This window comes from Pezoporus occidentalis, unplaced genomic scaffold (genome assembly GCF_034315485.1).
Source record: "Pezoporus occidentalis ecotype Australia unplaced genomic scaffold, CSIRO_AGI_Poc_V1 ctg38, whole genome shotgun sequence".
In the NCBI taxonomy this organism is placed as follows: domain Eukaryota; kingdom Metazoa; phylum Chordata; class Aves; order Psittaciformes; family Psittacidae; genus Pezoporus; species Pezoporus occidentalis.
In genome coordinates, this window is record NW_026915702.1 from 2071871 (window position 1) to 2360228 (window position 288358).

A 288358-nucleotide genomic window follows, 5' to 3' on the forward strand; every position below is an offset into this window, starting at 1 on the left:
CACCAACTGCTCTAGCCCTGTCCACCAGTTCTGTGGCCCCATCATAGAAGGCCACCAAATTGGTCAGGCAGGATTTCCCCTTAGTGAAGCCATGCTGGCTGTCACCAAGTACCTTGTTGATTTTCATGTGCCTTAGCATGCCTTCCAGAAGAATCTGCTGTTTAAGCAGTATAATGTTTTTAAGCTGCCATTTCCAGAAGGAATCACTGGAAGATAGTGGAGATTATAAACTTCATTGTGAATGCTGAAATATTAAGACACATTCATAAGCTTTACTATAAAAGTACTCTTCTGGGACAATAATTCTTACCAGCCATAAAAATCACCAAGCCCTGACTCCACCTTCTGTGTCTAATACTGCACAAATGCACTGCCAATCATTATATTCTATACTGGAATTTTGAGATTTTCTACATGACTGAAAGTGCTTATATGACTAAATCAAACTTATTAAAATACTGCCAGCTCCAAACCTTTGTAGACAAAAGAAGGAAATGCCTAATACAGATGCACTTAACCCAGTTTAACCCTCATTTAGCTTGTGGGAATAAATCTTTTTTATCACTGTAAAGAATAATTTCGTGTTTATGTCATTGTTTTGAACATGTTGCATACAAAACTCATTTAAAACAATCCAACACTAAACACTATGTTTTAATCATGCTGTCAGAGTTGGCAAGTTATGACCTTAAATTCTAAGAGCATGTCTCAGTGGAAATTTTAAAGAACTTGCTAGTGGAAATGGGCTATCTAATCTTGCATTAAATAGGAAATATAAATGTGCTTTGAAAGACTGTGACTGTCCTGGAAGTCTAAGAATTTGAGGTACTTATTCGTTGGTTAAGAGAAAATTTTCCAGTTCTGTAAGTGGTTAATGAGCTGTGATATTCATTCCATTTCATGCAAGACTTCTAGAATTGTATCAAATTGTGGTGTATAAGCACTTTTAATTTTTTTTTAAATTAGAAATTTTTTTTTTGCTAATATTTTATATCAAAATACAAAATATTTAGATTTTATGATTTTAGAGTTTGTATGGTTGAAGGTTGCCCTGGGTTCAGCAGTAGCAGTAATTTTTCTCCTTCTTAGTAGCTGGTGCAGCACTGTGTTTTTGACTTTCAGACAGGGAACAGTGCTGATAACACTGATGTTTTCAGTTGCTGCTCAGTAATGTTTAGTCTGACCAAGGACTTTCTGAGCCTCATGCTCTGCCAGGGAGGAGGGGAAGCCAGGAGGAAGCAGAGACAGGACACCTGACCCAAACTGACCAAAGAGGTATTCCATACCACAGCACGTCATGCCCAGGATGTAACTGGGAGTTAGCCGGAAGGGCTGGGAGACTGCAGGGTTGGAGGAGGTATATAAACTGGGGGCAGTTGCCCGGAAGGGCTAGATCACTGCTCGGGTCGGGCTGGGTATCGGTCGGCGAGTAGTGAGCGGTTGTATTCTCTTCCCTTGTTATTTCCCTTACCATTATTATTATTGGTGGTAGCAATAGTGGTTTGTGTTATACCTTCGTTACTGGACTGTTCTTATCTCAACCTGTGGGAGTTACATTCTTTCAATTCTCCTCCCCATCCCTCCAGGAGAGGGGAGGAGGAAGGGGGTGGGGGGGGTGTGAGCGAGCAGGCTGCGTGGCTGAGTTGCCAACTGGGCTTAAACCACGACAAAGGTGGATGTGTTAAAATACAAACTGTGGTGAGAATTATAATTAGAAAAGAATGATCACAAAGAAGGAAATAAAAGAAAAATAAGTAGTTCATCTGTTACAATCCATCAGTTTTACATTACCAGCATCAGACCTAGAAAAAAGATAATGAACTGTGTTTAATATGTAACTTAAATCGGCCAATGTCTAGCCTGATGGCTTAATTCAGATAAATGTTTTGTGTGAATCCTATCTACCAAAAAGACTTTTGAAAAGCCTTATGCCCACATAAATATTCATTTCAGACCTTATAATTTCACTTGTGCACAAATAAATAAGTCATTGCTTGGGAGTAGAAGACAGGAATTGTTCAGCAGAACCGTTCATTTTTTGTCATTAGAGTAGTCAAAAGAGTTCTGAAAGGAACCTTCTATATGTCAAATGAAAACAGACTTGTAGGGAAGAAATGTTTTTTTCTTTGATGTAATAAAAGAAGACTCTGTGTTTATTACATGTTATTCAGGGGTTTAAGTCAATGGATCCTCTGAATAAAACCAGGAAATATTCTTCTGGTTGAAAACTTACCAATTTTCCAGTAACTTGGCTGACCATTCTGAGAGTTTTTGTTCTATCTCTGGATCTTACCCTGGACTGATACCACTAGTTATATTCATTAATATTTTTGATACTTTTGATATCAGTAAATTCTAATACTTTGATATTTTCTGGATATGTCTTGAAATCTAGTTTATATGATGATGCCTTTATATGCTTTGAGTTTAAGGATTCAAATTATTCATGCAGAGTGGAAGTATGTATATGATTTCAAAAAATCACAGACATCAAAATCTGTGGCTGGTCACCCGAGACTTTCTTTGCAGGCAGTAGAATTAGTTAGCAGAGGTATGTTTCATAACATCTTAAAATAGCTGTCAAAAATAGGTCAAGTGTATCACACCCTGTAAGTGTTTATTTCTGTCTATTGACATTTGCAAACTCAGCTATAGATGGCTATTGCAGAAATCCTAGCAGAAGTATTTATACTTTCATTATCAGATGTGATTAGGAACTTCCACATAGCACCAATGTAATTGAAGAAGCATTCTGAGACCTCTACTCTAAATCTGGGCAGCTATTGAAGAGCTGTTATTTATTTCACAGTGGGAATTTTAAAATAATCAGTTTAGGACTATAATGATAATGTTATTTTCTCTGACTAGGGATTCCAGTTGCACATGCAGGGGCACAGGTTTATTTGTGATGATTGACTGCAAATGAGTGGACAATGAAGGTTGGCATGAGTGCTAATGAGTAGTAGTTTGCATTTTGTCAGTAGTACAGGCCAGAAAGAAATGTTAAATGATGACAAGTATTCTGTCTGTTGTAGTCATAGAAAAAAGAAAGAGCAGGGCTCAGAAATGACTGAATTCCTTAAAGTACTAAAATAAGAAATTATATTTAAAACAGTTAAGCTGAAAAGAATGTTGGTCAGAGAGGGAAAAGTAACTAATTATTATAGTGGAGAACAGTAGGATGAATGAAGAGACAATCACAAGGAGAGAAGGCCAAGTGGCTCTTTGCTGCTCTTTAAGAGTTGCTGATAATGGACAGTTCTTGGATTCAATTCAAAAGTTTTGCTGTATTTGATCTAAAAATAACCCTCGTAACATGGAGCTAATTTCATTAATGTATCTAGGAACACTTATCTTACCTCATGAAAACAATATATATATTTTAGTGATAACAAGTTCATTTCTGTAGAATAGGGGAGAAAGAAGGTGTGGAAAAATTACTCACTTCCAAATGTGATAAGAAAATAAGTGTTTAGTTTAGAAGGTGTGTTTGACAGCAAATTTTAATTTATATGCCCTAAAGCTTTGAAAAATCTGGAAGAAAAACGTAGACAGAAACCTCAACAAAAATAGAACTACTATCATTCTGAGGTACGATTTATCTCCATTAAGGAGATAATACGCATCATGTCTTGTGTCTAGAAAAGCCTAAGTATGTATGGAGATTAGATCCAGTAACAATTAAACCACTGCCTCTGGGACACTGCATGTTTTCAGGTGTGTAACACAGGGAAAGGAAAAACTTAAATTTATTCCACTAGATGAGAAAGAAAGACAAAAATGGAAATGCATATATATTATTTAATTCAACGTTCAAAATAATAGCATCAGGACATGGGATTTAAGATTGAATTATCATAGTTTAGGTAGTTATTGACTGCCACCTTGCTCAAATTTTCTGGACAGTAATAGATATTATTAGCCCACCCTTATCCGTGAGGTTATAAGCTAGTTGTAAATCTTGAAAGTGATTTGCATTGCCTCGTGTCTGAAACAGGATAAGCTGAAATATGGAGACATTATTGTGAATTTACTCTGCCTAATTCCAAGTTAGGCTGCATACATAAGTCATTGAGCCATTAGATCAACATGCAGCCAGAATCATTCAGGAATATGGCGCACTTCTTTTAGGTGTATGGAAAAAAAAATCTTTATTTTTTCCAGTAACAACTTTATAAACTGTCTAGGACAACTTTCCCATTCCAAATCAATGTGATTTTTGAAGATGGCAACAAAGAAAACTAGCACTGGCAAAAGGCAGTTTCTGTGATATTATATTTTCCTGCAGGAATGGATTTAGTCCAATCAGATCAAAATCACACACTTCCAATAATATCACAGTGTTCCTTTCTGGGTTTTGGTTTTTTTCCCCTCATTCACAAAATCCCAACGTACAGGGAAACAAGTCTTTGAAGTTTCATTAAAGCTAATAGTCATGCAAATGGGCAAAACTGAGCAAGAATTTCATAGTTGCACCTCCCTTCAAGGAAGACCATCCCTGAAGACAATGAAATAATGAAAGACCATGGAAGACTGAGTAAATGCCAACTCTATTCCGAAAACTGAGGTCTGGGGCCACTGGACTCCTCACTGTAAATCTAAGAGTTTAGTCCACGTAAGGATCTGGGACTTCACTGAATCAGGAATTACAGCCTACCAGATGAATCCTTCTTCCAAGGAAAATAACAGAAGCTGTGGTTTGACTGTTTTTTTACAGGGAGAGGTAGCCTAGTGAAAACTCCAATTAACCCTTTCTGGGAGTTAACAAAATGGTCATTGAACTGGAAATGCTTCAACACAATCTGAGTTCAGTAAAGCACTCATGAATGAAAGCTGTTAATTGAATTTTCCAACAAGTTATAAAGAAAACCATGAAATATTTCAGTTTCTAAGTGTTTCAAATCATAGTGACCAAAAGTAAAATACATTTATAAATTTATTTCCAATGTAAATTAACCAGTCTTAGTATACACACAGGGGTCCATTTAGAAAGAGAAATGAGAAGGAGTTCTGATTGTTCGGCAGCCAACAGACTTATCTGTTCCCGGCAGAATCCTTCTGGTGAGACACACCACTCTTATGTCTGAATAGAAAACAAAAATTATATGTTTCAAGAAAATTCTGTTGGTAGTGTTGGGTGTTCATGAAAGATGGGATTTTTTTAAGGAAACACGCTAGCTTCCTATATGCAATTATGAGCATGCTATGTTTTATTTTCCTTTAAATCTATTGCAGTTAAACATGAGCTAGCTTGGCAACCTGTAAAAAAAGTTACATGAAAAGATGCAATCTGTTCCAGTTACGGTAATATGGAACAATTATTTCATAATTCAGAGCTGTGGAGGCGTTAAATCCATACCTGAACCATTAACATCCTGAAAGGATATAAACAACTTCAGTGTGAAGGAGTTTCTTTTCTCACAAAGTTTTGTCATGGTATTAAAATACACACCTGAGGCTGCAGGGTAGGAATGTTAACAGCTGAATTGGAATAACTTATACTCTAGATAAGAGTTCACTCTATTAGACTTACTTGTCAGAATTAGTTTCACTTTGTATTCTTTCCATAGAGCTCAGTGAATGCAATGAATGCATTAAATGAAACTTCAGTATTTGTGTTTTAAACATAGATCTGAGTAAAAATAAATTATTCCAAGAAATGTATGGTTACATTTTCCATAATGCAATGACATTTTACATAGTTATCAGCTGCTAATGATGTCTTAAGAAATTACATTTTTAAAAGTCAGGCTACATGTGCTCATGGAATATATCTGGCAGGCTCAGAGAAAGCCTGTCACACTGAACAAGTTATTTCTTCTGCAAGTTATCTGATAAGTGGCCCATATCCCTGCAGATCTCTCAGTTAAATCTTTAAAAAATGTAAGAAAGTCTCATTATGTTCACAATATGGTCCTGGATGTTTTGTAAAGCCAACAAATCTCCCAGCCAACTTAATATTCCAGCCTTGGGAGGGACTCCTCCCTGTGTTTTGGGAGCCCAACAAGTTGTTTCTGAAATTCCAATATAATCACCAGTTTTATACCAGAAATCCCATGGAAGAGGCCTCATTGGAATGTGTGCATTTTAGAAGACTGTATCATTTTTTAAGACTTCTTTTTGTAGCTCTGTTTAGTGGAATTGATTCCAACCTCAACCTTAAAAAAACAAATGCTTTCCTTCCCAACCTGTCAAAATACTGTCACTTGTTCAGCTTCAGAAAGAACATACTCATATTCCTTTCCATGCTGCCTCTCACGCCACATCTACAAGACTATGTATCTCTTAAACTACCAAATAGTTCCTTAAAATTGTTCTCTGGGCTGTTTGCAAATAAGGAAGCTAACACCAAGGTAAGAGCATTGGCCACTATTAATGATCACCAGATTGAGCAATATTATTTCATTTCTTTAAAAGCCTTAGTTGCCTATATATATATACATATATATACATGTATTACTCACAAATTTATTTTTCAGCATTTGCTGATGTTGGTTTGAGATTCACTGTGCCTTCTTTCTTCATAAAATGAAGATATCATGGCACTGTTAAAAATAGGCTAGCATGGCATTTAGATCAAGATTAATATACTTATATAAAAGGCACATATGTGTGTGATAGATATTTAATTTCCTTTTTTATTTGGTGACAGTATAGTCAACAGTATCAATAGAATTTACTGAGCAGTTCAATTTACCTTTCAAGAGACACATAAAGTTTAGTTCAGTATCCTAGACTTAGGCATTTAAACCCATTTGAGATGTTTTAGAGTATTCAAGATAAACAGACAGAACTGGCAGGTATGACACACTACCAATGATCTTCTGAAGTAACAGTTCAGGCATTTCAAATGATGCTGGCGATCTAAGATGTATTCTTAGTCTGAAACTGAATTCTACGCTGGGCATGTATAGTGTAATCTAGATTATGTAAATTTATTCTGTCATTAAGAGACACAGCCAAAGTATGTGGCAGACAATTTGGAAAGTTTATATGATGAGGTACTTGGAGTTCAGTAAAAGTTAGTTCAATTCAGATGTATATACAAATTTCTACTTTTCTATAGACTCTTCTTGAGGTTATACAGAAGGCATATCTGTTCATTTGGTGGTCCATATCCTGGCAACCTTTCTATTTCTAAAACCCTCATTATTCTATGATCCTATGATTCTAGTGATTAATGCCTAACCTCAAGGCCAAGTGGAAAGACAAAGCATATGCCTACAGTACTCAGAGCTATTTCCTTCTGCAACACTCAATCTGTGCTTGAGCCCATAGCCTAGGGACTTTTCATGTTCTCTGTTCCCTGCGCTTTTACACAAGGCACCCAATGCTCAAATCCTACCGCCTGTGCATAACTGAGACTTCTGAGCTCCTGAAACTTGAGTCATTTATATGTTAAAGCAGGTATTCCTGTGGAGGCTCCTGCTGTTCCTTCTGAACATCATCCTACTTAAACCATTGACTGCATGTATAGATAAAAGCTACCAGTTACCTGTATGTTTCCTCCTTTATGAAAGGCTATGAAAAAGACATTCTGGTGCAGCTAGTGGTTAAACTGGTACTGATCTAGTAATTGCTCTTTTAAAACACACTCTCTAAAGGACTGTAGCCTAAATTTAGAATAGTGAATGTTTTTGTTCAAAGGCCGTGCTAGTCAACAATTTCCAGTGCTGGAAAATATTATAAAAATGACTGGGAACAGCAGGCTGTCTGTTTTTTTCTAACAGCATTAGAAATTACCAGCTCTGAAATGAGACCCAGGCTCCTGGTTAGCCTGGAAATGAAATAGGAACCACCTACTTGTCCAATACAGATCTTGAATTAATTCTGGCTTCTGGTTGGAAACATAATTCATTTCCCTTTAGTTTTGATCTTCTTGTGCTGTTTTTTTTATTAAAACTGTGAGGTGACGTGACAGGAGAATGCCAAATTTGTGCTGTTTGTTTCTTGAGAGCACGAAAAGCGGTTCCCTAATGGAGGCCTCATAAGAAAATGTCTGTAAGTTTGAAAGGAGAGAGGGGGTGAAGGATAGAAGGAGAGGGGAGAAGAGAGGGAGAAAGAGGGAGGTCATTAGAAAGAGGAGCTAAAAACAAAGCTATAAAGTGAAGACCACACAATTGTTGGGTTGCTGCTTCCAGGGTTTTGTTCTTGCTGAGTTTCCTGCAGCACTGAGTGCCGCCTGCACACTATGGAAGGAGCAAGTCTGGAAAAGCAGAAATGCTCCCTGGCCTAACCTCTCACAGCAGATTGGCTGGTCTGCAACTGCAAGCCAGTTTTACAGTGGAGATGGGAAAAGGTTGGAGACAGGCTTGAGCATGGACTAGGGGTGGAACACAAAAACCTCTGGATCAATGTTCTTCAGAAATGAAGGTGACAATATTGCAATCAAAGCTTATCCGCTCCATCTTTGTAAAATCTCAGATTTTTTAAGTGAATTTTAATATTTGCACAATTGCAGGCAAACACATTTAATGAATAGGAAACTTTGAGGTATTCTAAAAATGCGTCTTTTTTTTTTAAAAAAAAAAAAAGGAAAAGGCAACAAAGAAAAAACCCAAGCAAAACCCTGTATGACAATCTCTTCATTTTAGTTTATTCCAGCCTTGACTAGAATAATTTTATTTTAGAAACACGGTTTAAGAATAAATCTCTGTTCAAGACAACACTGGAGCAGTTGCTTAATTTCCATTGGCACCTGTGGGACCTAAGCGCATGATTCATGTTATACAGATGCTTAAGTGCTTCCCTGAATAAGACTGTGACACAGTGACCCAGCTCCAAAAGTATATTAATGTATTATATGTGGTCTTTTTAATACGCCAGCAACCAGAAATAAAATGGCTTCTTGTGCCAAAAGCATCTCATAATATGTAGCTTACAGAATGGTACGTTGTAGGTTTGCTACTGTAATTCATTTTTATCACTGCAAGTCAGCTGATATACTGAGAGAAAAGTTAAACAGCGTATAAGAATCAGCATGCAATGATTCTTCTGTACCTAAAGAGATTTATTGTCAAATAAGCTTAAGACAATTCCTTTTGCATTCTGACAGACAGCAAGCAACTAGAAGAAAGGCCACACTATTCCCAGAGCTCTCAAACAGTAAAGAAATAAAAGGGTTACTAAGACATGGGTCAAAACTTTGTCATCATTCAGCATAAAATCCTCAAATGTAAGTGAAAGCAGAAATACTCTACCCCAGAAGAATAGATTCATTCAGCAGCTCCTCAGTTCAAGAGTTGAGAAATACTCTCCCCTGTGACAGCTAGGATAAGACACAGTTTAAGATTGTTTCCTTATTTTTATCAGTTTCCTTTGTAGGTGCTTCCAGTTTTAGAATTAAGAACCTTACTCTTTTGCTTAGCTGGAACATAACATGCCTTCAGTCCAGAATTCCATCTACTTACATAAATCTGAGGAGTACATAATATATGTTCAAGCAAAAAATCCAGATAATCAGTGCTACAAATAAGTTTGTTGCAGGGTCTACAGTTTAGAAGGAATTATGGGATCAAAAGAGATGGTATACTTCTTGATAAATTCCAGTGTTTGGATAAGAGAAAGAAGAAATAAGAATTACTCCTAGATGGTATTCAGTAATTTGCGACTTTGAATTATACTATGTCTGGGAAATCAAGGCTTGAACTGCTCTTTGCATTGAACTGCACCCAAGCTGAAGACTAGGATGGTTGGATTGCCCGGTTAATAAATGCTTAAAAGGGTGGTGTCATAGTCAGGGGTTTGGGTGTCTTGAATACGGGACCCAAGTTTGTAGGCCAGGTCTACTGGGGGCTGGTGGAGCTGCTGTTTTGGTAGGAGGCTTGCCAGACTGGTCAAGGAGGCTTTAAACTAGATGTGTTGGGGGAGGGGGGCATCATTCCATTCCAACACACCCAGTCAGTTGCCAGAACCTATAATAAATGCTTGGAGCAATGTAGAGATATCCCAGCCACTCCAGCCAATGAGCTGGCTTCATTTGGAGCTCGGCTAAGATCCCTCTATACAAATGCCTGTAGCATGGAGAACAAACAAGAGGAATTAGAGATGTGTGCACGTCTATGGGGGTATGATATAATAGGCATTGCAGAAACATGGTGGGATGGCTCCTATGACTGGAGTGTTGGAATGGAAGGTTACAGGCTCTTTAGAAAAGACAGGCCTGGCAGACGGAGAGAGGGAGTTGCCCTTTATGTTAGGGATAGGCTGGAAAGTATGGAACTCTGTCTGGGGACAGGTGAGCAGTCAACAGAGAGTCTGTGGGTCAGGGTTAAAGGGAAAACAGCTATAGGAAATATTACTGTGGGGATCTGTTACAGACCGCCTGATCAAGGACAACCTGTGGATGAAGCACTCTGTAGACAGATAGGAAAAGCCTCATGCTCGCAGGCCCTTGTTCTCATGGGAGACTTCAACCTTCCTCACATCTGTTAGAGCAACGGTACTGCCCAGCACAAGCAATCTGTGAGGATCCTCGGTTGTGTGGAAGACAACTTCCTTCTGCAAGTAATAGAGGAGCCGACAAGGAGAGGTGCCATGCTTGACCTCGTGCTCACCAACAGGGAAGGGCTCGTTGGAAATGTGATGCTCCAGGGCAGCCTTGGATGCAGCAATCATGAGATGCTCGAATTTGAGATCCTCAGGACAGTGAGAAGAGCGTGCAGCAAGCTCAGTGCCCTGGACTTCAGAAGAGCAGACTTTGGCCTCTTCAGGAACCTGCTTAGGAAGGTTCCATGGGATATAGCCCTAGAGGGCAGGGGGCCCAAGACTGTTGGTTGATATTCAAGGATCACCTGCTACAAGCTCAGGAGTGTTGCATCCCAACTAGAAGGAAGTGCAGCAGGACGGCCAGGAGACCTCCTTGGATGGATAAGGAGCTGCTGAGGAAAATTCAAATGAAAAAAGAGGTGGAAAAACAAGGTGGAAGCAAGGACTCTCTGCCTGGGAAGAGTACAGGAATGTTGTCCGGGAAGCTAGGGACCAGGTCAGGAAAGCTAAGGCCCAGTTAGAATTAAATTTGGCTACGGATGTTAAGGATAACAGGAAGGGATTCTGTAGGTCCGTAGCAAATAAAAAACAGACTAAGAACAACGTAGGCTCCCTCAGGAAGCTATCAGGAGAACTGGCTACACAGGATTTGGAAGAGGCTGAGGTTCTGAATGACTTCTTTGCCTTGGTCTTCCCTGGCAAAGGCTCTGACCACACCACCCAAGTCTTGGAAGGCAGACGCAGGGACTGTGAGGATGAAGACCTCTGGCCCACTGTAGGAGCGGATCTGGTTTGAGACCATCTTAAAAACCTGAACGTGCACAAGTCCATGGGTCCTGATGAAATCCAACTGTGGGTCCTGAAGGAGCTGGCAAATGAAGTTGCTAAACCACTGGCCATCATATTTGAAAAATCATGGCAGTCAGGTGAAGTTCCCAATGACTGGAAAAAGGGAAATATAACCCCCATTTTCAAGAAGGGGAAAATTGATGACCCGGGGAATTACAGACCAGTCAGTCTCACCTCTGTGCCTGGCAAAATCTTGGAGCAGATTCTCCTGGAAGGCATGCCTAGGCACATGAAAATTAACAAGGTACTTGGTGACAGCCAGCATGGCTTCACTAAGGGGAAATCCTGCCTGACCAATTTGGTGGCCTTCTATGATGGGGCTACGGAACTGATGGACAGGGGTAGAGCAGTTCATGTCATCTACCTGGACTTGTGCAAAGCATTCGACACTGTCCCACACGACATCCTTGTCTCTAAATTGGAGAGACATCAATTTGATGGATGGACCACTCAGTGGATAAAGAACTGGCTGGATGGCCGCTCACAAAGAGTTGTGGTCAACGGCTCAATGTCCAGCTGGAGACCAGTAACAAATGGTGTCCCTCAGGGATCAGTGTTAGGACTGGTCTTGTTCAACATCTTTGTTGGTGACATGGACAGTGGGATTGAGTGCGCCCTCAGCAAGTTTGCCGATGACACCAGGCTGTGTGGTTCAGTTGATACCCTGGAGGGAAGGAATGCCATCCAGAGGGACTTTGACATGCTGGTGAGGTGGGCTGATGCCAACCTCATGAAGTTTAACCATGCCAAGTGCAAGGTCCTGCACCTGGGTGGGAGCAATCCCAGGCACTGCTACAGGTTTGGGAAAGAAGAGATTCAGAGCAGCCCTGCGGAGAAGGACTTAGGGGTGTTGGTCGATGAGAAAATGAACATGAGCCGGCTTCAGTGTGCGCTTTTCAGTGTGCGCTTGCAGCCCAGAAAGCCAACTGTATCCTGGGCTGCATCAAAAGGAGCGTGACCTGCCAAAGGAGGTGATCCTGCCCCTCTACTCTGCTCTTGTGAGACCTCACCTGGAGTATTGTGTGCATTTCTGGTGTCCTCAACATAAGAAAGACATGGAACTGTTGGAACAAGTCCAGAGAAGGGCCATGAGGATGATCAGGGGACTGGAGCACCTCCCGTATGAAGACAGGCTGAGAAAGTTGGAGCTGTTCAGCCTGGAGAAGAGAAGGCTGCGTGGAGACCTCATAGCAGCCTTCCAGTATCTGAAGGGGGCCTATATGGATGTTGGGGAGGGACTCTTCATTAGGGACTGTAGTGATAGGACAAGGGGTAACGGTTTAAAACTTAAACAGGGGAAGTTTAGATTGGATATAAAGAGGAAGTTCTTTACTGTGAGGGTGGTGAGGCACTGGAATGGGTTGCCCAGGGAAGTTGTGAATGCTCCATGCCTGGCAGTGTTCAACGCCAGGTTAGACAGAGCCTTGGGTGACATGGTTTAGTGTGAGGTGTCCCTGCCCATGGCAGGGGGTTGGAACTGGATGATCTTAAGGTCCTTTCCAACCATAACTATTCTATGATTCCATGAAACAAAGGCAGACATCTGGAGCTGGAGAAATTATGATAGTTAGGTGAATATGTGAAGGACATTTACTCAACATGGTGAAGCCCATCCTGTGTAAATGAATGCAGAGGCTGGGGGAAACTCAGGGTATGGAGGAACCCTGGTTGGAAATCCAAAATGCAAGAGGGTAACTTGAATGATGGGATGCCATGTGGAAAAGGATGCCATGTGAGAGCGTGTTACATGGAGCATGCACCATAGAACAGTAAAAATTTGGAGACTATAATGAAAAATGTCACCTGCTGGCAGGTGTAATTGCTGTAAACCATTCACTTTAGCATGAAAAGAGCAGAAATAATTGGCTGCCATGCATATTTGCCAAGATGGATTCAGGGCAGTCAGGGATTTCTCATCGATGCAGTTTTATAAAATCCCTGCAATTACCTTGATTTAAGGAAGCAGTAAAAACTACTGTGTTCTAGGAGTGAGCTCGTCAGTTACATTCAGTCTAACAACTACAATCCTGGCAAGGTATGACAGTAGTAACAGCATCAGAATTACTTCAGATTACCTGCTCACAGATGATGGGAACAGCACTTCAAAAAGTGATTCACAAATATTTCCATGAAAAGCAATTTAGCAAAAATATAGTGAACAAAAGTTTGGCAAGGTCTGGAAAGCATTACCAAGAAAACTGGGAAAAGTGAGGGGTAGCTCCTTCCTATGGGACAGAGGAGACAAGGAAGATCTTCGGGGTGGCTTAACAGAACATTTCAGCCAAGGCCAGTCCCTCCCAACAGGAGCAGGGCAGGCCAGGGGCATGTGGGGCAGCCCTAGACATGGACATCAGGCACATCCATAGGGATAGGGAAAGAATGAGACCAGTATGGGACATTGGCCTGTGGGTGGGTGTCAGGATCCCAATCAGCAGGGAGGATCAGAGCCAGCCCCAGCTTGGAACGGCCATACAAAGTGGTGGGGATGGAGAAATCTGTTATGGGTGCCTGATTCCTAAGAAGCCATATGAATACTGCAATGGGTAGCCATGGCAACATGGGCACTCAGAAACAAAAATGCCATAACTGAGAAATTCTAATTTTAAGTGTTGAAGAAGATTTAAACAACAGAGTTTACGTTATGCTGTTTAAACTAATTTCTATAGCTTCTGTATGGAATCTTAATTTTGGTACCATGACTGAATTGTAATCTATGTGATGAAAGATACACATGCCTATTTCACATGTTGCTGCCAAATACTCAGTCAGTGCTCACATAGCATTAACACTCATTTTCTAAAGGGTCTACAACGTATATTTGATCTGACTTGCCTTATATTTAAAATAATTGATTTATATTCACAGAAATGGATTCTGGTTTATATTGTTAAAATGAGCCTGCAGGCAAATTTTCTAAGTCCTCTCATCTTTATTAAAGTTACCCTAAAGATTCAAAATTGTGGGAAGTGGTCTTGGTCCCCACCTTAATCAATGTAGCCCCAAAGACTTGGCTTTGGTGGTAATTTCCTGCAGAGAATTTACACAGAAGACAACTACCCTGAATTCCTGGGCTGGTACACATCTGAAATCATCCTCCTCCTCTCTTTTTATTACCCACAAAAGAATAAACAAAATGTCACACATCCATTTAAATGAGTTTAAAGTCCAATACATGAAAATATTTCCCACAAAAGACTTCTTGAGTAGAACCAGTTCTATCATTCAAGCATGTTCAAATCCACAGTTTGCATGTTCTGATTTTTCACAAAAGTCCTGGTAGGAAATATTCAAACAGAATACAAGAGTTATTTGGTATAATAAAAACAAACCCCAAATGCTCTTAGCTTGATTGTAGCTGTAATATATTTGAGAGTCTAACACATCACTAATGTGCTGCTTTGTGAATCAAGAAGCATTTTTATTTCTAGATGTTCTTTCAGCTTCAACAGAATTTCTAATCAACACGAACAACTTTGTCCTTTGTTCCCTTGCTATACATTTTGGCATAGATCCTGTTCACAGTGGTGTGACACAGAGCAGTGTTTTTGCCTAGTACAATGTGGGATTGAAGGTGTCTTGCGTAATTAAAAAGACACATCATACCTGTTATCCCAGTATATTTCCTTGCAAATATAGATCTGCTCTGCAAGGTAATGTCCCAGCCAGGTTAGCTGGGTCTGAAAATAGTAGGAAATGAGGGAAATTTCTTTCTCACTTCATTTGGTCTTGCTTTGTCTTCCTTCATAAACCAGACTGAGTATCAAGTGTATAATAACCACTTGGAAACAGAAAAGAAAAAGAAAAAAAAAGAAGAACACAATGCATTACTTGACTGGGATACTTCTAAAGCAGACCTCTTTTAGCACATGGTGGTTGGCACGCGATGTCTGTGTTCAGACAAGGACTGTGAGCTGTGTGATAAGACACTTCCTCCAACTCAGACTTTTCTCTTCCAATCTGTCAGATACTATTTATCCTTTTCCCTGCATCATTGTGAGCCTTAATCATTTAGGACAATGCTCATATAACCATCAGTGGAAAAGGTTAAGGGTCTTAATGTGCCCCAAGCATTTTAAAAGCCTCAGAGTTAAGGTTCAGTGACTGAACAATATTATCTTACAGGCTAAAAACTTTTTTTCTCATTAATGTATATAACTAGATGTGTTTTTACTGTAATGAGCAGAAGTGACTGTTAGGGTCACTGATAATACTTTGCATTTATAGAACCAGTTAGAAATATTCCTATCTCTTCACAGCATCCATGTGGAGGAGTTTTACAATCGTTTTCTTTCATCATGTTGGCTAATGGAACTTTTTTTTATAATGGTTTAGATCATGGGTAGAACTTGGTGCAATAGTCAGGAATTTGGATTTTTGTGGCTATTCAGTTTCATCTTTTTCAGAATTGGTAAAACCTTTAATCACTCATTGACTTTAGGAAGACTTTCACAGTTGCATATATAGGAAGAAATGGGCTTGTATAAAAAAATCTCTGTTATTGAGGAGATTCAAGGAATTTATCCTCCTTTATATATGAAAAAAAACCATGACCTACCTAGCTGATATTTCAGGTTCTAATCTTGGTAGCATTGACATCTCACACTCTCTTTGTGTTCCTGGCTTTTTTAAAACTAATGAAAATCTGATAGCCTAATACTGTTGTGACAGACATTATGTTTTGTTTTTTCTCTGAAGTGCTAATTTTGATACATCAATGTACACCCTAAATTCAATAGTTCCAATAACAGGATCAGTGTAGCCAGCTTGACTTCAAATTTACATAAGAGCCTAACACACCAAGTAAACCCTCAGGGGGCTGGTGTTAAGATGCCACAGATATTCTACCACTGACACCAAAATACTTCCAGCAAGTCCAGAAAGTAGTCATACATTTCCACTTCAGCATAGGCACATCCAAAAGGGAGGAGGGCTCAAGTCTGAGGCATGTGGTTCAGGAGGCCTGCAAAGCTTTTGTCTGTATTGTGGATAAACAGAGTATTTCAGGCTCCAGGATGCCCATTTGGCACTTCTTCAAGAATGCAAAAAGCAGGCTCAAACGAGAAATTCCATGCTCTGAAACATGAATTTTTCTCAACAGAAGAAGTAATAAGAGACAAAACACTTTTCTCCTGTACTGAAAGCTAAACCGTTAGTCCAACAAAATAATTCTAAAAGCAACAAAATCTCTTTTTTTCCACAGGATGTGATCAAGTATATTTGTCACGGGTAGTTTGGAAAGTGCATGTCTCCAACACTGTGATCGTCACAAGATTTGTACATAGCAAAGGCCTAGTAAAAGCCTGGAAAACAAATCCTCGCTCATTATAACTGGAGCATGGAACAGGCTGATATCTGAGCAGTGAGCTAACAAATGACCCATTACAGAGGTTATTTAAATGTTTGGAATAAAAATGGTAATGTCTCTTCAGGTATTGCCAGTGATAACTCAGTGGCTTGAATACTGTAGCAAGAACAAAGTGTTACGCAAGTTAATGAGAAAAGCCCAAACTATGAAGCCCTGTAAAGTTCACATTAATTGAAATCTGTGTCAGCCATTTAACCGTAACAGCTTGAATTTTCCTTTTCTGCAGTCAGTCTATGATTATCTGAATGTTTTATAAAATCATAAAATCCCCCTACCTCATCCCTCAGCTGTTCCCCATCACACTTGTGATCCAGGCCCTTCACCAGTTCCTTTGCCCTTCTCTGGCCCCACTTTAGCACCTCAATGTCTTGCTTGTAGTGAGGGGCCAGAACTGAACACAGGGTTCGATGTGCAGCCTCACCAGTGTATAGGGGATAGTTACTGCCCTGGCCCTGCTGGCCACACTATTTCTCATACAGGCTAGGAAGCTGTTCAGCTATTAAAGTCCTTCTTTTAACTTGGACTAACATAAACTAAATTCGGATACTTCACTTAAACTGCGACAGTAGGAATTACCTCAGTTTCTTGAATAGTTAATGGAGAAAAAACACTACTATAACTGATACAGTTTCTCTTTTATGAGTAAGAGAATAACTTACATTTGGTGTGTCCTGATGGATTTTACAATTCTTTATTTTTCTCTGCATTTAGGTTAGGTTTTTAAAGTATTAAGCATTGGCAACCCAGTCACCTACAGTAGGCCATTGTCAACATACACATTCCTAAAGGTATGGATGTTCACCCAAAGACCTACCCACAGTACAGTACTTTAATATTCTACACAATGAATGAAAAAGGTCAGTGGGCTTTGAAAGTATTAAGCGTGAGGGTTTTTCTTTAGAGCTGAGAGCACCTGAATTCCAGACTGGAGGTAACAAGATTTACCTTGATCACCTCACATACATGCATTCTATAGATACTGCAGTCTTGACTCCTGTGCAGTGACATGATTAGAAGGTGATTCAAATCCCCCATTACAATATTGTTCATTGAGCACAGTCCATCAAATATAGAGTGACTTTAGGCTGACTATTCCTGATGTAGATGTGAGACTACAGATCATAGTGTGTATGTTTACAGTGCCGTTATGTTTACATTACCATTCCTGTAACATGAATGAAGTTGTAGGTATGTTTAAAACTTAAAGGAAGACATTTGTGTCCACCTTGTGTCCCTGAGTGTGGAGGCTTTAGAAAACTTCAATTATTTCACTGTACTATTAGAGGTTTTCAATTCACAGAAAAGGAAATAGGATTAATGAACACTTACACCTGAAAGACTTGGAGACACATTACAGTGAAACTCACATCATCATCTTATACATCCCCTGAGTCAGTCAACAACACTCTTTATCAGTCACTTGATAAATAATTCTACTGGCTAGGTTTTGTTTTTCTTAAATTAAGATCGTTTCATATGGTTCTCTGAAATCTAGGAGACCAAGTCAACCTAATAGCTTGCTATATTTCACTTGCCTGAAACAACCATTCTGGTCTTTTCACTCAGAGACTTTTCAGTCAGTGGTGATGACTGGAGTTCAGATAACTGTCTTCTGTCTGGTCAAGCTTAAGTTTTGTTATCTGATACATGGATAAAACTCTATACAAACCAACCTAAGATAAACAAGACAAACCTCAGTAAAATGGGAACAAACAAATGGTAATTGGAGAAGCATTGCATGGGGTGTAGAACATCACAGGCTTGCTATGCCAACAGCAGTTCAGTTAGAGAGCTGAGTGCTTTAGACAACATCTTTTCTTCCCAACTATAATTTCATATTTGTTTTTATATCATGGACATAAAAATAGCTGCTGCTAAAACACATTGAAAATTACTCCAACAAAGCTGAATTTGGTGCAGTAAACAAAACTTTTACTTCGTGCAAATAGAACTCAGAACAGCTGTATAGTACTATAACTAGATACAGTCCTTCGGCAGAAAAGTTTGCTTCCTAACTAGACTGCAGCACAGAAAAGGATATAAGTGGCAAGGCTTTAGCAAAGCAAAGAATATTCATGGGAAACATCTGGCTGTACAGTAGGTTTATAGATAATATTAGAATAATTTAAAGTCAAGTCACATTCTCTCTTGTAATTAGACAAAGTGATTTCAGACCATTCTGACTTACAGCTATTGAGACTACTAAATCCTTAGCAATGGTTCATGCTTTCAGATCTATCTTTCCATTGTTGATGACCTATTCAGGGAAACTCTGTTAAATTAGCCTTCTTCATCACATTGGAGACAAGCAGCGCAGCATCTTCTTTCATCTCTTTCCAAATTTGTTTGTTAGGCTTAATTCATAGCCCTGCGTATGAGGTCCACCGTCTAACTGAACTGTTAGATGTGGTGATCCTCAGTACACTTGCATTTTTTTCATGGGCAATCTATCACCTCTCATCTGCTACATTTCACCATTGTTCACTTTTAATTGCATGTTGAAAGATTATCTTGATATGCTCCTTTTACTTTAGCATCTTAAAACCAGTATATTAAGTATATTAAGCAGACAAACTAGAGAGGAAAATATACACCAGAGTAGGCAGAAATTCAGTTTAAAAGGGACTGAATGAAAGTCATAGATGTTTCCATGGAAGCAATAACTTCCATGACTTAAAGCAGGATAGAGATTTGCAGTACAACCTCAAATGAAAAGGCAAAGTTTTACTTTTAATTTAACAGGTGAGATGAAACAAAAGATATTTTCAACTAGACAGTCATTTGTAGGATTCAGGTCTGAATTTGGACATCTAAATTTAGCTGTCTATTATGTAAGTATCTCCAGATGAGTGAGAGACATTTTTTGATCTCTCATTGCTGGTCAGTAGAGACGTAGGACATGACTTATTCATGTTAGATATCTGGTGGTGTTTAAGGCAGCTGCCTGGCCTCCATCTGCCAGTTGAGAAGGACATGGCATTTTGATGTATCTTCCATTTTGAATTTGGTAGAAGCTAGAGATCACAGCCGGTCAAATGCCAGGTTGCCTAAACATAGATGTCTAATGCCACAACAGTATCTTGTTTGTACTCCAGCATCACTGTATGAGCATACATCTCCCCTTTGGTCTGTATCATCTAACATGCCAGCATCTTTTTGAATGCACTAGATGCTTATATCAGGTAAATGAATCATGGCACAGACGTCTGATCTAAAAAGAGCTGAATAGCTTTTCCAGATGCTGTTAACTGTATTATCAAAATCTCTGTTGATCATTATACAATCTGAGACACCTACTGAATACTAAAAAGTCTGCATGTAATTCTTAAACTTAGGTACATATTAGACAATCTGAATCTGCACTGTCATGAATTTTTGCGTATGCCAGTCTTTTGATAGCTCTAAATAGCCCTCCAGGGGGACAGTCTTTCCACCTAACCATATTCAAATACACAGATGCAGGAGAATACATCTGAAGGTGACTAGTGTATTGGTGTAAGTTGGCAGTGAACAACAGTAGCTGGTAGAACTCCATGATAAAACCCTAGAGACCAGCTGACCCCTGTTTTTGTCTTTGTGCTTCATAGTCAAAAACATTCCTGAGTGTACCCAGTCCAACAGTGTTGCATTTTGCTGCCTAATGACTTGGTTAGACAGCAGTTCCAAATGGAATGCTGTCCAGGCCACCTGATGGGAGGCTGGTCATAGATTGATGGAAGTAATAGCAGGTGTGGAGAGATCCCTTTGGCAGCAAAATTGGCCAGCACAATTTTTGTGTTAATACAACATGTGTTCTTAGCTTCATTTGCATAAAACCTTTTCCGTTCACGTGCATTTATCCAGTTGAAATATTAACATTATAAAAAAGTACATATCTGGGAGACAAATGTTCACATCAAGGTAGAGTTAGATTATTATTCTTTTTTTTTATACCAAGGCAATTCAATAAAGCCTACGAACAATCTTGTTCTTGCAACAAAGCAAGATTTATCCCTTGCTGTGTGATTTTTAAAGCTGCATTGAGTGCTTAAAAGGGTCAGGATTGTCTCCTTTTTTACCCCATTCCTCAAAAGCTCAGCTTTCATTCAGCAAGGCCACAGAATCCTTGGGGAAAAAAAAAAATGTATTTAGTCAAGAGCTCTGCTTGTTATATTTAGGATCTAAAAGCTCATGTTTGAGCAGTATAGGCAAGGTATATTTATTTTCTGCCTGACATTGTGTTTTTTTGGAATCTTTGATATGATTTGGGTTCACTGTATGCCTCTTTCTGTCTACCTTGCAATAATGCTTGATATTTCCAGACAAAAAACCCAACAACAGAACACATTCAGAAACCTAAGCCTGGAGGAACTTTCTGTTGGAATCTGATTATGAAGATGAGAGCTAAACTAAAGCTTAAATCCTCAATTTGCATTTTTCTGTGTTAATTTCCTAATAAGGTGTTTGGTAACATTTCTGTTTAAAAAAGCTTGTTGTAACCTGGAAGAAAAATATTGCTGTAATAATAATCTGTGAAAGTCTAAACAAACTAATTATGCTTAGGCATGCCTGGGCAGAGGTGTTACCTTAATTTAAGGCAACATTTTGTGGCTTAGAGGTGCAATAGTCACAAACCACGAGGAAACATTGAAGAGACTGTTAAGTCTCCTGTTTAGCAGAAAGAACTGTGTGCGGTCCTTCACCCTACAAGTAGTCTCAGTAAATGCAGAAATCACTGGAAAATAAAGTAGATCAGTGGAGCAGGAGAAGCTCAGTGCAGTGAATAGCATCTCACATTTCTGGGTCAGCTGAAACTTAGATATGTCCTTACTAAAATTCAGGGCTGTTGTCAAAGCCTTGGAAATTGCAAATTGTGAATGGAGCATTAATATAGAATGTCTGGGAAGCAGCCAGTTGCCCAAGCAGTTTTCTTCCCAGGAAATTTAAGGAAAATGCTTTGGGAACTACTTTGGGCAGAGAGCAACTTACTGCATATTATCCTGTTTATTTTATTGTTGCTCATTGAAGAGTCCTCCTTCTTCTAATGGTTTACTTGTCTCCCAAATTGCAGGACTGAAGTTTAGTGCATTGAGCACGTAGATAGCTCACTATAATTTTGCCAATATCCTCACTGGAGGGTATAATTTGTTTTTATTAATGATGCCCAGAAAGTTAACCTGGCCTATAGAAGTACCTGGTTGAAGGACCGCACATATAACACTGTATTTACTCTTTTCAACTCTACTTGGGAAACATATCACAACTGTTCACTGCATTTCAGAATAGTGTCTCCAATCTTCAGTGAGCAACACTGATAAATCCTGGATGAGTACGTGACTAAATGTCTACCTAACCAAGATCACTACTGTATTTTTGGAAGCTGGTTTTTGTAGTTTTCAGATCTGGAATGGGAAACTAGGGTTCACATTTCTGTTTGGAGTGGCACATTCACATCTCCAGTTGCCATGTGTTCTGCATACCTTACTATCAACAACTGAGTTACCTAACCTGGCAAGAATAAAGAAGAACAAAACAATAAACCCCCAAAAGACTGTTGTGAAATGAAGGAGTATTAGAAACAAACCAGTATGCCCTTTGTATCTGTCATATCTTGCTGACTATTTTGCATTCCTATGCTACTGCAGCAATTTCTGAGTATGAAACTTCCTTTTCAGTGGTGTGTGGTGGGAAGTTACAAATTAGACCTATATACAAATGCACACAAGTCTGGCGCAGTATGTTAGGGTGGATGAGAAAATTTATCTATTCACAATAAAAGAAGGAGCTGTCTTTATTAAAGCTGTCAGTGACTCCACTATCCCACCCAAAATACTAGATAATGGTCTGTAGGAAAGAATTCTGGGCTGGCAACAAGCAGAAGTAACATTAATAGGTCTCTTCTACCTCCACTTTCATTTTTAATTCTTCCAAAACAAGTATGGTCTGGGATTTAACTGAAATACGGTCATTTCACTTACATTCGAATAAAAACATGAACATCCAAGCATGATATTTTTTCCACTTGTAAGAAAAAGTGGCTTGAGAAGTTTTACACCAAGGAGTTAAACCTCTGAGTACACATACTTTGTTCCTACTCTGTGTTGCACTTCAATTTGCCTTTTGGTTTCCTTTCTTATTTGAAAATTCTCTTGTAACTTTGGGGAGAAGTTGCTCTGATGATTAAACACAGATTTTAGTGGATTGCTGTATTAACAATGTTTCTGTGTCTGCCAAATGTTGTAGCTTCAGGATTCTTCAGTGTGTACCAAGAGCTGGCACATCTTCTTGCATTTGTTCTGGCACTTTTCAGTCCCCACAGTATAGCAGCACAGGCACTATAACCCAGCAAATCGCCCTGAGGATAGAAATGCCAACCAACCAAAGCCTGGCTTCTGTAATGCAGCCAGCGTATTTAAACTGTCCTGGAAAACAAGAACTGGAGGAATAGAATAGAATTTTATAAAAGATGTTATTAAGAAAAGAAAAGTGGTTTGAATTGAGCCCAGTTGTAAAGCTAGTGTGAGCCTGAGTAAGTAGCAGTGCAGGAATTAAACTCTGGCCCACATTTTCCAGGCATTGATCATTTTCTGCTTAGTGCTGCCTAATAGAGATGAGAGCTGCCTGCCATCCATTCCCATCCCATTCACTTGATAAAGACAAGGCAAGCTGTGACCTTCCCTTATCACGAAGCTTCAACAAGTTCCAGAAATGAAGTAGCCCCAAGAAGGACACCTATCTGTGTCCTCCTGCACAGGACAGCAGGAGTTACTGTGCTCGTTGTATGTGAGAGATGAGCTCAAAGAGGTAGGAGGCATAAGCTCAAGTGTAAAGCTGAATATGTAACTGCTTCATAACCAAGAATCCAAATTTGCACAACCAGCACAAAGTAGCAGTGTGAGAAACCTGACAACGCACCGGTTGTGATTTGAAGCCAAAGTTTCAAATGTGAAACCTGAAGTCCACGCTGTGATCTGCAGCATGAAATATGGAGATCTCCAAACTGCAAGCAATTTAATCATGGTTGGGTAACTTAACTCACAGAGAGCTCCCTGTCATAGAAAACAGATAGCTCGATGTACTGAAAACAGCTTTGTTAAGGCACCTTGGCCTCAGTCTCCTGGGGAGACCAGACATGTTCCAGCTCTGTTCCCATACTGATCCTGGACTCACAGAACAGTTGTAATGAAGCCAAGTTGCTGCCCTACCTGCAATATGGGAGCAATGATTCTTGCTTAAACTGTTCTAAGATCTCCAGCAAACCGAGAATGATTGATTTCTTTGTTCACTGCTCAAAAGACCTCTTTCTCCATTTCAAAACAAAATATTTCTTCTCAGATCAGCAAGTCTTTTTTTTTTTTGTCTCTATCCCAAATAAAATTGTCTTTTTTGAGATTATTAATTTTCACTTATTCAAACATACAAAACATCTTATTAAATCTTTTCCAGCTCACCAACATTCAATGAAGTTTTAAAATAAATGTAATTTACCTGAAGAGTCACTTCTTAATACAGTATTTCTATAGAAATGAATTTATTTCTTTGAAAAGGACAGGTAATATTTTCTTTCTTGCCTTTCACTGATATTTTGACACTTTTGCTTCCCTCTACTTTCAGACAACAAAGAAAAACGCATAAGAAATTGCAGGGGATTTATTTATACTGAGTGATACATTCATCAGTGAGGTGGCAGTAGCTGCTGTGGTACTCACTACAAACATAAGAGCTTAAACACATTCCCAGACAGCTGCAATACCTACTGTCTCCAGCTGTGATACCTACTGTCTCCAGCTGTGCTTCCTATGACAGTATTCACGTAACAAACTGTTACAGTATGCATGTAATGTAAAGCTTCCCTGACTAAACTAATAATCTTCCATTAAAATTCAAAAGTGCTGTTAATGGTAGGGATCTGTATATTTTTAAATATCATTGTATGCTTAACTTGTCTTTCACATGACTCCAAACATATAGTGCATCATTAATGACATTTCTGGCTGTTTTCTGCTATCTTGATGAATTAATCCAGACAAGTTCACCACTGTATGAAATCATACATTAATTAGTTGGAATGTTGAATATGCATTTAGTTGTCATGGCTGCATCTGAACACTTTTCAAGTATTTAAGCCTTTCTGCTACCTCAACACCTTTTCAGAAAAGCAACCTCTCAGTGTTCTCCTGAAATTAGCTATCAAAGCAAAGACAGTTACCATAACTTGCAGAATGACTGAAGCATCAATCAGGAAGCCTAGGAAGAAATCCAACTGGTTTATGTTACTGAGTCTTCCTTGATTGTTACCTCAATTGATCAATTGTATACTAGTGCTCTGTAGGGTCATGCCATTCCTGCTGCTCACAATCTCCAGTTCTGTTAAAAAGATACTGTCAATTTAAGTCAAACTCGCTAACACATGTGTTTCATTTTAAAACGGAAATCATCTCACACAGATGCAAATCTTCTTGTTGCCACCCCAGAGATTGCACGAATTGGCATACAGTATTCTTTAACCCAGTCATAACCTCTCCAGCTTGTGTGTTCCCTTCGAGTAGCCACTTAAGTTCCTCCCTCCACCTGCAATATTATTCCCCTTAGAAAAAACTGCTTTCACTTCATTGGGATATGTCAGAAAGAACTTATTGGAGGCCAAAGGAGTCTTCCAAAAAGTTTTATTATAATAAGATTTGAATAATAAAGGCTTCTATGCAAGGCTGCAGATTACCTACAGTACAGTTAGAGCAAAACCTCTTTAGCATTCGAATAGTCATTTAGACAGAAACTCAGCCACCTAAAGAAACTCCTTTCCACTTCATCATCACTCTGGGAAGCATGCCCTGAGACGTATCCAACAGCCTGATCCACAGAGTTAATTCTACTGGTGTAAAACTGGTGTAAGAGGAGAACTAGACTCAGAACTTCCAAGTTTTACATCTGTTAAGTACCTTCAAGTTAATTTCCTTTTTGCTATTAATACTGAAAAATGTCACTTTCCTGACCTTCCTCCCCCCCTTTTTCCATTTGGATACTGAAAATAGAAGGGGTAAGACTCATGGCAACATTACAGAAATGAATTCATGTTAGCACTGCTTTCAGTTTCCCACTCCTGAGCACCATGCTTCACTAGCTAGTTTATATATATCTGCTAGAATTATTTACGCAAATGTTATTAACATACAATCCCCCCCCCCCTTTTTTTTTAACAAAGTAGTATGGAATCACTTTTCACTACTTTCAAATATAGCTCACTAGATAGATTTCTTACTCACAAAAGCTCTTTGGCAACTCAACTGACTTCCAGGAAAATTAAGAAAGGAATCAGAATTGGGTCATACCTAAACTAAAGGTTTGCTTTCTACAGATCAGTTTAAACATGGAGGTTTTTTACATCTTTACGTCAAAGTTCCTATCTATGCTGTTGATGATATGTTGTGGGAGTAGCACAGGGGTTTGACTTCTGCTTCATGGATACACAAGCACCATTTCCCTCCTCCTTAGGCCAATTATCTTGCATACTTTCTATTTCAAAACCTACCAACTGAATTTCTTTGCAAGGAAATAATACTGCATTAAAGGATGTTCCTGTGACTAAAGGATACTGTGTGCAAATGAAGGCAAAATCTGAGTCAAATTATAATACTGGCATTTCAGCTTTTTGGTTTTAGACTCCCAAGAGAATGGTATAAATGTCATTTTCTTTTTGAGGTGGAAACATTAATTTTCATTGGGGTGTGACAATATAATTCCATATAAATCTCAGAGAATTTTTGAGAAATCTGTGCAAAACCTCTCAGTTGGGTCAGTAGGTACTGGGATGCTCTGATGCAGTTTTCATGGTTGCTTGGAATCATCTATTGTAGAGAGTTGTATTTTTTTCCCTCTTTTCCCATTGGAAACCCATCTTGACAGGTTTTGCAATGTACATTACTGAGCATTCTTCTTCTGATTTAACATTCTCTGCTGCCACATAAGTTGAATAAACTGTAGCAATGGTATGCAGACAAATGTGTTCCTTTGTTTATAGCAACCCCATAAATCTGTGTGTATTGATACTGGTGCAGAGGTTTCTGATGATCCTGAAAGAGAGAATTTGAGCAGGATATCAATCTCTTATGATCCTAAAATAATGCCACGGGATCTTTAACTTCCACTTGAACAAGTACTAAAGGCAGAGAGATGGAAACTTGGATTAACTGCTTATCCAAGTGACACCTCTCGCAATGTTTTTGACCCTTACTTTAAAGCTGTCACCGGTTGCCTTGATTTATGGAAACAGTATCCTTTTAAATCCTCCTCCCTCTTATCTCTGCAAGCAGTTTCCTGATTTGGTTTTCTTTCTCTTAGATCATCCATATTATTTCTTGACAGGAGCTGTGTGGACAGCCACACTTTAGATGGTACTCGGAAAGAAAAATGATTCTCAGTAAAACAGAAGATATGGACATTTTTAGTAGTTTCATTCTGAAGACTCCAAGTCTTTTTGTTTAAGTTTACAGAAAGAAAAAAAAAAAAGGACAGAATAAAATCACTATAAACTTCATTTTGTCTTACTCTAGTTTCACAAGTTAAGTTTCCCAGAAAAATCAGAAGTATATTATAGAAACAGGATACTTTTTCCATCATTCCAAAGAGCTTTCATCAATAATAAAAAACCTGTTGGGATAACACCATTTCACCAATAAAAATAAAAATAAAAGCTAGTCCCAGCCCCAGAAAATGTCTATACTAGTAAATAGTCTTAAAAGCCATAACCAGTGATTAAGGTGGAGTATAAACATACTAATATCTATGTCATTTAACAGTTGCTATGCTCCCTGTGTTTTACCTTGTGCCATTTAGCACTGTCCAGACAATACCTGCACACAATTCAGGAGACAGCATGTGTCCTTGTTTTCCATGGGCAGTTGGGGTATTTTCATCCTGGTTTTCTTTGGAGAGAAGCTAGATGAAGTGTGTGAAGGCAGGCCATGCCATGTCATTGGAGGTCAGGAGCACAGAACGGTCTTTGTTCATTGTTTGTAACACAGACACAGTCAGAGAGTCTGCAGCTGAAGCACAAGAAAAGTGGCGACAGAAGAACACAGTGGATGTCAGCTCGCAGGAATTAAAATCTAGGAAAGTGTACATCACCTGGAGAAACATTGTCTATATTGACACAGCTTTGACAGTATTTAAAAGGAACTTTTCAAGAACCTGATGAAAGAAGTCATGGAGCCTGGTTTAAGTACTGAGAAAGGTAATAGGGAAGGATTATGATTTTTTTGCTTTTTAGGCAGAAATATACATTAGTTTAAAAATTATACAGAAACTACCATTTTGTTATTATCCACTTCCCTTTCTGATAGATTTCACATTTTCCATTGGAGAGTGAACCCTCAAGAAGTTAATTCAGCTCTTGTAGAAAATATAGACTGATGACATGGGACACAAATGAAACAGAGCATGCTTCTCCTGCTCCACTGGTGGCCGTTTGACAAAGAGCTGAACAAAATAGTAAGTTCCATATATCACTTGAATTTGGACCAATGATCTCTGCAAAGTAATAGTTTGAATGACAAAGGCATTAAGGGGAAGGGCCAGACCCTTGCAATGTGAAAATGAAAAGTAAATCTACCTCCAGCAAAGTCACTTTCTTTCTGAAACTAACATTGCAACATTTTTCTGCAAAGAGATCAAAACTGTCCCACCGTAAATATTCTATGTGGAAAACAAATTAGGGATTCATGACACAAAAATATAAGTGGAATTTCATAAAGTTTTACCTGTTTGTTTTTTTTTTTTAAGGGGTTGTTTGTTTCTTTATTTAACATGAAGTAAGTTTTCTTTCCTTCTTTTCTGCTGATAAAGACATGAACTTTAACATGAATGCCAGATCTTTCTGCAGACACCATCTCCTGCTGCTCCAAACCAGCAACTTGGGGCAGATCACAAACAAACAGCACAGTCCCAGTAGGCCCCAGATATCCTGAACTTCCACTTCTTGAAGCTGGGCCTGAAGATGATAAAATATGGCCTCCCCTAGAGATGTTTTTTCCCAAGAAAAAAGAGTAATACATTGAATATTTTATTTTCTTTTACTCTGTCTCAAACTTTTACGGTGAAGCAGGGAAAATGTAGCATGATTTCATTATGTCTTGAATATATACAGTGTGAATATTGACTTTTTAGACATTAAAAGTGTAAACATAGCTTGCAGATTCCACACGGTTTAAACACATGACTAGCATAGTCACTCAGGCTCTGGATATTTTAAGAACGTGTCAAGATTGCAGCTATCAGGAACAGATAATTTTACTTAATATATTTATTGTGGCTTTCTTAAATGACTTAAAACTTGCAAAGTCAAAGTCTTCTTTTCTCCAAAGTCAATTACCAGAAAGCTATGGGAGAAGATCTTTTTCTTTTTTGCCACATGGAACCCAAATTCTTAAGCTCTGTTCACACAGCTGGGCATGCAGAATCAGCAAAGCTCTTAAAAATTCCCCTAGGAATTAATGTGAGTTAATGACAGTGTAACAATGGGATAGGGCTTGTCCCAGCCTTCTCAGTAACTTCCAAATAAAATAAAATAATTAAATAAAAAAAAATAAATGAAACAGCCATTCAATCTTCTCTGACAGAGACAGTAGTCACAATGATATTAACTGGCAAATGTGTTCAGGCCAAGACTGCAAACCTCACTGTGTATACTGTGAGACCACTGCCACAGTCATTGGAAGTGTAGTATGTGAAAATTCTTCATTGTTTTTGCACTACTTTGTTCTGCTACAGTAGCTGAGGCAATTTAAAAGCCAACTCGTGGGAATTACTGCAGCACAAATGTGTAATGTGAACATTATGCTAATATCACAAACCAGTCTAATTTATCACTTCTGCATCTCTTGAAGGCATAGTACTAGATGGCGCGTTGCCTCTTTTGAGCTGAAGATATTCCTTTTCTTAATGAGGGGACAATTTTTAACTGATCATTGAGGGATATTTTGGCTGAATATTTTACATAAATTTATGGTTCTTATGATCCTGATTCTTTTTTAATAGAGAAAATTTGGCTGTCTTTCTCATATGAATTGTTCTGGTGTTGGGAAAGGGAAAACAGCCAGTAAAAGTTACATAAAAACAGGAGAGGAATCGAGTTACAGAAGCACCCCAAAGCATCCAAACCAGTAAAACATATTGCATGCTATTCTTGAACAGTGCAGCCTTTTCAGAGGTACTAAAATGCTTCTCTGAAGTCCTGTTTTATATATGATTGATAAGAAAGCTATACCTCCTATCCTGAAGCTGACTTGACTATTGAAAGTCAGGCTTTTGGCATCTATAGAGGAGCCTCCTTTCATCCTACCAAGCCTGAGCACAGACAAGGTCACCCTGTGTCTGTTTTCTTTCCTGTTGACAAAGCATCAGGTTTATCCTTACTCAGTTTGTATTTCTGTTGTGGCATAGCCTGGGGTGATGCTCTGTGCCACCCTTGCATGTGATGGATACAAGTAGTCTTTGCCCTGTCATTGTTTCAGTCTCTCCTGCAGTTGTCTCAACTGCAAGGCCCACAGAAGTTTTGATAATAATTAGACAGCTGGCATAGATTATGAGGGAGCTGTTAAAATAAATGTAATTTGTTTATATTAGAAAACAGCTTGACCCTCCTTCTATTCAATACCCTGTCAGTATAGGCTATCAAGCCCTTGGGCAGGATTCAAGGGTTTTTTAAGATCAAGGTCAGGTTCAGGTTCAGTGAATCACTCTGCTTGAGGACCTTTGAACCTCCTTTGTCATCCCTAAAAGAATGCCTTAAGTGCAGCTTCATGACAGCATCATGGCTGAGCTCTTCCACTTTCTATTAACAAACATTCACAAGAGTGTAGCATAGTTACACTTCCCAGCTGAGTGTCTCAAGAAAAGTGGCTGGCATAAAAAATGCTATAACTAGTACAGTATTTTAATGTGGGATATCAGAGTTCTTTATGACTTTATGAGATTGTCACTTGAAATCATACCTTGGTTAATTGAATGGTGAGAAGATTGCTGTGGGAGGAGAATTATTTGAATTACTTTTTGCTGTTAATTTGAGCCTGTGCTTTACAAATTCTGGATGAATTCTATGATTACTGAGTAAAAAATTAGACATTGTTTAAGGCAGATTGCAGAAACTAGCCCTTTTCCTTCCAACCTCATAGAATTGCCTGGACACAGAAACTGAGAAACTACACTTTGTCAAAACAGAATTAAAAATGGAATAAAAAATTGCCTGGCTTTCACTCTAAATCTTGTCCTTAGATACAAACTAACCTAACCTAATCCAAGCTTCTCAATTTTCTCAGATGTGCTACACAGTTCAGGGTCTCATTACTGTGTCCACACATCAATATTTTGCTATTTATTTATTCTGAAAATTCTCAGAATCTTCTCCTTCATTTTGTAATTATGCACTTGATGAACGGGCTGCTTGATACGGTGAGGCAATAATTCCTGATGGAAGGCACATTAGGACTTTATGAGAATGCAAGAAGGGAGAAATCTGAAGACCAATCAGAGAGTGACAAAGTATATAGTGGGTAAAGGCTATTGTTTTTACTGCCTGGTATCACGGTAAGACTGTGTTCTGCACTGCATCTTCTGCGATACACTTTATTTGAAGGAATACAACTCCCATGGCACCGTGTTTCCTAAAGCCAAAACTGAATATGCATGTAGAACTCTCTTCCAGAGGAGTTTAACCCCCACAGAACTAGAAAAACAAGCTCCATTAACTAGGTTAAATACTTAACTAGTTAAATATTAGTTAAAACATTAACTAGTTAAATACTAGATTAAATAGTTGAACTGCTTATTTTGGAGGTCACATCTCAAAGTAACATAGTTTCAGATCATGTTTTCCAAAAAGCAACAGTCTTGATCTGTCTTGGCTGGGTCATAAAATTGTTGTTGGAGGTTATTGTTGAGCACGTTCTTTAGGCAAGTATGTTCCAGGTTAAATTATTGGACTCTGAGATGAAACCTCTGCTTTGGCAGTTGGTAAAGGGCTGTGCTCTTCAGAAAGATACAAACCCAAACGAAACCTGAGGAAAGGCATTAGCTGTGGCTTAAGAATCTCTTTTCCAATCCCTTCTTTTATGAAGGGTGGAAAGGAAGGCCGGAGGCACTGCAGGCACAGAAGGGAGCTAGCCTGGGAGGAAGAGAAGCAGCAGGGTTAAATTATGACTTATGAATAATTATTTTGTTTGTTGTCATAGGGTTTTATTGCATTTGGCACTGAATGGCTGTGTCATTACAGGAATTTATGTTCATGCCTCATTCTAATGAAAAAAGAAAAAAAACTGAATAATTAATTTCTAAAATAAAAAGAACATCCAAGAGCATCCACAAGGAGCATTACCACTTTCATTTGGCTCAGCTTTAAAATGTGTAAAAGCAGGACTTTATTGTCCAGCTAGTTCGGTCAAATTCTGTTTGGTTGTCCTTGGGTTTTATAGTTAGTCAAGCAGAGGAAGAAACCTGTTACTCATGTTCAAAACTGAACAACCATGGGTAAATAAGATTTATAAAACTCTGAGTACCTCCAAAGTCTTTTTCACACAGGTTTTCAGTGCTGGTTCTAGAATTAACTACATGAATTATGCATCCCTATAAGAATTTATCTAAAGACTCTCTGAGAACTGAAAATTGGGCAGCCTGTGTTAGGTTAGGCACATAGACTTGAAGAGCTAGTCAAGTGGAACCAGTGTCTGTGGAGCCCGGTGTGAGAAAACGAGATATTCCACCTCTGTCTAAGCAGGGTGTTGCATTTGCTTCTTTCCTGTCTCATCTCAGAGGTACACCTATCCAGTGACTGCACATTTCCCCTGAAGCTCCTACATTGCTTTTAAAGCAACACTTTCACTAAAAAACCCTAAAGCTAGGATTTGCTGAACCAAAGTTCAGTGTATGTGGGTGTTCTCCCTGTTAGGCACTTGTGTGCCCATGGCAACTGACTTCTCATGATGTCCACTTTGTTGTGTTGTTCTTGGATGGCTGCAATAGAGAATGCTTTTATTGCTATTTGCTTCACTTGACTGAGGGTGGAATGGTTCCAGATGTGTAAATAGCTCCTGGTGCTCATCCAGTTTTGCTCCTCACTACCCCATGGAGATGTGTTTGCTTAAGCAGGGCATAGTATGAGAAGGAGCTCTGCTGGATTACTTCTTCTAAACCTTCCAGCACATCTCAGGCCTGAACTACAGTATCTCTGTCAGTAAAGCCCTTGACTTCTCCTTGAAGAACCAGTTTTACTATATTAAGTTATGGTTTTGTCTAATGGACAATTAAGAGGGATAACTAAATGCATGTGACTCTTGGTAGGACTTTAACTTAGGCCTCCAGAGATGATCAGTTAATATCCCAACCAACTACACATTTGTCTATTCTTATACAAGTCCCTTGAGATATCAATGGTACAAAAAGCAATATTATCTAATTAACACATGCAGTTGGAATCTGATCTTTCATTTTCCCTTGGAATGTCTCTGCTGAAACAGCACTCACATCACTACAGGATTTATGAGGATTACATAAAGTGCTTTTTCCCATACACATACTGCGTATGAGTTTCATCCATCAATACAAGCTTGCATAAGCCCTGTGAATGGTTGTGCATAACTTTGAAATCCTATCTCAAGTGTCAGACGAAATAGAAAGTGTGTAGAATACAATATGCAAAGTGTAGATACACATTTTTTCTCACATACAGTTGTAATCTGTAGTTTATGAATATTACATTGAAGCTGGAAGGAATAACATTTTTTATACCATAGCTTTCCTTTGTATGTTTGATAAACTAAAAAGCATGGGAATTACAAACCATGTTTTGATATTCTGTATCTGAATAACAACATCTGAAACTTGCTACTGATTTTAGAGGCTTACTTCCCTCAAAGTTGCAGAGGAAAAGAGTGAAAATTAGTACTTATAAGCCGCTGGCTCCTAGTTTTATGGCCGTATGAGTAGATGCTTCCTGGAAAAATGATGGAGAAAGGAAGAAGCCTGAGTCCTGATCTGATATTAATTCCTGTAGTTATATTTGTTTCTAGACCTGTGTTATTGATATCTGCTGAACATATAATACACTGTTAAAAAATTATTTAACAAAAATAAGAAGCATTCACTGCTGACAGGCAAAAATGACCCTCTTTCTCCACAGATATAAAATAACACAGTGTACTGAATCTGACAAATCAGGATGTGAAGATTGCCATTAAAGATGAAACAAAATGTCCATTTAGCCTTTCCTCATCAAGTGACTATTGCCTGGCACACATGGAGAAAAAAAACACACAAAGAAACAGTACAAATATAAAGTGGCTTTTGCCCTTTCATAGCTTTTTAGCTTTGCCAAGGTAAAGTCTCATCCAGACCTTTGAAATAAGTGGAAGATATTCAAAGTTTTAGAGTAAGACCATCTTTCATTTTTCTTTTTTTTTTTTTTTTCTCAGCATTAACTTTCTTTTCAAACCTTTCAGTATTCTTAAACCTTATTTCCCAAGGAAGTAGCAGCAACAGAAAAAGGCTACGGAAACAGTGTTGGTGATAGTTTTGTATTCATGAACAATGATCCTTGGTATCCTCTGGTATGTCCGTAGAGTGGTAATCATACCAGTTCTTGGGTTCTTTACAAAACTGTGTGAAAAAAAGGACAGCAACATCCTTGCTGTCTTTAGATGAGCTGTCTCACTGCAGAGAGATGCTAATCACAAAATCAAGATCCCGAAAGAAGTAGGTTTTGAGTCCAGCTTGTATAACTTTAATGAAGTCCTAATTTGAAGGAGTGCTTAGCACTGACCTGGAAAACCAACTGCCCACACAAATGTCTAAGAGGTAGCACCAAAAATCTCCAGTTAGTTTAAGCATCTGAGCCTAGAAAATGCAAATTGTGTTGCCCAAAGAATTCCTAACAGTTAAATTAAATCCTGTGTCCTAGACTAGATACTGGTCAGGATGCCTTATTTCAGTAATTTCTGGAAAATAAGACCCTATAAAACATAATTTATTTCCTGGTAAAAAGATATTAATTATATTTGTACCTCATTCAGTCCAGCTGGATTAAGTTCTTGCTGAGCACATAAGACAGATTTTATTTGCTCCTTGTCATGCTAAGTAAGAAGGCATTTACTATAAGAAAATAGCTTTAAAACTGTATAAATCTTTGCAGTTGAAAAAGGTCCCACTCAGACTGAAAATCCTTGCTTTAAAAAAAACCAACTCACTTTCTTAAAGTGTTTTCAGTCCAAATATCCAAAGTAATGTTTAACCCTTGTTGTCTTTTCTCCCCTCTTCTATGATACCCTTGTTCAGTTGTTGCAGGATACTTGATTTAAATTCCAGGTCTTCTTGTTAATCAATACCCTGAGTTTTAAGCAAGGTGAAGCCCCATTCAAACAAATAAACGTTTAAACTCCAGACCACACTCCAGCTTTGGAACTTTGTATGGCAAGCGAATCGGTGCATGTCTTTCACTACGGAATACCATATAACAATAAAAATGTCTGGAAAGTTAAATGGCCAAGCCTGGATCAGAAATCCATGCAAAATGTCACCATTCTGCAAGCCTGAAAAGCTCAATAGGACACTTTGCATGTCAAAAATTAATCACTTAAATGCAATGGGAGTATTGCCTAGACTTAGACAAGTTCAGGCTTTAGGATTTAAGAATATACAATATTGTTTATAAAAATATATCTGACAGATATAAATTTGCATTTGTCTATATTAGTCATATACAGATATAGATTTTATATTTTCATAATTCAGTTTTCATAATGAAAATATTTCTGGATTGTATGAGCATCTAATCCAAATATCATACTAAAGAAATGTGACTCCTCATTTTTGAAAATGTATTTTTCTGTGTCTACAAAGTCCCCTGATGCTGGAATTTTTTTTTTTGATCATCCACATGTTGAATTATAGACTATAGTTTGAAGAAAAAAATCATGATCATGAGGAAGAAGGATTGATGTAGCAAACAATTCAGTCAGAGGTACTAAACTAAGAGAGGATATAGTGTTGCATCTGGAAACCATGTGTGTTAGACATGGATGCTCATTCCAAGGCTGGCCTTTGGCTTAGGTTTCTCTGTTTAGTCCTGTTCACTCTTGAGGTGTAACAGGCATAAGCTTCATTGTTAACCCTAAATGAAGATAGCATTACCAGGATTTATATAATCTTTGTGCAAATTCAACTACCAAGTGAGATGGTTGCTAGGTTCCTAGAAAATGTTCAATTACCAAAGTGCTTGCATGCAGAGATTTCTTATTCTGTATGTTAGTGGAGACCTATGACAGATGGTTTCAGGTTGATCATCAGCTATCACCCAGTTTTACTGATCTGAAGTCACAATATATTTTTTTCAGGCAGATATTGACCCTGGTTATACCTTTCAAGTAGCAGCCAAAATTAAATAACCAATCTAATTGTTGAACGTGAATTTAAGGAACCATTTGAAAGACCCCACAAGGTTAAATGAAGAGAAAATATCAAGCACACCCACATGAAGACTGACAACTTCTTGCTGAATTTGTCTAAATATTCCTGTATCTCCAATTGTTTTTAAGATGTCCTGGGTTCAGCAGTAGCAGTCGTGTTTCTCCTTCGTGGTAGCTGGTGCAGTGCTGTGTTTTGACTTTCAGCCTGGGAACAGTGTTGGTGAAGCCGATGTTTTCAGTTGTTGCTAAGTGATGTTTACCCCGCCAAGGACTTTGTGAGGCTCATGCTCTGCCAGGGAGGAGGGGAAGCCGTGAGGAAGCAGAGACGGGGCGCCTGACCCAGGCTAGCCAAGGAGGTATTCCATACCACAGCACGTCATGCCGGGGTGGGGGGTGACTGGGAGTTACCCAGGAGGACACAGGCTTCCAGGTGGGACTCTTTTCTTGGCCGGTGGGATTGTATTCTCTTCCCTTGTAATTTTCTGTTATCATTGTTGTTGGTGGTGGTAGCGGTGGTGATTTGTGTTGTACATTGGTTGCTGGACTGTTCTTGTCTCAACCTGTAGGAGTTGCACTCTTTCAATCCTCTTCCCTGTTCCTCCGGGAGCGGGGAAGGGGAGAGCCCCGGGGGGGGGGCCTCGATTGCTCTCAGCCCGGCACCACTCACTGGAAGTGAGTAAACAAGCTGTCTGGCTAGGGTTTAAACCATGACAGTTTTTTTGGCACCCAACGTGGGGCACAAGGGGTTGATATAACGACAGACCTGACTGGATTAATAGTCACTCGTCACAATGCTGATTTATTGGCTCTCAAGGTTGTTCCTCTTGATCTCACAGTTTCAGTATATTGTACCTTACTTCCATCCCGTATTTGCTGTATTAGTGTTTTTCAAGTGTGGGGCTTGGGCTAAGGTTTTTGTCTCATTGTACTTTACGGTAATGACTTGTAATACAATAGAATCATTGATCATGAAACTGATCTGGCTTATGTTCCCAGTGTGGTCATCACCTTTATACTTTGGGAGGTATATAATAGAAGTGCTTAGCAATTACACATCTTAAGGAGATATCCTTTTACCCTCCCAGTCCTCCCCCCAGACCATTTACATTTGAGAGTTTTGAAGTTTTTGAATGGCCTTTTAATGCTGTTGAGACTTGTTTGCTGATCGTGATGCTAGCACGCATACAGAGTGTGTTTTGCCCTCGACTGATTTCAAGACTTAAGCAGAGTGAGGTTTGGGTCTTGTCTGGGGTCAAACAACAATGTAGGAGGACCAAGAGATTTTCCCTGAGGCTGGATAGCCATGAGTGGCAGGGTGTGTGGGATAGTATGGGCAAGTATCTAGGTCAGTGGGCCCCTCCAGTACTTTGGAATTTCACTACCGAACAACTGCAAAATCCAGAAGAATTAGTAAAACACTTAAATGAGGTGTGTGGTCATTCTGGCCATACCAGAGATGGACAAATCATGGCAACATGCTGGGGCTTGGCCTATGCTTACAGGGCCTTGTTCAACACTATCCAGCACCTTCAAAAGGAAAAGAATGTCGGCGGATCTGAGGACAAAGCGACAGTCAGCGCAGCTGCTCCAGCTCCAGGCACAGCAGCTTCACCACCCCCAGCGACAAGTACAGTCGCTACTCAAATTTTGGCTGCAATGAACAGCTCAGCTACCCCAGTGGCAAGTACAGCAGCTGCTCAAGCTTCGACTGCAACAGACAGCGCGGTTACCCCAGCTCCAAGCACAGCAGCTACACCACCCCCAGCAACAAGTACAGTTGCTACTCAAACCACAGTGATAATTACTGCAGCCAAACCAGAGGACCACTTCGTACCAATATCGGTTGCCCCTGTACGCAAGAGAACAAGCAAAAAAAAAGGCAAGAAGGGTGAAGCGAGATGAAGAACCGATGAATTCACCACCCGGTCCAGAATCTGATCAGGAGTCATCATCACATGACGAAGAAGAAGAAGAAGAGGTAACTTCTCGACCTCGGACCTCAACCAAGCTGCGGAATATGCGAAAAGATTTTACCCGTCAACCAGGGGAGCACATCATCACCTGGTTACTCCGATGCTGGGACAATGGGGCTGATGGTCACGAACTAGAAGGTACAGAAGCCAAGCAGCTGGGATCACTTGCTAGAGAAGGGGGAATTGACAAAGCAATTGCAAGAGAGAAAAAGTCCCTCAGTCTTTGCAGGTGGCTCTTGGCAGCTGTGGAAGAAAGGTTTCCATACAAGGATGATGTTATGAGTCATTCGGCCAAGTGGACTACTATAGACAAAGGCATCCAGTCTCTGAGGGAATCAGCCATCATAGAGATGATCTATCACATCAAGCCGAATAACAGGGATACACCTATAGATCCAGATGAAGTTGAATGTACACGACCCATGTGGCGAAAACTTACACGGAATGCACCGTCATCATATGCCCATTCATTGGCAACAGTAACCTGGAATGACATAGTACCACTAACAGTGGATGAAATGGTTCATAAACTCCGAGAGTTCAAAGACAATCTCACCCCTTCCATCATCTCAGCTGTGGAAAAACTGTCCCAGGACCTCAAACAATTGAGGGACGATCTATCTGATTTATCCAGCTCCTCACGTGTACCAACACATGTCTCAGCTATTAACAAAAGGCGTCCTATTGCTCAAGAGAGGAGATACAGGAGTTATACGCCACGGGGTACCCTATGGTTTTACCTGCAGGATCACGGAGAAGGCATGACAAAGTGGGATGGAAAACCTACTTCAGCTTTGGAGGAACGGGTGAGTGAACTGAAGAGGGGAGCAAGGGCCAAGACTGATCGTCCCATGAGAGCTACGGCTTCAGTCTCTGGTGAGCAGTTTCCCAGATGGAGTGGAAGAGCTGATTTTACTCCAGCTCCTGTGATAACGAAGAATAATCCCCTTTACCACGACTTAAGTGTCCAACGCTGTGATGACCATTAGAGGGGCCCTGCCTCCAGCCAGGTGGAGGTAGGGGACAATTGGATTTACTGGACTGTGTGGATCAGATGGCCTGGCACATCAGTCCCACAGAAGTATAAGGCTCTAGTAGATACCGGTGCACAGTGTACCCTGATGCCATCAAGCTGTCAAGGGGTGGAAGCCATCTGTATTTCTGGAGGATCCCAAGAGTTGACTGTGCTGGAGGCTGAACTCAGCCTGACTGGGAAGGAATGGCAAAAGCACCCTATTGTGACTGGTCCAGAGGCTCCATGCATCCTCGGCATAGACTACCTCAAGACAGGGTACTTCAAAGACCCAAAAGGGTACCGGTGGGCTTTTGGTATTGCTGCTTTGGAGACTGAGGAAATTGAGCAGCTGTCCACCTTGCCTGGTCTCTCAGAAGATCCCTCTGCTGTGGGGTTGCTGAAAGTCGAAGAACAACAAGTGCCAATTGCGACCACAACAGTGCACCGGCGGCAATATCGCACCAACCGAGACTCCCTGATTCCCATCCATCAGCTGATCCGTAGACTGGAGAGTCAGGGGGTGATCAGCAGGACCCGCTCACCCTTTAATAGCCCCATATGGCCAGTGCGAAAGTCTAATGGAGAATGGAGACTAACAGTAGACTATCGTGGCCTGAATGAAGTCACACCACCATTGAGTGCTGCCGTACCGGACATGCTAGAACTTCAGTATGAACTAGAGTCAAAGGCAGCCAAGTGGTATGCCACGATTGATATTGCCAATGCATTTTTCTCAATTCCTTTGGCAGCAGAGTGCAGGCCACAGTTTGCTTTTACTTGGAGGGGTGTCCAGTTCACTTGGAACCGACTGCCCCAGGGGTGGAAACACAGCCCTGCCATTTGCCATGGACTGATCCAGACTGCACTGGAACAGGGGCAAGCTCCAGAACACCTGCAATACATTGACGACATTATTGTGTGGGGTGATACAGCGGAAGAAGTCTTTGAGAAAGGGAGGAAAATAATCCAAATCCTGCTGAAAGCCGGTTTTGCCATAAAACGGAGTAAGGTCAAGGGACCTGCACAGGAGATTCAATTTTTGGGAATAAAATGGCAAGATGGATGTAGACAGATCCCCACAGATGTGATCAACAAGATAACAGCAATGTCTCCACCAACTAATAAGAAAGAAAGGCAAGCTTTCTTGGGTGCTGTGGGGTTCTGGAGAATGCACATCCCAAATTACAGTTCGATTGTAAGCCCTCTCTATCATGTGACCTGGAAGAAGAATGATTTTAAATGGGGCCCTGAGCAGCAACAAGCCTTTGAGCAAATTAAACGCGAGATAGTTCATGCAGTAGCCCTTGGACCTGTCCGGACCGGGCCAGATGTAAAAAATGTACTGTACACTGCAGCTGGGGAGAATGGTCCTACCTGGAGCCTCTGGCAGAAAGCTCCAGGGGAGACTCGAGGTCGACCCCTCCACTTTTGGAGTCGGGGATATAAAGGATCTGAGGCCAGCTACGCCCCAACTGAGAAAGAGATACTGGCAGCCTATGAAAGGCTTCGAGCTGCTTCGGAAGTGATTGGCACTGAAGCACAGCTCCTCCTGGCACCCCGGTTGCCTGTGCTGGGCTGGATGTTCAAAGGCAGGGTCTCCTCTACACATCATGCAACTGATGATACATGGAGTAAATGGGCTGCACTAATTACACAATGAACTTGAATAGGAAATCTCAGTCATCCAGGCATTCTAGAAGTCACCATGGACTGGCCAGAGGGCAAAGATTTCGGAATGTCACCAGAGGAGGAGGTGATGCGCGCTGAAGAGGCCCCACCATATAATAAACTGTCAGAAAGTGAAAAGCAGTATGCCTTGTTTACTGATGGCTCTTGCCGTATTGTGGGAAAGCATCGGAGATGGAAGGTAGCTGTATGGAGTCCTGGACGACAAGTTGCAGAAACTGATGAAGGAGAGGGTGAATCGAGTCAGTTTGCCGAGGTGGGCCCGGTGGGCCCATGACACTTCAGGCCATCAGAGCAGAGATGCAACATATAGATGGGCCCGTGATCGAGGGGTGGACTTAACAATGGACACTATTGCCCAGGTTATTCATGAGTGTGAAACATGTGCTGCAATTAAACAAGCCAAGCGGTTAAAGCCTCTTTGGTATGGAGGACGATGGTTGAAGTATAAATATGGGGAGGCCCGGCAGATTGGCTATATCACACTGCCACCAACCCGCCAAGGCAAGCGCCATGTGCTTACCATGGTGGAAGCAACCACCGGGTGGCTGGAAACATACGCTGTGCCCCATGCCACTGCCAGGAACACTATCCTGGGCCTTAAGAAACAGATTTTGTGGCGACACGGCACCCCAGAGAGAACTGAGTCAGACAATGGGACTCATTTCCGGAATAATGTTATAGATATTTGGGCCAAAGAGCATGGCATTGAGTGGGTATATCACATCCCCTACCATGCACCAGCCTCTGGGAAAATGGAACGGTACAATGGGCTGTCAAAACTATACGGAGAGCAATGGGTGGGGGAACTTTCAAACATTGGGATACACACTTACCAAAGGCCACCTGGTTGGTCAACACCAGAGGATCTGCCAACAGGGCTGGCCCAGCCCAGTCAGAACTTTTACATATTGTAGAGGGGGACAAAGTTCCCGTGGTGCATATGAAGAATTTGCTGGGGAAGACAGTCTGGGTTATTCCTGCTTCAGGTAAAGGCAAACCCACTCGTGGGATTGCTTTTGCTCAGGGACCTGGATATACTTGGTGGGTAATGCGGGAAGATGGGGAAGTCCGATGTATACCTCAAGGGGATTTGATTTTAGGGGCAAGCAGCCAATGAACTTAATTGTATGCTGTTGTCTGCTTTGTAATACTTTTATAGCCCATCAACTAGACGTCTCCAGGTCACCAGTGACTAGCCCTGACTTCCCTCCAACCATCATCCCGACAGAGAATGAACTTCGATAGAACCAGATGAGTTCTGCAGCAAAGGAACGACCAGCATCAGCAGGCAACGATCCAATACTGCACACAGCCTTTCCTGCCCTGAAAGATTGTTACAAGAGATGGAACCTGACATCACGGACCAAATGGACTATAGGGATTGGTCCATGCACTAAGAAAATGATCTTTTTCTCTTGGTCTGTGTGTATATGGATGTATATATGTGGGAGAGCGATGGTGTATTGAAAATGTGGGATCTGAGCATGAAGTGAATGGTATGGAATAAGGGGTGGATAATGTCCTGGGTTCAGCAGTAGCAGTCATGTTTCTCCTTTGTGGTAGCTGGTGCAGTGCTGTGTTTTGACTTCCAGCCTGGGAACAGTGCTGGTGATGCCGATGTTTTCGATTGTTGCTAAGTGATGTTTACCCTGACCAAGGACTTTGTGAGGCTCATGCTCTGCCAGGGAGGAGGGGAAGCCGTGAGGAAGCAGAGATGGGGCGCCTGACCCAGGCTAGCCAAGGAGGTATTCCATACCACAGCACGTCATGCCTGGGGTCGGGGTAACTGGGAGTTACCCGGAAGGACACGGGCTTCTGGGTTGGACTCGTTTCTTGGCCGGTGGTGTTGTATTCTCTTCCCTTGTTATTTTCTCTTATCATTGTTGTCGTTGGTGGTAGCGGTGGTGATTTGTGTTGTACATTGGTTGCTGGACTGTTCTTGTCTCAACCCGTAGGAGTTGCACTTTTTCGATCCTCCTCCCCGTTCCTCCGGGAGCGGGGAAGGGGAGAGCCTCGGGGCAGGAGGGGGCCTCGATTGCTCTCAGCCCGGCACCACTCACTGGAAGTGAGTGAACAAGCTGTCTGGCTAGGGTTTAAACCACGACAGAAGATATGAAGAATTGCATTTGACTGGTGTTGAAATGTCCTCTATGTAAAGCTTTACTTATACAGTCTTCATTTCATGCTCAGTCCAGGCTTAGAAACAAAGAATAAATTTTTAAAATTAACATGAACAAATTCCAATAATGAGAAGATATCTCTCAGAAGTTTCAGAGGAACACGAAATGAGTAATGTTAACAGGAATTCTACAGGTAAAATGAATTGTTACCATTCCCAAACACTTGAAAAATCAGTCATCTGCTTACATGAGACTCAATATACACAGTGTTTTCCAAGCATGGTCTTCAGATATCTTTATTTACTTTTTATTTTTTAAAGTTGCTATGGTTTGAATGTCCAAGCTTTTCTCTGCCACAGGCTAGAAGCTGATATTTTATCTACTTTTAATGGAAACTGATCTCATATGAACACAAAGCTTAGAGCTGGATTTTCAGAAAACCTTCAACTATTGTAAGACTTGAGATAGTACAACGAGATGTGGCATCACAGAGGCAGGTAAGAAGCCACACACTCAACATCAAAATTTTACTGTATACAACACATTGTATTGTAAGATCAGTAAGACTGCATGAAAAGACCTTTTACAAATCTCAGGACTTTTCTGTGTAGTGCTTTAATGTGTTTCCCAGGCTGGTGAGATGCTGAGAATGGCCTAAGCTTTTGTAGCTTCATTCAACTCTGAAATAACTCAATATCTCTTTCACTGATCAAGTTGGCATTCAACAGTGCAAAGCATCATGGCATTTACTTCTGTGATTCAGACACAGCTTGCAAAGTTCCCTTCCCAGAGCACACCAGTGTATGACTGTAAAACTTAATAGTTGTTCCACAAAAGGCTTGCTCAAAAAGAAAAAAAAAAGGATCGTAACAGTTTGGCAGGGGCCAAGAAATCATCTGTGATCTTTTAATCAGACCTGGGTGCCCATTGTTTGAGCTCCCTTACTGCAATCTCACACATAGCTGTTCAGGGAGCACTGGCTAAAGAAGACAGCAGGAACCACCTTGTTATATAGCGCTGCATCAAGCATCACAATGTAACATATAATTAGCATCATAGCACTAATAGCATCATTTGCTCTTTCTCTATAATACAAATAAACCCCAGAATGTGTTGAGTACCACAGCAGTACTGCAATACTGATTCTAGAATAGCTCATTATCTATGAAATACATTTCACTTCCTTTATTAGATTATAAGAACTGGAAATATACAGTAATTATATGATGTCTTCCTTGTCATATAGTCTTTGTGTATTTATCTTCTTGACAATTTTCAGGAAATTGGTATTAGACCTTCCCATAAACTGGGAGACAGGACACAGACATTAGATTACCTTGGACAAGTCTTCACAAGAGTTGAAGCTGGGCCACCACCAGACCACACACTTCTTCCTCATCCAGCCAGGTGGAATTCACTTTTTGTTTTCATCTCACCAAACGTGAGTTCTTTAAAATTACACCTTCATTTTAAACTACACTTTTACTTCCGACTAAAGATGACACTGATATTGTAGCGGGAGTTTAATATGCCTTTTATTTCTCTCAGGAATGTAGTCTGACTTTCTAAACTGACCTGCTGTGATTTCTAAGTTGAAGACAAACACAAAAGGATTTCATTAAATCCAAACTACTGAGCTTTTTTGAAATGCCCCTGTTTGGTATTTGCTTTCTACACATAAAACCTGTTTTTCTTTTATCCCTCCAGTAGTTAGATTGAAAAACAGTTTGATGAAAAAGACCTTCAAGCCTTACTACTCAGCAGTTGGGCTTTTGAAAACAAATTTTGGGTTATATGAGTTTTTACAACACATTTATATATTTATTTCTTGGATTAGTGTATTTAAGGTCTGTGAGGAGTGGAGGGGACTGACTGCTTTGTCTAAACCACATGGGTTTTTTTGGCATTAGTGATGAAGCTGGTTTATGCCAGATAACTAAGGCTTATGAACAAAGCTACTTAATTTAAGAGTTCATGCATAGGTTACAGAAACACTGGTGATGTGAGCAGGTTTTCTTCTCCTTTCCTCTTCTAAACACTTAAACACCTACTTTCACTACCACAGCTAACTCCAGCTAAGGGGCATATATATACCCCCTGAAGAAAGCAAAAATGCCTGTACTCTTGCTTCCACATGCATGTTCAGTAAACCTGGTCAGGTCCTGTGGCAAGCCCTCATTTACTGCTCAATTCTTTTTACAGGCAGCAGGCATTAAGCAAGCTTCTTGCAGCAGCTGTTCTGGGAAACACTGGCACAACTGTAATCCTCCCGGCTGAAATACTCCTAGGTATTTACTGATTTTCACTGCTCACAGCTGAAAAGGCTGTGGAAAATGTATGTTCAGGATCTGAATTTTAGGTTAAATAACAAAAATACCCAAATCAAAAACCTCTACAGTGGGGGCACCCAGGAAGGTTTCCTTTAGCTCTCAAATACTTTTCAAAACTTTATTTTCTTTTTCTTGAAATCTAATTCAGCTATGGAAATGTAAAATATAATTTCCAACTAGAATTAGAAACATATTTGCTTCTTCCTTAAAAAAGATAAAATAATGTGGGTGGGTTTTTTGTTAGTTCTTTGTTTTAGTTGAAACTACATTTCAGATTCTGTTTCACACTTCAGCAACCCTCCAGTTTAGGCACTTCTAAAAAATTATTTTTAAGCAACTATAGAAATAAAGTATTTACTGAAGAGCATTGTCCAGCTCTGGAAAGTCACTTTTGAAGGAAATATAATGAAGAACGTTCTCAAAGAAAACACTGAAAAGGAACTAGCAAATATCCTATTCCAAAATGAACAGAAATAAAAAGAATATAGACTTCAGTAGACAGATCAGTTCCTCATAAATGCCTAATCTAATACTCACTCTGACTAAGGACTTTGTATCCTTTGGTAACAAGAAGGATGTAAGAAAGAGCTGCATGCTAATGTCCTGGTTCACTGGCTTCTCTCAGACATTTAAGTTTTATATTACAGCCTCGGCTGAATTTTTTATTATTACTATTATTATATATTTTTAATAGTAGGCTGCTCTAGCTTCCTTATCCATCATCTAGAGTTTTATGGATTGAGCAGATATTGTACCAGTTTGTGAAGTTAAAATTTGTCACTTCTTATTTTATAGAAAATCAGATTGTTTTGAAGGGAAAACTTTCATAATCTTTGTAACTGAGACGGGCAAGGTGGACCCCAACATTTTCCACCCACAGGATAGATAAGATGTTTGCATTTGTCTGTCTAACTTGGGAATGAACTAATGAATTTTAATATGAGCATAGAAATGGTTGAGTTTTCAAAGACTGGGTGGGATTTCAGGCAAGACTGGGGTGAACTGGTGCCACACTTATTTTTATGGAGTCAGATCATAGCAGATCATACTCTTGGATATGGAAAACACATAGACACAATGCGGTTGTGAACTGGCTTGCACAGAAAATCTCCCAGTGAAAACTGTTCAGATATTAACATTCTTTTCATCTTTTCTTGATTATTCTTCAGCACAATATGGTATCTTTGAAGAAACATTAACGATCAGTGCTTCCTCTGGCTCACTGTTCTATTGGAATTGCTCTCACTTGACCATGGTTCTGCAGAGGCAGAAAGGCTAAAACCTAGAAGTTATCACTGTCAAGGCAGACTATGAATAGTGTGGTTTTCACAGTAAGAAACAAACTATAACTAGCACTGGAAATTTTTAAATTGCTTCTATATTAAGGTGCTGCCTCATATTTTGTTCCCATTTTAATCCATCTTTGTCCTGTTTGGGTATCAGACTTTGTGCACTGCACCAGGTAACGTCTTGCCATTGACTTGTACACAAGCGTTTTTCCCCTCATTCTCTTTGGATCACACATGCCTTTACACAGCTCTACAACACTAGCAGCTCTCAGTCATGCTGTGAGTCTCTAGTGTGTAGTTTTCTTTTCTTCTTTGTTACTTTCAAGCCCTTAGCATCTAACCCTTCAAGCAGAAAGTTTTAATACTTCCTAAATGAGTGTTCTCACTTTTCATAGTACTGAATTTTCTCTCATTTCTCTTTCTAACAAAAGACCATCCAGTTCTTTCTCTATGGCACCCTCATCTTTTACCACAGTGAGAATTACTTCCAACTTTTGTGTTGTCATGTTTTATTAGATCGCTTCTGGGTTTCTGTGCCAGAGTCATAATGGAAACATTACATCAAGTTAGTCCAAGTTTGATCCTCAAGAAATTCCACTGCAATATCCATGCGATCCACAGCTTCTCACTTAGATACAGCTTGTCATCTCCCGTTTAAACAATTCCTTAGCCGTTCCAGTTTGAGTATTAGTTACCTCCAGCCCAAGAAATTTCCCTGTGACCCAGTCTCAAATACTTTATTGAAATCCAGATATGTGAGCATGTTTACTTCATTTTCCTCATGAGAAACTGAAGTGTTTTAGCAAAAGAAGATAGAAGATCTTTAATACATGGCATTGTGGACAATGTGTTTTTGTCATATATTCAATTGACTTTTTCTGGGTTTAATTTATCTTGAGTTTACTTTGTCTTTACATCAAAACTTTCTTTGAGCCTTGAATAATACTACTAGGAGTATAATTGACTTATCTCTTTTTCATTTCTTTTAACATGCTTTCGTGCTACAAGCCCAGAAAGCCAACTGTATCCTGGGCTGCATCAAAAGAAGTGTGACCAGAAGGTTGAAGGAGGTGATCCTGCCCCTTTACTCTACTCTTGTGAGACCTCACTTGGAGTATTGTGTGCTTTTCTGGGGTCCTCAACACAAAAACGACATGGAGCTGTTGAAGCAAGTCCAGAGGAGGCCACAAAGATGATCAGGGGACTGGAGCACCTCCCATATGAAGACAGGCTCAGAAAGTTGGGGCTGTTCAGCCTGGAGAAGAGCAGGCTGAGTAGAGACCTCATAGTAGCCTTCCAGTATCTGAGGGGTGCCTATAGAGATGCTGGGGAAACACTCTTCATTAGGGACTGTAGTGGCAGAACAAAGGGTAATGGGTTCAAACCTAAAAAGGGGAACTTTAGGTTAGATATAAGGAAGAAGTTCTTTACTATGAGCGTGGTGAGTCACTAGAATAGGTTGCCCAAGTTGTGAATGCACCATCCCTAGCAGTTCAAGGCCAGGTTGGATGGAGTCTTGGGTGACATGGTTTAGTGTGAGGTGTACCTGCCCATGGCAGGGGGCTTGGAACTAGATGATCTTAAGGTCCTTTGTAACCCTAACTGTTCTATGATTCCATGATTCTATGATTATATACAACTAATAGATTTCCCAGTTTCCCATCATGAAGCACCCCAAGTTGGCAAATGCATTAGAACCCCTTTGTACCAGAGCTGTTATTTTATCAGCATTTTTTTGGTTAGTGTTCTAGAAATCTTGAATGCATGTTATTTTTCTCTGTTTACTGCTCCTTCAGGTCAAAACATCTAATGCTGTGTTCTCCTTCCACTTCACATGCTATTTCCAGTATCAGTGGTTGGATTCAATGATCTCAAGAGTCTTTTTCAACCTACATGACTCTATGATTTCACTCCTACTTCCATTAGTCACTCTACATTTATGAACACTGTCATCACTGAAAGAGAAGAGAGAAAAGAGAAAAAGAAAGAAGAGAGAGAAGAGAAGAGAAGAGAAGAGAAGAGAAGAGAAGAGAAGAGAAGAGAAGAGAAGAGAAGAGAAGAAGAGAAGAGAAGAGAAGAGAAGAGAAGAGAAGAGAAGAGAAGAGAAGAGAAGAGAGAGGAGAGGAGAGGAGAGAGAGAGAGGAGAGAGAGGAGAGAGAGAGAGGAGAGGAGAGAAGAAGAGAAGAAAGAGGAGAAAAGAGAAGAGAAGAGAAGAGAAGAGAAGAGAAGAGAAGAGAAGAGAAGAGAAGAGAAGAGAAGAGAAAAGAGAAAAAGAGGAGTATATTTTCTGTTGGAGGAGACCTACAATGATAATCCAGTCCAACTGCCTGACAACTTCAAGGCATATATTCATATATCATATATTTCATATGACTTCTGTTCTGGACTGCTGTTTCAGGGTAAAGAATGAAGAATGAATATAACCAGACTTGTGTCACCAGTTCTTTGAGGGAGGACATTCAACTGGAAAACTTAAGCTCTGCTTCTATTTGACATGAGAGAATGACAGGAGTCCTACCTAGCTAACAAATTTGTTTTAAGGAGGAATCAATAAAACAAATTTTAATGCCAAAACTTGATGCCAAACAAACAATTTTCATGACTTGAATCCCAGCCTCCTCCTTAAGTCTCATGTAAAATTAACTGTTGTCATAGGGTATCCCTGAATTTCCCATCTTCATCTGGCATCAGTAAGACTAAAATGATATTATAACTTGGCAAAAAGAAAACATTATAGTTAGTGAGTTTGAAGATGAAGGATTTCCAGTCATGGGAAACTGGAAACAGAACTCAGCTGCAGCACAAAAAAGGTTATTAGGTCACTCTCAGCAGAGATACAAAAAGATGGCGTAAGTTGGGTCTGGGCTTTGGTGACAATCCAAAATAAGCATAATGTCACATTTAGAAGAAGACAGTAGATATTCTTCTTTTTACAATACACAGTATAAAGCCCACTTGTGATCTTTTTATTTTAGTTTGCACAGATAGAGCTCTGCTGATTTAACTACAGCATTAGTTTTGAATATCAAAACTCGTAAATGCCCCAACCATGATAGGCTGCATAATTCTGATCAGATACTTCACCCTCCTTATAAATACATTATTGAAAATGGTACAGGTTTACAGAGATTCAGCACTAGTGAATACTAGGCATTCTTTAATTAAAGTATGCTAACCTAGTTTCTTAGAAAATTTTTGATTCAGTTCTTCTGGCCCACTGAGAACCTAGGGGCCAGATATAAATCATAGAATTGTTTAGGTTGGAAGGGACCTTAAAGATCATATAGTTCCATCCACCCTGCTATGGGCAGTGACACCTTCCACTACACCAGGTAGCTCCAAGCCCTGTCCAACCTGGCCTTGAACACTGCCAGAGATGCGGCATCCACAGTTTCTCTGGGCAACCTGTGCCTGGCCCTCACCACCCTCACGGTGAATAATTTCTTCTTAATATTCAATCTGAATCTCCCTTCTTTCAGTTTAAAGCTGGTCTCCCTTGTCTTATTTCTACATGCCCTTGTTGTTTGGAACAAGGTGCAGGACAACACCTCTCCTCATTGGCTTCTCTAGTACTTGGAGAAGAAATTTATCATCAGCCCATTCCAGGAGCCTCCTGGATTGCTTGTGCTCTACTGTATTGTCTCTCCAACAGATACTGGGGTGTAATAACTGTCTGTAATAAAGGTCCTCATCTGCTGGGTCTTCCTTGTTGGGTGGCCTGTAGTAGACCTCCACTATTATGTTGCCTATCCCTGCTCTCCCTTAATTCTGACCTATAAAGTGTCAGTCAGCTCTTCATCCATCCCCAGGTTGAGCTGCATGCCCTCTAGCTGCTCATATCCCTTGCCTGTCCTTCCTAAAGAGTATTTATCCATTTATTCCAATGCTCCAGTCATAAAAGCTATCCCATCATGTCTCTGTGGCAGGCCAGGCAGGCACTTTCCATCACAATAGTAACTTTAATGTATTCAGTTTGTTTTCATGCTGTTGATAAGTCATTTTTTGATCTGCTGTAGAGAACAGAGTACATTCTTGTACTGGAGAATCAGGAAGTACAACAAAGATGATCCTTCGAGGTCCCTTCCAATCTCTAGCATACTGTGATACTGTGAAGTCTTGGCCATCTTAACTCCTCTTGTTTGGAACACAGACCTAGGTGAGATTAATCCCTTCATTTCTGATTCTAAACATTACTGTTCCAGAATAAGATTTGTTATAAAAGCCCCTAATATTGAAAACCAGGAAGGATTTGGGGACATAACCATCTTCACTGCTCTAGCAACATGTGTTTGATGACAGCTATGAGATCATCTGGCTAGAACATATTTAAAATTATAGGAGACAATGAGAAGAATTAATAATTTAACAAAAATCAATAATGCAGTGAAAAAGAATTAGATGAATTTATTTTAGAGGAATTCACTTTAGAGTATGGCTAATAAATTAGCTATGCAAAATATATAACAGTTACTGTACTATCATGTCATACAAATGCAGTAGATGGATTTTTGAAGAATACTAAAGAGACGTACTAAAAGACACCAAAAGAAACTGGCTTCCATTATCTCTTCACTAAATTTTTTTGTAACCACAGAGTAATTTTCCTGGCTGCCATACACCAACATGGTTCAGTTTAAATGAGTGGAACAGAACATTTACAAGAGCTGGCAGTTTATTCCTTACACCACTTTTCCCCTCATTCTGCTTACACAATTTAGCTTGCCTTGCAATTGCAATTTCTTTTACATGGCATCCACTTCTTCTAAGAAGAAATCCCATGCAGAAGTTCTCTTTTAAAAGAAGTCTTTCTACAATAGAAGTTTCCCTGTTGGAGCATCTCCTTCCTCCCTTCCCGCTACACTTGGTGATCTCTAAGTTTTTTCACATCTGACTACAAAATGGGAAAGGGTAATTTTTTTTTCTTTTTTTCCTTTCACAATACATCATTTTTTAAACATTTTCACTGAACAGTTACACATGTGAGTGGTTCTGTTGACTTCATTATTATATGAGAGCAAAAAGGCTTGCGGAGAACCAGTCCTCTGTGAATAGTGAAAAATGCTTAAAAGTGTATTATAGCCCCTAGTCATTGGACTCAAATTTCTGAATGAGACAGCTTGAAATCTAATGTGAACTTCCAGATTTCTGCATCCAACTTTGATACTTTTAGTTGACATTCCTGCAATGACATCTTGTACATTGAAACATTTTATATAGCCCACCATTACAGAATAGTTTTTTCTTACTTTTTCTCAATCCAAGCAGTGGGGAACCTCCTCCTCCCCCACCCCCCCCCCCCCAAAAAAAAAACAAAACAAACCAGATTTAAAATTATTGATTTATTTAATGCTTCCCAGCACTTATTTGCTACTTTTTTATATATCAAGCCATCACTAGAAATAGTGGGAAAAGTTTAAAAAAAATCAAAGGTGATGAAAGCCTTTATGGTAATGTAGCTATTGCTTTCTAAGAAGTTGTGAAAAAAAGAACTGATAAATGCAAAATTTCAAGATTAACATCATAGCTTAATAAAATGTGTATTTTTATTGTAACTCAAACACCTTTTGGATTTACATATCTGCCAAAAAAGAGGAATCTCTAATATGCATATTGAATTACAATGTATAGTTCTGTGCTGTCCATAAAATTAATGAATATGTTTAAAAAAGGAATGCATCTCATTCTTCAGTGTTTGAGGTTGGTAAGAAAACTGTCAAACAGTGAACTATTAAGTCTGATGAGGACAGCATTCTTTGAGCATCAAAGCTGTCACTGAGTTTTTACATAGTGACTTGCTTTAATCATTCTTAGCAACTGTGTCTTGGATTGCTTAACATCATTTTAATTTATAATGGTATTAACACAGCTGTTCGTTGCATTGTCACTTCTGGGAACCATGAAATGAAACATGTGAGTTACTGGATTTCTTTGTAGGCACATGGGAAAATTTCATCATCACAAAAATCATTCTCTTGGGACTGAGCAGCTCAGACTTAGATTTTTTAACTAGAATAGGATAGACACTAACTATTTCAGTAAAAGTCTGGTTTGTATTGGAGCTTCTGTTGGAAAAAGAGCCTTGAGAAGGTGAATTTGAATTTCAGTTTTATATTAGTCACTTGTATTGATAAAGAAAAATCCCAGTGAACACTGGGATCCCATTTACAAACCTATATCCTTGTATCAATCACTCTATCACCAAAATATCTTTTCTTGTTTCTCACCCTGTAGAAATTAAACACAGAACAAATCAGGAAAGTGCTCCAACTACATCCATGAGTATTGTGTGCAACTACAAGACTTTCTACAGCATTTCCTGCAACATAGGGACTTTCTGATAAAAGGGTGATATTTATGTTTTTTTCCCCATTCAGCTAATCCCTATTTTAATTTCTTTAAGCTTTTGATATCCATGACAGCTTGCTACAGTATATACCACAATTTAACTCTGAACTGTATGAGCAGGTGCTTCCCTGACAGTTGGGACCTGACACTGGGTAATTTTTTTGGCACTTAATGTTTCTCACATCACAGGAAAGAACAAATAGTTATTTCCAGCACGCTGTGCCCAAGAGTAGCACATCAAAACTGTATGATGTGCAGATGTGATAAAAAAACCTAAAGGACAACTAGCCTCAAAAGTAACTCACACAGAACATTGCCAACTTCACAACTTCATGTCAGCAACCTCACAGAGACATTGTTTGTTCAAGCTATTTGAGATCTTGTGGCATTGTTTGTGACTTCCTCTTCCATATTCCTTCACTCTGTGAGCACATTTACTTGTCAGAAGAAGCATGTTCCTTCTCCAGCATCATCACTGAAATTGCAACACAATGGCCCAAGGAGCTGGAATTCTGAGCTTTGGGAAGGAGGTGAAAGGAAAGATCTATAAAATACATGAAATTATTTTGAAGTACGTAGCAAAGAAGAGACAGGTGGATGTTTTGGCAGTGGCATCTGGATGTTGTCAGGGCCATGGGCTAGGTATTCCACTCCCAAAGACCCATGAAAGCTGTGTCAGCATGGCAGGCATATCACTGATTTCTATGAACATAGGCTCTGAATCATTTCCAGATTATCCAGCCTGACAAAACGTAGTCACTTAGTGATGCTGAGGAGTGTTCACTCATAGCAAACATCTCCCCTGCTACTTTCAACCCTGCTGGGATTGTTCTGCTTGTGACTGTCAATGCAGAGGGCTACAGACAGCAGGAAGGGTCCTGAGAATTATGTGTGCCTGACATCTGCTCTGCTCTTCCTCAGCCAAGTATGTCTCACAGGATACCTGTGACAAATCTGTATATGTGCTGTGATATGTAAACAGCAGCATTGGCATTCCCTGGAAATATTTAATATGTATCTGTTAATAGGATCATTTTTTCTTGACACATTTTCCAATCTGTTTATTAGCCTGTTGCTCGGGATACTTTGAAAAGAGTAGTGTTTCTGATAGCAAAACGCATCATTGTGAAACTTGGACAGATGCCAGTTTGCCATGAGGATGGTTACAAAATGTTCCAGATCGGCATTCTAGCCAATTTGATTACTAGTCTATCATGTAGGCTTAAGTACTGAGAACTCCACCTTGTTCCTTCAGTACAAATGAAACTCTCCTTCTGCAGCAAAGGATTCAGTGTCAGTCCTTTGTGATAAATAAAGGCTGTGACTGCTTATTGGTGCTTACTTGCTGCCTAAACTGTTAGGGTGCTTACTCAATATCCTTACTTAATGTCCTATACTTAATGAGTTAGGGTAATTACTATCTGAAGTACAGGTAGCTATGCTCCCAAATTGGAAAGCTTTCCGTAAAAGCTAGGCAAAGCTAATTATTTTGTCTCTCAGAATGAGATTCAAATCATGGACTAAACCTCTATTTGGAAGGAGGTATCTAGATGTAGTTGCCTACTTGGGAAACTATGTGCTGAGGCTGCCACTGTAGCTGCACATGGGGTAGAGTATACTAGGGCACCTCAGGTACCACTAATTCCTGCATTTAAGCAACTGTATTGACTCCAGAGTACAAAACCCATTTCTGATTATCCTAGAATAGAGGCCTACATTTAATTTTACAACACTAATAAATGTGAAACTTGTCATTTCAAATGAGAAGGACTAGTAAGGCTAGAAGGAAGCATGAAAAACCCCTCAATTATACCTTGTTGGCAGGTTGGCAACACAGTTTAAAGGAACATATTAAGAAATTAGTACTGTGTCCTATTATTTTGACCCTTTTTTTAGCAGCTAAAAGCGCAAGTGTGCCAAAACTGGGACATAGCAGCTCTTAGAACATTTTAAGATCATTGAATGAAAACACTGATGGAGTGAGTGAAAACACGCTAATTTCTGCTTTGATGGTTTATTTCGATAGTGCTGCCAGACAACATGCTATTTATAGATTTAAAACATTTTGAGTGAAAAAAGATAACTAAGATTTGTTTCTTTCATTAAGAGATCCAGCTACCTTTGCCCAGCAGACTACGTTGTTTATAGATGTGTGGCATGGAAAGGCAGTAGGCTCTGGACACATACCCTCATGAAGGCTTTCAGGCTGTGGTAATCATGCTCACTGAACTGCTGAGCGGTTCTAAGCTACTGGGTGGGCTTAAACCACGACACTTAGATCAGACATTTCTTCAGTAGGAAATGTCTAAGCTGATTTTGGCATTATTTGGGGTCAACTTTGTAAAAGAAACTGCATGTTCAGTGTTTCTTCAAGTACGTGATTTAGATGCAGGGTGCAGAACAGCCCCTGGGCTAAAGAAGGAAAATCTCTGCAGTGTGGGGGTATCTCTGTCTTAAATCTATTTGCAATGTGGATATTCTGATACCGGGAAATAAAGGGTTAACATTGTGCCTGCTTGCTTAAGCAGTCGCTGTGCTTGGTGAAGCAGAATCGTCGGAGTTAAAGTTGCTGGAACGGTGAAGCAGAATTGTAAGAGTTACAGCTGCTAGGCAGAATTGTAGTAGATAAGATTCATAACTCAACATTTAAGATATTCTTGTTTAAATAGTATCTTTAGAAAGAAAAGGAACAAAAGATAGCCAGAGTAACAAAACTTGCAAACTTGACAAGTTTCTGCTTTAAGATACATAAAACCGGCTTGTACCGAACATGAGGTTTGGATAGGAGCTGAAACCCTATTGGGTCTGCTTGAAAGCAAGAGGTTACTTGCAGTGATGAAGAGGAACTGCAGGCCTTCATCCTCACAACCCCCTATCGACCACCACCAGGAGGCACTGCGCAGGTGCACCAATGGGACAAATGCCAGAAAACTAATTATAATACTAGACAGGAATAGGTTTTGCATATGTATTAGGCGTGAAGCAATCTCATGTTTAGGTAATCATTATATGTAATATAAAAGAACTGAGTGGCAAAGGATGGTACACATGCTTTTGGAGGAGCAATCCCCATGTACCTCAGCGCTGAATAAACCTTACCTACTTTACAACTCTTAACAAGTTGTGGAGTCCATCCGTGTATCAGTTCTAGATCCATTTTTAAGTCTAACCAGCCTGCGAAAAAGCTACTTTATGTTCCTATTGCATGATCTCTGCTAACTTGATCATAGCCTCATATACACCATCTACTTAGTCTAGGCTGCAGAAGGGGTCATAGGCTGAAGAAGATGAGTATAAAAGGCAGTTCAGGCTAGCTGGTAAGGGTAAGTAAGCCAACTCTTTCTGGGTTAGCACACCCTGTGTCCTTGGATGGAAGATGTTGCTTTTGGAAGTGCTGCAGCAGAAATAGGTGGTGTTTGCTTAGTGGTGTTGTCTGCTTTGCACCTGGCAGCACCACCCACAGCAGCTTCCATGCTGCAGCAAGACTTCTTCATTTAACAGTTTATCTGCATTCTCCCTTTATCTGATGGAAGGAGACATTTTTTACATAACAAAGCTGTTAATTAGTTCCTGACAAGATTAACAGGGACTTGTTTTGACATAATCAGGTCTAATTCCATTACTCCTAAGGCTAAGGCTGTGCTAGAACAGAGACTGACAAGCTTTATAGGTAAAATAGATTCAAAGTATTCCATAAGCAAACCTATTTTATGAAGGCTTAATAGACATATGCATACAAAACCTGTGTATACAAAGTGTGTTTTACAAAAACACATTTTACGAAGGGAAAAAAAAATAAACTGATAGGGTGTAATAGATAACAATATCAGGAGTTCAGTTATTTCTCACAGACATCTATATTTCTAGCCTAAATTCCCTGACTTTATACTTTTGCATATTCAGTGCTAGAAAGAAAGCAAATTAGCTTTACTGTGGAATTCCTAAATTAAACACTTTGCTTAAGCTAAACCTCTGCCTTTGAAACCCCTATATAAAACTGTCTTTTGCTTGACTAGGTTATCTGGATGGTTAGAACAGAACAGGAGGTATTTATAGCTAAGTCAGATAGAGGAGTAACTACCCATACCCTTTAAAATATAAAAATAATTGTTTAGGTTATTCCAGTGAATTTTGCCTAGCTCCACAAGAATTAAGTGCAAGACAGGCCTTCATTTAGCACTTCTCTGAACCATTCCCTCTTCACTGGAGGCAATACATGATTTTAGAATCATAGAATAGTTTGGAAGGGATCTTAAAGCTCATCCAGCTCCAAACCCCTGCCATGGGCAGGGACACCTTCCACTAGAGCAGGTTGCTCCAAGCCTCGTCCAACCTGGCCTTGAACACTGACAGGGATGGGGCAGCCACAGTTTCTCTGGGAAACCTGTGCCAGTGTCTCACCACCCTCATCATAAATAGAGTTCTTCCTTGTGCCTGGTTTAAACCTTCCTTCTTTCAGTTTCAAACCATTGCCCCCTTTCTGGTCACTACAGGCTCAGGTAAAAAGCCTTTCTTCATCATTCTTATGAGCCTTTTCATAGACTGAAAGGTTATATGTAAGATCTCCCTGGAGCTGTTTCTGTTCCAGGCTGAAAAGCCAGTCTCTGGTCTCTCAGCCTGTCTTCACAGCAGAGGTGTTCCATTTTCATGGCCTTTCTCTGGACCTGCTTTAACACGTCCATGTTTCCTGTACTGAGGACCCCAGCGCTGGATGCTGTACTCCAGGTGGGGTCTCACAAGAAAAGCATAAATTAGGTGTGAGTTAAATGCAGAGGAATCACAGACTCAGTACACACTTGCTATATTAAATTTATATGACTTAAAAATAGCTACTGAGAACAATAACCACTGAATTTTGATCTGATATACCCCATATTTTTAAAATTCTATACCAAAAGAGTATGTCATTAGGAATCTGGTCCAAACTTCATTGACTTTAAGATAAATAAGCATCACTGAAAGGTTTTATTGATTTGAGATGAGTGAGGTTTGGGTTTAGACAGCTGAATCTTTCCAAATTTAATATATTTCTTTATTATGCAAAAGAGGGTTCTTGAATACTTAAAAGCATCTCTGTCTTAAATCCATTTGCAAAGTGCATATTCTAGATCCCTTCCTGAGTCTATCCAGCCTGCAAAAAATTCCTTTATGTTCCTATTCAATGATCTCTGCTTATTTGATCATAATCTCTGATAGACCCTCTACTTGAAAATGGCTGCAGAAATGCTTTATATCTGTAAGGTTTTACCACAAAAATAAATTTTCTTCCTGAGACATAATGACTACTCATGCAGCTACTTAAAAGCTATGCTGTATTACACACTCAAAAGGTGTAGGATATATAGAACACATGGTCAAAAAAGATGCAGTCATACTAGAAAAAGTACAGAGAAGGACATCTGATGATCACTGATTTCTGTATGAGAAGTGTCTGAGTCAATAAAGCCTATTTGGCATAAAAAACATAATACTGAAGGGAAGACTATTATAGAATTTTGCAAAACAGTAAGTAGTATGGGAAAAAGGTGATCAGGGAGTGACCATTGACAAGTTATCATGATACATCAGCATTGGGGCATCAAATACTTTAGCAAAGGGGGTTTGGAACTAGATGATCTTAAGGTCCTTTCCAACCTTAACTATTCTCTGATTCTATGAAGATGCATACTCAAATAACCAGAAAGACATGACTATTAACATATAATTAAACAATGGAGCTCATTAAATGTTATGGGCGATCCATTCAAAAAGAACAGCTGACCAATTCATGAGAGGAATGCAGCATGGGAGTTTTTCTGACATGAACACACTACATCAGACTTGAGGAGGATATTTCAGCTGTGAATGAGGTCTTTGGCATAGGTTCTTCAAGAGTGTTCTTGCATGAGAGTACCACCTGCTTGTCTATTTTTGTGTGACTATCCACTGTTGGAGACCAGATACTGATACATATGGGCCTTTGTTCTGTTCTCGGGCTGTTGTTCTGAGGTTCTGGGAAGATATTTTTTTTTTTTTTATTATTTTTTTATTTCTTTTAGACTTGGTGTTCAATGCATTAAACTGTAAGAAGCCTTCCTGTTCAGATAAAGTATGTCAGGTGGAAATTAAACAGGGAAAAACTCAAAAGCAGGCTTGAAATTCTGACTCCCTGGTAGTTTATATGGTAGTTAAACCCAACCTGGGAATTAAGTAAGCAATGCTAGCCTGGGCGTGGGCTGTTTGATAGACAGCCAGACATAATCTTGGGAACCATCCCGAACAGATGGCCACTGTGCACTGATGCCAACGGAGGAAGCTGGTCATTTAGCAAAGTTTCCTCCTGCCCTTTTTCCTAAGCTTGCTGGCGTGTTTGGAGTTGAAGGGAGTTGGCCTTCTGAAAAGTCCCATTTTTGCATCCCTGCAGCAAGTAGCATTCTCTGACCACTTAGCTATAACAGTTTATGTGTTCAGTGCTCCAGCATGAACCACCTCATCTAGTGTTTGGATCTCAGTGCTAGAATAGTGCATTTGGCTTAGAAGGCAAATAAAGTGTCTTGAGCAAATGTGGAGCTGGTAAGTAACCACATGTAACATTTCTGAAGTAAAGCACATTTGTAAAGCTTCAAACTGACCTTTTGCTAAAAAGAGAGCACATTCTTCTACAAACAGCATTCCCTTCTTAAATTTGAGTACAACTCTCCCAGTATTGAACTTATCCAACTGTATAAAAGTTTTCACGGTGATAAAGACGACTTAACTTCAGGTGTGAAATATTTCCTGTCTAATTTTTCCAAGTCTTGTTTTATATGAAACATATGATCATATATAAAACATTAAATCTTCAAAACTTTATACCAAAATTCTGGAAGCAGATCATTTTATCATTAAATAGTTATAAGGGATTACATACTCAGATTGAAAAACTGTATGCCAGGAAAGTCCCTGTGCTACCTGAAATAAAAGAGTTTGCCTGATGTTAGTGTTCACAGCTACAAAGAGATGACAGGTGACCTCAAAAAGTACTTTCAGCACCTGAATGTTGCCTTAAGGATCCCAGGCTATCATTTAGGTGCCACTAACATTCATCAAATTCCCACCTAACCGCTGTAGGTTCCTTAAGTGCCTAATTTAACTAATTAACGGGTTAGACAGGGAACTTTAAGTCTGTGAGGCTTTTTCTGTTCTTAATGGACAGAAAGTAGCTACTACAGGCTAACTCCCAGTGGCTGTATTAGGCTTTTGCTCTGAAATGCCCTGCAGGGCAGATCTTATTTCTCAGCAGGGAAAAAAAAGGGACCAATGGACATTAGTCTCCCACACATTATTCTTTGTGATTATTCTACATAATTTCCCATTCAGTATCTAAACTGAGAAACTCCAGAGCAGAAGAAGGTTCCCAATTTGAGTGTAAATCTTAGCCTGTCCTAACTCCACATGAAAGTGGGATTTAATCACACCCCCGACATCTCCCAAATCTTGTTTACTAGGGAAAGATAACAAGCACAGGCTGGATGCCATCTACTGTGAACTGTTAAGAGGTCTTTGTTTTGAAACAGTGCAGGGTCTTCCATGGTGCAGATCTACAGGTCAGTTTAGGAGCAGCCCAGGACATTTGCATTTCTGTGTCAGGAAACGTCTATTTTGAGGATGTCCAGGAGCAAGGTGCTAAACTCATGCCTTGTGAACTCATGCTTTCATCCTTATGCATGACTTCATTCTCTTGTCTTGCCTAGCCCACCTGCATGCCATGACCCAATAGACTTGATTACAGCATGTTTACCTCCAAAGCAGGCCAATAAATACAATGTTGGTGCCTTCCCATGCACTCAATATATTCTAGGCTGTAGATTTCCTTCTTCTGCAGGAGATTAAAAATAATTTTGTTTGAAATAGTTGACTATTCATTTCAGTGGCAAATGGAATATAGTTTTCTGTACAATCCTGTTTGTATTTTTGTCAGACTTAGCTATAAGGTTAATCGAAGCATGGGGAGATGCATGTTCAAGGCTTTTCTTAAAGAAAACCTGTAATCTGTGTAAATCAATTAGAAAGATTTCTTTTCTAAACCTCTTGCAAATTGGAAAAGTGGAGAGAGTTTTCCTAAAATTATTTTTTAGAAAAAAAATAGTCTTTTAAATGATTTTTTTTTTAATCCTGAAATCCTGAAACTACTCTTTGAAATTAGAAGAGGCAAAACTAGCAGCCACCTCTCTCCCTTTCCTTAGCACTTCGCAGGTTCCAGAGCTATTCCAACCACCCCTATCCCCTTCCTCACAGGAATGCTTCAGACCCAAACCTGTTACTTCCAGGGTGGGTCTTCCTTCCCCTTGCCTTTTCAGGGTTCTCACCATGAGACATAATCTCTCTCTTTCTGCAGCACTGGGTGGCACAGCCAGAAAGGCAGGCTGGCCCTGCCGTGCTCACCAGCTGGGCATACAGGGTGGTCTGGCTATTGCTTAGCAGAGAGCAGGGAGGTTGAACAGGGAATTTTAATAATGAAATTCACTGGATCAAACATGCTGACTGATGAGCCTGAGTTACTAATAAACTGTGTGATGTGCAGAGGTGAACTGGATGACTTCCGTGTATCCTTTCCCATTTCAAATGCAGTCATACAGAGTCAAGTCAGCCTCTTCTATTACCAAGTGCAAACCTGATGATAAAAGAACTGAGCAGAATTCAGGATGGGCTCCAGAGACATCAGGGACACCACAAAGCTTGCTTTTGTGAAAATGAAAACATTTTACTTCCCTATTTAAGAAACAAAATCAGCAAAGTCATTCCAAGAAATCACCTAGCAAAACAATGCACAGGGCGCTTAATTCTCCACTTTGGCAGAAGACAAATGTTGGAGATGACTTGCATATGAGAGCTGTTCATCATATCTAGGAATGGTTATAAAAATGCTGTCAGCACATTTTCATCTGAAAAGACTGTTTTAGCAACAGTGATATATTTAAATACAACACATTACACTGTTTCCAACAGGAGATGCTTTGATCTAGAGAAACAAACATTTCATTTATCACTACATTAAAAAATGTCTTTAGTGAACTGCTGTGAGTTTTCATCTTGCATGTTGGTTTTGGCATGGCATTTCACAGAATTTTGTAACTAGCACATATGTAATCACACAAAAATAAATAAATAAAAAAAAAAGAAAAAAATTGGAAAATATACTCAGGCCTTTCAAAGTTCCATTCAGGTTCAACAATGCCCTTTAATACATTTAGTGCACAGTTAACCTCATAACTATACCTATATATGGGTAGCATTATTGCTTATCAAAACAAGTCTTCCACCACTGATTTTTCACCTCTTCCAGCTCTTTCATGAAACTTAAAAACCTTAGCTGAATTTGTCTTCTCTGAGGTTTAGATCCTAAAAACAAGCTTCCTGAAGAGGTTTATTCTACTGGACTCAGCTCCTGTATTTATAGTGATTTAAACTATATCTTTTATAACTTTGTATATACAAAACTTCTTGACTCTCTTTGCTCAGTTTCCTATAGTTTGAATAGCTTGCTTTGTCTTTTATTCCATCATTTCCTACAGTTTACTTAAATTCAGTTGATATACTCAATAACTTATGCCCTAGAGTAAAATCCCTTCACAAATTTCTTTTCATATGGAAGAATTAAAAATCATTTTATGTGCATAAATTTAAGATAATCAAGAATCATCTTTCTTATAGGCTTAGATTGAGAAATATAGTCTTTTCTTTCTCCTGTTCAAGGTAAAAAAATAAACTTATCTCTTATTAGCAGTGAGCCAAAAACTTGTCCTGTTACCATTGTGCTAACACATAATGAATTTTTAAGGTTTTCAATAATAATCTTAATGAGCAATTCAGGGAATTGGCTGTATAACTGAGTGTGATCAGGTCACTTAAAGGGTAAGACAATCTTAAAATTAGTGAGGCACTGGAGATGGTTATTCAGAACATTTCAAAATGTATATGCTGAGATATTCAAGAAACCTTTTTAACTCCATTTTTTGCTATAAAGAGAAGGTCTCCCACTGGCTGAAAAATGGCAAACCATCCATATATAATTTAATCTGGTTTTTATAATTTTACACACTATTTTATTTGGAATAAAAGACACAAGTTTGCAGGGCTTCTCAGCAAGTCACTACTTTATTTGAATTTCAGGATTTTGGTAGTGCACAGCAGGATAAATATATGCAGAGTTTCTTTTAACCTTTAAATAATGGAGACTGACAGTAGATTGGAAAAGTCTATATCTATGAATAGCGCTTGGTGCAATGCCATTAGACAAGTAGGTAAGCAATGTAACAAGCAGAGTGGCAGCTGATAATACCTGCTTGCGATGACAATAACATGCATAGGTTGTATATATGCCTCTCTTGTCATGGTTGGCAAGCCCACAGATGACAACCTACTGCTTTTACCCATGACTGGAGTTAAACTGTGAGTTCAGCCAGTGGAGACCTCATTCAAATACCATTTTTCAGACTGACAGCTTTTTTGTTCATGATAACACAAAATGAGAATCCTCATGCTACATTTAATTTAATATTTTTTCTGGTTTTATTTTTTATATATGCTATGTTATTATCAATCAGGACAGAAAGTTAACTGACATAAAGTATTTGCATAAGAAAATATTTGTGTTACATAGAGTTTTTATTCTCATTAGTGTTATCGTTTTATGCTCCAATGGTCTACAGTAAAAATTCTGAGTCTTGAACACGTTTGAATGTGTGATGGTAGAAAAATAAAATTACAAAAGGCAAAACTGAGATGACAGTGTGGCTTGTCTGGCAAAACAGAAGTAAAATAAAACAATGATAGAATCAAACTGGTGTGGAACAAAAAGACATTATGGCTGTGAACACTTCATAAATGCTTTTATATGAATAAGAAATACATTGTAAACACAATTGACTCTCTCTGATCACAGCTTGAAGAGGATCTGTGTGGAATGAAGATTGTTCAAATTCCAACTCATTACTGAGGATGAAAAGGCAATGGCTAAAATCACCCCAAAAAATTTAAGTCTATCAAGGTAAAAATGCTTCCGAAGTTCATGATTTCATTTGCTCTGAAAAAAGGCCAGAACAACCCCCACCAAAACCCCTCTCACTGCAAAACATTGACACTTTTAAGGTATTTTATGGCTTACACTTGACATGTCAAGTGGGGTCTGCCTATAGCCAACACAATTTAACCATTCTGTATTGAAACTCATGCCTCAACTTATGGCTAGTAACACAGAAGACTACTATGTTTAATATACTTTAGGTCTAACCCACTCTTGCAATGGAAAATAAGTAATTAATAATTTTTTTTAAATAAATCTTTTCACCACTTTTTTTTTTGTAGAAAACACAGTGTATTACTTGGCATAAGTGGTAGGATATTGTGCAATGCACAACAGAATTCATACTTTCAGTCCACTGCAATGTTTCAGCATAGCTTTGTGAAGGTCAGCACTGCTTCAATGAATTACATCAGCCAAGGATCTCCTATGGAACTGAGCTGCAAATGTAGTGTGTAATATACAGGGACAAAAAAGTAAAAAAAAAAGAAAAAGCACTATTTATAATGAAAAAGTAAGAACAAAGGCTTTAGTTTCTTGTCAAAAAATCTCCTGCAGCCCAAATTTTACAATTATTGTCGATTTCAGTGACTGACAATTCACTCTTCACTAAGCCATAGTAGATATGTGGTTTGGGGTATTTTGCTTCTATATACCGGATATAGAAAATAACATAGCTTAAGGGTCATAAAAGGGGCAAAGTGACATAACAAAAGACACAGAAATAGAGAAATTAGCAAAGCTACCTGGGAGGCCAAAAATACAACAAAAACCCTCCCAGAAGTCTGCTGTTTTTTTTCTTTTAAAAAAAAAAGAAAAAGAAAAAGAAAAATTACAAATATTTTCATTTTTTAAATAAAAATGTCTGTTCACTTAAATCATGTAATCTAAGACCCTAAGTAAAATCTTTCTTTCTGGTTTCAGTTATTTAAAAAGAACACAGCTGTTTAAATCAATAGCAAATCCTTTGCTCATCCTGTCTCTAGCAGCTGCTACTTTTTTCAAGCTTCAGAGGAAGGTGCAAGAGTTCCTCTAAAGGATGCATGTAAAACAACCTGCTAGAAGGGAAGCTCCTCTTAGAAAAACAGATGCCATATTTGAATGGTGCCCTTACTGAAAAATGGTAAGTCTACTTTCACACATCATCTTTCAAAACATATATCAGACCATGAATGAAAAATGTTAGTGCCATTGTGGGGTATCAGTTAAGAAAAATATGCAAGGTTTTTATACTGCAGTTTCGTTCACAATGGTGAGTTTATGTCTGCCAGAAGATTATCTCTTCTTTGGAGAACATATGTAATATGACAGTTCTAAATTCTACCGTTTTTTTCTCCTTGAGTGCTCACGGACCCTACACTGAACTTTAAAGAAATACTATGAGACTAGAATTCTGAGGTTAATGGGTCTGGTTTGCTATAACTGCGTGGATTTTCTATATGTAATTAAGTGGCTGGTCCTGCGAGAATAATTGCCTACTCTTTCCACTAACCTGAAGATGTGACTACTCAAGACTTTGAGTCATTTCCTTAAAAGTTGAGATTAGCATTTTACGAATCCACCCTGTGGCTCATGGGATCTCAGAATCAGCCCACCACAAGTTTTCACCCACCTTGTTTGCAAGGGAGTAGTGAAACTTGGCTGGTTCTGATATTTTCCCTGCAAGTTTCTATCTTGCCTTATTTATAAAGATTTCTCACCTCCCCATATTCCCCTTCAGACTGCATAGGGATAACAATGACATCCTGGAGCTATGGTGCTACCTGCTTAAAAAGAGCTCTTCAGGGCCCTCATCCCCCTGCTGCAACAGTATCTATGGTGAAAGAGTGCTACACAGAAGACTTGATACAAGGCAAATATCTGAAGTGGCCTTGAGGGGGATTCAGTGCGGTGGCAAGGCAGAAATTCCTACCTTCATCTCTGTCCACACTTTTCAGTTACTCCTATTAGATTTGGTTTAGGTGTTAGCACATTCCCAGCTTACCTCCTTTTTGAAATGTTTGCTCTTTCACACACCCTTCTTCCTTGCTGTTTTTATTGTACTATTTTTCATTTTACCCTCTGGGGTGAGGTAGATCTTTAAGAAGTTAAATTAAGAAAACTACATATCCAAGACTGAAAAACTGAAGTCCAGAAGATTTAATATCTGAAATTGTTCTGTTTTTCTGGTGTTTCTTGTGGATTAAGATAAAAACGTGGCTCTCTCAGTTGCCTCTAGATGAGAGTAAAATACAAAATTCTGTTCCCAGGAGGATCTTCCTTGGTTGTTTTTGTGTGTGTTTGTTTTTGCTTCTGCTATTTTTTTTTTTTTTTTGGTAGGCTCTGCAAAACCTCTCATTGTTTTATCCCAGAAATAAGTCTGACGTGCACGAGCTGCTTCTTTGGATGCACAGGACTTGATTCTGATGGCCACATATGAAAGGAGTGGAACTAATGGGCATTGTCCATTACAAAGGTACTAGTTTGATGTATGGTTTGTATTTTGCCTTGTCAGTGGTGTGGTATCACAAAACCAGGCTTACATATTTTTCAGTGAACTCCAGGCTAACTGTTTTGTAAAAAGAAGAATGTATTTCTGTACAGGCATCCAAAGATATTCTGTAAAGCCATGAGCAGAGAACCCATTACTGCCACAAGGACCACAAAACCCAGAAGTAAGTTGTTTCAGATCACTCCAAAAACCACCTAGATGCTTGCCAAGTCTGTTTTCCTTTATAGTTTAATTCTAGAGTCAATAAACACAAAGAAAAGGCCATCAAACGGAGGCTATGTAATTTACAATTAGAACATGTAACTGGTGTTTCATAAAAATATGGGTACAGTTATGTTTCTGGGTTGAATTGAAAGAGCGACAAGTTTTGACAAGTTGCACCTGCAATATAAATTTGCTGGATTTTGAGAAAAGTAAAATACTACATTACATGTACACAAAGTGTGTATTCCTTAGCCATGGTCCTCTTTTGAAACCTAGCTCCTGAACAGTGTTGCCAAAAGAAACAGCTTTTGTGCTTTCAGACAGCCAACATCTTATAAAACCAGGCAGATGAATGATGTTATGTGTAAAGGATGAATAAAAATATCAACGATCTGAAATTTCAAGCAGGCTTTGAAGGCCAAGAAAACTGTATTAAAATGCACCCCATAGAAAATAAAAGTAAGTAACACTGGGACCAACCTGAGCATTTAGTCCTGCTCCAGAAGCTAAAGCCTTTGAATGTTCCTGAGGCAGAATGATCCCTCAGTTTGCAGTCAGAGTTCCTAAGACTTTTGAAGTGGGTTTCACCACTGGGTTTGTTCACTGACAATAAAGGTATAAGTCTATGGTTGGTGAATTTTATGTTGAATGAATATCTCTACTGCTATTTGAGTGTGATAGTATTCAGAGCCATGCTCTGGAATTCTGTCTTTTGAATTTGGGAGAAGCCTTTTACCGTCAATAGCAGAATGGAATTGCATTCAGATTAAAGCCAGAAGAAAGAATTTGATAACTCAGACAAGACGGCCTTCAAAATTTAAATTAAAGAAATGTATGAAAAGAAACTATGCTTAAGTTAGCACTTAATAATTCAACAGCACGAATACAGTTCCACAGTAATCTCTAGATTTATATCAGTGTACACCTTAAATAAATATAATATATTCCCTAATTTATGCAAATGAAAGAATCGAGCCTTATAAAAAGTGGAAGAGGCTTATAAAAAGTGGAAGCAAGGACAGGTGGCAGGGGAAGAGAACAGGGATGTTGACTGAGAAGCTAGGAACCAGGTTAGGAAAGCTAAGGCTCAGTCAGAATTAAACTTGGCTATTGATATTAAGGATAACAGGAAGGGATTCTATAGGTACGCAGCAAATAAAAAACAGACTAGGGACAATGTGAGCCCTCTCTGGAAGCTATCAGGAGAACTGGCTACACAGGATTTGGAGAAGGCTGAGGTTCTGAATGACTTCTTTGCCTTGGTCTTCACTGGCAAAGGCTCTGACCACACCACCCAAGTCTTGGAAGGCAGACGCAGGGACTGAGGATGAAGACCTCGGGCCCACTGTAGGAAAGGATCTGGTTCGAGACCATCTTAAAAACCTGAATGTGCACAAGTCCATGGGTCCTGATGAAATCCAACTGTGGGTCCTGAAGGAGCTGGCAAATGAAGTTGCTAAACCACTGGCCATCATATTTGAAAAATCATGGCAGTCAGGTGAAGTTCCCAGACTGACTGGAAAAAGGGAAATATAACCCCCATTTTCAAGAAGGGGAAAATGCATGACCTGGGGATTTACAGACCAGTCAGTCTCACCTCTGTGCCTGGCAAAATCTTGGAGCAGATTCTCCTGGAAGGCTTGCCTAGGCACATGAAAATCAACAAGGTGCTTGGTGACAACCAGCATGGCTTCACTAAGGGGAAATCCTGCCTGACCAATTTGGTGGCCTTCTATGATGGGGCTACAGAACTGATGGACAGGGGTAGACAGTTGATGTCATCTACCTGGACTTGTGCAAAGCGTTCGACACTGTCCCACACGACATCCTTGTCTCTAAATTGGAGAGACATCAGTTTGATGGATGGACCACTCGGTGGATAAAGAACTGGCTGGATGGCCGCTCACAAAGAGTTGTGGTCAATGGCCAATGTCAGGCTGGAGACCAGTAACAAGTGGCGTCCCTCAGGGATCGGTGTTGGGATTGGTCTTGTTCAACATCTTTGTTGGTGACATGAACAGTGGGATTGAGTGCGCCCTCAGCAAGTTTGCCGATGACACCAAGCTGTGTGGTTCGGTTGATATGCTGGAGGGAAGGAATGCCATCCAGAGGGACCTTGACATGCTTGTGAGGTGGGCTGATGCCAACCTCATGAAGCTTAACCATGCCAAGTGCAAGGTCCTACAGCTGCGTTGGGGCAATCCCAGGCACAACTCCAGGTTGGGCAGAGAAGAGATTCAGAGCAGCCCTGCGGAGAAGGACTTGGGGGCGTTGGTTGATGAGAAAATGAACATGGGCCAGCTTCAGTGTGTGCTTGCAGCCCAGAAAGCCAACCGTATCCTGGGCTGCATCAAAAGGAGTGTGAACAGCAGGTCGAAGGAGGTGATCCTGCCTCTTTGCTCTTGTGAGACCTCACTTGTAGTATTGTGTGCAGTTCTGGTGTCCTCAACATAAAAAGGACATGGAACTGTTGGAACAAGACCAGAGGAGGGCCACAAGGATGATCAGGGGACTGGAGCACCTCCCTGTATGAAGACAGGCTGAGAAAGTTGGGGCTGTTCAGCCTGGAGAAGAGAAGGCTGTGTGGAGACCTCATAGCAGCCTTCCATTATCTGAAGGGGGCCTATAGGGATGCTGGGGAGGGACTAATCCTTAGGGACTGTAGTGATAGGACAAGGGGTAACGGGTAAAAACTTAAACAGTGGAAGTTTAGGTTGGATATAAGAAGGAAATTCTTTCCTGTTAGGGTGGTGAGGCACTGGAATAGGTTGCCCAGGGAGGTTGTGAATGCTCCATCCCCAGCACTGTTCAAGACCAGGTTGGATGAGAACTTGGGTGATATGCTTTAGTGTGAGGTGTCCCTGCCCATGGGAGGGGGGTTGGAACTAGATTATCTTAAGGTCCTTTCCAACCCAAACTATTCTACGATTCTATGATCTCTCTAGAAGAGAATCTTGTTTACTTTGGAGGTGCTTATTTCCCTTCTTGGACTAATTGGTAGTCTCAGGTGACTGGATCATAATTAGTGCCTTACTCTTGGCTCATCCTAGACTGGTTGCACTTTTAATAAGTTCCCCTGGCAGTGTTCAAGGCCAGGTTGTACAGAGCCTTGTGTGACATGGTCTAGTGTGAGGTGTCCCTGACCATGTCAGGGGTTTGGAACTGGATAATCTTAAGGTCTTTTCCAACCCTAACTATTCTATGATTCTACAATTCTATAAGTTGAGAATAATTCTGCATGACCAAGAAGTACTCCAAAGACAGGAACATGAGCGGTCACAAACTGAATAATAGGAAGTGAGAAACAGAATTGTACTTTCACCAGTATATTTTTTTTAAATGCCTTATGTAATGAGAATATTCCTTCTTTATTCTACTCTTTCATCCTCTCTGAATAGAGTTGCTTTAATACAGAGTGATTCTGGCAGTAGTCCTCACTGTTACAATATACATCTTGGATGGATGTAGGAAGCTGGATCAGTTTTTGTCCCTCAATCACACAAGTTACAGCTTGGATATATGTTTGAGCTCTTTGTGACCTTGCAGATGCTTCCATTGTGAACAATCACTTCATTTGTTTCCCTCATCCTTTTTTGTGTTTTATTATTTTCTGTTCAAGCCCAGGTTTTAATAAGTTTTTTTTTTTTGTCTTTCTCAACAACTAACTTCACAAATAATACAGTGTGATTCTTTTATCCCTTTTGACACCCAAATACAGGATAGATGTAAATACTCCCAGGTAAACTTTGAAGTTATCAGGTATTTTAGTACTGCTTAGAAATGACTTGGAGTTCTCTAACATACATCTGGATCTGCTCTGTTTTTTGCTTTTGCCGACAAAACATTAATGTCTGCTAAATGGTCTACAGGGTCTTATGTATTCAGAGACCTTCATAGGCCAAAATAATTTGCTGTTGTACTTTTGCTTTCCAAAAATCAGGATGATGAAACATACTGCTACAATGGGCTTTGCTCTAACACTACTTTAAAAATCAGTCATCTCTATAATGATCATAGTTGTTAGACATTGGAACAATTTTTCCAGGGATTTTTCTTACTTTTAGTTACTTTGGTCAGGACTGACATTTTTTCTTGTGTATCTGTTCTAGCTCAGCCTGAATTTGAAGGCTGAACTCAAACATCCTCCACTAAAATTCCTGAGTCAGGTTAGAGATAAGTGAACACATCTAAGTTTTGGCCTTACAGTCTTTCTCTATATAAACTAAACTTTCTCATCTGACTGACACTAATGTGTAGCTGTTAAGTAGCATAGACTGAACAATTAATAAATGATAATAAATGATGGAAATGCTTCTACTGATATCAGTGCGAGGAGGTATTAGTTAAGCTTAATTTCCATTTCCTTCTCTGCTGCTAATCTAATCAATACTTAACTACAGAAAAAATAAACTGATCGGTTTTCTTTCTATGCTGACCAAAGCTGTTGAAAAGTACCTAATTCGTAAAAATGTCAGTCTTCCTTTCTAGTCTAAAGCACCTTTTTCCTTTTCTATTTTTTTTTACTTATGTTTGTGAACTGAAAGCACCTGGACCTATGCATTGACTTGGTAGATACATCGGCTTTCCATATATAATATTCTTGGTGTTCAAGTCTGTTTTCAGAAGCGTTATCTCACTGCAACTGCTTCTCTATGGCCTCAGGTTTTGCTCTTACTGCTGCCAATAACAAAAGCCCCCATTTACTGAAAGAAGGAAGTCTGAAAGAGAAAATGCTATAAGCTAGCTAACCAAACTGATCTATATGCTGTGTTTCACTTCATAGCTGCAGTTTGCTAGGACAGAAGATATCTACCCAAACCACAGTAGCAAATGCTGGCTTTTGAATGCACTGGGATCCTTCACATTTGAGTTCAAATTGCAGTCTTCTCAGCTGATAGAGCCACTGAATATATAGCATTTTATACGGATGCACATGGTTTCAATGATGCTAAACCTATTAGCTTGTTTTTCTTTTTTTGTTTTTAGAATTTTTTAAGCCATAGCCCTGAAGACTGAATGGCAGCCAGGCACAGCCGCATCTAGAAATGTTGCTGATGTGAACTGAATTAAATCTAGTATAAAGCTGAATAAATAATTTATGCAGAAACCAGGAATAAACAAAATTAGTTAAAAATCTGTTTGTTTAGTTTGAATAAAATATCTTTCTTTCAGACTCTGAAAGCTATTTTATTCAACAAGAAACAAAAACATGTGGTCACTCTGTTTCCAGGTTATAATGCTGACATGAATAGCACCTTTCATAACAGAGTCCTCAATAACCTTTGGACTTGATCCTGAAAACACTTTGTACGTAATTACATTGGCTTCAGCTGTACTACTTCAGGGTGGGTTTCACTCACTTAACATTAGATATTTAGAAGCAGACATGTAGGCTCCCTCTGCAGTCAAAGGAGAGATATAGAAAGCACTAAGGAAGAAGTTGTGTTCCTTAAGTATTTTGTTTTCAAATGGGATGCATCATCACATAGGGAGATTGACATCAATCTCTAGTGACTGCATAAGAAGCCTCTATGGTTAGAAACCTAGGGTTTAGGAAATGCTTATTTGAAAATTGGAGTGTATATAATTTTGATGGTCAAAAGCTGGGATCACCAGTACACCAGTCAACTAAGCAGTTTGTGAAGAGAACCAATCAGTGCAATATTCATCACTTTATTAAAGCATACATTAGTAATGATTGGTGCCTCGTTTAGCTACAAAGGTGGTAGTCTGAAGGTATAAACAAACCTGGATGCAGTCATGATGTAAATGGGAGTGGTATGCAAGAAGGACTCACTTCATTATGCGGACCAGAATCACATTAATGAGAGGAGGTTACAGCTCCCATAGAAACCAGTTCATCTGCTATGAATCTCCACCTGACCACATGGGCAAGAGTGAGTTTTGTTCCTGTAAAGTGCTGTTGAATTATGAAGCAAAAACAAGACATGAAAATGGTCCTGGTGTTTTCCCAAGAGCTCCCCACAAACTACACTTCTGATTCAAAATGTAGCTCATTGTGGATTGTTGAGATACTCAAAATATGATGATACAAGGATTTTGCTAAGCTTGTGGGATTTCGCTGCTGTTCACTGGGATTTAGATGTCTCACTAACCTCTTTTGTCAAGACTAGGTTTCATGTATATAGAAACCCACACTTAAACCTTTGAAGTTTCCCTCCAGAGCTCCCCAAATCCACAACTTCGATGCATATTTGCCTATCTGCATTAGAAACGATGGGGTGATCTTCAAGTAAAGAGTCCATTTCCTTCAAACCTGTTGCACATGTATTTAATGAAAGAATTTAAACAGACTTCTAACACAGAACAGAGAGACTGTGCAAACAAGTGTACTGTACCGAGTTAGTGTTTTCAACCTTCTGACAGCTGATAACTCTTCCATATGAATTTCGTACTGACTTGGCTGGTAGTGTATAATCTTAAGCTACTAACAACAATCTGTTCTCACTGATGAAGCTATAACAAATTCAGTGTTTACAGTTTAAAGGAGACAATCTTTTAACACAATCAAAATACCTATTTATTGAGGACAGTGAACATGAGTCCATGTAATGTGTGCTGCAAATCATTAAGGCATGTGGTTCCATTTAACACTATTTTGCTTGCAAAGTAATCACCTAATGTTTGCCCTAAATTGGGTAGGAAACAAAAATATCCAAGAATAAATAATAAATAGGGTGTGTCTTGGACAAAGCTATCTTTTAGAGCCAGAAAGAACATTTCTATCTATAGAACCATTGCTTGGATATTTTTCTTCTCTTAACTAAAAGCACATATTTTCACTAGAAAAAAGTGACTTTCAGGCATTCACAAAGATTTGTTCATGCTAAGGATAAACAGAACTAGATAGGTTGTGTTCTGAGATAAGAAAATACATGGAACCATTTATTGTAATAGCACTCATGTTTTATTAAAATGAGAGGGGGGTTATTATTGGTACAGCCACTGCTGAGTGGAACTGGAGATCTCTGGACACAGATTTTATTCCCACCCTCCCCTGCTTGGTGCTGAAGCTAGTAAATCAATACAGCAGTCCTTGCCACTCAGTGAGAGCAGGATGATGCCTTAAACCAATTGGTTCAACCACTGGTTTCAGTGAAAGTAGCAACTGGAGGTAAAAATGGCCTTCCTTAGAAATATTGAAGTATAATTTTTACAAAGCAAGAAAATGAGAAAATTCATTTCATGGAAATTAATTTCTTGTCTGACTCATAAAATACATAGAACTGTGGGCTCTCAGAGGCTGCTTTCCTTTCCTACCCAGGACACACATTGAAATACAGCAAGCTGTTTTCTTGTCAAGCTGTTTATTATGTAGAGACTGAAATAATACCCCAAGCATGATCTGTAGAAAAAAAATTTATTCTGGTCACCGTATCTGGGTCAGATCCTAAACTGTGCACTGAAGTTTGAGCTAAAAGTGAGCAGAAACTGTAGGTGCTTCATCAGATAGCTGTCTTGACAGGATGGAGACTAGAGAGTGACATACCCGGGATGTGTCATGGCTTAATTTGTACCTAACCCTGTGATGTGCTAAGCAAAGTTAAGCATTGTAAACTCAAATGGAGTTTGAACATGTTCAGTACTTCAGGATCAGATCCTTTATGACTAAGATTTGATAATCAGCCAGGAATTTGGCAGCAAGACAAAGATGGATATTCTACTTTGCCTAACACTTTTAAGGAAGGCTTTGTCTCCTTTTATGTAATATCTTAGACTTTTCTCTGCACCGTTCATAAAAGTTTCCCTTTGTCTTTCTTTTATTTCTTTTTGAACATCAGCTCAGTGAAGACAGATTATCTCTTGTATCTTATAGCAATGAATGAAGTGAAATCTGCTCTTATTTGGGAGCCACAGGGGCTAGAAATGCACTTCATGCACTCTAACCCCCAGCAGGATTTCTCCTTAAGCAATTTTCAGTGCATGCTGAGCTTCTTCACAATATGGTAAACTGAAGGAGGCTTGACCTCCCATTTCTGCTCTGACTGCTTGTTCTCAGTGGTTTAGATTAGTCAAAACTAGGGATGATCAGGTAAAAACTAAAATTAAAGGGCTTAAAGAAACCCTTGTCAGTAAGGGTTTGCAGGCACAGTAAGTGTTTGCAGCTTCATGTTCCTTAAGCACAAAGTGTGGTGGGAATAAGGATACAATACCGATGTCTGGTTCTCTGATGACCTGCATATAAATACTGTTATGATAAATTAGATTACAATGTCAAGGCTCTGTCCTCTGCCCAAGCTGTATTATAGAGAAAAGAAAGGAGCAGATACTGACGCTGGCTTTAAGGCTTTTTGAGGAGGGAGAGACGTGAAATCAGTGTGTCCAGCTCTGCAGCTGCTGCATTACAATTACCTACACTGGAGTAAAACAGACTCTTCCCTTCCCAAACTGATGGGAGAAAGAGTCTCCTTCTCCCACAAGCAGAGTCCCTTGCCTTGCTCTGGAGACCCCCAAAGGTCAGCCTAGCTGCATCAGCACAGGGCAACAGGCAAACTCTGGCTATTCCTGTTCAGACAAAGCAGAATCCGAAGCTGCAGAAGGAGCCTTTATCTCCTGATAGACATTAAGTTGGCAGTTCAACACCTTACTAAAATTACTGTTTCTTACTCACCCTCTTTAAACCACCTGATTTCTAGTAATTCTATGACCCATATATAATTATCTCTGTATAATCCCCATCTATCAGTACATGTCCCTTTACTGTCTTTGGAAATATACCTGCTGTCTTTAGTGGATATTGATCCAGATTTGTGGACAGTGTTGGAGTATGAATTTGACTATATTCATACTGTGGAACCCAGCCTGCCAATATGCTTGCACAGTAACTGTACCTAGTGACCCACTAGGAATTTAGTAACCCCAAGCCTCCCCAAGAAGGCATATTTAGTGGCTGAGTCAAAAGTAGAGGCACTTCAGCTTGACTGAATGGTGGGTTTTGCCCCCAGCTGGCTGCTCCCTTCCCACCCTTATAAAGGCTTCCCCACTTGTGGACAAAAAGCTGAACTACACATGAAGCAGCTCCTTCACTGCTCCAGCTGGCAATCCAGCAGAAGGTAAACCTGTTCTGGGCTTCAGTAGCTTTATTTAACATGCTAAGTATAGAAGTTGCTCCAGGTTTGACACTTTCATGTCTGCTGTTAGAAGCAGGGGCAGGGATGGGTGGCTGGGAATAAGCATGACCAGGCTATCTGTTATGTCAACATATAATTTCTTGGTCTTCTCAGTGGAGAATGGGAGGTTCCTTCGACGTTTTCAGAGTTGGACATGAGTTACACAGTCTTCTCATGAAGGATCTCTAAGACACCAAATGCATATTTGTTCAGTTGGAAAAGATCCACTAGGAACAACTCAGCCCTACACTGGGAAAACAATCTCACCTTTGTTAAAAGATTCAAGTAACATCACTGCATTGCATAGTGCTGCAGACATTGCTGTCACTACTTACAGAAGGAATAATAGTGCTCAACATAAAAATAAATACCTATAGTGTATCAGCATGCTGCTGTTTTATGTTTATCCTGCAGCCTTTATTAAGACACCATCTATCTGCTTTGACAATATATCTCAGTTGAAAATAGTTTCTTCTGAATTATGCTAGTTTGGCATTACAGTATCTGGCCAGTGTTCAGACTTATGATCAAGCAGAAAAGGAAGTGAACAGAAAGTATCAAAACCAGCTTACATCTTCTCCTAATTTTAATTATTTGCTAAAGATCTATTTGGTCATTTAATTCATGCTTGTATCACTGCTTGATGACAAAACAAAAATGCAGATATCTGATGTTTATCTCCTGCTCTTTTATGAGCCACTCAGCCTTACAGGAAATTTGAGCAGTTACCCAGGGCAGCAGGTGTGGAATTTGGTTTTAGGGGAGCCTCAAATTAGTCATAGAAGACAAAAAAAAAAAGGGAAAAAAAAAAACAACTTTTCAAATTCATGGTTGTAACAACCTGTTGAATGCTTCTTGCAGCAAATAGTCAGTGTCCTTTCTGCAGGAAAAAGAATGTAATCATCATTGTCATTTTTTATATTCATCATAGCTTCAAAACATTGAAAGGGACCTTCTTCCTGTTAAAACTTCAGACAATTTCATTAAATTTGGCAGAAATACCTGTAACTTTGGGGGCATTTTGAATACCCTGTAAGGGCCAAATGCAGTCCTGACCAAAAAGGTCACTCAAAGCGGTAGCAGTAATGTAGACACCAAGAAAGGTAAAATTCCTTCTGATGTCCCACAGTAAAGCTGTCCTTGTCTGCTCTGAGGTTTTCTGAACAGTGGTTTAAAACACAATGCCAAGGAATGCATCAAAATGATACTTTGCAGATGGTGAACGACCCCTCAGCCCGTGTCCATGGAATGAACTGTTTTACAGCCTTCATAACAAGGAACAAAAAGGCATGCTCATTCCGCGCCGTCTGCGAGGTAGTTTTACAAATTCACCAGTTTTCATTCAGCAAAGAGCCACAAGAGGGCATCTTTTTTCTTGGTTTCTTCCACTTGAATGAATGAAGCTCTTAATTATTTCACAAATTCGCTTTTATGATTCTTGAAAGACGAATCTTCTGCTATTTATTCAACAAAAATGTGTTTTCATTATTTGCAAGGAACAAAAAAAAGCTACTAAAATAAACCATTTCCAAATCCATTTCTTTTACATTTCACAGAGACTTCAGGCAGGTTCCACAAATGAGAAAAGGGAGCTTTCATGCTGATTTATTTTTCACAGGAGTCTGAAATGTCTCCAGTACTTGAAGCAGGCAGCACTCTTCAGATTGTTTTGTTTTTACTAGGATTCACATTTTCAGGGTACCTCAAAGCCCAATTGTGTAGTACTAGTGAATGCCTGAAAATTCAATAGGGATTTTTCTTCCATCAACCTGCTCCTCATTTTCATTTGCAGAAGGTCATTACCAGCAGAGTGCCTGTGATGTTCAGTGAATGCCTGTGAACAAAGTGCAAGAATCATTCTACAGGAATTTAAAACACAAACTGGCTACAATCTGCATCATATTGATCACAATGATCTTTTATTGAGCTGTGCCATCCAGGGATTTAAGCAATGAAAAGTTTTATTGATGATAATGAAACAAATGTGGAAAATGAGATATTAAGTCCCCTTTGAAGGCCTTAAACAACAGAAGTCAGTGGCAAGTGTGAAACAACATGTCCTCAAATTCTTTCGTTTATTTTGTGGGAATATGAGACACATGTAGATAACTACAATCTGCGTATCTGTGTACGCAGAGTTTATAAAAACAACATTAACTTGGTATTTTAGTAACTAACTGTTTAAAAAACCTAGATAAGAGCTGGCATTTGGAGAGTTTAACCCCACCATACACACATGTAGATCCTATCCTGTATGCCCAGACCACCCATCTGACTTAGGTGTGAACAGCAGATGAAGAAGTCCTGCTGCGTAACATGATGGAAACTCCAATATGTCTCTGGACTTCCTTAGTTCTGCTGTTACTTCATGGGAGCAACAGTCAGGGTTTGTTCTGCAACCGGCTGAAGAGTTTCAATCTGAGCTCTTCACTAAGGGAAACACAGCTTTTGAAAGAACCCCAGTGTGTCTTGTCTGGAAGCGTCTGATACTATCTGTGCCATGTGTTCAGTGCCTCTCAGCCTGTGGGCAGAAAGGCTTTTCCTCGGGCAGCCACAGAAGGAAATATGTTGGAGAGAAAGGTTTGGTGTAGGAGTGGATTGGTCCAGGAGAGAAATTCTGTTTTAGGAAGTGGTCTGCAGCATGCGAAAGCTGGAGAACCACCGATGTAGCACATTCCACTGGCAAAACAAATAAATGCAAAGGCAGATGTATCCCAGGCAACTACAGCTTTGCACGTGGGACACTCTTAAACGCACACCAAGCCCTAGCTCTGGGCCACTGCCCAGCTGTTTTCTCCTTATCAGTAAGTGTGGTGAGCTGGCTTTTTTAACACTCCCCGTCCATCAGCCAGTGACCTGCAGCTCAGCTCCAGTGGGAATATGCCCCGGGAACAACTGGAGTGGAGCTGAGGCTGCTTTAGACCTTACTATCTGAAGCAGCCACCTGTGCAGGGTGATCACAGTACTAGGCTGGGTTGCTCCTGGGCAAACTCTCAGGTGCGTGATCCGAAAGTGCAGGAGTTCTGTGGTCCAGCGGAAGGTCCATGAGCACAGGTTCCCCTCACTGCCCGGTTGGTACCACAGTCTGCGTGTGTATGTGTTGTGTTTGTGCGTGCACTCTGCTACTTTTCAGGGAGTTAAACGTTTCCTGGTGGCCGGAGCTGTGACCTAAGCCGGCAGCAGCAGCAGTGGGTGTGTGTCTGAGCTGGCTGACACACACACACAGAGGCACACGAAGCAGCCCATTTGCTGGAGGGGTGTGCATGTGCGCGCGAGGGAGTGGAAAGGGGTGGCGGGGATGGAGGAAGGGAAGGAGCCAGGGGAAAGTCTGACACTCCGCGCAGAAGGGGAGAGACCCTTAGCCGCCGCCGGGGAGGAGCTCACCCGGCTCGCAACGCCTCCAGCACCCGGCCCCCGGCCCCGCAACCGGCCTCGCCCCGCACCTCGCTGCCGTTCCGGCTCCACGGCAGGTACCCACCAGCCCTGCGGGGCTCCGCGACTTTGCGCCGGGCACCGGAGCTCTTCGCTGCCGCCGCCGCCAAGGGGTAGGGGGGGAAAAGTGCGTTGGCTTCTCCCGGAGTCTCCGCTCGGCTCTGCCCCACCCCGGGGACAGGGAACATGCCGCCGGCACAGGCAGCGGTGGCCGGGCCACCTGCCTTGCTGTCATCGGGGAGGTGGGAAACTACTGGCTTGGGAAACCCCCTCGGCTGTGCCCTGGGAGGGCAGCAGAGGTGGATTTGGGGGCTCAGGGAAGAGGAGGAGGCAGTTTTGGGGAGCGGGAGTTAAAGGCTGTGATGCTGGTGCAGGGAGAGGTGTTTCGTTCTCTCAGCCCCGGCACCCGTGCGCCTGCTGCCGCCTCGCATAGGTGTCTCGAGACGATGGGAAGGGCGCAGTCAGCCCTTGGTGACCAGTAAGGAACTGTTGCTTGCTGGAGCGGTGGCAAAATTCCTTCCTTTCCAAATAGTCGTCCAGCATTGCCCGGAGCGCGGCTTTGCTGAACGTGTCCATCACTAGGAGCTGCGGAGCACCTGGCTGGTCTGGGGTGCTCACTGAATGAGATTATACGTCTTCTCACACTGACAACCTGTACTTTGCTTTGTGCAAGGACACAGAGGGTGGTAAAGCTCCTTGTTTTGCTGTGAATATTACAAAACGAAAGTTATTGCTTCCATGAAAGGAGACATTCCTGAGCGCGTTAGGTAATTGGTGACTGTGTACTGAAGAACTGCAAAGCAGCCACCTATGCGCTCTCATAAAAAGCTTCTCTTTGATTCGAATTGGGAAGATTAGTCCAAGAACAATAGAGATCAATGGGGCAGTCTGACCATAAGCAGGGAGCACTCTGCTGAGAAAGCAGCAGCTGAATGCTGCATCTGCGGCTCTGACAGAGGCCATGGAGATGCAGGCAAGAACTTTTGCAAGGCTGTTAGCCACTTTATCTTTTTTACTGTTTGCAAATCTAGGGAACAAGTAGACTTCACTGTTTACCGCTAGAAGGTTTTAATGCTATATAGTACGATATTATGATACTGTTTTTCAAACCCTCATTATTATAGCTGATGTGATTTTAACCTTTGCTTTTTTATCAGTTTGTTTAGCTTATTAGGGGCCTGATCCTGAAAAGCAGTATTCATCATTTCTTGTAAGGTATGTAAGGGCCAAAATCTTTACTACGTTTGTGAAAGATGGGTGTCTGAATAGCTTTCTGAAGAGGAATTAGGATGGTTTAATTAATTGTAATCCTACTATCAGAGATACCTAAATCCTGCAGGTGTCACACCTCTTTTTCTTTAGCTTTCCGAGTCCTGCTCTGAAATGCTTTGTAAATAGAAGCATTTTAGCCTTGATAAGGCTGAGCAGTTTGGCTTCACTTTTATTTGAACTTTATTTTGGCTTGGACATCTGGACAAGCCAGAGATCCAGGAACTAAATTTACTTCCCCTCTTCTTACCACTGGATCAATCCAAAAGGGATTATTAGGGTATGGGCAACAGAGCAGACCCCCTGTTAAGGTGCAGTGCTGAAGCACAGAGAGATGTGTCCCAAACCAGGCAGAAGTGTTTTGAGCCAAAGTCACCCACAGCCCATATGTGGGCTCTGCCCATGGAGCGCTTTAACCAGAAATGGAAATAGCAGCTTCACCAGTATCCTTTGCCGCATCTCAAAATATAAGAGCAACTGCAAGAACAAGAGCTGGTATAAGATGCTTCCAGGACCATATTCCCAGGAAGAGAGAAGTGCCTTCTGGTAGAGCTGAGTAAGGGACTACATCTCAGAAAGGTATAATTTTAAGTTGTATTCATGCCCTCAGCTTTGGCTTGGTGGGCAGCTGCTCTGAGATACCCAGAAGAGAGATACCTCTTTTGGACCCCTCTGCCAAGCTTCTGCCTTCTTCTCTCCAACTGCAATAGCCCTAATCTCACTCTACCTCTTAACAGTTTTGTTTGTTTGCTTGTTTGTTTTTCTGAGAGGTGATATTTTCACATTTGCAATTATGCAAATGATATTGCACTCCTGAAATTCTACTGGAATTTTGAAGTTGAATTAAAAAAGGCCCTAGGGAAAAAAAAAGTTTTAATTAATCTAGAACATTAAATGGAAATTGATGTTGTTCAATGGGAAAGAGCATTTTCAAGTGTTTGTGGATACTGCATCATTAGTTCTCAGAGGCTAGATAATGATAATTAAGCAAATCAGCATTGTAAACACTAAGGTATTAAAAAGCAAAGCCAAAGAATTAAACAAAACCTGTTTCTGTTTTGGCCCTGGCAGAGAGGATATAGTCAGCATCTTTTTCCGTGTTCTACTGCAGAACAAGTGGAGGTGTAACTGTTCCACACAGTCAGGGTCCTGGCAGTTTAATTTTTGGAAGGTTATAACCATTCAGAGTCACTCTGTGAGCATGCTGTCAGCTTTGGGTGGTCAAAATAATGATGTATTTCTGGATTCCTTTTGAATCCCTGTTTTGCTTTTCCTCTCTTTCCTCTTTTTTGCTGTTAAAGATACAGAAGCTGTAATCTCGGGTGTCTCCACTGTGCGCCACTGCAATGTAGATATACCGGTTACCTGTGGCTCCGGAGAGGCTGATTCATCAGCTGGGGATCAGCTGAATTCCCAGCTCATGCTGGCATTTCTTTGGCTGAAATGTCTGGTGCTGGAATGGGCCACTGAGCCACCTCTATACTCTTTGAGGTTTCCTACACGAGGGAATCCTTCGATGCTAGTTAAGCAGGCTTCCCTACCATGTGCTCCTGGCAAGGCAGCCTGTGGGATAGCCAGAGCTACAGTTGGCACTTTGTCTTTTTAACGCATGGAAAATGCCAAAGGTGCATGCTAAGTGTTGTTAAACCAAATAGATGTGGAGAACCTGTGATGTGTTTGTTTTCCTTGCTTTCTGGATTTTCTCCGACTACAAACAAGCAACAGAGGAGCTTATAGTAAAGCCATGCCCAGGAGATGTGAAGCGTGGTGGCTGTATTTAAACTATGTGTAAAACAAATTTTTGCTCCATGGGTGTGCTGTTTTTATCTTTTTATAGTACTTCACCCCTGTGGTACTTAATGCAATCTCCCTCCTGCCCCACATTTCTGTCTGGGTTTTATATATTTTGTAAATTTAGCAATGGCAATGAGTCAGTGCTTAAATTATTCTTGTATAAATCTTTAGCCCTTTTATATTTTCCTTTCCATCCTTGTGTATTCAGAAGGGCCCCTCTCTGGTATTGTTAATTTTCACATCCTAGAGACAGGCTGCATGAGCATCCACGTGTTATTGGACAGTGAATGATTAAAAAAAAAAAAAAAAAAAGAAAAGAAGGAAAAAAAGCCCAGCCCTTCTAGTCCACTTATTCCCCTGCTTAGATGGATCCAACGTCACATGGAAGGGATCCAGGATGAGTCAGGGAGCAGTGCTGTGGTCCAAAATTCCAGTTTGCATTACAGCTGGGAGGCAGCATTAAGCATCATGTGAATTTGTTTTCTTTTAACAGGAACTGCAGAATAATTTATGGGAGTCATACAGCCTAATGGTCAAAGCAGATAACAATAAGCCAAGATGAACCTGGATTCCCATCTGGGTTGAATTATTGACTCAGTTTGGCTATCAGAGTGATGGGTGTGGCATTTAAGCCTAGAACATTATACTGGCATTAACTAAACCTTTGCATCTCCCCACAACATAACTGGAAAATGTGATTAAGGTTCAGAGCTCTGTTGGTACCTAACAGTTTACCTTATAGTCAGCTTCACTGCTCAGACTAAGCACAGTACATTAAAGGCGTTTATTTGCAACCTTAAGTTGCAGGACAAATCCTAAAGTGTCCTGCATAAATATGGCTAAAGACAAATTCATGCCTTAGAGTTTATATGTACTTGGAGACCTGTAACTCATGAGGACCTTCTGCTCTGCCTGAATTTCACACTGTATATATTACTCAGCTTTCTGTATCTTTTGTACATTTTTTTGTTTATTTTTCTTTCTGTGTTATTATAAACAGAAATAAGTGTGAGCTTCTTCTTTTAATGTGGTCAGTTTAAAAGCAAAATAAATATAAATAATTAAACTGTTTCCAGTTTAGTTGATCAGTGCATCAGGAAACTTGCAGGAAGCAGATGTCTTGCAGAAGAAGAGAGGCTAAAAGTTCTGTAACATCTGAGCATACTCCAATGACATTCTGGACTGTTGTTTTGTTTTGTTTTTTTTTTTTTTTCCAAGAGGATAGGGAGAAGTTACCAGTTTTCCTGGAATGACCCCTTCCAAAAATTCTGAAGTCACTGCAGCCCTGAGTCTCATCTCATCTTGCATCAGCATAATTCAGGAGTAAATGCACTGGAAACAGAAAGCCTAGGATTAACTGAAAATTACATAAAACTAAGGCTGTCATGAAATGAAAGACCCACGTCTGTTCTCAGTCTCTCTGTATGTAGTGGCTTCAAGGGACTGAAGCACAAGTGTAAAGAGACTGCTGTGTAAATTGCTTTCTTGAAAGAGGTATTTTGCTAAAGTTTAAATCTAGAGTGAGATCAAGTCTTTTAAAAGTTAAATGCAGTCCCAAGGGCTGATGTGGCCAAATATTCCAGCTTAATCTTGGCTAGCGTTTTAACATTTTGCACAGCTAGATCTAATGGTATGTGCCTACCTAGCTTGTTGTATTCCCCTGGAATTTATCAATGACACACTCCATATAATTGTGGTTACTTTTTGTCCGTCTGAAATCCTTTTTTGGTTTTGCAAGGGAGACACTGCAAGAGGGAGTATGTAAAAAATCCTTTCTCAACCCAAGGCAAAAGTTGATTTTTTTTTTTCCCCTTCCACAATGAAGAATTAAAACAATGTCTGTTGCTCTCGTGCTTAATGTCAAAATCTCTGCTAAAAAATAGTAAGGAGAAATATGATTAATTTTCCATATGGAACTTATTCCCTGTAAATTTATAATGCACATATGTGAGGTTTTATGAAGACTTACACTAAAAGCCTTTAGGAACAGCATAATAGAGGAAAACTGTTCATAATACCCTTTGGTATCAAAAGAGCTGAACAGCTACACTTCAAGAGAGGGAAATAAAATGAAGGACAATGACAAGCAATGATGTACTGCTGCAAATACAGTTCCTTTTCTCCAAGATTTACATAAAGAACCAACCTTAACTGTAAGGTTCTTCTGACTATTTTACTGACATCTACCACCTGCTTAGAAAATACCAACCATTTACTTGATTTCACAACTTGTTTTCTTTTTAAACAGGTGCCTGAAAACATTTATTAGAGACATAAATAAATCTTCAAAGCTACTACAGTATGTCCTAGCAGGATGATTGCATCTTGCATATCTGAAGATCCGCTGCTGCTTAACAGAAATCAGAGGAGATGCAGGATCAAATTTGTTTGTGTCTGTCTTCTACATTTCTTTAAATTCTTGTTTTCAGTAGGAAGCATGCATAAGATATGGACAGTATGGACAGTCATAATTTATCACTTCTTTTTGTATAATTATTAGTTACGAGCAGTGGACTTGTTCTCATTCAGTGAAGTTCTTATTAATTTATTAGCTATATTGCAGTAGCATCTGTTGGTTCCAGTCAGAAATGAAGGTCCTCTTGTGTTCAGTACCAGTGATGTATACAATTAAACAAAAACCTAAACCAGCTTTCAAGCACAGTGTAGGGCAACAGTCAACAAGCATGGAAGATTGAGAACCACAGGTTCTTCCAGAAGACAAGTAATAGAATCAGGTTTATTTCATAGAATAAACAGAGATCTCAGCCTGTTTTTCAGTTGTTGAATAATACAAGCATCAGTGCAAAATTCAATTTGTATGGCATTATGAGATCCTCTGTTGTGAAAGATAAACAGCAAATTTGGGCTAATGCCTCAATGAATTAATTACATTGAGTTAACCTGACTTTTGGATCCTGTGACCTCCATAGTTTAGCAGATTAATTTCTGAACAATGCAGCTTCACAGAATCCAATTTATTTTGGGGAGTTGTATTATAAGGAATTTAGAGGTTTTCTAGAGGCACAAAGTCTCCACATGAACAAATCTGGAATTCTTGGATCCATTGAGCCATGTAATATTTTGAGTTGGAGACTAAGCCTTTGTGCTAGATACAGCTGCTGCACAGAGGAAGTGGACAGTGTCCATGGGGATGACAGTAGCACACAATGGTTATTCCAAAATAATCAAGGTATAACAAGCTGCATCTTCAGTTGGTGTAAATTAGAGACATGTGACTGAGATTACTCGAGTCATTCGTACAGGTTAACACCAGTGCTATGTCTTTAGAAGACATGAGCTGCTCTAAAAGCCGAAAGAGAAAACCAGATATTTAAGTTAACAGTACAGACTGAAAGCATTTGGAGAGAAGAGCTGTAAAGGCAAGCTAGCAGCTGAAGCACTAAGCAAGTGCTATTGCTTCTTGTCACTGCCTGGATTATTGTGGTGTGATCTCCAAAAGCCCCAGATCATGAGGAGTAGTCCCTGCAGCTTAGTCCCAGAGCTGCAGATTTAAGCATCAAAATTCATTTAGGATCCTTAGCCATGACCTCTTCCAGCAGATAGGTATCTATGTAGGGTAGTCTTCCTTGTGTCAAAATCTAAAATAATAGTAATAAAAAAAAATCCCTAGCATGTATTTCAGTGGTTCAGGTGTCTGCTCTTGCCTGAGGTGATCTGTTTTTCAGCTGTGGTCTGCACGGTGGTGTTGTTGGTGCTTGGTACCACAACTTTCTCAGCTACCATGGTTCCACTTTGTTGCAAGTGCTCTGTTATCAAAGGCCCAACAGAAAAGGACTGTTGCGTGGCATAGTCAGAGCATCACCTTTCAGGGATAAGATTTCTCTCACTGGACCTGCTCCAATTAATGTTGTGGCATTGGTGTTGATAGTTCCTATTTGATACTGAACTACACTGTTCAATTAATCATTAGGAGTCCAATCCTACCTGTTCCTAAAGGAATGTACTAATCTTGGGACTGCTGGGTAAAAGGTTTTGGGAGAGGTAGGTCTTCTGTGGGAGAGCTGGACATGCTTGGAGCTCACCTTGGCTTTGCAAGTAAGGTGGGCAGGGTAGTGCCTGGTTTTGAGCACCACAGACACTGAACATTTGGAAGAACAAGGAATTTATTGTATGTGTACCCAATGGCCAAGGTGCTATGGTGGACGTGTTGTTAAGCAGGTTTGGCTAAATGCGAAGCCTGGTAACAGCAAAAGGCAGGTTTTATACTTGTCTCTGTTGCTGAACCTGGCTAACTGAAGAAGCAGTTAAGATCATAAATCTCTGTTATTAATCTAATCTTTTGGCTAAAGCAATTTTAACAGACAAGGATGCTTTACATAACTACTGCCTGAATCATTGTGGTCTGTTGATCTGATGTCTTCTACAGTGTATAATGTTGTCAGAATTGAGGTTTTCTCAGATCTGATGAAATCCAAGGAGTTTAAGACTCATTATTTTGCAAATTGATCTCAAAATTCTGAAGGCTTTAAGGAAAAAGCTGACTGTCGGCAATTTTTTAAATGTCAGTCCCAACTAACTGAGGAAAAAAGGAGAGAATTGAGGCATCTAAGAGAGCTGCTAACATTGTTCAGGCCTAAGGGACTTTTAGGTCCTGTTTCTAGAAGAAAAGATTAATTTATGTCTGCTGCTCTGTGTTGTCTATCATCTTCTTTATATGGGTGTCCTGGGTAATACCATTTGCAGCATACAGATTTGTTCTGTAGTTCTGACTTGGTGTTTATAGTCCTCTAGTGACATCTACAAACAGCAGACATTTATTATCTCATAAAGCTACCTCAGCTTGAAAAAAGTGAAAAATGAATATATGGCAAAGAAATACCTTTCACAAGACAACATCCCAAAAAACTGTGCATCTTTCAGTGAAATTAAGGGAGTTTTCATATGGGAAGATTTTCCACCTTTAGAAAAAGACATTATAGACTGTTTAGGCTGAAGACTGATTAAACTCACAATATAAAATATATGTGAAGGGGGAAATGGTAGACTGATACTCTTAGAGTATCCCTCTGAAAATTTGTTTTATTTTGGTTGGTTTTGGGATTTGTTTCGGTTTCTGTTTTGTTTCTTTCCTGGATAGATTTGCACTTTTAAGTACAGATCAATTATGCCGTCTGTGCCCATGAGCCTGAAGCTCCTGTTTCCTTTGCTTCCTGTGACTTTGCTACATCTCATTGTTTCTAAATGGTGACATGAGCACTGTTTTGAACCTGGTAACGCAGACATTAATCTCTTCGATGGCACTTAAAATCAAATCCTGCTACTTAGTGATAGACAAATTGTTGTGCTTTGCCTCCTACAGTGATGGAAAGTTTGTTCTTTATTCTCCATTTACTGCTGTTGTACATTGATGTGCAAGGATGAAGACTAAATACTTATGCACAAAACACTGCTGAAAGCTCCAATTGCAATTTCTGTACCTTTTCACAGTCTGATGGGAAAGCAGGAGGTATATGCTGCAAACAGTACAATTCCAAACATCTGGTTTCAAAGCAAGAGAAGAAAAATAGGCAGAATGAAAGTATCATATTTAGTTTAACATCAAGGGTGAGATTCTTCATAGTTTTTCCCAATTTTTTCCATTCTCCTGGGTCTGTGTTGGCTGTCAGTCAGTGTTCTATGGCATGAGGGCTTGGCCGCTCTTAGCTGGAATTGCCTGTCCTTGCCTCTTTGCTGCAGCAGTTCTCCAGGTGGTTTCAGGGCACAGGCCAAGCTGCTCCTGCCTCCAGACTCCTCCCTTCTGAAATGTCATCTCCTTCCTACAGTTTAACTGTCTCTTGTGCTTTTGTAGGAGCTGCAGGCAGAGTTACCTGTATCCTGTCAATTCCCAGAAATGGTCCAGACATGATGAGAAAACCTCACTCCCTAGAGGTGCTCTACTCAGTAGCAGTTTTGCATGTTAAAGGGAGAGAAATTCAGACAGATTTCGGTTCTTGTGTCAGGTTTTCATGGCGATGGGAAAAAATGGCTTTGTGATAACGTTTATGCCACTGATATCATAGGCACAGCTGTTCTGCAGTTGATTAGTGCTGAAATATGGATAGTAATTTTCTTAGTAAAGAAAGGCTTTATTTCTATTTTTATCCTAGGTTATTACTGTGTTGTAAGGATAATGAAATCTGTTCTAATGAATGGTATTTAAAAGAAAAAAGTACTTTCCATCCTTTTTGTCTTTTCCTTCCTTCCTTTCCCTGCAAACAAGGTAAATGCCACTAAAGTGATGTCAGAAAAACATTTTGGAAAGTGTTTGGATTCATTGTGTTTTGTTTTCCATCCAGGAATTCACAGGACACAATGGAAAGTGGGATCTGAAACTCTAAGATAAATTATTAGACTATCTGTAAAGCGGTAGTCTCATCTTTATGGTAGTTATGTAAGGCCAAAATAAGTGGGAGCAGTGGCTTTGAATATAAGTAGCCTTGTTATCTTTAGTGCAAGCATTAGCAGAGATTACAATGGTCTTGTGATGGCCCTGGGGGAATCTCACAAGGCCCTGCAGTAGGCACTGTATTGTTCGTTCTGTTCTCAATAGTGTTCTGGTGCTTGGATGACATGACCCTTTTAAAACTGTGCTGTCTCTCTTCATCCTTCTTTGAGCCACGCAGGAGAAGAGGTGTGAGCACAAGCAGTTAGAAAAGTTGAAAAGGTGCTTGCGGAAGATGGAGAAATTAATGACTGACACTGTGAAAACAGTTTGCTCTGTAGATCTACCAAGACTCTGTGGGCATTATAATCAGATACATCCAGGATCCTCTGTCAGTGTCTCCAACATTTCCTCCTAGAAGACCAGCAGCTTTTGTCAAACTAATTTTATTGGATTCCACTGATGGGTTACGGCCTGAGCTGCAAATACATACCAAAAGCTTCCCAGGCTTAGCCTCTGTGTGACAACACTCAAAGGGAAAACACAGCTATACTGTGGAGGCAGCATCAATTGCTCAGAGTTCTTTTTGGACATGCTCAAGTTGAAGATGTGACCTCAGTCCCATGGGTGTCTTTTCTTGTTTAGCTGACATTTCCACCTCCTGCTTTTCTGTTAGGCTGGGAGAAACTCCCCAGATAGGCACTGAGGTTTTGGCTGAGTTTGCTGCCTGAGTACTTATTCTTCATTCCCTACAGAGATATGGTGGTGTGTGGGATTCTCTGGTTAGTGTAAAATGTGTTTCTCTTGAGGTTCACAAGATACAGGTTGGAAACCCTGATGAGGGACAAACACGTTTCCTTGTTCTGAAGCTGGGTGATTGGGCAAAACTTTCTCATTTTGGTGCAGGAGTTCTATCTTTTTCAATTTCAGAAGATGGGCAAGGCAATGCAATATAAAGGATGTTGCCAAATCTCGTTTTCTTCATGTCCCCAGGAACTGGATCCTATTTGGATAATAAGCACTAGTCCAAGCTACTGGATTAAATATGAAGATAACTGTAAGGTTTCTTTGGTCTGTTTAATATAGGAGTTGATCAGTTGTCTCTCTAATCTGCAGTCTGGAAAACCTGTCACAAATAAGCATTTCTTTTGCAAGATGCATGACATTTTACCTGTATGATTCCCACAAGCTATCTGTACTCTGTGCTTGTAGTTTCTGAAAACAAAATAGGGATAGACTTTGATGATAATTCAAAGTAGATTCAGGATTGTTTTGATTAGTTAGGGATCACGGCTGCTGATGTAGAAGGGGAGAACTGCCCTTACGTAGTACCCGAAACAGTGTTTTGTCATTTGTTTGAATAGTGTGAGACTGTTGTCTCTCTGCCTCCAGAAACTTGCTTTTCTGTTTCACCTTACTGAGATAGTAATAAAAAAAAAAGTAAAATCATCACAGATTAAATGAATGGAGCCTATTTTATAAACCGACCCTTACTGCGATCTAGGTGCAAGCCCCAGGCAAGTCAGAGGACACGCTTACAGTTCAGCAGTTCTCCCCAAGATTATTCTAAGAAGTACATATCTCCCACTGCTGAAACCTGTTTTGGTCTGATAAGGTTTGTCTACATGTGGAAGTCAGCATGCTGTTAAACTAGAATAACAGTGTACAGCATGGTGTCTCCTTCACACTAACTCTCTGCATGACCAGTCACAGTGTCTTATGTCCTGAGGCTGCTTTTGAAGTGAAATAAGCTGTTTTCTAATTAAAAGTCTAATACACAATTCCATGTGGTGTGATTGCAGAGTCGTTGGTATGGTGCTGATTCACATCTTACTGTGTCTGGGCTCTCGTGTTGACAAGCCGTTTCAATTTTGAGGTCTTGGTAAATTATTTCTATAAGTGCAACAGACAATATCAGTGCATTTTACTGTGATACAGAGCACTCAGATGCTACATACTAGAGCAGAACTCTGCTCATTGAGGTGAACACAATATATTCAGTACTTTTAGTGAAAGATCCAACTTTATGCTGGTGTTTGTGCGTTTACTTCCATCAAAGTAGCACCTAAAAATACAACACAGAATTTGGCCTCATTGTGCTATTACTGGTAAGTTAACATCTAAGGAGTGCTTAGAGAAGAGGCATAAAAATGAGAAGGGAGTCTTTGAGTCAGGTTTGATTCATGAGGAGAAACTAAAGGATTTGAGTCTGCATAACTTGTTTGAGTTTGCCAGAGAAGACATAACTGTAAATACTTCAAAAGTTTAATTCCAAAAACAGCAGAGGATTTGCTTAATGTTAATGACATACCAAAGGTTAGGACAGCAGTTCAAGAGACTTGGGGTTAATTACATGACACATGTCCTTAGCAAGTCACTTCTGCTTAGATCCTAGCAAATTCCTAAAGGCACAAAACTGCCACTTCTTTGTCTACATCATTGCATGATAGTCAGATGAGACTGAAAGCCACCTATTTTAGACAATTAACTTACTAAATACCTTTACAAGTCTAGATCTTGGCCTCTACGTGCCTCAGCTTTGTTGTATGCCTGTAAATTGGTAAAAACTGCCTTTTCTCATAGAAAGAGTGTGAGAATTATAGAAAGTACTGGTGTTGTAACAATGGGATCCATGCAAATATACTGAGTAGAAAAACTAATTAATATGGGATTTATTTCACTTGTCTGTAGTGTAAGGTGGTCACATAATCTTCCTGTTTTCAGCACAGACATGAGGTGCCAGTATGTGAGACAGGGGATGAATTCACCCCAGCAGTGTCTGTCTCTACCCTCTCTGAAGGGAGCCAAGACTGCCTGAACTTTAGATGGTTGAAATTAGGCAAGATGAATATTATCTTAAGAATAAAAGGATCAAATAAAATCAACTCAGCTTGATTTTAAGGGAAAAAAATTCTGTAATGAGTGTGTTTGCAGAGATGTTATTTTAATGGGATGACAGAAACCACCTCAAAGAACTTGTGTTTTTCTTCTGTTATTTCTCATAAAACTTTTCAGGAAGTCTTTTATTAAAAACTAACTAGATGATAGAGTTCCCGCTTCTGTTTCTTTGAAGCAGTCCTTATGCAGAGTAGCGACATCCTGAAAGTGCTATGGTGCACATAGTACTAATGAATGTTGTATCCAGTATCTACATTTGACAAATCTAGGTCTTAATAACTAAATGGAAGCTAGGCTCTTTTGGAAATCAATTCCTAATGTCTCTTTCTTTTATACAACAGCCTCATGCTGGTGGGAAGTACTGTGTTACCTCTAGGTGGTAGCTACCTCCTTAATGTGGCTGATTCTCAGAGAAAATACAATTACGGACACTGAGTTTAAAGAAAAAAAGTATGTAAGAAAATCAGTGTTATTCAGAAGAGAGCTACAAAAATTATGTGACCTTCTATTAGCGTTGCTGAAGGTCCATGTGTAAAGCAGCTGTAGGATGCTGAGGATCTGAGGTAAGGTTGAGCAGTACAAGGAAGATAGAGACTCCCTTTTTACAAGGACTCACATGGAAAGGATGTGGGGTCATGGATACAAGTTACTCTCAGGGAGATTCAGGTTGGACACAAGAGGAAAATTTTTCACAATAAGAGCAATCATTTGTTGGAATAATCTCCCGGGGAAGTAGTAGATTCCCAAACATTGGACACTTAAGATTTGGCTGGAGAGGGTGCTGGGACATCTAGTCTAGGTCAAACTTTGCCAAGAAGGGGGGGAACAGATGATCCTTGAGGTCCTTTCTAACCTGGTGTTCTATGGTTTTATGAACAAAGACTCATGGGGAAGACCAAGATGACCTATCTATCTGAGGTCCCTACTAACCCATGCAATTGCACAAGTTCACAGTTCAAAGAAGGATGAGCTTAATTAGTTTATCCTGCTGTAGTGTGACTTGGTGATACAGCCCTCCCTCATATTATTACATTTGTTACCCTGCGGGGCAGCAAAATCACTTCATGACTAGTTTACTCTTTTTGGTTTGCACTCTTCAAAGAAAAGGCCTGCTTTCAGGCTTTGTCCATCTTGGTTTGATAGCTCCCACCTCCAGCCTCTCCAGAGCTCATCTTCTCACAGCTGGACTCTTCTTTCCCTCACAATTGCTTGTTATTTTCCTTCTTCTCTGGCTTTGCAGGGAAAGGGAGAGTCCCTTTTTGATGAAGAGAGAAGGATGAGTGAGCAACCAATCACTTCAGGGACAAGGACCTGTTGTCAGAGAGCCTTTGGCTGGATACTGGACTAGACTTATGCTTGGGAATGTCTAAAATGTGCTGAATTCAGAAGAACAAAATATGTTTGCAGGAGTTGATATTTATTGCTTTTTCTTGACCTTGCAGATCCGACACCAATTGCTTTGGGAAATCAGAGCTGAACTGTCCTGAAGACTCAGAGGGGGATTTAAGTTTTGCACAGAGGATCTAAACATGGTGGGGATTTTATCTGGGTATGAAGCAGTCCTGACTCAGATCAGGACATGAAATAACTCTCTAATTGGAGAGGTATACTTGGGTCATAAGGCTGTGAGCTTAAAAGCCCATTTTCAAATTGAGTTAGACTTAATGTATTAGATGGGAGATGCACCTCTTACTGGCTCCCTGGGGAGCCTGGACTTGAACTAGGCACTATGCTCCTGAACACTGTAAGATTTCTTGGATGTTCCTCTTGCAGAAATGGAAATATATATGTCCTGCACTGTCAATTTGTAAGGGTATAAAGGCAGAGTTTATGTGAACTGCACTCAGACCAGCTTCTTGCTGGACTCCCTTGGCACCCCAAAGTCCTAATTGTTCCCCTGAGTGACTCCAAACCTGTGAATTCACATCATCTGCTTTATGCTCTAATTCAGGGGCTCTGAATCATCCTCTGGAAATACTTACCTCTTTCCTCTGGTTTATACCCTCCAAATCTCACTGAGGTGCCTCATATAGGCAGTGAAATAGGCTTCCAAGTGTCCAGTGCTTCAGACACACAGAGGATGACTGTGTATGAGTGCTTGTCCACAGGTCTCTGGCCTTTTTCAGGGCCAGAAGATTCTGTCAAATAGGAACATTGCCTATATATAGCAACGTGGTTGTTGTGCTCAGCCTGTTACTGTTATTAACAACTATTTCACTTTCTGCTCCCACTGAACATTTTATCCATCTGGTGTCATTCGTTGTGTACTTAGACTATAATCTGCAAGGAGGTGAGGCTCTTGTGTTCCCCTCTGTAGATGTACAGCACTATGGGGTTTTGCCCCTGACTGGGGCCTCTAGGCACTATCCCAGTATAAATAATACAAAAAAAATAGATCATCAGTGTAACATCCATCTCAAAAACCATACAGAGACTTAAACACTTCTTTAGTGTTGAATTGCTCTACTGTCTAATACAGGATTCATGCAATAGCTTGCTGTAGCTTTCTGAATTAGAAGGCAGATCATACAAAGTCTTATATCTACAGGCAATGTGCAGGGAGCTTGGAGGAAATCTATAATTACTGAAATTGGGAAGTGTGCCAAAGATGATTTACAAGTATGGGGAGGAATGCATCTTTTGTGATGTTTAGGACTTTATCAGGTTTATTTTGGAGGCTTTCCAAGATTAACAGCAAAAAACAACCAAAAATTTTGAAGTGAAGCAATCAGACCAAATTCAGCTGCAGGAATACTTCCAGTAACCCAAGGGTTTGCAGCAGCTTCCTCTGTCTTGACACAGCACTGATTGTTCCTGTTGCACCAGGTAGGATCGCATTAAGCAATACAATTTAACTGAGTGATACAGACAGCTTGTGAAGTGTGCAAGAGATATGCACAACAGAAGTGGGTGTTATTAATATTATCACCTGTATTACAGCCGTTGTTTTAAAGTTCACCTGCACTCAGAGCCTCCCTGGCTTACATTCTATGTACAAAGAGCATGAGTTAAAAGTTCTCTGAAAAAAGTTAACAAGTATGTTAGAGAACAAAGGGGTACCTCAGAAATGAGATATTACTATTCTCATTTATCTTGGAGCCCTGAAGGTATAGTAATTTGCTCTTATATAACTGTAAATAGTTGTTCCTTGCAATAGATTTGATAGGATTTTGGAAGGTGGAAATAGACAGGTCCATGGCTCCTGAGAATTTGTTTCTTGTGACAGCAAAACATTGGGCCTGTAGCACCAATTTTCAGATCTTTTTTTATAGAAATTGATTGTAGTTATGGTTTTCAGGCCCCTGATCCACTTCCAGTTTAAAGTTCTTTTTGTGCAAGTGCTTTTGTATTTGCCCCATGACTCCACCTGTTTGAGCTCCATGCCTATTTGATAACCCTGACTGAGGGCTCCAAAGGGCAGGCTCTAAGGATCTCAACAAGATAGTCATGTAGTTTCTCTGTCTAATCAGCAGGAAGGGAGACACCTCAGCTTCCCATCCAAGAAGTCTGAAGTGGCTGGGAGTAATCAGTCCCTGAAGTGCCTGTTTCTCTCTAATGATTGTAAATGGAAACTAGATAAACTGACATATAGTTTTCAGAAGACTAAATTTAGGATGTCTTTAATTAATTTTTAATTGCTTTTGAAGACTTTGGGATATCGATGACAGAAAGAGCTTGGAAAGCAGCAGCTCTGACAGCAAACCCCAGTCCAAAATATTTAGTTCACTTAGGTTGCAGTGCTTTGAGGCAGTGAGCTGAGGTGAATCTCTTCATTGACAACATGGGAGCCTTTTTCAGGGTCAGAAGATTCAGTCAAATAATCTGTGTGCTAAGTTATTGTTTTTCTTTGTTTGCTTTGTTTTCATCTCCCCTTCACCTTTGGATAAACATGTTATTGCAAACTCAGAGCAGAGGCACCATCTCCTGTCTCTTGCTGCTGAACTGGGACAGGCTCCTATGCTCGTGGACCTGTATAGGCTTCCGCATCCGTGGCTGGTGGAGGCAATTTCCCTGATATTCATTGATGGTGTTGCAGGATTGTATGGTATTCAGGAAGATCACACAGGATTTGATTTAGGATCGTCACTGTCATGGCTGTTGAGCATCTGGGTGACTGCACTGTAGAAGGGAGTATAACAGCTTGCTGTGTGCTTTTATATCACATCGCATATTATGTTAATAAATAAATCAAAGAGAATGTGATTGAAGAGACCAAGGCATTTCCCTTAACTTCAAAGAACTGGATTTGGCCTATTAAATCTAAAATTGTGTCTACAGGCACAGTATACAAGACAAACCTTCTTATTTATCTGCTTTCTGTAGCACCTGTTTTTTTAATGTTTATGGTTTGTAGCTGGAGCTGGAGCCATGGTGGCAATTTTGCTGCTGCCCTTGTACCTTGTACCTGTTCTGTGGCATTGTATGATTTATTTTTGTGAGCTTTTTTTGGACATGCAGAATCCCTGGATGTATAAGTGCTGAGACTCCTGATTCTTTCTCTATCAAACTGGTAGCTCCTAATTTCAGAGTTTCTTCATGCAAAACAAAGGCCTTCAGTTCTGCAGAAGACTTTATAAAGCATGTAGGGAGATTTCCACAGGTTCAAATAAACCCATGAAAAGAAAAAGGTTTCTTTCATTGCTCTCAGGACGAGTTAGGCAAATAACTTGAGCAGTGGCAAGAGAAGAGGTGAGTATTTGCGCAATCTCCATTCATATCATTCACATTCACATGTTGGGAAAAGAATTCACAGCTCAAGAGTGGGCTCAAAATTAAAAGAGAAACACCCCAAAGGCTTCTGGAATAGGAAAAAGAAAAAAAGCTACAGAAACTCAAGTCTCATGAATTATTAAAATAAAACAAACGGCTGGATGGCAGAAGAGCTGTTCTTTGCCATAAAACATTTCCTGACACTCTTTCTTCCAAGACCCGTGATGATTATTTATTTTAGTTTTTCTTTCTCATGAATTGATATGATTAAAAAAACAAACAAACAAACAAAAAAACACCAACATCTCATCTTCTGAATATGCTGAGAAGATGCTTTCACTAATTCTGGTAGTTTCTTAAGTGTGATCAGTTATTAATCCCTTCTTCTGAGCACGTGGTGAAAGAGAGCAAGGGATTCACCATACAACCTTCTTTGTCTGTAACCCCTACCATCTTAAAATCTTATTTCTTATTTCCACTCTCATTTCATCGTGAACCTTCTGTCCTCAGTCCTGCAGATCCATTTACAGCAGCACTGAACTTCAGGTATTTAAAGTAAATCAGCTAATGCTGACTGCCCTGATAGTGACTCCATGAGCAGGTCCTTTGGCTGAAAAGAGGTGGTGACACATGGCACAAGGGCCATGACAAGTACCAGAGGTTAGTTGTGCTCCCCTGTCATAGTGTTGCCTGCATGGCTTTTATAGCCTCTCTTTTGAGGTCTGTATCTCATGGAAGGTGAACTAAGAACATCCATGGAGAAGTTGGTGAACTGCTCTAAAAGCAGGATCTTGTAGGAGAACGCTTGTGTGCACTGTAGTGGATATATGTTTGCTGGGGTTTTTCCAACTTTCTCAAAGTTTTTTCTGAAAGCAGAGTTTTGGTGATCATAAAAAACAGTTGATGTTTTAGCTTAGCACTGCCTTTTTCAGAACCAGAGTTAAGTTTCACAGGTTTCACCTGTAATTTATCTGCCCAGACCCTCACAAAACATAGATGTCCTTTCGCTTTTTAATTTCTACCCGAGCGTCATGTTAGTCTGGTTCAGACATCTGTATTCACACTGCTGGAATATTTTCCATGGCTTTGCCACGTCTCGCATTTTCCACAGAAATTACACAATGAAAGGCAGCGTTTTTCAAGAGCCAAAACTTGATGGGATGCTTTGCTGGCTCTGGCACTGATTTCCCGTCTTGCTCAGCTGATGGCGTTAGTGGCACATTTCCGCTGTGGGTGCAGGGACACTCAAGCAGACCGCAGGGGAGGCAGATAGGTTGCATCTGTATTTGCATTTTAAACAAGGTTAAAAGGCATTACTGGTCTGCAGTGTTTGTTGGTGTGCTCATTGGGCTGGGTTTTGCTCATCAACTAGCACGTTTCCAAACTGCCCTATCATAATCTGCAGGCAACAGGGCTGAGACAACTCAGTTTTGACGGGAATGAGGATTTAGCTGTGTGGACAGCAGCTGTGCCAGGATGCTTTGTCTCAAGATCTTCAAATAACGTCTGACACATTTTATTTATTGATACAGACTTAGGCTTGGGGTCTGGAAGCTCAAGTCAGGGCTGCACTGGGGGTGACTGTACCATATCCCTGTAGTTACACAGTCTGTTCCTCCACCCATCTTATGTTTGTTTTGTCTTCTTAGATGTAAGCTCATCAGGGAAGGTATTGACACTTGTTCTTTATTTGTAGAGTACTCAGTACCATGTGACCCTGACCTGCATAGATTTCAATGCATTTAAAGGCAGTTGAATCTGCTTTTACCAGTTTGCTTGTGGCTTGAAATGTTTTCCCAGGCTTCAACTTTACCGTTAAGGAACAAAGGGTAGCTACTTAAGAACTGTAAAACCTGCCTCACTTCAGCCTTGCCTATTTAATTTTGAGGCTTATGTCAGACCTTTAAGGTTAAAAATGTTTCTTTTCTTGTCTTGGCTTGAACAGCAAATAGAATGTTTGAAGGAAAAAAAAAAAAAAAAAGGGAGAGTCCGTATGACACAGGCCAGAGTGATGCAGCCTTGCCTGTTTTTCTTGATCTGAAACACTTTATTAGCTGGAGTGCAATATGGTCTGTCTGTCTCAGTTTCCAACCCATTTTTTTTGATGGAAATTTGCACACTGAGCAGGCGCAGAAGCAATCATTGCTCATGAACAGGCAGATAGTCTCTTGTTTTCTTTGCAGAATAACATTTTCTTGGTTAGACTTTTCTTCATCCCTTCCTCTTCCATGAACATACCCCAAACTGCAGAGTAAATAACTGTGGCTTACAATGAACAAAGTTCTGAAATGGTAATGGGAAGCAGTGAATAAACTCTCCATGTCTTACATGATACAGACTTGAACTCTGCTGAAGGGGCCGTCTGCAGCAAGGTCAGGAGTGTGATGAAGTAGAAGTTTGGAAGGGGAATCTGCTGGAGAGATAGTATAACCCAGTGAGTGATAAGTGCTGACAGACTGGCACCCTGATGTTTGAAGTGCTTTCCCCTGCGGCAGAAATATGTCTCTGATCCTGTTGTGTTATGGCCAGACTCAGTTTGTTTTGAAAGACTGTACTTTTGTCACATGGAAAAACTCAGGAAGATTCTGAATGAATGCATTTAACAGAACCCTAAATTTTGGTCCATGGTTAAAGATAAAGTTTAAAGATCTGATATAGCCTTCCCAAAAGGCATTTGTAACAATAATCATAAACATGTCAATACATTTACATTATTATTGTTATATGTTTACATTAATATTTTTCTAATACGTCATCATTTATTGTGTTTAGTGCACTAGATCACAGAGAATAAAAGCTTTAAATTATGATTTCAAAAGAATGGTAGAAAAATAACACTGGAGAATTTAAATCATCTACTAGTGCTTAACAAATTTGGAGCATTACTCAATTTGTCCAGGCAGGCTTTTGTGCAGTTCCTGTTCTTCTCTGTTTCTTTCCTGTGGGTTTAGGTTGTGAGTGCTTCCAGTATGGCCACACAGGAAGAAAACCTGAAATATGTGAGTGAGACCCAGAGTGGGAGGCAGAAGATTAAGTGAAATGTCCTGGGACCTTCCAGGAGAAAGCTGCTATGCTCTTTACCCAAACCTTAGTGATAGAAGTAGTATCAGAAGCTAGTCAGCAATGGTTTGACAAATACAGGGTCTTAAGAAACAGTAGTGATACGTTTTCAGTTCCTTTGATCAGTTTACTTCAGTTCCATTTGCAAATTTATATATGTAAAAATAAAAGAATTACTAAATTTGTAAGTAAATAAGCTTGGGAGAGAGAAAGAGATTTTTATTTTATTACCTTTGATTTCTAATCTAGGACAAGGAAAAGTTCCTCATCCCATTTCCTTTATCTCTGGGATGGCAATATTCACTTATATTTTCAGAAGATTTCTAGTACCTGACATGACGATTCTATAGTCTAGTCTGGTTCTTCAAAAATGACTGATCAGAACACTTCACTGGTTTGGAAGACAGGAGGAGGCAGGGATATAACCCTTAATAGTATACAAGACTAATCAGGCCTCTCATTAATTACTTTGATACAGAGGGTATATTTGCATAGATAATGGAAAAAAATACTGTTTTCATTTTGATTATTAACAACAAAGCACTAACAGACATGTTGATATGTTAGTTTCCAGTGATTTGCAGCCATGCTCCCCTCCATTGGAAACAGTAAGACGTAACTTACAAGAGCTGCCTATATCAGCATCCCAAAGGATAACTGTCTGCACTTTCATTACTTCCCGCTCTAACTCATATACATTAGGCTGCATTTTTTAACCATGCAGTAAGAAAGCATACGTTCCTCAGGACCTCTGGATCATTCCTGAATGAGAAAGACACCAAGGAAGTAAAAATGTTGTCTTGTTATTTTTAAGTTAACTTAGAAAAACATTGCCTTTGTTTTGCCTCTTTTTCACAGAGATACTGTGAGAGGCAGGATCATGTTTGCTGTCACATTCCAGGTGTAGCACTTGGCCATGCAAGCTTCTTATTTATCATGAAATCAACATTTTCTTTTGTTTCCGTTCAAGTGAGAATACTACCACAGTAAGGAAATGTACACCCAGCATTGCTAATATACATTTAGTAGCAGGAAGACAAAAGCCTGTTACACAACCATCACAAGGATTAATTCCTTTGCCTCCTACAGCAGGGGACCATGCTCAGACATGCCAGGCTTTTATGATGCTTCAGCAAGTGATACTCAGTGAAGGGCATTACATAGGGAGTAATTATATATAGATCTGGAACTGGAGAAACAAAAGCAATTGTTCTACCAATGTTTTTTGTTGGTTTTGGAAGCATGTATTTGGTCTGAATATAGTCAAATAGATAAACAAGTGATAGCACAGGCCTACATTTTTTTCCTGCAGTATACTATCTGATGTTTAATTAGAGTCAACAGAAAAGGCTGAGCAGTTCAGGTTGGTAGTTTTACTTTCTGGCAGTTACTGTTTCTTTCTCTTGGTTATAGGTATAGCTTTGAATGACCAGGCTGCCAGCTTCTGTTTCTCAGGTAGCTGAATTGAAAGGAAGTAAGTTTGAACCTTAGATATATTATCACATATTTTTACACTAAATTTATTAATGACAAGCTCTGCTTTCATTGAAATGATCTGAATGAATGTGCTGATTATTCTGTCAAAAGTATTCAGAACTGAAACTAAGATGATTAATTTAATATTTGTATATTATTGACCATAAGTATCACTAGTACTACAGGGCCATGATAATCATGATCCTTTTCTATGTAGTTAGTTCAGCTTTAGTGAAGTCAGTGGATACATGCCAATGTGTCCCTTACTGACTGCTTTGTGTTACTGTGACAAAGCTCCATAGTGTAGACTTCCTTATAAAGCTTTATTATAAATATCTGACTTTCATTAAAAATGTGAAGACATTCAGTAAAATACAAGCAAGGTATTTGCTGGGAAAGGAAAGAAAAAGGAAAATGAGAATGAATAATCAGGTAATCGCTATTTGCAACTCTAAGCTTTTCTAAAGTATTGATCATCATGATTTAGGCAAAAAAAAAAGCATTTTCATGTCATCATGTTTAGAAATTGCATGATCTCAAAAGGCTTGAAAACCTTCAAAGGTACTGAACATGGGCAATAGTATTACCATGGGTAATAATATTCTTACCAATTTGTATATTTGATCTAAGTATAAATGTATCTTCTGAGGAAAGATATACTAGCATTCATTTTAGTGTCATGTGTTGCATTTAGACCATGGAATCTTCAGTATTTATTTCTCCAAATCAGATTCAGTACAACCTTTCATATTTACTTCTGCAGTTCATTTCTTTAGGAGAATCAATTTACCTGATGGATACCTTTTGTGCTGTGAGACAGCTACATGCCTTTCTAGAGATCCGGTTCATCTTTGTGAAAAGAGAATTAGGCTGTCAGTATGCAGTTGTTTAAAATAAGCTCCACACCTCACCAATGTGGTAGGTAAGATCATGACATAGTTTACAGATCCACACAGAATTTTAGAAGGAATTCATAAGGATTCCTATGAGGCATGACCTTGCTGACAGTGTTATTGAAATAACTCATTTTCTTCTCTGTTGCATAATGGAAATCTAAAATGCAGCCTTATTAAATAGCCTCACTGAGTTGTAGGAGGGTTACAACTTCTTTCAACTGTTTTAAAAATTTCAGTATTATTTACTAACAAACACATTTTCCTATAAGAGGAGCTTTCTGTCGACAGGAATGAACCAGCTAATTGATGCATCATGTGTGATTAAGAAATCTTTAAAACTGAAGATTCTGGAATAAATTTCCTACTTTTTCTTGGTGAGGAGGGTGAAAAGGAAAACTAAATATGGATGTAATTCTGTTTTTCATTAAGGTGCTTCTGCTGTGACAATGGATACAGCATTATGAAAAGGTCTATAGAAACTGCAACTAAAAACTACAGTGCTGAGAAGCTGATGCTGTTTTGTACTGTGACTTATACTTCAGATTTTCTCAGTAAATTTAGTGCACAGTTTAAAAAACAGATAGGCTTCTAATCAGTTACACTGCTTGTGTTTTTCTGTTCTTATGGGTGCTTCTGAAGAACAAGTAACTATATTGTGAACACTATTTTACAGCAGACTTTGCACTTCTGTATTTGACCATTATTTTTCTGACTTTTTTCTTTTACACCAAAAAAGAACTATGGTCCCACATGAAAAATAATAATACTTAAAAAAAAAATCAGATTATATTGTCTTAGTGTATTGAATGAGTTCCCAGAGATATGTCCTAGAATCTATCTTGTTTTGCTGTGATAGTTTATAATTAAACTTTGTATTCCCTGGAGGGCCCTTGTTTTGGCTTTCTAAGAGTGAAAATGCAATGTGATAGATGTGTCTTTGTTTTTTTTTCACCTCAGATGAATGGAATAAATGTCCAGAGTTGCCTAAATTACTGCAACATGTAATCTTTAAAAGTAAAAAAAAAACAACAACAAAACAGCTGTTTGTTTATTTGAAGGAATTTTGCCAGCATTTGGAAGCAACATAAATGCAAGAACAAATGGTTATTTAATAATTTTAAAGCACTAGTATTTATTGGCCTATTGTTTGTGCTAAATTGACCTGTTGTCATGACGTTAGTCCTCTTAATGCAACACACAAATATGCAGTTAATATCCTGAGGATTTTTAAACAAGATGTTGCCTTGTCAGATGTCTTTCAGAAGTGACTTTGTTGTGACAGTTGTGTTAGATTGTCTTTTGTTTGGGTATTGTTCCTATCGTCAGTTCACACAGGGTAAACGGATCAGCCCTTTAAGACTTCCAACTCTATTAAACCTATTTTACCAGACCTGAAGTGTCCCCCTCCTTTTGCAGGTGCTTTTCTGTAGAGATCTTCTGCAGCTTCCCAGCTGTGGCACTGGGCAAAGTCCAACCTAGCAGGGCTTAACAGGGCTGACAGACAGGTAAATGAAGGTCCACAGTTTGGCTGGTTGGGTCAAATGGTATTTGTGAAGACATGTTAGCTTGATACCTCACTGACGCAAGAGTTCTCAGGCCTAGCTGCTGCTGATAGCATGTTGCCGTCAGAAAGGCAACATTGCCTCTGAAAGTTCTGCTTTTATTTTGAATGCTCCAATTAGTGGAATTAATGCTTGAGGGTTTTACAAGCAGCATCCTGACTGGTAGCACATGTTGGACAAGGCTGAGCTCGAAGATACACACAGGGTTGGGGTTAGTCTGAAGCACAGGAAAAGAAGGAGAGGAGTTGTTGCAGGGTTTTCTGTCCTCCAACTTGCATGTCAGACTGGGCTAGATCCCAGTGAATGTGTCCTTCAGTTCATTATTTGCACCAACAGACTGTGAAAAATTAGAGCAGGCTTTTGAGATTGACCAAGCTCCTTTAGTTGTTGTTTCATTTCTCTGTCTGTCCTTGGGTATGCCAGGGAGTCATAGCTCACTATTGCAGCAACAGCTTTCTAGATAAACATACGTTTAGAATTAAGTAATTAACATAAGCATTGGTTTTTGATGTCCTGTGACTGGGTTTGATAGTTTCTTTGGAAAAGACAATCTGCCAGCTGCTGGTATGCATCTTCCCATTCAACTTTTGCTATTTGGTAGTGAGCAATTTCTGTTCCGACTAGGTGTTTTAACGTTTTTGAGAGGAATACTAACAAGAGGCAGTAATCCCTCCAATACCAATCACCATGGTGTCCCAGGTGTAGGCTTGTGCCAGTCCAGCTTGACATCCAAGTACTGATGTAGTGGTGGTTTGGGGCAGCACTTACAGGAAGAGGTGCTGGCTTCCACTTTACTCAGGAGGTCTCGTCCTTTCTTGCTCTTACATACCCTTCATCTCCCCCTGTGCTCTTCCGCTCTACATCTCCAGCTTCCTTCAGACTGGGGCCTGTGCATTGCAATGGCACATCACTGCTTTACAGGCAGCTTTGCTCAGGTCCCTGTACTCACTGGCTTCCTAGCACCACCAAGGTTGTCTGTGCAGATGACAACATTGTTTCCCAGCCTGGTTTCTGAGATTTCTCTCTGTTCCTCCAGCCCCCAGACTTAAGCAATTGCTGCTGCATGTTGTGATGAACTCTGCGTGACCAGTTGGAGGGATTTCTCAACTGTGGTACAGCACCAGAGCCTGCCTCCAATTAGCTTGGGAGCATAATTCTAAACACATGTGTTTGGTTCAGCAAAAGCTATTTGTTTGTTGGGTGATGATGTTTTTCTAAGCTTATGTTTTATTCATAGCGTGACTGACATTACTGCAAGAGGTGGTGATGTGTCTCTAGGTCTTACTGTTTTTTTTCTAGTTTTGGAAATATACATCAAACAGCTATGGCATTGCACATTAGATAACTTCAGCATGAGTAAAACTGCAGTGATAACCAGGGATGTGGGTATTAAACAAATATAGTCACTAGGTTTTAAAAACACTATTACTGTTAGGTGATAGAGCTAACAGTATTACTGTGATGAAAGAAATAATTTTGAACTAATTTGTGATTATCATTGTATAACTCATGGGATTTAAGCACACACCTTTTAAAAATGAAATGTAGAAATATGACTGTTTAAACAATTTATTTCAATATCACTAGATACATTATAACCTCATCTACAGAACAGATCCATATTTGCTTTGATATCACAAATGGATAGCAACCAGCTTTCAATAGGGTCTCTTCATAATGTTTCTTTTTTCAATATTCCTATGCCTTTGACAAAATTGCTTCCAGTGAAGATGTTCAGTGGCCTAAATGACAGTATTTGAATTCTGCATTTTTGGATCTCTCTCCCTGTTTTTTCTTTTGGCCTGTTTTCAGATTAATAATGTGAGAGTAGATAAATTTCAGGAGAAAGAAAAGAATAAAAAGGACATATATTTCAGCACGTTAGCCCAATAATACTATTATGTAGCATTAAAAGAATAAAACTATGTGTTTCTCCAGTGCCCTGAGAAGAATACCTTTTTTAAACCCTTGCCGCTTAGAGATTTTTATTCCTGTGGGAATGTAAGTGATACAAAGGGCAGCAGCTTTTGAGTGCAGCTGTAGTTATCGTTAAAAGAGATAAGTATTTGAAGGAATTTTGATACTTCAGCCATGCTTGTGTGAAACACAGAGCTATGCCAACAAAAATACAGATGACCATCAATTTGTACTTTCTGCTTCATTTAATAAAAAAAGTCAAAACTCTAAAATGCATTCTGCTTTTAATATTTAAGAAATAAGATTGTAATAAGCTCAAAACTCATACTCAGGTGCTGTGAATCACAGTAGTTCCCTGTGGAACAAGACAAACATATATATATATATTGTATGCCTTTATCTGAGTATGCACAAGTTAGTTTTCTGTCAATCATCTTTCATCATTTATGTATTTAGACTTTTATGGATGTAACAACTTTAAAAATCACTTTAAAATGGCTCTTACACTGGCAGACAGAAGTTTGGATCACATACATTGAAAAAAATGCAGGAAAAGTGAGCATTCCTGAGTTTCTAGTGTTCATGTATTCCAAGGCAATACAGTGTATATTTTCTGTTTGTATTAACTTTCTTTACAAAATAATACAAATTTATAGAAAAATAAGATCTTAAAGTCTAAAAGCCTAGAAAATTAATATGTATTTTGAAGTACTGCATTCAGCTTTCACAGATTTCACAGAGAAGTGAAGAGTCATCACAGTGAAGAAGGTGCTCAATAGCCTCTGCAAAATACAGAACAGGACCAAAGCAATGAAATCTCTGTCATGTGTACATGATGAAACATTAAAACACACCTGAAAGAAAGCTATTCAGTGTAACTCTTGATTAAGCTAATAGATTTTCTTTTATTTAAGTTGTGCTTTTACCAAATATCAGTCTCAGAACTTTGACAACAGGCACTTGTATGAAAGTGGTGGGAAGTGAAGCTTTAGCAATATCTTTTCTCCTTCTGCCATTCTCCCAGAGTGAAACTTGGAGACTCTCAGAAGCCATTTGTCAGCATTTGCTATTAATATACAGCCTATGTTTTTAATTTCTTCTTTTATTTTGGATTCTATTCAAGCAATTGGCCATATTAATAAAACTGCTTTCCAGCCATTATTCATCTAAGAAACAATACCACCTAACTGTATTGTGTTTTTCCTATTGTGAAATCTTGTGTTAAAAAATAGTAAATAAACTACTATTTTATTTTTCTGAAGGCACAGCAGATTCAGACACAGTACCTGCCAAACTTGAAGAGACTTCAGACATAAGTTCCAGTTTTTATGAGTCTCTAGCACTTTGTGGACCCAGATTCAGGCTTTCTAACTTTGAACATACTGGTATGTTTTAGCTGTTTAATATTTGGGAGTCAAAAGTCATACTGGCATGGAGCAAAATACAGAAATGCAGTCTATAAAGCCCATGAAAGAATGTTATTGCATTACAGCTGCTTTACAAGTTACTGTGGATCAGCCGAAGTACTGTAATTGTCTGTCCATGCACTTGAGCTCGCCCAGAGTGAGGTAAACATCCATGTGCTCCAGGGATTACTCATTAAATGAAGCATTATGTTTTAGTACTGAGAAGTCTCTCCTGTCCTTCCATTATTTTCTAATTTAAAGATAAATTTACTAGAGTAAATTTATGCATAAGAGTAATTTTAATTATGTGGTTTGCTGTGTGTATGTTTTGGATATTTTTCAATTACCCATGCAGACTGTAGACAAACACATACATGTGCGTGCACACAACATTTTCCCTGCTATAATTAGGTATTTCTGGCACTTTGCAATAACAGGATCAAAGCCAAATTGTACCTTCCTTTGGAAAATCTTAAAAGTAGCTGTAAGTGAAAAAGGAGGTGTAACATTTTTGGTTTAAAACTTAAAAAGATTTATATATTTTTTTAATTTTTCCAGAAAGTGTAATGTTTTCTGTTAATGTTTTAATGTTAGTTTTTGATTAAAAAGGTTGTGGAAATTTTGAATATGTGTAGTGTTTTGAAACAGCTCTGAAACTCATGAGGCAATGACAGAAATATCATTACATTATCATGATACAATGCAGATACTAATGTAACTTGAAACTTGACTTTTGATAGATGTAATGAAAAGAACTAAATAATTTTTAATTCTAAGTAAGTAAATAGAACTAATTTGGTCCTTTGGAATAATTATAGTTTATAATGCTAACTTGAAAACTTTGTTGTAAAAGGAAATGAACTCTTTTCTACAATGCTCGCTGTAGCATTTTTATGAGATGTAACCCCTTATAATTCACTGTGTCAGGTATTGCTAAAGAAGCTGTATTTTGACAGTCCCTTATATTAATGACTAAGTATGTATAAAGTATGGAGTGATGTATGAAGTATGTAGTCATATATGAATTATGGAGTATATGAAGTATGGAGTATATAAGGTATATAAATTTGGGTTTTTTTAGTATTTATATACATCTACTGATCCAGTAGGATGTGACAAACTCAAATGAGGAATCCCTTTCATGAGCTGTAAATTTCAAGTTCTGACCTATTGACTTCATGAGAGAAAAAATTCTCCAGTGGGAGTAAGATGTTCATCATGTCTTAACATAAAATCCAGGAGTCAAGGAAGCGCCTGAATGGAATAAGCAAGTAGTTCATCTAGTCTGCCATTCTGGCACCAAGAGTGGGTAAGACCAGATGTTTCAATGGAAGGCATAAATCTTCGCAATTTTACTGTTCTGAATTGCGCAAGAGGCTGTTTCTTACAGTGCTCTCACCTTGAAACATGAAGATTAATAGAGCTTTTAAGTATTTCCACATAATGAGTTTATAGCATAGATCTTAAAATATGTTTCTTAAATTATTGATCCTAATAGTTTTGAAAACAGAAGATTTTAAAGATATATTATCAACTTATGCAAAAGTAAACCCCTTTCTCACCCCTTCCCTTCTCTCCCTCCCTTCCTTTTATTTCATTTATAATGGGAGTACGGGATGTCAGAAAACCTGGCCATTTCATGCAGTAAAAATGAATTTTGCTTCAGTGTGAGAGAGCCAGAGGGCCTTGCCAGGGAAAGGCAAGGCACCTGACGGCTGGGTACTGGGGTGCTTTTTCCATCCTGCTGCCTGAAGGTATTCACCAGGAATGATGAGTGAAGCAGTGCTTCTGCTGCTGGTGTTGAGCCACTGTTGGCTGTAAAACCTGGATGGTTTCTCTTTCAGTGATCCAAGCTGTGGTTTTGCCCCACCCATGGATTTGCCAACCTTGGAAAAATCTTTGGTTGAATATTGAAAGTTGTTCCTGGATTTAGGAAAAGAAATAAACCAAAGATTTAGTTATGGTCACATCTCATCTTGTGCAGTGGCCATAGCAAGATATTTTTCTTCAGCAGCAAACACTCTTTGGAGCTGACCACTATTATCATCTTATTTTTTTCCTGACCAATTTTCTCTTTAATTTCCCAGCCATTCTGTAAAAATACATACAAAGTAAAATAATGAAGTAACAAACATGATGTGTCTCATGTTAAAGCATCTGAACGATCATTACAACTAAATCAGAATCTTACTTTTATTGACCAGTGGGGTATACTTTCTGCTAACATTATGAAGGTTGTGGTATATGAGGGTAAATTCATACATTGTCACATTGCATTGTTGGTATTGGAAATGGCTCTTCACACATTGGGTAGCAGACATACAAAATTGTTTGCCAGATGGTGTTGCAGATGCAAGAATTTTACAAGGGCTCAGAGGGAGGCTGGACAAGTACTTGAAAGTGATATCTGCTTGGGGGTTACAAAAGAGGCAGGCTGCAATAGGCTCAGGAAATCTGAGCTGAAAATAGATAGAGAGAAGGGGGAGCACTAAGGGTGGGGAAATATCGTATGTAAATGTTCTATTCTTATTCTTCCTTACACTTACTGTTAAAAACAGACTACTAGACTGGATGAGCCATAAGTCTTGCCATTACAAACATTTTTATATTCTTGTTTAAGCAAAGAGTTGTTGTGTAAGAGAGTTTATCTGGAACAGGAAATGAATGTTGAAGGTGGAGAAAACCCAGAACTGCTTAAATGTAGAAAATCAGTAATGTGTTTGGTGATACATATTGCTAAGGAAAGCAAATTGGGAGACAATTTTAATGTTGAAAGAAGCTCAAATGTGGTTACTTTCTCAGTTATTGACTGCATAGGTTTGCAGACTTGCTTTTTTAGCTTTTCCATTTCATCTTATATTACTGTGAGGAATAGATTTGCATTGTTTTCTTGGTAATTTATGCTAGTAATTTTCCAAGTACGTACAGAAGGCATTTGCTGATCTAGCTGCACATCTGCTATGTCCTACATACTGTTTTCTAAATCTTTAGTCAAACTTAGATACTGTAACTTGCACTACAGTACATATACTCTATTGATAAGCAAACATTCAGCTGTAGCAACTATGTTTGCTGAAGATGTTCCTGCTTTTCAGACAGGACATCATGTGGAAAAGTTAAAAGGGATATGGTCAATTTGTAGTTCATGAGTCTATTCAGTGACTCATAATATTGAAATTTATTATGCACATAAGGCATTTATTTTAAACTTTTTTTTCTTCAACTTGTCTCATCCTTTGTTAGGATTGGCCTCGCATGCTGGATTCTTATCTTTTTATTGTTTTGTGTTGTTTAATAATTGCACTTCTGCAAAACAAGAATGTAGTTGAGGTGCCTCTAAAGGAATAAAGATGCCAAGGTTTGAGTGGCCTTTTTGTATTGCCTCACTCTGCATGTCCTGACTTCCAGAGCTGAGTTATAACTTGCAAATGTCACTGGAAACAGCCTACTTTCTTATTACCCCTAACATGTAAATTTGTATCTGGCAGAATTGTTGCAAAAAAGTTTTTTTTTAAAGTTATGGTTATGAGTATTGTTATTGTTGCTCTAAATATGATAAGTATTAATGATGATGGTGAAAATTTTAACTTTCCTTACTTCCAAAATTGTTCTACTTAAGAAGAACAAAATTCTGCTACAGTGTTTTTCTTTGCATATTTTCATGTTTTGGCAGATGGTATCAGCCACAAACTTGTGTAAGCCATCTGAAATAACTGCTTGCTGATCATTAGAGTGATTACAACCCACGAGTTTTATCTTTATCACTCATCTATATCTAATAGATACTCTGGAACCTGTCAAGAAAAAATGCTGGAAGAGGTATTTTTCCAGAAAGTCCTTCTGAAAGAAAAACTGCTTTTTGCCTCCTCCCAGTTCATTAATGGTGTGAGACGATAGCAGTTTAGCAATATTTTTCTTCGTACAAGTTATTAGTCATCTTCGTTCTTTTTAGATACTGCTTTCAGTAGGCTTTATTTTGTCATTAATGGCACTTCTGTCACCATTTATCTTAGTTAATCACAGATCTCCAGAATAACAAAACTCAAAGTTTGCTTGTATATGTCTAGGTTTTTCCTCGGTTCCAAAGTAATGAGACTGTTCTGAGTGTCTTAGAAAGGGAGTTGTGAGACCTTATCCTTCATTGCACATTACTCGGAAAGAATTAGCAATGAAGTCTTTCTGTGCCTCAGGAGGGGCACAAAGCATCTGTAGTGGGAATAAGGGTCTAGACAGCTGATCTCATTGAGTATGGAGGATGGTCAGCACAACAGAGAAAATGTTCTATAGCTTGTCGATTCATGACCCTGAGGTCTAAGAGACTTCCATTCCCTCAGACAAATGCTGATCCCCATTAATGTGAATGGTTGAACTTCAGTTGACATCAGTCAGTCCTGGGTCTGAGTGCAAGTACATTATTCCCTGTGCTATTAATAAAAGTCACATACCCCAGCTGAGCAGACAAGGAAAGCAGAGTTTCCAGTAGTTATTTTGCTTTTGCAGTACTCTGTGAAGATGGTCAATAGATTTATTCCTCCATAACTGTGTTCTGTGTTTCAGTATCTTCAAGATAATTTATAAAGTTCATCTTTACACTTGTGCATGTTCATTTAAAACTGATATGCTGTGTCAGGTAACCTGTTCGACTGGGTAGAAAGAAGAATGTCATGGTTAAGACAGTGGCATTGATAACTCTTAATTAATATAATCTGATTCTACTCCTTATTCACTTCAAGTCCTCCTGAATACATTTAGAATCAGCTTCCCCAGCTGTGAAAATGGAATAATAGAAATACATTTCCTTTGCAAAGCTCAATAATATATGTACTAGTTACTGTATATTTTAAATTGATTGTACAAAAGGTATTATATAAGTTTTAACTACATGTTATTAGTGGTTTATTCCTCTCCAAGCACAGGAATTTCAGTTTTGCACTGCAGATTTAAAAAAGCAAGTATTAAAAAATTGAGGATTAATTTATCTAATAGGTTATCACCTATCTCATTTTGGAGGTGGTTACCATTTAGTTTGCTGAAGGACCCATGCACCAAGGTTCCTTTTGAGCATCCAATATCTAGTTTTCCTGATGATTTATTTCTAGTAGTTCTGTTTTTCTGGTTCCTTGTGACGAAATTGCCCTTCACAGGGTCTGCCTATGTAAGGCTTTAGAATAATACATACTCATTTAGTTAGTTGTTATATTTGCAAGCTCCAGCTGCAGCCATCACTCTCTGAATCTGTCATTGAAGGATTTTGTTTTAAATTCTGCCAGGCTTTGCTTTCAAATGTCTCTGAATTCCTCCCTGTGTTGAGTCACAGCTGTGAAAAGAGAAATCTACCTCTTTATTTCAAGGGGTCAGTGGTTTGAAAGCACTAAAGCCTGGTGGGGAATAGCTTAAGAAAGATAGTTAATCATAATGATCCCAAGGGGTTTAATAACTTACATAGGGCTCATCTGACGTAAAGAGACTTGGATATCTTTAAGCCCTGGTTTCTTTGAGGGGTGCCTGTTTTACCAGGGAGTGGGATCCTTTATAGAGCAAGCACCTGTGGTAGATGTTTGCCACCTGCTCAGCCATGGCTATGGAAACACAACTTAATCTTCTCCACCACTTCCCTTTTCTAGCTAAGTCAGCACAGATGCCAAATCCTTTCTAGTTTTAATCCCCACAACCTTCTGAAGCATTTAATGTAGTAACTAGAGTGGCTTTCCCTTCTTGATCCAATTGGGAAATGATAGACTGGCAGGAAGGACTAACAGAATTTGGACAGAAAAGAGAAGTTAGGCTGGGACACAGAGTTGATATTTTGTCTTCTGGGTAAGCAGAACTTATTGGCTTGGTTTGGGTGTCAGCTGTCCATCCAGTGGTATTTCTCATCTAGCTTCCTCTTTGAGCTCCAATGGGGGAATCCTGGAAGAAATCCCCTTCTTGTCTCATCAGTGCAGGCAAAAGCATTATTTCAAATACAGTGTCAATAGTTTCAACACTTGGTTTCGTATTTAGTTCTCACGGGATGAGTAAAGCAGAACTGTGTGGGTAAATGGTATCCTTCAGCCATGAGATACTGGGTTAAGTTATATAGCTAATGAAATGTCTGTACCTATTCTGTGTGTACTTCACTTGTCCTGCGCACACATTACTATTCTTGATACAGGGTTTTATGACCTGCTTGTGAATCAGTTACTGCTACTTTTGGACAGTTTCGAAAAAGGAAAGCATTCCTAATTTCAGTCGGGTTTCAGTAGTAAGGGAGTTGATTTGTGTGCAGGTCAGGTATGTGTTGCCCTCATCAGAAGTCCTTGGAAAGATAAGAGTGATGACTAGAGAGTAAGAAAAGCAGTTTGATGGCTGTTAGAGCTGGCAGTTGATCAGTGGAAAGGTTTTGGATGATGCTGAAGGCCTTCAATGCGTGATCCTGTTCAGTTATTCCTTTGTCCATTATTTAGCTTTTAAAAAACTAATAGAAAAATCCAGTTTGGAAGGGACATGAGGAAGTCATATGGTCCCATTTGCAGCTCAAAGGCTGGGTGCTTTTCAGCTTTGGATCAGGTTGCTCAGAGCCATGTCCAGTTGAATTTCACATGTCTGCAAAGATGGAGAATCTACAACTTCTCTGAACCCCTGTTCCAGTGTTGACCATCCCTGTAGGGAATGAAGCCTCATAACTCCCTCAAGATCAAGACTGCCTCATCTTTTCAGGGACAAGTGTCTGCTGAGAAAAGGCATTTAGAGATGGTGTTTTACATCCTACCTTCTTTGTATTAATCTTCTGGTTATGGCAACTCCACTGTAACTAACTGGTTAACTGCCTAAAAAGCCTTGCTATTTTTCAGCAAAGTATTTATTCATCTGTGCACTCTGTGTCCTCACTTTGTCCTCACGAGACAAAGGGAAGTTATTGTGGTTTTAAACCAAAGTGGAAATAGTTCTGCGTTGAATGGAGGTGGCAGTGCCTGAATTCTTGTTTTCTTTTTCAGTATGGCTGTTTCAGATTCCAGGAACTGCTAACACCATTCACAAAGCAGCTTAAAAATAGACCAACAAAACAACTCTATTGCACCAAATACAATTTGATTTCTGCTGCAACACAAGCAGAAATTTCTCTTAAGGTCTGATAACAGCATGCCTTAACCCTTGAAAATGGCAAAGTTGATGATCAGTGAACACAGGACTGTTAAATCTTTGATAACCTGCTGTTTGAACTCACACTGGCGGCAAGTTACTCCTTACGCAGCTTTCTGAAGCTCTTGTTTATGGAAAATGAAACTGTGATTGCTTGTAATTTTCTGCAGTTTTCCAAGGGCTTAAATCAAAAGTAAAATGCTGTGATAAGTGGTATATGGGTCATGGATCTCGCCACAGGAATCACGGCCAGCAATCTATAGTCCCTGGTGAGAAGTCGCTGGCTGGGGTGACTAAGGCACTGCCTGGACATCAAGGGGATGTGGGTACTGGTCCTAAGTGTTGGTGTGACCTTATGCAAATGATGTCATCTCCTATGGTAACATTATAAAAAATCAATTAACCCATAATGACAAGGATAGAGAGTAAAGAATAGAGCCGTTAAGGCTTTTAAACTGCTCGGGTGTTGTGGTGATCAGTACCTGAGGGAAACTTGTCAAGAGGAAGAGATCCACATAAGTTAGTGACATGTAAGCTTATAAATGGGATGTGTTACAGTGGCTCTGCTGATGCCCTGTCACACATCTTCCAAATGCAAATTAAATCAAACCTTTAAAAAAAAAACCTAGGAAGAAAGCAAAGGCATGCAGACTAACAATATAATAACTGGGTTAATGTGCCAGCACAGATCACTGCATTGTAGTGTACACATTCATGTGCATATCGTTTTACATATTGGCTGCACAAAATGTTGATCCAAAATTAGTTGGACAATGGATATAAAAAACCTTTGTAAAATCCCTCCTCCAATAGAGTTGAAGTGTAGAGTATGAATTATTAAACAGAAATTTGTTGGAAGTGTAAATTAAAATCCTTTCGGCTTGTCTCTCCCTATACTGTAGTTTATATATTAAAGCCCTGCAGACTGTGCTATACAGAGCTCACTGGCAGTGCATCAAATAATGAGGCCATACGCTGATGAAAGGAATTCTATGAAAATATGCCATTGGATACAGAGCAAACATATTTGATCAAAGCCCAGCTGCCATATGAAGTGCATATATTTTAACCATCGCTAAACTCTATTATCCTGAATTCTTTTGAAAACTATTAGGTCAGACTTACACAGCTGACAATGAACTAGGTAATACTGGAGGTTAATGAAACATCCTGTCAGGATTAATACAATAGAAAGAATTAATAATAATTTTAAGATGTCAGCTATAGCATGTAGTTGTCTGTCCTTAATATTCATAACATTCCAGTTTTCTCTGAGAGTCCTATAGGCAGCTTTTAGATAGAGCTGAGAAATCTGAGTCCTTACAAGCATTTAAGCAGAGTTCTAAACTATCTGGCAAGACATTTCTGCTTATATCAGGTAAGTCTAGCTACAGATTTTAGCACAATGAAGTTTTTGCTGTGAAATGAAATTAACATTATAAATATATTTGTATATATAAATCTTCATTCCTTTATTTATTTTGTTTTGGAGAGGATTTGTTTTGTTTTCTTATTCTGGTTTTTGGTGTTTTTTAGTAGGTTCTGCTGGGTTATGATTGTATGGATGGGCTGGGTAGCCATGGGCAGAACCATTTCTGTCTGCACACAGAATTGGCTGTCTGGTGGTGCCTCTGATGCGTGTATAGCTGAAATGTGTAATATGTTGTCATATAGTATGCAATTAATGGAGCTATACAACAGTAGGAGCTGGCTTCGGTTTGAATTTCTTGGACCAAGGGTAGAAGAGCACTACTTATTTGTATATGTAGATAAATCTTGCAGACAGCTCACTGACTATGTGCTTTCGGAATATTTTATATTACTTACCTTGCTGCTGAATTGTACCTAGAATTAAGTACGGAATTGATTCATAACAAATTTCACTAGAGTGCAACGTTGTCTTCCCATCAAGCTGTGTTTTTTCAAGAGCATACAAAATACATGGTAGGGCAATTCTCTTTTCAAGTAACTAACCTGTAAAATAACACCCCATTGCCACTCGTAACCCCAGAAATACCAGCCAGTCCAATCCTCCAGTAACAGAACTGTCACGGCTGGAGGACTCTTGCTCCACCTCTGCAGATGCTGGAAGGTCTCCTGTGAAAAGAGGCACAGGGAACAGTTTTTCCATAGCAAACACTGGCAAGTATTCCTGGAGGTGAAAAAGAGTCTGTAATCCTTCCTTTGAGTTGGCCATTGTAGGTGTATGTTTCTTCCAGCAAAAGAATGGTAGTTGCAGGGTCAGTGGTTTCGCTGACTTGACAGTACTGCCTGGGGTTAATTCAGGTTCTAGCAGGACAAATACAATCTGTTAGTGTTTAAATGTTCAAGCAGGTCTCCTGAAAATGAGCATTTCTTTTCTCTGATGGCCATCATGACACTTTTTTGGCTTTTCAGTATTTTCCCAACAGAAGGCCAAGGCTGTTCCAGAGACAAAGCTTCCTGCATGCGTTCTCTCCCTGTCTGCTTTGTTCAGAGCTGAGCCAAACCACTCCAAAGTGCTGCAGGTGCTGACAGACATTTCAGAGGAAAATTCTCTGGCTCTCTTTGGAAACCTTCAGACGTCATAGTGCTCAGCAGGAAGCGGTTTTCATCTAGTCTACCTTCTCATTAATGTCTCTAGTTCTTGTCCTCCTGCCTTTTTCTTTTCTTGGATACCAAAGTTACAAACTCCATCTTAGAATCACTTTTCATAGCTCAAGAAGTTTTTTTTTGTGGTTTGCAGGGGAAACATGCTGTACTTAAAATAATGTAACACTGAGGTTTGGCTTAGGGTTCCTTTTGATTCTTACACGTTGCTAAATTGCGCTGTACTCTGCTCTCTTCTTTGTCCTGTGTTTAGTTTGTTTTGTTTTTTTTTTTAGTAAGCAGATGTTTAGTGTGCTCTCATTCTAAATAAAGAGCCTATGGGAAGCTGTTAGCATGGTTATAATATAGAATGGTTAGGGCTGGAAAGCACCTTAAGATCATCTGGTTCCAATCCTTCTGCCACAGGCAGAGGACACATCCCTCTAGACCAGGTTGCTCAAGGTCCTGTCCTACCCGGCGTTGAACGCTGCCAAATCTGAAGTCTCAGTTCCTTTCACCAGCAAAAAAGAAACAAAGAATCTGAGATGCATATGCATCTAACTTTAGAGTGAAAGGCATATAGGTATCCGTGTGTGAAAGACTTCAGTTGTCCATCTGACTGGTGGGACATTTTATTTCTTTGCCTACATCCTCTTTGCAATATCATTATCAACTGACAAGTTGCTTTCCATCCCACACTTTTTCTTGGTCAATAGACATTGTGTTTGAGAAACAGGCTATAGACTGTAAAACTACAGGTCTTTCTTTTTTCTTAAGGAGACACAGTGTACAAACAATTAGAGTTAGAGGCATTTGTTTTATCATCAGTCTTGGATTTATGCATTGTATGTACAAAAGATTCAATGCCACAGATAAAACTTCTCAGAATCACTGTTTCTAGTGATATACAACATGTCTGTGTGCATGGCTGTCTATCTGCCACATTCTGAAAGGACTGCTTTTATGTCTATGGGAAATCTTTGCATGTAATCCTGATCCCACTGACTCTGACCTGAAAAATATCCTGGTATATTTTGACAATAAAGTGCTCATTTCCTATAATTTTAGGTGCCTGATAGTAAATTTCATGGTCAGATAAGCTCTTCATAGCAATGTGACAGACTCCTCTAGAAAGGTTATCCATTCTTACCAGTATTCATCTCCAAACAGGCTATATGCCTTTTAGAAATGCTTCCATCAGTAGATTTCAGAAAGATGAAGAAAATTATAAAAAATAAACCAAATAAGTGAGTTCATTCTTCTCTCATGTTTCACTTCCATAGTCACCATTTTTGCTTCTGCTTGAGTTTATCTTTAGCTTAATGAACTAAAAATCTAATGTAATCCTCAAATATATTTTCTAGCCATTGGAGAGCTTTATTATCAGATGGTTGTCTGCAATAAAAACAAAGTTTTTTTCTGACTCTTTGTTCCTTTAGTTGCATCCCCCTTGTCTCTCAGTCCCTTCATTTTTCTTTATTCTGTTTGGCTCTTCTCAAGTGGGAATTAGAACAGAGATTTTTCTTGCCTTCAAATTACTGGTGTTGAATGGATAGGGTATTAATCCTCTGAGGAGCTCAGTGAAGGTAAAGCCTGTGAAGCTTTGTAAAACTCATTATAAACTGGGTTATGCTTCATATGAGTCTTTTCATCTGGGTGTTTAACAACAGCAAAGTCTGCTTCATGACAAAACCTTATCTAAACCAGATCTACTAAACTTAAAGATTTAATTAAAACAAACAAACAAAATCACCTACTGTAGGATTATTTTTTTTTTTTAGATTGTACTATTGTCTTTTTATTTAGTAATCTTTGTTGGGATGTAATACTGATCACCCTTTATAAAAGAGAGAACATGGAAAAGAACATTTGCTGCACTATAAACAGCACAAAAGCTACTTAATAAATGGGAGAACAGTGATGAAGCCTCCTCTGCCAGGCAATATATCAACAGACCATCTACCTAAGGGGAAAAGGAACATCGTTTCAGTGTGCTCTGGATGAATATCTTTGTTATTTAAGAAGTAATTTAAGAATGTCAAGTAAGCCTGGAGATATAATTTTATTTTTAGTCTATTTTATGAGTTATCCATTTTGACTCACATACTCTTCTATTTTTCCCCTTTATTAACGCTGAATATTGAATATCCAGCTCATGATTATAGTTTTGAAATACACTGTAGACAACCATAGACATTTTTCTTTTGGAATATGTGTGATAATTTATGTGAGACATCTAGAGGTAAATACATTGGAAACATATATCTATATATTTGTAGTTAAAGTAATATGCTTTAAATTTGTATGCTTATATCATATGCATATATTAGGTACATGTATATGATCAAAAGGATAACATACCTTTCAATAAAATAGAATTGTCAGTGGGGTCCTTTCTGTTTCTTTTTGCAGCTAATTTTTAAATCTTTTAAAGCAGCATGTTTGTCTAACAGGCCACTTATGCTACTTGGTTGATGTCTGCAAGGGACATTTTTTACTCTCTTCTCACTTCATGGAAAAATGAGATAAACCCCAAGATCTCAGACACGGGTAGATGAGAAGAAAAATTCCAGCATCAGACACAGTAGTTTACATGTTGAGACTAAATGGGCTAGGTAACTTCTTCAGCCTGCTTATCAGTCCATTGTGACTATCAGAAATTTTTTCTATTCTATTCCAGCTTTTTTAAGTCATCATGAGCCAACTCAAAAGTTGCTCTGGATTTTCAGTAGTTGCAATTTGCAATGTTGCTATTAGAATCAGTATAACTGTGCCGTACCATTTGGTTAATCACTTTTCCTGTATTTGCTGCAGGCTGTTTTCATTGTCCTCTTTGTTGGAGTACAAAATTCCTAATAGCCTCAGAGACCTAGTGCTGGAGACAGGTTTTAAATTATACTCTAATTCGGCATAGGTTTTGTTATGGAATTACATTGAGAGTTATACGAACTACTGTTAAAAAATTGTGTGTGTTTGAGGATGGGTCACAGTCCTTCCAGCTCTGGACTTCATGATGGCAGGAGAAGTTGGAAACCTATACAGTACTTGTGAATGTGAGATTTAGATAGGTTTGAGCTGAAGGATCTGAAAAAGACTCCCATGAGCACAGAGCTCCCTACTGTCTGTCGTTTGAGAAGGCTGAAGAGCTCTGTTTATTACAACAAAAGGCCTGGAATAAATTATGTTTAGTAAATTGGCTCCAGGTTTCCCTGTTTCAGACAGTAGCTACTGAGCAATCTGTTTTATAGGCTTCACTAAATCTGACCAATTGCAGGGAGGTGACGCCTCATTTCAACAACGTGGTATCATGTATGTGCTGGTTACATCCAGCCCCTTCTCTCTGACAAGGTGGCAGATCTACACTTTGCCTTCTGGCAGGTTTAACCTATAGTCCACTATGAATTTACAAGCCCCACAAGGAGGTCCTAGCAGGATAGAGCCAGGCTTCTCAGCTCCCCCTTCAGCATCATGCCTTCCACCCCCAGGAGGGGCAAATAAAAGCTCCTTTTTTTCCACTGGGAATACCCGTATTTCAGCGAGGTGTATGCATACCTTCCTTTCCCAGTCGGTCTCACAGGTGATAATTAACACAGTGCAGATATTTCCTAGCTGAAGCCAAAGTGGGAAAGCAGTTTTAGCCTCATCGGTTTTCTTTTCAAGCTCTTTTTCCTCATTTATTTTGGGTCTCTTCATAATGAGGAAGCTTTAGAGTGTGCTGGTGCTTAGCAGAAGTATCGAAGAACTAAAGGAAACAATAATTTTTCCTCCTCTGACAAAGCTCTTCTTACTTTTGAGGGGAGGAAAGAACGGAGGAGTTAGATTTACTTTTAGGCTTTATATTTTATTTCTGTTCACAGGTCTGATTACTTCTGAGCAGCGTGACTATGGATGTTTTCAGCAGAGGACACTGATTGACATTACATATGCTACAGAGAGGAAGAATATTTCCTGAAGATTAATAGCCAGTTAGTTGGTCTGAAGTTCATTAACCTGAGCTACTCTGTAGGCTGCTGGAAGGACTTTGTGTGGAAGCTGGAATTGTGTTAGAAGATCATCATAAACTAAAAATATATGTGACAATCTGGCCAGATTGCAATGAATCTAGGACAAGATGGGGTTGGCTCAAGCTCACAGAGCAGCTGTCTCCAGTGTAAACTAACCTCGTGTCAGGAATTAAAGCAAATGTTTTTTCACAGACATTATTCAAACAAAAGAGTAAAGTTAAAAACTAAAAAAAAAAAACAACAAAAAAAAAACAAAAAAATAACAGAAGAAGAAGAAGAAAGGTTTCCATAAACAAAAGAACCCTACATGAAAAAATGAGGTTGTGAGGTATGGCCAAAGAGGCAAGTTTGGTGCTCATCCTCAATTAATTATGCAAATGACAGTGTGTTCAAGCAACTGTTTTTTTTTCTGTAATTGGCAAATTTAGTCCTGTTTCTTCACTGTGCTTTGCCTCAAGAAAATAAGCCCCATATCCTCTCGTGAGTTCCTTATTGGCTGAGGCCCAGACCCTTAAGCCATGACTTCTCAACATACTTGCAGTGAGTGACTCCCTCTTAATTGCTGATTTTGAATTATGGTTTGTCTCTGTCATCCCACTGAAGATGAAGAGGGCTGGTGCCTCTTGTCTTAATATAGTCCTCCTCTTCTTCACTTCCTTTCTTTTCCCCTTTTTCCCTCCCAAATAAATCTCATTAAGGTGATAAAGTCCTGTAGTAGTCTAGTTGGTATCAGGCCTTCACAGTCCAAACACAAATAGATGTATTGGCATGGAAGAAGCGAGGACCTTCCCTCGAGATCTTATACTCTAATGAAGGGAAAGATGAACCAGAGGCATTTCATGTTTATTTTGTTTTCTTTCCAAGTCATCTCATGAATATGTAGTGACACTTGTCCAAAAAAAAACAACTAGTGACACTAGTTCATTCGGAAGCTGAATGTGAGCATTGAGGAAGGGATTGAGAAGACAGAAGCTCAGTATTCTGCAATAGGAATGATGCTTTGGGGGTTTTACAAATTGTTTCCGTCTCTCTGTTTCCCTGCCATGCCCTTCCTGCACACTCCCTTGTCTCTTGCTATTGAAAGAAGGTCTGGAGGCTCAGAGAGCTCCAGCTTCCTCTGAGAGAGGTTTCCTCTGGCAGAGAGAAATGAAGGGGTCTTCTTTCCAGTCCCTTCATGCCAGGAAGGATGTACAGCCTGCATCATGAGGTGCTAAATTGATTCTGGATGCCTCTGCAGCTCACAGAGGTGCTTTGGCATCAGTGCTGCAGTGAGCATATGTGCCAGACTGCTGGAGAAACTCTGGGGCTGTGCTCTGTGATGTGACTCTCCTAGGCTCAGAAGGAGCCTTTCCCTTGATGTCCGTGCAAATGCTGGCTTATGTGGGCACTAGGATTACTCTTTTAATCAGGCTGTTTCAGTACCTTTCAGAAAAGAATTTTCATGGCAAGTCATGAGCCATTAATCTCACCACTAACCATAACATTTCCTTACTCCCTGATTTACAGCGTTACTCAAACACTGACATTTGTCATTTCACAAGCTGTCTCCCTTGACCTCTGGTATCATGCACTTGCAGGGGAGATGATCTGGTCTTGCAAATATTTTCATACCCTGATCTCTGTGATTTATTAACCATCAAATTCTGCCTTCATAACTCAGGATGTCATTTGAAATAATTTTAATATTAATATTCAAAAGTGGAGTTATTGGGCAAACGGGATCTCTTACAACTGGGTATGAGCAGGACACCAGGACTGCTGTTGCTGCTTTGTGTTCAACTACTGTGGTGGCTGTGTGACCTTGAGGAAGTAGGTTCACTGCAGTTTTATGACTCTGTTTTTGCATAGGGAATATAAGGACAGTGATAATTACTTTCATTTGTAAAACATTTTAAGATTTCTAGAATATGAATGACTGTTAGTTAGTGAAAAGTGTTGCAAAGCTGGCTTAGTTGCACACTGTGCTACTGAAGTCCCATATCAGCCTATTGACCCCAGTGTGAACCACTCATTAAAGTTTATAGGACATTTTGGTGGGTGAATTGAGGCAGTTATTCTGCTGGAAATATCATCCTGAGAGTACATTTAAATCCATCAGCTGCATTGACTTTTTTCTCTATTAAAACTAAACACAACTTCTTGCTTTATCCAATTTTCTTAGTTTATTTATGAAAGTTTATGATGGGTATGTACTCACTGTTAGCTCAGCTTGTACACCCATGATATCTGAGATATTACAGTTTCTTCTAGTCATAGCATAAACATACATACCTGTTATACTGAGATAAAGACAGAGTTATAAAACATGAAGATATCCAATGAAGCAGTATGAACTAACAAGTTTCATGGTCACTTTTTATTGGAAAGTGTTATTTTTATGGGTAATTCATTAATTTAATTTCTGCTTAAACTTCAGCTATGCTAGACATTGGTGTTTGAGAGGTTTACATGTTTTTCCAACCTCAAATTGTGTAAGTTTAGTGTTAAAGATATTTACAACATTTTAATTTATACTAGAGGAACTTATTTTTTTAGCAAATGTATTAAATGAGCTACTCTTTAAAGATAGGTCTGGCTTGTTTTCAGAATTATTATTTATATAACAGTGCAAAAAAATCTACAGATGTTTTCTTTTTCTTCCAGATTAAATTTGGATTGTTTGAAAAGTGGGGAGATATTTCACCATAGTGCAAAAGAAGATACAGAAGAAGAGAGCAGAATGAGAGCTTTCCAAGTACCACATGCCTGCAGCCTGTTATCTTTAGTGATGCTGTTCCTTCCAGTCACTGGAACATCAAGACAAAATATCCCAAGACTTAAGCTTTCCTACAAAGGTAAACTTTTGGGTAGTTTCTCTGATTCCACCCCTTTTGTTTTGATGTGATATTGCCAGCAATTGATTTTTATTATTAACTAGGAAAGTGAAACACTGTCCCTAGAGTTCCCAGAAACACAGGATAGGGGCCTTAAAAATAGATGAATTCTTCCTAAGGACACAATTAAATTATCTTTTTTGGATGAAAGGGTACATGTTTGTGAAATAAAACTGGGGTTGTAAAGCATTATTTCAGTTTGCTCCAAAAGGATATTAATCTGTAGATGAGGCAGGAGTCATTGCCTAAACATTGGCTTCTAGTGCTACTTGAAACACTGGAAACATTCCCAATGTGGCTAGTGGGTATGACGTGGAGTGTGGAGGACACACACACCTTTCTAGAACATCAGGGAAAGTTGAGAGAGCTGCCCAGGTGTTTCAAATGGCACTGACATTTTATTGTTGTAATTCCCTTATCACTAAGTTGGTATGTGAAACTCTTGAAATGTTTTCTTTCTTCTTCCCTAAAGGGGGATTTTCTTAACCTCCTGTGTACCTCTTGTTGAGAATGTTACTGGCTGAGGGGTTTAAATACGGTTGTATTTATGTATTGGTGGACAACTTTTTATAGAAATCAGATTTCTTTTTGCTTTGAGTGTACAGATCACTTCCACAGTTTTTACAAGGCACATAGATACATCACTGATACTGTATTGTTTAGTTAAAGGAAATGATGTCCAGTTTAGTTATGTCAGCACCCCATCCAGCATCTAATTCTGCTCTCAGTTTTTCAAAATTAGGTCTTTCTATGCTTTGCAGAATTACACTCAGGGTGGTATGATGGGACAGGATGTTGTAAAACCTTCATCAGTGGTTATGATGTGTTTATCATGAGCTTAACACATACAGGAATTTTTTGAGTAAGCACAAGGATATACTATTGAGATTCATGTGCCACTGTGTGTGCTGTTCTGCTGTGTATGTATGTGTTTTAATGTGTTTGTGTGAGAGATTCAGAGGAAGAGAGATTAAGGCATCTTGACAACATTTTTATAAATTCAGGAAACAGTTGCACTCACTTAAGCCAATGAATACAGAAACCAAACAACCTGACATGAGTTATGAAAGTTAGCAATAAAACCCTCCTTACAGACAGGCAGGCTTTTCACAGCTAGGCCTTTTGAGATAATTCCCAATAGCAGCGTATACCATATGGTAGTGGCATTTATTGTGGATTTGACACTCACAATTAGTGAATTCCTCTCAACTTCAAAAGCATACAGCCTTTGGCAGAATCCTGATGAATGCAGTTGGCAGGTAAGGAGGGGGAGAGAGAAAAATTATTTAGGTCAGCACAGGGAAAAAAGAAATCACTGAAATCTTAGTTTAAAATAGTGGCAGAGACCCACTGGGAGTGGTTGGGAAAATGCCTGAGCTCGTTTAAAAAGACAATGAGTGGATGATTGATATGTAGGCCCTGAGCCAAACTTTTATTAGCAACTTTATAAACCTTTCAGTTTGGCTTGAGGGATATAGTTTCCTATCCAGACTTATCCACCTATATCCCTGTAGGGGGAAAAAATCAACAGAAGATACAAAATGGCACATAAATCTTAATTTGGAGAGCTGTGATGGAACTGAAAAGCTAAAGGAAAGAGAATATCAGACTTTACTGTACCTTCTCTTCTTTTTTTTTGGGGGGAGGGGGGAACACATGACTGTTTTTACTTTTTCACAGACAAGAAAAAAGTTACTGCTTTGTTTTCACACTTTTGCATTGTAAATGGTGCAGGTAGTGCTTGTCATACTGAAATCATATTTTCGTTGCTGATAACAGCATAACAGAAGTCACAACTAATAGAGTTGTCAGAATTAAGCTTACCTTCCCTCCTCCCCCACCAGGTATCCCAGCCAAAATAACTTCAGTGTTTCTGAGAATAAGGTATAGGAGAAATGAACTGTCTTGCCAGTTCCCATAAAATTATTACAGTCATATCATTGACAAGTCCTGGCATCTCCATTCTTTGGAATTAAGACTCCATGAGGAGGATAATAGGGGGCCCTTTTCCTTATTCATGGAAGACTGACCAACATTGGCAACATCAGGCAGCTCTGAACACTTGGTCACACATATGTGTTCATTTGGCTGCTGAAGATGTTGTCTTTGAAGGGAAGGTTTCATCCCCTTCCAGGTGCAATGTGTTTATGGGGTGGGGTAGCATCATCTTCCCAGAACAGCTGAGCATTTTCTCAGGCAGGAGAGCTGGAAGCAATCAGGGCTTTGCCCTGCAGTTACTTCATCTCACAGCTGCAGCCCAGCACACCTCAGCTGAGGGCTAGGAAATGCTCATGCCCAGAGAGTAGGGAGAAGAAAAGGAATGTCAAGTGACAAATGCTGTCTCTCTTCTGGGTAGTAGTCTTTCCCAGAGTATTGACAGGTAGATCCATACAGGTGTTGTGTGTGTGTTTCCAGGCTTTACTTTATAGTGAGAGGCAGAGAATAACCAGACATAAAGGTTGATTGTCCTGTAGGAAAAGATAAAAAACATCAACTTTTTTCAATTTGCGACTATCCTAGATTTTCCGGTAAAAGTACAAACTCCTAATTGCAGATTTAAGCCTATTGCTTTGCTTTACTTTGACACTTTTCATGGACATGTTAGAAGCAATCTGTGCACTCACATACTACATTTATTTGAAGTGTGCACCCTGTTTTCTTGTTTGGGGGGCATGCCCCAGCCCAGGTTTGGACGTTGTCACCAGTGACATATCCACAAATTTATATCATTCCTATACAGGAATGCAGCCATGCCCCAAAAGCAAGCCACACTTGCTGTGACCAGTGGTGATTTGGTCAGAAGACCAGGATCCTGCATTGTGACAGATCACATAGGTAAAGGCAAGATGAAGGCAAACTTTGGCTTATGCAACAGGATTTACTTAACGCTGCTAGAAACAACTATGGCAGTAATTTAAATCTAATAAACACGAACATTATTCTCAGCTGATTGTTTCTTCTTCACATTGAATGAATTAAGATACAGTCTCACTCCCACTAAAGTCATGGCAAGAGTTTTGCTACTGGAGTAAATTGAAGCAGTGTCAGATTTCCACTCCTTGCTTTTTTCATCTTAAATACGTAAACTAAAGACATGTGATTCTTTCTCTTTGTTGAAGGATGACAGTCCTAAATCATCAGCTCCACATGGAAATTAGCCATGTTTAAGGATTGTTTAGCTTCACATGGTGTTTTGCACATGATTTTCTTTCCCCTAAGAGTGATCCATTCTTACAGCATGGTGAAAAAGCAAACAGAGGATAACGTTTTGGTGCCAGGAATTCTTTTGAAAACTTGACTGGATTAGTACATTTCCTTAATGTTCTAAAAATGATCCTTTGAACATGCTACTTTACAATGTCAAGTATCCTGTTTTCTGAATGATTTTTGCTTTAAACCTGTTTCATTTTATAACTGTTGAGATGCTTAACTGTTGCATCAGAGAAGTTAGTTTGTTCTGTTTCAGTAAAGCTGGCATGTTTCCCTGTCATGCATCATTTAATTATGTATATAAATTATAGTTACAATTGTATAGCTCCATGAGACTCATTTAAACTGTCTGTGACACTGTGGTAATCCCACTACTCTGATGAGGGTGTTGCACAACTATGAATGGTTGGAACATGGTAAACTGATGATGTACAAAAAAGCATAGAAATAAGCTTGCATTTCAGCAGCTGTGCTTGCCCTACAGGAAGAGGAAGAAAAGTCAGTAAATATGTGCTTTTGTGGTAATATCAGCAGCTGTAATTCTGAATGTCTATGAAAATCAAGGAAAATATGCTGAGTGAGGAAGTGCTGCTTTTCTTGAATCCCTTGTTTGTTGTTTTCTTCATTTTTGATGATTTCTGATTTCTCAGAAAAATCTATCTGAGATTCCTTAGTAGAGTAACTTAAAATATTTATATGAGAATTGAGACCCCAGCTTCAAACGATTGTCTAGTTATGAGATAGATTTTTGCCTGTTTTCTCTCAAAAAAGCTTTCTGGAGACAGTCAACATTGAGACTTACAATCCACCCTAGGTTAAAGATGGATGGGCCTTTGCTGTCCATGTGAAGAAACACTCTTGTATACGGTACAGACTAAGTATAAACTTGAAGGCATTTATTACATTTTAGTAATGGGAAAAACAGTAAGTTTCTTACAGACTTTTTTTTCCTTTTTTAAACTAGTGAACTTGGAGGTCAGATCCAACTATATGTTGCATTTTCTGTCGTATAATTATCATATATATAATGTCCTGGAGAGCAGCCTCCCGTCAGTGACATCAACAGTTTACATAGCAGTTGAACTAAGAATAACCTTAGAGAACTGACCCGTATCAACCTCTTAACAGTGTAAACAGCCTGTAGCTCACAACAGTTGTCTTTTTTTTTTCTTGATCACAAAAGGGCCTCAATTGGATAAAAAAAGAATTGTGTTCACAAAATGCCAAACTATTCTGTTGAATGTTCACTTGATTAAATCTCAGAAGATGAGAAAAAAAAAACAAAGTCTTTCTTGGCAAGAATTTGGGAAGAGTTATTGGCCCTTGTAAAAAGGAGGATGAGACAACATGAGAAAACTGCTTGCCTAGAAGAAGAATGTGGGGAAGATATATGATCAGTGGCATCAGCTTCGAAGAGGGTACTTTCAAAAATATTTGTCTAATTGCACTTTACTAAAGACATTTGTAAAGCAAATCCAATTCACAGTAGTTGAAAGATCCCAACCTTGTTCTCTTTCTATGCACTAATTTGAGGGCATGATCTTCTTGACGTCAGTGAATGTCTAGCAGTGGACATCTGTGGTTGCAGTGCAGGTCCTTGAGTCACATCCTTTTTCCCTTTCCTCCCTCCCCATTTCTGATGTTCCATTTATAGATGAGTTCCTCACAGAAGGGCTGAGGGGTGCAGGGGAGGTCTGTTCTGTAGTCAAAGTCAGAGATAAACGCACAAAGAGATGGCAGAAAGAGACGGAGACAAAATTTCCTTTATCACGCCAGAGTTCTATCAGAGAAGTCAGAGGGACTGGCTCACTGTGGTTAAACAGAGACATTTAGACAAGGGTGGGAGTGACAAAAGTACCCTTTTTCTCACTAATTTGAGAAAAAGGGCTTCTCCTTTGTGATCTAAATCCTGTCTGTCACAGAGAAGTGCTCTGGGTTGTGCTATAGAGTTTGATGGCAAAGAGGTTACTGAAGGCACTGAAATTTTATGCTAAATTTATCTGGCAATTTTGGGACAGCTTTACAACTCCCTCTGTATCATCCATCCAACCTGGATGTCTTTGAAAAATATTTTTCACTATACATGTAACACAGCAGCACTCTGTGACACCCACTGGTGCCCCCAAATAGATAAATAAATGTAAATATTAATAATAAAAAAAAAGACCCCCTTTAATATTAAATGATAGATTATATGCTTAGGATTGACAGGAAATAATAATGATGTTGCACATAACTACGTTTTGCAGACACACATTTCTGATATCTCTTGCCCTATAATTTTTAGTTAGTACGGTCCTATCACAATGTTGCCTAAGTCTACAAGGCAGATGTTGGGTGCACCTGCACATCTGTATGTCAGACTCTGAATGTGACAGAAGTTGCAAAGCCAACTCCAACACATAATGGAATTAATGCAGCTGTTCAGTGACTTCGTAAGAACTTACTTCCTGTCAACATCAGAAAGTATATCTGATGATAATATTTCACTTTGCCATAGGAGAATATTGTGCTAGTCCAAGCTATAATAATGTGAATTGAGTTTATTTTCCTTGTTCTTAGAGGTCCTTCGCCATTGCCAGTACAAAATTATTTTGAAAACCTATCTTCACATTAGCCAATTGAGTTACCTTGCTACACTTGATTATTTTTTAATCAAATAAAATTATATCTGGAAAACTGGAAAAATCTTTGAAGTTTCCTGAAAATGGTCTTTCTCTACATTTAAACCACATTTTCTTAGAGAATGTCCATACTATGTGGCTACCCCAAATAATGACTTAACAGTATTTGCCTATAGTATTGTATCTCTGTACTGCACTTCTGCAGCAATGTAGAGCAGGGCTATTAGTTTTTCCCATGTGAACTCAACCAGCAGTCAGGATGGTAGAAATAGCTAAAGTATTAATGTCCCCACTGTCATTATAAAAGTTCTTGTTCCTCATTCAGAGCATGGGAAAGAAAGATTATCTGACCCATGTCAGAGAGGGAACCCCCCTGCGGGTACAGGAACAAGCAGTTACATGTGGGGAGAGCAAGCAGGAACCTCTTAAAGCAGGTTGCTGCCAGCAACGGAAATATCTGTTCCACTGGCAGGTAAATCTGCTCGCAGAGGTCCTGCCCTTTGCCTCCTTTCCTGTGCAGGCAATTCTCCTGCCACAGCCCCTGCAGCCCTCCCAAATGCTGCCTTTGCTCCCTGGGAAGTGGGTCATGGTGGTGAGCTGATTATTGTTTCTTAGACCTGGTTTCACCTCTTTTACTGTATCTGCTGTGCCCATCTGGGCCTGGCTTGGTTGAGTTGAGAAACCAGAAGAGCTTTTTGAAGCCAGTTATGAGAAACTTCCTTGCCCTCAGAGGGGCTGTGGGAAGAGTGTTCAAGGACCATCTGCAACTTAAGAGATCTTACAGGCTCTCTCAGATATGGTTTTACACCATCTGAGCCAACATAATTTGCAGCTTCTGGAAAGAGGACATCTCCCTTTTCCCCAGGTACACATATCCAGTTCTTTCCTCCCTCATCTGCTCCCAGATGCATGGGTCTGCCCTTTCTCTTGCACCAGTTCCAGCTCTAATCAGACCCTTTGGCAAGAACGTACACTGTTAGGACTTTATCCTTGTATCTTATTTAGCTTTACATCCTGACCATATAGCTTATGAGGACTCTGGTCCCATACTTGAAGAGAAGAATGGCCACCATGGCTTCTTGCTATACACTTGGGTGTAGATCCTCAGCTGATAAAATTATTGCAGGTCCCAGTGGTTAAACTCAGGGTCTGGCTCCAAGTTTTGATGCAAGAGCAAATGGGATATATGTCTATGGAGCATGCAGAGGGAGGGAAAGGGTGGTATGTACACCTTTTGAAGATTTCCATAAAAATCTGTGTTGGTCATGGAAACTGGTTATAACTGGTGTGTAGGATCTGATTACACTAGTGTAGAAACTGCAACTAGTTTTCAATAATAGCAATGATAGGCAACAAATCTGGATTTTTCTTGAAAATAGAGGCACTAATGAAGTAACGAAGAAAGTAAATCTGTTTGGTATTGGCCCTCATTTGCACTGTCAATTCGCCTTCTTCAGGAATAGCTTATGCTCTCAGTATCTTTCCCAAGGCTGTTAGTGTCAATATTAACATGTTTTTCAGGCCTATGCCATCTGACACTTATTACAACAGTTGTTCATGGCACTGCAGTTCAAGGTCTCTTATCTTTTAGCATGAAAGCTTTGTCTGCTTTGTTATGAACATTATGCTTATTAGGAAACTGACAAATACGTTTGAACTTGGTGAGAAAAAAAGTTAAAGTGAAAGTATTATTAAGATATCTGGCCATTTTAAAACTGATGTCTTTCATATATAACAACTGTAGGCTCAGTGGAGCAAGTACTAGCGTCAGATGCACAATCTGTGTAAGCGGGTCTGAGTAAAGTGAGTCAGAGTCTCAAAGGAATCTGTCAGCACCTATCTGTAGTGTCAGAGCAGCTGCTGAACCAAATCCAAGTTTCTGTAGCCAATTATACCTCAGATTTATTTGAGAAAACTCCTTGCAAAATTAAATCCCAGACTCTGAAATCCACACCAAAGTTCTCATTTGCTCCAAGTGCGAAAGAGTCCACTTACCTTACTTCTTAATGATGGAATTTCATTGACAAAGCAAAAGCTGACCAAGGATTTAAAAATGTGTCGTGTTATGTACAGCTGCTACCAGATAATGTGGGTGGAACAAATAGCACAACCTGCTGTTGTTTTATCTGGCCATGGATATATAAGCTACAAGTTGTAGCAAAAAGCCCCTCTGTCTGTTCTTGGGATGCTGTGTGCATCTCCAGAGAATATCATGCTCTCAGAAGTTTCTCTGAAGATGCAGTTAGTCGAAAACGCAGGTACAGGTGCTTGAAAACACTCTAGCCGTTTTTGCATCATTCTGAGCAAAGTCAAGCCCAAAATTAAAGGGTCGGTGCTATTTTGAAGGCAAGTGCAATATAATGACAGTAATTTGTTTTGAAAGGAGCGATAGAACTGCATATAATTTTATGAACCATACTTTGATGAAGAGCTATGTGCCTTCAAGTGCTAAATATGATCACTATGTTACTTTTTTAACACCTGGATGCACTTGCAAAGTGCATGTCTCCACTCAATCAGGAAAGAAAGAGTCCACTGCTTTGGAGTGGAGTGTGTTTATTCATGCAAGCTAATAAAAGTCCTAGATCCCCAAGATGATTTTGATGCTAAACATCTACTAGGTGCAACCCATTGTCAGTGCATTTTTTCATGTTGCCTCTTCCTCAGAATGTAAACAAACCTCCACACTTCATTCCTCACAGCTATGCGTTCATGAGATTCATGCCTTTCTGATTGCAGGTCATATGATTATACACCTAAAGGTAGCTGCAAGGTTTATGAGATGAGATAGTAGAGTAGTTAGAGCAGTAAAACTGATTCACAATCAGTGAGTTTAACTCAGCTTTATCAAATAAGCCAATTAAAGAGGATTTTGCTGATATTTTCAGCTGAAGCTTATCATCACTCTCTTGCTTTCTGTGTATTTGATTGTGTGGTAGACTGGGAGACACAAAAGGCTGGGAAATGGTTAACCAAGGCATGAATGAAATTACTGTATTTCGAGTTGCTCCAAGGCATATGAGAATTGGGATTCTAGCTAGAGAGAGTGAGAGAGGCATAGTTAATTTAAAGCTGCTGATTTTGAGGGTCAGTAAATAAATAGGCTGTTTGCAACTATGGAGTTAGTAACGTGTGTTTTCAGAATAGTTTTAGGAATAGGTAAGTTTATAAGTCATCTCCCTCAGAACAGGGAAGAGGTTTTGTCAGCTGCTTGGAACTCGGGTCACCGAAAGATATAAGGAAAATGTCTTATGCTCTTGGAGAGCAATATCCTCTTTCTGTTGGAATACTTTTAAGGAAATCTGAAGTAAGGTTGAAGCGGAAGAAAACAGATTTCATTTAAATGATTCAGATTATCTACCCATTACACTGGCTGATGACCTGTGAGAAATGAAGGGAGAAAAGATATGTTTGGTCGTGACAGTTGAAAGGGATGAAATAGACATGATGAGTCCATTGTTTGTATGTTCAGGCTTTCATTTAAAGAGGAGCGTTGGTACTACTGAAGTCTGTCAAGGTGCCAGGCATTCTTAATGGAGGGGTATGTATAATGAGATGCCAACAATTATCTATACATCACCAAAGTTCATATGCTTGCCAATCATTTTTATTGAATTACATTTGTCATGCATATTCTTTAAATATCCACAGTATCTCACTTGGACAAAAAAGTGATTTAATTTTGCCTTGGAAACAGCAGTGAGTTTGCTTACTTTGGCAATTTTGCAAGAAAGATAAACTACTTAAGAAAAGGGAACCTGTGCAAATCCACACTCTTAGGTCTTCTTCAGAAAAAACAGATGTTTCACTCAATACATTTTCAGTTGTGCTGTCTAAAGTTAATTGTTTGGTTTGGCTCTGTGAAGTTTATGAATTGGGCCTTTGCATTTTTTTCAGTAATAACATGAGGTCACAAAGCAGCTTTTAATCATCTCAGCAGTAATAACACTTTACAGTTTATTTGTGCAGCTGTTTTTACTATTTGAATTTATTTGCAGCTAAAACACAACTAAAATACACTTCTATAAACATAAGCAAGAATAGTTTAGTTCATACTTTACCTGTGTGCATTTTTGGAGGTAAGCAACTACCTATTTTGTTATACAGTATTACCGTTTTTGCACATTTAAGAAATATTGAATCACACAAAGATAGGACTGTATATTGATTATAACCCCGGCTTAGAAATAGACGAACTAAATAATCTGCAGTACCCTCAATTCCTATCTTGCAGAAACACATCCTTTCACATGAGCATTACTTATAAAAGAAAATCAGACCTTACATCATGAGGCTGGTTCTTCTTTCTCCTTTTTTTTCTTCTTTATGAGTGGAGTAGCTATATGAAGATAAGATAATCTGTCCCTTGTTGATGAACAGTGTAAAAATTCTCTTCACAGTTCTGTGTCAAGAGAGCTATTGCTTAGTTACAATTGTCTGTAATGAAGGTTTGAGGAGCATCATGCATAATTGAGCTACTTTAATTATTTATGATTTTTCTGGGTTGTAAAATGCTGAAGTATTTTACTTTTATCAGAAAAGTATTTGCAAATAGAGATGTGGGAAAGGGTAAGTTTGCTGATTGCTGAGCAGACAAATGTGAAAATGTCCTGAAATGCCTGTGGAGGACTGTTCCTGAATTTTGGAATAATATTTGGAAAAGTTCCCTTTTCAATGTCAGCTTCCTTGACCATAATACCCTTCTGGAGAACAGTTACATCCTAAAAGAGGAACATAACAGCTTAACTCCAAAATGGTGTATAAAGCTGGTTTTGGGGGCTACACAGGAAGAGAACCAAGATTTTGATGCAATATTGTAAAAGCAAGGAATCATATTTTCTCTCTTTCCAGTAATGCATAGGCTTTTGGGAAGGCTCTGCTGTTCCATGAAGGTGGACCTCATAATCCTGGGGTAACAGTTGGACTTAATCTTAAGGGTCTTTTTGAATCTAGTTGATTCTATGATTCTATGAATATAACAGTTTCCTCCAGGACAAATAAAATTCCTTGTATGGCAATGAGAGCCATGTGACATGCAGAATAAATCACACACACACAATCAATCATTGTCCATGGTGAGATGCAGCTAAACAAAATATAACTTGCTTCTTGCAGTATGCTATAGAGACTAGTAGTAGACTGGAGCTATTCTCTTTGCTTTTGTACAAATACATCTGGGATCAAGTGGATCTTTTAAACTCGGAATACTTTAGGAATCAAGTAAATTTCTGTATTTTTGCTATATAGGCATTCCTTAGCTCAAAAGTTTAGTTGAGGATTCACACAATACCCATGTAAATTGTCACCAGTATTTTCCAGTACATGAAAGGACTTGCTCCCATCCAGTGGAAAACAATGTGATGTTTGTTTTTTCACTGTATCTGAAAATTACAGTATTATGTGTATACAGCCTTTAAATTCAGAGTCATTCAAAGGTGTCATTAGATGTAGATGTTTCGAAACAGGTTGAGAAGTTGCCTTTCTGCTACTTGTGGCATTGCTTATCATTACAAAAATATCAGTGACCAGCCACAAAGGCAATTCTGAGCCTTGACCGAGCGGTTCCAGGTTGCTGCATGCTTATGGTCACCACATATGACTTGAGGCTAAGAAGTCTAAATGTGCTGTATAAATGTAAAGACATATCATCAGAACAGAATGACAGTTTCTCATTCAAAGCATTTATGCCATGGCTCTGCTGCTGGAGGTTATTTAAGAAATGATCTTGCTGTTGTGAGCCAAGTCCACTGCGATGCTTTTCTAAATGAATAAAAGTCACTATTCCAGCTTCCACCACTCAGCAGTGAAATATTAACCCAGAAAGGGAGTTTGCTGAATATTCATTTAGTTGTCAGACTGGAAAAAAAAGTATTTAATTTTCAGTAAACCAGCAGATACGCACTATAAATTTAGCGCTGAACATGTATTCATGAAAAATCATCCCTGTAACTAGCTTTGTTTCTGTGCATTGTGAGAATGCTCTTTCTATATTAGCCTGGCTACAGAGATGCAGTAATTCAAATCAACAGCTTTCTCCAAGCTTGAAAACCATTGGGCAAATGTGCTTTTCATAGCAATTTTGTCCAGTATTATATCCGTGATGATATTAAATATACATCACTGAAGGACAACTTCAATCCATAAAATTGGACTGTTTTCTGGAGTAAAAACAATTATTTATTGGGCTGTAATTTAATCAATTCTCTATTAATATTTATTTGACAATTTTTATTAGGTCATGTTTCAGTTTTAATCTTACCAGTGGCTGTGTTCAGGGTCTTTTTTCCAGTCTCTTTTCAATAGTTAGTAAATAACTGACCAAACCTGATTCTTCACCACTTTGCAGCTTGTGTTGACATTTGCATCAGTAAGGAATCAGTGTTCAGTGCTGTCATTTCAATCTGGAACATTTTACAAGTGTTTTTCTTATGATGCAGTGAAACAGATGACTGTACAAGGCACTAGGCAGGGCTCGTTCCCACTTGGGCACTTCAGTCATGAGACAGCTTTTTCCCTCCCTGTTGTAGCTGTCCTAGGTGGCTCTTTACTGAGAAATACAAGAAGTGTTAAGCATCATATGACAAATGTCCATTTGGGGTGGTCATTACAGAGATTATTCCTTCTGAATAAGAAGGAAATGAGAAGTGGAGAGCAGACTCGGTCATCTCCTTTTAGGTATGTGGGGAATTAGGTCTACATATTTTTGGTGACCAACACACTTGCAAAGGTCCGTGGACTGCATGACTCTAAGCAGTGAAAGTACTTTAGAGCATTTGCACAAGCGTATCATTTATCCTTACTTGGATCAAATTCCTGTGCCTGGAGATGAGAAGGAATTTTCCCTCATATTCTGTGTCTTACTCATGTCCCATGGGTGGGCACTGTGATATGACTGGCAGCTTGTCATCAGAAGAGATTTAAAAGTAACAGGGTGATACGTATTGTTGTAATACAGTAGTCCGTGAAATTCATGAGTCTCTCCTGTTTATTGGTGTTAATGACGTGAATGAATGATTATTAGATATTGTGATCCTGTATTTTTCGTCTTCCCCCCATCCTATGTACTAACCAGGACACAGAACTGTTAAATAGGGATTTAATATAGAGTGCAGAATTTATAAGGCATTTGTTATATACAGTAAATCAGATAATCTAGCCAGCTTTTATGTCATGGGTGGAGAAGAGAAAGACGTTTGCTCAGAAATTATGTGCTCCAGCAATGCTCAGCTGTACTTTAGAAATCAGCTGAAAAGAATGAGAAATCCCTGGGAGCTAAAACCTCCTGTGATCAGCACCAGAGAACCTTTTCCTAGTAAACAGCTCCATCATAACCGTTAACAAGGATTTCCAGTCACAAAAAAAAAAACAAGGGAGGAGGTTTCTACATCTAATGGAGAAACATCTACATCACACACAAAAAATGAATAGAGTTTCACTAGAAGTGGCTGTCTGGTAAGAGAGAACCCAGTAAAGACAAGGGTCAAGAGGAGTAGATCTTTACCTCTTTTTGGGTGATAGCAAACTACTGGAGTGAGCAGATGCTCTGTGTTCTGAGGATATTTCTTTTTCCTTTTAAAATTTGTATTTATTTATTTATTATACTGGCTTGGCTGTTCTTCAGACAGTCTGTTCATCAGCCAGCTCTAGTGTAAAAAGTAGTTTGGATGGGACTTTGGTTAGCGTGATACTACAATAACCTTAAGCTGTTCTGAAGTGATCTTGCTGTTAATTAATAAGCAGGTCTTTTAAAGTGTTACTACTTTAGGAAAAATCTGATGTTACCTTCAGAAAAGATATGTGAGAAAGGGCAGTGCTGGTGTAAGGTAATGTAGGCTTAATGTTGGATTTGATTTTTTTCAATGTGGAGTAAGATTTAATTTCAAAGTACTGCCAAATAAATCTCACCTAGGGGAATAGGAGCTGCAATACAAGACAATTTGTTTTCAGACTGTACCGTAATAACATTCAGCAGCAAGCCAGACAAAACCACATGAGCTTAAGTAGAACTGACTGAGCCAAAAAATAATTGTCATGCTTATATGCCAGGTAGTCAGATTAATAATGATAAAATATTTTTTTTTCCCATGGTGCTGTTAGCCCAGTGACAGGGCTTAATCTTTGCTTTGCCTGTCACGTGCTTCAGAAGAGACCTTGAATAAAAAAGTTTTGGTTTGGTTTGGGGTTGTTTTGGTGGTTTGTTTTTTTTTTTTTTTCCCCCTTTTAATTTCATTCAGGCTTTTCTCTGCAAAATACCAGCCCTGGTTTTGATCATGATCAGGAAGTGTAAATAACTTATGCTGTGATTCTGGCTTCTCTAACAGGAAGGATACATTATCCAGTGCCAGGAAGGTGGAAATAACCTTAATTTTATGTTTAGGTAAATACAGAATTTGCATTTCTGTCCAAAGATTTTTGAATAGTTTAGCTTGGAGAGTTTGCTTATGGAAGAGTTGATTCATATGTTTAATTTCATTCTCCCCAAATTAATTACTATCCAACAAGACTAAACTCTCGTGCTTTTTTCTATGTGTTTGTGCCTTCCTCCTGAATTATGTCCACAGAGTATTCATTATGCAGAAAGTTATGAGCTTTTTACTTTACAGCTTTTTAGCATTTATACAAAAGAAGCATAGATTCTTTCATTAGTTTCACGGAGAAGCATGTTTTTCTTTTGGAAGGGATTGGAAGCCACTATTAAATCATAGGAAAACTTAAGTGTCAAATTTGTGCTTTTAATAGGGAAAAGTTCTGCAGAGAGGGCAAGGATGCAGGAACACCCATCCACGGCCACCTCTGTAAAGAAATTAAAGACCTCAAGATCTTAGAAGCATTGCTACCGGATGCTCTGCTTAACCTGCCTCCCTATTGCCTTCATTTCAGTACTGTGCCCTAGGGATGTACTGCTCAATGTCTGTTGATTCTGATCTCAATTGAAACTATAGTAATTGAAAACTTAATTGTAGCAAATCTCTATATTGCCACCAGAATTTAATACTAGATAATGGACAAATTAAACCTTGCATTGAACTTCCTATACATCTTATGGTCGCAACCGTCTTCCAGTTCTTCTTGACTATATATACTTATATGTATGTATGTTATTTATATATGTACATTAATGTATATATGATTATTTATTCATATACTTTATTAAACATAGTAATTATTTATAAATACTTATGTATATTTGTTTCTAATTGCTGATGAATTTCTAATTCCTGATGAATTTCTAATTCCTTTATGTCTTGGAGATAATTTATTAAGAAAATTTCATACAGAAAGATGTTTTCTGAAATTAAATATTACCCAATTCAGAAATAAAAAACCCTGAAGAAAATCAAGGTTGACAGCAACTTTATTATGACCCTGGAAAGACACGCTCTAAGGCTGCAGTTATCTCACCGGCATACTCCATGCTGGTTGCATATATTTATAAAAGACACCAATGAGTCATATGTAAACATTTTGATTATAAAGTTTTTCTTCTTTTTTCCCACAGACTTGCTGCTTTCAAACAGCTGCATCCCATTCCTGGGCTCAGCTGAGGGGCTTGATTTTCGAACCCTACTGCTAGATGAGGAGAGGGGCCGGCTGCTGATTGGGGCTAAAGACCACATCTTCCTGCTCAACTTGGTTGATTTAAACAAAAATGTAAAGAAGGTCAGTTTATTTTCCACAGAGTTCATCTCATAAGTTCAGTTTTGTTCTCTTTTCTGTCTTTTTCCTTCACTGTCAGATTCATTGTGCAGTGCTGTGTACCAGGATTTCATAATCTTACCTACCATAGTTATACAGATTATCTGAAATCTATTTAGTTTTTCAAGTTATACAACCTTCTGTGAGACTGATGTCCTGCAAAAGATAACCTACCTGGAGGATCCCTGCAGTGTGTGAAAGCAGCATCAAAATATTAACAAATAGACAAAAATGTAGCTGAGTTTCCTTAGTTTCTCTGTTCATGGTCACCCTCCTCAAATAAAAGCATTTGAAAGAAGATAACTGAAGACAGCTCTTTGCTTGCTTCTTGGCATCACTGGGATTACTTTACTGTGATATTAAACAGAGCAGAGACAATTTGGATGGTTTAAATTGTAGTAAAAATGTTAGGCACAATTTTAACATTTGTATTAATATCTAGAATTACTAGTGATAGGAGAAGCTTCCATTGGGGTCTGCTGTATTCCCTTGCCCATGCCCTGTGACAGCATGTTAACTGCAGATAATAGGCTGGCAATTTAGCGTTCAGTATTTCTAGCAGACATGATAAACTGGAGCTTTTGTAAGCATAATTGACTGCTCTGTGTAAAAAACAGATGTTTGTACAGGAACACACATATGAAAACTGCTTTCCTGTTTGTTCCAGACAGGCTAGTTACTGAAGAAAATTTGAATTCTCAGCTGTGTTTGAGGTATTTTCTTTAAGTAGCAGAAGGAGGTTTTAAATTACTGTGTTCTGCTGTCCGCTCTGAAGAGGTAACTGACCCTGGCTTAATGCAACTGCAGCACAGGGTCTTAGCAAGTGTGACAACAGAATGTTTTGCCCCACATGTCTGAGCCAAACACTTGCTGTTCCTGTAAAGAAGGGATGAAGTACCAGGCTGAATATCTTATTTCTTTTTTTTTTGACTTCTGCAATGCTCCGTATGCCACTTTCAGGAAATTTCTTCCCTGGGATGCTTTATCAAAAATTTCCCTTGCATCTGCCATCTCAGTAGTTTGCTCAAAACCCAGCACCTCCTCAGGAAGTTGCATTAGTAACAGCATTATTCATATTGCAGATTTTCAGGCTGCAGATTGATTTCTGGCATAGGCTTTCTGTAGGAAACAAATCTTGCATGTGTGTGTGAAAAGCAGATTTCTGTTTCTGTGGGATGCTGCTTACCTCCTGAGAGTTACTGAGTGCTGTCACCTCCTGTTATGTTCAGCAGGGCTTGATAGGTTTAGAGATTCCTGGAGGTGGTAACACCCGATGTGATCTGCCCCTCTGTCCAAGCTGGTAACATTTTCCTTCTAGCCAAACCATCACCGATCATTATGGACATTGTGCTTTCCAAAAAGAGTGGAACACAGACTGAGCCAGGAGAATTAGATGGTGGCAATCAGACAGTGCCACTTAATATAGATATTGTGGAGCAAAAACTCACTTCACATTGAAATGAAAGCTTGCATTTGGTAAGCTGATTGGAGAATGTACGCCTACACATTTGTGGTAACCTGAAAGAAGGGAATAAAATCCATAACCAGTAGCATATCTGGACTAAAGAAATTATTGTCTGCAGGTTCAAATACTTCTGCTTCTTAGTTTAACCATTCATGTAATCTTTTCAGACAAAACATTGAGGAAAAGGGGTATTTAAACAGCTAAAACTGACTGAAAAGCTCTGCAAAGCATCCTGGTGTGCTGATTTCCAAGATCTCCATGAGCATTCAGCAACTGTAAACTTTTCCTCTTAGGTAAAAGCCAGGTAGCATGAGATGATACCACACAAACATTTTTCTGTGCTGTGATGGTAGAAACTTGTCCATGGAGGGAAGAGATGAGATGAAGGAGGTTGCGTTATAAATCTCAGTCCCTGACGAGGTTTCAGTGTTAAAGGATACTCTTCAGTAGCAGCGAAGTGTCAGAAAGTAGTGTTTGCCGGTGCTGTGTTTAGACTGACTGTGGTTTGGGTTGGCGCCAGGCCAGGCAGCTCGCTTCCAGGCTTTCCTGGTGCGAGGAAACCACACATGTTGGGACTACAAGGGTCTGAAGTGTGTCCTTTGTACTCTGGAGTAAGAGTTGTCTGGAAAAGAAATCTGTTCGTGCACAGCCACTAAAATAAGAAGTAATTGATTAGAATGTTAAATTTCTACCTATAGGTGATGTTTTTAATGTCTTTGAGGAAGGAGGGTTAAAAGAGATCAAGTTGAGAGTTTAAGAGAGTGGTAAGAGCTTTGAAATTAGAATACAGGATTGTGCTTAGTTTGGGGGTTTCTTTAAAACAAAACTGAACATTAACTGTAGAATGCTATATGCTGGTTCAGATTACTTTATAAAAAGTCTCACTTTCAGATATTTGTTATATTAGGAACCACAATACCTCAAAAAGCCAACCAGTTACTGTCAGAAAATCCTCATTTGTGAATGTAATTATTTGGCAAGATTATACTGGAGAGTCTGATGTTTTGAGACATTCTGGAATAGTATTCAAAGAACACCCAAAGCATTGTATCCTGCTCCCTTCTCCAATGTATACATATCTATATAATTTAATAACTTCCTTTTTGCAACCTAATTATTTACCTAAATTAGTTAATTTAACTTACATATATTAAGTTATGGCTTTATTTCCTGGTATATTTTTCCTGATGAAATAAATCAGTAGTTCTCCTGGAGTTCCAATTTCTTAAATCATTGTATTTTTTTATTCAATTTATTTTGTAATTGGTTGAAACTTTCATTAGCTGGCAGCTTGAAAAAATCCATCCAATTTCCAGTGCTTGCAAACCTCGTTATAAAAGAACAGTAAGTAGCATAGTATAATAGGAAAATTCTCCAGAACAAAAGGCAAATGCAGAAAGCTAAAATGGTTGCACTCTGCAAATATCTAAAGCTTAGTGAAGGATAATCATCCCTCTGTAACAAGGATATAATTTCTGTGGAGCTGTCCTGAACAGAAGCCTTTAGCTCCTATTGTAGGAATGGGACTATCAAATGCCATAGGCTTTTCTTGAAGATACTTAGATGCCTGACAAGTGTTGGAAGCTGTTTGTAAACTGAAAGATTTGTGTTTCCTTCATATGAGCAAAATAAAGATGTTCAGCAAAAGAAAGTAGGAAAGAGCAGCAACCTACATTTATCAAGGCATTGGAAATGTGGAAAACAAATCTGAAGACAGCTATGCCATAACCAGTAGAAGTGCAGTGTAAAACAAACATCTTGAACAGCATCAGAGGCTGAAAAGCAGGAGAAGAAATTCCGTAGGAATCCTAAGTTCTGGGATACTGCTGGGAACATTACTTTGATACACAGAATTTTCTTGTGAGTTTGCTTAAAGCCTTTGTTATTTTACTCCGTAAACTAAGTACAGAATCTTGTCAGCTGGGTAAACACTTAAGAAATAGCTGCAAAGAAATGCTGCACCTTTCTCTAAGTCCTGTGCTTGCTAACAGTGCACATGGGGTTATATGTCATCGCTATTATCACTGTGTAATCTGCAGCGTGACCCACCCATCTCTGCAGGAATAGGAATGCTATCGAGGGCTGACAAGTTTTTGAAAACCTGCCAACCTGCAGGAGCTGTCAGTGCTAAAAGACACAGCTACATGTGGGCCAAATAGATAAACATGCCAGAGCCCCAATAGCAGCTTTGGGACAAGTTGTTTTCATCTGCCCTCTGTGTACTGGCGCAGGGTCACAAATTATCATTGCTTGGAGCATCCTTAGTTTGTAGTTGCTACTATTTTTTGGCATTTCCAGGTGCAGTTGCCTTGCAGCATCCTTGAATGGTCTCTTGTATTGATCTTTATCTGTATTTCACAGCAAAATCCACAGCAAAAGCCACATATGTATATATATATATCAGCTGGGTAAATGTTTTTGAAATAGCTGCAGAGAAATTTTGCACCTTTCTAACTTCAGTGCAATAGTCCAAGTGGGGTTATATGTCAGCACTACTATCTCTGCAGGAAGGGGAGCATATATACAAATACGTATGCATATTTATGTAGAACAGCAGCCTTGAGATAAAGGGATTGAGTTTTACCTTCATTGATCTGGGAAACCTCCTGTCAGTCTGTGTAAGCATGGTCTCAATTAGGAATGAACCCAGTGGGAATTTAGCCCTGTACTGAAGGAAGCCTTTGGGTTTTGTCATCAAGGAATACATAGAGAGTCTGAGGTACTTACTGAAACCTTGAAACACAATAATACCAAGCTTGGTACTCCCTAAACAAATATGGGCTGCTTATTCTTTAAGTCAAAGGACTTAACTTTCTGCCAGTCAGCAAAGCTGTAGACTGTCTGAAGATGAAACTTTCCTGACTTGTCAGGAAGAAAAAGGCTCACCAGAAAATGCCACTGAAGGCCAAAGAGTCACACAGAAACCAAGTGGGGCATGATAACTGGGCAAGTCTAGAATAAACCCAGTACAACTGGAGAAAGCTGGTCATGAGTCCAATTGGAATCACATTGGTTTATTCTCAGTCTCTTTGAGTAGAAGTTCTAAGAAACTCATCAAAGTGAGGTTTGTCAGGGGCGTGGTTTGACCTTCTGTACGTGGGGAATTATTTCCCTGGTGTAAATGCATACTGATCGCTCTAGTTTTGAAACAAACTTTAACTGATGTTGCAGTTGTTATGACACTCATTTCCACCTATTATTCACCTGCCAGAATTATTAGAAATAGGTATCATCTTATCCATCATTTACAATAAAATTACTGATTTTACTAGGTATCCATACAGTTTAGTGTCCTGCCCCAGAATCTTTAGCAGTGGGCACTCAGAGTGTATGAAGCAGCTGTAATGGTGCTTCAGGTTAAGGACTTCTAGAGAGAGAGGTGATAACTTTGTGCTTTGCTAGCCCTATGAGGGCTTCTACCACTGAGCTATTTAACTCTTGTATTGAACCTCTGAAAACCTTTTGGAGTCTGTAAAATTGTTTGACAGACTTAAATTTAGGCACCTGTGTAGACAAGGTGGAAGCTTTTCAACAGTGTTTACAGACACAAAGCAACAAACAGAGGCAAGATGTGAAGAAAGCAGAATGACAGCAGTCCTAGGTGGAAGAGTGTGTCTCTGTTATTTCCTATTGTATTGTTGCCATGAATTGTATCCATAAACATCCGCTGTCATTTTTGTATTTTACCCATATGTTCAGCTATAAAGAATTGCCAGTATCCTGCTCTCTGAAAATATTTGCTCATATTTGGCTTTGACTTTTTCAAAGGTAGTATTTGTCTTCAGTCTGAAATGATAAACATGTCAGAAGCAATGCCATTTACTCTAAAAATCCTGGCGCACAGTTCCGTTTCAGGAGAAACAGACAGTAGTTGAGTCTGCTGTGGTTTCATTGTGGCAAATGAAGTGTAAAAACACTGGAGCCTTTCAAAATTTAATCCAGTGTAAATGAAATCAGCATCTGGTCCATTTTCTTTAAGCTTTCACATATGTTCATAACGCACACATGAAAATGTGCTTTTCAGAGAACCTGTAAGTAGTGGAAGCATCTGAGTACTACTTATTTTGTGTTGGAAAGTGGATCACAGTTGAAGAGTAGAACAGCGGCATGTGGAGATCTTGCTTTGTCCCATGCAATATAAAAAGCCCATTTGGTTCTAATAAGCTTCACTCTTAACAGCCACCTACCAAGTTTAAACTACTAAAAGTCTGTGAATCTGTCATTCAAATACAAAACTGTTAATTCCCTCTGAATTCCAGTGCATTTTACTCAGTTTGACAGCAATGTGAAAATAATCCCATACACTGGCACTTCCTGCAGTGTTGTAAATCACTCTGAAATGATCCTCCTATCCTCTCTTCCCTCTGCCCCCCATGCAATATCAAATTATATCTCTCAGAGATCCAATTTATTGCTACTGTGAAATAAGTGTACTTGGAAATTCTGGTCAGTTCTTTCTCTGGATATGTATTTCAGGTATGGGAATTAGTACATCAGGTGTAGGAATACCTGTTGAAAGAAGCAAGTTCTGTGGCAGATATAAAAGGAACTTAAGAGTACGTTCCTGGCTTTTAGGGATTTCTAAATATTTCTAAGAGTTAGCTAAACCATGACAAAAGTGTTAAGAAAGCTAGATGAAAAAATCTAGCTCTAAAGACCGCGTGGTTAGGCTTCAAGTACAGGGAGAAATGCAGATAAGGATCTCAGATATATTCACTTCCTTTGCTGGTGACTCTAAAATACTGAATTCCAGCATACAGTAAGTACAATGAGAGCCAGTTACACGAACTGCTTTGGGTAACCTTCCTCTTAGGTTTTGTATGTGAGAACAATCTGTTCAGTTCTCCAGGCTGTGGACTTCCCAATACCACAGACATGAATGCAACAGATGTGAGGCATTTAGAGAGCAACTGGTATGCATGCATGGTATGCTAAAATCAGCTAATTTTCAGAATTAAAATACTCTTTGTTTTCAGCAAAATAATACTAAAAAAAGCATTAAATTCTTTCCAGGGCTTGTTGGGAAATTCAATGTATTTCTAGTGTTTGCCGTAATTTTCAGTGAAGTGACCTGGGGTCAGTATACAGAAGTGACAAATGTCCTAGTTCTCAGGCAGCAATCCACCAACACCCACTCTTATGGTACTGGGGTGTGACATTTGTGATATTGTCTTATGCAACAGCATAACTGTCTTACTGGATCACTGTTGTGTCTTTTCTCAGTGCTCCTTGATCCTACTGGTTTTCTCTGCTCTTCATTTTTCAGCTGTGAATTACTAAGTTCTTCAGTTTAAAAAAAAAAAAAAATACATTATTGTCATTTTACTGGTGGGAAAATTGAGGCCTGACTGCCACATATAGTAGGGCAATAGCAAAACTGGGATTAGGCTGTCTCCTGTTTTACTTTAGTGTTCTTGGATCACGTTGCCCTCTTTCCTGTACCCACTTTATGGTCACAATTGAGCTAAGTCATGAATCCTTTTTTATTTTTCCACACGGGAGTAGTTTCTCATGGAGGACAGATTCCCAGGGGGAGTATATTGCATATGCCAGCGTGACAATGGGTTTACAGATCTCTCTGGCTTTGTTCTTTGGAAGCTGGAGTTGGGACTGTCATATGGGGAATTCACTCATACCAATGAGCTTAAGCTTCTGAATTATGGTCTACATGAGTCACAAAGCCTTAACAAGATATTTTGATGCCTAGGAAGCCATAATTTTATTGCATGCTTTCCCTCAAGCATCAATATAACAAATAGCTGGTTCATAGAATAAAACAAGGGATGAAAGCAGCCTTTCTCTTGCTGCATCAAGCAGCTGGTTTAGGTCAGTATATTTTCCCTAAGTGCTTCTAGCACCTCTTATTCCTTCAAAGTGAGAAGGAAGCAATTCCTTTCTTCACAGGACTCAAATTCAGAGAGTAAGTGTTATGAGGCATGCTGATCAGATAGGGACACATCCTGCTGGTGCTACATGTTCCACTAAAGAAACTCTGGAATTTCTCGTACCAGAGACTGTACTGATAGGGAAGTGCTGGAGCACGTGTGCAGCATCAGGCACGTGAGAGACTCCAGTGAAGCCCAAAGGGCTGCTGAAAGCCATCAACCTCAATGGGACACTCAAGTGCTTACTGCTGGCATGAGTGTGACTCTCCTGGGGACAAGAAACTGGAAGGTGTCACATTGATCAATTGGTCTCACTCACTGCTATCACCAGCAACTACCTCATGTAGCAGTTATTCCATTTGTAACCTGATCCAGATTTGCTGCAAGGGGCCTTGTGGGAGACTTCTCACAACTTCTTTAGCTATGCTGCTGCTATAGACCAGAACTTTGTTACTCTGATATTTCATATTTATTGTTGTAAACTACAATCTATATTTATTTATGACCAGTTTATACGCATTTCCTCTGACTGTTTATAAGTCTGGTCTTCAAAGCCCTTTGATTCTTCCTGCTTAATATTACCAGTCTTCATTTATATTACTGATGCTTCCCACCTTTGTGTCACCTGCATGTGTTCTTGCAGAGTGCTGGGGTTTTGCCAAGGCTCCTGAAGGTTATACAAAATAGGATGAGCTCTGACTATTTCTTGAGGACCTTCATTAGCAACTTCCTGTTGCAAGTTCTTATCAAACCATTTTTTCTTGTAACAATGCTTATTTTTGCCAGCTATGAAAATCAATTTCCTTATGGCAACTTGATAAATACTTAACAGGGGCTGTGATGGAGAGAAGCTCTACCACATTAATGTAGTATGCAATTCAGCTATGTTACTAAAGAAAAATACAATATTGCTTTTTAGCAAGTTATATTGTCTTTTGTACCATATTGCATTTTCGTAGGAAACTTGTTGTTCATTCCCTAACTAAAAATTTATTTTAAATCTTTGCAAATAGATAAAACAGGACCGATAGGCCTGAAATTTGCTTGGGTATCTAGTGTTCCTCCTCTTTTGTACTCTGACGATATATAGTATTTTCCACTCCTTTGGTGAAGTCCTGCATCATCTCAGATTTAGTAACTTCATTAGTAATAAATTATTGGGAAAGCTATACTTTCATAAATATTTTCTTTGGAATCAGAGTTCACTGTTTTATTCTCGAGGCATCATTTCTAAGGATTTATGGTTTTAAGTGTTAGCTTAGAAACAAAGTTGGATAGAAAAGGATAGATACAGAAAGATGAGTAAAATACTCACCTGTAACAGGTATTGTTAGGATGTTTAGGCTGAGAAAGTAGGGCCTGTTCAGCCTGGAGAAGAGAAGGCTGCATGGAGACCTCATAGCAGCCTTCCAGTATCTGAAGGGACCTATAAGGGTGCTGGGGAGGGGCTCTTCATTAGGGACTGTAGTGATAGGACAAGGGGTAACAGGTTAAAACTTGAACAGGGGAAGTTCAGATTGGATATAAGGAAGAAGTTCTTTACATAAGGGTGATGAGGCACTAGAATGGGTCGCCCAGGGAAGTTGTGAATGCTCCATCCCTGGCAGTGTTCAAGGTCAGGTTGGACAGAGGCTTGGGTGAGATGGTTTAGTGGGAGGTGTCCCTGCCCATGGCGGGGGGGTTGGAAATTAATGATCTTAAGGTTCTTTCCAACTCTAACTATTCTATGAATTTATGATTGTGAATTCATGACAGATGGCAGCTGAAATGAAACTCTTATAAGTGAGTCCAGCTATTATTTATACATACATATAATGATATACCTATAGTATCTATGTATCAGTTTATGTATGTAAATAATATTATTTTTAAAAAATGTTTCCTTTCCTCTTTCTTTCCATATTTGGAGAAAGAAAAAATGTTACTTTTAGAAATTACTCCGCTCCTGATCTGAAAAGGACCTTTGTAGTTCTTAATGTTTTGTTTTAATCAGAAATCAATTTCCAGCTATCCTTTAAAGTGACACCTTATCTGTCCTACTGTTATGTACTACTTAATTTTGTACTCTGGGGAGGTTTTCATTCACTCTCCTGGCAGAGAACTTATTAACTTGTCTTTATTAAGAGATTTTAATTTCTTTCCTGATGCTAAATTTAAGAAAATATTCGTAGACTCATTTAAAAAGTAATGGTATGATTGTTTTGGTTTTGTTTTTTTTTTTTAATTGAGCTATGAAGATAAAATTATGACAGTTGCCGACCTTTGGAATTTTGATATGGATATTTTGCAAGGAAAATAAACTAAAGATTAAGAGAAGAAAATAATCCTATTTAAGTATATATTTTCTGTATTTTAGTTGGTTGCATACTTGCCTTAAATTCAGTGACTCCACCTTCTGTTAGAAGATTTCTCCAGATGTTTCGAATATAGATATAACCATGAAATACATATATAATTTGTGCTGCTTGTGACATGGAATTATTGTAATTTTACACATCAGTAGTCTTGTTATCATGATTATGCACTGGTTTTGAGTTTTGTTTGCTTGTTTGTTTTATTTGAGGTTTTACTTCTTGAGGAGTTCAGGAAAAAGACTCTTAAACAGGATGGTACCATTGTGAATTCAGCACGTAAACTGAAGAAAAGCCCAAACAACAAAAACCCTGACCAATCTGAAAGCATCAAACAATTTACCACCTCAAAGATTTTAATTATGCAAGAAACTATGAGAGCATCTAATCTTACTTTTTGCATGTTTTGAAACTAACTCATCTGAGTACAATATAATACTAGACTTTATTTCACCCCCTCTAAAAGGTCAATACGGATGTATGTAAATAATCTTATGCATGTGAAAGCTCAGTGAGACTGTTTTAAATGTGTAGTTACTTGTGTGGCAGTGTTTGAGGGAACTCGACCTGTGGCACTGTTACCCAGCATGCGATGTAATAAAACATTGAATTTATGCTTCCTTGCTTAGCATATTGGCTCATTATTTATTATGCAATTTTCTTGACTATTACAATTTGGAACTGACAGTTTTTTGGAACCTCTTATTTCTTATATGGAAGGCAAATAAATATCACTTTAACTCCCCCACACATACTTGCAAATCAGTTTTGAAGTTGGACCACTTAGCTTCACTTTTCATTGTCTAATGTGACCTTGTATAATGCTAAACCCTGAGGATGTTGAGTAACCAGAAAGTAAAACAACTGATATTTTTCTAAATAATTTACTTTGAGCAATTATCATAGAAAAGGGAGTGTGTATAGCAGCCTTGTTTGACAAACTCTGTTTCCCATGAAGGAATCTGTAGAACAATTGAGGGTAAAGTTGAGTCCATCAATATAGTATGCCTTCAAGTGCATCTCTTCAAATGCAGCTGGGCCTCCCAAAGCAAAGGTCCTATTCTGTGTAGCTGGCAAGGAGAGCTGGGCATTTTCAAAAGCCTGCAGATGGATATCTTGTCTACCTAACTGCATACCTAAACTTTGGCCAGAAATCTCAAAAAGCCCTCATAGATCTCTAGGCTTCTCTGTTACTGATACAGGAATCTTGAGCAGAGTTGGGCATAAAGTTTATGTACAAAAGGACTGAAGATCAGATCTCCTGGCCAAATGTACTTGGAGATCCCTGATCTTATATTTCTTCAGCTGTTCCTTTTCATCATATTTTTTTTCACCAGACTGAGCTCCTCCTTAACACAGTGGTACTTGCATCAGGCTACAAGTGTCAGTACTAAAAGTGAGACTCATCCCACTTTGCTCAGGCAAAAAACAAATTAGTTCCCTGATGCTACCTTCAGCTCTTTGTGATGCAGGGCTCCCAATGCTTTCCTCCGTTCTTTCTGGCATGGTGCACTGTGTAATCCAGACCCACTGGCACAGCTAATTTCAAATTGTGTTTTTGTACCTGGGTGCTATCATGACATCATTCTGAGAAAATGCTCTGGGAAAGTAAATTTATGCTCTGGTGCTGAGATGTTGTTCTATTGCCTTATCTCTGACTTTAAGTAAATATTTCTATAAAGGGTTAAGGTTTAAGTAACTTAAAATACATTATCTGTAATAAGAGCTCCTAATCAGAAAGGTAACTGTAAATTCACTTGAGAGGAAATTAATTTCCTTGCAGAAAGCAAATATGTCCATTTTCACTGGGAAGAGAAGAATTTGTGAAATAAAAAGATGTTTCCAAATTGAGGGAGGAATGCTGACTGTAGATTTTGGACAGTGTTAAAGCTATTTGACACAGGGCATTCTTTTGCTTTTCTTACCAGTATGGGACTGAGCCTGCAAATGTGGCAAGCCACATCCTACAAAGTGCCAATAGCTGGGTGAAAGAAAGGGAATATTGCAGCAGTTAACTCCTTTTGCATGTGGTTGAGTTGTGCATTCTTCCTTAATCATGATTTTTTCTAGTGTTATATTAAAAATTCTTTATTCCCATATGTTTCACTATTTAAGATTATCTGTGATTCTATGAAGTGTGATTTGAGACTCAACTACTCATAATCATCTGTGACTACTAGTAATCTACATTCTAGTTTCTGGAAGTTGAGGCAGTAATCAATATTTGCTCAAAAGTTTGTGTGATTTGTTGTTGTTGTTAGTCATGAGAAATGGCTATAGCTTTGCCTTGACAAAATAAGAAGGAAAAAAGATACATTTTTAGTGTAGTGATTCTAGAAGACTTTAGCTTCTATTTTGAATTTAATAGAATAAACATATACTCAATAATATCCAATTCTGACTGTTTAATTGAAATCAGTGAGCCAGAACTGGAGCTGTTCTTCATTGATATTCCTTCACTAACATCACTGGAGTTCCAGTAACTGATAGTAATTAGTCATCTGGCTCTATACCAAAACCTAGTTTATAGGATCTTGCAGTTCAGATGAAAGGAGAAAGAGAAGTAGTAATAATATATGCTAACAATTATCTAAAGTACATGATCCTCTTTTAAACTTGTATTTTTCTTAGTAAACTCAGTTACTGTTAATGGGTGACATTTTAAAATCATGCGTTATTGTTTTCAGTCAAATGTACTTTTTGTTCTACAAGTTTCCTGTAAACTATCTTTAGTTTTCTGAGCAAAACTTTTCATTTGAAAATTGGCAGTAACAGCTAAGTATTTTTTCATAACAGCTTTGCCAAGTTTACTGGACCGGATTAATCACAAATGTAATTTGCCTTGTTTTGCTGTCAGTTTAGTTTCAAGATGATTTGGTTCATCATATCTTTGAGAAAAACACACAGTTCATAATGATGACAAGGTGTGCTAGCCAAATCAACTAAATTATTTTAAAAAGTGCATATAACCAATGAAGAAATGTATGAAGAACAGGGGCTTTGATTTAAAGCCTCTTCACTTCTTGTAATGGAACCTTGTATTTGAAGTCATAATCATTCTGAAACATGAAAATTCCTTCAACATGCATAAATCTGATTTTTTTCTGTTCGTTCAAGGAAATAGTTACACTACATTCACAGGATAATTTATAATATTCATAATCTTTGTCTCATTTTAACTGTCTTACAGATTTACTGGCCTGCAGCAAAAGAAAAGGTAGAATTATGCAAATTAGCTGGGAAAGATGGCCATGTAAGTATTATTGCTGAAAGTATTGTATATCTGTATATTTATGTCTAGGTGAACAAAATGGGTTAGTAAACCGTTTTACACTTTTTTCTGAACTAATGAACTATGTGTTTTAATTAAAAAAACAGTTACATTTCTATTTTTTTCTGTAAATATCAATGCTTCAAGAAAAAAATGTTCAGTATTGCAAGCAACAATTGTGTTAAGCCATCCTTGTATGTAATAAATGCAGCTGAGAGAACATGGACTTTCCTCTGAAATATATCCCAGGAGATGCTCCCCTGAAATCCTTTCTTTCCCATCAAACTGCTTTTTTTCTTGTGAATATCCTGAATGTAACTTCATTATAATTCATTAATGAAACAGGGTAGCAGAGCAGAGTACAAATTAACTTAATTTGCAGACAGCTGCAGTTAAGGTTAAACCAAAATCTCAGACTCATTAGCTTTTCCCTGGAACCACAGATCATTAGTAAGTAAGATGTGTATTTAAGGTGTATTCATATATAGAATAAAACTTTCATATCTCTTTTACATACCACAGATCACATCATGTGTCCTGAGACCACTATAAATGTAAACATTTCTTGGCTCTATAACAAAATTTCTTCCTTTTCTCTCCACAAATCTTCCTGGATCTATCCAACTTGTCTGTTACAAAGGTGGACTCCAGCTCAAAACACTCTCTCAGCTCCCTGCCTAAGGAATTTCAGCTTTTTATCCTAACTTATTGCTACCCTTATCTTTACAGCAGACAAAACCTAAACAACACCTCTGCTGAGCACTGGGAAAATTCTGGTAGTGGTCTGTATGGAGGATTTGTGCTGACCTACTTTTATGCTAAGACAAAAGGAGAGGGACCAGAGAGAGGAATGTTTGTTTTGGACATAGATAGTAAATATATCCTTTTTGCTTCCTACACTGTCTCTGCAGCTTCCCTCTCACTTAGGTGTAGGGTGGTAGCTTCGACATATGAACAGCTCTCATGTATTCCCTCCAAAGTACCTTTTTTATACGTTTATGCTTTTGTTTGATTTTGTGAAAGGCTGTAGCAAGCTAGTCCACATAGCACAAGCATGCAGCAGCCCCTTGTGCTACTTGCCATCAAGGACCAAAACCAGTTAGAGCCAAGACTGACCAGAGCATCCTGTAGGACCCAGAAATGCCTAAATAAAAGTGAATAGGTTGTGGTTGGTGCAAAGAAAGTTCACTTAAACACAAAATATACCCTTAGAAGTATTCTGAAGCCCTTCAGTTCACCACAATGATTTCTATCATGTAATCTCTGGTGTTAAAGCTTGTGAAGAACTTTGAATTGGGAGCAACGGCAGGAGGATTGGTAGCCAGACTAATGCAGTGTCTCTCCAACCTCTGCTTAGTTGTTGACAGGGGTTGTTTTCTACAACACAGGCTGAGCAGATATCATCCACATTGTGCTGTAACCACATAGCTTCACATTACACATAATGTAAGCATTATAGCAGAATTAGGCTTGCAAGTCTGATTGATGAACTGCCTAGCAGATAGCCACTGCAAAATTGTACCCGTCACAACTTTGAACTGTTTAGTAAACAGTCTCTGCTACAGTAGTTTGGAGTTTAAATACAGTGATACTATGGCAATAACCTAGTGCCATGTATAAAGTGAAAGAGAAGAAGAAACATGAAAATTAACCTTTCTCTTTCTTTTCCCAATAGACAGAATGTGCCAATTTTATCAGGGTTCTTCAGCCCTACAACCGAACCCACGTTTACGTCTGTGGCACAGGAGCATTTCACCCTCTTTGTGGATACATTGAACTTGGAACTCACAAAGAGGTAATTTAATTTCCTCACTACTCTGACATGTCAAGGAATAACCCTTGTCTTGTTTAGCATTCATCATAGATTGGAAAATACTATGTGAGTGTGTAAAAAATGAACTGACAGCAGCTTGCATAAATAACAGGGTAAATGGTGGATTTTTCAGCTCAGACAGGAACTCTTGTTCTCACATTTGATATATGCATATCTCTTTTGAACAAAACACTTTCTTCAGTAAAGCTTAATACACAGAATTCTTCTGAATGACACTTTCCTATGATTAACTAAGTGAAAAGAACATTTAACCCAGATGTCTTTCTTCCCAGTAAGTCATTTCCACACATATTTTCTGCTTACATACATACACACATGTTCAAGATGACACTTGTAGTTCTATCTTTAAATGTCCATATACCCTTGGTCCACAGAGATGGTTTCCTATTCCTTGTGCATAAGAGTAATATACAGTTTGTAAATAGCCTTTGAGCCTGAGTCCAGGGATGATATCTCAGAACTTGATGTTTTGCAGCCCTGTTGCTAAGTAGATGTTGGGTATCCTCCATCACTAGTAGCATATTCCTGAACTGACGTTAGCAGCTGATTGGTCTTCATTTGCTGGTGACAAAGAAATCTCTATCCTAAGTGGCAAATGTTTGAGACTAACCCCCACAACAGAAGAATTTTGGTGTTGTGTCAAGCAGCCACTTAGTACACAAGTCTCTTTTTAACTCCTGTATGTATAACACCTTGGCTATATTTGTAACACTGGCTCTGTTCTCAGACAGTGTTGAGATGTGACCTGCCTGGCTGCTTGCCTGTGTTGCAAGCTTCCTCTTTTCTTTGGGTTTCAGTGAAATGATATCATATAAGAAGTGAGGTCTAATGTTATGTTGTTAAATGTGATAACCTGAAATATGTACATATTTGAGTTATTCTGACAAATAGGATCAAGGGCTCACAAAGAAAAAAGGGGGCGTGGGGGTGGTGGAAGTTATTCATGCTTGCTCAGGCTGAGACCCATCATTATATTCTACACAATTGACTAGCCCAGAAGGGCTTCATATGTTACAGAAAACTGAAGTTGCCTTAAATCTGCACAGTGGTGTTCTTTCCCTAATAAACCATTAATGCTCCTGGTATTGTTTGGTATATACTGTATAATTGGGCTTGCAACGAAATAATTTTGTCAGCTTCTTTGCTTCACTTCTTTAAATATTCCAGTGGAAGTAACTGAAATTTTAGATCCCTTGTATCATGCTGATTCCTTAGCCTGAATGATCAAATACATGGCTGAATTGAAAAGAGCAACTCTCAGCAAGAGTATAAGCAAGGCTCTGGTTTACCTCCGGGTCATTAGCAAGATGCCGTATTCACTCTACCATCGAACCTTTAACTACTTAATTTGTGAAGGCTGTTTTCATCAAACATCATGAAATTATAGAATTGGTCCGATTGTTCAGTCTGGCAGCCAGTCTAGACAAGGGGTCTGTCTCAATTAGAAGTGACAAATTACCTTATGAGGGGAAATGGAAGAAGAATTCCGGTATTGTATTTCCTAATCCCCTCACTGTCTCCCAGTCCTGCCTCTGCTGCATTCCTCCTGGTTGCTCAGCTGCAGTAGTAGGTTGGACAGTGTTCAGTGCTACTTATGCCTCTTCCCATGAAGCGTCTCTTCTACAGCCTTCTACTGAATTAACAGCTTTGAATTGGGGGTTGGAACTTGAAGATCTTAAGGTCCTTTCCAACCCTAACTGTTCTATGATTCTATGAATGGCATATTTTCCCTTTCCTTCTTGGACCCCAAACACCCTACAGCCAATATCCTTGCACTGCTTCTCCAGATAGATGTGATAAGGCAGGAGGGTGCTGAGGACAGGCTCACTGACATGAATTTGACAGGCAGCTGAAAATGTCACCTCATTTTAGTAAGTCAGGAGTCCTTTGTGGTAAAATAAAGCACTTCTATTGCAGATCCATTTTTGGGGGGGGGTTGGTCCCTTTTTTCTCCCTCCCATTCCCCATTTTTTCATCTCTGGGTTATAAGAATGGATAATGGTTGTTTGGTAATTAGCAACCTCTACAGGAAGATGTAGATGCCTGGGAGAGCCACGGCCTGAGGTAGCCTTGCAGAGGCTGTTGAAGCAGGCAGTGCTCTGCTGACCTTTGAACGCTGCTGGTGGATCTGCCCAGTGCTTTGCTGCCCAGTGCCAGTGCTGTGAAAACAGAGAGGAAAACAGTGTGGATCAGGTGACTCAAGACCATAGCAGACACTGCTTTTGAAGCAGTACAAATCCCCTACGGGATCACACAATTAAAGGGGATTAAAGTCCTAGTCTTGCTGTTGCTGAAGTCACTGCCAAAACTTCTCTTGGCTGCTGAAGAGGCTTGGCCTGGTTGGTGCTGTTAGCCACAGTTCTCCAAGGGATGCTCTATTCTTTGAAAGCTTTGTTCAAAGTGAAATCAGGAGGTTAATTCTGTATGAATGCCTTGTGGTGTCCATTAGTTTGTCTGGGTGAAGTATGAAATATTTCATGTTGATCTATAAATCCCTCAGTTCCTTGAGTGCTGCTGGACTTGCAGCCAGCCTCTTTGTGTGTGATACAGCAAAGGTCCTCTGAGCAGCTCAGGATTGCACATCTTAGAAGAAAGGAGGATGGGACACTAGCATTTTAAATTTATTCTTTTCCTTGATGTGCTCTGATCCACTGCAGCAGCCTGAAAATTTGGTTTACCTGATATCCCACAGGTTTGGGAAGATGAAAAGGGTGGTTGGTTGATGACTAAATTCTGCTTTGTATCAGATAGGGTTGCTGGAGGAAATGGAATTTATATTGACAATGGAATTGATTTTTCTTTTCTCTTAAGGAGCTTAATTATTCAGTAACCTGTGCTCTTGTCTTCTGAGCCAAGAGAGTTTAGGAGACACCTCAATGAAATAGAAAGGCTTGGTCATTTGTAATCTGATGTACATTAAGGAGAAATAGAATTAGTGTTGTAAAGTCTGATCCTATGTGGCTGTCTTTGGGCATACTTAACTGTCATTTGTCCTCTTCAGTCCTCTTGCAAGGCAGAGTTATAGAAACAAATATTTACAATCACCTTTTTTAAAGTGATTGTTTAAATCATAGAGGTGTTTTGATTTTTAATTTTAAACTAGCTTCAAATTTATGTCTCTACAATAGACATTAAGCCCACAATGATTTGATTCTTGAACACCAGAGGGATTTTAAGTATCACTGTAGGTAGGAGGGTATGTTAACAGCACTTCTGTAGGCAATCTCCCTTCTCTAACAGCATCAGAAAATCAAGCTTCTATACCTGCAAAGACTGTGCTTCGCTACTCTGAGCAGTCAGTTTGCCTTCAGAAGGACTCACTACGAGTTTTAGGTTAAGCGTGCTTTTAGGAAAGTAATGAAAGGATCAAGTGAAAGCATCCTTGCTGGCAATTCAAAACTATAATAAAACTTCACATTGATGCTTGCAACAATTGTGTTGTTGATTACCCACTGAACACATCAGGAATAATTTTAAAATCATTTCTTTTCTTTATCTTCCTCTTCGCCCTTGTTCCGTAACCCAGGAATTAATCACACTATATTTGGGAACTACAAGGAAGGATCTATTCTGATATCTCTTGTATCATTAGCCTTGTTAAAAAAACAGGAGGGCATATGCTGCTTTCATTTAAAAGGGGCTGAACTGTGTCTGCTGTGAACATTATTCAGCAGTCCCTGGAGAAATTTAAGTCAGCCAGAATCCCTTCTGGGTCTCCTGTTGCAACACAGTCTATCAGCACTTTCCCAAATAGAAGTCAGTGACTTTTAAGTACAATCCAACTCTTAATTTGAGTAGAAATGAACAATGCATCTCTTTTTCTGAAAATAGTTGTATTTTTTTAAGATTTGTGTCTTTATAGAGTGAACAGCATATGTTAAAACAATGAGCAAAAAAAAAAAATCTAGATGTAAAACAGAGACAAAGACTGTAAACATCAATGCTGAGATGACAGTTGTGTGATCTACCACAACTTCCCTTTGTATGTTAGCAGAACAGTCCGTCTATATGAAAGTTTCTCTGCAGCTGTACCAGGATAATGAATATGTATTTGTTCTCAGGAAATGGTATTCCGGCTGGATACTCAGAACTTGGAGTCTGGCAGGTTGAAATGCCCCTTCGATCCTCAGCAGCCATTCGCTTCAGTGATGGCAGGTAAGAAGTCATCAGAGCCAAGTGCTCCTCTCAGATTTGTGATGGCTTCATATGTGAGCCTGGGTTCAGAGGCTAAGCAGAAGTCATCAGTGGACCTCCACTGGTGTTGGTTGTGTTTCTGGTTTGTGCTCTCAGGGGCCTTCAGCCTGCAGATGTCAAGGGGCTGGAAATGCAGTAACACAAACAGAGCCATTTGAGTGACTGCAGATCCTCTGCCAGTTGAGCAGGGAGGTGGTTTCATCCTCACCCAGTCATTTCTCCTTTAAGAAGACAACCAAAAATATCCACGGACAGACAATGTTTGAAGCACTTCTGGGCCTCTTTCTGCAATTATCAATATATTTTGCCCTTTGAAGTCTGCTGACATCCACTATTTCCATAAATACAATTTTGAGGTTTCTATTTACTCGAGTAGCCACTTCTGAAGCTGGAAGCCCATGAACAAGATAGTGCAATCTGCCTGCTGTGTGCATCACAGCACTGTGTGGTCTGACATTTGGTGCCGAGGAATGTCAGCTTGACCTCCGGATTTCAAATCACTATAAGAGCTACTTTTGTCGTGGTTTGGTTCATAGCTTTAGACAATTTTCATTTAACTTGCCTGTCAAGCGTATGAATACAAGATAAGAGTGAAGCACCATGACATTTTCATTTGCAGCCAAAGAACAGTGGTGACAATGCTTTGAAGTATCGGTCACTCTGTGTTATAAAAAGAATATGACTAATGTTCAGTCTTTATTCTCAGATAATAAGATAGATGATTTGTGATTCTGACCCTATAGATGGGGCAGGACTTCCTTTATTAAAAACAATAGATTAAAGCCAGTGCTTATTCTTCTCAGGGACCCCTAGTACTATTTAATGACCATGAAGTCTATTTTTAAAATGGGTTTCTAGAAACTTTAAGTTTTTGGTTTTTTTTTTACTTTTTTTAATGCAATAGAACTCCATGATTTATTATAGTGTTCGCTAATTTCAGTAGCACTCTAGTGCTTTGACTGCTCTATTAAATCTTGTGAAATGAAGAAGCTGCTCTCTTTCAACTACAAAGAATCTCTCTTTGAATTCTACATATATTTTGCCCCAACTAAATGCCGCAGGTAAATTTGAAAAGCTGCCCTTTTTAACTGAAAAATCACATGCTCATTATCCATCTTCTGTTACAAGTTACTGCTCACCAAAACCGTTCTGGACATAACTGGAACTTGGAATGAGAGATACCAAAAGCTGAGAGAAGTGCTGAAAAAGCCTTGTCAGCAGAGCCTAAGCAAAGATGGAGAATTTCTGTTAGCCCTTCAGTTACATTGATCACTGAGTGCCTGTCAGTTAGCAAACACCAATTACCCTGCCCATTCCTCATTATGACAAATACCTTTCAGAATGCGCTATTGTTTCTTTACAAAGGCGACATGCTGTCTGAAAGATGTGCTTTCCAATACTGTCACGGACATACTACATAAGTAACAATAATAATGAGGTAAAAAGAAAGCTGATCTTTTTTTTCTTTCTGAATAAAGTGCTTAAGGTGAATCATGGGTTGTGGTTTTGTTAGATTTTTTTTTTCCCCCTTGATCTCATATTTTTAAGTACATTTACATCTTTTGCAAATGAAAACACAAACATCTATGTTGAATGGTATTTGCTCTTCATTCACTCTCAACAAAAGACTTCTCTCTAAAAGATCCTGTGAAATGCTTCCACCCAGAGGATCAGAAAACCTGGAGAAAAGGAACTCTGGGAAGGGGATTTTTATGTATCATATAGCTTTTTATATGATTATTGTTTATGAATATGAATCTTTTCTCCTTTTATGAACTCCAGGGATTCATTGTTGCAAGTCATTAAACAAAAAACAAACTCCTCCAAACACTAAAGCTATCTCGTTATTTCGCAGAAAAAAAAAGACTTGTAACATGCAGTAAAAAACTGACAGTGATTGATAGTGTTTCTTTGCTTCTTTTTTGAAAATAACAGAGATCTGAAGTGAAACAGAAAATATTGTACAATTCTTAAAGTTGTGAAGTTTTGCATATTCCACAAGGCTGGCAGGAGACTAAATAGTAACTGCAGTTGCTGCAAAAACTGTACTGCATTACAGATATAGTTTCCTTGTGAAACAAATTCTGTCTGCCTTATTCAAGCAAGATGTCTCATTTATTTTTGTGGGACCACTCGCTATGTTAAAATGATCACGATTTGGGTCTGCAGCCATATCCCTACTATTAACACATTACATAGTTGAGAAGAATTCTCATGGTGCCTGAATTCCTCTTCATGAATGAAGTGTTGGATAGAGATCCCTACACCAGGAACGAGCCAAGTTGCAAAGTTCCCGTCGTGAAGCATCCATCATGTTTACTAGCTCAAGCCCAGGAGCAGCAAAGCCATTGGGGCTGCAGCAAGCCTGGGACACAAGAGCTAGCTTGAATGCATAGATGGTTACATCCTTTCCATTGCCCCCAGTTCCATGGTCAGTGCTAAAGGGGCAGGATGCACAGATTGAATATACCTTCATACCTTTAAGAGCCCAGCCGGGGGAATTTACATTTCTGAGTGCCTAAAAGGTCTGAAAATTAGACTTGGACTCCTCTACTTCCAAGACATATAATTACCAATGTTACCCACATTTAAATGTAAATTACATCACAGAATGCAAAATCCCATTAAAATATAAATCGATAATACTTCAAATCATTAAATTTGTTCATAGGCCAATTAAACACATGTGTTGTTCACCCAACAAAACACAAATAGTTTCAATTTTGTTTATCCTGCAGCTGTAGAAACCCTGTTTCTTTTTCGTTTGCAGATGAGTATCTTTATGCTGGAACAGCTTCTGATTTCCTTGGCAAAGACACTGCTCTAACACGTTCTCTGGGCCCTTCTCACGACCACCATTACATCAGAACTGACATTTCTGAACATTACTGGCTTACTGGTAAGATCCCAAACATATGCTGTTGTCATTTGCATTGTCCCTGCCTCTCTGAAGTTAATAGCCCCTTTCTTACATAAATATATGTTGAGTAACTATAAATATAGATGCTGTATCATGGTATCTTTGGATTACATAGGCTTTTTTGTAAAAAAAATGCTCAGTGGAACAAAAATGCACTTGAGAAAAGTCACAGAGGTGAAAATGCTAATTAAGGAAAGAGTAGGAGCATAGGACCTAATCATTCTTTCCGTCTTTGATCTGTACATCTGTGTATAGTCCTGTAGTTGGAATAATATAATGACTTTTAATGCTTCTATTTTCAGTCTTGTCGGAATAATTTTTTTCTAAACCATTTTTCCGATCACTCCTGAAAGCTGTTCTCTACAGCATGTAGAAATGACAGACTAGAAATTCCATGTTTTTAGGCAGGAGGTCTTTTTTTTTCTTGTCTTTTCCTTTTCTTTTGAGGAGGAAATATACCCTCTGTTGCTGTGAGGATCGTTTTAAAACCACTAAGGGCACCCTAAAATAGCTTCCCAAGCAAAATACTGCTTTTTCTTGCCCATTAAAAAACATTCTGAGCTAGTAAACCCTTTAAGAAACTGGCTGCATTTACACCCAGCCAGTCTCAAACCACACACAGAGTAACATGGAAAACTTCATTCACAAGCAAGCCCTGCTCAATTAAGGCATCCCGCTTTTAGCCATCAACTGTCTTTAAAGATGTGGCAACATTGGCCCTGATTCAGGATGCCTGTGTAACTATTATGGGTATATTGTAAAGCCAGGGCCTGCTGACCACAGGGTTAAGTTGTCTTCCCAGCAGACAGCTTCTGAAAGGGATAATTTTGCCTCTTAACTCTTTGAGACCTCAACAAGAGGAAATGTTCCTTTTTTATTTTATTTTTCATTCCACCCAATTCTCTCCTTTCTTCTAAGCTGTTGCCTTACATTTCTGTCTAGGTGTAATTCTGTAACCTCAGGATTTCTGTGAGATGAGAAGGAAAGGAGTAGCCATATAAAGTCCTTCTACCTATTTAAATAGGAAAAGTCCTTCAGGCAGATAGAAAAATCTCACATCTGACTCTGGTGACCTTCCTACTTTCATCTCCTGTGCTCGATCCCTTTCTTGTCCCACCTTTCCTATCCCTTGTCTCTCATTTCTTCAAATCCCTTGTGCAGTGTAGACTAGAAATGGGTTGTAAGTGGTACGGACCAGGATGGGTCCTTCCAGCAGGCAGTTCTCTAACTGTAATTCACCATGCAACTGAATATACAGTTTTATCACCGGCAGCCTGCTGATGCTTAACGTGGAAAGATGGCTTGGGTAGCCGCTTTCCTAGGGGATGCTATAATATCCAAAAAAGAAAGATTTACTGCAGTTTGGCCCTGAGGAGCATCTGGTGTTATCATTATTATAGATCCACCTTGATGAGCATTACAGGGTTTAGCTCCCAGCCCAAAAGAAGTTACAGCTTAAATATCCAGCTCCAAACATTTCTTTGTGCTATTAATGTTTCTTCATGAGCAGTTTGAGGCGAGTACAAGAATACAGAATAAACTAAAGGTTTGAGAACTGTTTATGTGCTTTAGTTTGGAGGCTGGGTGGGGGTAAGGCTGTCTGCCTTTCCTCTTTTAGGTTGATTCATGTTTTATTCTGTTTTCACTTAAAGCATCTGTATTTATGAAAGTTTTCTAAGGAGAACAATATATTAATATGTCTGGATTTGAAGAACAGCTTTAGTGTGTTAGACTGCGACGTGGAAATTACCCCACACTGTATAAACACTGAAGACCCCATATATTCTTCAGGTTTACCTTGTTTCCAGCCACATAAAAAACTCTAAGACTTCACATACAGAATCCATGCAGTGTTATGCTAAGAGGCATAGATATAAATGAGGTGCATTTAATATTTTGAAACAGTCAAAATTTTAAAGTTGGAGAAAATTTTGAGTGCAGCTCTAAACGATGAGATCATATCCTATGGCAATAAGCTATAGGGTAGCCAGTATATTTCTGGTTTATTGTGTAACACTACCAACTGCATACCATTGTGCTTTCAGCCGATATTGGTATAAAGAAAATATTTACTCGATTTCAGGTTTAAAACTCTCATCTCATCTAAATCCCCTCTTCTCTAAATCTACCACCCATTTACCAAGCATGTGTTAGGCCTCCAGGAAAAGTTGTACATACTTGAGTAATTGTACAATTAGAAATAAATTATTTCCAGGCATGACTCATGTTTTACTTAGGATAAGCATAAAATGTGTTGCTTGTTTTTTACCAGAGGGCTGAGGAAATTTTGTTGTAATGCACCCTAATATTTTTTAAGTTTAGCCTTATTTTGTTTCTGGAAACAGGATTATCCTTTCCTGAGGGAAGGGAGGGAAAGACAAAGCATAAGGGAAAAATGCGTAGGATACCTTCCAGTTCCTTGCAAGGCATCTCTATCTTGACTAATTAAGACATGCCATAATCTCAGTGACTGAATAGCAGCTCCACGGAGGAGGAAAGGAGGAAGGCAGCTGATCTTTCCCATGACTCATGCTCACACAAGCTCATACTCCTGCACACAGTGGCATTGAAGACAGAGGGGATGCTGCCTCTGCTCAGATTTCAGCCCTTCTCCCGCAGAGCTAAAGAATTGGGTGCTCTTGCAGCCACTGACTGGAGGCATGTCACCCATGGCCATGGCTGGGCACAAGGCACGTGGGGATGGTGGCTTGGCTCCAGATGGCAAAGCCACTTACTGGAACTGACTCTGCACCACTCCACCCCAGTGGGCAAAGCAGAGCATCTCATGGTGGGATACCTGAGACCTACATATAGGCATGCACTAAACAGCTGCACATTCGTCCCTCTTTATAGGAAGCTAAAACCATTGCTGGATGTGTGCTTCCCTGAATTGCTTCTCCCCCCACCCCCCCTACCCCCATTTTTTTTTTTTCACTGCACTTTAGGCAGTTTTGCCAGGGCAAAGACTTGCCGGCAATGACTTCTTTATATTCTGTGAAACTTGGCTAGGATTCAGCTCACTTAGCAGTAAGAGGCAAAAATTAGTATCCTGTCTGGGCTCAGTCGTTTGGCTTGTCTCTGTAATTTACAGAGAGAGGTGGCACTTCCAGAGGGTGACTCACCCCCACCTATTGTAGGCATCTGTCTGAAAATAGGATCGTTAAATAGGATAATTCGTTGTCACTTTCTTCCTTGTGTCCCTCCTTGAAAGAGCACCTGAATGAGCTTAGGTTAGGAGCTTGACTTATAGACAGTGAAAGGTAAATGAACTGAGCACTGTCTTTGCATTTAATCATGCTGCGTATTTCTGGCAGCCCGACTTTAAAGACGTGCTGCCTCCCACTGTTTTGGGTTGCTTTTCCATTTCTTCATGTTCTGGGATTTGCTACTCATTTGCTATGCTCTTTGTCTGAGCCTAATGAGTCTTACTTCTGTGCAGGTCTTACTACAGCATGCACAGTTGTGGTGTCTTAAACTTCTGCTGGTGTTAGAAGGGTGTGATAGCTGACAGGTACCCAACAGCAAACATGACCACTCCACAAACCCAGCAGTGTAGGATTAAGTGTAACAGCTCTTCCCACTAAGCCACAAAAACATGTTGAAAAAAGCATAAGCAATATCTGAATTTATTGTACCATCTTGTCAGAGTTTGTCATGCTTTTGATCCCCTCTTTGGTTACTTGCAATCTAGCCATGAAAGTAGTATGTGGGAGAACTGTCTATTAAAGCTATTAGGGGGCACAACTGTGCATATGGGAAAACAAACAGTGGTTTAAAATCATCATCATATAATTTGTTTCCCATGCAAAGAAAAAAAAAAACTAATTCATAGTTGGTTTAAAGACACTTTTCTATATTGTATGGATGGGTTACAAAAGATGAGACAAAGATCTCATTTGCAGAACATAATGTGCTTTTCAGATCATGATCTCTTTCATTACATTTTTTTCATTCTCTTTGTCTTCGTATTTTACAGAGTATTTTTGTTTGGATCTAAACTTCAGTGTTTTCAATTGTGATTTAAAATCAATAAATATCTGTATTCCTTTAATTTGTTAGAGATTCTTCTAAATCTCTTCCAGGCATTGGTATTGAGATATTTGGTTTTGCATTTGGCTTGTCAAGTAAAGCAATGAAATTTAATTTTAAAAAACCCATATATTCAGAGTTTTGTTACGTGAATATGGATTAAAAAAAATCTGTATGAAATTCAAAAGAGTGCTATAGAAGTATTTAGCAGGTTTTCCTATTAAATGCTTATTTAGCTAACCACATATTTAAGGAAACGTACTGGAAGCGTATTTATGTATTTATTCATGCTCAGAGATCTAATCTTCAAAGTAGCCTTACAGCCCCTGAGGGGTAATTGAATATTTTCTTTAAGCTCATTTTGAAATCCTAACTTAAATTTATGGAGCTTGATGCGTGCATCATTTAATTTCTCTGCTGGCACCATTCTGTAGTGTCAGAAAGGTTTAAAATGGAAGCAGCGCTGTAGCTATTTTGACCCATAAATTTACTCTTCTGTCACGAAGGTGCACATTCAGCACTTAAACACATCCCGTTTCGTCTCCAGCTTTTGGTAGTGAACTTTTGAATCAAGGACCCTCTTTTTGTCCTGTGTATACTATAAGGTTCACGGTGAAAATCCGTCAAGGCTAATGTAAAGTAACAGCCATTATAAAAAGAACAAAGGCATGAAGATACATTAAAAGCTGATAATAATATTTCCCACATATCACCAGTGTGCTCTGTTTGCTCTGCCACCTTCCAGTGTCCTCCTTAGTGCTTTCTGCTGCAGCCTGCCTGCTTATGGGGGCAAAGACTGTGTATTTTATTGCTGAAAGAATGCATTTTAGAGTCAAGGGTCTCTTTGCACTGTATTTGTATAGCCACTTCTGGTTAAAGAAAAACATAATTGATCCAAGTGCCTTTAGAAGCACTCATCTATTGTAGCACATTAGGGAACGTCTTTAAAGTCCCTTCCCCAGGTATCTGGTTGACTTGTGCAAGGCAGGGTTGTTGCCTGCTCTGCTGCAGTCAGGGACCCCTGGAATTAGTTTAATTGATGATTTTAGTACTAAGTTTAAAGAAAAAAACCCAAACAACCCAAACCAAAATAAAAAAAAAACTACCACTGGTGAGAAGGCCTGCAGATCATGGATGAGGGAGCTGAAGAAGACAGTGAAAGGTGTATTAAATCCTTGCCTTGATAAGTATGCCCATAAGATGCAGGCAGAGACACCCAAGCTTGTTTTGGAAGAGACCAGAAGTAATATCACAGCTCAGCACGTCAAGGCAAGGCATGCTGTAACGTTTCTTGCAAAAAACAGATTTAAAGAACCCAGACAAACCATGATGTTGGTACAGCTAATCTGTTTTCACACAGCAAGGAACTGTGTCCTTAAGACTGACTAGTCAGTTGAGGATTATCATGTGCTAACTTGGGAATCCAAGTCGGGTCTGGTAGATATGGGCAGTAAGATTGTTATAGCACAGATATGTAGGAAACATTTAAAGCTGTCATTTATATTGAATTTTTAATCCATTGGTCAATAAAGGTTCGTTCATTCCTTTGCAAGCGATCTCTAGAAAACAGTAGTGTATTTCTGTACTCATAACTGCTGCAGTGTGTAACTAAATTAATTTCAATTCTACCATATAATTTCAGCAAATCTATCTAGCTTTTATTGGTGTCAAGAGCAATAAGGCAGATTTTTAGGCAGTATTTTGTACCGAGAGTTACCCTATTTTCAAACAGAGAATGATAGCCAGTGCTGCATATTTATGCAAGTGATAGTAAGGTATATATGCAAAAACATTACACTGAGAGTAAAACATTACAGTGAGAGAATCTCTGGTGTTTTTCACTAGGAGTTAATAAGAAACCTTCCACTACATGTCTATATAGTGATATTTTTATTTCACTGGAAAGTGCAACATAAATGCAGATTCTGAAGCATAAATGTAGTAGCAAGTATAAAAACTTTTCTTCAGATTTTTAAAACCTTTTTTCTTGGGGAAACTTCTAGGAGCAAAATTTATTGCAACATTTCCGATCCCGGACACCTATAACCCAGATGACGACAAAATCTACTTCTTTTTCCGAGAAATATCACAGGATAGTGGCACATCTGACAAGACAATCCTTTCCCGGGTTGGCAGAGTTTGTAAGGTGAGGACTTCTATCTTTTATTTTATTTCAAGAAAATAAAAAAGGAAGAAAAAGAGTTTGATTTGTTTCTGTGAGAAATCTGTTTTCCCCTTTAAATCAGAAGGAAACAGTGTTAGTGAGCTATCATAATAATTTTTCTGAACATAGATTAGTAATGTTGACTGAAATTCACTTGTCTGAAAAATAGAATTGATATTGACTGTGCACCTTTTTTTAAAAAGCTGATATGCTTATAAATTATAATTCTCTGTCTAAACAATAATGTATTTACCTTCAGATATGTAATAGTGACCTGCTTTGTTTCATAAGCTTTCAGTGAGGATTGACTTGTTGAAGTGTACACAATGGCAAGGTATGCAGGTTTTTGTGGAACATGCCCACTGAATGGTAGGTTATTCAAACCCATCCCTTCAGCCTAGCTCAGTACATCATTCCTGGGCATTACTGAGAGCTGGGGTCAGTCATTTGTTTCTGCACATTCCTGATAACCAGTTGGGGTGAGGGGAGGATAAAAATGTATATAGCTACTGAGCTACACCCACATCTGCCTGGAGGTTTTGTTCCCTGGGAAGAAGTGCAGTCCTTGACCTTCTTGATCAGGAGGAACCAGGACCCGCATCTGGTGCAGTGTAATAAGTTTCATTTGGTCAGTGCCTGACCTCCTTTAAACGATTACTCCCTTCACTTTCTCTTTCATTCATCCTGCTTTTGCCCCTTATGAAAGATTTCCACCCCTATGGTATTTATAATGAAGACTCAGATTTTCAGGAGCTGCACTGTCTCTGAAGAAATGTCTCTGTCAAGGGCAGAAGCATCCTCAAATGATAAGAAGAGAAACTAATTCTTGCACATGACGACAGCAGTCAGTGTAGAGTTTGCTGTTTAACAGCCTCCTGGTTTTGTCAAGGTCTTTTTCCCACTACTTGATTTCTGTGCCATGCATATTTCTCTATTCACTCCTTTGACCCATAATACTACGGGGACAGAAGCTGTCAGTGTAAGTGTTCCTATCCTGTCCTCAGGTCCTCATTAAATCCCAGTACCCAGGTATCACTGGTAAAAATCAGGAAAATGGGACTTCACTGTCTTAATGTTAGTAAATATAAGCTTTGAGCAAATGTTTATTTCATGTAGCTAACTAGGTATCAGCAACACCATTACAGCAATCACACAAGTAGGCACATTTCTGTGATACTTTGTTCAGAAGTTTTCATTAACTTGCATTTTCTGAGCTATGTGCCCCTCCTGGCAGAGAAAATTATCTTATTAAGAAGCTTGAAAAATTAGCAAACAGACAAAAGAGTTCCTGATTTGCAGTAAGATATGTCTAGAACAGCACCCATTCAGCTAATGGTCACACAATGAATCTACAACTTCTCTTCAGTTTGACAGACTCCTAAATCCAACTGAGATTTCAGTGACCACAACCATTTCACACTTCTCTCCTTGTCATAAAGTGTTAAGAAAACAAAAAATGCTTCTTCATAAATCAGTTCTCTAGTAGGTTTTTAGCCAGGCGAAAGAATGGGTAATCTTTAGCTGGATATTTCACAGCACTGTGATTAATGGCAGAATGGAAATGCAAACATATATGATTTGCTGCTAGACATGGCATTTGCTGATTATGAGAGAGCACTTAATGCATTAGGAGAAATTGGTAGACAACATTTTCAAGCCAAGGCACAAGAGAGATTGTAGTGAAGTAAGATATATTAGCTACAGATCTCTAGCATCCTTTACCTAGAGAAAAAGAGATAAGGTATCAGAATAAAAGCAAATGTATTATAAGGAAATCCTAATGACCATGGTGTAATCATACCTCAAATGAGACTAAATTTGTAAAGTAGTCATGTTAATGGCAAAAAAAAAATCTTGATTTTTATTTGTAATAGTCAAAGCAAAACAATGGAAACTGATAAGTAAGGTGATTAATATTAATGTTAGTTTTGTACTGTCTTCTTGATTTACTGAGCACTTCCTGATGGATAGAGAATTCTCTTGAAAATTCAGATGCCTTTTTTTTGTACATTTATCTTGACTGCCTGCAAATAAGAAGACATTATAATGCAAATTATTATAATACAAATATAATTATTATAGGTATTTAATATAAATTAAAATATGCAGGTGGACTCCTCTGTTTACTAAGATGCTCTGGAGCTGTGCTCTGACACGAAACATCTGCTATGTTCCCAGCTACTTTCAGACCCAGAAGATTACAATACTCATGCTTGGCATCTCTGTGCCCAGAGTCAAGCAGCTGCCACTTGTCCTATACAAGACCATACTTACCATCTTGAAGCATGGGTTGCAATAACGCAGCCGCTGTAGCACTAAATTGCACTAATTCAGATTTACGTCATCTGCATTCTGTATATCGCTACGGGATATCAGTATGAATTGGGAGGCAGTGCTTTCAACAATCACTTTCAGAACCAGTTATGTCTTTTATCATGGCAAGCAGCATTTCCTATTTTCAGTTTGAGGGAGGCAGAAGAAACATCACTGGCCTATCTGTAATACCTGATACTAGTTATCACATGTTCCTACTTACATAAAGTGTAATCTGTTATGTTATTTGCTTTCTTTTCCAGCAAAGTCATAAGTAAAAAGAAAAAAAAATATTAAAGATTAGCCAGAAGTGTTTGGTTTTTAAAATACATATTTACACACACACGTACATTACACGATCCTACAAACTGTAACTTTTTAAGAGCATGGACCCAAGTATTTCTATTTCCAAAAACACAGGCATAAGCTTTTATAGCTACACTGTCTTCAAGCCCACACTACTGAGCCAGTCTGCATCAGCTGAAGACATGACAGAGTCATTATGAACTGAGCCAGGTTTAAAGAGAAAATAAATCACAGCATTCATGGACTGTGCCCTCTGCAGTCAAGTAATAAGTCAGTTACATTTCTGTAAACATATCTACCAGTAATGATGACAGAATTGTAATTCTGCTTAAGGACAAACCTCACAATTCACAAATATAGCCCTAGAAAAGACCTAGATTTCCCTCCTATTTTTCCCACTCAAAGAAAGTGAGAAATGAAAATCCTACCTTACAGGAGTCCACAGAAAGTTTTTGGAGAGGGGGGAATATTGTTGTGGCTTTTGTTTGTTTGTTTTCTATATAAAACCATGTTTTTCATAGTTACAACCTCATTCTATTGGCATGGAGTGGAAATTAGCCAAAAGCAGTAGTCTCTTGGCTGCAGTATGAAAATCCTGTTTATTATTACAGCAGCTTGCATTTGCTGTGTTATAAGCTTCTCTTTAATGGTTTTGGTGATGTATTGCAAAAGTTAAGGTGTGAAGCCTTATTTCTGAGACCTCAACTGCCAAAAAATCAGACTTCAGCCCCTGATGTTTTCCCACATTTCCCAAAGTGTTCAGTATCCAGAAGCAGCCTTTGTTCTAGCGGGAACAAGTGAGCTCTTTGTCTTTTTTATTTGGTATACTATTCCACCGTCATATATACCATGCTGTACCTGGGGACAAGAATATAGCAATTAGACACAGCCCTCTTGGTTAAACTGCACTTTCTAAGCATACTGGAATGTAATCATTTTAAGAGTTTCTGAGTTGAGAGCCCAGGACACACCCTGCATTCCACCTTTGGGTAATTTATTTCCAAAGCCATGAACATGAACAGAGTTCAAGGCTATGACCTTGCCTCCCGTCTGGTGCTTTAAGGCAATTTGTATTCACAGAATGGCAGGAGGGAGCCATTCCACTGAGACTCCAAGACCAGGGTCTCCGGTGGTCTTTGCCATGGGGCTGCTTGTGTGTAAAAGTTAGGAGGTGTTTTTCTTGTCCTGGAAATAGTCTAGCCATGCCTTTACTGTGATAGGGATAGCTGGGTCATTAACATTCTTTGTATTTCTGTATCATGTAAGGCATCGCTGTGTAGATAATTGATCTATCTCCAAAACCATTTGAGTTGCCCACACGGCATAATGCTTTAACATTCAGCTGCATTAGCTTGAGTCCCGGAAGCAAAATAGCCATGTTAACATGTTCTCAGCAGGGCTAATTAGTCTGGGCTCAGAGCCATACTCGTGCATCTATCCTGCTTCTAGGTACTAATGAGGCAACTCATTCCAGACAAGATTTAACTTACTGCCTATTACATGCTGACATACTTTCTTTGTCATCATATAGCCTGGCCACAATGCTAATCATGGGGGGGGGGGGAGTGTTATTGTTTCTCAGTGATAGTGATTAAAACCACTTCAAGAATGTCATCCCTAGAAAAAACTGGCCCTCATTTGCCCATTGAGAATCTTTGCAGCAGTGGGTCTTTGAGCAGCCAACTCCTCTTGGACTTCCAAATTTGATATTTGAATATTATGTGCCATTTGAAAGTTTTCAAATTCTGTAGAAAAGCTGCTGCTCATCAAGATGATTTCGTTTTAAGGGCTGATGTATTGGAGAGAGGCCAGTTCCATATAGTATCTGCTTCTAACTGTGATGAATTAAGAGATATAACATCAGGCTTTGTCAGGTCTTTTGGTCCAGCTTTCATTATTGGCAAGTGTACAGGCATGAGTATGGGAAGTTTTGTATATTTTTGTCCCTCATGGGTGTGTTTCAACAATAGAATCTATGTGGGTTTTTTTGAGGGGGGAGATCATGATTTGCAGATGAAGCAAAAATATGTAAGTTATGCTTATATATAAAGAGGTGTGACTGAATTTTACTGAGCCTTGGGGAAAATGAAAAAGAAATTGCAGTGTCAAGATAGAGCTTTAAAAACTGGATTATGGAAATGCAGCTGCTCAGCCTCTGAAGCAAACTCTGGAAAGCATCCTAGTTGCCAGAGAGACTCATTGCAGAATACACTGTCAGTAACCCACTGGCTTGTAAATGGGAAGCCTTCAGAGTTACTTGGAGTGGAGTTCCTATGTCTAATACAAAGTCCCTGACTTCAGAGTGCTTTGAATCAGATGTTCAGATACCTCTAAGGGTAGCAAATAACGCCTTTGTGATTTTAGAATTTTTCTGATGTGATAAAATTAGCTTCCTGTGTTGTTGGTTTTTTCCTATCAGTACATTTAATATGAAAACACACCATGGTTTACTCTTCAGGCTTTGCTGTTATTGATTGAACACATTGTTAAAAATGTAGATGTTTCAGAATGTTTAATTCTAAAAGACTGTGTAAGATGCTGACCTACCTTTGTGTTTCTTGGTCTCATGTTTTTCCAGCTCTCAACATGTGGTTGTCAATATTGTGGTCACACAGTCCCAGACTAGTGACTTTAGTCATTTGTATGTATCCAAGCAAAGAAAGTAACTATCAGACATTCACTTCAGTCAATAAAGGCAGATCACTATTTTTTAGAGGAAGACTCCTTCCATCTTCAACTCAAGTCATTCTTTCAAGAAGATATTTTCCACTGACTATAAAGGGAGCTTTGCCCTGCTGGGTCCCTGGAATGTGAAATTCAAGGCATTCTTATTCGAGAATGTGAAATTTTGAATGACAAATTCAGGCCTGTTTGCTCAGAAAGAAACCAGGCTATTCCACTGATGCATGTAACCCTGCTTCAGTTTCACAATGTTTTTAGTGCATTCAAACCATATAAATCTGTTCTCCTATTTGACATTAATTGCATGCTCCATCTTTGCTTACCTGTAGCTTTGTGATTATGAATGCTACATTTCATAACCTGAAAGTTTTGTTCTTGGTTCTTTTATTTTCCCTCTTTTTATATCCTTTTATGTATTTATATCATCTAATTTATATTAAGTATATATGAACATTTAGATGATAGACTGGTAAAGGCAAGTCAAATGCAATGAAATAAACCATGAACAGATTATACTCAAAAATTAAACAGATTTTCCTGAGAATTCTTTAACATATTTTATTAGTTCAGTCATCAACCTTTGGTCACTTCAAATTTCAATTGAAGCTGGAGTGAACAGCCCTATGATGGATATAGTAGAGTACATCTGCTTTGTGGCAGCCTTTAAACAGTTTTTGGGAATTTCTTAATACTAGCAAACCTGCTGGAGGATTGCTAAATGGCCTTGCAGTAAAATGGTGCTTAATTTTGTTATTTCATTTGTCCCAAACCACATTCAGTCTTGCTGTTGTCATTTCCCTGTCTTTGCCTAAGTCTGTTAGTTCCTGGCTTTCATGGTATGCTTAGTCATAATTTTTCTTTGCTGTATAGTTAGATTTTCCAGTTTGGTTCCCATCCAAAGATAATTCAGTAGAAACCCCTGGGTGTGATGTTTAAATACTTTCCAAAATAAAAATCAACATTTTCCATAGTGAACCAAATGGTTGTGCATGCTTAATGTGAGTATATTGCCACTCTGAATGAAATAGCCACAAATCTGCTTGAGGAGCAGGAACTCAAAGCTAAAACACTTTATCTTGCTTGTAGTTCAGATTATAAGGCTGAGGGCTTTTCCACAGTAGATGTGGCTTACAGTCTTGTAGTTTTGGCTATGGTTTTGGTCAAGACCCTCTTTCCCATTGTCTTAATGCCTAGAAATATGTGAATGCCCAGAGTGGCATCCTTACCCATAGGTGTCATACCAGCTTTCCAGTGGCACTGGGTCATCTTGCCATACATTCAAACTGCTGAAATCATGGGAGGAATCTTCCATCTGACATTAGTCTGGTTTGGACAAGAAGTTCTGAACCTGAATTCCTGAAGGTGGAAATCTTACTTTCCTGTGTTAGGTGGGTACCTAAGAGAGTTGGGTAATATGCAAAGTAAAATGGAATAATTAAATTTATCTGAGTTTGAAGACAGAATTCCAAACAATACCGTTGGCTGTTTCTCCATTTATAGGGTCTGATAGAAGGTTTATTTTTGTTGTATGTTTTTTTTTCCATAATGTAAGGCTTTGCTGCAGGGGATGCCATTTGTTGCTGGTGGCTTTGTAACGTAGCTAGGCTTCACACAAGAGAAGGGCTTAAGGGCCTTTTGCAGTTTCAGCACTTTTCTCGTCTGTTCTCCAGCATTTCCTTTTATTCAGGCCAGGAATTCACTTTGGATGGTCCTTCTGCACATCTTGTCACTGGCTGTAATTAATAACCTGCTTCTAGAAATTCCACTCATTGTCTTTTTTCTTTTTTTTCTTTTTATTTAAGAAGCTGGTCAGGATAATTACTGTCATTAAAGTTTTATGAATCACAGTGTTTGACATCTTTGATGTTGATTGATTTTCAGAAAACTGCACTTTTTTGTTCTAATGTTCAATTTGTCACTGTTACTTACAAACAAATAAGAGATTTAAAACTCCAAAGATGCAGATGTTCTTTAGCTTTGTTGCCATCTGTTTTCCTGCCTACTGGATTCCAGGACTAATATTTGCACATTTTAATGAAGATACATTTATATAATATATAAGATGCAATAGAACAGAAAATAGATATAACAGAAAGCCTTTAATGCTAGCTAATTAAATCACTTCTTCATAGAGCAATATTTTTTCTAATCGTTTTTATTTTCATAATAAATTTATATTTAAATGGATGGCTTGAAAAAACTGTTATTTTGCTCAGTTATACATAAATTGCAGATCAGAAAACAGAGATTTCCATGGAATTCTCGCAAGAAAGGCATATGATATGACCTTACTTCAATTCAGTTCACATTTTAAATTGTGGCTCTTAAGCAGCATTCTTCCTGGATGTCAAAAAAAAATCACACTTACCTGCTGTCATTGCAGTTGTAGATCAAATATTTGAATTCTTCATCTAGTTTGGTAAAAACCTGATTTCTCACTCCAACAAATTATTTTTTATCACTAGCTCGTTGAAAAGGGTGGAAATTTTAGGATTTCTGTGGGATAAAAATCTATCTGATTTCTGAAAATCATATTTGATTACTTCCCCGTTTACCTAGATAGTTTCTGTGTTTAAATTTTTGTGACATCTTTTGACAATATTTCCTCAACAGGTGATGGATTGATCTGCCCACTTTCTAGTTGGCAGTTACCTAAATCTTTTAATTCAGGCAAACACAAGTAACCAAGACTTTACAGGCACTTCCTTCTGTTCTAAAAAGGTATTTCAGTCAGAATAGTTGGCATCTGTTACAGCTTGTGAGATTACAACTCAGTTAGTGCTAATTAAACCTTTTTTTTTTTTTTATATTCAGAAAGAAATATGCAGTCTTAAGTGCCTTCATCTGCACTATAACAAAGTTTATAGTAAACGCTGCTAATCCAGTGTGCTTAGAAGTGATATTTGGGGAGATAAGATTTCAGATACTCGTGGCTGCTCATCTGTTACAAGTAGATTAACCATATTTTTGGAATGAAAGGCTTGCTCATGCTGCCTTCCCCTTCTCTCAGCACTTAAATTAATCCTGTCTTCTTGTCTCATCTCCCTGAAATATTTAGTGCTCTTTGTCTTCGGTACCAGTATCACTTGTCCAAGGTTATTTCAGTGCATCCATTTTACTGCATGCTTCCAGGAGGGCTGAGGCAAATCCCTGCTTAATGTAAATCAGTCCAGTGATCTTAGGATTCTTTAACTTTGTATTGACTCCTTATTTGTGTTTACCTGCTCACTGAATGGTCTTTCTTTAGTGATTTTCTTGTTCCATCCATTTTTCCTAATCCACTGACTACCCAGACTGTAAATCATATTATATACTGTCATACTATACATTCAGCTCACAACATTTGAGCTTGTCAGTGATTCACTGCAGGCTGACATTATTAAGTAATCTTTTCTGCAGAAGAAACAATTTTGTTTCTGTAGCAACCCAGTTTCAAAACTATTTAGGCCAATATGTCCTTTGTCCAGCCTCTCAGAGGCCAGTAATTATGAACTATGTTGGTTCAAGGAATCTGCAACAGAGTAAGCAGATGTAAAGCTAATGAGTTCATGCCAACATGGTATGAAGAAAAGAGAGTAATTGCATGTCCTCCAGCACCTGATGCCTCAAGACATGTCAAAGACTGAACTAATACGCACCAAAAAATAGTGTTAGGAAAGAAGAGGTGCACTTTCTTTAAAAAAAATGGGATTTCCAGAGCTTAATTAGACAACTGCTGCTTGATTGTCTAGGAGCAAAGATATGCCTATATTCTCAGTAGTTTTTGAACCTCCTTGGCCTGAGCTGAACTAATTCTACTCTACCTGTAGATAAAATTGCCACAGCCTTTGTCAGCTTCTCAGTCAGTGATTCCTGGGCACATTAGAAAGCAAAGACACTGTTATTCAGGGATGACAAAGAATTTAAGAGTACTATAGGGCTTCTAATAAGAACCAATAAAAAACAAACAAAAAAAAAAAACACCCTGCAACCACAAACAAAAACGTCCTTCTAATAAGACATACATTTTGTTTCATTCAGCCATGGCAGTAGGAAGAAGCATATTATTGTGCATCTGCCTAAATCAGTGAAAGCTCTTTTCAGTCCTTTCTGCACCATAATTTAGTCACTCTCTGGCTTCCAAAGGACTTGGTAGATCATGGAGTGCTCATGGTCGAATTCCCTTTGCTTCTATAAACTGTGCAGTGTTACTGGCAACTTTTGGATATGTATGGCACACCTACTGAATGTCTGTTGTAATGTCTCAAAAAGTCAAGTAGCATGGTTAACACTGTGTCCTGGGTTGAGAGTGAGGAAATACAGACGCATCTTAAGTCCAGTTTAAAGCACATAGCACTTGCTTAGACTGCTTCCTTTGAGCACAGTACTTGGTTCACACTACTCTTTAGGAACGCAGTGGAACTACTGATATGTTTAAAATAAGAATTTGTGAAAGTGGTGTTGGATCATGATTTAAGGGTGGTTAAACACAAGTACGTATTTTTCCATCTCTCACAGAAGCCGAATGCCTGTGATGACAGGAGCAGCAGCTAGATAAGGGTGTTTTTTCCATTCCAGCCTCATCACATCTTGTTTCCTCCCCACTTTCCTAGCCAGCGGTTAGAAACATCTCATCTCCTGTAATGCTGCACTTCATCTACCAGAAATCAAAGTGGAAGCCCTGCAATGTGAGAATTGCTTGGCTAACCCAAATTGCCAGAGGAAGGAAAAGATTAACACTTCTTGCTTCTTAAGATTCTTTGTTGCGTCTTTGTAATTGGTTTTAATTACACAGCAAAGATTATCTGCTCTCCCTTTGAACAGGACACATGCACTTCAGAGCTTCTTTTTCCTATTGGCTGCAGGCTGCTAATTTTGACACCTTTCTAATAAATCTGTTGGTTAGATGTAAAGCTTAGGCTTGGCAGGACCTCAGGAGAAAGGAGGTAGCAATTCTTGTTTGAACAGAAGTTCCAAAGGCTATAGATTAACAGGAATCATTTCCAACTGAGCTAACCTATTTAAAGGTAGCAAGCACATGAAAAGAGAATATGGTTAGACTGCATTACCAGAGAAGTGTTACTCCTTGTGAAGTGGATTTCAGCACCAAAAAACATCTTGTTGAATGCCTACAATATTTGTGATACAACCCTGAAGGGCCAAATACTATCTATGGAAATAACCACCTAATTTACAACACCCAGTGTTTCCTGCTGGCTGGTTCTATACCTTCAGGGTTGCAAAGACTCTTTCACAAAGAAAAGTGATTTCTCCTAATGAATCTGGAGGGAATGAATATTTGTGACCAATTTTGTGGTACTTAAATTTACATTAGAGATTCCCTAAGCTTCTGAGTTCATAAATGAAGTAGGCACCTTCATGGGGTAATTCAGAACCTACAGCTGCAAGACTACTGCACTTAATTCAAACGCCTAAGTGTCTGAATTCCTGCCACAATGCCGTTGCAGTCTAAATAGCAATATAATTGGGGCCTGAATAGCTTTGCATAACCTAAATAGATCTGTTATTTGAGGCCAAAAGGGACAGGTAAATGTCATTTATTAGATTTTTTCATGCAAAAATCTAATAAATTAGAGGAGGTAAACTCTTAAGCAAACTGATCCAAGTCAGTAGAATGACATCTACCCTTCAGAAGGGTTATTCAAATTTCAAGTAACCTTTTATAGATTTTTATTTCTCCAGTGGAAAAAAAGAAAAATTTGGGCAAGTATGCTCATATCTTGGAAACCCATAGTAAAGTAAATTAAAAAAAAAATAAAAATCCTTTTTGTGGACTATAGACTGATATTTCCATAACAATTATTATTAAAATAGTGTGACTGGTTTTCCCTGGAATGTGTACTATGTACACAAAAAAAAAAAAAAACAAACCCAAGCCCAACAGTGCAGTATTTACATGGCAAGAAACGCTGATGAATGTAGTTTTTCTTTTTTGAGAAATCTATCCTGAATGTTCTGTAATATTATTGGGTTTGTAAAGAATTCTTGAAGAACAGCTGATCACAAAAATTAGCATCACAGGGAACAAAAAATCACATGATATGGATGTGTTTTCACAGCAGTCCAATTGTAGAACTGGTGAAGGGATTTTGCTCTAACAGATTTGGGTGTGACTAGGAAATCTCAGTTGCCCACTCTCTGAGCTGAGAAGTGACTACTGGAGCTACTTACAAAAAGGCAATCCACAGTAGTTTTGAGAAAAAAGAAACCCAAACATCAAAAAAGAAGACTTTGTTGCTGTTAAGATCAAACTGGAATCTGACTGAAAAAGCACAGTCAGTACTGTACTACCATTGAATATAATATGTTAAAACTCTTTTTATTTTGTTTGTATTAGAATGATATGGGAGGTCAAAGGAGCCTAATAAACAAGTGGACTACTTTTCTGAAAGCCAGGCTTGTGTGTTCGATACCTGGTCCTGAAGGAACAGATACGCACTTTGATGAGCTGCGTAAGTTGATTTATCTTTCATGCTTTATTCTGACATCGGTATTGTTTGGATTTATTTTGTTGTTTGGAGAAGCCCTACGTCTTGTTTTGATTTTACTGCTTTTCCAAACAGTGCTGGTAAGATATCTGACTTTTACCTGAAGTCCCTGATTATAACTGAAATTAGTTGGAATTGCAGAAGGTGTCAGGTGAAAATCCGATCTGTATAAAAACCCAAACTGTCTGCATATGGACAAACTTCAGAGTATTAGCACAAATTCACATGGCAGAATTTAACATTTGGACAGAAATAAACCTTTGTTATATATTTACAAATGGTAAGTGCAAAAATATTCAGTGAATGTTTAATTATTTTTTTTCTCCCATTGCAGAAGATATATTCTTACTTTCTACAAGAGATGAGAGAAATCCGCTTGTATATGGAGTTTTCACTACAACAAGGTATGCATTAGGATCAATTTTGCCTCTGGAAATAAATCCTTTTATTAAATCCTTCTATTACTAGATAATGATTCCTGAGAGCAGTGAGAGACTGCTGGAATAAGGCTTGCTGTACTGGGGCTGTAGTCACTAAGCACAATATTTTCAGAAATGAAAATCATACATTATGTCCCGAAACCTTTGTGAACCTGACTTTTCAGTATGATTGTAAAATATAATGAAAATTTAACAATCAAAAGCATGCTAGTTTATTTCAACCTCATCTGGCTGAATTTAACAATTTCAGTCATATTTATTGAGCAACCAAGAGTTACTGTTTAAGACAAATCATTGTTGTGAACCATTGTTTCTGTATACCACAACTTGACATCAGCTGTTTCTTAGGATCAAACCCCACTATGCTCTGAAGTGATATTTCACTGTTTTTATAAGCAGGAGTTGATGGAAGAATAACTTTATGTCAAGGGGATGGATTAATCAATGAATGAACCTCTCAGCTTCAGTAATGAGGTGCTCTCTGTAGGATTGTTAGAAAGGAAATAAGTAATTATTTTGTCTTCAGAACCTTTGAATTAAGTGTAAATTATAAGGACTAGCTAAATGCTGAACAGTATGAGTACAACAAAAAATTGCCAAGGCACTCTGTAACTCAGAAGCAGCCATGACAGTAGCTCCATTTATGTATAACCACAAAAAATATTTAGAATTGAATGAAATGTTGAACAATGAATGAAATGGCATACAAAGTAACTAAACTACATACCACTCAACAACCCATCATGCTGTTCTTTTGAAAACTGAACTGTTTGGGGTTATGTTTATTTTGTGTGGGTTTGGTTTTTTGGTTTTTTTTGTTTGTTTGTTTGGTTGCTTGTTTGTTTTTTTTTTTTCTTTAGAGAAATATGTGGGGAAAAAAAAGGAAAAGAACATAGATAAATGAATAAATAATTTCTTTCTATTGTCTGTCCAATGCAACTTGTAATTCTCAGGCATGTGACCTGCAATATCATTAATATACAGACTTCCAGATGTGAACACAATGTAAAGATATGTCCTTCATTGGCAGAAAATTTGAGTCAAAATAGCTAATAAATGATAGCTGGAAACTGTCAGCCACTAGAAAAAAAATGGCTATCTATCAAGTGCTCTCAAAGTCTAAGTCCTGGTTTCAACCAATTTAAATTGTAATGAGAGTGATATTAAATATCTGTAGTTATCTGACCTGTACACATTTTCTTTTAGCACCCCTTATATCAACTCTCAGGTGTAGGCTTGATCCAAACCCCATTAGACTCTGCGGAATTAGTTAATTCACTGGATGAGTTGTGCACTGAAGAGGTGTTTAGAAAATGCATATACTCATCTTCTTTTTCAGCTCTGTCTTCAAGGGCTCTGCAGTTTGTGTGTACAGCATGGCAGATATCAGAGCTGTTTTCAATGGCCCTTATGCTCACAAAGAGAGTGTGGATCATCGGTGGGTACAATATGAAGGTCGCATCCCGTATCCTAGACCTGGTACAGTAAGTGTCTCCTTAATTACATGCTTCTATTTTTACTCAAAGGCAGTCATACTTCACTCCCATTCCTGGCCTGCTAAATTATATTTTCCACTGAGGATGTTTCAAATTTTCCTCTCAATCCCTTCCCTTCCATTGACAGCTCAGACTTCTACGTACCTGTAGGTATCTAAATACACATTTTTCCATGACTCTGAGATAACATTGTGTCCAGACTGTCTATATCCTGCTTGTCTTTCATATTGTGGTCACCTACTGTATAGCTTTATTTCTGTCTGTTGGGATCACCTCTAAGGTATCAATACTTTATAGAGCACCAAAGGCATTTTTTCACAGAATATTAAGTTATGGTGAGGTATTTTGACTTGTATTTCTGTTATTCTGTGTCTGTTAAAATCCTGTTCTTTGATATATGGTCATTGATTCTATTATGTGTGTTTGTGCATGTGTCTTGTTTGGAAGTGAAAGAAGGAGTTAGTTGCTGGAGACTTTATGTGATAAACAATAAGTGGTAGGAAGAAAAGAGAAGTGTCATATATGGAAACACTTCTAAATCCCAGTCTCTTTAGATTTCAGGTGTAATAATTGGGCGAAAACAAAGAGGAGAATATTAAGTTATTAAATAACTTTTCGCTCACTTCTGTCTTGGTGTTAAATTTGGAAAAGCACAGACCTACATTATAGCCGAGGAAGAAGATGGTATTTCTAGAAAACACGTCTATTTAAAAAAAAAATCACAACTTTAAGCAATTGTACAGATATAGAACATAGAAGTGCAGTGCTTTAAAAGTAAGAGAGACATTATTCAGGATAACTTTACATTATCTTGGTCAGGTATTCAGTGACCTAGTACTAGGCAGACGCATAAATCTAGCCAAGCACTGAAATGCTGAGGTTGGACTACTGCTGGTACCTTGTCTAGGAGCCAGCCGGGTGTATCTATTTCTCTGACATCAGCACTGGTGCAACCTTTGCTTCCATCCAGTAAAGTCAGTAAAAGCTGCTGGATCTAAGACCTATTAAAATTGTGACAGTTATTTGGAAAATTAGCCATAAGGTGTGTAAACAAAAAAATAAATCCTTTTAGTTTAATAATACATCTTTAGCTCAGCAGTGCTGAATGTTTAAACAGTCAGAATGCTGTTCTCTGTGAGCTCCAAAAGGGTTTCTATTTCCAGTGTATTGAAAATCCCAGTTTAAAAAGAGACTTGTCACATTGAGCCTTTGCTTCAAGCCTTATTATCTGGCTTATTTAGCTCTTCTTTTCACACATTTACTTGTGCCTATGTGTTTTCTTCATTATCCTTCCAGTGAACCCAATTGCATGGTCCAGGTCCATCCTTTTAGCTGCACTCAGTGGTCCCACGTTCTGATTCTCTCGTCCCAGCTGCAGGCAAGACACACAGAGCAACTCTCTCTAAAGACTAAGGCAGCTCCAAAGACTGATTTGGCCTGCTGGAGCAAATGCACTCCTAATTTAGACAATGTAGGCACTGTAGGCTTACGCATCTCTCTCATGCGGAATATATAGTGCCCCCAGCAAAGAAATTAAATTTAATTATTTTTTTTTTTAGCATGTGCAACTCCATTACTGGTTAAGAAGTGCAAATGCATTTAGTTTTAAGTACAAAAATGGTGCCAGCAAGAACAATAGCTGGTCCCATGGCATCTAAAGAGATTAAAATAACTCTCTTGGAGAGTGCCCCATAAGGCTGAACACTCTGCATAGATGGACGGGTCATAAGCTCATTGCATTTTTGAATGTATTAGCCATCACATGGTTGAGCTGGGATTCCCAACGAAGGAAACATGTCATGCTGAAGCATGTCAAAGCTGATCTTTATCACTGATTTGAATATCCATGCTTGCAAGTATTCTAAAAGTTGGAAAGTTTAAAGATAAATGGCTATTTTCCATAAGTTGCCACTTAACTCTCCAACTGCTTCCTTTAAGCACCTGATAACAGCTGTGAGAAAATGGTATAGTTAAAATCCTTAGGACCTCTATACTCAGTGGATTTTTGTAGGAGTTTGTCTGAGCAAGGGCTGAGAAAGGAAGTGGATTTTACTGAAGAAAGCTCTCAGAAGAAAGATATGCATAATAATTGCTATATAGATAAAGTAAATGTATTGCTGCATAGTTAATTATCTTTTTTCTTAGTGGGGCTGAACTGCAACAGTAGTTTAATACAGGGAATCCAAATAAGTAGATTCATGCCATGGTCTCATAATGGGCTAAGCCAAATCTCTGGATATGAAGAGATTTAGGCTGGGATCTGAAAAAGCAGTATGGTGCTTAAAGACAGGGAAAAGCAACAGCATGCTATATACCCCTGCAGAACACTGCCGTGTGAACAGTGAAATGTTCTTCCTTAATTTCAGTTTCTTTCCAGCTAAGAGGTGGTTCAGGAATGCGCAGGACAAAGTCAAAGAGAGATAATCTGTTCTTTTTTAAGTTACTGTAACATTTTTGAAATTTCAGCTCTACCTAAGTGTTGCCTACATGACAGTTGCCAGCACCTCCCTGATTTTGTTTTTCTTGTATTTTAAGTCACTGTCAAAGTCTAAAAATGGCTATACTAGGAAATGCGCTTCTTTTGATGTTTAGTTTTGCAAGAGGCATTGACTTCCTTTCAGCATTTATATAGAAGCAAGAGACTGCTTTCCCTAATTTAACTTTCTGCTCAGCTGCCTTTATCTTCTAAGTAAATAAAGCTGTTCACTGTAGAGGCTGTGACCACTTTGATATTGAAATTTTGACAAAATGCTTCCTGTGGCAATTTGTGTCACAGATAAACTCCCAACACGACCATGATATCATGCCTTCACAATGCTGGGCGGCGTGCAAGCAGCAGGAGCCTTTGCCTGCCTGGCCCTGGTGCTGCAGTGTGGTCTGCCTGCCTTCTGCCGTCATAAGGAGACCCCCAAGCAGGGTGACTGGGGATCTCCAGCACACTCCACACCATTGCCACTGCAAAATGTACAGCTCTTTTACTCCTAACTTCTCCCAGCAGTACTGAACAGCAAGTGGAAATAATAGAAATTAAACAGAGGCAAAGCTTCAAATCTATTTCAGTTTAGAAGCTGGAAAAAAGAGACATAAGAAAAATGTAGCAGGCAGCCCTGACACAAAGGGCTATTTGAAAACCACGGAAGCTTTCACTCTTTCTTCTATAGCTGTTTAAAAATTTGACTTACATATCTCTCCCTAGATGAAAAATCCAATTTTCTTCCAGTCTGTTAGGGTTTCACCCAGGAAACTATCCATTGATAAAAAAATCCCAAGGGCTTTCTTTAAAGTGTGTTCTGTGTCATGAAACAGTTTCATAAAGTAATCATAGAAGCATCTGAGCAAGATTTTCAGTGAATTAGGAGTAAAAAAAAACCACATTTCTAGCTTATTTAGCTGTAACCATTGCACTATCAGAGCAACTCATCAACTCATAGCCCTCATATGGAAATTGTGATCTCATCCTCCTTTCATTCATGGTGAGCAAATGTCATTAAGATCATATTTTTAGAGGAAATAAATGTTTAAAGATACACTAAAGATTAACACCAAGACTGATCTACTGCAGAACATAGGACTCTAACTGCTGTCCAAGGCAACACCAATTTTTTTTGGTAGATCTAGATATTTTACTAACTGTTTTCACAAAGGTTCAAAAGTAAGATCTGCATCAGCAAAGCAGGATTCTTGCAGTCTGAGTCATCTTAGCTACAAGAAGAAACAGCACATTGCTTTTGTCCATTTGAAGTCTCACATCTTTCCATTCCAGATCTGAAAATGGCTCTGAGCTCCTTAATTCTTTGTGTATTTCTTTTTAAAAAGAAGTTCCCTTACAAGCCCTCAGATTCTCCTGTGATCTTTTTCATCTTTTTCTCTCCGTATATCTTTTTCTCCCACTCTTCAGTGAAACCCCTTCCATTATTTCTTCCGCTAATCTACTGCCCGGGCTGATTGAGGTGTGGTGTCCATCCCTTTGGGACTTGGCTGAGCCACAGAGAAATACTGTCTGCCAAAAAGTCTCCCCCTGTCCTCCCATCTGGTTAGTTTTGCTGCTTTAATAGGTTTCTTCATAAAACATTGAGGATTGCACAGATTTCCTTGTTATTTTCAGACTTATCTTCCTCTTTCACCTGATCTTTTATCGGATGGAGTGCATTCTTTGCTTCTCCAATTCCTCTCTCCTTTGATGTCCCCACTGTAAATGGGGCTGCTTAATTAAGTGAAATGTTTCACTTTATGGGTTTATTTTCATGAGAGCCTCCTCCACCTCCTGCTACTTACCAACCTGTTCTCCCCAGCATGAATCACCTTTCAGTTCCTAGTAGCCTTTCAAAACTCTGTGAACCCAGTCACCTTTCCTGCTGGAAGAGACCAGCAGAGAATTGCAAAGTGCCACCTGCAAAGTCAAATTCACTCACCTAGCTGGTCTCAACCCAGTTAGCTTCAGATTAATGCTGTCTTATGTCAGCCTTTTCTGTCAACAACACAGGTGTGTTAAGTGGAAAAACAGTACAAAGTGCTGAAGACAAGCAGTAGAACAGGGTAGAACAAATCTTGCACATTCAGTGGATGCAAACTCTATCTTAAAAAAAAGAAAAGGGCTTCAGTATATTTTTGTAGGGATTTGTTTGTTTTGTTTGTGCTTTTTCTGGTGGTGGTTAAGTGAGGTTGATTCCATTTAAGGCTTTGCTGTTTGTCTCCTGCAGAACCCGACTTATTCCCCTCTCCCTTGGCCACTTCCAGGCTTCCTCTGAGTATGGTTAGAATAAAAGTCTCCCTGCTGAGTGCCCAGTTCCTCTGGCATAACTCATCCATCCCACTGAAGGCTTCTGCAGACATGTGCAAATGCACAATGTATTGTGTCACTTTGATAAGACCAGAGGGAAGAAGCCAGACAGTATTTAGGCCACTCAGGAAGCCAAGTTTCATCTTCAGAATGGCTTACAGTTGAATCTCCAATGGCACGTAACTGCCTACACCCTGAGAGTCATCTCTCAACTGTCATCTAAATCCCAGAAGATCATAAACCTGTAACACCGCATTTTTTTTAGTACTTCTGGGCCTCTCTGAAGCTAATACCAGTCCTCAGTCTTATGTCTTAAATCCTCAGGACTTGCATTTCTTTATAAACTCTACAAATAAAGTTCAATGTGTTGGGTGTGTGAGAGGTCCCAATGTAACACAGAAGTGACTAGTTGAAGGTAGTTCATCTATTTCTCTGCTATTTGCTTGAGGGATCAGTGATGAGGAAAATTATTTACAGTTTAGAAGACTTTACATCAGAGAGGAATCCTGACTACCAGGCCTTATCTTCTTGCTAGTTAAATATTCATTCACTGAGAGCCTAGGAGAAAAGGACCATGTGGTTAATTCATTCCCTCTGAGGGAAGGCTCCAGTTTCTATAGCACTTAACATAAAATAGAAAGTTTTTCAGTGGAAAACAGATCTTCTCCCTTCCTGATTAACATCTGGGCAACATTCTTACTACTTTTGGCTTAGCTGAGAGGTAATTATCCCATGAAAAGGGAAACACCTTCAAAAGAAAGGAACGAGTAGCTCCTAGGATGGCTCTGGTCCACATGCTTGGAATAGAGGAACACCTCCTTTAGGAGGGAAGCCCAGACTAAGGCATCTAATTTTCCAGTATGGGAGAGATTTAAGAAATATTTCACTCCTTAGTGTTTTGCACTGTCTACTTCAGATGCTCCCAAGAGAGTGACTTGCTGATATGGTGCTTAGTTCTCCTTGTGAAATGCATAAAAATTCCCAGCCTGGACATTGCAAAATCCACCAAGCAGATGCCTCCTGCACTCAGTATTATCAAGACCATGTTGTGTATCTAGCCTATGGGTTTTTTAAGTCTCATTGTTAAGTGTGTCTAAGGCTCAGTGTGACAAGTCACTTTTAAACTGGGATTTTCAACACACTGGAAAGAGAAACCCTTTTGAAGCTCACAGGGAACAGCATTCTGGTTTAGAATTGTCAGTAGAGAACAGCACTGCTGAACTAAAGATGCAAAATTAAACAAAAAGGATATTTTTTTTACATACCATATAGCTTTTACATACCCACATAATTGTCACAATTTTAATAGGTGTTAGATCCAGCAGCTCTTACTGACTTCACTGGATGGTGTGAAGCACTATGCATTTTGGCAAATTGGAGATTTATTTAGGAGCCCGACTTCTGGCACCAGCTTTTGAAAATCTTGGCTGGGGTTCCCGCATAATGTTAACACAGTCACATCATATGTCTCAGTATTGTGAGAGATCTACAGATCCAGCACTCTGCTAAGCTGCAAATTTAATAAGACAAGTTTACATATGTGCAGTGTTGCTAAGCTAGTGTGTATTTTCTTTTATTTGAGAAAGATTAATCTGAATTTACCACATCCTGATTACATTTGGATACAAATAAAAGGTGTGAGGAAATAAAAGGCATCTTTGTAGATTATCTGGGATCAGGACTTAGTCCAGGGTGATTATTGTCAAATCAAGATCACACAGAAGGCACTGGAAAAACCTGAAGTAAATATTGAGTTGGTAGTTTACAAGTTTTGTGCCACAGGGTTTATACAACAGTTGAATACATTTAGCACTTTCAACTCTACTTCTGTTGTTTTTTTTTTATTTGGTTTTGTTTTCAGTTTTTTGATTTTGTTTTCTTTTAGTTTCCTAACATGTATATTTGTATCGTTATCATTCAAGACAGTGAAGGCCTAAGCAACCTCTGAAGAAATAATTATATGGTGAATAATTTTATTATAGCATTCTTCTCTATCAATACTAATTTTACTAATTTAATGTAATACTTTTTTCTTGATGTCAGCTATATAGAAGAAAAGCATCAAATCTGAGCTAGTTGTTTAGACTTCTCTATCATAAAGAGATAGAGACCTCCTCTGTGCAGTTCACACACATACAAGATAAGGACCTAGGTCAGGTGAGATAAATACCACCCTGTTGCAAAAGCAGAAGATGCTGGAGAAGCAGAGTGATGGTGTTATGAGAACTTTTATGGAGCCAGGTTCTCTTGTAGTCTGCATGAAGCATGTATGCTAACCTACTGCTATGACATTTGATATGAATGCAAATCACTTATTGTCTCCAGTGGGAGATGACACATATCTGAGGCAGCATCTGGTGCTGATGATATGAATAAATGCCCTCTGTGAACTGGGCAGAGAACACAGGTATCGTTATCATGAGACATGCAACAGCATGTGAACCCAGAGGTGAAAGGCTGCTTTACTCACCCATTTGGCCACACAGCCTTTACCATCATACATCCTATTGATTGCTATGAAAGGAAGCACAAGCCCACACGAATTGTTCTGACATAATGGGTGGACAAAGCTTTAAACAGCTGTCTTAGGACTTTGCCAAAGGATGGCCAAAATAAATTTTTCATTCCCCTGGTCTGTCCATCATGCCACAGTGAGTGATGCCTCTGGAAATAGCTCCCTTGGCCAAGAATAACAGGGTCACACCTGCCCAGCTGTTCTTGGTGGTCATGGATGGGATCCAAAGCCCACTGAAGTAATTGGAAAAGGCCCTGTTGACTCAAATGGATCTTTGGATCAGACCTTTAGTCCTTGTTTCTACTAAATTAGCTGCACAAGCTGGCAAAGATTTCCCTACATCATGCATGGTAGGGTTTAGGCCTCTGGGATTGCTGTAACAACTTTATAGTTCCATATTGGTAGACATTTTATCCTAGTGGTTTTTAGCTAAGTGATGTCATTGCTCTCATCTTCCTCTGTTGGTGCATTTTTGGCAAAGTCTGAGACATCTTTAAGACCCATGGGGCTACTTGAATTTTTCACATAGAAATGGATTTCTGGGATTGAGCTGTGAATAGGTGAGCAATCACAAATTTCCAGAAGACACAGACTGTAACTCGGAGTAGCAAGTGAAAACATGAACCACAGAAAATGCACATATAAGTGAACATCAACCTCTAGTACACAGTAAAAGGAAGAGAATTAGTGCATGGGTTGGGAAAGTAAAGAAGTAAATTTGTTTCTCACCCTATAGAGAATAAATTGAGGAAAAATTTTCATCCAAAGGCAATTAAAGTACATGTGTTTCTTTCTATTAATTCCAACAAACTTTTGTTCAACCCATTCAAAGATAAACATGGCTTTGAAATATTTTGGGGGTTTGAGGTCTAATTCTGGTACAAGTGGCAAAGACTTAGACCTTTGTTGTTCTAAAAGTGAGGAGAAATGTTCATTCCTGAAGCCCAGGAAGAGAACAACAGACAGTGAAAACCTGGTGCTGTGTGTGCTGTTCCTAATGCAAATGTTTTGCATAATGTCAAACTTTACATAGTGGAATAAATCCTAACCACAAGCCCTTGAGTGGCACCATAGATTGAACACGTCAAACTGGAGATTTGGGAATGTGAACTAAAGTCTTCTCTGTCAAAATTAGCTATGAAAGTGGACTGTAGACCAACTTCAGAAAATCTTAACTTTCTCCTAACTGCAGGCATTGCCTGCGAAGGCATTATTTAATCACATGTCCTGGTTTAAGCCTAGTCAGCCATTCAGCTGCTTGCTCACTCCCCCCCCTCCCTTTCCTCCCCCCTGCACCCGGAGGGATGGGGAAGAGATTCAAAAGAATGTAAATTCCACGGGTTGAGATTAGAACAGTCCAGTAACGAAGGTATAACACAAAAAACTACTGCTATCACCAATAATAATAGTGATAAGGGAAATAACAAGGGAAGAGAATACAACCTCTCACCATCTGCCAACCGACACCCAGCCTGACCAAAGCAGTGATCTAGCCCTTCCGGGTAACTGCCCCCAGTTTATATAGTGGGCATGATGTGCTGTGGTATGGAATACCTCTTTGGCTAGTTTGGGTCAGGTGCCCTGTCTCTGCTTCCTCCCGGCTTCCCCTCCTCCCTGGCAGAGCATGAGGCTCAGAAAGTCCTTGGTCAGACTAAACATTACTGAGCAGCAACTAAAACCATCGGTGTTATCAGCGCTGTTCCCGGGCTGAAAGTCAAAAACACAGTGCTGCACCAGCTACTAAGAAGGAGAAAAAAAAAAAAGACTGCTACTGCTGAACCCAGGAAGTCACATTTCTTTCTTCACAGACTGTGTTATGGCTCCACCTAGCAGGAAACACAAGGATTACTTAGTTAAAAATAGTGTTAAAGAAGCAACCAACAGTATATATGTAAAAGGGTGTCACCAACTGGATTTGTGTTTCCAGTTCATCTTAGTATTATCATCCAGGATTTGTAGTGCCCCATTAACACTAATTAACTAAATATACACCTAAATACTTCAGGGTCAAAAAGAAGAAATCTCTGACTCAGATGAGAGATGAAATGTAAAACAAGGATGGAATAGAGACACAAACAGCCATGGGAGGGAAAGCAGAGATAGGTAGGTGAGCTTGATAGATGATGGGTCAGCAACATGACTGACCTTGCAAATGTGTTGCTAGGCTCACCCCAGAAGGCATAAAAAGGGAAAAATTAAAGGAGGTTGAAGAGATAGGTTTGTGAGTGGTATTCAGGCAAGAAGTGTGAGAACTAACTTACTTTGTAAGCCAAAGGAACAGCTGAATTGATTAGTTTGTCAGTATGGATCTAACAGAGGGGGAAGCCAACCCCAGCAACAAATGAGGGACATCAGGGAAGTGTCTGAAGGCGTGATAGCTGTAGCAGTTGTCTGGACCAGAAAAGGACGAAACTGTGCTGTTCAAAGACAGGGAAAAGGATGCTGCAGCAGCTGAGCTACGGGTCAGGGCAAGAGTTTTAAGTTATGTGGATGAGGAGGGAAAGTCACGTCTGAGAAACAATGAACTACAGGGATCATCTGGAGAATCTGCCTTCTTAAGAAAAAGAAATAAATGAGAGGTGTGGGAGTTGTAGGAGGTGCAGTTCACTGCAAAGTTATGGTCTCTGATTGAACACCATATGCAGGGAAAAGATAGATAGGGGTGTTGCAGTCTGGAAAAATGAACGTAGTCAAAGCATTTACCAGGACCTTCTGCCACAGTAACACTGAGCATACCTCCCAGGAGGAATCAAGCCGTTAGTGTAACACTGGGGCATGCTGGTGAGGCTCTTCCCCAGTTCTGTCTCACGGCATCAACAGGGCAGAAACTCCACCTCAATATGAGGAGCAAAAATACAAAAAGCAAATAAACTTAGATGTGTGAGAAGATCCCGCACTTTAAATACTTGGTGTTATCCCATGGTAGCCACAGGAGGGCACTCTAGTCTTGCTGCTGAGAGTCCTTTGCCGTGACACCTGCGCTCCTTTGTGAAGATACGGCAAATTTAACCGCCTGGTGGTACCTGTGCCTCGAAATGAAAGCTAAGCAGCGTAGCAGGTCTCCTTCACTCCAGATTTGATTCTCTTCTCTTTCTAAAATATAAACCGTGATACTTTGATACTTTGCCTGTGAGTGTAGCAGTGGTCGAGGAAGTAAAATCAGTTGCAGATGTACTGAGCCCATCGTGAGAATTTCTACAGTTTTAAAAAATGCTTGCTTTCAAAAAATAAAGTAATGGTGACCAAGTGCTGCTTTGGGATGAGAAAAATCATTGAGCAGCCTGATTTCTCACTGGCTTTGCAAGTATTCTCACAGAAAAGTTGGTTTCTACTTGAATATGAATCGAATTTGTGACTTATTCATAACACCACATTTCCAAATCATCCTGCACTTTTGGCATCTATTATGGTATTATAAACAAGTAGTTTCTAAGTATTTAAATTTAAAAAATGATATTTTCCTATATTATTAAATTGTTTATGGCTATATTTTGCTGGCTCCAATGTGTGATTAAAAAAAAAAGGTTCAAAGTACATCGCAGTACTGAATGTACTGCTTGAATGTTAATAATAATAGTAATAATAGTAATAATAATAACATATTTTCATTAGTTGTGGTAGCAGTATGAATATTAAGGCATGTCTCACACTTTTTTCAGGAACACTGTTAGATGAAGAAACATAAGGTGTCGTGCCTGTGGTCTTAAAGAAAATTTGGTAATTCAAAAAAAATGTGTAGTTTTTAGTAGTTTGTGTTTAGAGAGATATTAATGCAATAAATATTAACTAATTCACTTTATCCGGTATCAAAGAGATGTACTAACGCTGTCTTCTTTTCCTGAGTATCTTAGAGAAGCTAAGGAAGTTTACCTTCCGTCTAAGTTTTAATGAAGGTTATCAAAATCTCTGACTGAGAAAAGAGAAAAGCCTATAAGAATTCTTCTTCAAAGCTTGCATATAGGTAATTGCAGATATGGGCATATAACTAAAAGGAATGGAAGATTTATAATTCTGAGTAGCAGTAAAAACGAGTGAGATGAAATAAAGTAACAAGTTTGGTTTAAAAAGATAAAGGAGAATAAGTGGGAGCAGGATAATGGAAAGTGAAGGGGAAGAGCTTTTGAAGACAGATAAAAGATGAAAAGAGGAGAGAGTGGAGAAATGAGGGTGAAAACGACCCTTTGAAGAGCCAGAGGAGCGCATACTGCTAGTGTGCTCCCATGCTTTCTAATAAAAACTGACCTTGTTCACTTGTAAATCAAATTACCAGCCACTGGCAAATGAGCTTTACAAACCAATACAGCTTATCAGCACCAGGTGGCTTTCCTACTACACAATCCAACCTCCTAAGTACTTGTACTTCTTTCCTAATATTCCACATATCTTGTGGTTTCTCTTCCATTCAGTGTCCAAGCAAAACCTATGATCCGCTCATAAAGTCTACCCGAGACTTTCCTGATGAAGTCATTAGCTTTATCAAACGTCATCCACTGATGTACAAATCCGTGTACCCAGTGACGGGAGGACCGGTTTTTACTCGAATCAATGTGGACTATCGTCTGACTCAGATCGTGGTGGATCACGTCATGGCAGAGGATGGGCAATATGATGTAATTTTCCTAGGAACAGGTATGAGAGATGACTTCCACTATCATTCTACACAGACCACAGTCCTTTAAGAATCCTTTTACTCCAGGAGGTCCTGAATAAACCCGTTGATCAACATATGTTTCCTACACATGCAGCTTCAAGAAGCATTTAGATGCTCCTGGTTCTGTGCCAGGTCTTCATGGAAATCCTAACATTAGATTAATTTGTCAGCTCAAGAGATTGCCACTACCATGATTTTAATACTTCCTGGTCCCTAGGTGATAAATTAATTCAGGGTCAGAATACCTGAACTTTCTTACCCTCTGAGTACCATTCAGTACCTGTCTTTAAGTTACATGGTAGTCTCCTCTAATTCTTCCTGGCAGAATATCAATACTCAATTAAAAGGAAAAAAAAAATTACCTTAACTTCAAAGAATACTTCCTGTTACCAGCAGTGACATGGTACTTCATTAAATCTCATGTGACACTGAACAGCTAAGAAAGATTCAAAATTGAGCCTAAGGCAAAAAATTATACCTAAATACTTTTAAAGATGCAACATAGCAACATGAATAGCTCCTAGCAAGAGAACTAGGATTGAACAGAGAAAGGTTAAACAATTCTGTGAGGGAAGAGGCCTGCTTTGCAGTTTTTCTATGGATAATTATGTATCTATTTGCATTGTTATGATAGTTGTATGCCTTTAGGAAAATGTCTAATTTTATCATAGTAATTAAATATAGGATCACTGGATGAATCACCTAGCATCATGGTATGCTAAGAAATATTAACATACCTATTCATAACTTTTCTGAAGTAATAATCTACCATCTTCAGTGGAATTTCTTGTTCTTAATCCACAATTTGACTTTCTCTCACTAGCAATAGGTCTTATAAAGCACTTATTATTTGATCTGAATGCACTAATAAGGAAGTCATTGCTGTTATCCTCATCTCACAGGAGTTGAAACTAGGGTGCATGTAGGTGAAAAGGTTTATCCAGGGGCGATGGATGAGCTCCTGCCATGAGCGGCAGGGAAATTAAGATTTCTGTTTGAATCCTACCCCAATGCTGTGGGGTTGCACAACATTTTATCTGGCCTATGAGTAAATTTGGTGTCATAGCAAGTAGTTTGATGGGTATAGATATTCTGAAGTGATTTGGGAAAAGGAGTGAATTGTCACAAAGCATCACCTCTTATAAAGTGTGGGTTGTCTCAGCCTTCAAGAACTTCCCAGCTGCCTTATTACATATGTGACTTCAGAGATAGCCTCTCTCTTAGACCATTAAGGTCTTTCAGCTAAATCCCTCTCACAACTCTTCTGTCTTCCAGAAAAAGAGCGTATGAAAGACCCTCTATGATCCCTGCAAGTCATGTACAGTGGTGTCAGAGAGAAAAACACAGTTTCATAAAAAAGAACATTAAAGTGCTGTTTGCTCCCCTGCTGCCTGAGAAGGCTGTGAATAAACTTTAGCTGTGATGATGGAAAATCCTTGTTGCTTTCTGAATGCAGTCTTTAATACAGCCAACAGAGAAGGAAAGGGAGCACATTCCCAAGCAGTGAGATGCACAGGGTTAGGAGTACTCACTAAAACATACTTTTGTTCTGATAAAAGTGAGGAAAAGTAATTTAAAACTTAGCTGCCTGAAAAGATGTGACTTTACTAGTTAAAATTAACAAAGCATTTTTTTAGTGGCTATAGAAGTTGCTTTCAGATGTTTGCTATCCTCCACTATAAAATTTGTCATAGGAATAAAATTATATTGAGAGATCAGCAGCTTGAATACTCCCAGGTTAACTGTTATAACCCAGCACCAATGCTAATTCTTTCAGGGTAGATCCTCAGATTTAGAGATGTCAGGGACAGCATGGACCATGCAGTCACTAGGTGGCACTCCATAATATGCAGATGCATATTTATCTTGCAGTGCTTTCCTTAAAAGTGAGTTTTCTTTTCCAGAAGCACATGGGTTTGTTCTATTTTATCCTCTAAACTTGTAGTATGGAAAAAAATAAACCAAAAGATAAAATTTCAAATATTATATAGAGTCTGAATTCAGATATACCAAATCACCCAGGAGATTTTGCGCAGCAGATCAGTTTATTATATGTTTGAATGTATACAGCCAACTTGTACATCTGCAGGCTTTGGCATTTATGTCAAACAAACAAACAAGAGCTCTAATATGTAAAGCAAACAAATACTTTTGGCTTTGATTGGTAATATGACCTTCAGTAGTTTGGGAAAACAAAATGGAAAAATCTCATTTTTCTATTATAATGTGTTATTTTTCATCATTTCAATACTATGCATAGTGTAAGCTGTGCACATCCCAGCACCCAGCCTGCTTCCCCTGAGCAGTTTTCAGGGGTTCTTTTTAAGGCCATTCAAAATTCACCAATATGCAATGGTCTGAGATTAAACAAGCGGCTTTTTTTTTTACCAAGCAGGAATTCGGCTTAAAATTGATGAATACATTTAATTAAAAAAAAAACTAAACCTCTGAAAAAGTAATTTCTCTAATGATTAAATTAAGATTTTGATGCTGAATGGAAATTTTGTTCCAAAATTTCCCTAAAAATTCAAAGATAAATTTTAAAAGTGCATTGCTTAACTCTCCAAATTAAAATGAAACCTACTTCAGGTTAAGGGGCTATACTGGATGAAAATTAATTTTATAAAAGAGAGGAATTGGTTTTCTGACAATTTAGTCCTCTAAGCTGAATCTCTTTAGGGTCAGATAGGCCACAATTCTTTATCAGGAAATCTGTGGAAACTTCTAGCTGGAAGCATGGATGTGCTTGTCTCTGTTTGTATGTTTGTGTAGCAGGAGAGTTAGACAGTCCCTGCCAGGAGTAGTCTACAATTGTCCTGGCTCAGCCGTACAGTAAAACTAGAAACACATTATATACAGTTGCACAGATAGCAATAGATGGAGATAGGGATAGATGTTGTTTGAAGGTGCATCCTTGATGCATTATCTTTATCTTCAGGGCATGAAATTAAGTGGCAGATACGTACTGAAACAACTGTGGGGTTTACATGATAAACATTTATTTCAGACATAGGCACAGTCCTGAAAGTTGTGAGCATCACAAAGGAAAAGTGGACTAAGGAGGAGGTGGTCCTGGAAGAGCTGCAGATATTCAAGGTAAGCATTAACAGCTGCAACATCAATTAAATAATATTCAGGGGACTTAAAGGCCCAAACTGGCTTTGTCTGTCTGGTTGGTTGTTTACTGGAACTAGTTCAAGTTTCCAGAAGGATGCTATGTAAATTTTTAAATGCCTTGGTATTCTTAGGGTAAGTCAATTGAAAAGAGTCCCAAAACAAACAGATCATGATGTTTCAAACTCATAGTCTCATTTATCCTGCCTTTTCTAGATGGAAATCTTATTATGAGCCCCAATTTTTTTATTAGCTGTATTTTAATTTTAATGCCAATTATTCTATTGTCTCAGCTTTGAGACTGTTGTTGTAAAATTATAATTGGTTTAAAACAAACAAACAAACAAACAAACAAACAAACAAAATTCCACAGATGCAGAGAGATTCTTTACGATAATGACTTTAGGGATTGAAAAGACAAAGAAATAAAGCAAAGTTAGTTTTGATTATTGGTAAAGGCTGACACAGTGGTTTTGACTGTTTTCATTTGGTTATTCTGGCTGAGTGAAAAAGACAAAAAGTAACTAGAGCCCTGCTAACACCAATGACTTCTTCATAAATAGAGTTTGTAAAAAGCCCAGCTTCCTTCTTTCTGTTGCACAGGCACAGTTTCTGATTAACCTCATTGCCGGTGAGGGAGCTGATGTGGACATACCATTGCAATAGGAAAATGGAGACTTGTGTCTTCCCCACCAATTTTCTTTTAAATTTATTAGGTTCTTCTTTGTTCTTTGCATTCTCACTTTGCTTTATTCCCATGCTGTATAGCTCTTCTTCAGTTTTCACCTCGCTTTTTCATCAAAATTTACCTACATTCCTGGCATTCTGATTACTTTCTCACACATCCTCTGTCCTATGTGCCATATGAGTTCGTAGCCACAAGCCAGATTTTTTTTTGTCCCCAGTAAATAAATGAATTTGGGACTTAGAGAGTGTTCTCCAAGTGTAAGGAAAGGATCTTTAATAATTATTTCAAATAATGTATTTCTCCATATGTTTTTTGATAGGTCATGTGTGTGATGAAACTTTGATTTAAAGGCTTCTTCCCACTGTCTTGGACATCAATTATAGATATCACTCAGAAAATACCAAGATTATTCTGTAGCCTGCCAAGTAATCAGTAGTTTCAGTATGTGCACCAAATTGATGCATTCTTTAAGCATAACGTCAAGGGCAAATATACCATATCATATTTAAAACAAAAAAAAGTTATTTTTTTTCTGCTCAGCAGACATTCCTTTGCATTCTTATTGGTAACATCCATGACTGTTACCTCTATGGTTTTGAATCCAGAAAATTGAACAGGGTGAAGGGCTGAAAAACATCCCTTATTTCCTCAGACTGTATTAGCATTAAACAATAGGCTTAGATTAATCATCTTCTATTAGGGGATAGATAATACCCTGAGCTTTGTCCTGTTCTTACATCACTCACTGGCAAAAATTTCACTGTCTCTCACATCCTGATGCAGGGGATCTGCCTATGTATCCCTTAAGTGCCATCTAAGCCTTTCAAATAGTCTTTAATAAGATCTTAAATTGATATGAAGGCTCATTGTTAGTCCCCAGGATGCGGTAGATAGCAGACTCTGAGAATTGAAGCCAGTTGCTTCATAAGTAGCAGGGAAAATTTATGGAACCTATTTTTGAAAGCATGAATTTAGTGATTTTCTGGTTTTTTGTTTAAACCAAGCAAATGAATCTGTATTTTTGTTTGATTTTTGTATGTTAAGTTCTGCTCTCTTTTTCACTAAGAACAGAGAATGTGTGAACTAATGCACCTCCTTTATTCATTTTTCAGCACCCTTCATTTATCTCAACCATGGAGATCTCTCAGAAGCAGGTAATCACAGAGCTTGTTTAATTACTGCAGGATATATGGTACACTGAACACTCAGCTTGTTGTTTTCAGGTGACGCCTGCTACTCACTGGCCAAGCTTTCCATGGATGGCTCTTAAAATGTATCTGGAAAGAAGGAGATATGTTTGAATTTGTTTGCCTGCCTAATTCACGTTTGCTTACAAACAGTAATTTGTTTACCCAACCTGGTAATTATTCATGGAAACACATCTTTAGTCATATGGTAGTGGGATTTGTGAGTGAAGTCAATACACATTCATTTTCCGGACACCAGAAATACATGTCTCTTTACAATCTAGTAATAAATTATTATTACTATTCTTGTTGTTATTTTTATTAGTAGCCAAGAGAGATCAGGGCCTCATTGTGCTAAAAGTTGTGTGCACACAGAGTGAAACCCAGTCCCCCCTCTAAAATTGCAGTCTAAATCTGGGTGGTCCAATCCTGGCAGCACACGAGCCAGTCCCTGTTGAGAATCTCCTGATGGGAAACAGTTTTATGGCATCCAGGAGCTCTATGATGGCTACATGCATGTTTGGGAGACAGTGTGACACCACAGCCATCCCTCCCTGCCCTGCAGAAGTGGCCGTAGCAGCTCCAGCACAACACGACTCCCTTTCACGGAAGGAGGTATTTTGCCATTCAGGCACGCACAGCACAGCTGGGTCCCATCTCCCCTGAAAGAAGGTGGCAGGCCAGCTGGAAGTATTGCATGAGCCAGCTCCAGCTCAACAGCAAGCACTTGGACCACCCTTGTCTCAACAGGCAATCTACTCACACACTGGGGAGAGAGGGGAGTAATATTATCCTCATCCTACCTAAGGATAAGAAGCAGAAGATGAAGTTTTATACACACAAGGTCATCCCTAGTTCCCAGATTCCTCATGTCATGGCTATCCAGCTCCTGTTTTTTAAATGTCTTATTGAACCATTCTTTCCATGGTTTTGTTTGTGTTTTTTTATTACAGCATAATTCCAAAGGTGTAAGGGTGTTGAATGTCAGCATCTTTCCAGTACTGCAGTCTCCTTTCCTCTCTGCCATGTTGTCAGGGATGGGTGGGGACTGACCAGTTCACACTGAGCCCTGAGAAACATTTTATGGTAAAGGAGGAATTCTCTCTTGTTGTGTAAAATGTGGGAGAAGGTTGAAAGTCTGTAAGCATGGCACTGAAGAAGGGAACTTTTTAAACAGGCTGCTCGGAGAACACTCCTAATTCATTTGCTTTGCCTGATTTGCAGCAACAATTGTACATTGGTTCCAGGGATGGATTGGTTCAGCTCTCACTGCACAGATGTCACACGTATGGGAAGGCTTGTGCAGACTGCTGCCTTGCCAGAGACCCATACTGTGCCTGGGATGGAAACTCATGTTCCAGATATGCCCCCACTTCCAAAAGGTAAGAAAAAAAAAAAAAATACAACATGCTGTAAAAAATCTTGCTGCTTGCAAGAATTTTAGAGGTTCCTAATCAGAATGTGTTACTTTTACTTAGCATGTCATTTCCCTTAAAATTTGATCATACTCTGGCCATGTTACACACTTCTGCTCAAGGAACTGTGAAGACAGCATAGTCTTTTTCAAGTCTGTATTATAGTGACTCAGCTACAGCAACTAACAACATAAATCCATTGCTTTCCTTTTTTATGCTGAATGCTGTAAGGCATGAGATCCTTAAATGGAGGTCCAGGTTGTGGCTAACACTGCCCAAGATGCAAGACCCTCTCTTAAGCTTCTGACTTTTGCACAGAGCACCACCATAGTTATGGAATTTAATGTAGTATCCCAGAGTGGACAATAATGAAATACATCTAATTCCCTGATCTAAACAAACAATTGTATTTGTGCTGTAGCCATGAGAGGGAGACAGAGATTAAGTACTGCGATTTGACCACATCAGGAGAAGTTTTTCCACAGTGAAAGAAGTTTCCTCTGAACTTTCTGTATCTACCAGCTAGGACAGCAGCAAATCTGCATGGAGAAAGAGCATGCTGCAGGCTTTAGCAGTGCAGTACCCAAGATGCTGCGTCTCTTGGAGATTTGGGGCTGATTTAGCTGGAGCTCTGAGCTCTCATTGAGCCAGGTGCTTCAGAGCCTCTCCATTCCTCTTTGAACGAAGCCTTCCTGACAGCAGTTCTTGCAGGGAGGTTGCCCTCTGAGCTCAGGCTCTGGAATGATGCTTTCTGCCTTAGGGGCTGCAGGGCTGGGACCAAAGCAATTAGACAAACCATTGAAGTTAATGACTCATAGGTCATCCTGTCATGGTGTCAAGGAACTTTATGTGTTTTCCCTCAAAGCCAAAGCAAACTAGATTCAGAGAAGCATAAATGAAAGGAGAAAAGCAAGTGTTCAGGCTCACTGCAAAGTTAGTGACACATGAGGCTTGCTGAAGCCTGAGGTGGGCTGGGACATGGAGATTGATGGTCCATGGTTTTTAACAGATGTGCAGTTTGGTGGGAAGGCCAAAAGTCTGTGGCTCAAAAATAAAGGATGGGTGACTGGCCTTGGGAATCCTCCAGTGGATCAGTTACTTGAATGTTTTTCTTCTGTGTAGCAGCCTTTGCTTCCAGCATGTCTACAGCTTTCACTCGAAGGGACATCTCATCCTTGGGAACCCACTGCCCTGCTGCGGCATTGCTCTGCACATAGGAGGTCTCACTCCTGTTACCTTCAGTGTGGCTCTAAGGGAGGAGCCAGTCTCCAATCCTTCTACTAAAAAATTAAAATACAAAGTAGGGTTTGTAGCCCTTGAGAGATAAATGTGAGATAAACGCAATCATCCAGAGGAAGAGTTTGTTTTTTTTAATGCTCTTATTCTGAAATTACACTAAATCACAGTAAGTTTAAGTAATGCACCCAGAGATGAGAAGGCAAGTTAGTTGTGGAAGGGAGCAGACCATCTCAGACCATTCTCAAGCATTTTTACTGTCCATAAAGATTAAAGATAACCAGATTCGCCAATTATTAGTTACATAATGAAAACATAAGCTTTTCTCTCTTCATTCTAATGATTGGTTTACTAGTCAGTATTATCTCGAGCCAATCCTGAGCTCAGTTTTGAATATCGCCTGTTGAACCTCAGATCTTTTTCATGACCTACATCATTAAGGATGTATTTAGGTATTTCTGAATTTTAGTGTGAGGTGTCCCTTCCCATGGCAGGGGGGCTGGAACTTGATGATCTTAAAGTCCTTTCCAACCCTAACTATTCTGTGATTCTATGATTTCCAAGACAGTCCACCCAACCAGGAGATGCATGCCCCGTGCTCTTAAAGCAGGTTTAGATGATTTTTCTGTCACTATAACACACACTTTATATTCTAGGCAGACTTTTTTCTCTTGTTTTTTCTCTTTCCCCTCCTAGTGGTTTTCCCAAATCACAGGCCCTTCTCTTGATGTCAATTGTACAAATCTCTCTAGGCCACATGCGCTTTGAGGGTGAGGCCTGTTTTAGTTAAGACTGTAATTGTCAGCAGTAGGGTGGGAGCCATGCAAGTCCACATCTGCTGAGCTCCTCTGTATTTTATTGTTGAATTCCAGCAGTTATGCCTGAAGTGTTACAAGTTTGCATGTTCTTCCATAGGCGAGCCAGACGGCAAGACGTCAAATATGGAGACCCTGTTGCACAGTGCTGGGATGTAGAAGACAGTGAGTACTTTGCACCTTTCTTGCTTTTTGTTGCTTTGACAAGAAAGTTTGCTGTGAGGGTCTCTGCATGTCTGTGAAAACTTGCTGTGCTTGACAGAATAACACCGTTAAAGCAGTTATCTTTCCCACACTTCACATGCAATGCCCTTCCAGCAGTTAAATTTGCAGAGCTGGGGTGATAAGGGACAGCCAGCATGGGATGACACCCTCTCATCCCCTATGGGAGACCCTCCACAGCACTCACCCAGGGGAGGGAGATGTGCCCCTGACGCAAAAACATCACCCACATCCCTACAAGTAGCTAAGGGAATGTGTGTGATGTTTCATCCAGACACTGGGGAGGTCATCCCACAAGGAAACCCATAAGTGTGAATGGGGAACACACCATCTTCTCCCCTCCCGCTGCATACACTTGACACAAGTCCCAAGGCCAGACTGCAGCTTGCCAAACCAACCCCTTCCCCTTTCCGCAGCTACTTAAATACTCCTGTTATTAACAAGAGCCTACCCCCCAGTTCCCTGTCAGCTTCCCCCTCCTTTTCCCACACCCTGTTTTCAGATGCCAAAGGGTCTGGCTTGCTCTTTTGGCAAGTGCAGCACTTCTCTTACAGCAAGCACTGTCAGTATGAAATCCTGCGGTTATGCGGCAATCTCTGCGGCGGCGTAAAATAAATGAAAAGCATTCAAAACCAAGCTCGGGTTTGTCTGGGGCTCTTCTAGCTGCTTATTAAAGCAAACAACCCAGTCAAAACAGTATTGATTGTATTGCTGTGCTGAACGTTTGATTTGGGACGAGCCACCACTTCCCATTGATCTCTGGTTATTTTTGTGCTGCTGCGGTGCTGGGTGTCTGCTGCAGATCTCGGCATGAGTCTAATGCAGAAACCAGAGCTGCTCACCACAGGATCAAAGCTTTAAGTCTGTTGCACAGTACAGAGAACTCTGACTGTACTTGTGTGCTTACAGACATAGTTAAAAAGTCAGGGTAAAATCTCATTTCCATTAGAGTCAACGACAAAACTGCTATTAATACCCCGGGCCCACAATGTACTTGCTTGCTGCTTAGCATGGCTCTCCAAACAGTGGTATCTGAGACTGTGCAAAGTTCAGGGTTATAGAAACCCTAGCAGAAAAGCTGACAATGTTGCATTTTCTTGGAAGGATAAAGAGATACTTGAAGAGGTGGCTTTACTAGACAAATGTAAAATGACAACACAGAAATTGGTATTAATCTTTTGCCCTGATGTAGCGCCACCAATAGAAATTCTATCCAGCTCAGGATCACTCCTGTGTGCCATAAAACTGTGAAGCTGACCTGTGGCACTCCAGGCTCTGGGCTTATTTATGCCATTTACGATAATTAATAACATTATGGCCCCAAAACCTATTTAAATTCAGTGCTCCACTGTGTGAGATTCCCTCCCAGAGACTTCATTGGCTGCATGAAGTTGTTTGGCTGTACTGAAATCTCAGTGGCACAGTGAAATAGAAGAAAAGTATTTAATGCAGAGAGCTTGACTTTCTATAGATCTCATATAGATACTTATTATATGGAAAAAACTATCCAAAATTGTATTCATTTTGTTGTTGAGCTAACTTTTGATTTAGGAGATGCCACTGCTTTCACCTTCCTTTCTATTATTGGCAGGGTATAAGAAACAGCTTTAGTCTGATGGTAAGGCTGATAAGACACAGATAAGACAGACTGGAAAGGGAAATGGAGATGCAGAGATTAGAAATTACTTGCTTAGGTTTGCAGAAGGCTAAGAATTGAGCCCAGATCTGTTCATGGCTCCTTCAGTGTTTGGTCTGAAACATACTACAGAGCATTTCAAATTATACTGAAAGAAGGTAAACTCGAGTTTACTTTATCCCTGTAACTCCTTTAAAGTGTTTGGGATGAACAAACCAGACCATACAATCTACATTTAGCAGCTTTGGCTCAGATTTAATAGTTGCGTTACTTAAGGGAAAAACACAGGTCAGATTTTAAGTTCCTCAAAGGTGAAAGCCTCAACTTTAAAACAGAGCAAGCTCATGATACAGATTTTATTGACCTCCTTAAAAACCAGTTGCACTAAAGGAAGGTTAGCAACCGCCTCTAAATCCTTCATAGTTATAGTTTAAGCTAAAAGTTAAGTTTCCTTTAGCTTTTTTATAATTCAGTCACTCGTATGGCATCTGTTCTGAATCAGGCTATTTTCCCATTGCTTTAAAAACCAGGTCAGGGTTAATCTCCTGTACCATGTTTGCTTTCCAGGCATTAGTCATGAAACTGCTGATGAAAAGGTGATTTTTGGCATTGAATTTAATTCAACTTTTCTGGAATGTATTCCTAAGTCCCAGCAAGCCTCTATTAGGTGGTATATTCAGCGCTCTGGAGAAGAACATCGAGAAGAGGTAAGTTATAGTCATCAAGGCAAGTTTCCTCTATAGAGAATTCAGCTGAGCATTGAAAGGCAGGAGTTACTGGGATTAGTCAATATTTTACTTTTCCTTGCTTCACCTTAGGTATCACATAACATTCTGGTATCACCATTTGGGGCATGCAGTGGGGAAGAGAGAAGCCATTTGCACTGTGTCATAAGCAGATTTAGATATTTATTTTGACTTACGTGCTCATTCTATTGAAAATAAAAAAGTATGAAGAAAAAAAAAGAAGTTAGGCTTTAGTTAGTAGTAATGCAAGTAATGAAAAAGAAAAATCCTTTTTGTCCTGTAATTAACACTAACAACTATTTCTATAGGTAAATGTATGTTCAAAGCCCTTTGTTTTAATAAAATCTGTCCTCCATTTAGTGTCTGATTGCACCCCCTTATCATGTTAAGCAGCATAGTTAAGAATTGCATGTATTGCTTGCTGCTTCTCTTCACCTCTCCCCAGAGAAGGAATGGTCTGTGCAGTAAAAGACTTTTTATTTGCTTTTTTTCCTTGTTGGTAGACTCTGAGAATTATCTTCAATGGCACTCTGAGCTGATGCAGACATGTCAGGTTAAAGACTTTCACCTTGTATCTGGAGTAGAAAGTGGTGAAACATGTGATGGCCCTTAATTCCTGCAGGAGCTAGGTTTGGGATCCTCACTGGTGGAGAAGCCCTGAAGAAGACTCCAGGTCTCTACATAACCCCCTGCAAAATTTCTTGCTGGCTCCTTTTTGAGCTAGTGACAGAGGGACCCTCTGATTTACCCAAAAGGTCAACATGCTGGGACTGATATGGACTGGGTTTGAGTGACTTTCAAACCTCAGGAGTTTTCATAACCTTTTTCTTACATGAGTGATTTTGTGTCTGAGGCCAAGTCCTGCTGTGGTGGCAGCCATGGCAACGGGAAAGGAGGAGTGTAAAGAAGTGCCTTTCTGAATGAGCTGGTCCCAGGTGTTAGATACACTTTTTTGTTGAATGTTCATCTGAGACAAACCATAGTTTAAATGATAGGAACTATCAAACACTCAACCGGTCTTCCACTTTCAATGATAATTCATCCTATGAGACCTTCTGAATGCAGAAAAACCTTTAAAGGTTGGGGAGATGAAGGCCAGGGCAGATGCCCATCAGAGTATCCTTTTGGGTGAGATGTGACTCATGACAAAAGTCCCAAAGTTACAACTCCAGTCATGTCTTGGCACAGAAAGCCAGAGTAAGGGGATACAAGGCACTTCAGATTTTCCACCAGATAAGACAAAAAAAACCCACAAGGCTGTACATTGACTATGACACTGTGGTACTTTTAATTTACTACCCTTCTCTTACTCATGCTTTGGATTGGCAAAGGTTCTTTTCTCTGCTGAGAATAAAAACTTCATTAATTTATAAATACAGTGCTTCCCACAACGTGTAGTAGGCACCAAAAGAGGGAGATTACTGGTTTGAAATACCTCCTGTAACCTCCATTGCAGTCCATACTTGGAAAAAAAGAGATCTTCTGATCAGCTGGCCAGGCACACTCACAGCTGCAGGTAGTTGAAGTGAAAACCCAGTTAGAAGTGTATCTGCCTTTAAAGACCTGTGGGCATTCATTGTTTGTGTTTTAATTGATTTACCTTTAACTGTCCTGGGCAGAAGACTGTGCTCTACTTCCCTAAGGCGGCAGTTTGCAAATGCACTTAACATATTTGATCAGGGAAAGCGCTTGCTTAATTCGAACCATGTGTTTAAGACTCATTTTTAAGTAAATTTAAGCAGATAGTTAACAGGGGTTTTTGTTTTTATTTTGGTTTGTTTTTTTTTGGGGGGGGGAGGGTATTCTTTTTTCTTTTTTCTGAACAGGAAGTTATGTTAAGTTTTGAGGAGACTCAAAATCATTGTTTAAAACAATGTATAGCAGCTAAGGCATGTGCCTGAGCTTCTCAAAAAGAGCTACAAACTTTGCATAGAGTGGCCAGTTCCCTGTGAAGAATGTAGTATTTCTGTACCATAAGTTGCAATTTCAAGATTTGACAGCCTGATTTGAAAGGCTGCTTTTGAGTTTTATCTCTGTCAATTTAGGGGGAAAACAGTTGATTTTCTCATAAATCACAGGTTCAGACAGGCCTCCGAAGGTCGGGAAGCCAAGCTCAAGCTATCTTTCTTATTTGATTGTAGAACAAACTGCAGGTCAAGCCAACTTGTGAACAAAGTTAGGGCAGGCTAACCTATATAGCATAGCCTAAGTTAAGGCTATATTAAATTTTGCCATGCGCTTCCAAAATGTTCACTCTGGCAGTGACCTGGCCCCTGCTACTTGTTCTGGGCCAGATGACAGCATGGTGATGTCCAGTACTGCAGGGTTGCCCAATGCACCAAGGATGTGCACACAGAGAGTAAGGGAATGCGTGCATCTGTGGGATGGCATTTGAAGCTCCAGCAAGCATGCAGCATACATCTTTGCACATTAGCAGGCTTCCACAGCAATGTTTACTGGGCTTGCTCTGTGTAAACAGTCTGACATCTGTTTGTATGAGAAAAGTAAAGCTTTTCTAAAAGGCTAGATTAACCTTTGAGGCAAATTTAGAAGAAAATTAGAAGGCGAAATCTGCAGACAGATTTTCTACATTATGAATGCTAACAGTAGGCAAATAGCTTTTTACCACATATTGTCCCTAAAGCCATAGCAGTGTTTCTGTGATCTAGCTTTGATAAAGTAGAAGTTGGAGCACATGTTCTGCAAATCCTTGGGGTGGTTTTGCTAGTTTATTTTTATACATTTTTTTGCAGTCTTTGAAGATAACAGCCTATATAAATGCATATGCACACACTGATGATTATAGGATCAGATCACTTAAAGGCAGTATATAGCTATTAGTTTTTTTATTCCTGCCAAAAAATTCCTACAGTAACTGATTTTCTAGTATTTTGACCCCAAGTACTTGAAGTCCTTCTTAGCAAACTCAGCTTGCACATCTTGAATCAACATAGTGGGAGTTAGTATTTTTAGAAGGAGGAAAACAAAAAAAAGAATCTTTTTTGGTTTGGTTATTTTTTATTTTATTTATTTTTTATGATAAAGATACTAGTCTAAAAGTGTCACATTTTAAATGCATGTGCGTAAAGTTAGATTCCTAATTTCATATACAACTGCCTAAATAAATGACTGGGTCTGTAGAGATTCGGAGCAATCATTCTTCATATTACATAGAATAAGGGTATTTCCAGGTTAAAATGTTAATCCCTTGTTAATTTGGGGATCCAGAAATCGAGTTTTTTCAGGTTTTCTAATTTAACTTATCAGTGAAAATTAATCATCGGTGTTAGAGCCTAATTGGAGTCTTTCCTAGAAAATCCAAAGATCAGCAGAGCAATTGACTTTCTTTTTAAAGTACTTCAGTTTGACAGAAATACCATATGTGACAGAAACAGTGTGGTCATATTTAACATACAGCTCGATCTTTGCTCAGCCAATGCATTACCATAACTTTTCCCATTACAATTATATTTTCTGCTCTTTCTCTCCCTTCCTGAAGCAGGTTTCTCAAATAACACTGTACGTTACTTTAGCGCATGTCTTAGTAGTGTAACTTATTGTGATGACGATACCATGCTTTGCAAATGACTCCATGCACCTGGAACTTATGTTATGGACTTTTAGTTCCAGGGCTGGAACTGTAATGTCTCAGCAAGTCTTTAAACCTGTCTTTACAACTAGATGGTTTTGCACTGTCCCGGACATGCACTACACCTTCCTGAGGAAAGGAAAAGGGCAAAATCAGGACTAGATGGGAATCCTTTGGCCCAGCAGGATGTCCCTGACATTTCACCCATAGGGTCATGGTTCAGAATGTGACTTCCAGGCAAAGCAACCTGCGGGGAGGGACAGGATCTCCTGTGGTACAGAAGCTGTCACCAGGTCAATTTGCTGCCAGTGGGAGTACATTTCCCTGTAGTTTGGGGCTGTTTTGAGGTCAGGAGTCAAATATTTAGTGCTTTTGTGTTTAGCATTGCTCATGCAGTTGATCACGTTTGTTCCTGTGCTTGCAGGGTTAGTTGCTGAGATGAGGGAGTGCATTACAGTGCCTGGAGTTCATAAAAAAAAGTGGGACATCATCTGTTCATAATGTTAAACTACTGGTGTTTTCTGAAGCTGAAAACAGATATTTATTTCTTAAAGAAATTCCTATGTGTTATGCTATGTATATAATAGGTGTCAGGACTTCAAAAAAGCAAATGCATGGCTCCCAGCAAAGCCATTAATTTTGGTGCCCCATGGCTCTGAAAAGTATTAGCCCCCTCCTGCTTCAGGCTGTACTTTACCCCAAATCTCCTGCAGCTCCAGGTCTGTCAAGCTGCCACCTCTCCTTGCAGGGATCGGAGCAAACCATATGGTCTGAAGTGACAGAATAGGTGCAGATCACTTTTAACTCTCTCCTTCCTCCTCTACTGATACCTGGGGGTGAAAATAAATCCACCAAAAGGCAGGAGGACATTCTTCTTTGGTGGTTCTCACCCTTTCCATATTCCTGCCCCACAGCCCTGAGATGGGTTTTTCTGATGAACCCATGAGAGCATCTGATGGTTTGGTAGGTACAAGAGTTTGACCCACTCTTGGACAGAACACTTTGCCTGGCAAAAGGCTGTGACCTAGCTACCCCATGGTAGCAAAGAGATGTTGTTTCCAGTCCACATTTTAGCCAGACTGTGAAGACATATTTCAGTTTATCCAAGACATAAGTTTCCATCTTGTTTTGTGGCTGAAGATTTTTTTATCATAATGGTAACTTTCCTTGTTACAAACATCTGGTCAGCAGCACCTTGTGAGTAAAGGCCAGAGATTCAGTGCCAGTCCTGAAATCTGAGTTGGATGAGACCAAGGACTGAGTTTCTAGTACCTTCTGTTAGGGGAATGTAGCATAGTGTTTAAATCCTTAGGTCAAGGAGAAAGAGACTGAGAGTGGGAAAAATAAGAAGAGATTCATTCTGCAGCTCAGGGACTACTTACAGCTCTCATGCTTTCACTCTTCTATTTTATTATATTATTCATTGGCTTTTTCCCCCTCTAATGCCTTGAGATTTTTAAGACTAATATTTTTGACAATTTTTCCTAGGGAAAAATAAAAGAAGTAACTCTGAACTTGGATATAGCTCATGACGTTTCTGCTTTGATTTGGATATACTGGGGAGGTAGGAGTTTAAAATTTAGTCTCGGAATAAGAAGTTAACTTCATCTTGAAAGTAATAGGAATCACGCATTTCCATAATGACATTGTACCAACAACACGTTCTTCATTTTTTCTGTGGGAAAAGAAGAAAAGAGAATTAAGTCTACAGCTGTGTTGGTGTTAGATGATTATTTTCCCACTATAAGAGAAACAAAATTGTACATAACAATAATGCAAAGAAAAAAAAACCCAACCCAGAGTGTTCTTTATTTGTAGTGAAATGATAAAGAAGGAAACAGTAGAAAAACAAAGACGAATGTGAATTCTCGGCAAATGTTCCTCTTTTTCCTTTCTCCCCCTCTCAATTTGCTCAGGCATTGCAGCTAACCTATGATTAGTCCAGCTTTACCTCTTAACATTTTTTCACATGTTGATTAATGAGGGAAGGCTGGCTTTGAAGCCACTTTCTTCTCCTAGACAGGTGCAGTGTTTTAACTGTGAAAGAGTTGACATGTGAATTATTTGTAAAGAGGGAGCTATCTAAACACATCATTAGCAAAGGACAAAAGGCATTGACCTAACCTGGTGCCACAGCACTTTCAAATCCTTGGTTGTTTTCCAACTTACTGATTGTTTAAAGATTTGCCACCATTACTGGTAATGCCTATTTTTCCTCCATTGTTAAATTCTGTTTGTGAAAACCAAGTGTTCGATTTGCATGGGGAGCTTTTCCCTTTGTCAAATATTGCCAGTATCTATGGCATGTGCCATAATTCAGGTAATGTAACTTTAGGCAAACTTATCACAAAGGATGGAAAACACAATTTGTTGATAAAACACTGTAAAAATCTGCTCCCACTCCACTAAGAAAGTTAATGGTAATCAATTGCTTCATTTTTGTGGTTTAATTTGTTTTCTATTGAACAAAACTATGTCTCTCATGTTAAAGTTTTATTGTATGCCCAAATTTAAGCACGTCAACAAGCTTTTTGAATTAAATGAATTAAAGCCTTTGTCATGTATGTAAATCATATTTACAAATATTTTAGAAGAGTTATTGATTATGACACAGTCGGAGGGACTGGTCACATGGACACAATGATGAATCCACAGTTGACCAAAGCAAAATGATGTCTTTGATCTAACTAATCTTTTCACTCTCCTCAAAATTTAATAAAATATGTTTTACATCTATAGGTCAGGAGCCAAGGAGCACATTAAGCATTCAAGTGAAAGGTTAAAGATCTACTACCAAGTAATGAAATGCCAGGTGTTTATGAAACTCCAGAGCCCTGTGGGGGAAAAAAGTAGAGAGGAAAGACAGGAAGAGTTCTGAACCTATGGGTAAAACAACATAAACAAGATACCAAAAAGAGAAGTAAGGGAGGGGAAACAGTAATGAAATATTGCTTAATACGTGTGAAATCAGAGACATAATTTCATCCTGCCAGAGGATAAGAAAGGAATGAGCAATGAAGGAACAGAGAAGGAAGAGGTGACAGTCAGCGTAAATCAATACCCAAGGTTAAAACAGGACATTGTGTAAGAATGCTGCTTCATTAAAAATAGGAGTCATGATGGGCTGGGATTAAGGGACACAACCAATTTAGATTCTGTTAACTTTCTCTGCGGTATCCCAGGGCAGATGGTGGGGGGTCAGCTCCATCAGTTAACATGTTTACAACTAGAAAGTGATGGCTGCTACTCAAATGGTAAATAGTTGTGAGTAGTGGGGTGCTGGACTTGGGGGTCCAGTGATCTTTTCAAGTCTAGAGTTGCCATTATTCTGCCTTCTTTTCACTGAAAATAGGCAAAGCCCTGGTGAGGGCTCCTTGGACTGGCACTCAGCCAGCCAAAACAGCCAGCTGGAGATCTTCCAAGTGTGGGAGGTGCACAGCTGTCAAGACGCTCTAGACTACAATACTGGCAGAGCCACTGACAGGCAGATGCTACTGCGGCAATTGCATCAAGCTCCGAGCTCAAAGAGACCCGTCCTGTTTTTTCTCGGACAGTATGGGAATTTGGTCTTTGCATAGTGCCTGATGAAACCCAAATGCCTGGAGTTTAGTTGTTTTTTCCCATCCTTTTCCCTAAGTTTCTCAAACTTGGGTCTCATGTTGCACGAAACTTGGGCAGAAGAGGGGCTTCTTTGTCTTATTGCAACAGCCAAGCCTCTTAGCCCTCTTACCTGGCCCCTGCCCTTGCTTTTCTCTGCAGAATCCAACACTACAAGGAAAGACCTTCCCCAGACATAGTTCTGCCTACAGCTACTTATTTGTGCATTCTTTTATACATTTTATGCTCCTGCTTTAATTGTAAGCAAGGTACATTTGCTTGGAATAAAGTATCACTAGCTGATAAAATTGAGGATTACTGCCTATGCTGCAGGTTCTGGTGGTAGAAAAGTGGTCTTTTCTAGTCTGTCTCCCTGCTATCTTTTGTGCATGCGTTTGTGGCTTGACCATGATTTCTCTAGTTTAAACTCAGTGTAGTAAATCAAAAGTAGCTTGTGCTTATGTAGCACCTGTTGTCAGGACAATCGATTTTCCAGGAATTTCCTGAAATTAGTACGATTTCACCCTGCTGGTGCCAAGTAGGCATGCTTATATACAGTTTACAAACAATGAAATTAAAGCTCAGGGTTAAACCAACACCATCAGCTGGTGACAGGAACGACAAAATACTTGGCCACAGAATCAGGCAGCCAGAGTCATGTTCCGACCAGGATTTTGTAGCAGCTGTTTTTTTGTCTCTGTTGCAGTCACACTGGTGATAGCACACAAGCCTATATCCAATCATCCACATATCTGACGCATGTGTGTATGTACCTATCTATCTATATATATCAACCTACCTACTAGCCTATCTACCTAATCTAATTGATGTTACTGAAGACTGTTAAAGCTCATACAGTAACAAGCCAAAGTCTCTGTGCATGCATTATATATATATATATATATATGTGTATTGCTTTTTAATGGTGATCTCAAAATAGTCTCTCAAATCATTTAACCCTTCCAAAGTCATTATTATAGAAACTTAGAAAAGGGTAAAGCTGAAAGCCCTGGAAGGTTATGTTATCTATCTCTTTGCTCCAAGAGACCCTATTGTGATAAAGTATTAGAATCATAACAGATGGAGAATTGTATGTATGTATCCACTTTTTCCCATGGAGTAGAAGAGTGAATGATGTGCAGATTTTTTACATAAAGAAACAGTGTGTAGCTTACCCACTGTGAATAAATCTAATTTTGTCATCTTCATGCCTCCCTGATCTTCACCCTCTGAAGTCTGTTGGAGGGTCAGATGTGCACTCTGGGAAATCTTCCAGATTCTGTGTTGAGTCTCTCTGCTCCCACTCCCCACTTCTTACACCCACTACTCAGCCTTATGCTGATGTTTTCCTGTGTTCTAACAATGGCACCAGCAGTGCTGAGGCTGGCTGTAAGGCCTTGGCTCTGCTGCGGGCTGCTGAAGCAGCACTGGGGGCCCTCCAGTGCCATTGTGTGCTGCAGCCTCTGTGAGGCAGCAGAACATAGTGTGCCAGGGGTGACAGCTCCAGACTAGACCAGGATTATTTACAAAGGAAATTCTGCTGTTGGGCACTGGGAGTTAGGGGGCTTTTTTTTCTGCTTCCAGCTCTTCTACTAATATTTATACGGTCTTTAGCAAATCACTTACCTGCTATGTTTCCCAGCTGCAAAAATACTTGGGTGACTCATGCCCCATCCTGTTTTATTCTGTTTTTTTTTGTTTCTTTTTTTTTTGGGGGGGGTGGGGGTATACTTTTTTTTGACATGTATTTTGGGAATGATTTTCAGATCACCGGATATGCGACTTACCTGACCATGTTAGTACTCAAAGGTGCACCTTATTCATAAATGAAATCACAGTTCCATGCTGACAGACTTCAGCTCTTGCAATCTCATTCTTTTCTTTGCTTTTATATTTCTTTATTTTTTTTCTCTCTCTAAGTTCATTTTCACAGATCTTAACAATAAAAGAATTGTACTCAGTTGTAGTTGTCTACCCTCACTGGATTTTTTTAATCACATCTCAGTGAGTCAAAGCCAGGACCAACTTCCTTTTGAAAAACCTAGTTGAAGAAGATCAGAATCACAGCATTTCACTTTAAAAATCAGTAGTAATATTTATTTTCAATGTAATAGGGGCTCAGCACTCCTGATACATACAAGCACAGTGGTATATTGGGTGCATTATGGATACCTCAAGAAAAACAGTTAAAAAATTAATGGTATTTGTAGCACTAAATTGCTACCCCTCCTTGGAGAATGTAGACTTATTGCTTTGTAATGTGGTGAGTGTTACTGTCCTTTCAGCTATACAGCACGTGTCATGCTCTGATTTGCTGATGAAACTCACCTAGCACATTCTTCTTTTGTCTAACCCCACAGCTGAAAGCTGATGAAAGGATCATCAAAACAGAGCATGGGTTGCTGATCCGCAGCTTGCAAAGAAGGGATGCAGGAGCCTATTTCTGCAAAGCCCAAGAGCACACCTTTGTCCATACCATTGTGAAGCTGAATCTAAACATCATTGAGAATGGGCAAATGGAAAGCACTCAGAAAACTGAGGATGAGGAGGGCCGGGTTAGGGATTTGCTGACAGAGTCCCGGCTGAGGTACAAGGACTACATCCAGCTTGTCAGCAGCCCCAGCTTTAGCCTGGATGAATACTGTGAACAGATGTGGCACCGGGAGAAGCGGCGGCAGCGGAACAAAGGTGGTGCCAAGTGGAAGCATGTGCAGGAGATGAAAAAAAAGCGAAACCGAAGGCACCATGAGCCAGCCAGGCCACCATCTACGTAGTTTGTAAATGCTATTTAAAGAAAGGACATTTTCCATAGGGAAAAACAAATACTGTGTTCTGGTTTTGTGCATCTTGCCTATGAATTAGTACTGCTTCTTATTGAAATCGGATAACTCACCATCACTATTAATCTGTATGAGACTGTAAAAGGGAATTCGATACCAAATTCTTTATTGGAGTACCACACACCAGGCAATAATTTCAAATGCATTCATTAAAAAGAAAAGATGTACACTTTTAGGTAATTTCTGGGTAGCCTGAGGCTACGTGAGCTGTGTTCTGTACTTTCTGCATAATTTTCACATAGGATTTAGTGTCTGTGTTCTCATGTTGATATTTGCTGCCACATTCCACCCCAGAGGTGGCTACATTTCAGGAGAGTGCAGATGTATTTCTAGTTCTTTGGCATCTTTCTGAATAAGAAGCGTGGTAGAAATGTGTGACAGATCTGCAAAAATACCCTCTAATTTACCCATTGGGCTTGTATACAGGCATATGGGTGGGGTTTGCTATCACAGAGAGGCACAGCAAAAAATCAAATTAAGTATAGGCTTAGGGACAGCATTCATTCTCCCCATAAAAAGAGAAATCATAATTGTAGTTTAAGAGAGGGGAATAATTGAGCATCACTCATTAGAGTTTGAGTAGCCTCCAGTTTGCAGTCCATCTGCTGACATGAAATTGAAATTGCCACCAAGATGCTCGGGAGTAAATTTTCTAAGTGGTCCGTGGGAGGTATGTGCATAAATCCTATTAGCAAATAACAGGATTCCTGCCTGCACCTCTCCTGTATCTCCAAAGGTTTGACTCTGTCTGTTTCTCTGGCCCTTTGCTAGTTTTGTTTTATGCAGAGGAAAAGGAAAATAAAAGACAACAGCAAAGCTAAAACAAAAGACGATGAGGGAAAATATTTAGTGGCTAGACCAGTGCTCTTGACACAGAGCTGACATTCCTCAGATGTGTGTATTCTTTGGGGTTTTCTCTCAAAGGTCTTATGTATTTTTAAGTTGAAAATTTGCATTGTTGGGATTAATACTTTTATTCTAATTAAATAAAACAAAAGTTGTCCATGTGTAAATAAAACCTGTAAGTTAGAAATTTGCTACATATCACAATTTCATTTATAAAGTGTTCCTTGTTCCTTGGTTCATATTTTAGTTTTAACAGTGTAATTTTTTCCATACAAACAGGCAACACTGGCCTCGTTCTTATCTATTTTACATCAGGGTGATTTCATTGATTTTATTCCTGATATGCAGCAACAAACACAAGCTCAAAATCAGTCCTACTGTCTCTTTTCATGAGTCACAGCTCCCCTTTCCTCTCTTCCATCTAACCTCCCTCGTTTTGCCTTTCACGCCTTTTTGAGTGTGAAATGACAAATTAGCCACTTCCTCACATGGAAGAGAGCTTTGATGGATACCAAAATGACAGGCTTTACTTGTTTCTCATGCATTCTACAGATCTTGAGAGCAAAGTCTGTGGGAAACCCGTGTAATTGGTGTGCGCCTCATTAAGGAACCAAAAATGTTGGCTCTGAAAGTTGTAGATTCGCCCTCACCCTTGCTAGTGTTTTTGTGTGCATTCAGTCCCTGGTCTATAATTGCATAGGTCCAGTTTACATCATCGTTCATTTCCTCTCTGTTGAAAGTCAGATATGGCAAAGTGTTTGTCAGATTCAGAAAGGAATCTTGGCTTACCCACATTTCTTGTAAAACCTGAAAGCTGAGTTTGCATGTGTTGTATAAAAGCCAGCCATACCATATGTCATTAATTTTAGATGCTTTTTTTAATAGAAGATGTATGAGTTAATTAGGAGATATTAGATAGCATGCGTACGATGCTTTGATAGTGTAAAGCACTGAGTGCTAACTATTATAAAATAGGTCTGTCTGGGGAGGGAACTTCTCAGCACAGGATCTTTAATTGGCAGAGTGATGCTGCAGACATTAACCAGTCATACAGTACTTCAAGAATACGCAGATGACTTTTTGGCATTTTTGCTCTAAAATAATCTATGCCAAGCATTTCACAAGAGACTCGTCATTTTGGGTACCTTGATTTTAAGGCCAATTAAGACTACTTAAAGGAGGTATGGTGGTGTATTAAACTACTACATATAAAGCACGCTTTGACAGGGATACTTAGTACTCTTGGCTGGAAGGTTATGCTGACACCATATGGAGCCTACCTAATTACTCCTTATTAGATTTTTATCAGCCCACAAAGTCCCATTTTTCTGACCTGGACATTAAGTAAATGAGTGGAACCACACCAAGGCTATGGGCTAAAAGGTGGTCCTCATTCGCATGCACTGGCAAAGGACCTCCTCTTCTCCCCAGTGTTAATACAGTACTGCAATTATTGCATTTCACACAACTCTCATCACCTTTGCCTACTTCATAAAAAGCAAATCAATTTCTTCTGCCATATTTTATTCTCCTCCATGAAAACTAAATAATCTGACTTATGTTAAGATATGACTAGGGGTATGTATTCTACAAATGAACCCAACTGACTGACTTTATTAGAAGTCTGGGATGACTAGGGGTCTCAGTACTGGGAGCATCAGATTTAAGTGGTTGAATTAAAATATTATTACCCTTAAAAACAACTTTCATGTCATTTATTTCAAATGTTGTTGCAATGAGATTCTTCTTAAAGGAATGACCTCATCACTCTTGGATACAGTGGTAGCATAAACCCCCAAGTGAGATATAAGACCTCTTCCATCATGGGAAATAAATTCAATATCCTCCAAACCAGTGTGCTGTATTGGTTTCATGCCACTCCAGGGAACATATTTAATAATATTGCATAGATAAAAGTCTGTGTTTTGATACACTGGGTAAGATGTATTCTATAGCTGGCAGTGCTAGCACTACGCCTCATGCACAGCAGGTATACACATGCAAGGAGGCCAGAGGACCTTGGAGACAATGGAATGAGAATTACAAGTCAGAGATCACTACAGGAGCTAAGACATGGTTTAGTTGGGCAGGACTCAGCAATGCAAACACAGGAGTAGGAGCAGGAAGAGCAGTGGGTCCTTCCACAACCTGCAGTCCCAGAGAGGGGTTGGGAGGATGAGCTGGGCTAGAAAATAGAACAAGAGAGGATCCCCCTCTTTTCAAAGATTTCCATCTGTATAATTTAAAGGCTCAACTCTAAGACTGCTTAAATTTCAAATCAATGATTCGGGGTTCAACTGCGCTGCTGTGAGCTGTACTATGAGCCACAACAGGCCCATAGTTAAAATGAAACCAAGCCTTACCTCCTTCAAGAGCTCCATAAAAATAAAGTTAAATGAAGTTTTGGTCCAGAGTGGAAAAAAGTTGCCTCCACCTTAATAACTGTAGGTTTTAAACAGATCCCTTAGTGCATATGATACAACATAGATATTTATTTACATATGCATTCAACCGGGAGTCCAATTATTAATACATTATATTTTCCTTCAACAAAACCTTGCCCTTGACCCTACACCATCAAAAGGTCAGTGCTGGACTGAACTGAAGTGGCTTCAAACAGATTCTTAGAATAACCAGCACAATGTGAACTGTAGTTATAAAAATGCTGAAAACTGACATACGCTTTAAAGCTCAACAGGGCCCTAAACTTTGTAATGTTCTTGCAGTCAGTTAAAATAAAACAGAAAATGGGATTAGCAGAAAAAGGAATAAAGTATTAACACATATTGTGATAAACTAGTTCCGTTACTGGAAACTGTTCCAACAACAGGTGTGAATGTGTGTTCATGCCATAAGCAAATACTTTTCTCTCCCAGCAGTTAAACTTACATTGCTTCAGGTATCTAAGAACCTGAATACTTTTCAGTTCATAAGCAGATTTTGGACCTGGCTCTTATGCCACTCATGATGAAATAATTAGGTTAAATGCAACAGATTTCCTCGGGTTCATATGCTTTTGAGATTAGAAGATCCCAACAGTTCAAATGCCATGAACCCTTTAATCTAACAATGATGGGTATTGATCTGCATTTAACATTTAGATAACAAATTATAATTTTTACTCATTATTCATGTCTTGAGCCTGTGTCTCATAATAATATCTCAATATTTATAACAACAAATGGAAATTGAGCTTGTTAACGTTTTGTCATATGAGTATAGGAGTGCATATACAAATGTTTTATTTTCTGTTCATATTGTAACAGAGGTTAACTTGTAAAAGGCAAATGTGATGTCAAAAGTCAAGGTTCAGCTCAGCTTCCACTGAGAGCAGAGGCTAAAATCCTTCTGGAACTGAATCGTAGTCTAAATAGATCATAATCTATTTATAGTCTGGTAGTCAAACACCTAAAGCTATGTGTTGTTCTGTAGAGTGTATTGGCCTGGTTCTTCTTGCACACAGTTGTAGACGTGATCTGGAGGTTTAAGGAATTACATCTGCATGAATGTAAAATTAAGCCCACATGCCTCTCTAATAATTCTGTTACATTTTATAAACTTTAAATGGTCTCTATTGTAATATTTTACCACAGTGTTGCTAATATTACCCTGAACAAGGCTCCTGTCATTAGCTGAAGTGTGACATTCTTTGCAGTTGTAATCCAGATTTCAAGGTTTGTAAAATAAGTTCATTATAGTAGCAAAAAACAAAGGCATAGGAAAAGACTTCAATTATAAATTCTACAAGGTGGATTTGTAAGATCTTATTTCTATATATCAAAATAATGGTTATCCTAAAATGTGTTAGAAACACCAGTATTTGTTTTCCTTTTTTGGTCTGGTAAGGATATATAACAAATTGTAATCCTGATTTTATCACTTGTCAATGTGTGACTGAAACATCTGGCCAGACAGCTGTAGCAAGACTGGGTTTTACTTGCCTGTTCTTTTCTTCCACCAGTTAAGTCTATTGTCTCCTGCCTTTGAGACTTTCTGCTCTGTTAGGTAACCCCAGTTTATATGGAAGAATACTTTCTGGTGTTTCCACAACATAAAAACATCTTTATAAAGTCATAGTATCATGCCTTCAGATGATGACTTTCCTAAGCATTAGCTTTTGCGCTCAGTTGCAGATGCAAACCAAACACTGTGAGGTAAATTGGAGACCAGATGGAGTTTTCATTTACAAAGGAAATTTTGGGGACTGTAGTTTAGAGCTCTCCTTTCTCTTTTTACTTGTGCAGTTGCTGTGTATAATTCTCCAATTTAAAATCAAAGTCTTGTGCTTTAAAGCATAAGATTTTCCATGTGATGTAAAAAAACCCAGAAGAACATTTCCAGGTGATTTTTTTGATTGATATGGACTGCTGATTAATAGTTTCAAACAGAACAAGCCAAGGAAATAATTTGTCCAGCCATAGATGGTTGTGATATTTATAAGGAGCCCAGACACATTTCAGTTTTGGTGGTGTTTCATATTCTGTTCCCTTCCTCTTATGGTATAGGAGTGCTTGGCTGGGGGTTTTGGGGCAGGGAGAGTGGGGTTTTGGGGGAGGGAGGCTTGAGTAGGTTCTTTTGGAGGGGTTGTTTGGGTGCTTTGTTTTAGTTTGAGGGGTTTTGTTGTTTGTGTGTGTGTGTGTTTGGTTTGCTTTTTGTTTTCTACTCTTTTTTCATGTTATTTCTCCTACTAAAAGAAATTATGCCCAAAGCCAGATGCTTTCTGCTGGTGCAACATATGGCGAAGCAGTAAGAGTAACAGAAGAAGGCTTGGGCAGAAATGAAGATAGTACATTTGCAAGAAGCAAAGTCATCGTTTAAATGGCTATGCTGAGAGTATAAAGACCATTGTGCCATTTCTGTGGTCAAAAATTAGATTGAGGGAAGATTTAGAGAAGGTATATTTTTTAATTTCTGAAATCTTGTCAATATACAGATCCACAAAATCTATTATTAGGTCTATTATCTATAGTTGCCAGAATTATATTATGCATTAACAGAATTTCACAGAATATAAATTTCTAAATTTATTTTAATATTCTGAAATTATTTATTTAAAAAATGCTGTCATTTTCATTTATTTTTTCTTACAATGTTTTTCACTAAGAAAAGATTTTTTTTTCTTAAAATACTTTTTAATATCTGCACTTTAATGTCTCTGCAAAAACATTGGAAAAATGGGAACATTGTAAATGGACTGCAAGGTTTATGAGTAATACCTCATATTTGACCAGTAAAGGCTATATTTTTTCCTAATTCATCACTCTTTCAGAAGCTCAGCACAGGAATTGTATGCCATATGTACCTTCTTTTTTGATTTGTAAGGCATGAGTGGCACTTAGGTCAATGTGGTACTTAGGTCAATGTGGTACTTAGGTTGACATGGTACTTAGGTTGACTTTGTGAAGGAGGCTGATTTTCACTCTGTAGAATAGCTATATAGCGAGCAATAAGACTGAAACTTTTCAATAAGAGTATCTATTTGTAAATGGTGCAGCTCATTGAGTTGATATAAATGAAATATAGCTTAAATAAGCTATGTGATTGCCATGCCTGCTGTTTTATTAAATCTTCCAATCTTATATGCAAAGGTAACCAAAACAAATGAATATTTTGTGCGTACTACAATAAACTTCACAGTCTGAGATTTTGCTTCTTTTTTAAATTCATGTCAAACTACAGAGTAAAATATGAGTTTTCAGAGAAACGAAGTCTAAAGCATGTCATGGAAGTAGCAAAGATATTAAGGCAAGGTTCAGTAATCTGAAGTGCCTTACTTCAGAAGTCTTATCTGAGTGAGGACTCTGAGATTCACCCCTGCACTGAGGACAAGCCTAAGGCCAAGAGAGTAAGTAAGTCTACAGAAACAACTCAGAGAAGCCATGGGCCTCACAGTGATTAATACACACAAAGCAATACACAATAGGCAACTCTATGCTTATTAATTTAAATTCAATAACGGCTTTTTAACGCATGCATTTCTAGATGATTAGCATCTACTATTGCCCTCAAAGACTGCACTGACATTGTGTTTTACAGTTACCCTCAAGCCTAATTAATCACCCATCCATCTTGGACTGCCTGAGGAGCACCTTCGGCTCTAAGGGAGTTTGACTGCCTGCCATCCTTCAGAGTGTTTTCAGGTTGGGGATAATTGCACAGAAGGAAGTGGTGTTCATTTTTAAAATCCTGCCTCTGTCCACAGTTACGGAGAGAGGGAGATTTTAGAGAAAAAAATAAAATAATAATAATAAAGTCTTTAAGCAGGAAAATAAATAGGCTGACTGGTCCATCCCTTCCTCCAGCCTTCAGCTCAGCACCCTATATTTCAGGTGATTTATTAAAGGTTAAGGAGGCTATTTTATTAGCAGACAGTCAGCATGCTATTTCCAAGGACATCCACATTGGTGCACTCAGGGATGTCCGATTCCCAATCCCATGCTGAGTCCATTAAGCCACGATGCTTCTGACCCTTTGATGGAAAAGGTCCCAGGGTACTGCCGGCCTGAAAGCTGATGCCAAATCCCAACTGCAGCAATAGCGTTCTGCTCACCTAAATTCCACCTGCAATTGCAATTGGATATGGTATTCTTCATTTCAGAGCCTGAACTCTTGTTTCTGTGTTACCATGCACTGCTAAACAGCTGCTGTATTCCCCCACTCCCTCCCCACAGGTGGCTGCATTTGATAATGTCTCATGTAGAATTAATCTTGGTCCCACTGAAGTGGGAATTCTGCCAGTTTGTCCCAGATCTGGTCCTGCATCCAGCTGGTAAAGCACTTTCAGCTCCTGCAGGAGAAGCGGTCCTCTGCACAGGCTGGCTGATTATTCAGGTTTGTTAGCAGAGGTGGGTGTCAGAGGGAAAGAAAAATAAACCCTTCGGCTTCTTTCTGCCACTGCTCCCTCAGTAAGACCTTAAACACAGAACTGTTTTGTGTGCACTCAGAGAGACAAAAGCTAATTAAGCTGAAATCTGTCATTTTCTCTGTAAGGATTTAGCAAGGTCAGACTTTGAGACAAGTAGTGATGAGTCTCAGGAAGAAGCACACAAGCTCTTCTGCAGTTGCTCAGAAATATTTCCAGAAGTGATTTGCTTCCTGAGCTCTCCCTGCTCCCCCCTTTTCAGGCCCTTAGAAACCAGAAGGGCTGTTAGCTGAGGAAGTCTGTACTTAAAGTAAGAGGTATGAGGTAAAATCCAGCCCTTCAGGATTCAAACGGCGGGAAGTGCTCTGGGATGTGTTCACACACAGACTACATATGTACTGTGAAAACAAACAACTGGGAGTTAACAGCCTGTTCATAATCATTTATATTTCTGCAAAGTAAAACATGGTGTGGAGGATGCTTAGGGGTTCATATAGTTTACACCACTGCATCCATGTAGTTACCTTGCAGAGTAACAACAATACTGGTGCACAATAACAGAGCCCACTGTTCCTGAATGCATTTCTGCTGGAATGCTCATCAATACTGGACAAAAATGTAGACCAGCTTACACAGGACAATTTATGAAATGCTAATCCATATTATCTTCCTCCTTGCTTAAAATTCCTTATAACAATTTGTAACTGAATATATAACAGAAAAAGCTAGAAAGCATTTGTAAGAGTTGGTAGATAAAACTGTAAGTGTTGTTAAGACAGGAAATTACAAACCTTTACTATATGGCCAAAGTTTGATTCTTTGCCTTGCAATAAAACTGTTAATGGTTATCATTTTTTACATCTTCCAGTGTCGCAATTACATTACATTACAATTACGTCTTCCAGCGTTAGATGCATTTCCACATGCAGGAAAGAAAATCAGCAGCAAAAGAATAAGCTGCTTCTTTTTTGCTCTCTTACAGGTAGGTGTGGCCCCTAACTTTCTCCCAGGAAAACTTGGCTGTTGTTTTTTCCATCATAAAGAAAACAACCACAATCACTCAGTGTTTGGACTGTGTCTGCTAACACATACTAGTCTTGCTTCTCTCCATGGCTGGGATTATTCTCAGTGATTTCAAGTTAAGCACAGGTGTTGGCATGTGCAGTACTGAAGCTGTTGTTTTAGCTTTGGAAGTTGACAGCTTGGGCACATCGGAGGCCTTTTGAAAATGCTCATATGAGTGTCATTGTCATTAAGGTTTATTATTTAAGGAAACACAGTACTTTGTTAAGGAATAAAAATAATATGGATTTTGAGTAATGGTGCATTACAGGGAAGACCAGCCACGATACAAAAGTTTTGCTCCCCTTAAGGCAAAACCCTTAGATGTCAGCAGCTAAAGTAAGCTTTCCTTCATTCCCCAAAGTACAGAAGTATTTGAAGAGCAGGTTTTCAGATAAATAATAAGAAAGCTGCAGGAAACACTGACAATTCTCCTTTAATGGAGGAAAAACTCGAAATTCCCTGTCTCTTAATCTGACAAAAGTCAATGTTCAGTGTCTCGTGTCTTCCAACAAAAGGTAAGCAAGGCATGATATACTGAGGGTATATCAAGGTATGCATGGGCTGTGCTGTATGAGCTACTTTAGCTAATGCCAAACAGGAAGATGTATCTATTACTGATTTTTATATGAGAAAAGTGCTGCTGCTCCCAGTTACATGAGAAAGAGTGATCTGGCCTTGACAGTATAAAGATGGAAGTAGATGATCTTTAAGGTCCCTTCCAACCCTAACCATTCTATTATTCTATGAAAATTTCAGATTTGGTGCCCACCCTTTTTGTGATTCTCTATTTTTATAACTGTGTAAATCAGCAAATCTAATGTATTGGAGTTAAGACGAGCTCAAAAGTTCTGCTGGGCCTGAAGCAATTGAGTAAGTGACCAAAACAGGCTGTGCAACTGCAGCATACACAAGGATTTGTGTATCTGCTTGAGTCACTGGGGCACTGGCAATAACCCCAACATAGCATGGTACAAGAAAATTTACCAGATACTTTTCAAGGCAACAAGCAGGATTGCCATTTGTTGTTGATCTAAGCATCAACTGTTTCCCCACACACACTTTCCCAACCCCCTTACAGCTTTGTGTAGGCAGCCAGTCACACAATTCTCATTTTGGAGACTAATCAGCTAAAGCTCAGCAGCAGTGCCACAGCATAGCAGCGAGTTTTATTAAGGTTCTAGCCCTAAATCACAAATTTAACATTTCTAATACAGAGAAATAAGTAAATGCGAAACCTTACAACATTGGCTATCACCTGGATACTGAATTAAACTTTTTATGCATGTATCTGCCTTATATTGCAAAGACAAATTCTGAATGTTTGAGCTTCAGTTGAAGGTTGTATTGCTATCTGCAAGATGCCACTAGACAAAGAGGATTGCTTCAATTAGATTGAAACCCAAGGTTTTAAACAGGGGAGAAGTTAGAGCATTTTTCAGTTTTCAGAATGTTCAGGTTTTTCTGCCTGAATGAAAAAAATGAACAAAGTCAAAACCTTTAAAACTTTACAGCATTAAGGCTGTTACGGAAGGAGAGAGTGTAAGTCTGTGGTTATGTACCTCTTGTTCACACAGAAGGCAATGGCAGTAGAGAATATGCTGCCAGGTCAGAAAATCATAACTGTAGTCTCATTTTGGATAGAATAGACTATGAGTAAAGTATGTTGCAGAAAAAGGGCATATTGCACCTTTCATTTCAAATTATTTTGTGAAATGAAAATTGTAGGACATGAATAGGAAACAATCAACACTTCTGAACCTGTGTACTGTTTCTGTTGTCTCTTTCCATCTCATAAGTATTTTTTTTTTCCTGTTATGTTTTTTTCTTTCTTATTCCTGAGAGGATGGCACATTCGCATGTGGAGCATGCTTCAAAGTGTATTCCTAACTGTAGGATTTAAAACATGGTGAAGAGGGTAACGTTTTATTTCACTTACTACAATCTAAACTCCATTTTGTAGATGGGCCTTTATCTCAGGAATTCACAATTCATTTGTTGCATACTTCAGCTTCCCTCTTTGGTCCTTTTCAATGTCACTAAAGCAGCACATCAAAGTCCTCTATGATAAATGAACATGATCTGGAATATAAGTGGTAGGAAGCTCACGCTATTTTACGCACTGATGCAACTCCATTCTGTTCCTATTAAAAGAATTTTTTTCATCATGAGTGCTGTTTTTTTTTTTTTCACACACAACACTAAATCTTCTGGGATTTATTTTCCAGCTTTTGTTGTTTGCGTTGTATGTTCTGCTTTTGTTTAGACTGTAAGGAGAGCTTTTATATTCATAACAGAATGCAGGATTATGTTTATGCATAGAAGTTATTTGAAAGAGGAAAACACAATACTAAGAAACTGCCAAAATTTTAGACATAATATGGGTAGCTTGTTTTATGCAATGGGCAACCAGTTGGCTAAGTGACATTAACTCAAAAACCTGGAAAGTACATGTGGAAGACTGCTGCATGACTTATACTGTGTTGCATTTTGTTATGCGCTACCATGTGTCAAAGCTGAATCTTTTTTGTTTGCATAATGCAGACTTAGATTTAATCATAAATCTGAAATTTGTCTGAGGCATATATATAAATGCTTACAATAACAGGAAATGTTGAAGAAACATAGTAACAAAAATACACATGTTAAGAAGGTTGAGATTTAAGGAAATCCTAGTCAAGAAGAAGTGACTAACATTTTAGTGGCCATATCACCTTCTTTTGCAGGGATTTGGTATGTGATACCTGTAGAGAAGAGAGAAATCCAAAATACGGAATCTTAATCATAGCTTTTTGGGAACAACGAGAGATGACAGATCTAAAACATTCTAAGACAAGGTAAGTCCTGTTGTAGTTGAGGGACTAGGACTATGTTGAAGTGAGCGTCGCAAACATAATTGTTTCAAAGGTGGCAGAATGAATAAAAAGTCTTCTACTGAAATGATAATAACAGAATTTTTTCCTTTCTCTTGATTAAGAACTAATGAAATGATCTGTTTTCTGATTAGTGTTGGTTTTTTTTTTTGGGGGGGGGGAATACATCTGTGAAAGTGCTGAGCGTCTATTTGAGAAAAGAAATAAGATACACAGATGTTGCATATTTGTACCTATGTCTTTGTAGATATTGTTGCAGGAGCACAATATTTAAAAGGAAAAATAAAAATCTTTCAAAGCATTTTCTGAAATACTGTTTTATAGTCCATACACAAGGATCTTATTTTATTACAAAAGATAGTCTATCAAAGGCTATTGGCAAAAGCCGTCATTTTCTGGCTGTGTCATTTGTAGCTTTACTTCCTATTGAAATATGGGATCCATCTGCTCACTGATCACAGGATAACAACCATCATTCCCACTTGCTTACCATAAATGATACATCTGAAAGCACCAGAAATGTGATGGAGTGCAAGCCCAAGCCTTGGTCATTCCCTTAAATTATTCATAGCTAACTTAATTTAGGCCTGGTATGCCTTCTGCATATTGACTAAATTCCAGCTTCAGTCAACTCAGTCTGACTCACTCAGAATTTCCAAGGCATGGCTAAAAATCACAACCTTCTTTATTTATTTTCCTAATAAGCTTATTTAAATTTGTGCTCCACTTCAGTGCTGTATTGGTATGTTTGAATCTGCTTTTATCTTACTGCTGTGCTGTGAAAACAGCATTGCTAAACCTCGAAGAGAGTGTATCACAGAATATGAAGAGCCATAGCTATGAAATTTGGCACAATGAAGACCAGATCTATGGATTTGTGAGATATATGGAAGTTGGTCACAGACAAAATGAATTTTAATGTCAATAAAAATAATACATTGTTTCTCCATATAATATCATATCATCATATATCATACACAATACATCATAACATCATACATCATACACAATACCATACATCATCAAGGTTGATCTATTTTCAAATTCCGAGAGGCCTAAATAGGAAAACGTTTGTAAAGATTCTGACATAAGAATATAGAGTCAGCACAAAAAATGTGATCTTTTGCACTCTCATTGGTATAGGTGAAATGATAAGCAGCAAGAACTCAAACTGCAAGCAAGATAGTTTCCTAATTGTGCTATGATTCATAGGATATCTGAAAGCTAGTCCCATAAATGTATCTCATTCCACAACAATTAACTCTCCATCTCTTCCCAGCTACTTGTCCAAGCTCATAAATAACCTAACCTCACAAATTTTAACAAGGTGTTTTGGAGCTCTGGTGAGTCCTTTGGATACACCTACCTCCAGCTTTAATTCTATCAATATACTTTTATCCCCTCTGCCTAGCTAAAATGTTTATTCAGTTTATTTACTTGAAAACATTCTCCAGGTGAATCTACCTATGAAATGACATTGAACATTATTAATTCATGGACAGCACAGGAATCTCCTGGGTATGGTCAAGCACCACTACCTGTGTTTCCTTATTGACTGTACCCTCAATCAGTGAGCTCTCAAACTTTACACAAAAACTGCTTAAACCATATGTTGATGATAAAGGACTAAAGATAGGTACTTTTACTATTCAAAATTCCTTCCAACTTAGTTGTTTGAAGTGCTTAAGAGACACAGGAAAATAGACTTGGAGTCCCCATCTCCTGCTTTGTCAAAGAGAACACTCTTCTTCAACCTTAATGCAGTATGTAAAAATTTTTTTTGCTACTGAAAAATTGCTACTGTGAGGGTGGTGAGGCACTGGAACAGGTTGCCCAAAAAGTGGTAAATGCTCCATCCTCTGGCCAGGTTGGTCAGAGCCTTGAGTGACACGGTCTAGTGTGAGGTGTCCCTGCCCATGTCAGGTTGATGGTGGTGGTGGAACTAAATGATCTTAAGGTCCTTTCCAACCCTAACCATTCTATGATTCTTTTAACACATAGTGCATGGGCGTAGTACACAATGCATTGTACATGGGAATGGTTATAAATTCATTTTGCTTGAAAATGGAAGAAAAGTGTCCCAGAGCTGCACAGTTATTCTATATGATTTGTCCAAAGACACACTGTCACTGCATAATTTTAGAATCCCATTTTGCTGTCTGACCTGTGCTAAGTAGGACTCTATTAAGTGAGTTGTCATACTGAAATCTTTTGACCTCTCCATGATTAGTCAGGAGATGATGCAAGCAGTGCTGAAGAAATAGGTTGTAAGTCACAGTCTGACATTGTTCCACACTAAGCAGCTTCTGAGTCAAAAAATAATTCAGCTGATTAAAATGAAGCAGCTTCTGTTCTGTACCAGCATTTGAAAAGTCATGGGCAAGTTTCAGCTAAACTTAAACATAGAGTTAACTGTTGTTTCACAAAGTGTAGTAAATATATCCAATTTACATTTGAAAACTTCAAACAGAACAATGTAAACATAAAATAAAATTTAAAAAACTTAGGTTTTCTGTCAAGTATTTTAAAAGTTCTGCTAAGTCACTCATTTTATTTTGCAAATGCTTTTGAAGAAGATATTTTAAATGTTGTGTGTCTCTATTTCAGTGTTTTTAGTGTTAATGGTTTTAAATCTCAGACAGCTCCTGAGTTGCCTGGGATGAGCTGGGGAAGAAAATGACCAAAACCAAACAAAGCCCGAAATCTCATTTACTGATCAAAGTGAAACGTGCTCTGAAATAATTTTTTCAGGTGTCTTTTTTTTTTTTTTCTAAGAGCAATGATTTGGTGTTGAACGCAGAATTTTTCCTTTTGCTTTGGAGTGCAAGAATAAGAATCCAGTGGAATTATTTGTTGATTTACATTAAGATATTGCCATAAACTGTGAGCTCAATATTTCCAGGAGAGACTGATTTCAAAGGAAAGATTTTCAGAACCCTAGAATTAAACAGTTGTTAGCATGATCATGAGGAATTGACAGAAATACTTTTCTTTTTCTTATTTCCAGCTAGGAAAACACTGCTAAGCATCATTCCAATACTTTGTGGAAACAGATGGTATGTGATAGTGAAAGACTACTTCAGAATGAAATATGTTCACTCTTTTTCTTATCATTCTTATCATATTTGCCAACTGTCCTTCATTATAGTAATTTGGGTGCATATTTTCTATAGAGTCTTCTTTCAAAAACATAACCCAGGCCTTTAACATTTTCTATGCTTCTGTGCTGAATCAGATCAAACCTGGGTCACCAAAAGAAAGATGCTTGTATTTTCTGTGTGTGCATTTTGCCACCCTGTTCATATAACTTAAAAAATCTAGTTAAATCCACACAGGCTGGTTTCATTTGTGCATTTAACCCCTGCAAAGGTAAGACCAATAAAGATCGTATTCAACTGTCACTGTGTTAGATCAAGATCTCAGGCTAAACATATGGTACAGAAAGGTTTAGGTATATAACCCCTGAATGTGGATTTGTGGCATAACATTTCTGTTCCTGGTAAAAGATGCCACCGTCAGCAGTACAATTTTCTCAGCTTATATAGTTGGAAGTCTAGCATGTCAATATATCAGTATGTATTATAAACAGAAAAAGACCAGGTTTAAGCATACACTCTTTTCAAATGCCCATCAGTACTGCTGAATAATTTAGTAATTAGACTTGTCTTTATCCAATATGAAACAATTTTACTAACTCCTGCAATCCTTGAGGGAAAAATTCTGGTTGATGGCAGAAGCCTTTTTGTTGTTGTTTTTTTATAAGCCAGTAAGGAACAGTGAAGTGCATTTCTGTGATTTCCTCTACTAGATATCTCAACTTCAGTGACAAAGTGTTACATCAGGATGAGTAGATAATCTATTCTAGTACTAGTATGGCAATTTTCCTGTGAAAAGGAAAATCTTTCTTCCATTAAATATAATTTAAAAAGTAAAGGTTAAAATGACGGTTTTTTTTTCTTTTAACTTTCAAATATCCTCCTTTCTTCCACCATCTCTACCAAAACCCAGCACTGTGGCTATACTGAATGAAAAAGAATGTATTAAGAAACAGATCAGCGAAAAAAAGAAAACCCAACCCAGAACTATAAGAACAAATTTTTTTTTTTTACTTAAGGTTTTTTTTCACATGCTTAAATACCCTAGGTTTCTGCCCTTTATCATGCCCCTTAGGAGGTAGGGGAGGAGAAAGAGCAAGGATGTACTAGAACAAGACTCAGTGTGCTCAGAAAAGGAGTACTTCAGAGGAAGAAATGGAAAATTCTGCTTTCTAAAGGAGCCAGATTTAAAGTTTATTATATTGTAGTGTCATTATAAACAATAAAATCTTTCCTTTACTGATACGCGTATGGCTTTCCAAGCTGATTTTATACCAAAGGAAAGCTTTTTATTTGAGGATAATTAATCTCACTCCTAGAACTTTTATAGATCACAGGTTTTTTTCCATATTTCATGTTATTAATGTAGATTCCATTTTCCACTGTGAACTTATACTAAATTGAGTAACTATTTAGATAGCCCTCAAAGGCAATACTTTCCTGCAGACATTTTACTATTGTGGTATGAATCATTAAAACAATTTACTTTAGCAAAAGAAAAAATAAAGCCTATTGCTGAAGGAGGTTTTCATTCCTGCGATGTTTCAGAATTTATTTGCCTATTAATGATTCCATAATAACCTAAGTAGTCGTATTGCATTCCTGCTTCATCCAATAACCTTTTTTGAAAGTTGGAAGGCTAATAGCAAAAGTGATTATATATAATATCTGAGTGCTTTACTCAGGGACCCATTAAAAGCATAAACAGTAGGGACAGAGAAAGGTTACAACTGTTTTAATGAAAAGAATCATATGAAAGCTTAATGCAAATATCACTGCTAAACTTGTCCAGATTTTAAATAAAGACTTCTAATGAAAATAATGTTTTCCTTCAGATGATGCAGTATGTTTTATACTAACCAAAATAGACTATTTTACTCCCAGCATAGATATTTCACTTTACTTGCCAGTGGTGTTGTCAAGATTTTCATGTGGTATTCCCTAAATCAGATGTTTTCTTAAAGCCATGCTGTTTAGTGAATTAGTGAGAATTTCAGCCTGTACTTCTTAAAAGAAAGGCCTCCAAAACCACAACTCCAAGTTCAAGTGTTTTTTGTTTGGTTTGTGGTGGGTTTTTTTAAGGATCTTATTACTGGTAAATCAATCTGGTGACTGTCTGGGATCAGAATATTTTACGTTAGTACTGTTACCAGTCTGCTTTTAGATGAATATAGCACTTCTGAGGGACAGCAGGACAAGTGGCATCATACACCGTCTGCTCTTCACTTGCACAGACTGAATCCAACACTATTTTACTTGCCACAGCCATGATTCATGTGATAAATGATGATCTGTTTGGAAATAATAATTTTTACTTTCACGTTTTCACTTTTTTATATGTCGTTGAAGAAAACCCCAACAAAAACCAAACAAACTGTTAGGTCTTTATGCCAATTGTTCCCCAAAACATAGGTAACAGTTTTGGTTAGGTTTTTGTTGTTAAAAATATGATATTTCATGTAGACAGAAAAGTCCTGAAATTCAGTTTCAAACTGTTTCAGTTTTAGTTTTACAAAATGTGATTTTGGATGGAAAGAGAAGAAAAAAAAAGAGGCTGTTTAACGCTCTTTGTGCATGGTAATCATGGATTAATGCATTATGACACTCAGCAGGGATGAGACCTCAGTTTAATCCTCCTATGACACACTGCTTTTGCATATCTGCAGAGCCAGAAAGATGACTTAGAAATTTGAATATTTTATAGACCATGCTAATGTCCTATATGGGCACTCAGTTCAGACTAATGCTTGAAATCATCCTCTGAGACAAGATCCTGAAGATTTCATTTTCCAAAGGGTTACTTCAATACAATTTTAGGTTTTGCAGCTTTTGTGAAGTTTTGTTTTCTAATGAAAAAAGTTGTGAACAGTCTCAGGCAATTCCAATCCCCCATGTATCTCCAATACTGAGTATTTCCTACTCCACTGGAATCAGTTGTGACACTAAGGTATTTTATAATGAATTTATTTTTTCCAAATAGATAAGAACAGGTTAGTGTAGTCTGCTACAACTTTTACATCATTTAGCTAGTACTCTATTTTTTATACCACTTGCTGTTCTAAACCATGATGTTTCTCACTTCTTTCTTTCACTTCCCAGTCTTTGGACAGTATTCTACCCAAGACATTATACGAGCAAGTCACTCATTTACTTTGCAGTGCCAGCTCTATGCTGTGTCAACAGACAGAAGTGAGGAGTGTATGAAGACAGCGAGGGAATAAAAACTTCTGTGGATGGACTTAGGAAGACAAGGATATTGACTGATAGTTTGTGTCAAGCCACACTTGCAGCACATCTGAGTGTTTTATGCTACACCCCTCAAACTACTTTTGCAAAATAATGAAGACTGTGGCACATAATGCCAGTGTGAATGTATGTATGATCTGAACAAGGATCCACATCTGGAATGTAGATGCCCTCCTGCAGAGTTAAGTAGCCCAGACATCTGCATCTGGATACATCTTGGAGTAGAAACATAGTCTTACACAGGGAACATCGCAACATCTTGACCTTGAAAACATTCATTATGGCTAGAGAGGGATGTTTTTTAGACAGAATGTTCTTACCAGCTCTAAATTTTAGTTGATGGGTAGATCAGGGGATAGTAGCTTGCGTTTGATGTGGTGAAGTGGAAGCCATGGCAAAACTCGCCACTGAGCTCCTCCTGGGATACCAGGAATGGATTACATGTGAGAGATGTTAGTCACTTTAATGAATAATCGGAGGGGCCTCAGATACAACAGTGATGAGAGCATTGTAAGAACCCATGGAGAATATAATCATGATGGTAACAAAAGATGGGGGAATGTCTAGCTTTAGAGAAACATGCCAAATACATGATCTAAGATGTTAAACTGGCTAAAATATCAACAGATCAAACTGAGTGAGGCTGAGACATAATGTCATCCTTCAAATTGCAGATTTGGGACTGAATTTGCACTTAAAATAACAGTTTGATACTCTTCCCACTGAAGTCTGTGGCAAGCTGCCAGCTGACCTCAACGGTAACAGACTTAGGCCAGAAGCTACTGTGCAAATAGAATTTGCTGAATTGGTACATTGGAGACAGAATTCGCAGTTTGAGTGCCAGAGAATGCAGGGGGGAAGGAGTGGAACACAAATGGTTAAAACACATGATAAAGGACAACACACAGTCCAGGGTAGAGAGTCAATGGCAGCAGGTAGTGGAAGAAGAAAAGGTAGTGAAAGATGGACTAGAGAAAGAGAGTGAAACCAGCACCTGCTTGAATAGAGAAGGGATTTGGTCTCTAACCAGCCAAGTGGCACAGCAGAGATGTTCCGGCTGCTGACAGCAGCAATCTGTTGCTGATGCAGCCCTGCAGAGGGTAGGTTGAATGGGATATTAAAAAAATGATTCTTCTGTTTTCTGCTAGTGTGGGCATGAATGCAAATCAAATATATGCTGATTTAATAGGGAACTGTTTACTCTTGTGGACAGTAGGATTAACCATAGTAATTATATATGAATTCAGAATAAAACATCTGCCTACCTGAAAGAGTGGCTAGAGCATGGCAGGTTCTGAAAGCAACTGTAATATTGAGGAAAATACCAATATGACAACAAAGGAATTAATCCATTTTCTGAAGAAGACAAAGAGTTAATGTAAAATGGAGCTCTTGCACTGATGCAGCTTTGACCTGCACTTGCAGGAAATCAGCAATGATAGAAACAATCTCAGTGCCCTGACTAGGCAACAAATGAGGTCTAAGATGATTTAACAGTTTAAATTAAAACATCACAGTCAATGCATCTCTGTATGAATGTGTTAGGAAATTGTCACAATGGATCTGCCTTAGAACACAGCACTGCAAATAGAAATCACCCAGAACATCGCTATTGTTATTGCTGATGCTAGTCATTAGCTTCTTGTCTTTGATGTGTGCTTGAGCTCTTCAGCTTATTAGTTTACACTGCATACAAGTGCCAAAACATTCCTAACATCAGCTTTTCATGGTAACCTCACTGATATGTCAGATTACTGGTTCATGGATTACCCATCACCGGAGCATGTAATAGGGTTGCCAGAGCTAGCAGAGATCCCTGCTGACCCAGCTGGTATGGCAGAAGCTTATTAGCTCTAGCAGCATGACTGTTGCAACTGTATTTACTCCACTATGTGGGCCAGAGTCCTTGATCTGGGTCTTCTCTGTCGTCAGAAGTGAGCCAGCACAGAATTGTGTCCACATAGGAACTACATGTTCTTATTGAGTTACATTTTTATTAGCAACTAACAAACATCATTAGTTGTTTGCAATGTTAATTGTGCTGCTAACAATGGTAACTCTAACACTGAAAATTTTAAATTTAGCATGTACAAGGCTTTTTTTTTCCACCTTGCAGGAAGCTCAGAGTTTCTGAGTGTGGGTTTGGGGGTGTTTTTTTGAACTTTGTTTTGGAAGAAATTTTGTCAGCATTGTTGGTGCTGAAGATTGAAAAAATATCAAATCAACTTCAAAATATAAGTAATTAATTCAAAAAGAATGTTTCATTTCCAAGGTATACCTGACATATATATTCACCTCACTTTTGTTAATATATATATCTGAAATCAAACATGTTATTGACTTGAAAAATTAAAGTGTTCTTTGAAACCAGTACTGCTGGGGATTTTTACATTTTATTAACATCAGGGCTTTTTCATTACCTAAGATAGCACAAATCTGCAACATGTTGTAATCCAAAAAATACTTTGTTCAATTTTTTTTTTTTTTCTGAGTCTAGATGTGATCAGCAATAGCAGAATCATTGTTAACAGTTGAGTTTGTTTTACAGAGGTGACCTGAACTCTACAGGGTTCAAATTTATCTGTGACTGCCTATTTGGTTTCAATGAACTGATTTGTCTGCTTGTCATTCATTAGAATTTCTGTGGACAAATGGGGGAAAAAATAAAAATCAAGATGAAAATGCAGTGGTTTTTATTTTGCTTTTTTGTTATTTTTGTTTTTTTTTGTTTGTTTTTTACATTGTGAGATAACAGTTGAAATTGAGGCACCTTTTTCTATAATTATTAGAATATTAAATCTGTCTTTATAAATCTGAAGTACAGAAACATGGCAATAATATGTAAGAATGGCAGATAATAAGGTGAAGGATCAGAGGCTTAAACAATTGCTTCCTGATGTCAAACTGAGAACCAGCAGAAATAATCACTTTGACATCAGACAGGAAAAGTCAAAGGTCAGGATTTAATGCTGTCACAGAAGGATTCTTCAAATAAGACAAGCAGGTGCTTACTAAAGCATGATTATTTGTTGTGCTTAGGGATTCAGAGCAAAGCAGGATGTGGATGGGAATGCAAGGTTTCCATGGAAAAACTAGAGAACTATCTTATCTGGAAAATCTTTCTCACAGTAATTTCTTTAGTTGAACAAATCTATTGAAAGTGGGTGGGTAGACTTCTCCTGTTTCTTACTTCTCTTCAGCTGATAAGATTTGTATTAAAGGAATATATATTTTTTATGCAATGAAGTAAAACACAGTGTCCCAGTTCACTGAAAATTTGATGCTCTGGTGAAAGCAAATGCAAAATTGCCAAGCACCAGCCTGTCAGAGAAGAAGCAATGTCTTAGTTATTGTTCCATCACAAAACAACAAAATATGACTCCTGATGCCTCCTGTTGTTGATGATACCCAGCTGCAGAGCCGTAAATCTGTTGGCTAGGTGGCTATCCCTGAAACAAAAGAAGGTATATACTTGTGCTGTTCTGATTCTTACCAGTGGGCACATTAGTGCCAAATCAACCAGAAGTTTGGATGAAGTTCTTGGACTTACAGAGCTGTGTTTAGGATGATAGTTCTTGCAGAACCTCACAATCTCAATTATCTACTGAATGATTTGATCAAACAGCCACCTCCTGTAAGTCTTCTAAATACCCACACTCCGTTGATAGCTACAAAAGATGTGAGCTTGCTATATCTACTTAATTTGAAAAACAGCTATTACACATACCTCAGCAAATCCTAATTTATTTGACTGTCAGGACCACTGGGAGAAATGAGACAGAAGGGTAGCAATGAACTCAGTTTACTGTATAATTAATTCACCTGTATCTGACACCAGTCTTCATGCTCACTTTTCAATGAAAGAAAATAGTCAAAGAAATATGTCATTGTTTGAGGGTTAGGGGAAATGAAAAAGGAGATCTAGATCTCACCAAGTCTGATAGAAATTTCGTCATAGAATGATGAAATTTCACATATGACTTATGAAGTTATCCCTTATTCCACATGGTGGCGAGGGGAGAAGGGTGGGATTTAAGTAACCTCAGTCTGCTTGTACAGGACAGGATAAATTCTTTGAGGCCAGAGTAACAAAGCTTTCCTCATGCTGTTGATTATATCTTCATGTTGATTATTATCTTCAGAGTTTCCCTTATTCCTTTCCCCAGCCTTACAACACAAATTAATGTGCATGTGTACGTGTATGTGTATATGCAATCTGTGTAATAAGCTGGAGATTTCAGAAGTTGAACGTTTTGTCAACTCTTGGAGAAAGTATCTAATTCATTGCCCCTCCAGACTCTAATCCTTTTGGTTGCAATATAATAAATTCCCTTTAAATGCAATAGGAGCGAAATACATGCTCTGGATAGCTCAATATCTGCTGTGTTGAATGCCAGGAGATTAACTTTGGAGAAAATAAGAGTATAAAGACAGTAACTGGAAAGTTAAATCAAGACCGAAACTGCTACAGGTAGCATTGTCCATACCATCAACCTCATCCTCATACTTTTAAACAATTGTAATTTGAGGTCTAAATTTTTAGATCCTAGATAAAATCTCCTTTCTGATTTCTTTGATGTCCATATGATTCCAATTTGGAGCTCATATTTGAGTATCTGGAAATTTTATGTTTCTATTTTTTCTTTAACTTTTTCGTTATTTTGGTTTATCTTCCTTCCACCAGCCACCCCTCACAGCATATTTAATGCACATTGAGGATTAATTTAATGCACAGCCAAGGGATGAATTTGCAGACGGTCTTGAACATATGCTGCTTCTGTTGACACTAGCTTAAGGGGTTGAGGTGTTTTGCAAAGAAAGTTCCTACTGGTTTCCAAAATTATAAAGTAAAATAAGTGTCCTGTTTGCCATGAACTAAGCAAGGAAGTCTCCTGATTCCTTTTCAGGGCTTGCTGTGTTGTGTGTGAGACACCCAAGTTGAAGTTGTTGGAATCCACTGCATGAAATGAGTCATCAGGTTAAGGGAAAGAGATAATAGCAGAGGAACTGCTTTAGCAGGATAGGTTAATAATCTGTTTTATCCAGCATCTTGTCTCAATTCTGGATACTTCAGAGGGAGGTGTTAAACCCACTTAGTGCATGTGATATTGTACCATTGGGGATATTTCTTCCTTGCCCCATCTGGTGATCAATTTATACCCTGAGGCTTAAGGATTGAATTCACATTGTAACCATTCAATACTTTCATTTTCAAGATTCAGAAAATGTATATTTCTGAATGATGCTACATCTGACTACCAGACACAGCAAGTCTGTAGTTTTAAGCAAACTTCCTATGTGTTCTGCTTAAAAAAAAGAGAAAATAAAAAAAAGGTAAACAAAATCAAAATACAAGCATGCAAACAATAAAAACAAAACAGACAATTAAAAAAATACAACCAAAAGGGATAAATAAAAGTATAGAGGAAGAAAAATTATAAGATGAATTTTTAGTTTTATTTTTTTCACTTATATTTGAAAAGAAGATACAGCTATTCTAAAAAAAATTTTTTGTCTGAATATCAATTGCAGGATTAATTTCCAAGCATTTCAAGCTGAAACTCTGAATAATGTTCTTTTAACTAACACTGTGACACTATGAAGTTTACTTACATATGTTTCCAGTACTTAAGAGAAGAAGGTTAAATGTCACTGAAGATGTTCAATTTATTGGGTGGAATCAGGACATACAATGTTAATGTTTTCTCATGATTTTAGGGCCAAAAATTCATCAATCTGTTGTAATTTAGGGTGTAACCTGCTCAAAGGTCTAACTTCCTTTGTTCTTGGCGGCTAAGATTCCCAAAGAAGTAGAAGAATATAGTGACCTAGCTCCATTCAATTTCATTACTAAGTTGTTCCCACATCCTAACACAGCTTTTGAAAAGGCTTCTCATTAGTTTATGTAGAAGGGTGTCTTGCCAAGCTGCATGTCAATTTTCATTGTTACAACTTACTGTAATACATGTCCTAAGAGTGGGCTTTAAACCAGTTTTCCAACCCATGGTAATTCTGACATTTTAACATTTGTTTTCCTTCTGAATTGTTACAAAATATCAAACACTTTAAAACTTTCTGTCAAACAGAAATACCTGAAATATTTGTTTTGACCTTATTAAAGGTAGATTGTATTTTAAAGGTTATTTATCAAGATAAGCATTCTGTTTTATAAAACAAAAATTGATAAAATGTTATAATTCTCTGAAATTTTAAAGCTCATTTAGTCAATGTTTTTGCTGAAAACCTGCTCCTTTGATAAAAAGTAATGCCTATCTCTTCTATGACTGATTGTTGAAGTCTTGGACTGTCAAACTACAGGGAGAAAGTATAAATCTAAGTCTGCTGTCGTCATGGATGTTCTTATTAAAATAGAAATCACTTGAAACTTGACTAGTTAATCATAAATCTGAATAGTCATTTCCAGTAACACAAGCAGGACTTGGCTCTCCTTGGCTGTTTCTTAAAGGAGTAATGTTGCTAATATCCAGTGTTCATTGAAGCTAAAAGTATTCTGCAATATTATCTGTGTTGTTGAAATGATAGTTGAAATTCTAGTGAAAAAAGAAGCTATGCCAAAACAAAGCCTTTCAGATAATTGGAGAAAGTTGTTGCTTTTTTTTTTTTTTTTTTCCAGGACTATTGTTCTTCAATTGGCACAAAAAAATGTAGTTATTTTTAAGACTTCTATACTGTATGGTGTAATCCATTTGCTTCCTCCCAGTACAACCAACCATGACATCACTAGGAATGAAGAAAGTATGGAAAGATAAGAAATGTACCCTACACCTAGGTTTTAATTAACATGTAAAAGATGCATGTGGTCCTACTGCAATGAAAAGGAATTGCACAAATGGGACAACTTCAACCTTGTAAAAAAAGTACCACAAAGGAGCATGCCAAACGAGGCAAGATTTTCAGAAGCAATCAGCACAGGGCTAACACAGCTTCTGCTGAAAGCAAAACAAGCAGGTTTGATCATAATCTCTCATGTCCTTTCCTAATAGCAAAGTGTCAAAACTGAAAAAAATTGGTCTGAATATGTCCATATTTCACTGACTTAGAGTTTATCTTTACATTCTAACAATAATTTTGAACAAGCCTTCTAAAATTGCCATGCATTTTATTGAAGGGGAATAAGTTACAGATGATGTGTTACATACTAGAGTATTCCCATGTGAAGTTAAATGATGCTCTCCATGGTACCCAGTTATGCCATTTACAGTTGGTCTTATCTTGAAAATGCAGATTACTTGCCAAGAGGCGTTCCTGATCTTTCAGGTCTGGGCAAAATCTCACATGATCCAGAGGGCACACATTTGATTTATGTCTGAGATATTATTTTACACACCATTACTCACACATTTTAATTGCAAAACACTGCCTAAGCCCATGTGTTGGAGGACAAGACTCATTTACTACACAGTCCAAAGGGGAAGCATCAGGTTTTCTGGATTGATATTTAGCATTGAACAATGAAAAATGTTGTATCAAAGCAAAGGAGTTGGAATGACTGTCAGCTGGTGTCATCTTTGCTCTGGCTTTCAGTCACTTTCTGTAATTAGATATTAAATTTTGTGCAGGGTACAGTTGATACTCTAAACGTATCAGCTCTATCAAATTAAATACAACCCAGGGGAGAAAGTATGGAGCCTAGATATTTTGCCATGTTTGAATTCAGATGTTGTAGCTAAAACTCTTAATTTCTTTTTTTTCAGTTTTTTCTTTTCTTGTCTATTGTTTTTTTTTGCTTTCTTTATAAACAGTGAAAGTCAAATAGCTCACAAGTTCCTGGGGATTGATGAGTCAGATGGAAAGTTACTGAATTATGATCTTCAGTCTGGTGAATTAGTAGATGTGGATTAATGGTTCCACAAGATCTTCAAAGACTGACTTCCAGCTAAGAATACTTTATCACTGTATCTTCTGACTCAGCTAAAAGAAAGTTGCTGGTTTGAGTTTTAGTGTTAAACACTTAAATATTCATTTTAAATAAAGTGGATTGCTACCTTGTGATTCCAGATTTGCAAGGTGGGACCTTTAAGTTAAAAAGCTAAAGGGAGATCAGATCTACTCCATTTACTGTCTCAGTCTCAGTCCTCAGCTACCCAATTTGAGGCTGAGTGCTCAAACCTGCAACTTAAATGCTTTGAACAATATTCTGACTCTAGTATACTTTTATATGGTATGCCTGTACTTTATCATAGAGTGTCTTTATTTAAAAACAGAAGAAAAAAAAAACAACAAAAAAAAAAAAAAAAAGGAAAGCTCAGTCATTTCCAGAGAAGACATTTGATGGTTAACATGAGGTAACTTTTATATAAATTGATACCTCCTATAAAAATTGGTGAGTGTTATAAAAAATTATAAAACACTGTTGCAGTCATTTGCTTTTCCAAACTTCTCTGTGCACTGTAAAGCTTTAAATACATATAGCTTCTGTCTTAATTAGCTGTGTTTCAGCAGCTAGAAATAATCATAGAATAGAGGCAGGAAAAATTAAAATGAAATTTGCCGTTGACCTGGTTGTGAATCAAAGACAAAAGCAGGGCTAATGAAACATTAGAGCCAAACTCCATGAAATCAGAAAAATTTACACCCCTTGATAATCTGACCCTTAATCTACTTCATCAGACAGTTCACAGTTTGCTTCTATTGGTCCTACATTACAATCACATTTTTCTTCCTTTCTAATTTGCTATTGTTATTAATCACTAGTCATATTATTACTGCTGTTAACTTCTTATTAAGCACTGATTGACCTTAAACGAACTTCAGAAAAGAACTGAAACTCAGGCTTAGTGTAATGAAGTGGTATTTTAACTCATTGTTTCTTCTAAGCTATTTCAGTTTATTAAATAATTTGATGTTACATATTTATTTGATGTGAATGAGGGTTCAGCACGTGCTGCTTGATTTTTTAATTTCTTAAATAAATAAATAAAGAGGGAAAAAAAGAGAGACAGTGTCAAAAATGTTGCAGTGGCCATTCATGCTTTGTACTAGAGTATTCAAATGTAAGTATGCAAATTAACCTGGTTTATGCTTTAAAAAACTATGGAAAAGAGATGCTATAACTGACCACAATAGTTACAAAATTGTTTTGTAAATACATGGGTAATGTAGTGAGAAACAATAAGAAAGGTGAGATAGAACTACGAGAAAGACTGAAGCATAGTTTTTACTTTTTAATAGCCTCACAAATCGTATAATATCCTCTAAACAATGGTTACACCTTGGGCTCCCATCGAGCCCATTGCACCACTGATATTGTAAGTGTGACACCTCTTATCCTTTTATTAACCTCTCCGTTTTACAATCTCTTAGCCGTAGATGCACAACTGCTTCACATGCTATAACAGTACCACCTGCCTACACATCTTGAAGTGCCTAAGTACATAAGCAGAGCACGTGCTACCCAGCAATGAGGAATGTATCCTATTGGTAGAGCCAGTGGAGGAGCAATAGGCTCAGCGGCTCACATGGCACACACTTGTGGTCGGCTGGCATGGGGTTTGGCTGAATAGTAAAAAAGTCTCAGGTTCAAACAGCTGCAAATTATTTTAAGGGAATAGGGGTGTGAATTTATTATGTGATCATGTAATGGAAGAGACTCTCATGATGTATATGTGTTTTTTTTCGTGGAGCAGTACTGTAGCTTTCCACTCAGTAAAAATAAACCCTGTAAAAGTTCAAATGAGTTCTCTTATTTAAAGCTCAGGAGAGATAGCTTTGGTGTCTGAATATTCTAGTAACCAACTGGTCCTGTAAAGGAATATTGTCTAGCTTGTAATGCCTCTGTCCCATCTCTCCTTCCTCACATACTTAAAAAAAAAATCCAGCCATTGCTCCGCTGTTGAATGAGTATTCTTGCTGGAGACAGTTATAGGAAATAGTTCCTTGGCAGCCATTCATTGGAAAAAACCTGTCTGCTGCCCTTTCATTTAATTATTTGCTTAGCATAGGTGTCCCCTGAAATGATATTATGCTTCTTCTTTTATAGATTGAACTAATATTGGGAACACGAGGAACTCTTCTCTCCATATTTCTTATTTTTAGGCATAAGTATCAATCAAAGGCTAGAGAGTAGGGGCAGAAAACGTGCACTGCTGAACAAGCTCCACCAAAGGGAGGGATGTTTCACCCACAACTGCAAGGCAAAACCATGGTTTATAATGGTGTAACTGGTGAGGCAAGTCTGTGTTAACATTTGAAGTAGGAGAAAGCTGGACTCTGGTCTCACCACCTCTGCATATCCCTGGGAAGTCAGTGGCTAGGAGCAGGAATCAGTGTTTCCTGCTTGCAGTGCAGCCTGTACAGAGGGTAATAGACTGATGACAGAGAAGTGACCTTTTATTGCTCTTTGTCTGGAATGAGAGGCAGCCTGGCACTGAGCTTGCAATCCGAGGGCTTGCTTGTTTGCTTCATACAAATGTTCTAGCATTTTCTCTCATAAGCTGCTGTGTGTTTCCCACTCAGCATGGCTCCTTCCTTATCTGCCCTTACACTGTGCAGAAAGCCCAACGTTAAAATTGAATCATGCAGAATTTTTAACATCATTACTGTCTTGTGGGTAAATACAAGAGGATTTTTCATAGAATCATGGGTGGGTTGACATCATTTGTTGGTTTAAAAAATACAAACATGTGAGGAGAAGCAAAAATAAGTTTTCCAGTAGGGAGTTTTCAAATGGCTCTCAGTGGAAACGCTACTGCTCTGTAACCCACAAAACAGTTCATTCAGCTTCTGTCTTTTTGGGAACCCCTTATCTGACTTTAATTACTAAAATACACCGAATGAAATCCTGGTCTTTCCTAAAGCTATTAGCAGTATTCTGCTGTACTCCTCCAGGGCCAGGATTTCACCCACTCTCACACATTCTTACGTTGGCCTCCAAGCATTGTAGCTGTGAAGTTTCATAACCAAATCGCTCATCTCAGCCCACAAGGCATGGCTGTTGACCACACTCTTACACAGCTGGTGTGGAATACAAGGACATTTCAGGAAATTTCATCTGCCAAGAGGCGCTTTCCTCCACACTATCTATCACCTTAACAACTGCTGGGGATTGAGTACATAATGCACTTGACATTAGCACCTGCTTTTATAACACTCCAGTTAAATACCAGAGGCCAAGACTTCTGGGTCTTATCAAAATACTGCTTATCCTCAAATCAGATTTTTTTCCAGAAAATGCTGGAGAAGAAAATGATTTCCCAAAAGAGAGTCAGCCTCTTTAATCTACTGGGGTGATTACTTGTGAAAAATCACTGATTGCACCTCTAAGTTGAAATTGGTCATGTTTAAATGTTACTGATTGGAATACCTGACACAGTAAACCTAAATGAAAGGGAGATTGACAAAATATCCTAATCAGGAAAGCAGAACCTTAAATTAACTTAATATTCTAGTGTACTTCATGAATTATACAAAGGGTGATCAATCCAATTCTAAACCAAAGCAGAAGTGGCAGGCAGTGAATTTTTTACTTCTTCTTGTAGTGTTTACTTAAAGAGTTCTGTGGTAAAGACTTTGTTAAAATCCCTGCCCAGTTCTTTGCATTAAGATATCCAAATAAAAAAAAAACCCACCCTAATAAATAATAATAATAACGAATAGAAAGTATTTACCCCATGTGCACCAAACAGTGAAGGTAACATCATCATCTCAGAGAAGTCAAGCAAGGAGGAATGTCCAGTGACTCCTGGATCTATTAGCAGAAAGAGGAGTTATGATCATGTGGTTTTATTCTTGATGTGGCACAAGTTACATCATTTTACCTAATCATTCTCTTCCAAAGTTCACCATGTCCAACACAAGTGCATATTTTGCTCATCATCATAACCTATATTTAAAGTTCTTATAACTTTACCCCTATCCTAGGAAAATTATTCCCATGACACATAACCTTAGTATTTGTACTATAGTGCCTGGTCTTTGATGGTGTTCATAGTTTTGCCTTATACATAAAAAATCTTTTTCTTAAATTAAGCTCTGATTTTAATAAATTTGATAATTATGATACATCATAATGCATAGGTTTTTCAAACTTTAAATTGGATAAACCTTACATTCCCAAGGCTGAGGCAGTATCACATTGTGCAGAAAGAAGATTCATCATTCCATAACTATCCTTAAGAAAAAGTTAGATAGATAGAATTATGTTACATTATTTAACTACTATTTTTTTCCTGCTATTAAGTAACAGAAATACATCAGTCAGCTTAATACCCACATTTTCATATTTTTTTAAATAAATTTTATATTGACTTTTGTATATCTAACATTTATGCATGATAGGCAGAAAAACAGAAGATAGAAATCTAATTTATACTTCATTAAAAATGTGTCATGAGTAATAGGACTTTCACCCTAGGATCTGAATGAATATTCAAAATGCTACATGTCGCCATTGACAAATGTCTCTTAATTCACTGGCAATACCATGAACAGTACATTGCCACTGGGGACTTTTACTGAAGATGACATAAACTGTTATGTGTGATTGTTTAGATTTCCCTTTCCTATTTTTCAAGTGAAATGTAATACTAACAAGCTACCATACCTTTACAGGTGAAAAGAAACCCATAATTTTGGTGTGCATCACTCATAGATGAAAAAACCTGACATAAGGTGGACCCTTCTTCCTCTGAGCAGCTTCACCCTAGTCTTATGATTAAAATATCACACAAACAGAATTAAATTGTCAAGGATTTCAACAGCAAAGGTAAGATTTGCTGCTTTTTCATTACTTCATATAATTCTTAAGACATCTACTGGTTTAAATACAGGTGTTTGTGGTTATCAATCACCTTGGAAAATAAACCACCGGGCCAGTTTTCACTGGTTTGTTGATGGGGTGAACACATCTGCCTGCAGCCACTGGCTAGTAAGCACATGTAATTCACGAAGACACAGTTGCTATTGTCTATGTTGGAACACTGAAATTGTAAGTGTTACATTGTTGGAACTGTTTATGGGCAGAGGAGAAAGAGTCAGTAAATGATTTCCCATTCAAAACAATTTATAAGGAAGCAAATTATTACACTTTATATATTTCTGTGTGTTTTCTAAGGTATATAACTTTTTATCTTGTGTTTCTGAGAGCTATAGTCCACCCCACAAGCTTCAACTCAAATGTGGAGCAGTATGAGAGAACATTTAGCAAGCTGGTATCTGGGGCAAGGAAACTTGATTTCTGATTTCTGCTTCTGGAGCTGAGCTACCTGTAAGTCAGGGAGCAGAAACCGAAGTCTCCACTTCAACCAGTGACTGTCTTAATCACTCTTGTTCACAGGATCATGAGTCTGTTTCTAAGAAGTGGAATGAAGTAAAAGTTTGCCTCTGAAACAGCTCACACACAGTTCTCCCCTGGGGGAGAGCGTGGTGTGGATTTGAAATTAATTCTTTTTATGAAAAGATGAGCTTTACACCCAGGTTTTCTGATTCCTCTCCTAGTTGTCTGGACAGGGAGATAATGTATAGAAGTGATTGCTCTGTGCTTTTAGAAACTGACAACTTGTGTGTCTGGCCTCAGTAGACAAATCCAAACTCTGAACTCTACCTGAATATTGCTATGAACTTTATCATGAACATAGAATCTGAGCCTTTGTAGAAGGCTCCGATAGTCTAAATATCTCTTACTGTCTGTTTGGGTTGGCAGTCTCAAGTGGCTTCTACACTCCACCTTGAGGAACATTGTACCCAGTTTCAAATATCTAATCAAAGGTCTAACCACAGACTGCACTGTGGGCAAACATTTAGGAGTTCAGCACTGTACTAATACATCTAGTGATCCCTGAGTTCCTTTGTGGATTCAGATTTTAATTCACTTTCATTTCTGAAACTGGTCATCTAGGGCTCTTCTCATTATCAGTGGAGAGGAATAGCTAACTCCAGGGAGAGAGTGACCTCATCCTAAAATAAGATGTGCCATGCCAGAGGCACTTCTTCCCACTTAAAGTAGACTTTTTATTGCTGGGATTTTGTTTGGCTTTGGGTTGGTTTGTTTCCCCCCCCCCCCCCTTTCTGTTGACTAGAGAACCATAACTGATCAACTCTAGACTAAATATGTAACTTTCAGTAGGTGGAACCAGTTAAATGAATCCTAGTCTTCATAACTTACTTTGCCATCTGTAAAATTACAGCTGTTCTCTGCCTCACCAGGAGGCTGTAAGGCTAAATACATCAAAGATTGAGAAATTTGCTTAAAAACTGAGGCTGTCTGTGAACTATGAACACAGAACTCAACAGGAATTTTGCTACTGACTTCAGCTGTGCCAGAATATAATCTGAATTATTTAGCTTATATTTTGAGGAAACCTTTATTGATTTTTTTTACGTCCTAGTATTCATAGAACAGGTGAAAAATTAAGTATTTGATGGCTTTCAGAAAACCAGATTTCCTTCTTATGAACAGCTTACAAACGACAATAGTAGAACTCTGAATAGCAAGGAAGGCTTAAACAACCTCTTGACCACATTGCCTGTAGTATGTTTTATAACATTTCTAAGTATGATTACTTTTGCAGATGCTGGTTGCTATGGTTGTTGCATGGGGACTTCAGTTATTTAGAGATGCATGGATGCATATAGCATATTGTTTCACTGAGTGTCAGCTACTGAGCCATTAGATATACACAACTAGAGAAAATGTTTTGCCATTAGTGTGATAAAATTACAGAAAATTTTTGGTCTCGATAATCTCAAAACAATAACAGCCTTAAAACCATCTTATATTTCCTTAAGCAGTAAAGATGCAGAGCAGACATGATTATGTTCTGCCTAATATCATCAGATGCTGGAGTAGTTCCCAGTTCCTACACTTAGCTGTGTGCCCTGTTGCATCCCAGGCAGAGTACAACAATTCTTCTTTCCTACCTTGTGTTTAGACAGGCGAATGGGCAGTAAAACCCTCAGTGCACTCTAAAAGGTTGGTTTCCCAATGGCATATAGACACAGACTTTTGTGTCAGAGGTTGTTTTCTGTTTTAACAAAAGTCAAGCTTTTGCAGACCGGTCACTTCTGCTAATTTTCTCCTGATGACTGCTGATCACTTCTCAAGGAAGCTTTCTGTTACTCTTTCTTCAAAGTTTCAGGAGAACTGGAAACACACGGGTATCTAATGAGAGAGAACATATGAAAATACATTCTCATGTAGATTTAGGTATGCATTCAAGAGAGTAAAAACAGACTTTGCCAAACACTAGGAATATCCTAGGCAGTGAGTACTTTCTATGGAAATTAGTGTTGGTTCACTGCTTTTGAAGGATGATATCTTAGCAAGAATATGTGTAGGACACTCAAAATCTTGCAAGATGCCTAGAATTATCCTAAATATCGTTTTATCTAAGGGCAGAATTTAGATTAGTTAAGGCTGGAAAGAACCTTAATAATAGTATCTTACAAAATGATCAAAGCAGCAAAATGTTCCTTTTACCTAAAAACACACATCCCCAAAGACCTTGTAAGGTAACACTTGGCTTGCATGAAGAGAATTTTCTATATTTTTCCAAATATTGAGAAGTCACACTTTTCCCCATAAGACTCAGGAAAACTTGTGGAGTTTAAAATGCAAACTTCTCTCCTTCTGGAGTTCCAGGAAAAAATACTTCCCAGCAATAAGCTATAGTTTGCCAGCTCTGACCTCCAGGCTTTTGGATGTCATGTGTTTTCAAGCCCTCACAATCTACAAGGGAAAGTCTGGCAAAGAGAGAAGTGTGTGTTGCTAAGAGAGTTCTACAGCAAAAAAAGACCATACATTAACTCTGTGAGTTAGAGGGTAACCCCTAAATCACACACTGGAGCAAGCCCAAATTTCAGCTACTTACGGGTCAGCAGAACAGAATAACAGTGGCAGTGCTAGAGAGAAATCTCTGATGTTTGAACGGATGTGAAGTGGAAAGTACTAATTTAAGGATTATAAAGCTTTTATCTAACAATTTCTTTACTGTTGCAGTAAGCCCAAATCATATCCAAACAGAAAGGTGACCTCAGTGTAAAAACTACATAGTTATTAGAGGATTGTTGGTATCACCATGACAGAAACCCCTACATATGACTCACCAAAGTAGTAAACCTAGTTGAGCTGTTCATGCTAAGCCTATTTGCCTGGAATACTTGTAAATTCTTTGTTCAGCAGTAAATTAAAGTAAGTGTTTCTATAATTGGCCTGTCAAATGAAAGCCTCTATTCCCTCCCACTTCTTTTGCAGAACATGCCCCCTTTTCTCTGCTGCAGTTCAGCACCAGAGAACATTCTCAGAGTTATGTGTGAGCCTTAGGTACATCTCCATACTGTTTTGTTTGATACATGCAAGGGTATATTCTGAAATGCCTATAGCTTGTGATGTAAACTGAAACTATTTTTTTTTAATGTGGTAATGTCAACCTAGTTGAATTTTTATGCAAACATCTATCAGTGATGAGAGTCTTGACTATGTGGTAGCCATCCATTATGTATATATGTTGGCAATAATAACAAATGGTCTGTGTGCTTGGCCCATTAATAAAAACACATATGGAGTCTGTAGGCTTAAACTTTAGTATTATGTATTCTGAAAAGAAAGGAAAATTCAGAAATTAATGAAGAATCTCTAACCTTTTCTTCATCTTCCAATGTTACCATGAGAAAGCTTAATTTCTATTAGGGGAAAAAAACAAACCAAAACAAAACAAAAACCAAACCAGAAAAACTGGATTAAAAAAAAAACTATTTTTCATGGCATTTTAATTGTTTCAGTGTCATATTCCCCAAAACGAATCAATAATATAGCATCTATCTTCTTCCTGTAACTCTATAATGATTTTGGATTTTAAACCAGGTTCCAGTAGCAGCCACTATTCTTCTCCTCTAATTGAAAAAATGGAGTCACAATAGATAGATCTTGGTAAAAGAATCATACAATAGCTCAACAAAGAGGAATAGGATCCTTTCTTTACTCAATGGAAAATTGATTTAAAAGCTGTCTGGTTCACATCAAAATGTCTTCCACAAAACTGATTCATTCTACTTTTTAAATTGCACAGAACTAAAAGGTTTGTTTGTTTTGTTTTTTTTTTTTTTACAATGTCCAAGCTACTCACATAGAATATTTTACAATGGTGATCAAATCTGATGCCGAGAAAAAGCTGTGGGAATTGAGGCCCATGAAATCTTGTTTCAACTGCTTTTATATGTGCTGTCGGAGATGGATATCATTCTCAAAAGGGGAAGGGCGTTACTTTGGCTCCTAGTGTATTGCTTATCCCTCGCTTATGTGCTTGTCTCAAGAGAAGCAGGAACAATTGTATAGCTTAGCCCTCAACCAGTGATCAGTAAAACTATTTATTGGTCATCACTATATACTCAGTAAGAGTACAGTCTTGGAGCCTGTAAAACCAGGAAAGAGTTTCCCAAACTAGAAAAAGAAAGGCAGTTATCTTCCCCAACCCCCTTATTATTGTGCTTTTTAATAATTAAATAGGTTGTTGGGCTTTCAATCATTTTCCCCTAGCAGTTTGCTTGGACTCCAGAGGAGGGAAGTAAAGGAAATAATTCAATAGTTTCAAGGGAGGCACAGGGCATTTAGGTCAGAGCAGACAGATCTGCTATAGAAAGCTCAGGTGCTCATCAGAAACTAGCAAACCAGTACTTGAAATTAGGGAGGAGAACAAACATCTGAAAGCAAGAGATGCAAGAGCTCTTTGCATTATTTAGGGCTGCAGATGCATGCTGCATACCTTTTTCTTCAAAAAGTAGGACACTGAAATCATGAGGGCTATTAGTGGAGCGCAGCACTATGTCTTATGAAGAAGAGTCTCATATGGCTGAATTTTTGATGGATTACAATAAAAGAAATTATCCAAATCCTCTGATTATTCTATTTAAAAGCCCAATATACCATAAAGAGTATTAATAAAGATTTTTTTTTATGTTCAAGTAACTATTTTAGTATGTTTCTTTTTGCTTATAGTGTAATATTATTCTACAGTTGCTGCATGCAACTTATGCTTAGTATTTTTTTGTGAATTAACATTGGACATCTATTGCAGTTCTCAGCAAAAAGCTTTAAAACTGATTTAAAAGCAATTTTCTAAGAGTGTACTATAGAAACATAGTGCAAATAGCTGCAACTGCACAACTTCAGAACCTATTACACATATTGTGCTGCTGGAAACTCCAAACAAAGGTGGTGTTGTAGAAACACAACAGTTAAGGAGCCCATGGGGATATGGGTTTTTCCAGGAAACTCACTCAGAACTATGTCTTCTAACTTGGGAATGTTTACACTTCTTTAAGAAAGCACGGATCTAATTAATCTGTGGTCGCTGTCAACAAAACTGGGAGCAACAGTCACTGTGTGAACCAGCACAAAGGAAGCAGTCAGATAACTCTGAAACAAGCTGCCTAGCCTAGATGGGTGGTCCTATAGGTTGTCACTTAGTTTGCCCTTTCTGTTTACTTCGCTTTTAGTTATTTTTTTCCATTACAGAAAGCCTTCAGATACAGGGTTGATTGGTGTGCTTTCCTAGTTTCATACACATTCATCATGTTCTAATTATTGATTCTGCAGCTAGAGTGCAGTTTCACTGAAATGCTGGTTACTTGAATCAGTAGAGGATATTCTTGTTACTAGCTGATAACATCTGAATATCTGTGACAAGCCTTTTATTTTCACTGCTAAGGCCATCAGTATGTGAGATAAATTTGCTCGTGAAGGACCTATTTTTTAAGATACCTGCACACTCAGAATGAACATAGTATGTTCAGAGCTGAATCAAAACCACCTTCTTTGTCCCTCTATCTGAAATCTCTTTCATCTGGTTCGTGCTACTGCAGATTTCATGAAGGCTTTGGGGAAAAAAGGGACTACAGTTCACTTCCCAGGGTAGACAGTAATCTAGGACTAGCAATTCAGAAATCCAGAACTTTTCACATACCTGCTTCAAGCAACGTGTTTTGTGAAAGTAGCTTAAATAAAATAGCTTGCAGTTACATTGTCTACATGCCAGGTTGTCTTCATTCTACAGTGCCTATTTTTGAGTACATTAAGATCTTTCTTTCCCTCCCACATACACATTCATTCATCTAATACTTCATTTAGAAAGGTCGCTTCCAGCTTGGACTCCCAAATGTTTCCGCTAGGAGACAGTAAATATTCCATTTGTAGCATGAAAATTTGGTGCATGTACAATCGCTGCCTAATGAGATAAAACAGAAGCTGAAGGTCTGAATGGGTCTTGGATATACTTGCAAATTAGACACTGAACCATATGTCTAAGAAAAGAAACATAATTTCACTGTATTGAGAGAGAAATTGGGCAAGGAAAATATGACAAATCTGTGTTTCAATTTTGTGATTTTTTTAAGCTAATGTTTACTGGTAAACTATATTTCACTTAAAGTTAAGAGACCAGTGCAGATAAATGTACATACATATATGTATATATGCTTACACATATACAACACATGAACTGCATTAAACAGATACAGTCTATTTTGAGAGGGATGAAATTGCAAAGATATATTTTTGCCTCTAGAAGAAATATTCACACCAAGAAGATAAGAGAATTATGTTAAAGTTCAGCACCTATAACAAGAAAACCTTAATCTGTAACTACTTTAAAGTTCAGTTTTTATCATTTACAACCAAAACATTTAGCTATTGGTTGAGATACTGATTTGTTGTGAGTACCAGGGCAAGAAGAGGGTCAATTAGGGTTGCTTGACTTGCCTATTGAAAAAGATGCCACTTTGTAGAGTGAAAGAGAAGGGAGGGAGCAGAAAATTTCAAACTGGTTCTAACAGTTAAAATTAATTTTTCTGTGTAAAAAGACTATTATTTTTATTAAAGAAAAAAAGTTTGTGAAATTTTCAGCCAGTGTTCAGCAGCTTTTTTTTTTTTTCCTCATGTCTAGTGGCAAAGTTTCTCATTAAATGAAAAATTATTTCATGTTAAAATTTTCCTCTTGAAAATACCAAATATCTTTGATAAAAATAGATCCTTCTTGATATGCTTAAATATAAAGAAAAGTAGGTTCATATTTTTAAAGCTTTTTTTAAATCTATTTTCTGGAAGGAAAATGTTAGAGATCGACATGAGGACACATGACATGGAGTAGGGGCCTACAAACAAGCTTTAGAAAAATGCAGGAAGTAAGGATGTAGGCAAACTTTTTGTAATAGTTTGAATGTTGGACTGAGGCCTTAGTTTGGGTGTTTTGTCTGAATCAGTTCACTTGTCACTAGCTCATATCCGTATAGTGAACAAATGAATATATTTGCTTTGGTATGGTCAATATGTGATCATTCTTGTTGATAAATGAACTCTTAAAACTCAAGTGAAAAAGTCATAAGTAAGAGCTGAGTGTTTGAGAATTCAAATAAATAATTTGTCAGGAAACTGTAACCACCTGTCAGTTCATTGCACTGTTAGGCTTTTTTCCATGTTTTCCCAGGCCACGAGAGAAGACAGCCAAACTGCCAAAACCAAATAAAGAACATACCTTTAGGGCTTCTGATCAAAACAAGTGAGAAGATGATCAGTCACATAACGGAAAAAAAAAATTAAGATCACAAAGAGATTACTTATATTGTCAAAATGAATCACATATTTACACTATAAAATAGAGGCCAAAAGTACATTCCTGAGTTATTCTATGTCTATAGCCATTTTTGATGGCAAAAAACCTCATTCTCCAGCTCTATTCCACCATCAGCTCTGAAAGAACTAAGGCCAACATGGAAATTATAAGCTTTTGATATGAAACAACTATTTTAAAATACTGACATCTCATTAAAAATGACCGGACTCTCCAAAGTGTAGAGCTGCATGAGAAACCACACAGTCGCTGACTCATTTAGAATTTAGATGCCATATTCTGCTTGGAAACTACACTAACTTCTGACAGGTAGTTGAGGTCATTTTTCTAGTTTGTTACTCACAGAAATGATAAAGACAACCCGTGATATAAACAGTGAGTGTAGACCTGCTGTGCTTTAGCTGGTCGAACACCAGAAGCAGAGTTATCTCTTGGAAACAGGGTACAATAGCCTGCATAGGCTTGTTTCAGTAAGCAGAACTCTGCTACCCAGGGTCAGAATGGTCTCATTTACTGTATATTTCTTACTCAGACACTCCTCATGGTGATGTGAGAGGAAAGAAATATGCACTTTTAGCGACTAACTCATCTAACTTATTTTAGACATCTATTTTAAGAAATCAAATATGTCTATGCTTAGGGAATGCACTGAGTATCTAGAGATGGGTTTTCCTAAAGCTAACACTATATATGCTGTGTGGAGATTCAGCGAACAGAGAATCAGCCTACTCACCTGTAGACCATTAACACATCTAAGGAAAAGGCTGCTAATTGCAGGGAGACCCTGTTGCAATTAGAAGTTTCTTGACTTAAGGTTGTGGTTGGTTTGTTATTTTTCTGTCTTCATTGCTTTTCCTTTTTTCCAGTCAGATCCACAAAATTGCCATGTGCTGGATACTTCCTCAGCAGCGCATGACAGCTGGCCAGTAAAAAAACTTCAGAGTTGCCAGATAAGATGATAATTGACTTCTTTGCCTCAGTCTTCACTGGCAAATGCTCTGACCACACCACCCAAGTCTTGAAAGGCAGACGCAGGGACTGTGAGAATTAAGACCTTAGGCCCACTGCAGGAGAGGATCTGGTTTGAGCCATCTTAAGAATCTGAATGTGCACATGTCCATGGGACCTGATGAAATCCATCCACGGGTCCTGAAGGAGCTGGCGAATGAAGTTGCTAAGCCACTGGCCATCATATTTGAGATATCATGGCAGTCAGGTGAAGTTCCCAACAACTGGAAAAAGGGAAATATAACCCCCATTTTCAAGAAGGGGAAAAAAGGGTGACCCAGGGTAGTACAGACTAGTCAGTCTCATCTCTGTGCCTAGCAAAATCTTGGAGCAGTTTCGGCTGGATGGCATGCTAAGGCACATAAAAATCAACAAGGTGCCTGACCAATTTGGTGGCCTTCTATGATGGGGCTACAGAACTGATGGACAGGGGTAAAGAAGTTGACATCATCTACCTGGACTTGTACAAAGAGTTTGACACTGTCCTGCATGACATCCTTGTCTCTAAATTGGAGAGACATTAATTTGATAGATGGACAGCTCAGCGGATAAAGAACTGGCTGGATGGCTGCACGCAAAGAGTTGTGGTCAATGGCTCAATGTCCAGCTGGAGACCAGTAACGAGTGGTGTCCCTCAGGGATCGGTGTTGGGACCGGTCTTGTTCAACATCTTTGTCGCTGACATGGACAGTGGGATTGAGTACATCCTCAGCAAGTTTGCCGATGACACCAAGCTGTGTGGTTCGGTTGATACACTGGAGGGAAGGAATGCCATCCAGAGGGACCTTGACACGCTTGTGAGGTGGGCTGATGCCAACCTCATGAAGTTGAACCATGACAAGTGCAAGGTCCTGTAGCTGGGTTGGAACAATCCCAGGCACAGCTACAGGTTGGGCAGAGAAGAGATTCAGAGCAGCCCTGCAGAGAAGGACTTGGGGGTGTTGGCAGATGAGAAAATGAACATGAGCTGGCAGTGTGTGCTCGCAGCCCAGAAAGCCAACTGTATCCTGGGCTGCATCAAAAGGAGCATGCCCTGCCCCTCTACTCTGTTCTCGTGAGACCTCACCTGAGGTATTGTGTGCAGTTCTGGTGTCCTCAACATAAAAAGGACATGGAACTGTTGGAACAAGTCCAGAGGAGGACCACTAGGATGATCAGGGGACTGGAGCACCTCCCGTATAAAGACAGGCTGAGAAAGTTGGGGCTGTTCAGCCTGGAGAAGAGAAGGCTGCGTGGAGACCTCATAGCAGCCTTCCAGTATCTGAAGAGGGCTTATAAGGATGCTGGGGAGGGACTCTTCATTATGGACTGTAGTGATAGGACAAAGGGTAATGGGTTCAAACTTAAACAGGGGAAGTTTAGATTGGATATAAGGAGGAAGCTCCTTCCTGTTAGGGTGGTGAGGCACTGGAATGGGTTGCCCAAGGAAGTTTTGAATGCTCCATCCCTGGCGGTGTTCAAGGCGAGGTTAGACAGAGCCTTGGGTGACATGGTTTAGTGTGAGGTGTCCCTGCCCACGGCAGGGGGGTTGGAACTAGATGATCTTAAGGTCCTTTCCAACTGTAACTATTCTATGATTCTATGATTCTAATTGCAGACTTTGTGCGGTCTCCTTTGCTTGGCATATACTCTGACTCCCTAAAGACACGAAGCTGCTATTTGTAATACTTCAGACTGCTAATACTCTAAAATCTTTAGTATCTTCACTGGAAGCATGAAATGTTCTTAAGTTTTCAGCATTTATAAATCTTTTTAGCAACAAAACTAGGCTTTCAGCAACCTGGTCTGGTGGGAGGTGTCCCTTCCTGTGGCAAGGGCGTTGGGACTAGATGATATCCCTTCCAACCCAAATCATTCTATGACTTGCATGCCTCTCACTTTTAGGAGCAGCTATCTTCAGAAACCAACAACAGATATTAAGTAAAATTCTTAGAAATAGCAAGTCTGTAGTCGTGTGTCCCCCCCCCAATACAACATTGTATAAAGAAACCTGACAAAACTACTTTTCTGAAATATCTGTTTTGTGTGAACAAGTTCAGTATGCTAATGTAAATTATGTACACAACTTCCTTGTGATCCATCTGCTTAACTATCTTCAGCGCATTCTTAATGCTGTAAGTAGAAAAAATGGTGCAGAGCCAAGTATTTAGCTTAGAACATTTTTGGTAAACTATTTATTCTAATTGTCTTCTCTAACTTACTAAAGTGATATAGGTGTTTGAAGATATAGGAATAATGTACTTTGGAGCCTCTGCCAGTTAGACCATTAAGATATTCAAAACCATGCTCTAGGATAATGTACGGCTCAAAGAAGCGTCTAACTGCATGGGAAATGGACAATTTTTTTTAAGTTGGCATCTTGACTGCCCACAATTTTATTTTAAAGTACTTCAATATGAAGGCAAGAGGCTTACTTTCTTCTCTCTGAACTTTAGGGCATAACATCTGAGAAAATCACCCCATATCTATTTAATTTACATTCTAGATCTGAGAACATTGCATATGGGCACCTCTCTGATCCTATAAATAATGACTTCACTTTCAAATATGCCATTTCAAAATGCTGACACAACCATTATTTTTCACGATGTGTTATTCTGATGAAATATCACCAAGCCCTGGCCTCAGCCCCATGGATAGGAAAATATTTTAAGTTTCTAGGCCTGTTAAAAAAATAAATATAGGAAAAGAGAGAAATAGTTTGTGGAAAGCTATGTGGAATAAATCCTAGTTCTTATACCATGCAATATATAAACAGTTGAAAATCCAACAAAATATGAAATACAAAACATTATATGATACAGTATCTATGAGGTACTTACATTATGTAGTAGTCTATGCAACGTGATTGAAAACATGTTGATTTTCCTGTAGTGTGTATTTCAGAAACATTCTTCTATTTTAAAGAAAAAGATGCACCTAGCAAATAGATGTATGGACTGAGATACAAATTCTTGTGTCTGCCTGAAAGTGTCATGTGCAATATCAGGAAAATTAGGAAAATAAGGTTACTGTATTTGCTGTGTTTCTCTTCACAGCCTCACCTGCCTATGACCACCCTAGTACTACCCCTGCATGAGCACCCCAGTATCACACTTAGCAGCCAGGTATGGGAGAGCTGGCTATCTCCTGAGTTCCAGCCAAGCTTTCCTCTCCCGATAACCTCACAGGGTAGAAAGTGAATACAGTGTCTAACTATGGCTAATGCCTGCGGAGGAGCAGTCTGTAGATTTAAATAAAATACCCTGAGTTTTGGTTTTCTTTTGTTTTCTTTATTTTTTTTGGCTTTGATTTTGGTTTGGGTCTTAGTCTTTGTTTTTGTTTTGGATTTGGTTTGGTTTGGTTTTTTTTATCTTTATATTTTGTTTTGACTTTGCTAGAAAGACATAGAGTAGATGTCTGCATTGCTTTGCAAAGTGCTTTTTGGCATCTTTCTTATATATTGCTGCTAAAACATTCCATGTTACTTAAAGCTGGTATAAAATCATTTTGGAGACAAGTTAAATATAGTAGATTTTCTTCACATTATGACTACTGAAAAATTGTGTAAGAGTCATCTGTAGAACTACTGGAAAGGACTCTGCAAACCATACTACATGAATAGGTATGTGCTAGTAAATTCTAAGTTATGCATCTTTTTAATTATTGTTTTGTATCCATGTTTAAAGACTGCAAGCTTGTTATTTTGAGCATAGCCAGATTCCAGTGCACTCACATCAAAAAACATAATTTCTGTTTCCTTTAAGTACTCCAATAATTTCTTCCTGACAATCAGAGATGAGCAAACTAAATGGCAAAAACTTGAACCGGTTTAATTGTTTTCCCTCAGGTAGTACCTGTGGTGTCCCATTGCCAGTATTTCTCCACCTCCAATCTCCCCTGAAGATTTTCTCTCTCCTGCAAAAATCATTAACGTTCTCTGCACTGTTTGACATCTCTACAAACCCTGTGCAGCAATATGGACTAATATAACAACAGTCAATGTCCCTGGTATGTCACACACCCACCTCTGCTGGTGCAGAAATTCTTCCCTCTCAAACATGGCAGATGTAATTCCCCATTCCCAGGAATGAAGGAATGAAGTTTCCTAAACCAAGAAAGCCACTATTTGTGTGAAGCACAACAGCAGGCCCTGCTTATCAATGTGCACACACCTGAACACACCACCAGGATGTTCTCTGACCATGCTGATCACATGGGGTATGTAGGGCTTCCTCCATGATGTTTTGGTGTAGACATGTATTGGGTTTTTATAGACAATAATTGTTTTTTTTTCCTAATTCTTATAGTTTTCACAGGCTTTTCACAGTCATAAATTGGTTACATTGGACCTAAGACTTAGTCCTTTTCCAAAGTAGGGACTATAATCTCTTGAGAAAAGGCTGCAAGAAGATAATGGGGAGGTATCCAGAGGGACACAGGTAAAATCCCTGATGGTGAAGGGGACATGTTGCAGCAAGAGGTGCTGCTTTACCTCAGAGTATTCTGCCTAACTGCAGGACACTCCTTTGGATCTTGTGTCCTTCAGCCCTTTGGAATAATTTCTAATTCCTGTCTACCCCATAGTACGAGATATTCAGTTAACAAGGGGAGGGCTAGGAAGTGGGGCTGGTCATCTGGGAGCTAGTGGATGTGACTCAGTGCTGAGTGGATCTGGCACAGGCATGAGCAGTCTGGGAGAGAAGATATGTGTGTGCAGCTCACCCCCTGACAGAGCACGGCTGCAGGCCTCATCACTTTTGGAACAAAACAATGAAATTCCCCCATTTAATTTATGGCATTTCTATTCTACAGGCCACAATGGAGAGTAAGATTAGCCTAAGGTAGCTGTAAAGGAGCCAATTCATGCACTATACAGCATGACAACAGTAGGATGCAACTCAAGGGTATGAACTTCACTTCTCAGAGGTGCATAACAGCATGAGCCATGCTCCAGCCTTGCTTGTTTAAAAGCTAGTTTGGGTATCTCTAAGTTATTCTTCAAACAGAGCATCCTTTTTCTGCCCTCTCTGAGCTTGTGCTCAGGCTCACAGACAGGAAAAAGCAAAGCCAAATAAATGAATCAAATCATGTTCTCTAGACTGGCAAGACAGGAAATAAGAGAGATTTATTGGTTTTAATTTTTAAATCTTGGGAGGTGCTCAAAACCTGTGCTGATGGGACCATATAAGTAGCTAGATAGTAAATATCAGAAGAAGCAATGATAAATTTCTCTTATGTTTTTATTGGGACAAATCTGAGTTTGTATAGCTGAATTACACGCCAAAAAATTTCAAAGTTGATAGTCTAGAAATAAGTACCTATATCCATGTGGGAATCAGTGAGAATTGTGAATTCTCAGTAGCTTTGAAAATTGCTTTCACATAGATAAAATTTATAGGTCTACTTTCAGACATCAAGCTTTGAAAAATTTGGCCACTTATTCCTACCTATTTATTGTTTCCTGGGCCAAAAAGGAGTGATGAAAGTAACTGATTTTTTATTATTTCCATATGCAATATATTTATAAGAATATTTATGCAAGGAATGTTACAGAAATTCCATGCTTTGTTTCCTTTGTGAAAGATACCTTCCTTATAAGAAACATATTATGTTTGGTCAAATATTTCTCTCTATGGGAGGATTAGATCCACAGAACTGTGGTGTTCTCATTTATCAGAAGCACTTAATTTATCACCTGGCTTTTATTAAAAAAAAGGAGAGAGATCTATTCTGTTTGGACAGCCACTGTACACTGGATTTAGGAGATTAAGGTTTACTCTAGAAAAGTGTTATTGTGAGATATGATATGAATAGCATGACATCATTTCTGGCAATACAGTATCAGAGAGTGAAAGAAAAAAAAAACAGTATACAGACAGTTTTCTGATAAAGGCAAAGATTTCTTTACTCTTTTCAAAATTTATTTTGTTTTAAGATTGTCTATGTCATATACCGGTCTAGAAATGAGAATAGACAAATCAGCCATTAATTTTTCAGAGGGCATAATAAAAAAATATGAAGCTTTTAAGTGTGGGAGAAAAAGGAATTTAGGGTAGATTATTGAACAGTTGGTGGGCTTGGATATATTTTCTTATTTACCAAAAAGCTAAGTATTTCCAACATTTACTTTAAGTCTTTGTATAGATATAGTACTTCAGATTTTAAATGGTATGTCTTTTTTTAAATGGTATGCCTTTTTTTGACCAGCTATATGACATTGTTCTAACTTGCATGACCTTATGCGAAGACAAACTTACTCAAAAAATCAGTTAATTAGAAACACTATATTGTCCCCAAAATCAGGACGAATGTTTATTAAATTATTTCAGTTAACATACTTGATAAATTAATTTGCATGGAATCTATAAATATAACTACCTATAACCAATCATATTTAGTTACACAAGATTTTGTTTCAGTTAACAAAAATTTTGGTTTACTTATTTTTCTCTTTCCTATATGATTTTTATAACATATTTTCTCTACATTTAAAATCATTTAGAATCACTGCCGAAACCTGTGTCAGGATATTATCTGGTTTACCAATCCTAAATCCCCCCTTTGGATTTGAGATACATGAGACAGCATCATAAATAGTTCTGTTACTGGGTGGTCTTAACAGAAACAATGAATGTATATAAGGAAGAAAAAGTACATATATTTTCCTGAGCTTTTGGACAGCAGATATACAAGTTAGTCTGTACCCTTAAAAAAATCTAACAGGTATCACTGGCTCTAACTCTGTTGCTAAGTGGTGCAATGGGTTCACTAAAAGGTATTCTATACCCTAAAGTTTTTAGCAGAAGGTTTAGATATGAGACTTGATAGTTATAAACTCATGACAGACTGTTTTTTCCAGTTTCTTGTTTCAATATATTAATTACTAGATAACGTTGCACGTACTGTATCATAACACTGACTTTTAATTGTTGAGTTTCTCTTGTCATACCAGTTTGTGTTATATTCATAGATTTCACTAGGTTTAACTTCACATGTCATTAATGTATCTCCTAAATGAGCCTTTCTTTACCGTAACACACTCTTTGCCATCCTTGAGCTTAACAGCAGCCATGCAGTATGTCTATAAAGTTTTAGTAGTTGTTGCAGATATACTTCCATTCCTGCAGTTCAGTTGAGCTCTTTGGTTGTAACCTATTAATTATATAATTTCTGTATGAAGTTATTCCCCCATATAAAAATTATGCAAAAGGATTTTATATGTCCTATGGTCTATTTATCCTTCTATTCACCCTGTATTCTAACAATCTTTGACAATTTCCTTACATTCTTAGGATTAGTTTATATATATGACTTTGTCTTATGTTAATATTTGCAGTCCTTTCTGTTATGTCAATTAACTGCTAGGACATCTATCTAGACACAGTGTACTCAAGCATAATAAAGAAAAGAAAAATACTTCAAGATGCTAACAAATTATAACCATGCCCAGATATAAACCAGATGTATGAGTGATAAACACAGAGATACAAAATTGTCACCATCCTTCAAAAACACAATTTTAAATGCCTCCACCTTTGACCTGTGGTAATAAGCATTACCAGGGCATAACAGAGATGAGTTTTTTTACTGAGTTTTTTAAAAGGTTTCCATTTTTTTCTTTTTATTTTTTTGTTGCTTCTTTAGCAACAGAATTTCTCACACTATCCTTAAAACGCTAACAAGAGTGGGGAAAAAAAGTGGCTAATGGAGTGTAGTTGCCTGTTAGCAGTGCTCAACACAAACATGTGCTTCAGGTTATGAAATGGAGAAATTCTCTCACTACCACACAGCCTTCTTCCTTCACTCACTATTTCACAGCTGTGTTTAATGCTGGAGAATATATGTGCGGATATAAACCAAGAGCACACATAAGCCAAATATATTTTATCCATGCTATCTAGTAATAGCATAGTTCCTAAACAGACCCCCAGCTTCGGAAGACTGATTAATTTCTAAAGGCAATTTTGTCACCTCTGATTTCATAGTGGTTGAAATACATTCACTTTTTTTAGCAATCCAAAGAAAGCACATATCAACTAGTGAAACATAATATTTGTTCCTTTTAAATGTCTATGAAATGGTTCTTATGAAACTTGAAGTCAAGCAATATCATCTGAATTTCAAGGTTTTTTTTTTTTATAACTGTAAAATGAAAGCAGATCCTTTATGTCAAGATTGATTGGTGTTTTGTTTTGTTTCCTTTCACCTGGAAGATACATCTTGGTATAGTGGATTTCAACCTGTACCCTGTGTCTCCTGGTGTTTAAGGAAAAATCATAAGGGTTTAGAAAAGGGGATTAAATTGAGCAAAACCAACTCTCAAAGGGCTTTACTTCACCGGGGTCTGAGTAAAAAAAGATGTCAAAATTTTAGTTCTAGCAACAGTGATAACCAGAAGTCTTGGGGTCTCTGTTGAGCAGGCTGAAGATTCAATACCTTTTTTCTGACCTTTCAGGCTGTGAGTCTTGGCTGTGCTTCACATGACCTTGGACCAAATTTCAAGCATAGCAGTTCATAGTTCTACAAGGAAATGATGAAATTGACTCATCTAATAACAGGTTTTCTCAAAAGTGAGAAAACAATAAATGCTTTTTTTTTTTTTTTATCAGGGTTTAACAGTGAGATAATCTGGTTGTATTTTGGCTACATCTGTGAAGGATCTGCATTAACATAATGTATGGGAAGAAAAAATAATAAAAAAAATCAAAACAAAAACCCCTACTGTGAGCTGAGAACAATATAGTTAATATACATGTCAATAATGCAGTCAGTGCTATAAATAAATACAGTAGAAGATAATTCTATGAAGGTAAAAGAGCTGAGTACTGTTTTACTTGAAAAAATTAGTCTTGGATCAACTGTTTGATGAGCCTGCTTGAAAGAGTCAAAATAAATCCCAAATTCTGCTTTGAACATCGGAGAAAGTGAGTGAATTGAAACGTCAGTCTAACACTGATTTTGACATGCAATGCAAAGGAAAAAGACTGGTATTTTTCAGTTAAAGTATTAACCAAATATGAGTGCTATTAGCCATTTAAAGAAGGTAACTCCTTTTGGAGATGAGGTACCTAAAGGCCAGAAGGAATTTCCGTCTCTGTGTACTTGTACCATATAGGTGCATTTGTGTTTAGGACTTAAATCCACTAAAGACAAAGAGAGAAATTCAGCTGCATGATTCACCCTAGCATTTCTTATTTAACTACCCATTGCTCAGCAGGTTGGCTATTGTACCCTCTTTTATTTACTAGTAGAGGCATCACCATAGTGTCTGGTGCCTATAAGTCTGGACTGGCAAATTTAAGCTGGAGCCCCTGAACTGACTCTAGAGATTGCTGGCATCAAGAGGCTGCCAACACAGGCATTGCATATCAAAGACAGAATTAGCTGCAATTTAAAAAAGTCAACAAAAATGGTACAACTTTTAATCCTTTAAAGTATGGCTGTATCATCTCACCCAGTGCAGACTGCACATATCCATTGTTCAGAGGATATTATGTAAACTGCCAAAGTCCCCATAACACCAGAGGTATTTAAAAGTTTAAACAGGAATAAATCTGTATTTAAACATTATAGTTCTTCTAGTTGTTAAACTATCATTAGAACAGGATGGAAGCTGGTTTACAAGCTCCACTGCTGGATTTCTACGCTGTGGGTGGTAGAAGCCAAGCCATTTTAAGACAATAAAATTTCCTTGTCAAATATACTGTAGATGACTGTTTATACATGGCAAGATTTGCCTCTCACCTTCTGAACCTTCAGGATAGAGCATGGATGAAATGGATATGCTGGGTTTAGCTGCTGTAGCAGCCTGGAAAGTCAGGACTTGAACCTGCTGACGTTGCCATGGTTATTTGCCAGTTCTTTCCCTCAGTTGGAGAATTAGCCCTACTTTCTTCCTGGGTGCATAAGGCATGCTGAAAGATGTCTCCTTTAATACTTCAAAGTGAAAAAATGAAAAGTTAGAGCCTACATGGAAATACAGGTGCTCTGCTGTGTAAAAATAATACTAGTTATTGAGAAAACAATTGTTTGCTATGTAAATGAAGTTAGAAACTTACTGAAAATACTGTTAGTGTGATTCGCATCTGGAATATTGTGTCCAGTTCTGGGCCCCTCAGTTCAAGAAGGACAGGGAGCTGCTGGAGAGAGTCCAGCGAAGGGCAACAAAGATGATTAAGGGAGTGGAGCATCTCCCTTATGAGGAAAGACTGAGGGAGCTGGGTCTCTATAGTTTGGAGAAGAGGAGACTGAGGGGTGACCTTATTAGTGTCTATAAATATATAAAGGGGGAGTGTCACAAGGATGGAGCCAGGCTCTACTCAGTGGCAAACAATGATAGGACAAGGGGTAATGGGTACAAACTGGAACACAAGAGGTTCCACTTAAACTTGAGAAGAAACTTCTTCTCAGTGAGGGTGACGGAACACTGGAACAGGCTGCCCAGGGAGGTTGTGGAGTCTCCTTCCCTGGAGACATTCAAAACCCGCCTGGACACATTCCTGTGTAACATTATCTAGGTGTTCCTGCTCTGGCAGGGGGATTGGACTAGATGATCTTTCGAGGTCCCTTCCAATCTCTAGCATACTGTGATACTGTGATACTGTGACAGTATTTAGCCTATTTCTGTGGTCCCCAAATAAAAGTGATATTTATGCCACAATTTACACTTTAATTGAAAGCAAAATTTATTAATATGTGTTGACAAAATCTAATCCTATTAGTAAGTCCTGTAGTGACAGGACAAGGGGTAACGGGTTAAAACTTAAACAGGGGAAGTTTAGGTTGGATATAAGAAGGAAATTCTTTCCTGTTAGGGTGGTGAGGCACTGGAATGGGTTTCCCAGGGAGGTTGTGAATGCTCCATCCCTGGCAGTGTTCCAGACCAGGCTGGACGAGGCCTTGGGTGATATAATATAGCCTAAGGTGTCCCTGCCCACGGCCGGGGGGTTGGAATTTGATGATCTTAAGGTCCTTTCCAACCCTAACGATTCTATGATTCAATGATTCTATGAAAATTGAAAAAAATCACAGCTCTCATGTATCAATGCTGAAACCGTTTGAAGGACTAGGGTCCCAAACCCATAGAAGGATTCAATCATCTTACTGTCATTCAAAACAGTTGTTTTTTAATAGGAATCATACCAGCACCCTTATGGATTTGAGCCAAACTACCTTCACAGTTAGTTGCAGCAGCTGATCTCAAATCACAGAGATGTGCCACCAGAGTTGCCTTTCGAGGACCATTCAGTAAAGAGAAATGCAAATAGAAATCAAGCTCAGACGTGCCCACAGCAACACAGCGCATGTACCTTGATTCCCACTGCCTTAACTGTGCAGCCTAACAGGATATAGGAAACAAAACCAGATAAATTTCTCTTCAGGGAAGGGAATTGCAATTATTAGGTTTTGGAAAGTGCAGGACAGGATGTTTATTTTAAATCATGTTATCAACATGACACTTTACTCTGTAACAGCCTGGTGTTTAGTGTCCTTATCCAGCACTGAGACAGCAAACTGATGCTCTCCTGACCAAATCCTTGGAAAATATACTGATGTTTAAGGGCTGTTCTGAATGGGATGCTCTGCAGGAGCCCATTCTGGGTGGAGCACTCTGCAGGAAGAACTACGGGATTGGTGATGTCAGAGGAACAGCTGAAAGGTCACTGACATGGGAAAAAAACAGTCCTGGACACCTGCCTCTGCTCACAGATTTATCTCTGCTCTTTTCCTTCCCCTACAATAACTTTCCTTACACTACAATAACTGTGCAATGTAAAATGCCACCAATAATTAATTATAAAGCAATTTGGGAGATTATGATATTTCTGGGTCTAGTTGCTGGATCTGATAGAGAAACATGGATTTTTATTTTTTTATTTTAATGAATAAACAAGGAATAAAGTTTCATTTTAAGGAATGCTTTGGGAAAACACATAATAAATCAAGTGGTTTTGCTTCCCTGACACGAACAGTATTATTCAAACAGGGCACTGTTTAAACTAGCATTTACAGTACATTTCAATTCATTTCAGTGCTTCTTTATTTTTGATAGCTTTCAACAGAAAACTAGCATAACTCTAATTTAGACACTAGTCTAAGAGTTTCAGTACTTGAGAGCTTTCTGTGATCTATTTGGATCTACTTATAAAAGGCAAATATCCATTCCATTGCTATATCTAAAGCAAGATAAATACCATCATCAAAAAGAAACCCAGAAGACTGAGGATGTGAAGAAAGCACATTAGCTCCTTTCCTAATCCTGAAATATGCACATAATCAGGACAGGCTGTTCTTCATACAAATAATCCATATCTATTTTTGGTAAAGTCTCTTGATAGTATATATTTATTTTTTTTTTTTCCTGAAAAATCCACATGTTTCTCACATGAGATATGAAATCAGGACAGGGCAAGTTTGCTTACTGCAGGGATCTATGGATTAAAGTATCTGTGAATCGATGTATAGAATTAAATAAAGCTTTTTATCTGTTTTCAGCTCTGTAATGATATATTTTCAATCACACCAAATTTATGACCTGACCATTTGTCAACAATTCATTATTGCAACTTGTATCTATTGAATTCATTATCTCATAAAGTTCAACATATTGGTCCCATTTTAAGACTGCATTGTTAACATTTTTAAACACATTTGAAAGAAAACTAAATCATATTCAATCATTGAAAGATCCTCTTTATCATTCCCATCTTAGCTACCTAAATAGTTTTTCATCTACATCTACTCAGTCTTCTTCAGATCTAATTAATGAACAACAGGAACTTCTAGTTGCTGACAACATTACCAGCAAGTTTTCTGTTAGTGGATATGGAAATGCCTATTTAGACGGGGGGGGTCCTCAGCATTTCCACTAATTTAAAACTGATTTTTGTTTGTGTTCTTTTTATTTCATTGCTTGTAGGTTGGTTTAGTTTTGTTGGTTTTGGGGACATTTTGTGGGGTTTTTGTGGGATGTTCTGGGTTCAGCAGTAGCAGTCATTTTTCTCCTTCTTAGTAGCTGGTGCAGTGCTGTGGTTTTGACTTTTGGCCTTGGAACAGTGCTGAAAACACCGATGGTTTTGGTTGCTGCTCAGTAATGTTTTGTCTGACCAAGGACTTTCTGAGTCTCATGCTCTGCCAGGGAGGAGGGGAAGCTGGGAGGAAGCAGAGACAGGACACCTGACCCAAACTAGCGAAAGAGGTATTCCATACCACAGCACGTCATGCCCAGTGTATAAACTGGGGGCAGTTACCCAGAAGGGCTAGATCATTGCTCAGTTGGGCTGGGTATCAGTCGGCGGGTGGTGAGCAGTTGTATTCTCTTCCCTTGTTATTTCCCTTATCATTATTATTATTGGTAGCAGTAGTGGTTTGTGTTATACCTTAATTGCTGGATTGTTCTGTTCTCAACCCGTGGGAGTTACATTCTTTTGATTCTACTCCCCATCCCTCTGGGAAAAGGGGGATGAAACGGGGGGAGTGAGAGAGCGGCTGCCTGGTTCTGAGTTACGGCTGGGCTTAAACCATTGGTCGTTTTTTTGGGGGAAGAATTTTCTGAATGCTTTTATAAAATTAAGACTAGAATGGAAATGTGGTCATCACATGTTGACGTATCAGCCTATCTGGTAGATCTCAGCATAGTTTTTTTACTTTGCAGTGTAGAAACTGTTCAATCATCTAGAAGGAAACATTTATTTGTACTGTGCCATCAATTTGTAGCAAGTTCAACACATCCCAGAGCTAACATCAACAGGATTTCAAGGATGATCCCTGTGAGGAAAAGCTGTAGCTGCCCTATGCCAGACACAGCTGGTTCCAGTCAGCTCGAGCAGACCCACCAAGGCACAGCTAAGCCTTGTAGCCAAGATGATGGTGCCTCAGGGGAAAAGTATTTAAGAAAGGACAAAACCAATCCATACAGGTAGAGGAGGTGAAAGCGAAAGAGTGAGAAACAGCAGCGGGAACAGCAAGGTCAAAGGAGGTAGGAGAGGAGATGCTCCATGGCAAAGGTATAAGTGTCCCCTGTGGCCCATGGAGGACCCCACACTACATCAGCTGGATGTTTCCTGAAGGACTGCTGCCCATGGAAAACCAGAGGAAAAGTGTGAGGGGGAAGGAGAAGCAGAGAGAAACCATTATGTGCTGACTGTAACTGCTATTCCTCATTACCGTCTGCTGTTCAGAGTGGGATAGAGGACACAGGAATGAAGGAGTGAAATTGAGCTTGGTCAAGGGAGAAGGAAAAGTGTTGGTTTAATGTTTGTATTTTTATTACCCCAGTCTATTTTAATTAACAATAATGTTATTTTTTTCCAAATCAAGACTGTTTTGCCCATAATGGCAATGGCTAAGTGATATCCCTGTCTTTACCTTGATCCATGAGTTTCCTCTTCCCTTTACATCCTATATTCTCCCATCTACTGCTGGGGGGGGAAGTGAATGAGGAGCTAGATGGAATTTTGGCTATTAGCCAAAGCTAGCCCACCACATACAAAAACAACTCACTTGTATGTGTTGTTACCACCTGAGAGATGAAAATGGCAGTCTGACATAATACAAAGAATCTGCGGACTTGCAGGGACTATGACAAGATTAGTATCAATGAGAATAGATCTGAGATTAAAAAAAAAAGGCTTTGCTCCTACAAGAACATATTTACTCAAGATTTCAGTGCTTATCACCAGAACACAAATTTGTCAGAGTTTGAAGCACACTAATAAATAGACCTCCAAAGAATTCAGTTCTATTCCCAGCCATGCCAGGAAGCTGCTTTAGCAACATGAGCAAATCACTTGATTCTTCTTTCAAACAAATTTTGCTGACAGTAGTCAGACTGCTTTAGACCAATACTTTAAAGCTTACAAAAACAATTCAAGGTTTCACACATGGAAGTGTAGCAATGTTATAAGTTAAATAGAGGTTGTTATGCCTTTGCTTCCCCTGCAAGTCTTTGTCTGTTTAGTCTACTTAGCTTATATGCCCATGAGGAGGAGTTGTCTGTATATAGTGTTTAGAGCAATGATATTTAATCCAACTGTATTACCATACATAGTTTTAACTAGAGGAGTGGTTTCAGAGAGGCCATTTGTGAATCCATTTGGAGAATGCTAAGCATGAGCACAAAAGTTTATGGGACTTAAGTCTCTAAATGCCTGAAAAGTCAATAAAAAATGAGCAAAATTTGGAATGGCTGTACTGAAGTTAGCTGGGGAGTTGGTTCTGCATTAAAGAAAGGATGAAAATGATTTTATGATAAATGAAAAAATCAGGTCTATCTTGAATTGTTAGTGATCTGAACGCTTATTAAGTCCCAGGTTCGCCATCCTACAGAATCATATGGAGGTATTTTGATATGTTTGCTTCTCGTGGTATTCAAATACATAATGAGGGGCTGTCGAGCACCACTTTCAAGATGAAGTTTAAGGTAAATCCCATCAGGATCCAGACACAAGACTCTTAGATTAACACACCTCTGCACGCTAAGACATCTTTGAAAACGGAGTTTGCATATGCTTTATCATCAGTTTTTAGTTTCCTTCCTTACAGTCATTGAATAGTCATAGAAACTTAGCTGAATGTTATTTTCCATTTGGTTATGTTTAACTCAGCTTTTATACTCAAAAGGTTTTGCTGCTAAAAAAAAAGGTGATTCTGAAACACAGCATTTACAGGAAAGTCATTCTGTCTTTGATTTCTGACACTTTGCTACACATAGATGTGTAACAGGAATCACTCATTTTAAAAAAGCGTTCCTTATAATTTTTTGAAGATAAGCTTCCATTTAACTCAGAATTATGATGTTGTATGTTTTCCATTTCTCTGAATAAAATCCCCTGATAAGACTTTATCTTGAGAGGTGTTGCTGATTTGGTTGTGAGCTGGGCAGAAGGCACTGAAGACCATGAGTGATTAGACTCAGAGGTGAGAAGCATGGCACTGCTGGTAACATGGTGCTTGCTTGTACAGATTGTTCAGTGTGTGTCAGAGATGAAAACAAATGCAGTGCTGGGAAATATAAACCAGATTTCCTTTTGTTGGCCTGAGGATGGGAAGTGGAGAGAAGAGAGAGGGGGAATACTGTAAATTGAGGCTGAAGTAAATTTTCCACAATAAGACTACTATATGAGCTAGTATAAGCTCCCTGAGGGTGAAATTTACTCTTCTGTACTGTGATAACATATCACTGGGGTTGAATCTAAAATCTCTTTTGAAGACTTTAAGGCAGCTACAGCTCTGTTCATATAATTCACTGGCTAGGAAGCAGCCCTTTCAGTGCTTAATCCCCATGTGTTTGATGGCCACCAGTCAGGGTAGCAAATTCAGCACATTAAGAACCAGAAAAAAATATGCTTTGTAGTTTGAGCCAGATATTGAATCTTTATTTGTTGAGAACTTACAATTGTGAATAATGAAGTGCAGGTGGTGCAGAGCTTGCTTTCTCAGCAAACTATATTAGCATTTTCAAAGACTGAAAAATTAACTACAAAACCTAGTAATACAGAAGCAGAGAAAGAAGGAGAAGGGAACTTTCATCATTAATGTAATGTATTAAAGTCTGTCTCTTGCAGCAGCAAACCCCTCTAGAACCAGTTGTGTGGGCTCAGTGTGACAGAAAGAAGAATTTGGTCAAATATTTATTTTTGTGCCATTTTTTTCATTGCAGTGAGTTTCCCGTTTAAAGAAAAAGATAATTTTAAGAGAGTGCTTTAATAATGAACTTTATATAGACTTTGCCAGCACTGTTGAGTTAAAATGAATTGTATAGTAAGGACAGTTTTGCGGCCACCTCTAAAACAAACAGAAATTTCATTTAGTGTTGATATCAACTTCCTGGTCCTGATTCTGACAGAATAAATGACAATTATGAATAGGCTTATAGGTTTCAATGATGAATCAGCCTGAATAAGAAGACGCAAAGAAGCAAAATCTTAATTGAGTTTGCAATATAAGGAGATACTGTATGATCTAAACTCTAACATAAATCTTTAAATTAACTCTAAAATAGGCCAGACTTGGTTTTCCTTCCACTGCCTCTGTAGCAGCCATAATTCATGACCTATTCTTCCTGTGAAAGGCTAATGGTTGTTTTAAATTCCTTTAACACTAAGCCTGCAATTTGAGGAATAAATGCTAGTGGGTGGAATGGTTCTTAATGCTTCCTTCCTCCTCCCAAGGTGCTAACATACTTCTACCTAGATGGTCACCTAATGTCTTTATTTCACAGTTTTCTTGTTTTATGTCTTCCTCCTCATTTGTGTAGCCTGTCATCCTCTTGGCATTTCTCTTGAATTTACTACATAATTGAAGAAAGGGAAGTTCTCCTGCTTTGTAGCTGCTGTCTGCCTTCCCCTTCTTTTTTTTCAAAGATAACTCAATTCCAGAATGCAGGTGTGTGGTTTTTATTTGCTATATCTTTCACATATCTATCGGTAAGATTTATGAGAGAACCACTTAGTGAGGTTTTTCAGGTAGGAAAGCAGTTACTAAAATGGAATGACAAATATTTCAAATTCATTGCCTTATCATTTAATGTCACAATGCCATTCAGTTGCATCAGCTGACATCAAGACATTATTGTTCTGGAAGATGTATGTATGCTTGCTTAAGTGATGTGAAGCATTTTTTGTCATAGTGAACCACCTCTGTTTTAAACTTAACTGTACAAGGCCTTTCTACTCTGATGCAAGCTAAAGTGTTGCTAAAGAATAATGCCAAGTGATTTGAACTACTGCTTTATTGCTCATCCCAAGGAGGCATTTTTTCTATATACATACTTTATTGTTCTGATGTTTTAATGCTTTCTTATATAGTGTGTAGAAAGAAAAGCAAAAAAAAACCAGTTACATAAACAACACCAAATGAAGATGGCTTTTCCTTGAAGAAGCTAAAGATGTTATAGGATCATGTCCTCTTTTGTTTGTTTTCTTCCAAAGCCCTGTTTTAGGCTCATCTCCATCCCCCCCAACCCTCTCCCCCCACCTTTCTTCTCATTTAATATGGTAAATCATCAAGTAGTAATATCCAGCTAGTACATCCAGACAACTAAACCTATGAAACTGCAGTGCACCTGCATGTATTTCCTGTATTGCAGGAGGAAAGTAAATTTATCCATCAGGGTAGATTCAGCCTTAAGGAACCTGAGTATGCCCATTTCCTATGGAAGTGATCTAACCTCGCCTTGCTAGAAAGAGATATAAAACTTTCATTACCTTTTTCTCTATATCTGATTAAGAGAGTTTTGTTTTTTGTTTTTTTTTTTTTGCTGTACATTGCTTTGAGCTTGGTGTAGCTGACACAGAATGCTTTAGTTTATGCACAGGTTTCTGTTTGAGCAGTGTGGAAAATGCATCTTTAAGATCTATTATCCGAGCAGTTACAAAGATAATTTAGTTCAGTTGTAGTGCTTTTTCATAAACTAAGTTGGTTTGGGGAAGTAAAGATGTCATTTTTAAATCTAAGTATAATATTTTCTCAAGACACCTTGCACCTTTGAAGGCATAAGCTATGTCCACTCTTCCCAACAGTCTAGTGATCACCTAAATGACATTATTCTTACTGCTGATATTCAGCTAATGGTTCTGAGTATCCCCAACTTAATGTTGTGCCAATAAATTCTACAATGCCACTGGGAGTTTTCTATGACAGAATCCTGAAATGTTTTTGCATGTGTGGGAATGTTTTAGAAATTTAATTTAGTACCACCACCACCAGCTGATACTGTAGAATTTTGTATATTGCAGTCTGCATAAACAAAGCCAAACTTCCTGTTTAATGTCATGTTCAAAGATGCCTACTCATTTGTCTCATTTCTTATATGTACTTTAACTCATAATCTCTCCAGATCATTTGTAATACAGATCCCACATACTTAAAGGTTTTTCTGAATAGGCGGCACAATGTTCTGAATAGGAAGCATGGTTTTCAGAAGCAGATGGCTTGGGACTACTAAAGAAATATAAAGAAACATATTTTCCTGTATATTTATTTCATATTTTCTGAAAAACATGTGTGCTTTAAACTGGATAACAAAGTTTCAAGACTTTTCTGAGGGAATTTTAAGATTTTTTTTGTGATTCTATTTTGTAATAAAAACATCTAAGTTTTTACAATACTTATTTACAATACTTAGGCTATTTACATTGTGTTTCCTTTGGCTACATCCCTTTTTATGGTAACTGGAACTTTTGCAAAGTTAAGAATAGTAGACACTAAAAACTGGTTTAGGGATTAAAATATCAATTAGAGATGGATATGTAATAATTTGAAGCAGCTTCTCAGGTGCTGAATGAATCTTGTTTCTCCTTTGCTTCCCTTAAGGATTTGCTGGCAAACTTGTCTCTGGCTAATGCAGCCTTTTTCTAATGGGCATTTTATGGCCTAGACAAATCATCATGGTAATTAGCTTACAATTTAAGGCTGAAAGAAGTGTACTGTTTTTGTGAGCAGCTCAAGAACCAAAATAATTGGTTTAAAAATACAATGGTTTTCAAACACTGAGCTATGCTAAACACTGCGCTGTGAGAATGAAACAGTGACTGCCCCAAGAGAATTAAAACTGAGAACCTTACCCTCTGTGATGTTGATTATTTGGATCTGGGGAATCCAGTTGAAAGGATATAGCTGCAATTTAATGCTATTAGCCTGCTGTATCAAGTCATTGAATAATTGTAGACCTTGCAAGACACTGCTCTTATGGTGTTGATATGCACTGGCCTTTGGGAGCACTGATTGAAGAGGAATGATGAGAGTAAAATTGATTCTGATAAAATTAGAGACAACGGGGGCAAATAGATACGGATTTCCTCATTTTAGCACAAAAGAAATCTAGTTTAAGTGAAATGGAATCTGGCTGTTCTATGGTGAGAAGCTACTTATCACAACTCCCTCTGGTATATGCAACAAACATATGGAATAAGCTTGAGGTTTAACTGGTCTACTCAAGTTCATAAGAGATTCATTATTTTCTGCATTAGGGGGAGAATGTCAAGGTCAAAAACTCAGTTCTCATTAGCTGGCAAATGTGCACTATTGTAGTACAGAGCATGTATTGATGTATAACTACTTTGCCGTATTTGGAAATCAATTTGTTTCATTCCTGTTGAGGAAGTAGTATGGTATCATTTCACAAGAATAAAAGGCCTCAGTTTAATTGCTGGTCCAAACTTCTGTTCACCACTCATACCTCCCACAAAGCATATGTCAACTCCACTACTGTAATTCTTCTTTATTCAGAGATTATACTAATTTTGATTCAGGGATACTAGCTCAATGCATAACATTTATCTAAGGATGGAACAATCCAAACATCCTCAAAATAGGTAATTAATTTGATAGTGTGGATACAACCCACTGATATTGCTACACATACACAGGTCTAGTTGACTAAATAGAAGTTGTTCTTTTGAAGAAACAGCAAATTAAATTTGAGTTGTTATTTATAATCCAAATTTTGCAGTTATTCATGCAACACTAAAAAAAAGCAATATAAATTCCCCCTACAATCTAAGGGATTTAACTGTCCTAAGTGTTTTTAAGGATCTGTGCCCAAGTCGGTACTGTTTTTTATGTAACACATAATGAACTGCCCAGACTGAATTAATGACAATGAGTCTAGATTAATATCATCATACAGACTCCTCAGTGGTAAAGAACAAAATTACATTTTATGATAATTAGAAACTGCATCTTGCTACTTTTTCCTTTTCCAGATCATCACATCTGAGAGAACAGATTCCACTAAAAAAAAAATCAGGATTTGTTAGTCTTGACTAACATAATTATAATCAAAACTTGGCCCTATGAACAATACTCTAAATTGCTGATGAGCACAAGCTGGGAGACTTCAAAGGGAAGTGTCATTCAATAGTTTCCATATTTTTTCATGAACATTTTGTATTTACTTGATGGATATAGGGTGACTGTTTAGAGAGTGATCAGCACTCTTAACTGGTTTTAACCTTTTCAACATTTTTAAGTGACAGTCATATTTTTTTAAGATATCTTTCTATCCTGCATCTCTTACAGTCTTTATTGAATCCAAAATGTCAGGTCTGAATACTTTGGGTTTAAAAAAAAAATAAAATCCACATGGAATTCCTGGGTTTTTTTTTTTTTAGAAATTCTGATTGTACACAAGTTCTTCAGAATTGCCCAGACTTATTAAAACTCTGGATAGTGATATTAAATACAAAGTTTAGGAATAGATTGATAATAAAATTTGGAACTGTCCTGGTTTCAGCTGTAACAGTTATTTTTCTCCTTCCTAGTAGCTGGTACAATGCTGTGTTTTGGTTTTGAGATCAGTCTTGATTTTTCGTTTTGTCTGTGAACAATTCTGATAACACAGAAATCTTTTTTAGTTGCTACTTACCCTCATCAAGGACTAGTCCAGAGTCTAAACTGCATGGAATAACTTCCATCAATACTACAAAAATATCTCATTACCTTAAGGTACTTGACTGTATATTACCAACTAGTAATAATGTATTATTCTGTCATCTTCTGAGCTATACCCAGGAAATTTTTGGGATGGTGCCATCTGGTCCATGTTGAAAGTTCTGAAAATTTAGTATTACTAATTATGAACCTTCTCAGAGCCTAGAAATGTTTTTTAGTACCATTTAATAGACCAATATAGCTTTAGCCTTTGAGAGAATAACTAGACCAGCCCTGTTGGCAGATCCTCTGGTGTTGACCAATCAGTTGGCTTTTGGTAAATGTGAAAGAAAGGTTTCTGTAAAAGGATGATGTTATGAGTCATTCAGCCAAATGAACGACGCTAGAGAAAGGCATTCAGTTTCTGAGGGAATCAGCCATTGTAGAGATGATCTATCGCAGTCCAGATGCCAGGAATGCACCCGTAGATCCAGATGAAGTCGAATGTACAAGACCCACGTGGAGGAAATTTACACAGAGTGCACCATCATCATATGCCCACTCACTGGCAGCAATAACCTGGAATGACATACTACCACCAACAGTGGATGAAATGAGTCATCAACTCCAAGAGTTCGAAGACAATCTCACTGTGGAAAAACTGTCTCATGAGTTCAAACAATTGAGAGACAATCTATCTGATCTATTCAGCTCCCCACGTGTACCAACCCATATCTCAGCTATTAACATTGGCTGTTTTCCCCTGAAATCAAACCTTCTTGAGGTACCCATTGGACTTCCCCATCTTCCCACATTACCCGCCAAGTAAAGAATTTCACGGGTCTGCAAAAGGTCATTGAGAAAAATTCTTCAATGCTGTACAGTAGTCTATGTACATTAAACCCCTAGTAGAAAGGAACTAACACTTCACTTTAAAAAAAGCTCACAGGTCTACCCATAATAAAATTTCATAAATTTGCATATTTAGTTAATTATCTGGAGGTTTTCCAAATCTCAAATACTTTATTTTCGATGAACTGAATTTTAACTACATAGTAACTACTTTTGTTCTATTTAGACTCAATCGTTTGGCTATAGGAAAATCTTGTGAAAATCTTGCGGTTCTTCCATGTTTTGCAGACTTTTCCTTTGTTTTTCCTCCAAAATGTTGGCTTGCTCAAATCAGAAGGGTTTCTTTTGTGTTTAAACCTCAGATCTGGCAATTTTTATATCTTACCATTCTTCAAACACTACCTTATGACTTTAAAATGAATTCCTGTAACTGTTTGTGGTATTCTGTTTGTCTTCATAATTGTTGCAAGGAAAGTCGTAAGGGAAATTTTGCTTATATATGATTGTACACAGGAGAATATCAACAGTGAAGGTTACTGAGGTTAAATAAAAAATATCTTTAAAAAAATCATACACTTTGCTGTAGCAGTACCTGTCTAGAATAACTCATATCTTAAGAAATTAATAAAAGGGTTATTCAGATGCATCAAGAATCTGAATTACTTTTTTTTAAAAAGCAGCTTATTATATACAACCAATAAGGCTAGCAGATTTGCGTCTTCAGCTCTTAATTTCTTTCAGAAGATAACACTAAATGAATATACAAAAATGGCTTGTAGAACTAGATATGTGCTTTTCTGTGAAAGGGCAGAGAAAACAAACATGGTATTTCTTATGAGCTATTCCAAAACAAAATTTAATTTCTGACTCTGAAGTCACATTTCTTAATTCTGACTTTACAAAGCTGATTTGTTCTTCATCATTTTATTGTTATTGCTTTTTGATGTTTTGCAGGAAACTGGCAATGCCAATAACCTAAATTCAGAACAGATACAAATAAAGTTTCTCATGTCAACATATACTAAATCTAAATATATGGTAAATATAAATAGTGCTTAATTAGAAAGTAAATTGAGTTTCAGTTTCAGTTTCATGCTATGTGCATGGCTGAAAGATATACTGATAACAATAGAAGTGATACTATACATATTCACACATGTCCACTTTAACTCAATGATTTTTTACATCCTTGGAGACCAGGAAGAACTGAGACTGTCATGAACTCTGAGAAGCCTTTCCAAATAGAGTAAAACATAGACTAAAGTCTCACAGGGTCAGCAAGCACAACATGGATGCATTCTTCTAACATCTTTTAGAACATTTAGTAGAGAGAAATTGATTCCAAGATAACATTAAAAGATTAGTATACTTACTATGAACCTTAATGCTATGGTTCATAGCAAAGTGAGTAGTGACAGAATCGTAGAATCATAGAATAGTTAGGGTGATGATAAAGACCTCTGATTTCTCCCTGGGCTTTAATGAATCTGTTGAAAGATATGTGATGTAGTACCACCACAATCAGGTGCAAAGAATAATTATCCTGGTGTCTGGGATTCAGAATACAGCACGAAGGTGGTGACTTACTTTTTTACTTTCATATTCTGTTACAGTTTTAATATATGTGTGTTATCTTTCATTATCCCAAAATGTACATTTTTTTGCTGTTGATGTTTAACTTTCGATGATCAAACTACTGACAGTGTTATGATTCAGCAGCATGATGAATGTCAGTATCATCCACCTCTGCTGTCTAGGCTATAGGGTCAGTTGCTCCTAAAATGGCAGTGATGGTATTTCCTTTCTTCTCATTCCTTTATCCCATGTAACTGCAGAATATATTTGGTCTGGAAATAGTCCATTAAGTTTTGCCTTTCAAGCTTGATGGATCTGGAAGAATACTAATCTAAAGGGAGTTATTGTGCAACGTAATTCATAAATATCTTGAGAAAGAAGAGAAATTTGTCAGATTTGGAGTAGACATGAGTTATAACACAATTTTCTTTATAAAATCAAGTCTTCTTGAGCACATTTTCTTCTGTTATTTCAGTGGGAAAGCAACACTATCTAGATTTAATCTGAAATGCATGTTGTGTTTCAGTTTTATTGCTATTTTCACCTACCAATAGGGAAAAAAATGATATTTTGTTACAGTCAAGAAATGAGAAAAGTATATTCAAATTGAAAGTAATAGCTTATATTCGTACTAAAACTTAGATGTATCATTGAAACATATATTGTTGTTTTCAGCATAGCTATAATCTAGCTGTAATGTGTCAGTAACTGCCTTAGTGCTGTAAAAATACAGTTTAAAACATGGCCTGAACCAAGTCATAAATCTACTGCATGTATTTATTTGTGTGCTGAACACTATATTGCTGACTGAGATTATCTTTTTTTTTTACCTTGATTTAAAAGTTCAAAGTTGTCTCAGATGTGCTAGATGCATTAGTTTCATGCTCCTCAGTTGTGCTATTACTCCTCCCCCTGGATAATGTACTAGGTAAGAAAATATAGAAAAAGTATCAGAGTCTGTTTCACTCATTTTCCAAAAGAAACAAAAAGTCACATCTATTAACGTTTGTGAGGTTTTTATCATATTATTTTTAAACAATAAATATATTTGTCATGTTTTAATTAAAATTTCTGTCAGCTTGGGTAGCATGGTATGTAGAAAGAATATGGAGGTATTGCTCTCTGGGTGGGCTCTATTATATTGATAAGAAAAGGTTACAAGCTAGGCCCACAAAGAATTTAGGTAAATTACTAAAGCATGCAAAGGTAACCAGAAGGTGTTGCATTCTCAGCATCCGTTTAATTTTGGAAAAGCATAACTCCTTTAAACCATTACGGCAGGTTATGGACTCACATCTTGTAAATGTCAGCTCTTTTTTATTATTTATTTTTTTAACCAGCCATTTCTCCATCCATAATCCCCAGAAGGGGAAATAAAAGACACAAAAAATGTGATCAACTGTAAAAGGATAATCTCAGTCTCCCACATGACACATTCCTGTCATGTCTTAAAGCACGTACAAAATGGACAAGCGTGAGTCATAACTTCATAGTAAAGGTCAGGTAGTAATGGTTGTTATTTCCATTTTGAATAAGGATTCACTAACTTTACAGGACAGAAAAAGAGCCACTGTGATTATTCATTCCCTCTTTCTTTTCAGTATTCCATAAGCATTTCTAGTGCTTTGATTTTTCTTTCTATAAAAAAAATAAAAGCCTTTTAAAGATACCCTCTAAACTAATTCTTTCCTTTTGTTCCATGAACTTGCTCTGTTGCCAATAAAATTCTGTTAATTAACCTTTGTCAACCTTGTTTAGATCTCTTTTCTAAACTTAAGCACCAAATAAGAGAACTCTCCATAGGAAAGTTAGGGGAGAACTGACTGAAACAAAAGTTTGAAATTATTTTCAGTAGTGAATTTCACACTGGAGTATTCAACTGAACTTGAGGAGATTTAAAGTACCTTTGTATTATCCTTCATTTAAGTTGTATTACTTAGATATAGTGCAATGTTTCACTTTACCAGCTGTTGCTTACACCTGAAGGTATTGTAAAAATCTAGGATCTCATCAGTTTAGTGTTTTTTTCCCCATCATTTTCTTGACTTTTTTCTTGTGACAAACAAGGCTTTTATAAATTAACTCAGCTGGTGCACATTTGACCCCAATTTTTGAATGTATTCCCTGGGTCAAGTACTTTTGTGTGTGAGAATAGAGTCATTCTTACCACCCTGCGGCAATCAGAATGTTCATGCATTTAACATACTATCAACACATTTTTAATCATAAAAAAATTTCTACAAGCTTCATCTAAACAAACAAATTTAATGCTTAAACCAAAGGCAATTACAGTTTATTTTCTTGCCTCTGCTTACTCATATGAAGCTATTTTACTGAATAATAAAAGTAAAATTTACGTTAGTATGTACTTTAGCTGGTATGTGGATATTTCAACATATTTAAGTGAAAAGTTATTTTGCTCTGAAAACTCCAATAAATCTTATCTTCTTTTTTTTTTAATGTAAATGTAAGAATGATATTGTTTCATCTGTATCTGACTGTCTCTCTCACCCCTGCTTTGTCTTATCAGCTCCTTTCATTGCCAGGAGCTTTGCATCTACAACCTAAGTGCCAACATATGGTTGCATTCTGTAACATGAACTCATAGCTAAATCTATGAAGTTCATTCTTTAGTCTCTACCTTTGGGATATCAGTAGGTGGTAATCTTAGCAACCTGGATGTGATATCATCATTGTGGTATTTTCATTGACACAGCTCTGCTACAGAGACCCTTTGCCCCCAAGTATAATTCCTGAAAAATTAGCTTCTCATTACCAAACATTAAATCTCTTGTCACTCAACCCTGTAGCTTGATGGAAGTGTTGGATATGCATTGGGGGTAAAATGCTTCCCTAAAGGATTAAACTTGGCACTTCCCTGCTTGGTGATATGGACTGTGGATGGGTGGTCCCTCTGGATCTCCTTTCGGTAACAGGTTCACAGGGAAGTAGACAGCAGCTATAGAGAGGACTAGAAAGCTTTAATTCAGTAACCCCAAAGTTTTATGAGTTTTGAAGTGCCAACTATATTATTCTTATGCTTTGTTATATTGGAAAGGGAAAGGATTGCCTTTGATGAGAGAGTAGTTTCTTATTTATTATTAATGAATATCCTACCAAAACTTCCCTCCTGGGTGGTTTGCCTTTTCCTAATTGAACTTTCTAGTGAATGTTTGAGTTGCCCCTTCTTACCTCCTTGTGGTGATTTAGGTTTGGTGAAATCTAAACAATGTGTTTCATATTTCTTATTTGCCAAGACAGACTTTCAGGGCAAGGCTGAAAGAAAACAGTGCTTTTGGTTAACATCTCCCGTGAAAGCAATATATCTAGAATAATTGTCCTGGGAAAAGCAAGCCAAAGAAATGTGCTCAGCTGTAGACTGCCTGAAGAGCTCAACAATGTGATAAATGGGTTACCTTATCTAAGTATCGAATAATGTCAACCTGTATATAGCAGCTTTGATATCCATGCAAATTTTTATCACATTTATATAAAGAAGAAAGTTCCTCTAGGAATGTAAAATGTTAAAAAAGTATTCTCATTCTCTACAAATCGGTAATGATTTGAAATAAGAAATATGGTTGAGTACTGAGAAACAATTGTGTAGTGATTATGATTATATAAGTTTCTTCTGGAATTGAAAAAAAATTTATATAATTTTTTTTTTTTCCTATGTTTAAGAACCCTAAACAATTGAACAATATTCGTCATCAGTGATCATTAACATAGAAATTAGAAGCTGTTCATGTTATCATCAGGAGATGATAATTTAGGACGGCACTTTTAAACATTGATCAAGGACTTTTTCAGAAAACCTAGTCAAAGATATTGCTATCTTGTAATTTGAAATTAACCAAGCATTATTTTTTTTTTTTTTTAAGCAAATGAATGACAGTTAAAAATAAGACTCCTATTTTTGTATTGGGATGGTAAATTGTAATGACAGTTTAACAAATCTGCCCAACCATTTTAAAATCTGTTTTCACAGACATATTTTATCTATGTGTTAAGTGTGCAATAAATCACCACAGAAACTAGAGAGCAATAAGAACCCCATTTTAAGTCAAGTAGTCAAAGGATTCAATAACTAAATAACCATGTCATAGCTGGATTGGCTTTGACTATAGTGTTAGCATTTAGATGTATAATTTACAAGAATTAGAAAAGATATATTTATTCACTTCAAAGACGTGAAGTAGCATGATGAGCTACATTCACTATAGTTTGTTTATACTGATTTCTGGAGTTGAAGGGCATTCTTCATCTTCTCCTTATTTGTGGTTTAAATTGGAACGTCATACAGCCAATGGTAAAAAAAAAAAAACAAGAAAGAAAACAAAAAAACACATCCACCCTTATTGTTGGCTTCTGTAGCCTATTGGCCAGCATAGTTTGAAACAGTGCTTGGAAGAGATTCAGAGATTCATTCCCCTGAGATAACATGATCATTTTTCAAGTACAACCACTATTCATTCCCTCTGGAGACACTTTGATTCCCTTTCAGCCTATCAGATACATATGTAAGCTACCTTTTCAAAGTATGTATCAGCGAAATTCTTCTCCTGGCTTTTCACCTACTAATTGCAAGCAGGGAACTAGTTCTCCTTTTTCAAACAAAGCTACAATTTTTCAATCTTCCCTCAGTTTAACTATGGTTGTAGAGCCATATACTGCATAAATCGTGATCATGATAATGTGAAGTTTTCATCTTAGTTTGAAATAGCATCTGTCTGCTGCAACATCTTTGAAATCTTGATTGATAAAGGATTCAGACCTGGTTTTAATTATTGTCTTATGTACTTGGCAAAGGTTAATATTTTGCATGGGGAAAAAAGATCAAGCTGTAATTCCTCAATTTAAGGCAAGGACTCCATAATTTTGCTTAGTTGTATCTTCCAATGCTAGAAAAAAAATTCTTGAAAATAAGAAATTTACTGTGTGTTTGAGAAATGGTTTTCTCATGGTTTTCTCATTGCTTGTTCAATTTATAAGCAGAAAGCTTATTAGCTCTGTATAATAAGGAATAAACATAATTCCATATGTTTTTGTTTAGCAAATTAAGTTTTTAAAGTGAAAAGAAAATCACAGATTGGTAAACATAATAATTTTTCTGTTCGTATTACAAACTTATTGGTCCTAACGTTAAGCAAATTAAACTAGCTCTCTTTTGGCCATATTTTTCTGATAAACTGAAGTTGATCAGACTGAAGCAAACACCAAATCAAAGAAGTTTGCAAACTCTGTTTTGTTACTTCAACTGCTGCCGATTATATGAAACAGACAAATTTTACTGCGTCATATTAATTCTTCATATTAATTCTTGTGATGCTATGCTTTTTAGGATGTGACAAACATCACAAGATAGATATCTTATTATTTCAACTTGTAGCATGTCTTGAGTATGTCATCTTTTGTTTGAGGTTTTTTTTTGCCAGCTGGGTTTGTATTCTGATACCAACATTTGACCTGGATGGATATTGACTGACATTAGTATTTTAAAGAAATAACAAACTCTAAGGTCTCTAAAGTGGAAATGGAGTTTTCTTATCATTATAATGTCACAAACTGAGTTAATTTTACTATACAAAATATACAAAGTTGGGTTTGGTTTGGTTTTGGGGGTTTCTGGTTCTTTTTTTATGAGTATCATGTCCTGTGTTTTTAAAATGTTCCTTAAATTCTTTTGGCTAAGAGGATTGATAAAATGACTGATGTTGAATTCATATGGTTTCGGTTTTATGTTTTAAACAATATCTTTCAACACTCAAAGTTATCATCCAAACTATTTGACTACCATAATCCCATTTTTCTAAACCTCAGAATTAAGAAAATGCAAGCTAAATGAGAGTACAAGCTGGTATCATCTTCCCAGTCTCATAACAGAGCAAGGAACGTTTTGACATAAAAAAACGGAAGTATCTTTTCTTCTCTAAAGATAATTGTCCTCATTTGAAAAAAGGAATTTTGAACATTCAGTGTTGTCAAACTGAAATCATCATGAAATTAGTTCTATAAAAAAACAAAAATCAAAACCCAACCAATTACTACAATGTGGAGTGGATGGAAGAAGTACTTCATATTCTATTTAGGGTGTAATAGGACATCTTTACCCCAAAACTTCAAACTGACTAGTTTGAAACGAGCTAGTGATGTTAGTCAGAATACAGACTATTTTTTAGATGATTACATTAGCAATTTTTGTGATTTACTGTATAAAGAGCTGTGTATATACTAATGTTAGTTTATTCTGAACACTGAAAAAATGTCTCTACTTCAGCAAGTATCTGGAAAGTGTCCCTGCTCATGGCAGAGGGATTGAAACTAGATGATATTTAAGGTCCTTTCCATCCCTGTCCACTCTGCAGTTCTATGACTCTATGATCGAAGGTTTTTCAGAGGCTATTGTGTATATTCAGAACATATGAAGCAGGCTTATATACTCTGTAAATTAGCCAGTCTCTGTGGTGTTGAACATTGGGTTACCAGTCTTTGATTTCCAGACAATTTACTTTCTGGATCTAAGTCTTCCATATAATTCCACTGAATTCATGTAATTCATTCAGTGATTTCACTTCTTCAGCTTTTGATTTTCCTCACTCCTTCTTAGAATCATAGAATCGTTAGGGTTGGAAAGGACCTTAAGATCCTCTAGTTCCAACCCCCCTGCCGTGGGCAGGGACACCTTACGCTAAATCATATCACCCAAGGCCTCGTCCAACCTGGCCTTGAACACTGCCACAGATGGAGCATTCACAACCTCCCTGGGCAACCCATTCCAGTGCCTCACCACCCTAACAGGAAAGAATTTCCTTCTTATATCCAGCCTAAACTTCCCCTGTTTAAGTTTGAACCCGTTACCCCTTGTCCTGTCACTACAGTCTAATGAAGAGTCCCTCTCCAGCATCCCTATAGGCCCCCTTCAGATACTGGAAGACTGCTATGAGGTCTCCACGCACCCTTCTCTTCTCCAGGCTGCACAGCCCCAACTTTCTCAGCTTGTCTTCATATGGGAGGTGCTCCAGTCCCCTGATCATCCTTGTGGCCCTTCTCTGGACTTGTTCCAACAGTTCCATGTCCTTTTTATGTTGAGGACACCAGAACTGCACACAATACTCCAGGTGAGGTCTCACAAGAGCAGAGTAGAGGGGCAGGATCACCTCCTTCAACCTGCTGGTCACGCTCCTTTTGATGCAGCCCAGGATACAGTTGGCTGTTTGGGCTGCAAGCTCACACTGCCAACTCATGTTCATTTTCTCAGCAACCAACACCCCCAAGTCCTTCTCCGCAGGGCTGCTCTGAATCTCTTCTCTGCCTAACCTGTAGCTGTGCCTGGGATTGCTCCAACCCAGCTGTAGGACCTTGCACTTGGCATGGTTAAACCTCATGAGGTTGGCATCAGCCCACCTCACAAGTGTGTCAAGGTCCCTCTGGATGGCATTCCTTCCCTCCAGCAAATCAACCGAACCACACAGCTTGGTGTCATCGGCAAACTTGCTGAGGGCGCACTCAATCCCACTGTCCAGGTCAGTGACAAAGATGTTGAACAAGACCGGTCCCAACACCGATCCCTGAGGGACACTACTCGTTACTGGTCTCCAGCTGGACATTGAGCCATTGACCACAACTCTTTGCGTGCGGCCATCCAGCCAGTTCTTTATCCACCGACTGGTCCCTCCATCAAACTGATGTCGCTCCAATTTAGAGACAAGGATGTCATGTGGGACAGTGTCGAACACTTTGCACAAGTCCAGGTAGATGACATCAACTGCTCTACCCCTGTCCATCAGTTCTGTAGCCCCATCATAGAAGGCCACCAAATTGGTCAGGCAGGATTTCCCCTTAGTGAAGCCATGCTGGCTGTCACCAAGCACCTTGTTGTTTTTCATGTGCCTTAGCATGCCATCCAGGAGAATCTGCTCCAAGATTTTGCCAAGCATAGAGGTGAGACTGACTGGTCTGTAATTCCCCAGGTCATCCATTTTCCCCTTCTTGAAAATGGGGGTTATATTTCCCTTTTTCCAGTCATTGGGAACTTCACCTGACTGCCATGATTTCTCAAATATGATGGCCAGCGGCTTAGCAACTTCATTCGCCAGCTCCTTCAGGACCCGCGGATGGATCTCATCAGGACTCATGGACTTGTGCACGTTCAGATATTTAAGATGGCCTCAAACCAGTTCCTCTCCTACAGTGGGCCAGAGGTCTTCATTCTCACAGTCCCTGCATCTGCCTTTCAAGACTTGGGTGGTTTGGTCAGAGCCTTTGCCAGTGAAGACTGAGGCAAAGAAGTCATTCAGAACCTCAGCCTTATCCAAATCCTGTGTAGCCAGTTCTCCCGAGAGCTTCATGAGGGGGCCTACATTCTCCCTAGTCTGTTTTTTATTTGCTATGTACTTGTAGAATCCCTTCCTGTTATCTTTAATACCTCTAGCTAAGTTTAATTCTAACTGAGCCTTATCTTTCCTAACCTGGTCCCTAGCTTCTCAGACAACATCCCTGTACTCTTCCCATGCCACCTGTCCTTGCTTCCACTTATTATAAGCCTCTTTTTTCATTTGAATTTTCCTCAGCAGCTCCTTATCCATCCAAGAGGGTCTCCTGGCCCTCCTGCTGCACTTCCTTCTGGTTGGGATGCAACACTCCTGAGCTTGCAGCAGGTGATACTTGAATATCAACCAAGAGTCTTGGGCCTCTCTGCCCTCTAGGGCTGTATCCCATGGAACCTTCCAAAGGAAGCTCCTGAAGAGGCCAAAGTCTGCTCTTCTGAAGTCCAGGGCAGTGAGCTTGCTGCACACTCTTCTCACTGTCCTGAGGATCTCAAATTCGAGCATCTCATGATCGCTGCAACCAAGGCTGCCCTGGAGAGTCACATTTCCAACAAGCCCTTCCCTGTTGGTGAGCACGAGGTCAAGCATGGCACTCTCCTTGTCGGCTCCTCTATTACTTGCAGAAGGAAGTTGTCTTCCACACAACCGAGGAACGTCCTGGATTGCTTGTGCTGGGCTGTACCGTCCTTCCAACAGATGTTAGGGTCGTTGAAGTCACCCATGAGAACAAGGGCCTGCGAGCGTGAGGCTTTTCCTATCTGTCTATGGAGTGCTTCATCCGCAGGTTCTCCTTGGTCAGGAGGTCTGTAACAGATCCCCACAGTAATGTCTCCCATAGCTATATTCCCTTTAACCCTGACCCACAAAATCTCTGTGGACTGCTCACCTGTCCCCAGACAGAGTTCCATACTCTCCAGCCTATCCCTAACATAAAGGGGAACCGCCCTCCCCGCCTGCCAGGTCTGTCTTTTCTAAAGAGCCTGTAACTTTCCATTCCAACACTCCAGTCATAGGAGCCATCCCACCATGTTTCTGTGATGCCTATTATATCATGCCCCCGTAGACATGCACACATCTCTAGTTCCTCTTGTTTGTTCCCCATGCTACAGGCATTTGTATAGAGGCATCTGAGCCGAGTTCCAACTGAAGCCGGCTCATTGGCTGGAGCAGCTGGGATATCTCTACATTGCTCCAAGCATTTATTATAGGTTCTAGGCAACTGACTGGGTGTGTTGGAATGGAATGATGCCCCCCTCCCCCAACACATTTACTTTAAAGCCTCCTTGACCAGTCTGGCAAGCCTCCTACCAAAACTGCTCTTCCCCTTCTTTATCAGACCAGCTCCACCAGCCCCCACTAGACCTGGCCTACAACCTTGGGTCCCTTGTTCAAGACACCCAAACCCCCGACCATGACACCACCCTTTTAACCAGTTATTAACCTGGCCAATCCTCCTAGCTTTTTTTAGGTCCTCCCCTGTACCATGGAGAATTGATGAAAAGACCACCTGAGCTCCAGAGCCCCTAACCACCTCCCCCAGGGCTCTGTAGTCCTTCTTTATGTTCCCCAGGCTACTACTATCTATATCCCTAGCACCCATATGTATCACCAGGAGTGGGTAGTAGCCCGTGGGACTTACTAGAGCAGTCAGCCTCTCTGCCACATCCCTGATCCATGCCCCTGCTAGGCAACACACCTCCCTTGAGAGAAGGTCTGGATGGCAGAGAAGTGCTTCTGTCCCTTTCAGTGTAGAGTCCCCTACTGCTACGACCCGCCGCTTTTTCCTGGCAGCACCAGTAGAGATCTTCCTTAGCAGCGCATCAGCCAGCTGTTTCTGGCTCGAGTGTGCTTCCTCTTAGGCCCCTGCAGGACAGCAAAGCGGTTCTGCGTGGGGACAGGGGATTTAGGGGGAAGCCCCTTGCTTTTGGTTGTCCTTTTCCTTTTTTTTTTTTTTTTTTGTCACTAATTCCCAGCTTCCCAGGTTAATGGCCTCCTTCTTTCCTTCATGAGGTACAGGTGAAGGTCGAGGCCCCTGCACAGTTGGGCCTGGAGCAAGCATTCCTGCTTCCTCAGCTTCCCTGACATCTCGCAGCCTATTGACAGCATCCCGCAGCTCAGCCCCTGCTGCAGGAGGACCTCCACCAGGGAGCACCGAGTGCAGCCCTGCCCATTGTGCACCCTCCCCTCACCAGACCAGTGCAGGCACTCTCTACACCCCGAGCTCTGCACTGCAGCCTCCCCTCTCACCTCCTCTGTCTGGGTGCCTACGCTGCCACCGCCGGGGCAGCCAGAACAGAGCTCCCGGACCGGACCCTGCTCATACGCCGAGTGCTCATCATCCCGGGAGCCTGCCCGCGCAAACTGCCTCGCGGCGCTCCCTGGGGCAGGTTTTTAAACAATCAGGGCTGGTGCCGCTGCTTCAGGCTCCGCCCCGTGTGAGTCAGCTGCTCGCTCTCGTCAGCTGAGCTGCCGGCTCCTGGGGTCCTGTCGAGGCCTTGAGGCTCCCTCGGTGGCTCTTGTCGCTCTGAGTTGAGGCTCCTGGACGCTGATTTCCCCCCTGCTCCGGTGTTGAAGGCGTCCTCTCTCGAGCTGCTCACCTCAGCAAGTGAGTGTGATTACACAATTCTTGTGTGATACCATGCAGAACACACCCATAAAGTATTTTTTTTTGTTTACTTAAAATATGGCATGCTTTTTTTATGCGTTCACAGAAGATGCCTTTGGCTGTCTGACAGTTTATTTGAAAACTGTTTTAACTACTGTATTAATAAACAGTGCTGCTTACAGATCATGGCAATATGTTTTGCATTCCCCATTTTTGTATTATTCAGAGATATAATGAAAACAGTATATGGGGCTAGCTTTTAAGCATTTATTTTTAACTACTGTTTATGTCTCCAAATTCATTCTTTCTGCAAAATGTGCCTAGAAAGGCAATGAATATGGATGAGTTTGACCCATGTTCCTATATTTTCACACAATTTCTGCAAAAGACAGTTGTCTGAACTGGTCTCTGTGGGAGAACTGTATCATATGCTAACTTTGAAAGAGGATTAAAGAGATGATATAATAGTTTTTCTAACTCTAGTTCAGTGATTGCTTATGGTGTGATTATGAGGCAAGCAGCCAAAAGATAAAAAAAAAAAAGATGAGC

At 38.7% G+C, this 288358-nt stretch overlaps 1 protein-coding gene across 6 annotated transcripts; it reads left to right on the forward strand.

Moving 5' to 3' along the window:
• The first annotated feature begins 78624 nt into the window (after positions 1-78624).
• SEMA3D (semaphorin 3D) lies at positions 78625-220013 on the forward strand. 6 transcript variants are annotated; one of them, XR_009967290.1, is made up of 19 exons: positions 79361-79488; positions 122897-123087; positions 138460-138620; positions 151548-151610; positions 153304-153423; positions 157524-157617; positions 160427-160555; positions 166609-166751; positions 178408-178522; positions 178893-178962; positions 180338-180482; positions 192196-192418; positions 195448-195536; positions 197355-197396; positions 198654-198811; positions 200996-201060; positions 203321-203460; positions 213046-219710; positions 219745-220013. XR_009967290.1 is itself a non-coding variant. In XM_062631948.1 (18 exons), exons 2-18 carry the CDS (start codon positions 122973-122975, stop codon positions 213457-213459), a joined length of 2286 nt encoding a protein of 761 aa, XP_062487932.1. In that variant the 5' UTR covers positions 78625-78754; positions 122897-122972; the 3' UTR covers positions 213460-220013. The 6 variants fall into 6 exon arrangements, 5 of the variants coding, with proteins under 5 accessions (XP_062487932.1, XP_062487933.1, XP_062487929.1 ...); XM_062631948.1 differs by lacking the exon at positions 79361-79488 and adding an exon at positions 78625-78754 and having other exon boundaries at positions 213046-220013; XM_062631949.1 differs by lacking the exon at positions 79361-79488 and adding an exon at positions 79029-79227 and having other exon boundaries at positions 213046-220013.
• Positions 220014-288358: the final 68345 nt, after the last annotated feature.

What these genes read in the sequence shown, in the direction of transcription:
- SEMA3D (XM_062631945.1), top strand. Translation starts at nt 79,376, where the DNA reads ATGCCGCCGGCACAGGCAGCGGTGGCCGGGCCACCTGCCTTGCTGTCA. An exon ending in AAGAGCTGCAGATATTCAAG is followed by an intron (nt 195,537 to 197,354) that starts GTAAGCATTAAC and finishes TTCATTTTTCAG; the next exon opens with CACCCTTCATTTATCTCAAC. An exon ending in GAGAAGAACATCGAGAAGAG is followed by an intron (nt 203,461 to 213,045) that starts GTAAGTTATAGT and finishes CTAACCCCACAG; the next exon opens with CTGAAAGCTGATGAAAGGAT.